The sequence below is a fragment of the Dipodomys spectabilis genome, unplaced genomic scaffold (genome assembly GCF_019054845.1).
Source record: "Dipodomys spectabilis isolate Male_0828 unplaced genomic scaffold, ASM1905484v1 ptg000227l, whole genome shotgun sequence".
Classification (NCBI taxonomy): domain Eukaryota; kingdom Metazoa; phylum Chordata; class Mammalia; order Rodentia; family Heteromyidae; genus Dipodomys; species Dipodomys spectabilis.
Window position 1 is genome coordinate 1,469,937 of NW_024870904.1, and position 255,648 is coordinate 1,725,584.

General features: G+C 40.3%; 4 protein-coding genes, 2 long non-coding RNA genes and 1 other non-coding gene across 7 annotated transcripts; 5 read left to right on the forward strand and 2 right to left on the reverse strand.

Moving 5' to 3' along the window:
* Positions 1–36,507: 36,507 nt before the first annotated feature.
* On the forward strand, positions 36,508–40,456 carry LOC122123293 (zinc finger protein 717-like; the record flags this gene model as incomplete). Its single annotated transcript, XM_042697651.1, has 4 exons — positions 36,508–36,628; positions 37,835–37,924; positions 38,592–38,719; positions 38,930–40,456. Coding segments are annotated over 4 exons (1,866 nt in total), but the record flags the coding sequence as incomplete, so codon positions are not given.
* Positions 40,457–72,002: 31,546 nt separating this feature from the next.
* Positions 72,003–74,289, forward strand: LOC122123268. Its single transcript, XR_006150373.1, has 3 exons — positions 72,003–72,037; positions 73,446–73,535; positions 74,203–74,289. It is a non-coding gene; the product is annotated as an uncharacterized LOC122123268 (long non-coding RNA).
* Positions 74,290–120,980: 46,691 nt separating this feature from the next.
* LOC122123294 (zinc finger protein 260-like) lies at positions 120,981–206,615 on the forward strand. The gene is made up of 9 exons (XM_042697652.1): positions 120,981–121,015; positions 122,504–122,540; positions 123,362–123,811; positions 123,981–124,279; positions 125,242–125,245; positions 174,307–175,099; positions 204,109–204,452; positions 204,789–204,877; positions 206,582–206,615. The coding sequence occupies exons 1-9, from the start codon at positions 120,981–120,983 to the stop codon at positions 206,613–206,615; spliced, it is 2,085 nt and encodes a 694-aa protein (XP_042553586.1).
* LOC122123275 (small integral membrane protein 15-like) lies at positions 126,597–127,176 on the reverse strand. Its single transcript, XM_042697639.1, has 2 exons — positions 126,923–127,176; positions 126,597–126,707 (listed from the first exon to the last, which is right to left on the reverse strand). Exons 1-2 carry the CDS (start codon positions 127,109–127,111, stop codon positions 126,597–126,599), a joined length of 300 nt encoding a protein of 99 aa, XP_042553573.1. The 5' UTR covers positions 127,112–127,176.
* On the reverse strand, positions 169,397–169,503 carry LOC122123366. Its single transcript, XR_006150383.1, has one exon. It is a non-coding gene; the product is annotated as a U6 spliceosomal RNA (small nuclear RNA).
* On the forward strand, positions 171,280–173,869 carry LOC122123261. Its single transcript, XR_006150366.1, has 3 exons — positions 171,280–171,400; positions 172,117–172,206; positions 173,837–173,869. It is a non-coding gene; the product is annotated as an uncharacterized LOC122123261 (long non-coding RNA).
* A 23,423-nt stretch (positions 206,616–230,038) lies between the features above and the next one.
* LOC122123295 (zinc finger protein OZF-like) lies at positions 230,039–231,166 on the forward strand. The gene has a single exon (XM_042697653.1). It carries the CDS (start codon positions 230,039–230,041, stop codon positions 231,164–231,166), a length of 1,128 nt encoding a protein of 375 aa, XP_042553587.1.
* The last annotated feature ends 24,482 nt before the right edge of the window (positions 231,167–255,648 follow it).

The window sequence follows — 255,648 nt, forward strand, 5'->3', positions numbered from 1 at the left end:
AACACAGGACCTGTCAGAAAAGTCAGTGGCCTAATGTAATAGTCTTGTCTTATGTAGATGATACAATTACTTGTGGACTAGAAGAATTGGTAGTAAAACATTGTTAGATGAACTAGTAAAAATTCTTCAGGATGTGTGTGAATGTGTGTGTCCTAAGAAGAAAAGAATTTGGAAAGTAGTTCAGAGAGAACTTCAATGACAAGTGTGGGACTTGAGTGCACAGCAAAATAGATCCATTACTATCACAAAAAAAAGGTGAAAAGGAAGGGTTTCCTTCACTTATTTTTACCAACCCTTACAAATCCCATTGTGTTCAAAATAATAAGAACAGAAATGTATGTGTTGATGCTTACTGTTGTACAACAGCTAGTTTATATATGACAGCAGAGGCCTAGGGTCTCTTCTGTGTGCGGTCCCTGAACTCTCTGGAAAGGAGGACAATACTATTGAAAGTGAACTTATGTCACTTGTAAGTTTGTCTTTTAAATTCCAGAGGAAGTATTTATTAATTTAAATGAGCAGACTTTTTGTTATCTCCAATAAAGTAGCCAAAGTAGCAGGATGATGAGATGTGGCTTACGTGGTACAACATTATCATTGAACCAAATAATTTCATGGTCATTTTCCAGACCTTGAGTTCAAGAATCAAGACAAGCACACACATATCTAGGGCATTATATTATATTCAAATTATATTTTATCAATTGATTAGGAACACATAATCATAAAGTCTCTCATTTTTTTAATCGGACATGGGGCCTGAACTCTGAGCCTGGGAACTGTTCCTCAGCTCCTAAACTCAAAGCTAGCACTCTACCACTTGAGCCACAGTGCACTGCAAGCTTTTTCTACTTATGTGGTTCTGAGGAATCAAACCTGGGACTTACTCATGCAGGCAAGCACTCTACCACTGAATTACTTGCCCCAACAGTCTCTCTTATTTTAAACGATGGAGAATAGGCTAATTATATTATTGGAGAAATTGTAATGTGTCAGAAGAGACACATAAAGTGGACTATATCTGTGCCAGCAACATTTTGAAAGTTTCAAAGGCATAGGAAGCTCAGAGGGTCAAAAGAGAATGAATATGTCTATATAAGACATTTTCAAGGAATGTTTAAGATTCATTGGCTTCAATTCACAAAAAGCAAGTTTATAAAGTCACATGGGTATGTACCAGAATCTCTAGGTTCAGGATATAAGCGCACAACTCCTGACTCTCCTTGTCTAGAGAACCAGAGGTTTGTGAGCCAGTTTCCAGTACCTGGAGGAACAAATGCTAATGGCAGCACAAACTTATGAGCCCATAAAATATCATCAAACCCAGACTGGGGAAAGACTCTCCCTAGGATCCTCAGATGGCTTCAAGTTATACCTACCAAGAAGACAAGCTGGGCTTCTACCTCTTGGCTCTGACTATGGAGTGCAAAGCTGTACTTAAGAGCACTTTCCAGCAGCAAGGCAAAAGGAAAGAACCCGAATTTGCAAACTAAAAACACCAACCGTGAGCAAGGAGGCATTGGCCTGGTTTCTCCCCTTTCCCTCAAACACACTTTCAAATGATCTGTGTCCCGATAGAAACTACAATTCCCATAATGCGATGCATTCACCTAGAGGAAGTGGGCCTGCTACAGGTTTTTCACTGTTGCCAGACACTTGGTCCTAAGTGTGCATGGATGCATGGGGAACTTTCTCTCACATCTACGGGAACTAAGGTGAGTTTCTCCTTGAAATATCTGTTTACCTCCTGAAACTTTGTGAGATCAACCAAAACAAAGACATGTATTAGGAGCATTAATTTGCCCTTTTAATTCTTAGTTCTATTAATGTAATTGAGGTTATGAGACTCCATGGTTTTGTTTTTATTATTGTTAAAAATGTGTGTTCTGGTCCATTTAAATTATGTCCCTTTTGCCTTAACATTTTGAATATCTCCCCTCTCACATTAAAAACGTATTTGTAGCTGTGTGCCAGTGGCTCATGCCTGTAATCCTAGGGACTCAGGAGGCTGAGATCTGAGGATGCTGGTCCAAAGCCAGCTCGAGCAGGAAAGTTCATGAGCTTTCTCCCCATTAAACCACCAGAAAAATGGAAGTGGCCTTGTTGCTCAATTGGTGTAGAGCTCACCTTGAGCTGAAAAGCTCTGGGATATTGCTCAGGCCCAAGTTCAAGCCACACAATCAGGTATTTACAGACATTTAACCAATTGATTCTGGGATCATTTCCCCCTGCTCTAATATATATACATACTGAAATAAGATAGCAGGATTTTAAGGTAGACATACTTTATAATCTTCGAATTAAATTGATTTATCAAACTCTCCTCATTACTTTCCCAGAAACTCCCAAATTCCATCTATGAAATTTCAAAGGGCTTTTGGTTATTTGTGTCTGAAGTTTTCCTTTCCTTAAAAAGTTTGTTTTCCCTCGTTTTCTTGTTGGTCCTGTGGCTTGAACTCAGAGCATGGGCACTGTCTGTGAGCATTTGCTCTTCTCTACTTGCTTTTCTTTTATTAATTGCTTCAGAAAACTTTCGGTAAAGTTTCCTCCCAGGGTTTCTTACAAAATAGTACTCCTTCCCAAGACTTCAAAAACTGGTTGTTTAGGGAGATTAGGTTGAATGTGGGTGGAGGTAGAGTTTAGGGCAGGTCTATGTTCATGTGAAGCTTGCCCACTTGCTCCAAACCAGTCTGTTTTTACTTTTCTGTTTTGCATATCCTGTTTTGTTTTGATTTTCTACCTCTTCTCTTATCCAAAAGTTTCTTGCAGCAACTCTAGGCTACATATCTAGGGGTCTTCAGACTTGTCTTCCCAGACTGTATCCATTACACTGTGGAATAAACCTTTTACCTCCCTCCCTCATATCAGACATCCTAAGCTGTCTCTTAATGGTTTGTTGTGATTGTTGATGATCCTTTCCCCACATCATGACTGGGAAGGATTTTGTAGGAAATTTTCATGCCTGATATTCAGTCCCCCAGTGCATGGGTTCCCCATGCCTCTTTTAGTGGACCTGAGCTATTCCTCATTAAAATGGAGATCATGAGGCACATTTGGATGTATAGATGGCAACATTGGAGCACCTATAAAATATGAAGGAAAAAGAATTCTTTCTTTCTGTAAAAGTTAAACATAAGTTTCTGAGAGGCAAGGAGATAAGGATCAGGTAGAATTTGGTGCTTTCTAGATTAGCTTTGTCTAATAGTTTTCATTGTTCAAGGTTACATTTTTCAAACGGGGCTGTGGACAAAGTGGTAGATTGGTATAGTCTTGAACTTAAGAGCTGAGGGACAGTGTTCAGGCCCAGAGTTCAAGCCCCATGACCTACAATAAATAAATAAGTAAATAAATAAATATATAAATAAAACAAATGGGATCCAAAAATTCATATGGAACAATAAAAGACCCCGAATAGCAAAATGCTCCTGAATGGAAAGAACACTGCTGGAGGAATATCAATACCAAACTTCAAACTCTACTATAAAGCCATAGTAATCAAAACAGCTTGGTATTGGCATAAGAACAGACCTCAGGACCAATGGAATAGAATTGAAAACCCAGAAATGAACCCACAGACCTATAGCCATCTAATCTTCGATAAGGGAGCTAAAACAATAGAATGGAAGAAAGACAACCTCTTCAGTAAATGGTGCTGGCAAAATTGGTTAACTACATGTAGAAAACTTAAGCTAGATCCTTATATATCACCCTGCACCAGAATCAACTCCAAATGGATCAAAGACCTTGAACTCAAAGCAGACACTCTGAAAACATTACAGGATGGAATAGGAGAAACCCTAGGTCTCCTTGGCTCAGGCCGAAATTTTCTGAATAGAGACCTGGAAACACAACAAATCAAAGAAAGGTTGGACAAATGGGATTGCATAAAGTTGCAGAGCTTCTGCAGGGCAAATGACATAGCTAGCAAGATCAATAGAAAGCCCACGGATTGGGAGAAGATCTTTACTAGCCATACAACGGACAAGGGTCTCATATCTAAAATATACTTGGAACTCAAAAAATTAAACCCCCCAACAACAAATCCTCAAAGAAACAACTGCCCAATAAATAAGTGGGCGAAAGACTTAAAGAGAAACTTCTCTGAAGAAGAAAGAAGGATGGCCAATAGACACATGAAGAAATGTTCAACATCCCTAGCCATAAAAGAAATGCAAATCAAAACAACATTGAGATATCACCTCACTCCAGTGAGAACGGCAAAAATCAAGAACTCTAACAACAACAGATGCTGGAGGGGATGTGGACAGAAAGGAACCTTAATTCATTGTTGGTGGGAATGTAAACTTGTTCAACCACTTTGGAAAGCAGTATGGAGGTTCCTCAAAAGACTCCACATAGAGCTCCCCTATGACCCAGCAATCCCACTTTTGGGCATTTACCCTAATGTTTACAAACAAGACCACACTAAAGCTACCAGCACAACTATGTTTATTGCAGCATTATTTACCATAGCTAAGATATGGAACCAACCCAGATGCCCCTCAGTAGATGAATGGATCAAGAAAATGTGGTATATATACACAATGGAATTCTATGCCTCCATCAGAAAGAATGACATTGCCCCATTTGTTAGGAAATGGAAAAACTTGGAAAAAATTATATTAAGTGAAGTAAGCCAGGCCCAAGAAACGTAGGTCCCATGGTTTTCCTTATTTGTAATATCTAGTATATGTATGAGTCAAGCGGAAAGGTCAGATAATGTGATGTCAGGAAAATGAACCCTTAGATGTGTATTTTAATGTTTTTTTCTTTCATGCATGTGTTTCTAACACATTTATAAGATTATCTCTTTGTTGCTTTGTATGTCCCTCCCCCACAGTATAACCCTTGCTTTCACTATATTTGATGTCAGTATAACTTGTGGAGGAGATGGGGAAAAACCAGTTGTTTAAGGATACAGGTGGACCTGTTGCAACAATGAGAAGTACAAGTTGTCATGTCCAAAACGAACTTTACAATGTTGGTGGGGGGGGGGGGGGCTGGGGGGAGGAGGAAGGAGAAGGATTGGGATTAGGGGGGGGAGGAGGGAGGCTGGGAAGGGATGTGAAGGATAAACAAAGGAGGAGGCTGCAATGCTTGGTAAGAAATGTACACATTATCCTGCCCATGTAACTGTAACTCCTCTGTACAGTATGTTCACAAATAAAATAAATTAAATTAAAAAAAAAAAAAATAAAACAAATGGAAACCTTGTATATTGAAAAACACTACCAACAAAGTAAAAATAGCATGGTATGAGAGAACTATTTGCATACCTCCAATAGACTGCTAACCAATATGAATGAGAAAATATAAAGAAAATCCTTCAGTAATCCACACACAACAAAATCTAATTTTAAATGGGAAAAAAGATTGAAGAGACTTTTCTAAAAAGACATACACTTGTAGTTGATTAAAATATAACAGTAGTTTAATATCAGTAGTCATGAGAAAAATTCAAATCAAAATTTCATTAAAATAACTATTTTACACATGCTAGTGTGGACATAGTTTTAAATAAAAACAACAAAAATAGCCCCAAAGTCTAAAAAAACTAGGAAACATGTGAAAAGGATGTGAACCTTAGTGCATTTCTCTCAGGTATGTAAAACTATCAAAGATGAAGCCAGGTGCCCATGGCTCCCGCCTGTAATCATAGCTACTCAGAAGGCTGAGATTTGAGGATCACGGTTCAAAGCCAGCATGGGCAGGAAAATCCGTGAAACTCTTATCTCCAATACAACCACCAGAAAACCAGACGTGGTGGTGTAGCTCTAGTGGTAGAGCGCTAGCCTTGAACTAAAGAGCTGAGGGACAGCACTCAGGCCCAGAGTTCAAGCCCCTCGATCGACAAAACAAACAACAAACAAACAAACTATCAAAGATGGTAGGAAGAGTCCTAAAAAGAACTGAATATAGAATTATATAGGAATATGGTCCAGCATTTCTACACTTGTATGCAACAGCAGATAAAGCAGGAGTACAACACATGCTTGGAGAATCACTTCTCAAACTCTACTCACAATAAGCAAAACATCGAAGCATGTAAAACAATAAATGTGTTCAAATGCAGGGATGAACTTTAAGTAAAATAAGCTAAATAAAAACACCAGTTATAAAGGAACACTCATGGTATAATTTCCCTTACTGAGCTTTCAAGGATCGACAGACTTGTAGAGCCCAAATGTAGGATGATTCCAGAGACTGGGATATAGACAGGAACAGGAGCTGCTTATTCGATGATTAAACAGCGTTACCGATGGAAGATGAAAAGTGTTGTAGATGGATGGATGGAATGGCCTCACAACAGTGTGCGCCAGTGTTTTATCAATGAACTGTACATATAAGAATGGCTAATGTAGCCACACAGAATCTGAAACACAACTATTCTCCTTGGACGTGGGAAACTCAAGAAAGGTTAGTTGCCAGCATAGGCTATATAAAAAGATGAAGAGCTTGCTGGAGGTGGGTGGGGGAGTGTGGTCAAGGAGATGGGAGGGCTGGGATGGTAGAGGAAAAACAAAGAAGGTGGAGGCAACAATGTTAATAAGAAATGTACTCATTACCTTGCTCATGTAAGTGTAACCCCTCTCTATGGTATTTTCACAATAAATAAACTTACTTAACAAAAAAGAGCCTTCTGGACTACATAGCAAGACCTGTCATCAAAAGGAACATGGAAAAATCAAATTTTGGATTCTATGAAGACATAGGGGTGACAGACATATCTATTTTACCTCCTAAAATAACAAACACACTGAAAGTGTTCCAACACATGCTAAAACAGTGTTTAGTTGGAAATACACACTACAAGTAGCATTAATAACAAAAACACATGGACAAAAATACAAATAATTATAATCTCTGTAGGTTTTGCAGATGATTTCACTGACTATTGCTCAAATGTGTCACATATTCCTGAACCATTTCTCCCACTAGATTCCCAAGGATACATCGCCACACATGCTATTTAGTATTGACGTTCCTGAGATTAAAGTTTACTACTTAGCAAATGTATGTCAGATTTTGCCATTAGTGATATTTCAAATATGAAAACCACAGTCATTGTATTGTTTATTTTCACAACCAGCTTCTATGTTATAATGTCAGTGAATGCAAATATGCAAGAAGAGCAAGAAAAAAAGGAAAACTGCAGGAACCACATCAAATGAGTTTAAACCAGAGAAAGATAATAGAATCTGGGAAACTCAAATTATTTTATGTTTAGCAACAATTTTCCTGTATAATGAGTAAGAAAAATGTCAATTCTAAGAGCCAAGTCACCAAAAGAAAACTGATCAGTAAGAAAATCTAGTTCCCAGATAAACCATTTGAAGAAAAGTAAAATTAAGAGAAAAATGGAGGAAAGAGAAGCTGAGAGAATGAAAGAGAAAAAGAGACAGAGAAAAATAGACAATGAGAGAGAGAAAGAGAAATAAAGCTAGTGAAGCCACATGGTGGTGGCTCATGCCTACAATCCTAGCTAGTCAGGAGGCTGAGATCTGAGCATAGAGGTTCAAAGCCAGCCCAGGCAGGACCATCTGTGAGACGCTTATCTCCAATTAACCACTAGAAAACTGGAAGTGCGATGTGGCACCAGTGGTAGAGTACTACCCTTGAGCTGCAGAGTTTAAGATTAGTGTCTAGACCCAGAGTTCCAGATCTACGACTGAAGAAAAAAAAAAAGAAAGAAAGAAGGGATGGTAAAGGGAAACAAAGGAGAAGGCAACAATGCTTAATAAGAAATGTACTCACTATCTTGCCCATGTAATTGTAACCTCTCTGTATGGTATTTTCACAATAAATAAGTGTAATGCAAAAGAAAGAAAGAAAGCTAATAAACATGAAAAATAGAATGAATTGGGAAAATAGGTAAGAGAACTCCTATGAGAGCACCATAGAGAAAAACAGAGATTTCTATGAATACCATCAAACTCAACCTAAGTTTCAAGTAAAACAAAGAGCACAAAGCAGTCCAAGAGTATTTACAGAGATTAATTGAAGTACTTGTAGCTCACTCAGTCCTATAGAATATTTGAAGTTATGTTTGTCCACACTATTTCAGCAAATCCTGTAAAATTTCATTAGGATAGTTTACTATTCCATATGAGGATGTGATGTCTGAGCAATTGCTAGCCATTCTTCACCCTTCATGAGAAGTCATCTCCTGGGTGTCACTGAATCACATAACTAGTGGGACAACTTTCTCTCACACTAGAAAAAGTAGAAAAAAGCTGAAGCATATCTGCACTTAATTTAGAGTGTCACATTTTATAATCTGCTAAATCTCCAAGCCATCATTAGTTGTTTTATTTTATTTATTTATTTATTTATTGTCGGTCGTGGGGCTTAAACTGGGCTTGGGCGCTGTCCCTGTGCTCTTCAGCTCAAGGGGAGCACTCTATTGCTTAAGCCACAGCACCACTTCCTTTTTTCTAGTGGTTTATTGGAGATAAGAGCCTCACAGACTTTCCTGCTCAGGCTGGCTCTGAACCCTGATCCTCAGCTCCCAGCCTCCTGAGTAACTAGGATTACAAGTGTGAGCCACCAGTGCCCGACAACATCTTTAGCTTTTTTAGAAACATGTTCCTGAAGCTGATTCTTTTTTTTTCTTTTCTTCAATCTTGGCACCATTAGGTTCATAAAATGGAATGTCAAACAAAGTGAGAAATAAAAGAATCTCACTAGAGATCCTTTCATTCTTTCTTGCTGATGAAAATGAATAAAGATTCTGGAACCATGGCTAGTAGCGAAGGCAAATAAGGAAGTCAGAAAAGAACCTGTGGGGTTTTACCCTAGATGTTCCTGCTCAAAACATGATATGTGGGCTGGAAAAGCATAAAGATTTCTTATGGGAGAAGATTCATTCCTGTCTTAAGAGGAGCATTAAAGTGTCCACTAAAGACATATGCACAGGGGCTCGGAAGGTGGCTCAGTGGTAGAGCACTTGCCTTGCATGCCTGAGACCGTGGGTTGGATTCCTCAGCACCACATAAGCAAAAAGAAAAAAGCCGGAAGTGGCGCTGTGGCTCAAGTGGTAGAGCGCTAGCCTTGAGCTGAAGAGCTAAGGCATAGCGCCCAGGCCCAGAGTTCAGGCCCCATGACTGGACCCAGAAAAAAAAAAAAAGACATATTCACTGTCCATTAGAAGGTAGATCAACAATATAAAAGCAATTAATATCTAGGTTAATATACTTATAGATCACATAAAAATGAAAGCTCCTGGGCTGGGAAGGTGGCATAGTGGTAGGACGCTTGCCTTGCATGCATGAGGCCCTGGGTTCGATTTTTTAGCACCAGATAAGCAGAATAAGCCAGAAGTGGCACTGTGGCTTAAGTGGTAGAGCACTAGCCTTGAGCTGAAGAGCCGAGGAACAGTACCTAGGCCCAGACTTCAGGCCCCATGACTAACAAAAAAAGAAAAAGAAAAGAAAAGAAAACTACATTTCATAGGTACTGTTGGAATCACCCCAGTTTTATCTCTTTGTCTCTCAGGATTTTAGTTTTAGGGAGGATTTTTTTTTTTTTTTTTTTTGGTTGGGGCTTGAAGTCTGGGCCTGAGCACTTGTCCCTTCGCTCTTCATTTCAAGGTGAGCCCTCTACCACTTGAGCCACAGTGCCACTTCCCAGGAATTTAGTTTTAAAGAATGAAATTATTTTTTCTTTATATTGTTAGAGGTGCTTTTAAGTTGAAGTCTATACATTCAAATATGCTCTTTGATTCCCATTTTCATGAGGAATAGTTCAGCTCCACAATAGAGACATGGAGAAGCCATACACTGGAGAACTAAAATCATACGTGAAAGTTTCCAATCCAATATTTCCCAATTATTTTTTATGGAAGGGATTACAAAAAATCCCAATAAACACCTAAGAGACAAGGGTAGTTTCTCTGATAAAAGAGAAGGAGACTGTTGTAGACCCTGGGGTGCCTGCCAGGAGCAGGCAAAATGTGAGCAAAGGCTTCAGGGCCATTGACTCCCACCCTCAGCACTGCAAGTCCTTGCCCTTTATTGGTTTGAGGAAGTCTGTGTTCTGGTCTTTTGGCCTGGGGCTTTAACTGTCTGGAGGCTTGGTTGGAAAAGATGTATTGAAATAGAGTGATGAAAGATGTGTGCTGTTTGCACTTTTGGGCACAGTGGTTCTAGACCAATATTACACAAGCATTTGAAAAATATAGCAGAATTGTGCCATCAGACATCTCTGTCTCCTTAATTATCATCCCATTGGCTCTCAGAGCCTTGCTTGTGCTCTGATGGGAGTGCGGCCAGAGACAAAAGGTTTATTTCACAGTTTAATGGATAAGGTCTGAGAAGACAAGTCTGAGGTCCCCTAGATATGTAGCCTAAAGCTACTGAGAGGAACTGTTAGGATCAGAGAAGAGGTAAGAAGTCTAAAGAGATTTTCACATATAAAATGAGAAGACAAAAGCAGACTGGTTTGCAAGTGTTTAAGTTTCACATCACCATAGCCTAGCCTAAACTTCACTCTTCTATCCCTCCTGCATTCATCCCTGACCCCCCAAACCATTATCTCTTTGAAGGGAAATGGAGGTGATGTGCCATGTTCATAAGAATCCCTGTGAGGAAACTTTTCACTAGATACCTGAAGAAATTATTAAAGGGAATGCAAATAGAGCACAGCAAATGCTCACAGACAGTGTCCAAGCTCTGTGTTCAAGCCATAGGACCAACAACAAAACAATACATAAAATCCTTAAAAGAAATGCAAAATTCAGAAAAAAACAAAAATTCATTTGATTTAATAGATAGAATTGGGGAGTTTCTGGAAAATTAATTGTTAGATTTTATGAAATCCAAATCACCAGAAGTATTATGCTGCATATTTATCTAACAAGCTCACTATTTTATGCCAGTGTATACATTACAGCAATGGGAAATGACCCAGGTATAAGTTTAGTGGTTGTGAATACCTTTGTAAAGTAAGAGGGGATATATTAAAAAATTTAAGACAAAATAGAGATATAATTTACATTCAGCAGAACGCAGGCATTGAATAAACAGAAAGGTATAAGCAACACAGTCTCATAACCTCAATTTCATTATTAGAACTAAGAACCAAAATGCCAATGCATCCAAATTCTCCCCATATATATCCATTTTCTGATTGGTCTTATGTATTTCAAGAGGAAATAGTGGTTTTTAAGAAGAAACTGTGCTTAACTCCCACAGCAGGGAGAGAAAAGTCCCAAGGCACAAGAGCACCCTTGTTCCCAGGTTTGCAGCAGGGTGGCACCGAGCATTGTGGGAATTGTAGTCTCCATGGAGGATATTTTCTTTGAAAGTCCTGGGTTGTTTTTGTTTTTTGGAGGGTGGAGGTGGGGCAGAAGATGCTTTTGCGCTTGCGTATCCCCGCCCACCACGGGTGTTTTAAGTCTGCCTCTTCCGGATTCTATTCCTTTGCCTTGCTGCTGGAAGTGCCCTGAAGTACAGTTTGGCCTTTCATAGGTGGGAGCCGGGAGGCTGGCACCCAGCTCTGTGCAGTGGAGCTCGGGAGCTGTAACTTGAAGGAATCCCTGGCTTTGGAACTGATGTCAGGTAGGAACTGTGCGATTGCTGGGTAGTCTCCCCCCCATGGGTTTCTGTTTCATTTTCTATTTATATTTGTTTGTTGGGGGATGAACTCTGGGCCTGCAAGCAGCATTGCTGAGCTCCTCAGCTCAGAGGGAGAGCTTTATACTTGAGCCAAAGCGCCTACTTCTCTCTCCACGCTTTTCTCCAGTCTGGGGTGATAATTTGCTTGAGGTTCAGGAGTTTGTGCTGCCATTAGCCTCTGGGCCTTCAGATGCAAGAACCTAGTTCTCAAATGTCTGAGAGCAAGCTGGGTGATAGTCCAGACCAGGAGAGCCCAAGAGCCGTGCATTTGTACTCCAAGACCAAGGGATTCTTCTGTTAACTCATGTGACTTTATTTGCTTTTCCCAGGTGTGAGAGGAGTATAGGAAGAATTCTAGTGAAATTGTGACAAGTATGCCTGCCTTGAGTCCTCTTACATTGCAGTTGTATTTGGGGCTTCTGTGTTGTTTCTCCTAGAGATAATTTAATCTGTTTGGCTTGAGTTTTTAATCTCCTGGCTTGAGTTCACAAGTGTTTGTACATGACCCTGTTTCTAGAGACAGTTGTACATGGGATATTGGAGTAGTGAGTGCTGGTCCTGTATTTTTAAGAATGAAGCCTAGCAATGTTTGAAGCAGAGCACAATATGAATAGGAATCTCCATCCTAAATGGACAGACCTTGTCAATTCTGAGAGGCCCTAAACGGAAGAAGCAGAAAAGCACAGGAAGGGGAAGATGTTGCTAGCTTCCCTTGCCTTATGCAAAAATTGTTGCTACTTCCCAGAGCACCAGATTCACGTGGTACTCTTTCCTACACCACTGTTAATCACTTTGGGTTCTTGCAAGATTTAAACTAATTTCCAGGAATTGTGATGCGCTGGATTGAGATATAAACCAGTGCATAGTTAACAGAGGGTACATAAGGCTGTGGTTTGGGATGGTGGGGTAATTGTTATGACTGAAAGTATCTATTCATGTATTAATCCCTAATCCTCTTCTTGCTAATTTATTCAGCCTGTTACCACTATGATTTTTAGTATGTAATCATGCAAACGCATGTTTAATGTCCCATCTAAGGATTTGCTAATGCTAGCTCCTATCAGTTGGTTTTGCCTGGTAGTACAGAAAGAATTGGTCAGGGACATTTGGTCTTAAAAGAAAAATCACAGAAAAAAACTTGAGGTAATATGTCTTGATCAAGTTTGTTTGCTTTGTAGGTGATGCTTATCTTCAGATGTGTCACTCCTATACTCAGTATTTTATGTTGTATCTTTAGGATGGTCAAGGTTCTTTCCAAGACTGTTTAGGGAAATGAACATTAGGGACTTCTCAAACCTGGGTTTACCTCATCTTTACTCATGTCCCTTTGGCCAAAGCATGTTAAATGGAAATTGCAAGTCATTGCATATGTGTGCGATGGGTACAGTGAAGTGTGCCATTTGACAACCATTGTTGAAATATTATAACACAAGAAATATGTTCTGTATACATTTTTTTTCTTTACCTTTGGGTGAAAACTACTGAGATACATCATGCATGCTTTCCCTGGTGTTTAAATATGTAAATGAATGAGGTAAAACACAAATTCCAATGGATTCCTAGGATACCTTTGCATTAAAAAAAGCAATTCCTACATCCCAAAGTATATTCAGTAATAAATACTTTTAGTGGAAATGTGATAGGTTTTTGCTTGCAATAATTCAATAATATTTGTGGGAACATTCGTTTTTTGAATTTAATGTGTACATAAACATAGAAATTAGTTGGTTTAATAATATCCATTTCCCGGGAAATGGACTGGATTTGTGTTTCTTGGCGACTTTAATGCTCTGCCTGAGACATTAAAGATTCTTCTAAGACAGCTTTATGGTTTTGCAGCCCATGTATCATGTTTGCAATAGAAAATTCTGGACCCAAAATCTCACAGATTCATTTCTGAATATGTCATTTGCCTTATATCCCAGCCGTGCTTCTAGAGTCTTCTGTTCATTGTCAGCAGCAAGACAGAATGAATGGATTTCTGGTTAGCTTTTTTTTTTATTTCTCATTTGTTTTCCATTCCATTATATGAACCTAAAGATGTCCAAGAATTACAAACAATACCAACCACACAGATTCAGCCTCAGGAACATATTCATAAATCAGATAAAGATGGCTTGTAGATTAGGAGATAAAGATTGCTTGTAGGTTTAGCAGATTAAATGGTTATATTCTTTCTAAGTTGAATTCAGATTGGCTTCAGAATGTCTAGGTTTCATCTTGTCATAACATGTAGTCATACCTGTTACGTGATCTAGTGCCACCGAGCAGGTTACATGTCATGGAAGGTGAAGGGTAGATTGCAACCAGATCTCATCCTCATGAGTAACATTCAACTATCTCAATGAAATTTTCCTGGAATTGCTGAAATAGTGTGGTCATACGCACCTTCATGTGTTCTTAAGGAATGATTAACCTATGTGTACTTAAATTAGTCTCCCTATATAATTCTTGGACTGCTTCATGGTCTTGGTCTTACTTGAAGCTGAGGCTATGTTTGTTGCTAAACTTTATGGTCTTTTTACAAAATCTTATATGTTTTCTAAAGTATCCTCACAAGATTTCTTTCCTCTATAATCTCTCTCTACTTTTGGTTTTCTACTCATTTGTGTTGGTTATTTTTCTCCTTCTCTCTCTTTGTATCTATCTTTCAATCATTTTTTCTTACTTTTCTCATTCTCTCTTTCCTCCATATGTCTCTCAGTTATTTCTTTTCTTCAATGATCTATCTGGGAACTAGTTTTTCTTAGTGATTAGTGTTAGTTTGCTGACATGGCTCTTAGGATTGACATTTTTCTTACCCACTGTTTAGGAAAATTGTTGCCTAGAGAGTTCTACAGGATTCCAGAAACAAAGAAAATTAGAGAAACACAAAAACATAAACAGATAGACTTAGGGGAAACCAGGGTTCTGAAGCCTCTCTGGCACTTGGCCTCTGGTTGCCAGCAAGCAAGCATAGTTCCTTGAGTTCACACAGGGAAGATTACCATTGATAACATGGAAAATTGAAGTATCTATATTAATATTACAATCTGAGCCACAACAGGTTGTGAGGAAAACATGTTTCCATATTCTCCTGAGACAGAAGAGTGGTGCCCAGAGAAAATGCAGACATGAAGTTCACCTTACCTAGCCTTCAAGGTGAACAGCAACTCAGTTTCAGATGCTATCTTTCCAACAGTAAGGAAAAGCCCTGAACTCCAATATTTTAACCATCTCCAGAATTCTCTTTTAACCATTCTGCGGCCAGCTCTCAGTTCTCTCAGTCCTGTCAGGCTGGAATTCCAATCTCTCATAACTTTTTCCCCTTCAGCTCAACTTCAGATGAACAACTTGTGATTGACTCACTCTTAGCCCATTTAGTTGTTCTGCTGAGCGAGCTATAATAAAACATCAGTGTGGACGATGTGTCGCACCTGTGTTATCTCATAGAAGGCCAAAGTGGATATGACATTAGGGGAAATAATCATGCACACAAAGATATTGATCAAGCTCTCACAAAAATTGAAGTTAACAAAAAAATCAAACCATCTGCCTTTTGAGCTACAGCATCACTTCTAGGCCCTGAGAGGAAGGAAGGAAAGAAGGAGGGAAGTGAGAGAAAAAGGAAGGGAAGGAGTGAAGAAGAAGGAAGAAATAAACTATTCAAAAGAAGAATGTTTAATTTTTGGTGAATGTGAGAATTATTCTTTCAGAGGTAGGCCTCAAGAAAAATCCCTTTTAAAAAAGCAAATTTTTGAATGTTTACAAAACGATAAAGAGGATGTAACATTTTATAAATTGATTTACTAATACAGTAATATTAAGTAAGGAGGTCAGGTATGGCTGGTGCCCAATTGGCCACATGGTAGATGGTGGGGTCTGGCATCTTGTTTTCATGCATGGGGAAGGAATGCCCCATCCATCACTTACCACCCTACTGATGGGTGTGGCTGGATCCCTGCAAGCAGGCATGGGCATTTGGCTGATATGTTACTCAAACTGATAGTCCAGTGCCTGGGACTGGGAATTTCCTGTAGACCTGCCTCCTGCTTAGGCCCTACTTAGGCTGGCCCAGCAGTGGCACCAGATGCCATGCCACATGTCTCTGTAATCATGTCCTGTGAGCTGTCTCCTGGCTTGTCTCTGGTCATCATAGTGTTCCAATTCAGCACTCTCTGGGTGCTGATTGGTTTCTCGTTGCTGCTTTTATTCCCCCCCCCCCCCTTTTCTGTCCTATTTCCAAGCTGTCTAAGTGTATTTGTGCACTGCATGTCTTTGTTACAACAGGCTGCTTGCAGACTGTTAGCTGTGTAATAAACACTGCAGTATTCTATCCTCCATAATGTGGCTTCCAACAAATATACTGTCTTCTTTTACAGAAACATAAAGGTTGACCTAACATTAGAATTTCTAGAGCCAAGATAGATGCCACTGTATATTTATGTAATTAAAGATATCCTAGAGGCATTTAGAAGAAATTTCTGTTACATCAGAAAGTGCTTAATTACTAAACCAAGACCAAGGCTCCTGATCCTATATAAGCCAGTCATTCTAGATATGTCCAGAGCTGTTTGGTTACATGAAGAGCACTAATTTCACACATTCATGAAGGAATGTTTTTGTGCCAATATGAAGTTTTGAACTCAGGAACTGAGTTGAAGCCAGCCAGAGCTGGCCTCAAAGGAGATTCTCTCATCTTGGCCTCCATAAAAGCTAGGAATCAAAGCATGAGCCCTGTGGGCTGTTCTGATGAAAGCTCTCTCTGTGAACAGGAGGTTTCCTTCAGTGCTTCAGCTCAGGCTTCCTGTGGCTTCAAGAATTTCAGTATTTATTTCAGTTGTTCCAAAATAATAACTCTTCTTTACAGTATTTTCACAATAAAAAAAGGAATCCTTAAATCCTGCCTATGATTCCATTTACAAGATAAGGACAGTGGAGTTCACATTGCAAGATTTAGCTAGTTGCTCGCTTAACCCCTTCCATCACACTGTTCACCATTCTTCTTTTTTTTGGTGGGAGGTCTGGTCTTGTGGCCTGAACTCTGGGCCTGGGTGCTGTCCCTCAGCTCTTCAGCTCAAGGCTTGCACTCTACCACTTGAGCCACAGTGCCACTTCCAGCTTTTTTTTCTTTTTGCTTATGTGGTGCTGGGGAATTGAACCCAGGACCTCATGCATGCATGGCAAGTGCTCTAACACTGAGCCACATTCGAAGCCAAACCCTTCTGCTTATCTACAGAGGCCTAGTAAAAAAAAATGGCATTGGGAGGCACCTGTGCCCTTGGCCTTCGTATTTGTACCACACACATACACAAACACAAACACAGACACACACTCACACACACACACACACACACACACACACACACTATCCTTTTGGAAATCGCTCATTCTCCCATGTTTACAAACTGTATGCTTTCTGAGAAAGGATGGTTCACAGACTGGAGTCCTACCTAGGCCTGTTATATACCTCAAATTATGAACCAAAATACCACATTCATGAAAAGTATGCCTGATGATAACATTTTATTAATGTTTTGAATTATTTTTGTTATTATCATTTGGCCAACACTTTGCTTGAATTCAGAATTAAAGGGACTTAAGGTTCACTGAATTGGTAAAGTACCCTTTTCTCTTTTAATTTTAGACCAGCAATTAAAAATTCGCAATTACACTCCCTCATGTGTGGAATCCTAACTACTCAGGAAGCTGAAACTAGATAGCTTTGTAGGCCATCCCATGCAAAAGCTCCATGAAAATGATATCTTAGCCAATAAAAGCATGGCTCTGGTTATATGTACCTATCTTTTTTGCTACTTGTGATATGTAATTATAAAATTAGTGTGTTGAAAGGTCCAGGCAGAGAAGCAAGACCCTAAGGTGCAAAATGAGAGATACAAAAGGGCATCTGGTATAGAAGGTAAAGGAAGCCTCACAAATTTTTGCCCCTGAATTCAACCTGAGGGCCAATAACAAGATATGTGTAACCAATACATTCTTCCAAATATTTAGTGGAAGAATTTGGGTGTGGTTTACCCAATGATAGGTAAACAGTCCTTTACCAAGTGAGTGCAAAAGGACCTTTGCATATGGCTATATGATGTTATGAATTTTATATCCTGTTATGTGGGCACCATGAGTCCTGTTTGGATCAAGTAATTAAGATCTCCTGATCTAACAGGGCACTGGTGCTTCACATCGGGATTCTTACTTGCTCAAGGGTATGAGGTTTAAAGATCACAATTGAAAGGCAAATAGGTAAGAATTGCTGTAAAAGTGTTATGGCCAATTATCACCAAATTTCCCACAAGTAGTGCTGTGAATGAAGTTGATAGACTGTCAACACTTTTATTCCTTTATTACCAAAGCTCAGGGACAGTTCCCAGGCCCTGAGTAGAAAGCACTCCAAGGCCAGGGAAGATATTTTGGAAAATGGGTTTTTGGCCCTCGTGCAGAAAAGTTACCATTCTTGTTTAAGCCTAAAGTCCTCGATAGGGTATAGTCATTGTCCTCAATTGAGGTTGATATTGAAATGTCTTATAAGCCAGGGGAATGATAGATTGTACGAATATTTTGGTTTCTTTTGTCAAGTGAATCCACATGCACATACCTTTATGTTTCTGACTAGTTCATAAGTCCTTGTAGAGGTTCAAGATGCTATGCAGGACAATGTGGTCCACGTCAGTAAAGTGGGGAATGAGACCTTCAAAGAGAGATCTCAACATATAAAATGTGGCCAAATATTTCAGTATACTTGAAACAGTATCATAAGAAAAGAAGTATCAAGTAGTGATGATTTAAGGTCCCAGAATACCAATATATTTGAATGAGAAGACTGTGATCTTGTGCTGTGTGCACATAGATGTAGGAGAAAACCTCTTTTCAATCTGAGCTCTTCAGATGTGTTTAAGCATTTTTGTTGTTTTTCCCTTTCTGATTGCACTTTATTTCAAGGCCACTCTCAGGGGTGAATGACAGGATATTTAGTTTCAGCTCATTCTAAAAGCTATGTCCTCAGAAGAGAAGTGGTGAACCATGACTTAGGTACATATTCACCCTAGACACAATCACTAAGAGAGGGTTAACTTACATAATTTTTCAGAATGTCAAGGGTCCTACCACACGGTTCATCCTGTATCCCTTTTCAAAATTAGGCTTTAGAAGAGTTCTGCTTTTGTATGAAAATTTCAGCTCTAAATTAGATTATTTTCAATAGCCATTCAGTGAATGTTACTGGATAAAATATACAAATAAAGTCATATTTATTTTAGAGAAAATTCTGATATCATCAGCAGGAGCAGTTAATATGATTCAAAGTCAGGACCATGAAGATTCTGCTCTCCAGAGTTCTAAGTATTTAACCAAGAACCTCCAATTCCCAATCAATCTTGATCCCAATGAGAGAACAAGATGTTATTAGAGCCCTTGTTTCTTCCTCAGGTTAACCTGGAGTGATGCACCTCAGAGTGACTGGAAGGGACAGAAGCCGGGATACAGAACACACTGGTACTGAAAAAGGCTATCATAGGATTTTCACTAGACCCTCAGGGAACACCCAAGGCCCCCTTGCATTACCTTGAGCACTTATATCTTTATGTTTGTCCAGCTCTAGGTCATTTTTCCTCCCATAATTAGCTTAACATTAAGTGTACATTTTTTCTGTTCCCTCAATGAATTGAGAAGTTCTTTGAAAATTGTATTTCATTTTTCTGGATCACTTAAACCCTTGTATGAAGTCCCTGTTGTAGAGGTCTCAGTACTTTGAGTAGATGACTACCTGGAGCATCCACAGCCAACCACCTTTTGCCTCACTTGTATATGGAGTCTGAACAAAACCAGCCAAAACTTTATATGTATATTTTAATTTAAATATTTGTTACCAAAAGTTTGATGTGGAGACTTCATCTGGTGTGGTGAAAGTTGGTTGGGCTCATGGTCTATGCCAGAACTCAAAATGGAAGGTACACAAAAGAAAAGTTTGGTAAGAAGCCAGCTGAGGAGAGGAGGGCAGTGCCAAAATCTTTATGCAACAGCAAACCATGGGACAGGAGTGAGCTGCCCAGAGCAGGGTATGTGCTCCCCATCAGTCCACCACCAACACAGCATGGCCCCTGCACCATGGGCCAAGGTGTGCAGGTGTTTCCTGCAGGGTGACTGTTGACACAGAGACCTGTCAGAGAAGTCAGTGGCCTAATGTAATAGTCTTGTCCTAGGTAGATGATACAATTGCTTGTGGATAAGAAGAATTGGTAATAAAACAATTGTTAGATGACCTAGTAAAAATTCTTGAGCATGTGTGTGTATGTGTATGTCCTAAGAAGAAAACAATTTGAAAAGTATTTCAGAGAGAACTCAAATGACAAGTGTGGGACTTGAGTGTACAACAAGATATATCCATTACAATCACAACAAATACGTGAAAAGGAAGGGTTTCCTTCACTAATTTTTACCTAACCTTACAAATTCCATTATGTTCAAAATAATAAGGGCAGAAATGTATCTTTTGATTCTTACTGTTGTACAACAGCTAGTTTATAAGTGACAGCAGAGGCATAAGATCTGTTCTGTGTGTGGCCCCTGCACTCACTGGAAAGGAAGACAATACTGTTGAAAGTGATCTAAAGTGATTGGAAATAATATCTTTTAGATTGCAAAGGAAGCATTGACTAATTTATATGTGCAGACTTTTTGTTTTGCAGGTCTTTGGGCTTGATCTCAGGGCTCAGGTGCTGTCCCTGAGTTGCTTTTGCTTAAGGGTAGCACTCTACCACTTGAGCCACAGCACTACTTCTGGCTTTTTCTGTGTATGTGGATCTAAGGAATGGAACCCAGCTCCTCATTCATGGGATGCAAACACTGTACCACTTAGCCAACTTCCCTGTCCTATCAGCAGACTTTTTTTATGTTAAAAGAAGAAACAATAGGTTGGTATGTAGCATCCACCTTCCATGTGTAAGTCCCAAGGTTCAACCCCCAATGTGAAAGAAAGAAAGTTGAAAATGGAATGACATGAAGTATTCAGTTACAAATAGAAAGAAAAAGAGGAACAAAGGCCATGAGTAAGTAATGAGGTTTTTATTTGTTTGGGACTGTTTCTTTTTCCTTTTAATTGTTGGCTGTGGGGTTTGAACTCAGGGAGGGCCTGGCATATTCCCTAAGCTTTTCACTTAAGGCTAGCATGCTACTACTTCCAGGCAGAATGTCACTTCTAGTTTTCTGCCATTTAATTGGTGATAAGTCACAATTCATTTTCTGCTGAAGTGTTGCTGAGGAATGGAACTCAGTGCCTCATGTATGCAAGGCAAGCACTCTACCACTGAGCCACCTTGCAGCCCCTGTACTAGCATTTTCATAGGAGTTTATTAGGCTTTACCTATTTGTTTGTTTCACAGATTCAACAAACCATAGAACCAAAATACTTGAAAAATATGCCACCTATAGTAAACATGCAGTCTTTGAAAAAACTGGCATTATCCTAATAACAATGCAGTATAACAACTATTCAGTAGGATTTAAATTGTAGTAGATCTCAGAAGTGATTTACAGTGTACAGAAGATTGCCTGGAGATTATATAACAGGTGATTTGCACTGTATCGTAGGCTGTGTGCAGGTTATATGAAAGCAAACTGAGAAAGAAGTATCAGATGAGACAAACAAAAAAATAGCAAAGTAATTACTAAAATGAAACCATGTTTATATTGTAATGTAAAAGTAGTAAATATATCAGGTTCTGTCTGATTTGAGCAGAAGAAAATACACTCATAAATCTCAATAAGCTATTCAAGGAGATATACATTAATTATCAAGAAATCAAAATGAATCAATATAAGGATACCCTAAGCAAAAATCAATAATGAAAAATACAAATACTGATAATATGAGAGGAAATAAACATCAGCACAAATTGTGTTACCACAGATACAGAGCATTGGTAATAACAGGTATATCATACATCTGTATAATAAAAATTTTATGCTGAAAAGTAAAGTCTACAAAGACATGGTTAAAAGGCCAAAGAATGATGATTTCTTTAATCTATCATTATGATTGGAGAACTGGTACTCCACTTTTATTTTGTCGGCCGTGGGGCTTGAACTTGGGGCTTGGGTACTATCCCTCAGCTCTTGAGATCAAGGCGAGTGATCTACCCCCTAAGACACAGCGACACCTCTGGTTTTCTAGTGCTTTATTGGAAACAAGTGTCTCATGGACTTTCTGCCCATGCTGGCTTTGAAGTGTGATCCTCATATCTCAGCCTCCTGAGTAGCTAGGATTACAGGTGGTAGCCATTGGTGCCTGGCCTCTAATACTCCTCTTAATGACTAAACAAACAGACAAGATGTGGAAGGCATTATCTTTACCTAAATGCTCTTTATAAAGCACAATGGTGTTATATTTACCAAGACAGACACACTGAGAATAGATCTGAAGACAAATTGTTGAGAAATCAGTATGAGAAAGGAATCTGTTATAAACACAATAAAATTCAATAATATATTTCTCATAAGCTAGCAGTAAAACAGATGGAAACTAGAATAGATCTGTATCAAATGTATGCTATTACTATAATGTATAGAATATTAAAGGGAGCAACTGTCTTAGGTCAGTTGTAAAATCATAAAAAGTGCTTTGAATTATATATGGTGTATTCACTTGAATATCTTCTGGAGGGTGTGGTAGAGCCATAGAATTTGAGGGAAATAGGGTGATGAGAATATAGTATACAACTCAGGAGTAGAGACAGGAGGGAGGGATTGGGAGAGAGTGAAGGAATGGAAGATACTGTATGAAAAGAATTTATTAATCTCTATGTATCACCTCCATAATAATATTAAATTACATTAATAATAAAACAATACCTCCAGCATAAACGATTTGCTTGGTGATGAAAATCTACCACAGTTAGAAGAACAGTTACAATTTTTAGAAATCTAATACAGCACTCAATTTGCAAGATAAACTATTACAGTTTAGGTTGAATATTAACTCTACATAAACCAGTAACAATAATCCTTTCATTGTAGTATTCAATTAAGTGTTAATGTTAAATGCTGAGGTAATAAAAAAAACCAAGACAAGCACTTCTGGCTCAAGACTGTCATTTTACCCTAACTATTAAGGAGGAAACTGAGGTCTGGAAGTCAGCCTAGATAGACAACTCAAATTAAGAAGCTAATGAACAGGTTAGAGGTAAGGCTCAAGTGATAGTGCCAACAGTGAGTGAGGAAGCTGACTGTCTGTGAGACCTGCAGTTCAAGCTCCAATAGTAGCTCTAGAAAGCTATGGTGGAGTCTGAGGTATGTGTATTACATGTGTTTCTAAATTAGAAACCTAATTGTTGTGAAAACTGGCAAGTCTTCATCTCAGACATAAAGAGAAAAGAAAATGAGTGGAGGAGGGAGAGAAGGGAAGCCAAAGGTCAGGAAAAAGATGGAAGAAGAGGAGACAAGAGAGTAGTGGAGAGAAAGGAAAAAGAGGTAAAGGGAAAGGAGGAGGAGAAGACAGGAGAGGAAGAAAGCCTTATGGCATTAGATTTGACAGTAAATCTTAAATAAGACACCAAAAGTGACTCATGCAACAAAGAGACAAACAAATGCCAGGCTCTGGTGGCTCACACCTGGAATCCTAACTACTCAGGAGAGCCAGATCTGAGGATCATGGTTCAAAGCCTGCCTGGGCAGGAAAACCTGTGAAATCTTATCTCCAATGAAACACCAGAAAGCCAGAAGTGGTGAAGTGGCCCATGTGGTAGAGTGCTAGGCTTGAACTGATGGGCTGAGGCACAAGCTCAGACCCAGATTTCAAGCCACATGACTGACAATAAATAAATTAATGAATAAGGGTTGGGATGGTGGCTCAGTGGTAGAATGCTCGCCTCAAATTCATGAGGCCCTGGGTTCCATTACTCAGCACCACATAAGTAGAAAAAGTCGGAAGTGGGTGCTGTGGCTTAAGTAGTAGTGCTAGCCTTGAGCTGAATAGCTGAGGGATAGCAGCCAGGCCCAGAGTTCAGGCCCCAGAATTGACCAAAAAAAGAAAACAAAACAAAGCCAAGAAAATAAATCATAAGTAAAAATTAAAAAATAAAGACAAAACCAAAAAAAAAACAAACAAGATTAAGTGCACATAATCAAAATCTTGTATAATGAAAAGAACTATCAACGAAGAAGCAAAAGCATGGTAGGAGAACATATTTGCATGTGTCCTTAAATAGATTCCTAACAAATCTGAATTATAAAATATAAAGAAAATCCTACAAGTAATCCCACACAACAAAATCTAATTTTAAAATAGGAAAAAGATTGAAGAGACTTTTCTAAAATGGACATACACAAATAGCTGATTAAAATATAAAAGTAGTATCAATGGTCATGAGAATAATCCAAATCAAAATTACAATAAAATAACTATTTTACACATATTCGTATGGCCATAGTTTTAAACCAAACCCCAAAAATCCTTCCAAACTCCAACAAAAGCTAGGAAAGTTGTAACAACGATATGAACCTTGATGCATTTCTCTCAGGTATGTAAAAGTATCAAAGATGGCACAAAGAGTCCTAAAAAGAACTAAATATACAATTACAAAGAAATATGGTCCAGCACTTCTACACTTGCACGTACCTTAGAGAAAAACAGAGATTTCTATAAATACCATCAAAAATACAGCCTAAGTTTCAAGAAAGACAAATACCACAAAGCAGTCCAACAATATTTACAGAGACAATTGAAGTACTTATAACACACTCAGGCCTGTACAGCAATCAAAGTTATGTTTGAACACACTATTTCAGCAAATCCAGTAAAACTTCATTAGGATAGTCTAATGTTGTGTATGAGGATGTGATGTCTGACCAGTTTCTAGCCAACCTTTACTTCCATGAGAAGTTACCTCCTAGGTGTCATTGAATCACATAACAAGTGGAACGACTTTGTCCTGACATTCAAAAATGAGAAACAAACTAAAGCAAACCTGCACTTAACTTAGAAGGCAAGTTTTGATAATCTGCTAAATCTCCAAGCCATCTTTAGCTTTTTTAGAAACATGTTTCTGAAGCTGAATCTTTTATTTCTGTTCTTCAATCTTGGACACCCTTAGGTTCATAAAATGGAATGTCAAACAGTGAGAAATAAAAGAATCTCATCAGAGATCCTTCCATTCTTTCTTGCTGTTGACAATGAATAAAGATTCTGGAACCATAGCTAGGAGAGAAGACAAATGAGAGAGTCAGAAAAGAACCTGTGTGATTGTACCCTAGAAGTTCCTGGTCAGACCATGATAGGTAGGTTGGAAAAGCATAAAGCCTTCTTTTGGGAGAAGAAACATTCCTGATCCAAGTAGAATATTAAAGTATACAGTAATGACAAATCCACAGAAGATTAAAGCCTTATGTGTTACTAAACACTATTAACAGAAAATACACCCCAAAATGTAGATCCATAAAATGGAAAAAAAACACAACTTATTTAGGTATGTGCTTTTGCTTATACTTGTTGGTTGATGACACAGGAAATTCTATTATCCAGCGTTCAGTTTATTTTTCCCATTTACCCAGAATAGTAATTGTTAATATAAAATACATGAACTTTGCAGTGACATTTACAAAAAGCGAAAATTTATTCTGTTTACTTCAGTGAGGTTGTTTTTGATAGGAAACACAATATGAATCTTTTAAAAGCAGTGTTTGCACATTAGTACTGGGTTTTTCTACATCATAAGAATATTTTCTTTCTTTGAAAAATTAAAGTGGAGCTGGGAAGGTGGCTCAGTTGTAAAGCACTAGTCTTGCATGCCTGAGGCCCTGGGTTGGATACCTCAGCACCATCATAAGCAAAAAGAAAAAGCCGGAAGTGGTACTGTGTCTCAAGTAGTAGAGGGCTAGCCTTGAGCTGAAGAACTGAGGGACAGCACCCAGGCCCAGAGTTCAGGCCCCACGACTAGACCCCAAAAAAGAAGAGAAAAATGTAAAGTGAATTTATTATAGCCTAAGTGTTCATATTCACAATACTTAAGATGAGGAGTGTTACAAATTTCAAAGTGGGATATTTTCTGTGTGTTTTGGGATTTGGACTGTCCTCATCCACATTAGTGACTGAACAATCTGCCTTAAAATTGTCAAGTTTTCTATTTCATCTTATTTCTATTTCATCTTATAGAATATAATCTGAATTTAAAAGAGGACATTGTAACTAGGCTCTCATGTCTAATGGCTGTAATCTTAGCTTCTCAGAAGGCTGAGATCTGAGGAAAGTTAATATTATCCCCACCTTTGCTCCTCAGCTCCACCAAGACTTGAGCTCTTCCCAGACCTAGAGTTCCCTCCATACTGCTGACCACTCCCTCCTTCTACCCAGACCTACCTGAGCATGTACCTGCCTAACTTCTTGCCCCCAGCTCCTGTTGCTACCTGAAGACAGACACATGCATGTGCTCCCTCTCCTAGGAAATATGGTCCTTCTACTAAACCTTATAATAATCTTTCTCCTGTGCCTGCTTGTAGTACCCTGGGATGCACATGATGGATCTCTACATGGATCACAAAATGAAGCCATTGGTAAAACAATGTCTGAGAGACTAATCTCCAATAAAATAGCCAAAGTAGCTGGAAGGGGAGGTGTGGCTTAAGTGGTACAATATTATCATTGAACCAAATAATTTCGTGGTCATTTTCCAGACCTTGAGTTCAAGTATCAGGACAAGCGCACACATATCAAGGTCATTGTATTGTATTCAAATTATATTTTAACAATTAAATTGGAATACATAGATAGGAAGTCTCTCTCTCTCTCCTTTTTTGTTGGTTGTGGGGCCTGAACTCTGAGCCTGGGAACTGTTCCTCAGCTCCTAAACTCAAAGCTAGCACTCTACTACTTGAGCCACAGTGCACTGCCAGCTGTTCCTGCTTATGTGGTTCTGAGGAATCAAACTCAGGGTCTCATTCATGCAAAGCAAGCACTCTACCACTGAACCACCTGCCCAGCCAGTCTCTCTCATTTTCAGTGATGTAAAATAGACTAATTATATTAATGGAGAAATTGTAATTTGTCAAGAACAGACACAATAATTGGAGTATATCTGTGCCAGGTGCATTTTGAAAGTTTCAAACACCATAGGAAGTGCAGAGTGTGAAAAGAAGATCACTATGTTTATATAAGACATATTCAAGGAATGTTTACCATTCATTGGCTTCAAATCACAAAAACCAAGTTTATAAAGCCACAGGGGTGAGTACCTAGGTTCAGTCTGTAGACTCTCCTTGTCTAGAGAGCCAGAGGATTCTCAGCCAGTTTCTTGCACCTGCAGGAACAAGTGCTAATGGCAGCACAATTCCATTAGACCATAAAATGTCATCAACCTCAGACTGGGGAAAGATGGGAAGGGCAGACTTTGGCTGGCGACTCAGATTGCTTCAAGTTACAGCTCCCAAGTTCCTCTGAAGAAGAGACACTGGGCTTCTTCCTTTTGGCTCTGACTATGGAATGCAAAGCTGTACTTCAGAGCACTTCCAGCAGCAAGGCAAAAGGAAAGAAACTTGAATTTACAAACTAAAAACACCAACAGTGGCCAAGTAGGTTCAAGCGCCTTACCCCGGCCCTCCTCCACTCTTTCAAAGGATCTGTACCTCAATAGGAACTACAATTCCCATAACATGATGCATTCAACTAGAGGAAGTAGGCTTGTTACAGGGTTTGGACTGGTACCAGACACTTTGTCCTAAGTGTGCAAGGATGCATGGGGACCTTTCTCTCCCAACTGCGGGAACTAAGGTGAGTTTCTTCTTGAAAAATCAGTTTACCTCCTGAATCCTTGTGAGATCAACCAAAACAAAGAAATGTATTAGGATTCTTAGATAATTTGGCTTTTTAATTCTTAGTTTTATTAATGTAATTGAGGTTATGAGACTCCATGGTTATTGATTTGGTTTTGGTCAAAAGTATGTTCCTCTGAATATAAATTAGGTCACTGTTTTGCCTTAAAAATTAGAATATCTCCTCTCTCACAATAAAAAGGTATTTGCAGCAGGGTGCCAGTAGCTCATGCCTGTAATCCTATGTACTAAGGATGCTGAGATCTGAGGATGCTGGTCCAAAGCCAACTCGGGCAAGAACATTCATGAGCTTTCTCTCCAATTAACCACCAAAAATACTAAAGTGGCCTTGTGGTTCAGGTGGTGTACAGCTCACCTTCAGCAGAACAGCTCACGGATACTGCTCAGGCCCAGAGTTCAAGCCACAAGATCAGGTATTTACATACACTTAGCTGATTGATTCTGGGATCATTTTCCACTTCTCTAATATATATATATATATATATATATATATATATATATATATATATATATATATATATACATACATATATACATATATATGAATAAAATAGGAGAATTTTAAGTTAGACACACTTTATAATCTTAGAATTAAATAGATTGGTCAAACTCTACCCATTATTTTTCCAATAACTCCCAAATTCCCTCTATGAAATTTTAAGGAGTTTTTGGTTATTTGCCTATGAAATTTGCCTTTCCTTTAATAATTTTTTCCCTCCTTTTGTTGTTGGTCCTGTGGCTTGAACTCAGGGCATGGGCACTGTCTCTGAGCATTTGCTGTGCTCCACTTGCCCTTCTTTTATTAATTGCTTCAGGAAACTAATGAAAAGTTTCCTCCCAGGGGTTTCTTAGAAAATGGTACTCCTCTTCCAAGACTCTTTCAAAAATGGTTGTCTAGGGTGATCAGGGTGAATGTGGGTGGAGATAGAGTTCAGGGTAGGTCTATGTTCATGTGAAGCTTGATAACTTGATCCAAACCAGTCTGTTTTTACTTTTCTGTTTTGCATATCCTGTTGTTTTGATTTTCTAACTGTTCTCTGATCCTAGAAGTTTCTGCCAGCTAGGGGTCCTCAGACTTGTTTTCCCAACTGTATCCATTACACTGTGAAATAAACCTTTTGCGTCCCTCCCTCATATCAGACATCCCAAGCTTTTCTCTTAGGTATTTGTTGTGATTGTTGATGATCCTTTCCCCACATCATGATTGGGAAGGATTGTGTAGGAAATATTCATGCCTGATATTCAGTCCTCCCGTGCATGGGTTCTTCATGCCTCTTTTAGTGGATCTGAGCTATTCCTCATGAAAATGGTGATCCTGAGGCACATTTGGCTATATAGACATCAACTTTGGAGCAACTATAAAATATGAAGGAAAAGTAATACTTTCTTTCTGTAAAAGTTAAAAGTAAGTTTCTGAGAAGCAAGGAGATAAGGATCAGGTATAAATGGGTGCTTCCTAGACTAGCTGTGTTACATAGTTTTCATTGTTCAATGGTACATTTTTCAAACATTCATTTCTAAGTATTATGTTCATTGTACTAGTAGAAATAGAATTTACTTCCTACATTATTTTGAATTGTTCAATGTTCACAGAGTAAGTCTCATTATTTGTTATACAAATATTATATCCTCTTCCTTCATTCATCTCAATGATTGACTGTTCCAGATGCTGAGGTAGAAGGTACAAGTATAGTATGGTATTCAGGGATAGATGGTTCTGACGTCCTCTGGAGGAAAAGGTGAACGAATGGAAAATATGGAGCTCATGCATAACACTTCTAGAATTCCTTTGGCAGGAGATGTGGTGCACCCCTCATGGGTTCCACTATGCCCGGAGATTCCTGTGGTTGTGATGATCCACCCCCATGTAGGGCATGTGGATTATGGAGAGCCTGTGGATTTCACATCTTGTCTACTGTTGTACTGGTAGAAGTTTCCCAGTATGCACTCCATAACTGGGCTCAAGGAGTGACGTGATCAGTGGTACCTTGTTGGCCCCCATGTTTGTCAACCTGTTTTGTAAGGCTCACCCTAACATCTACAACTGGCTGCTGCTGAGGCCTTTGGACTAATGTCTCTCTCCATCCCATACCTCTGTATCAGAGACGTGTCCTGTTTCATGGTTTTGTATCATTTACTGTGCAAGGTTGTGTTATGTATCCATACATGCTGTTAGTAGAGCTAGGTATGGTTTTCAAGGGTGGGGTAGTTTTTGATGCCTCTAGCAGGAACAATTGTGTTCTCACTAACTGTATAAATACTCTGAGATTACTATGCAATCACCTTAACTTATGTTGCCTGTTCAGTTGATATAAACATTATGGTATAATAAGTTTGGGTCTCTGTTTGCTATTGAGGTTTATAGGCTCTTAGCCATTGCTGCAGATTTTTTGGAATATTGGTTGCCAGCATTTTTGCTATCCTAAATGTTCTTGCTAGTGCTACAGCTTCTGCTGTGAAACTTATCCAAACCATATATACAGCACAATATGTTAATAGTTTGGCTTGGTATGTTTCTGGTGCCCTGGGATGCAGATGGGCTTGGATAAGATTGTGATAGGTTTTATGATTTGGAAACAACAATGATGTATATTGATAATGAAGTAGATGTGCTAAAGACCCGGTTAAAAATGATGTGACATGCTAATGGTTAGTACGCCTGTGTTATCCCTCAATATGATATGGGCCAATATCCAGTGACATATTTGAGGAATCTGGACCTTTGATAATTTTTTGGGGGGGAGGATCTGGTCATAGGGTCTGAACTCTGGGCCTGGGCGCTGCAAGGCTAGCGGGCTACCACTTGAGCGACAGTGCCATCCTTGCTTTTTTCTTTTTGCTTATGTGGTGCTGAGGAATCGAACTCAGGACCTCATGCATGCAAGGCAAGGGTTCTACCACTGAGTCACACTGAGCCACCTTCCCAGCCCTCCTTTGATAAATTAAGGTTAGACATTAGGCAGCTACAGGGTCAGAAATCTGATATTGGTCACTCCACCCTATAGGTAGCACACCCTGCAGACTTAGCTGCATCAGTTCTCCATTATCTGCAGGGATTCAACCTGGGAAATAGCACTCCTTTTTCCATTTCTTAGGCATTTTCCTGTTTCTCGTTTTCGTATTCCTTTTTCTTCCATTCTTATTGAGATGTATGATCTGCTGCATTTTCTAGGCTCAAGCTGATAGACACTTGCTCAATTTACAAAATAAAAAGGAGGACTTGTTGCAGACTCAGAGGTGCAAGGACTGTCAAGGTGTGAGCAAAAGCTCCACAACCATGGACTGCAACCTTCAGGGCTGTAAGTACTTGCCATTTTCATAGGAGGGAGTGTTCCTTTTAGCTTCTGGGCCTGGGGCCTTACCTGTAGGAGTTTGGTGGACAAAGGTTGAACTAGAATGAGAAAGGATGCATATGATCTGCAGTTGTTGCCACATTGAGTCCTAGAACAATGTGATGCAAGAACTGGACAGATATAGAAAGTGTCTATAGCTAAGGATATTGCAGAAATAAAGAGAGATTCATCATTGGCCTGGTCTCTGTCTCTTCCATTATCATCCCCTTGTTCTTCTGGAGCACTGCTGGTGTTGTGGCTGGCCCAAGCAGTGGTAGTATGCTTACCTAGCATGCATGAAGCTCTGGTTCAAGTCCTCACTACCTCATACACAGGAATGCAAAATGTGGAATTGTGGCTCAAGTAGTAGGATGCTAGTCTTGAGCAAAAGAGGTTCAGTGACAGTGTCCATGCACTGAGTTCAAGCCCCAGAGTTGGGACATAAAACACAAGAAATGCAAGTTGGGTGCTGGTTCCTCATGTCTGTAATCCTTGCTGTTCAATAGGCTGAAACCTGAGGATCCCAGTTCAAAGTCAGCCTGGCCACCAACATGTGTGAGACACTTATCTCCAGTGACCACTAGAAATCCAGAAGTGTGTTGTGGCTCACATGGTAGAGTACTTGAGCTCAGAGATGGTTCCCAGGTTCAGAGTACAAGTGCCATGAACGACCAAAAAAAAAAAAGGATAAAAATATAAGTAAATGCATCAGAAATACAGGCTTGAACAATGAAAACTACACTTCACATGTAGTCTTGGAAGTACTCCAATTCTTTCTGATCCTTTTCTCCTTGCCTCTCAGGAATTTACATTTTTTGAATGAAATTAAATTTTCTTTATATTATTAGAGGTGCTTTTAAGTTGAAGTCTATAAATCCAAATATGCCCTTTGATTTCCATTTTCATGAGGAATAATTCAGGTCCAAAAAGGAGATATAGAAAACCTATACACTGGAGACCTAAAACCAGGCATGAAACTTTCCAATCCAAACCATCTCAATTATATTGTATGTAAAGGATCACCAAAAATCACAATAAATATTTAAGAGACAAGTATCGGATCTCTGAATATGACAGAGGGAGACTGTTGCAGACCCTGGGATGCCTGCCAGGAGCAGGCAAACTGTGAACAAAGGCTTCAGGGCCATTGACTCCCACCCTCAGGGTTGCAAGTCCTTGCCCTTTCTTGGTTTGAGGAAGTGTGTGTTCTAGCTGTTTCTCCTGGGGCTTTAAGTGAAGGGAGGCTTTGGTGGAAAAGATAGATTGAAGTAGAATGAGGAAAGGTGTGTGCTGTTTGCACTTTTTGGCACAGTGGGCATAGACCAATATTACACAAGCATTTGAGAAGTATAGCAGAATCGTGCCATCAGCCATCTCTCTGTCTCCTTAATTATTATCCCATTGGCCCACAGAAGTCTTACTTGTGCTCTGTACGACTGTGGCAGAAGGCAAAGGTTTATTCCACAGCTTAATGGATAAGGTCTGAGAAGACAAGTCAGAGGTCCCCTAGATATGTAGCCTAAAGCTACTGAGAGGAACTGTTAGGATCAGGGAAGAGGTAAGGATTCTAAAGAGATTTTCACATGCAAAATGAGAAGACAAAAGCAGACTGGTTTGTAAATGATTAAGATTCACATCAACATAGCCTAGCCTAAACTTCACTCTTCTACTCACCTGCATTCATTCTGACCCCCAAACCACTCTCTTTGTAGGAAAATCAGGGAAATGTGCCATGCTCTTAAGAATCCCTGTTAGGAAACTTTTCACTAGTTACCTGAAGAAATTATTAAAGGAAATCAAAGTAGAGCACAGCAAATGCTCACAGTGACCAAACTCTGAGTTGAAGCCTCAGGATGAACAGACAAAGAAAAAACATAAAACCCTTAAATGAAAAGCAAAATTCAGAAACAGCCAAAAACTCATTTTCATTTAATAGATAGATTGGGGATTTTCTGGAAAAAGTAATACTTTGATTTTGCAAAATTTAAATCAACACAAGGATTATGATGCATATCCACATAACCATCTTCTTATTCTATGCCAGTGTGTAAAATTACACCAATGGAAAATGACCCGTTATAAGTTCAGTGTATATGAGTACGTTTGTAAGATGAGAGGGGAGGTATTAACCAATCTAAAGCAAAACAGAGATATAATTTACACTCAACAGAACACAGGCATAGAACAAAAAGAAAGGTATGAGAAACACAGTCTCATAACTTCAATTTCATTATTAGAACTAAGTACCAAAAAGTCATTGCATCCAATTCTCCCATATATATCCATTTTCTGGTTGGTCTTACAATATTTTACAAAGGAAGCAGTGGTTTTGAAGAAGAAACTCACCTTAGCTCCCACAGCAGGGAGAGAAAAGTCCCAATGCATCCAAGCACTCTTCTGACCAGAGGTGAAGCAAGGTGGCGCCGAGCATTATGGGAATTGTAGTCTCCTTGGAGGGCTTTTGGTTTGAAAGTCCTAAGTTGTTTTTGTTTTTGGAGGGCGTAAGTGGCTCAGAGATCCTTTTGGGCATGCGTCTCCCCGCCCACCTTGGGCATATTAAGTTGGCCCCTGCTGGATTCTTTCCCTTTGCCTTGCTGCTGGAAGTGCCCTGAAGTAAAGTTCGGCCTGCCATAGGTGGGAGCCAGGAGGCAGGCGCCCACCTCTGCGCAGTGGAGCTTGAGAGCTTTAACTTGAAGGAATCTCAAGCTTTGGAACTGATGTTAGGTAGGAACTGTGGGATTGCTGCTGGAGTCTATCCTCCATGGATTTCTTTTTCTGGTTCTGTTTTTTTTGGTCATTGGTGGGGCTTGAACTCTGGGTCTGCAAGCAATGTTCCTCACAGATTCATTTCTGAATACGTCATTTGTCTTGTATCCCAGCCATGCTTCCAGAATCTTCTGCTCATTGTCAGCAGCAAGACAGAATGAATGGATCTCTGGTGAGTTGTTTTTTTTATTTCTCATTTGGTTTTATTCCATTATATGAACCTAAAGATGTTCAAGAATTTAAAACAATTCCAACCACACAGATTCAGCCTCAGGAAAATTCATATGGCTTATAGATTAGCAGATTAAGATTGCTTGTAGGTTTAGCAGATTAAATGGTTATATTCTTTCTAAGTTGAATGCAGATTGGCTTCAGAATGTCTAGGTTTCATCTTCTCATAAAATGTCATCAAATCTGTTATTTGATGTAATTACACTAAGCAGGTTTCTTCTCATGGAAGGTGAAGGATAGCTTGCAAACAGATCACATCCTCATGAGCAACATTAAACTATTTTAATGAAATTTTCTTCGAATTGCTGAAATAGTGTTATGGACAGACACACATTCATGTGTTGTTATGGAATGATTAACCTATATGTACTTAAATTACTCTCCATATATAGTACTTGGTCGACTTCATGTTCTTCGTCTTACTTGAAACTTAGGATATTTTTGTTGCTAAACTTTATGGTCTTTCTACAAATTCCTGTTTGTTTTCTAAAGTATCCTCACAAAATTTCTTTCCTCTATTTTCTCTCTCTATTTTTGATTTTCTACTCACTAGTGTTGGTTATTTTTCTCTTTCTCTCTCTTTGTATCTATCTTTCTATCATTTTTTTCTTACTTTTCTCATTCCCTCTTTCCTCCATATGTGTCTCAGTTGTTTCTTTTCTTCAAATGATCTATCTGGGAACTATTTTTTCGTAGTGATCAGTTTTACTTTGCTGACATGGCTCTTAGGTTTGACATTTTTCTTACCCATTGTATAGGAAAATTGTTCCCTAGAGAGTTCTACAGGATTCCAGAAACAAAATTAGAAAATCACAAAAACATAAACAGATAGACTTAGGGAAAACCAGGGTTCGGAAGGCTCTCTGGCACTTGGTCCCTTGGTGCCAGCAAGCAAGCATAGTTCCTTGAGTGCACACAGGGAAGATTATCATTGATAACATGCAAAAATGAGGTATCTATATTAGTAGTACAATCAGAGCCACAACAGGTTGTGAGGAAAACATGTTTCCTAATCTCCTGAGACAGAAGACTGGCTCCCAGATAAAATGCAGACATGAAGTTCACCTTACCTAGCCTTGAAGGTGAACAGCAGCTCAGTTTCAGATGCTATCTTTCTATCTTTCCAACAGTAAGGAAAAGGCCTGCCCTCCAGTCTCTTAACCCTCTCCAGAATTCTCTTTTAACCCTTCTGTGGCCAGCTCTCAGTGTTCTCATTGCGGTCAGGCTGGAATTCCAACCTCTCAAACCTTTTCCCCCTTCAGCTCAACTTCAGAGTTCCCCACAGAAAAGTATTTTCTTCGCCCAACTTATAAACTACAAGAAAATCAGTTTTCTCCTGATTCTGTTATCTTTGGTCTAACTTCATTTGATGTGGTATTTGTTTTGTCTTTCCTTTCCACTACTTTTGAATATTTTAGTTCACTGCCAGTATATGATAGGAACTGGATTTGATAAAAAAAAATACAGTGACAAGGTGTTCTTTATTAGAAATATCACTTGTTGCAAAATCTCACAGATTTCTCAGGAAATGATTTGGATCTCTGAGGAATTTTGCGATTAACTAACACAAGTGGAAATATATCCTTAGGGATCTACTGGAGAAATGACTCAGAAATATGTGACACATTGGAGCATTTGTTCATATTCATCATTTTTGTCATATTGAGTATTCCTTGAGCTTGTATACATTTTCCTCCACCTTCCATGAAGTCTATTAAAATGAAAATATTGTAAAAAATATTTTATTCCCTTCCCACATATATTTTGTATTGTAGAATATAGGCAAAGTTTACAAAACTTCATGGTAGCAGTTCCTTTTTACATAGGATGGAAATATCAGGGTATCTGTGACCACTTTTCAATATTTAGTATTTAAACCAAACATGGTTAACCTAGGATATTTTTATGTGTGAACTCAATTAAATCTTATATGGGCAAAATAAATCATTAGCTACTTTCTGGAGTACTGTTAGTATTTTTGAATATTCATGTGGACACTGCTTCTCATAGGTCTAGTAATATTCTATGTTCTGTATTCCATGTCATATCCTGAATGTGTTCTGCTTGCTTATGAGAGTACCTGTTAATAGAAAGTCAAAATAGGACTTAGGGTGAAGCAGTATATGTAAATGCAGAAAAAGTATTTGTTTAATTCATTGTTACCCTTATATGTACTAAAATTTTATCAAAAAATGATAATACAATTTTTCAGACACCTCCTTAGACTTATTGTTGTCATGCCAGATTATTGTCTCCTTAGAGTTTTTATCTTGTCTCTATTGCTAGCAGCAGAAATGTGTTTGCATGCAATAGGGAAACTGTAATTTTTTATTGGTCTTGGGGCTTGAATTCTGGGCCTGGTTCTTGTCCCTCAGCTCTTCAGGTCAAGGTGAGTGCTCTACCACTTGAGTGACAGTGCTACTTTATGTTTTCTGGTTGTTTATTGGAGATAAGTGTCTCATGAACTTTCCTGCCTGGGCTGGCCTTGAACCTAGATCCTCAGACCTCAGCCTCCTCAATAGCTAGGAGGATAAGCCACCAGTGCCCTGCCAATCTATGTGTTTTAATGACCAGGTTTATATTGTCCAATATTTCTAATTTGCTATTTAATTTTGCCAGTGAATAGATAACACAGCAAGCTGCAAACATTTAATGTAAGACAAAAGCATACCTGCAGCATAATGAAATTCCTGATTGGAATTCTCATGACCCAGGTCTAATTTCTTGATGGAAATGTGCCATTACAGAAGCTGATGTCATTTGATGATGTGGCTGTGTGCTTCACATGGAAGGAGTGGCAGGATCTGGATCCTGGTCAGCGGACCCTTTACAGAGATGTAATGCTGGAGACCTATAGCAACCTAATGTCCTTGGGTGAGCAAAGGTCACTTTTTCTTGGAAGATCAAGTGCTTTTATTTTAGTAGACATTTGACTGTTTATGTTATCTACGTATAAGATTCCAGTCCATTCCCAGCTAAAAAACTGCTAGTATAAAAGCCAGCCAAATTCAGGTCTGGGAGCTTGGTGTTGTTTGCCTTGCACTACTGCAGAAACCACAACTCCATTTTGGCTTTAGTTTTGGGGTATATTCTGGGTTTCCATGCCCATGTTGGTTTCAAGCCTGCCACTTAAGATCTCATCTCGTCAATGAAGGATTAAAGTTGTAAGCCTTTGAACCATAACATTTTCTAAAAACAAACAAACAAACAAAAAAATTAAAAAAGATTCCAGTCCATGGGAAGTGTCATTTCTTTGTAAGGGAAACTTCAACTTCATTATATGTAACTCAAGAGTTAATTTTATTTTCAGTCTTTAAGATTTCTAATCAATTTTGGACAAAAGTTCTAAACTATGATCCAATAATAGGAGATTGACTTCTCAGACTTGGGATAGTTATTATAGGTGGATCTACAGTCTAGATAAAATATACATTACTACTGACAGTATGATCTGGAAATCAGTAGGTGAAAGTGTGTATTTGTAAGCCAAACTTGACACAGAGTTTAGTGCATCAAGATTGGAATTCTAGATACTGTGGAGGCTGAAATCTGAAGATTTTGGTTTGAAGCCAGCAACTGTGGAAAAGTGACCATGAAACTCTTATCTCCAATTAACCATTCAAAAACTAGAATCGTAGGCAAGACTCAAACTAGGAGAATGCTAGCTTTGAGCAAAAGAGCTGAGTTCAAGCCACACAATGGACACAATAAACTCAAAGCTGGGGGAAACTCCACCATGGAGTTATTAAGAATAGAGAAACCATGGGCTGGGAAGATGGCTCAGGGGTAGACCAATTCCCTTGCATGCTTGAGGCCCTGTGTTCGATATCTCAGCACCACATAAGCAGGGAAATAAAGCTAGAATTGGTGTTGTGGCTCAAGTGATAGAGTGCTAGACTTGTGCTTAAGAGCTGAGAGACAGCTCCCAGGCCCAGAGTTCACGCCCCACAACTCGACGGCCCCCCACAAAAACAATTGAGAAACCAGATTTAGGACCAACCTTGTGAACAGGATGTCTGCGACCTTCCATTAATGATGACCCAGCAAGAGCAATTGTTCTCCACTATTTCTTATTCACAGGGCACTGTGTTCCTAAACCTGAATTGATTGTGAAGCTGGAGCAAGGTGCAGAACCATGGATAAGAGAAACCTCAGACAAGAATTTTACAGGTTGGTTAAAGCATCTTGAATGGTGATGATGGATCCAGAGCCCAGTGGGTCTGTTTATCTTGAGCGGTACGGAGCAATAGTATTCCTAGTGCCCCTGAGTCATGTATGGCAGAGAACTAGTTGATCCTTTGTCTCAAGGAATTGTCAATCCAGAATTCACGTGGAGACACACTGAATTTAGTGTGCCAGTGTACGCAGTGTTAGCAATTCCCTTTTTCTGTAGAGAAGTCATTCATAAAGAGAAAAAGAGAATAAGAAATGTAGAAAGGAGATCTCATTTTCTTTTAAACTAGTATTATGCAGGTAGGAGGAAAATAGGAGTATGCTAGGGCTGCTATCCTCTGATGGGGACAATTTCTTATCAGTGGTGCTGGGCATAGAGGGCAATTCAGAATGGAAGCATGAAGAGTATGGAGATGAATAATTTCAGGAAATATTTCCTGTGAAAACATATAATAATCTAAAATACAGAAAAACATTATTTTGCACTTTAAAATGTCAGTACTACTTTCTTAATTACTACATTGAAGAGAAATGTATATATTCTGCATAAAGCAATGTTTTGATATTTGAAAATCTAGTAACAAAATGTGAGGAAATATCGTTATCGTAAGGAATTTGTGGGTCTCATTTATGCTTTTGTCTATTTTTCTATTATTCATTTTAGATGTCCCAGAAATGGAGGATGTGATTAGCACCTGTCAGGAAATTCACAATAAATATCTCTCTGAAGTAGCAGTCATGAATAGTAACCCAGGGGAGGAAAAAGTGAGACTGATAAAAAGTTTTCATTTGAGCTCCATACAGAAGTCAGAACTGATTAAGAATAATGGGAACTCCTTAGGGATGAGGATAGAAAAGGTCACTGGGTGGCAGAAAATGGGTGTTTTCAGTGAACCTGGTAAGATGTGTGCTGCCTATAGTCCTCATGTGTCTTCTGTAGTTGAAGAATATAAACAATGTGAAAAGTCTTTCACTGAGAAGACACACACTGTTGTCCCTCAGAGAACACACACAACAGAGAAACCTCATGAATGTAATGTGTGTGGAAAGTCTTTCACCAAGAAATCAAAGCTTACTGTCCACCAGAGAACACACACAAAAGAGAAACCTTTTCAATGCAACATTTGTGCAAAATCTTTCACCTGCAAGGCATATCTTACTAGACACCAGAGAACACACACTGGAAAGAAAATTTATGAATGTAACTTATGTGGAAAGTCCTTCTCCTGGAAGTCAACTCTCACTGTCCATCAGATAACACACACAGGAAATAAACCTTTTGAATGTAACGTGTGTGGAAAGTATTTCATCCAGAAATCAAAGCTTACTGTTCACCTGAGAACACACACAAAAGAGAAACCTTTTGAATGTAACATTTGTGGAATGTCTTTCTCCTGCAAGGCATATCTTACTAGCCACCAGAGAACACAAAAAGGAGAGAAACCTTATGAATGTAACATGTGTGGAAAGTCTTTCTCCTGCAAGGCATATCTTACTAGCCACCAGAGAACACAAAAAGGAGAGAAACCTTATGAATGTAACATGTGTGGAAAGTCTTTCACCATGAAATCAAAGCTTACTGTCCACCACAGAACACACACAGGAGAGAGACCTTATGAATGTAACCTGTGTGGAAAGTGTTTCACCCAGAAATCAAATCTTACTGTCCACCAGAGAACACACACAGGAGAGAAAATTTATGAATGTAACTTGTGTGGAAAGTCCTTTACCTGGAAGTCAACCCTCACTGTCCATCAGATAACACACACAGGAAAGAAACCTTATGAATGTAATGTGTGTGGAAAGTCTTTCACCAAGAAATCAAAGCTTACTGTCCACCAGAGAACACACACAAAAGAGAAACCTTTTCAATGCAACATTTGTGCAAAATCTTTCACCTGCAAGGCATATCTTACTAGACACCAGAGAACACACACTGGAAAGAAAATTTATGAATGTAACTTATGTGGAAAGTCCTTCTCCTGGAAGTCAACTCTCACTGTCCATCAGATAACACACACAGGAAAGAAACTTTTTGAATGTAATGTGTGTGGAAAGTATTTCATCCATAAATCAAAGCTTACTGTTCACCTGATAACACACACAAAAGAGAAACCTTTTGAATGTAACATTTGTGGAATGTCTTTCTCCTGCAAGGCATATCTTACTAGCCACCAGAGAACACACAAAGGAGAGAAACCTTATGAATGTAACATGTGTGGAAAGTCTTTCGCCAGGATGGCATACCTTACTGTCCACCAGAGAACACATACTAGAGAGAAACCTTATGAATGTAACATGTGTGGAAAGTCTTTCACCAAGAAATCAAAGCTTACTGTCCACCACAGAACACACACAGGAGAGAGACCTTATGAATGTAACCTGTGTGGAAAGTGTTTCACCCAGAAATCAAGTCTTACTGTCCACCAGAGAACACACACAAAGAGAAACTTATTGAATGTAAGATTTGTGGAAAGTTTTTCACCCACAAGGAATATCTTACTACCCACCAGAGAACACACACAGTAGAGAAAATTTATGAATGTAACTTGTGTGGAAAGTCCTTTACCTGGAAATCAACCCTCACTGTCCATCAGATAACACACACAGGAAAGAAACCTTATGAATGTAATGTGTGTGGAAAGTCTTTCACCAAGAAATCAAAGCTTACTGTACACCAGAGAACACACACAAAAGAGAAACCTTTTCAATGCAACATTTGTGGAAAATCTTTCACCTGCAAGGCATATCTTACTAGACACCAGAGAACACACACTGGAAAGAAAATTTATGAATGTAACTTATGTGGAAAGTCCTTCTCCTGGAAGTCAACTCTCACTGTCCATCAGATAACACACACAGGAAAGAAACCTTTTGAATGTAACGTGTGTGGAAAGTATTTCATCCAGAAATCAAAGCTTACTGTTCACCTGAGAACACACACAAAAGAGAAACCTTTTGAATGTAACATTTGTGGAATATCTTTCTCCTGCAAGGCATATCTTACTAGCCACCAGACAACACACAAAGGAGAGAAACCATATGAATGTAACATGTGTGGAAAGTCTTTCGCCAGGATGGCATATATTAATGTCCACTGGAGAACACATACTAGAGAGAAACCTTATGAATGTAACATGTGTGGAAAGTCTTTCACTAAGAAATCAAAGCTTACTGTCCACCAGAGAACACACACAAAAGAGAAACCTTTTCAATGCAACATTTGTGGAAAATCTTTCACCTGCAAGGCATATCTTACTAGCCACCAGAGAATACACACAGGAGAGAAACTTCATGAATGTAATGTGTGTGGAAAGTCTTTCACCCAAAAGGGTAACCTTACTGCCCACCACAGAACACACACAGGAGAGAGACCTTATGAATGTAACCTGTGTGGAAAGTGTTTCATCAAGAAATCAAAGCTTACTTGCCACCAGAGAACACACACAGGAGAGAAACCTTATGAATGTAACATGTATGGAAAGTCTTTCACCAAGAAGTCATACCTTACTTGCCACCAGACAACACACACAAGAGAGAAACCTTATTAATGTAACATGTGTGGAAAGGCTTTCACCTGGAAGTAAAACTTCACTGTCCATCAGGAAACACACATGAAAGAAACCTTATGAATGTCATATGTGTGGAAAGATTTTCAGCTAGAAGCTCCACCTTACTGTCCACCAGAGAGCACACACAGGAGAGAAATTTTATGAATGTAACCTATGTGGAAATTCTTTCACCCAGAACATACACCTTTCTGTCCATCAGAAAAAAACCCACCAGAGAGAAATGTTATGTATGTAGTAGGCATGGAAATTCTTTCATCTGGAAGGCAAACCTTAACATCCATCACAGAACACAAGGAGAGAAACCTTATGAATGCAACCAGTGTGGAAAGACCTGGAGTTCACAGCTTAACAGACATAAGTTGATTCACACAAATGAAATAACTTAGGATTGTACCAAATGGGGAAAGTCTTTGATCTGTAAGAAAATTGAAATTGCAATACAGAACCAATACAGGATAGAGACCTTATGATATAGCAGATGTGGAGTCCTCCAACTACAAGACACAGCTCAGAGTATATCACAGAACACCCAAAACACACAGAAACACAGACACATACTCTCACACACAAAGAGGAGAGAAATCATATGTAGGAAAAAATGGAAAGGTTTTCAAGAAAAAGTCCTAACTCAGTTTCCATCAGAGAACAGACACAGATGAGAAAATACAAATATATCAAATGTGGAAAGTCCTTTACTAAGTATTCATAGATCCAAGTTCATATAACACCGAGCAGAGAAATCTTAAAAATATTACAAATGTGGAAGGTCTTTGACCTGAAAGGAATACCTCAGTGTTTATCAGAGAACTGACTCACATAGGAGAAAAGAAAGTAGTGCATAGAACATATGTGAAATGACTTTCAATCAGAACTGAGTCCTCAGCATATGTGAGATCATACACAGGAGAGAAATTATGAGTATAGAAAACATTTTGCCAGAATTCTTATTTGTACAGGTATCAGAGACCTGGACACATGACAGAATTTCTGTAAATATAAACATGAGAGGAAGTCTTTCAACCAGAAGCCAACCTTCAGCAATTATTAAAATATTCACCCAGGAAAGAAACCCAATGTAGGAAAATCTTTGTCAGAAAACCTCTGTAAATTATACAGAGAAATTCTTCATGGCAGAGGTCAGTTAGGGGTGATGGAAACCATTCTTCACTCTTCAGCTCTCTTTGAGCCAACATTTGTCATTATGTTGAGTGGGGATGGTGTCCTTCAATGTTATCCAAAGCATGTAGAAACAACCAGTCTCGACAAATCATTAAGAAATTGAAATAATTCACTTGTGTCTTTTATACTAAGGAATGGTGTGTCAAGGTAATTTGATAAACTCTTCTTAGAAATATGAGTTCTAGCCCTTTGGGACTGGATTCAGATCATCTCCAACATGCTTATGGGAACAATAGATGAGTAAATACTGTTATGATTGGAGGCAAGAACATGAGAACAACCATATTTCTACTGCTCCCTTAAATCTCCCTCTGTATGTGTGATCCATGCGTTATAGTACAAATGACTTACTTATTCCAGTTCAGTTTTTTTTTTTTTTTTTGTCGGTAGTGGGGCTTGAACTCTGGGCCTGGGCGCTGTCCCTCAGCTCTTCAGTTCAAGGCGAGCGCTCTACCACTTGAGCTACAGTGCCACTTCCGGTTTTCTGGTGGTTTATTGGAGGTAGGAGTCTCATGGTCTCTCCTGCCCGGGCTGGCTTTGAACCGCGATCCTCAGATCTCAGCCTCCTGAGTAGCTAGGATTACAGGCGTGAGCCACCAGCACCCGGCTCAGTTCAGTTTTTGAATGGAAGATCTAAAGGAAGATATTAGTCCTTATTGCAGTACATAAATAGTAGTAATGTCTTTCTCAGAGGGGTAACAATGCTCAAAAGGAAATGTATTCATGACCTAACTCATAATGGTATAACCAATCTGTACAGTATGTTTACAATAAAATATATATTTAAAAATATGATAGATTAATAAAGACTAGAATCTGCATTGTACCTTGGGGGAGAACCCCAAAGTGTCTTCAGTGCTTGCTCTTTTCTTTAATTAATCATTGGTGATGAGCAACTTGTGATTGATTCACTCTTAGCCTATTTAGTTGTTCTGCTGAGCAAGCTATTACAAAACACCAGTGTGGATGATGTGTCGCACCTGTGTTATCTCATAGAGGGCCAAAGTGGATAGGATATTAGGGGAAATAATTGAGCACACAAAGATATTGATCAACCTCTCACAAAAATTGAAGTTAACAAAAAAATAAAACCATCTGCCACTTGAGTTACAGCATCACTTCTAGGCCCTGAGAGGAGGAAGGAAAGAAGGAAGGATAGAAAGAAGGAAAGAAAGAAGGAAGGAAGGAAGGCAGGAAGGAGTGATGTGAGAGAGGGAAAGAGGAAGGGAAGGAATGAGGAAGAAGGAAGAAATAAACTATTCAAAAGAAGAATGTTTAATTTTTGGTGAATGTGAGAATTATTTTTTCAGAGGTGGGGCTCAAGAAAAATGGCTTTTACAAAAGTTAATTCTTGAACTGTTTACAAAACTATAAGGAGGCTGTAACATTTTATAAATTGACTTAATATTTCAAGAATATTAAGTAAGGAGGTCAGGTGTGGCTGGTGCCCTATTGGGCACATGGTGGATGGTGGGGTCTGGCATCTTGTCTTCATGCAGGGGCAAGGAATACCTCCTTCATCACTTGCCACGCAACTGATAGGTGTGGCTGGTTCCCTGGAAGCAGGGGTGAGAATTTGGTTGATATGTTACTCAATCTCTTAGTCCAGTGACTGGGACTGGAATTTCCTGTGGACCTGCCTCCTGCTTAGGCCCTATTTAGGCTGGACCAGCAGTGGCACTAGATGCTATGCTACATGTCTCTGTGATCATGTCCTGTGTCCTGTCTCCTGGCTTTTCTCTGGTCATCATAGTGTGCCAATTCAGCACTCTTTTCCTGCTGATTGGTTTCTTGGTGTTGTTTTAATTCTTTTTATTTCTTTTCCTTTCTGTCCTGTTAGCAAGCTGTCTATTTGTGGACTGCAAGTCCTTGTTACAACAGGCTGCTTGCAGACTGCTAGCTGTGTAATAAACACTGCAGTATTCCATCTTCCATAATGTGGCTTCCAACAAATGTACTGTCTTCTTTTACAGAAACACAAAGGTTGACCTAAATTTAGAATTTCTAGAGCCAAGGTAGATGCCACTGTATAGTTATGTAATTAAAGATATCCATGAGGCATTCAGAAAAAATGTCTGTTACATCAGAAAGTGCTTAATTAGTAAACCAAGACCAAGACTCCATATGCTATATAAGCCAGTCATTCTACATATGTCCACAGCTGTTTTGTTACATGAAGGGCTCTATTTTCACACTTTCATGAAGAAATGTTTTTGTGCCAATATGAGGTCTTCAACTCAGGAACTGAGTTGAAGCCAACGAGAGCTCCTAGGAATCTAAAAAGCTAGGAATCAAAGCATGAGCCCTGTGGGCTGTTCTGAAGAAATCTCTCTCTGCGAATAAGAGGTTTCATTTAGTGCTTCACCTCAGGCTTCCTGTGCCTTCAACAATTTTAATTGTTCAAAGAGAATCCTTAAATCCTGGCCAGGATTCCATTTACAAGATAAGGACGGTGGACTTCACATTGCCAGATTTAGCTAGGTTGCTAGCTTACCCCCTCCCCTCACACTGTTCACCCATCTGCTTATCTACTGAGGCCTAGTAAAGAAGGAAAAATAGGGGGATTAGGAGGCCCTTGGCCTTTCTACTTGTACCATACACACACACATACACAAACACCAGCTATTTGGATATAGTTCATTGTCCCATTTTTACAAACTGGATGCTTTCCGATAAAGGATGGTTCATGGACCAGAGTCCCTTCTACCTAGGCCTGTCATATAGCTGTCATTAAAACTCATGAACCAACATACCACATTCAAAGTAGCCCTGATGATAACATTTAATTTTTGATTTTATCACTTTTGTTATTATCATTTGGCTAATAGTTTTGCTTGAGCTCAAAATTTAAGGAACTTGCTGCTCACTGAATTGGTAAAATACCTTTTCCTTCTTTTAGTTTAAAATCAGCAATTAAAAATGAGCAATTACAGTCCCTCGTGTGGAATCTTAGCTACTCAGGAAGCTGAAAGTACAAAGGTAGTATTTGTAGGCCATCCCATGCAAAAGCTTCATGAAAATGGTATCTTAGCCAAGAAAAGGATGGATCTGGTCATATGTGCCTATCTTGTTTGCTACTTGTGATATGTAATTATTACAATTAGTGTGTTGAAAGGCCTAGACAAAGAAACAAGGCCCTAAGGTGCAAAATGAGTGATACAAAAGGGCATCTGGTATAGAAGGTAAAGGAAGCCTCACAAATTTTTGCCTCTGAATTCAACCTGAGGACCACTAATATGATCTGTGAAAACAATGCATTCTTCCAAATATTTAGTGGAAGAATTTGGATGTGGTTTACAGAATGATAGGTAAACAGTCCTTTACTGAGATTGCAAAAGGACCTTTGCATATGTCTATATGATGTTATGAATTTTATATCCTATTCTGTGGAAACCATGAGTCCTGCTTGGATCAAGTAGTTAAGATCTCCTGATCTAACGGGGCACTGGTGCTTCACATCAGAATTCTTAGTTGCTCAAGAATATGAGGTTTAAAATCACAATTGAAAGGCCAACTAGGTAGTAAAGGCTGTGAGACTGTTATTGCCAATTATCATGAAATTTCCCACAATTAGTGCTGTTAATCATGCTGATAGGTTGTCATCACATTTGTTCCTTTATTACAAAATCTGAGGGACAGTACCCAGACCCTGAGTAGAAAGAACTCCAAGGCCAAGGAAGATATTTTGTAAAAATGGGTTCTTTGGCCTTCATGCAGGAAAGTTTCCAATCCTATAGAAACCTATAATACTCCATAGGATATAGTCATTGTCCCTCAATTGAAGTTGATATTGAAATGTCTTATAAGCGTGGGTAATGATAAATTGTCACAAATAATTTGATACCTTTTGTCATGTGAATGCACATGCACATACCTTTATGTTTCTGACTAGTTCATAGTTCCTTGCAGAGGTTCAAGTTACTATGTAGGACAATGTGGTCCACATCTGTAAGGTGTGGAATTAGACATTCTAAGAGAGATCTCAACATCTAAACTGTGGCCAAATATTTCAGTATACTTGAAACAGGATCATAAGAAAAGGGGTCAAGTAGTGATCATATAAGATCCCAGAATACCAATATATTTGAACGAGAAGACAATGGTGTTCTACTGTGTGCACACAAATGTAAGAGAAATACTCTTTTCAGTCTGTTCTGTCCAGATGTGCAGAAGCACTTTTGCTGTTCTTCCCTTATGGACTGCAATTTATTTCAAGGCCACTCCCAGGAGTGAATGACAGGATATTTAGTTTCAGCTCATTCTAAAAGCTCCTATGTCCTGAGAAGAGAAGTGGTGAACCATGACTTGGCTACATATCCACCTTAGACCTAATCACTAAGAGTGGGTTAAGTTATATAATTTTTCAGAATGTCAACGGTCCTACCACAAGGTTCATCCTGTAGCAATATCCAAAGTTAGGCTTTAGAAAATTCTGCCTTTGTTCAAAGATTTCAACTCTAATTAGATTATTTTCAATAGCCATTCATTGAATGTTACTGGATAAAGTATACAAACATAGTCACATCTATGTTACAGAACATTGTGATATCATCAGCAGGGGCAGTTCATACGAGCCAAAGTCATGACCCTGAAGAGTCTGCTCTCCAGAGATCTAAGTATTTAACCAAAACCCTCCAGTACCCAAGCAATCATGACCCCAATGAGAGAGCAGGATGTTAGGTGAATCCTTGTTTCTTCTTGAGGTTAACCTGGAATGATGCACTTCAGAATGACTGGAAAGGACAGAAGCTGGGATACTGAACACAGTGGGTACTGAACAAGGCTATCATAGGATTTTCATTAGAACCTCAGGGACCACCCAAGGCCTCCTTCCATTACCTTGAGCACTTATATCTTTATTGTTGTCCACCTCTAGGCCATTTTTCCTCCCATAATTAGCATAGTATTAGGTGTACATTTTTCTTGCTCCTTTGAGAAACATCTTACCCTAACCTCTCTTTTCGGTTTCCTCAATGAATTGTGAAGATCTTTTAAATATTTTTTTGTTCAGGTTTCTTGATCAGAAACATCCTTGTATGAAGTCCCTGTTATAGAGTTGTCAGTACTTTGAGAAGTACTAACAGCTAACCATCTTTTTTTCACTTGTCAATGGGGTCTGAGCAAAACCAAGCCAAATCTTTATATGTGCATTCTAACTTAAATGTTTGTTACCAAAAGTTTGATGTGGAGACTTCATCAGGTGTGTTGGAAATTGGTTGGGCTCATAGTCTAAGCCAGAACTCAAAATGGAAGGTACAGGAAAGAAAAGATTGGTGAGGAGCCAGCCGAGAAGAGGAGGACAGTGCCAAAGTCTTCATGCAATATGCAAACCTGGCAAGCCCCTTGGGACAGGAGTAAGGAGCCCAGATCAGGGCCTGTGCTACCCATCAGTACACCACCAGCACCACATGGCAAATCTAGCATGGGACATGGTGTGCCCAGGTTTCAGGAGGGCTGACTGTTGACACAGGGACCTGTTAGTCAAGTTAAGCCAGTGGCCTAATGTAATTGTCTTGTCTTATGTAGATGATACAATTGCTGTGGACAAGAAGAATTGGTAGTAAATCTATTGTCTGATGAACTAGTTAAAATTCTTCAGGATATTTGTGTGTGTGTGTGTGTGTCTGTGTGTGTGTCCTAAGAAGAAAACAAATTGAAAAGTAGTTCAGAGAGAACTAAAATGACAGGAGTGTCAGACTTAAGTCCTCACCAAGTTAGATCCATTACAATCACAACCAATAAATGAAAAGGAAAGGTTTCCTTCACTTATTTTTACCTACCTTGACAAAGCCCATTGTGTTCAAAATAATTAGAACAGAAATGTATGTGTTGATGCTTACTGTTGTACAAGAGTAATTTAAAAGGGACAGCAGAGGCATAGAGTCTCTTCTGTGTGCGGCCCCTGCACTCACTGGAAAGGAGGACAGTAGTATTGAAAGGGAACGAAAGTTACTTGTAAGTTTGTCTTTCAAATTGCAGAGGAAGCATTGACTAAATGAGCAGACGTTTTGTTTTGCTGGTCCTTAGGCTTGACCTCAGAGGCCAGGGGCTGTCCCTGAGCTGCTTTTGCTAAAGGGTAGCATTCTACCACTTGAGCCACAACACCACTTCCAGGTTTTTCTGTGCATTTGGAACTGAGGAATAGAACCCAGCTCCTCATTCCTGCAGTGCAAGCACTGTACGGTTTTGCTACCTTGCCTGTCCTATAAGCCGACTTTTTAGGTTAAAAGAAGAAAGAATAGGTTGGTATGGAGTATCCACCTTCCATGTGCAAGTCCTAAGGTTCAATCACCCAAAGTGAAAGGAAGAAAGTAGAAAATGGAATGATATGAAGTATACAGATACAAGAACAAAGAAAAATAGAAGAACAAAGGCAATGAGCAAGTATTTAGGTTTTTGTTTGTTCATAATTGTTTCTTTTTTCTTTTAATTGTTGGCTGTGTGGTTTAAACTCAGGGAGGTCCTGCCATATTCCCTAAACTTTTCACTAAAGGCTGGCATGCTACCACTTCCAGCCAGAATGTCACTTCTAGTTTTCTGGCATTTAATTGGTGATAAGTCACAATGAATTTTCTGCTGATGTGGTGCTGAGGAGTGGAACCCAGTGCCTCATGTATGCAAGGCAAGCACTCTACCACTGAGCCACACTCCCAGCCCTGCCTCCATTCTTAAAATAGTGTGGATGGGGCTGGCAATGTGGCTTAGTGATAAAGTGCTTGCCTACCATGCATGGAGCACTAAGCTTGATATCTCATTACCTAACAAACAACAAAAACTGCCAAACGCCCTAGAAGCACTGGTGCTGTAGCTCAAGTGGTAGAGTGGTAGGCTTCAGCATAATGAAATTCAGGAACAGTCCCCACACCATGAGTTCAAGCCCCAGGAATGTCAAACAACAACAAGAACAAATGAGCAAATGAAAACAAAAAACCCATTGTCAGGAAGTTTCATTGATAAACACCACACACACACACACACACACACACACACACACACACACACACACACACATTTTTTTAAACCATATTCACCTCCTTTACTGTGTGTGCTCACCCACCGGGCTCCAAATGCTACCTACATTCATAGGAGAAATTATTCTATGTTTCTGTTGTTTTTGCATTCGTAAAAAAATTATTGTGGGGGCTGGGAAGGTGGCTCAGTGGTAGAGCGCTTGCCTTGCATGCCTAAGGCCCTGGGTTCGATTCCTCTGTACCACATAAGCAAAAAGAAAATAAAAAGAGGGAAATGGCGCTGTGGCTCAAGTGGTAGAATGCTAGCCTTGATCTTAAGACCTGAAGGACAGCGCCCAGGCCCAGAGTTCAAGCCCTACGACCAGCCCCCCCCCAAAAAAAATTATTGCAAAGGTGATATATACACATATACATCTGTACATACATACATATGTATGTCTAACATACATATATGTACATATACATATGTATATATACATATATACATATGTGTATATATATCTATGTATATATACATCTATGTAAATATACATATGTATATATATATATATATATATATATATATATATATATATACACACATAGATGTATATATGTATGTCAAAGTTACATAAGCCAGGTATTGAATTCATTACATGATTGATTACTCGATTGATTTCACTGATTTCATTACTTATTGAACAATATGCATTTTTGCGCAATTCCAACCACTTTTGAAAAGTAGCATTTATTTCCATATAACCCAGTATAATATACCAATATTAGGTATTGATCTTATTGTCTGGGTACTGTCCCTGACCATTTTATCTTAAGGATCTATCACTGGAGCCATCTATCAATTTCTACCCCTGGATTTTTAGGTGATTAATTGTAGATAAGAGTTTCATTGACTTTTCTGAAAGGGCTGGATGAAATCTCAATCCTCAGGTCTCAGGTTTACTACCATGAGACACTTGTGTCCAGCACCTTTAAATATTATTATATGCACTATGTTATTTGTGGTATGTTTTTTCTTTTCATTATTCATGCAGCTTGATCTCTGGGCCTGGGCTCTGTCCCTCAGCTCTTCAGCTCAAGGCTAATGCTCTACTACTGAACCCACAGCACCACTTTCAGATTCTTCTGTTTATGTGGTGCTGAGCAACCAACCCAGGGCCTCATGCATGCAAGGCAAGCCCTCTGCACTGAGCCACCTTTCCAGCCCCTACAGTAGCATATTCAAAGGAATATATTAGGCCTTACATATTTGTTTGTTGCACAGATTCAACAAACCATAGAACCCAAAGACTTGCCAAAGTAGGGCACCTATAGTAAACATGCAATCTTTGAAAAAACTGGCATTATCCTATGAACAATGCATTGTAACAACTATTTAGTAGGATTTAAGTTGTAATAGGTATCAGAGGTGATTTACAGTGTATAGAAGATTCTCTGTAGATTATATTAGAGGTGATTTGCATGGTATAGAACGATGTGTGCAGGTTACATGAAAGCAAACTAAGAAATACATGTCAGATGAGACAAACATAATAAATAGCAAAGTAATCACTAAAATGAAACCATGTTAATATTGTAATATAAAAATAGTAAATATATCAGGTACTGTCTGATTTGAACAGAAGAAAACATACTCAAAAAACTCAATAAGCCAAACAGACATACATTAATTATCAAGAAATAAAATTAAATCAATATAAACATACCATATGCAACAATCATTATTGAAAAATACAAGTAGTCATAATATGAAATGAAAGGAACCTCAGCACAAATTGTGTTACCACAGATACGGAGCATTGATAATAACAAGCAAATTATAAATCTGTATGACAAAAGTTCTATTCTGAAAAGTAAAGTCTACAAAGACATGATTAAAAGGCCAAAGAATGATAATTTCTTTAATCTATCATTATGATTGGAGAAGTAATATTCCTCTTAATGACTGTATAACTAGACAAATGGTCATTAGAAACACACACAGGGATAGCATTATCTTTACTAAATGCTGTTTATAAAGCACTATGCACTTATATTTACCAGGACAGACACACTGACAATAGATCTGAAGACAAATTGTCTAGAAATCAGTATGACAAATAAATCTATGATAAGAATACAAAAAAATCCTACAATATGTTTCTAATAATCTAACAGTAAAATAAACAGAAGGAAACCAGAATGAATATGTAAAAATATATGTATGCTATCATTGTGATTTATTAAAGAGAGCTACTTTCTTACTTCATTTGTGAAATAAAAACAATTGCTTTCAATTATGTATGGTGTATTCACATGTATATCTTCTGGTGTGTGTGGCAGAGTCATAGAATGTTAGGGAAATAGGGTGATGAAAATAAAATATACAACTCAAGAGTAGAGATAAGAGGGAGAGATTGGGAGAGAATGAAGGCATGGAAGACACTGTATGAAAGGAAGGTTATTTTTTACCTCACTCATGACATATCTCTCTATACATCACCTCCATAATAAGATTAAATTACATTAATTATAAAACAATACCTCCAGCATAAACGATCTGCTTAGTGAAGAAAATCTACCACAGGTAGAACAGGTCCAGTTGTTAGAAAAACAATACAACACTTAATTTGAAAGATAAACTATTTCAGTTTAGGTTGCAAAATAACTCTACATAAACCAGAAACAATAAACTATTTCATTGTAGTATCCAATTAAGTATTAATGTTAAATGTTGAAGTAAGAAAAATCAAGGCAAGTACTTCTTGCTCAGACTGTCATTTTAGCCTAGCTAGTAAGGAGGAAACTGAGGTCTGGAAGCCAGCCTGGATAGACAACTCAAACTAAGCAGCTAATGAACAGGTTAGAGGTATGGCTCAAGTGATAGTGCCAACAGTGAGTGAGGAAGTTGACTGACTGTGAGACCTGCAGTTCAAGCTCCAATAGTAGCTCAAGAAAACCATGAGGTATGTTTATTACTGTGTTTCTAAGTTAGAAAGTCTTCATCTCAGATATAAAGGGAAAAGAAGATGAGTGGAGGAGGGCGAGAAGGGAAGCAAAAGGTCAGGAAAAAGAAGGAAGAAGAGAGGACAAGAGAGTAGTGGAGTGGAGGGGAAAAGAGGAAAATGGAAAAGAAGAGAAGAGAGATGGGGAGGAAAGTTTCATGGCATCAGATTTGACAGTAAGTGGTCTGGGAAGATTGCTCACTGGTAGAGTGCTTGCTTATCATGCATAAGGCCCTGGGTTTAATTCCTCAGCACCACATAAACAAAATGTTGGAAGTGTTCCTTTGGTTCAATCTGTAATGTACTCACCTTGAGCTGAAGAGCTGAGTGACAGCACCCAGGCCTACAGTTCAAGACTCACTGCTGAGAAAAAAGAAAAGAAAAGAAAAAAAAAATAAAGCAAGATTTGACAGTAACCCCATAAATAAAACTCCAAAACTACCTCTTGGAAAAAACAAACAAAAAAACAAACAATGTGAGTCTCTGGTGGATCACACCTGTAATATTAGGTACTCAAGAGGGTGAGATCTGAAGATCGGGTCTCAAAGTCAGCCTGGGCAGGTATAGCTGTGAAACTCTTACTTCCAGTAAATCACCAGAAAACAAGAAGTGGTGCTGTGGTCAAAGTGGTAGAGTGTTAGTCTTGAATTTAAGAGCTGAGGGACAGTGTTCAGGCCCAGAGTTCGAACCCCAGGACCTACAATATATAAATAAATAACTAATAAATAAATACAAATGAAAACCTTGTATATTGAAAAGCACTACCAATAAAGGAAAAAAAGCATGTATGTGAGAAATATTTGCATATATCTCTAAATGGATTGCTAACCAATATGAATTAGAAAATATAAAGAAAATCCTTCAAGTAACCCAGACAACAAAATCTAATTTTAAAGTTGCAAAAAGATTGAAGAGATTTTTCTAAAAATGACATACACATGTAGTACATTAAAATATAAAAGTAGTTTAATATCAGTAGTCATGAGAAAAATTCAAATGAAAATTCCAATAAAATAACATTTGATACATGCTAGTATGGACATAGTTTTAAATAAAAACAACAAAAATACTCCCAAAGTCTCAAAAAAGCTAGGAAAGATGTGAAAAGGATGTGAACCTTGGTGCATTTCTGTCATGTATATAAAAATATCAAAGATGAAGCCAGGTACCCGTGGTTCACACCTCTAATCATATCTACTCAGAAGGCTGAGATTTGAGGATCACGGTTCAAAGCCAGCATGGGCAGGAAAATCCGTGAAACTCTCATCTCCAATAAAATCACCAGAAAACCAGAAGTGGTGCTGTGGCTCCAGTGGTGGAGCGCTAGCCTTGAGCTAAAGAGCTGAGGGAGTATGGCTCAGGCCCGGAGTTCAAGCCCCTTGATCGATCTAACAAACAAACAAACAAATAATCTATCAAAGATCGTACGAAGAGTCCTAAAAAGAGCTAAACATAGAATTATATAGGAATATGGTCCAGCATTTCTATGCTTGTGTGCAACAGTAGATAAAGCAGGGAGTACAACACATGCTTGGAGAATCACTTCTCAAACTCTACTCACAATAAGCAAAAGATTGAAGCATGTAAAACAATAAATGTGTTCAAAGGAGAAAACTTTACTACATTTTATGGCAGGGATGAACTTTAAGTAAAATAAGCTAAATAAAACACACCAATCATAAAGGAAAAGCCATGGTATAATTTCCCTTACTGAGCTTCCAAGGATCAACAAACTTGTGGAGCCCAAATGTAGGATGATTCCAGAGACTGGGATAGAGAGGAACAGGAGCTGCCTATTCAATGATCAAACAGCTTCACAGATGGAAGATGAAAAGTGTTGTAGATGGATGGATGGAATGGCTTCACAACAGTGTGGCCCAGTGTTTTATCAATGAACTCTACACATAAGAATGGCTAATGTAGCCACACACAGTCTGAAACACAACTATTCTCCCTGGACTTGGGAAACTCAAGACAGATTATTTGCCAGCCTAGGCTACATAAAAAGATGAAGAGCTTGCTTGGAGGTGGGTGGGGGAGTGTAGTGGAGGAGATGGGAGGGCCGGGATGGTAGGGGAAAAACAAAGGAGAAGGCAACAATGCTTAATAAGAAATGTACTCATTATCTTGCTCATGTAAGTGTAACTCCTCTGTATGGTATTTTCACAATAAATAAACTTATTTAACAAATAAGAGCTTGCTGGACTACATAGCAAGACCTATCATCCAAAGAAACATGGAAAAATCAAATTTTGGATTCTGTGAAGACATATGGGTGATACACATATCTATTTTACCTACTAAAATAACAAACAAACTGAAAGTGTTTGAACACATGCTCAAACAGTGTTTAGTTGGAAATACACACTACAAATAGCACTAATAACAAACACACATGGACAAAAATACAAATTATTATAATCTGTGTAGGTTTTGCAGATGATTTCACTGACTATTGCTCAAATGTGTCACATATTCCTGAACCATTTCTTCCACTAGAGTCCCAAGGATACATTGCCACACATGCTATTTAGTATTGAAGTTCCTGAGATTAAAGTTTACTACTTAGCATATGTATGTCAGAATTTTCCATTAGTAATATTTCCAAAACAAAAACCATAGTCACTGTATGTTTATTTTCACAACCAGCTTCTATCTTATAATGTCAGTGAATACAAATATGCAAGCAGAACAAGAAGAAAAAGGAAAACTGCAGGAACCATATCAAATGAGGTTAAACCAGAGAAAGATAATAGAATCTGGGAAACTCAAATTATTTTATGTTTAGCAACAATTTTCCTTTAAAATGAGTGAGAAAAATGTCAATTTTAAGAGCCATGTCACCAAAAGAAAACTGATCAGTAAGAAAATCTACTTCCCAGATAAACCATTTGAAGAAAAGTAAAATTAAGAGAAAAATGGAGGAAAGAGAGCAGAGAGAATGAAAGAGAAAAAGAGACAGAGAGAGAAATAGACAATGAGAGAAGAAAGAGAGAGATAAAACTAGTGAAGCCACATGGTGGTGGCTCATGCCTACAATCCTAGCTAGTCAGGAGGCTGAGATCTGAGCATAGAGGTTCAAAGCCAGCCCAGGCAGGACCACCTGTGAGACTCTTATCTCCAATTAACCACTAGAAAATTGGAAGTGGTGATGTGGCACCAGTGGTAGAGTACTAGCCTTGAGCTGCAGAGTTTAAGTATAGCGCCTAGGCCCAGAGTTCCAGAACTATGACTGAAAAAAAAAAAAAAAAGAAAGAAGGGATGGTAAAGGGAAACAAAGGAGGAGGCAACAATGTGTGATAAGAAATGTACTCACTATCTTGACCATGTAATTGTAACCTCTCTGTATGGAATTTTCACAATAAATTAATGTAATGCAAAAGAAAGAAAGCTAATAAACATGAAAAATAGAATGAATTGGGAAAATAGGTAAGAGAACTCCTATGAGAGCACCATAGAGAAAAACAGAGATTTCTATGAATACCATCAAACTCAGCCTAAGTTTCAAGTAAAACAAAGACCACAAAACAGTCCAAGAGTATTTACAGAGATTAATTGAAGTACTTAAAGCTCACTCAGTCCTGTAGAATATTTGAAGTTATGTTTGACCACACTACTTCAGCAAATCCAGTAAAATTTCATTAGGATAGTTTACTATTCCATATGAGGATGTGATGTCTGAGCAGTTGCTAGCCATCCTTCACCCTCCATGAGAAGTCATCTCCTAGGTGTCACTGAACCACATAACTAGTGGGACAACTTTCTCTCACACTAGAAAATGTAGAAACAAACAAGCATATCTGCACTTAACTTGGAATGTCAGATTTTATAATCAGCTAAATCTCCAAGCCATCTTTAGTTGTTTTTTTTTTTTTTTTGTCCGTTGTGGGGCTTGAACTCTGGGCTTGGGTGCTGTCCCTGTGCTCTTCAGTTCAAGGTGAGCGCTCTACAGCTTGAGCCACAGCGCCACTTCCCTTTTTCTAGTAGTTTATTGGATAAAAGAATCTCACAGACTTTCCTGCTCAGGCTGGCTCTGAACCCTGATCCTCAGCTCTCACCTCCTGAGTAGCTTGGATTACAGGTGTGAGCCACCCGCACCTGGCTACAACTTTAGCATTTTTAGAAACACGTTCCTGAAGCTGAATCTTTTTTTTTTTCTCTTCATCCATCTTGGACACCCTTAGGTTCATAATGCAATGTCAAACAAAGTGAAAAATAAAAGAATCTCACTAGAGATCCTTTCATGCTTTCTTGCTGTTGACAACGAATAAAGATTCTGGAACCATGGCTTGGAACGAAGGCAAATAAGGGAGTCAGAAAAGAACCTGTGTGATTTTACCCTAGATGTTCCTGTACAAAACATGATATGTGGGCTGGAAGAGCCTTCCTATGGGAGAAGAATCATTCCTGTCTTAAGAAGAGCATTAAAGTGTCCACTAAAGACATACGCACGGGGGCTGGGAAGGTGGCTCAGTGGTAGAGCACTTGCTTTGCATGCCTGAAGCCCTGGGTTCGATTCCTCAGCACCACATAAGAAAAAAGAAAAAAGCTGCAAGTGGCGCTGTGGCTCAAGTAGTAGAGCGCTAGACTTCAGCTGAAGAGCTAAGGTACAGGGCCCAGGTCCAGAGTTCAAGCCCCAAGACCAGACCCTCCCCGAAAAAAAGAACAGAAAAAAAAACTAAAGCTCCTACAAAAGATTGTTGAAAAATTGAACCCAAAAAAGGAAAACATGTCACTTGTTCACTAAAAGTAATTATCAGTGAAATACACCTAGGGATATATAAACTATTTTTCTATTAATGTAAAGATATCTTAGGACTAAATTGATTATTTGTACTCTACCTCATTTATTTACATCTTCAAACACATGTATGTTATGAACAGTATTTTCACACAAAGTTATAGAGATAAAATATATACAACACATATTTTTGTTTTATAATATTTCAGTAATGGTTGTCATATGGCACATTACCCTTTATGCAAATAATTAGCATACCTTGTACAATGACTTGCAATTTGAGTTTGAACCTGCTTTGGCCAAAGGTACATCAGTACTGATGATATAAACACAGACTGAGAAGTCCCTCACTTTCCTAAGTAGTCATATTAAGAATCATGTCCATTCTGCTGGAGATACAGGGCCTAATAAAGATGCAACATAAAATGCTGGTCAGAGGAGTGACAAAATCCCAGTCAACCATCCCCAGCCAAGGCACCAGTAGATTGAAGTCTTATGTGTTACTACACAATATTAACAGAAAATACACCCCAAAATATAGATCCATCAAAATTAAAACCAACAAATTATATCCCTATGTGCTTTTGCTTGTACTTATTGGTTGATTACACAGGATATTCTGTTATCGAGTAGTGATGTACTTTTTACAATTACTTAGAAAGGTAATTGTTAATATAAAATACATGACCTTTACAGTGACATATACAAAAAGTGAAAATCTATTCTATATACATCATTGAGGTTGTTTTTGCTCAGAAAGACACTATGAATCCTTTAAAAGCAATACTTGCACATTACTACTGGGTTTTTCTGTCACAAGAATGTTTTCTTACTTTGAAAAACTTAAAAGAATTTATTATAGACTAAGCGTTCACATTCACAATTCTTAAGATCAGAGTGTTACAGATTTCAAGGTGGGGGCATTTTCTGTGTTTTGGGATTTGGACTGTCCTCATACACCTTAGTGACTGAACATTGTGCCTTAAAACTTTCAAGTTTTCTATTTCATATTATTTCATTAGAATATAATCTGAATTTTAAAAAGAGCATTGTAAGGCTGGGAAGGTGGCTCAGTGGTAGAAGCGCTTGCCTTGCATGCCTGAGGCCCTGGGTTCGATTCCTCAGCACCACATAAGCAAAAACGAAAAAAGCCGGAAACTGGCGCTCTGGCTCCTAGTGGTAAAGCACTAGCCTTGAGCTGAGGAGCTGAGGGACAGTGCCCAGGCCCAGAGTTCAGGCCCCACGACCGGACCCAAAAAAAAAAAAAAAAGAGCATTGTAACTGGGCTATCATGTCTAATATCTGTAATCTTAGGTATTTAGAAGGCTGAGATCTGAGGAAAGTTAGTATTATCCTCACTTTTAGTCCTCAGCTCCACCCAGACCTGAGCTCCTCCCAGACCTAGAGTTCCCTCCACGCAGCTGGCCACTCCCTCTCTCATCTCAGACTCAGCTGAGCAAGTACTTAACTCACTTCCTGCCCACCAGATCCTGTTGCAACATGAAGAGGGACAAATGCTTGTGCTCGATCTCCTGGGAAATATGGTCCTTCTAATAAACCTTATAATAATCTTTTTCCTGTGCCTGCTTGTGGTCCCCTGGGATGGACATGAAAAAACCCTACAAGGATCACAGATTGAAGCCAGGGGGATAGGAAAGTCTGAGAGACTTATTTCCAATAAACTACCAACGTAGTGGGAAGTGGGAATGTGGCTTAAGTTGTAGAATATTATCATTGAACCAAATAATTTCGAGGTCAGTTTCCAGACCTTGAGTTCAAGAATCAGGACAGGCAGACACATATCAAGGGCATTGTATTGTATTCAAATTATATTTTAACAATTGTTTTTGGTATACATGTGTAGGAAATCTCTTTCTTTTGTCCGTGTGGGGTCTGAACTCTGACCCTGGGCACTGTCCCTCTGACCTTAAGCTCAAAGCTAGCACTCTACTACTTGAGCCACAGTGCACTGCTGGCCTTTTCTGCTTATGTGGTTCTGAGGAATCAAACCCAGGGCTTCATTCATGCAAGGCAAGCATTCTACCACTGAACCACCTTCCCAGCCAGTCTCTCTCATTTTAAGTGATGTAAAATAGGCTAATTAAATTAGTGGAGAAATTGTAATTTGTCAAAACAGACACATCAATTGGAGTATATCTGTGCCAGCAGCATTTTGAAAGTTTCTAAAGTCATTGGAAGTGCAGAGGATGAAAAGAGGATCAATATGTTTATATAAGACATTTTCAAGGAATGTTTACCATTCACTGGCTACAATGCACAAAAAGGAAGCTCATAAAGTCACATGGGTGAGTACCAGAATCTCTAGGTTCAGAAGTATAAACGCACAACTCCTGACTGTCCTTGTCAAGAGGACCAGAGGTTTGTGAGCCACTTTCTGGCACCTGGAGGAACAAGTGCTAATGGCAGCACAAACCTATGAGCCCATAAAATATCATACACCCCAGAATGGGGAAAGATGGGAAGGGCAGACTCTGGCTAGGAGCCTCAGATTGCTTCCAGTTACAGCTCCCAAGTTCCCCTGAAAAAGAGAAGCTGGGCTTCTACCTCTTGACTCTGACTATGGAGTGCAAAGCGGTACTTCAGAGCACTTCCAGCAGCAAGGGAAAAGCAAAGTAACCCAAATTTGCAAACTAAAAACACGAACAGTGGGCAAAGAGGCACTGGTGCCTCTTCCCCTCACCCCCACCTGCGACCTCCCCCCACACACTTTCAAAGGTCTATGCCCCCAAAGAAACTACAATTCCCAGAATGCATGCACAATTCACCTAGAGGAAGTGGGCTTGTTACAGGGTTTTGACTGGCACAAGGCACTTGGTCCTAAGTGTGCAAGGATGCATGGGGACCTTTCTCTCCCAGCTGTGGAAACTTGGGTAAGTTTCTTGAAAAATTAAGTTTACCAACCTAAATATTGTGAGACCATTGAAAAACACAAATGTATTAGGAGCATTGCATAATTTGGCTTTTTAATTCTTAGCTATTTTAATATAATTAAGGTTATGAAATGCGAAGTTTTTTTTGTTTTTGTTCAAAAAGTAAGTTCTGCTGAATGTAAATTATGTCTCTGTTTTTCCTTAAAGTTTTGAATATCTCCTTTCTCACTTTACAAAGGTATTTGCAGCTGGGTGCCAATGGCTCATGCCTGTAATCCTAGGTACTAAGGAAGCTGAGATATGAGGATCCCTGTTAAAAGCCAGCCTGGGCAGGAAAGTTCATAAGTCCTATCTCCATGTAACTACCAAAACAATGGAAGTGGCCTTGTGGCTCAAGTGGTAGAGAGCTCACTTTGAGCTGAAAAACACAGGGACAGTGCTCAGGCTGGTTTCAAGCCACAAGATCGACCAAAAAAAAAAAAAATTCTTGCAGACAGTAAAATGATTGATTCTGGCATCATCTTCCCCTGTTCTAATATATATATACTGGAATGAAATAACAGAATTTAAAGACAGATATATTTTATAATCTTTGAATTAAATTGTTTTGTCAAATTCTACTGATTACTTTCCCAGAAACTCCCAAATTCCATCTATGAAATTTTAAGGAGTGTTTGGTTATTTGTGTCTGAAATTTGCCTTTCCTTATAAAGAATATCCCTCATTTGTTGTTGGTCCTGTGGCTTGAACTCAGAGCTTGGGCACTGTCTGTGAGCATTTGCTGTAATGTACTTGTCTTTCTTTTATTAATTGCTTCAGGGGAGTAGTGAAAAGTTTCCTCCCAGGTGTTTTTTAGAAAATGTTACTCCTCCTCTAAGACTCTTAAAAAAAATAGTTTTCTAGGTAGATCAGAATGAATGTGGGAGGAGGCAGGGTTCAGGGCAGGTCCAGGTTCATGTGAAGCTTCATTACTTGCTCCAAACCAGTCTGTTTTTACTTTTCTGTTTTGCATATCCTATTTTGTTTTGATTTTCTACCTCTTCTCTGACACTAGAAGTTCCTGTCAGCAAGTCTAGGACACATATCTAGGGGTCCTCAGACTTGTCTTCCCAGACTGCATCCATTACACTGTGGAATAAATCTTTTGCCTCCCTCCCTCATATCAGACATTCTAAGCTTGTCTCCTAAGGGTTTGTTGTGATTGTTGATGATCCTTTCCCCACATCATGACTGGGAAGGATTGTGTAGGAAATTTTCATGCTTTTGATATTCAGTCCTCCAGTGTAAGGGTTTTCCATCCCTCTTTTAGAGGACCTTAGCTATTCCTCATGAAAATGGAGATCGTGAGGCACATTTGGATGTATAGATGGCAACACTGGAGCACGTATAAAATATGAAGGAGAAAGAATTCTTTCTTTCTGTAAAAGTTAAAAGTAAGTTCCTGAGAGGCAAGGACATAAGGATCAGGCAAAAATGGCTGCTTCCTAGACAAGCTGTGTCCCATAGTTGTCCTTGTTCTTGGTTACAGTTTTCAAACATTCATTTCTAAGTATTATGTTTATTATACTAGTATAAATCGAATTTATTTCCTACATTACTTTTGAATTGTTCATTGCTCACAGACGTAAGTCTCATTATTATACACATTGATCACAGTTATTGACTATTGCAGATCCTGAGGTAGAAGGTACAAGTATGGTAAGGTATTCAGGGACAGATTATGTTTCTAACTTCCTCTGGAGGAAAAGGTGAACCAACGGAAAAAGATGGAGCTTATGCATAACACTTGTAGAATTCCTTTGGCAGGAGATGTGGTGCATCCCTCTTGGGTTCCACTATGCCTAGTGATTCCCATGTTTGCAATGATCCATCGCCCTGGAGGGCCTGTGGATTTCACATCTTGTCCATTGTTCTTGTGGTAGCAATCTCCCAGTATGTAAGGCAGGACTGGTCTCAGAGGAGTGACATGATCAGTGGTACCTTGCTGGCTCCCATGTTTGTCAGTTTGTGTGGACAAGCTCACCCTGACATCTTGAGCCTGGCTGCTGCCATGAGGCCTATTTGAACTAATGCCTCTCACCATCCCATACCTCTGTTTCAGAGACCTGTCCTGTTACATGGTTTTGTTTCATTTACTGTGCAAGCTTGTGTTATATATCCATATATGCTAGTAGTTGGGCTGGGTTTGGTTTTCAAGGGTGGGTGGTGTTTCATGCCTCTTGCAGGAATAATTGTGTTCTCACTAATTGCATGAGTAATCCTAGCTTACTATGCAATCCCCATAACTTACATTGCATGTTCAGTTGATAGAACAATGGTATAATAAGTTTGGGTCTCGGTTTGCTATTGAGGTTCAGAGGACTCTTAGCCATTGCTGCAGATTTTGGGGAATATTGGTTGCCATCATTATTGCTACCCTGACTCTTCTTACTAGGGCTACTGCTTCTCCTTTGATCTTTGTAGAAACCATATATACAGCACAACATGTTAATGCTTTAGTTTAAAATGTTTCTGGTACCCTTGATATTCAGGTGGGAGTAGATAAAATGATTGTGATATGTTTTATGATTTGGAAACAGCAATGATGTATGTTGATAATCACATAGACCTGCTAAAGACCCAGTTAAAAATGATGTGTCATGCTAATTGTCAGTACATCTGTGTTATCCCTCTTAAATATGATGGAAATATGACTTGTACCAATATCCAATGACATATTTGAGGAATGTTGCCCTCTGATCATTTAGGCTTAGGCATTATGCAGCTTCAGGGTCAGATATCTGGTATTGGTCACTCTACCATGCAGGCTTAGCTGTATCACTACTCCATTACCTGCAGGAATTCAGCTGGGGAAATAGCAATCTTTTTGCTTTTTCTTAGTCATTTTCCTGTTTATTTTTTTGGTATTTCTTTTTTCTTCCATTCTTCCTGAGATGTATGATCTGCTGATTTTCCAGGTTCAGGCTGATAGACACTTGCTCAATTTACAAAATGAAAATGGGGGAAGTGGTGCAGACCCTGAGGTACCAGGAGCAGGCAAGGTGTGAGCAAAAGCTCCACGACCACGGACTCTAACCTTCAAGGCTATAAGTACTTGCCCTTTTTGTAGAAGGTAGTGTTCCTTGTGGCTTCTGGGCCTGGAGGCTTACCTCTAGGTGTTTGGTGGGTAAAGGTTGAAATGGAATGTGGAAAGATGCATATGGTCTACATTTGTTGGCACAGTGAGTCCTAGACCAATGTGATGCAAGCACTGGACAGATCTAGAAAGTGTCTATAGCTAAGGTTATTGCTGGAATAAAGAGAGATTAATCATTGGCCTTCTCTCAATCTGTTCCATTGTCATACCATTGCCCTTCCAGAGCACTGTTGGTGTTGTGGCTGTCTTGCAACAGTGGTAGAGTGCTTACCTAACATGCATGAAGCCCTAGTTCAAGTCCTTAGTACCACATACATAGGGTGCTTGTTTTGAGCAAAATTTTAGGGACAGTGTCCAGGCACTGAATTCAAGCCCCAAGGGTGGGACATAAAAGAAAAGAAATGCAAGCTGGGTGCTGTTACCTCATGTCTTTAATCCTAGCTATTCAAAAGGCTGAAACCTGAGGATCGCAGTCCAAAGTCATCCTGGGCAGCAATGTCTGTGAGACACTTATCTCCAATAAAAACCAGAAAACCAGAATTGGTGCTTTAGCTCACAATGTAGCACACTTGACTTGAGCTGAGGGGGAAAGGGATGGTTCCTAGGCTCACAGATCAAGTGGCATGACCAAAAACAAAACAAAAGGTTAAAAGAATAAAGAAATTCATCACAAATGTAGGCTTGAACAAGGAAAACTATATTTCAGGGATGGGACAGTAGTTCAGTGGTAGAGTGCTTGCCTTGCATGCATGAGGCCCTGGGTTCGATTTTTTAGCACCAGATAAGCAGAATAAGCCAGAAGTGGCACTGTGGCTTAAGTGGTAGAGCACTAGCCTTGAGCTGAAGAGCCGAGGAACAGTACCTAGGCCCAGACTTCAGGCCCCATGACTAACAAAAAAAGAAAAAGAAAAGAAAAGAAAACTACATTTCATAGGTAATGTTGGAATCACCCCAGTTTTATCTCTTTGTCTCTCAGGATTTTAGTTTTAGGGAGGATTTTTTTTTTTTTTTTGGTTGGGCTTGAAGTCTGGGCCTGAGCACTTGTCCCTCAGCTCTTCAGTCAAGGCCAGCGCTCTACCACTTGAGCCACAGCGCCACTTCCCAGGAATTTAGTTTTAAGGAATGAAATTATTTTTTCTTTATATTGTTAGAGGTGCTTTTAAGTTGAAGTCTATACATTCAAATATGCTCTTTGATTCCCATTTTCATGAGGAATAGTTCTGGTCCACAATAGAGACATGGAGACCCCATACATTGGAAAACTAAAATCATAAGTAAAATTTCCAATCCAGTCTTTCCCAATTATTTTTTATGGAAGGGATTACAAAAAAATCACAATAAACATGTAAGAGACAAGTATATGTTCTCTGATAAGAGAGAGGGAGACTGCTGTAGACCCTGGGGTGCCTGCCAGGAGCAGACAAAATGTGAGCAAAGGCTTCAGGGCCATTGACTCCCACCCTCAGCACTGCAAGTCCTTGCCCTTTATTGGTTTGAGGAAGTCTGTGTTCTAGCTTTTTGGCCTGGGGCTTTAACTGTCTGGATGCTTGGTTGGAAAAGATGTATTGAAATAGAATGAGGAAAGATGTGTGCTGTTTGCATTTTTGGGCACAGTGGGTCTAGACCAATATTACTCAAGCATTTGAGAAATATAGCTGAACTGTGTCATCAGCCATCTCTCTGTCTCCTTAATTATCATCCCATTGGCTCTCAGAGCCTTGCTTGTGCTCCGATGGGATTGGGGCAGGAGACAAAAGATTTATTACACAGTTTAATGGATAAGGTCTGAGAAGACAAGTCTGAGGTCCCTTAGATATGTAGCCTAAAGCTACTGAGAGGAACTGTTAGGATCAGAGAAGAGGTAAGAATTCTAAAGACATTTTCACATGCAAAATGAAAAGACAAAAGCAGACTGGTTTGCAAGTGATTAAGCTTCACATCAACATAGCCTAGCCTAAACTTCACTCTTCTATCCCTCCTGCATTCATTCCTGACACCCTAAACCACTATCTCTTTGCAGGGAAATGGAGGTGATGTGCCATGTTCATAAGAATCCCTGTGAGGAAACTTTTCACTACTCACTTGAACAAATTCTTAAAGGAAATGCAAATGGAGCACACCAAATGCTCACAGACAGTGCCCAAGCTCTGAGTTCAAGCCATAGGACCAACAACAAAACAAAACATAAAATCCTTAAATGAAATGCAAAATTCAGAAAAACACAAAAACTCATTTGATTTAATCGATAGAATTGGGGAGTTTCTGGAAAATTAATTGATAGATTTTGTGAAATCCAAATCACCAGAAGTATTATGCTGCATATTTACCTAACAATCTCACTATTTTATGAGAGTGTTTTCATTACAGCATTGGGAAATGACACAGGTATAAGTTTAGTGGTTGTGAATATTTTTTTTTTTGTTTTTTTTTTTTGGCGGTTGTGGGGCTTGAAGTCTGGGCCTGGGTGCTTGTCCCTCAGCTCTTCAGCTCAAGGTGAGCGCTCTACCACTTGAGCTACAGCGCCACTTCTGGTTTTCTAGTGGTTTATAAGAGATAGGAGTCTCAAGGTCTCTCCTGCCCAGGCTGGCTTTGAACCATGAGCCACAGGCGCCCGGCAATATCTTTGTAAAGTAAGAGGGGATATATTAAAAAAAAAATTAAGACAAAACAGAGATATAATTTACATTCAGCAGAACGCAGGCATTGAATAAACAGAAAGCATCGCAGTCTCATAACCTCAAGTTCATTATTAGAACTAAGAATCAAAAAGCCAATGTATCCAATTCTCCCCATATGTATCCATTTTCTGGTTAGTTTTATGTATTTCAAGAGGAAACAGTGGTTTTCAAGAAGAAACTGAGCTTAACTCCCACAATAGGGAGAGAAAAGTCCCAATGCACAGGAGCACACTTGTTCCCAGGTATGTAGCAGGGTGGCACCAAGCATTGTGGGAATTGTAGTCACCAAGGAGGATATTTTCTTTGAAAGTCCTGGGTTGTTTTTGTTTTTTGGAGGGTGGAGGTGGGCCAGAAGATGCTTTTGCGCATGCGTCTCCCCGCCCACCACGGGCATTTTAAGTCTGCCTCTTCCAGATTCTTTTCCTTTGTCTTGCTGCTGGAAGGGCCCTGAAGTACAGTTTGGCCTTCCATAGGTGGAGCCAGGAGCCATGCGCCCAGCTCTGTGCAGTGGAGCTTGGGAGCTGTGACTTGAAGGAATCTCAGGCTTTGGAACTGATGTCAGGTAGGAACCCTGGGATTGCTGCGGGAGTCTCCCCTCCATGGGTTTCTGTTTCTTTTTCTTTTTCTGTTTGTTTGGTGGGGCTTAAACTCTGGTCCTGCAAGCAGCATTCCTGAGCTAGTCAGCTCAGAGGGAGAGCTTTATACTTGAGCCAAAGCACCTACTTACCTCTCCAACCTTTTCTCCAGTCTGGGGTTGATAATTTGCTTGAGGTTCAGGAGTTTGTGCTGCCATTAGCCTCTGGGTCTTCAGATGCAAGAACCTGGTTCTCAAATGTCTGAGAGCAAGCTGGGTGATTGTCCAGATGAGGAGAGCCCAAGAGCTGTGCATTTGTACTCCAAGAACAAGGGATTCTTCTATTAACCCATGTGACTTTATTTGCTTTGCCCAGGTATAAGAGGAGTACAGGAAGAATTCTAGTGAAATTGTGAGGTGTATGCCTGTCTTGTGTCCTCTTACATTGCAGTTGTATTTGGGGCTTCTGTGTTGTTTCTCCTAGAGATAATTTAATCTGTTTGGCTTGAGTTTTTAATCTCCTGGCTTGAGTTCACAAGCGTTTGTACAGGACCCTGTTTCTAGAGACAGTTGTACATGGGATATTGGAGTAGTGAGTGCTGGTCCTGTATTTTTAGGAATGAAGCCTAGCAATGTTTGAAGCAGAGCACCCTATGAATAGCAATCTCCATCCTAAATGGACAGACCTTGTCAATTCTGAGAAGCCCTAAAGGGAAGAAGCAGAAAAGCACAGGAAGGGGAAGATGTTGCTAGCTTCCCTTGCCTTATGCAAAAATTGTCGCCACTTTCCTGAGCACCAGATTCACGTGGTACTCTTTCCTACACCACTCTCAATTACTTTGTGTTGTTGGAAGATTTAAACTAATTTCCAGGAATTGTGATGCGCTGGACTGAGGAATAAGCCAGAGCATAGTTATGAGAGGGTACCTGAGGCTGTGGTTTGGGATGGTGGGGTAATTGTTATGATTGAAAGTATCTATTCATGTTGCAATCCCTAATCCTCTTTTTGCTAATTTATTCAGCCTGTTACCACTATGATTTTTAGTATGTAATCATGCAAACTCATGTTAAATGTCCCATGTAAGGATTTGCTAATGCTAGCTCTTATTGTTTGGTTTTGCCTGGTAGTGCAGAAAGTGTTGGTCAGGGACATTTGGCCTTAAAAGAAAAATCACAGAAGAAAACTTGAGGTAATATGTCTTACTCAAGATTGTATGCTTTGTTGGTATTTCTTATCTTCAGGTGTGTCACTCCTCTATGGACTATTTTATGTTGAATCTTTAGGATGGCCAAGGTTCTTCCCAAGACTATTTAGGGAAATGAACATTAGGGACTTCTCAAACCTGGGTTTAACTCATCTTTACTCATGTCCCTTTGGCCAAAACATGTTAAATGGCAAATTACAAGTGATTGCATAGGTGTGCAATTGGTATAGTGAAATGTGCCTCTTGACAATCATTATTGAAATATTATAACACAAGAAATATAGTCTGTATACATTTTTCTCTCTAACTTTGGTGAAAACTACTCAGTTCCATCACACATGCTTTCCCAGGTGTTTAAATATGTAAATGAATGAAGTAGAACACTAATTCCAATGGATTCCTAGGATACCTTTGTATTAAAAAAAGCAATTCCTACATCCCCAAGTATATTCAGTAATAAATACTTTTAGTGGAAATGTGATATGTTTTTGCTTTCAATTATTCAATAATTTTTTTGGGAACATTCAATTTTTTGAATTTAATGTGTACATAAACATAGAAATTAGTGGTTTAATAATATCTATCTACCAGGAAATGGACTGGATTTGTGTATTGGGCACTTTAATGCTCTGCTTGAAACATTAAAGATACTTCTCATATAAGACAGCTTTATGGTTTTGAAGCCCATGGTTCATGTTTGCAAGAGATAATTCTGGACCCAAAATCTCACAGATTCATTTCTGAATACGTCATTTGCCTTATATCCCAGCCATGCTTCCAGAGTCTTTTGTTCATTGTCAGCAGCCAGACAGAATGAATGGATCTCTGGTGAGTGTTTTTTTATTTCTCATTTGTTTTCCATTCCCTTATATGAATCTAAAGATGTCCAAGAATTACAAACAATACCAACTGCACAGATTCAGCCTCAAGAACATATTCATAAATCAGATAAAGATGGCTTGTAGATTAGGAGATAAAGATTACTTGTAGGTTTAGCAGATTAAATGGTTATATTCTTTCTAAGTTGATTTCAGATTGGCTTCAGAATGTCTAGGTTTTATCTTGTCATAACATGTAGTCATATCTGTTAAGTGATGTAGTGACACAAAGCAGGTTACATCTCATGGAAGGTGAAGGGTAGATTGTAACTAGATCTCATCCTCATGAGTAACATTAAACTATCTCAATGAAATTTTCCTGGAATTGCTGAAATAGTGTGGTCATACGCACCTTCGTGTGTTCTTAAGGAATGATTAACCTATATGTACTTACATTACTCTCCATATATACTTCTTGGACTACTTCATGGTCTTGGTCTCACTTGAAGCTGAGGCTATATTTGTTGCTAAACTTTATGGTCTTTTTACAAAATCTTGTTTGTTTTCTAAAGTATCCTCACAAGATTACTTTCCTCTATAATCTCCCTCTACTTTTGATTTTCTACTTACTTGTGTTGGTTATTTTTCTCTTTCTCTCTCTTTGTATCTATCTTTTATCATTTTTTCTTACTTTTCTTATTCTCTCTTTCCTCCGTGTGTCTCTCAGTTGTTTCTTTTCTTCAATGATCTATCTGGAAACGAGTTTTTCTTAGTGATTAGTTTTACTTTGCTGACATGGCTCTTAGGATTGACATTTTTCTTACCCACTGTATAGGAAAATTGTTGCCTAGAGAGTTCTACAGGATTCCAGAAACAAAGAAAATTAGAGAAACACAAAAACATAAACAGATAGATTTAGGGGAAACCAGGGTTCTGAAGCCTCTCTGGCACTTGGTCTCTGGTTGCCAGCAAGCAAACATAGTTCCTTGAGTTCACACAGGGAAGATTACCATTGATAACATGCAAAATCGAAGTATCTATATTAAGATTACAATCTGAGCCACAACAGGTTGTGAGGAAAACATGTTTCCTTATTCTCCTGAGACAGAAGACTGGCGCCCAGAGAAAATGCAGACATGAAGTTCACCTTACCTAGCCTTCAAGGTGAACAGCAGCTCCGTTTCAGATGTTATCTTACCAACAGTAAGGAAAAGGCCTGCACTCCAATTTCTTAACCCTCTCCAGAATTCTCTTTAAGCCTTCTGCAGCCAGCTCTCAGTGCTCTCAATGCTGTCAGGCTGGAATTCCAACCTCTCAAACCTTTTCCTTCTTCAGCTCAACTTCAGAGTTCCATACAGAAAAGTACGACTTTCCCGTAAATGATAAACTACAAGAAAATTTGATTTCACCTGATTCTGTTATCTTTGGTCTAACTTCATTAGTTGTGGTACTGTTTTGTTTTTCCATACCACTACTTTTAAATATTTTCATTCACTGCCAGTATACGATAGGTAGTTATAAAAAAAATAATAATTCAGTAACCAGGTTTTCTCTATTAGAAATATCTTTTGTTGCAAAATGTCACAGTTGTTTGTTCAGGAATTGATTATGATCTCTGAGGAATTTAGCTATTAACCAACACAAGTGGAAATATTTCCTTAGGGATCTACTGGAGAAATGACTGAGTAATATGTAACACATTTGAGCATTTGGTCATATTTATCATTTTTGTCATCTTGAGTGTTCCTTGATCCTGTATAAATTTGCCTCCACCTTCCATGAAGGCCTATTAAAATGAAAATCCTGTCAAGGAACATTTTTTTCCCTTGCCACCTATATTTTGTATTGTAGAATGTAGGGAAAGTTTAGAAAACTTCATGGTAGCAGTTCTTTTTTACATAGGAAGGAAATATCAGGGTATCTATGACCACATTTCACTCTTTAGTGTTTTACCTAGGATATTTTTATGTGGGAATTAAATCAAATCTTATAAGGGCCCAATAAATCATTAGCTACTTTCTGGAGTACTGTTACTGTTTTTTAACATTCATGTGGACACTGCTTCTCATTGGTCTAGTAATGATATATGTTCCGTATACCTTGTGATATCCTGAATGTGTTCTGCTTGCTTATGAGACAGTACTTAATAGAAGGTCTAAATAGGATTTATGGTGAAGCAGTATATGTAAATGCATAAAAAATATTTGTTTAATTCATTGTTACCTTGATATGTACTAAAATTTTATCAAACATGATAATATAAATTTTTTAAATATGTTTTTATTGTGAACATACTGTACAGAGGGGTTACAATTACATGGGCAACATAATGAGCACATTTCTTATCAAGCATTGTAGCCTCCTGCTTTGTTTCTCCTTCCCATCCTTTCGTATCCTCTCCCCCCTGTCCCCCCCAACGAAGTTGTAAAGTTCGTTTATCAGCATAATGACTTGTACAGATAATATAATTTTTTAGACACCACCTTAGACTTAATGTTGTCATGCCAGATTATTGGGTCCTTACTTTTTTTTTTTTTTTTTTTTTGCCTGTCATGGGTCTGAACTCTGGGCCTGGGCACTGTCCCTCAGCTCTTCAGCTCAAGGCTAGCACTCTACCACTTGAGCCTCAGCCCCACTTCTGGCTTTTTCTGCTTATGTGGTGATGAGGAATCAAACCCAGGGCCTCAAGCATGCAAGGCAAGCACGCTACCACTAAGCCACCTTCCCAGCCCCTATCCTTAGAATTTTTATCTTGTCTCTATTGCTACCAGCAGAAATGTGTTTGCATGCATTAGGGAATCTGTAACTTTTTATATTTTTTTGGCTTGAATTCTGGGCCTAGTTGTTGTCCCTCAGCTCTTCAGGTCAAAGTAAGTGCTCTACCACTTAAGTCATAGTGCTACTTTCAGTTTTCTGGTTGTTTATTGGAGATAAGTGTCTCATGGACTTTCCTGCCTGGGCTGGCCTTGAATCTTGATCCTCAGACCTCAGCCTCCTCAATAGCTAGGATTACAGGCATAAGTCACCAGCGCCCTGCAAATCTGTGTATTTTAATGGCCAGGTTTATGTATTGTCAAATATTTCTAATTTTCTATTTAATTTTCCCAGTGAATAGATAACACAGCCAGCTGCAAACATTTTATGTAAGACAAAAGCATACCTGCAGTATAATGAAGTTTCAGATTTGGAATTCTCATGACCAAGGTTTAATTTCTTGATGGAAATGTGCCATTACAGAAACTGGTGTCATTTGATGATGTGGCTGTGTACTTCACCTGGAAGGAGTGGCAGGATCTGGATCCTGGTCAGAGGACCCTTCATAGAGATGTAATGCTGGAGACTTATAGCAACCTCTTGTCCTTGGGTGAGCAAAGGTCGCTTTTATTTGGAAGATCAAGTGCTTTTATTTTAGTAGACATTTGACTATGTTATTTAGGTATAAGATTCCAGTCCATTCTGAGATAAAGAACTGCTAGTATAAAAGCCAGCCAAATTCAGGTCTGGTATCTTGGTGTTGTTTGCCTTTCATGCTACTGCATGAGCCATTTTGGCTTTTGTTTTGGGGTATATTCTGGGTTTCTGTGCCCAGGTTGGTTTCAAGCCTGCCTCTTCTGATCTCACCTTCTAAGTGTAGGTTTACAGGTGCAAATCTTTGGACCATTAAATTTTCTAAAAAAAAAAAAAAAAAAGGATTCCACTCCATAGGACATGTCATTTCCTTCGAAAGGAACCTTTAACTTCATTGTATGTAACTCAAGAGCTAATTTTATTCTAATTCTTTTTTGTGGTTGTTGTTTGGTCCCATCATGGGGCCTGTCCCTCAGCTCTTCACCTCAAGGCTAGCACTCTACCACTTGAGCCACAGTGCCACTTCTGGCTTTTTTTCTTTTTGCTTATGTTGTGCTGAGAAATCAAACCCAGGGCCTCAGGCATGCAAGGTGAGTGCTCTACCACTGAGCCACCTCCCCAGCCCTTTATTCTCATTCTTTAAGAAGGCAAATTAGTAGTTGGATAAAAGTTCTAAACTATGATCCACTAACAGCAAACTGACTTCCAAGACTTGGGGTCATTATTATAGGTGGATCTACAGTCTAGATAGAATATACATTACTACTCTCAGTATGATCTGGAAATCAGTAGTGGAAAGTGTGAAAGTGTGTATTTGTAAGCCAAACCTGACATAGGATGCAGTGCTTCAAGCTTGGAATCCTAGATACTCTGTAGGCTGAACTCTGAAGATTTTGATTTGAAGCCAGCAATTGTAGAAAAGTGAACATGAGAATCTTATCTCCAATTAACCATTCAAAAACTAGAAATGTAGCCAAGACACAAACTAGTAGAATGCTAGATTTGAGCAAAAGAGCTGAGTTCAAGCCACACATTGGCAAAAAAAACCCAAAGCTGGGGGAAAGTCCACCATGGAGCTGTTAAGAATTGAGAAACCATCAGTTGGCAAGGTGGCTCAGTGGTAGAGCGCTTGCCTTGCATGCTTGTGGCCCTGTGTTCGATTCCTCAGCACCAAAAAAGCAGGAAAAAAAGCCAGAATTGGCATTCTGGCTCAAGTGTTAGAGTGCTAGCCTTGAGCTTAGGAGGTGAGAGACAGTTCCCAGGCTCAGAGTTCAGGCCCCACAACAGAACCTACCGCCCCCCCCCCCCAAATAAAACAATTGAGAAACCAGATTTAGGAGCAACCTTGTGAACGGGATGTCTACCACCTTACATTAATGATGACACAGCAAGAGCAATAATTCTCCACTATTTCGTATTCACAGGGCACTGTGTTCCTAAACCTAAACTGATTGTGAAGCTGGAACAAGGTGCAGAACCATGGATAACAGAAGGCTCAGAAGAGAATTTCACAGGTGAGTTAAAGCATCTTGAATAGTGATGATGGGTCCAGAGCCCAGTTTGTCTGTTTGTCTTGAGTTGTACAGAGCAATAGTATTTCTAGTGCCCCTGAGTCATGTGTGGCAAAGAACTAGGTGATCCTTTGTCTCAAGGAATTGTCAATCCAGAATTCATGTGGAGACAAACTGAATTTGGTGTAACAGTGTAGTAATTGTTAGCAATTCTTTTTGTCTGTAGAGAGGTCATTCTTAAAGAGAAAAAGACAATGAGAAATGTAGACAGGAGAGCTCATTTTCTATTACACTAGTATTATGCAGGCAGGAGGAAAATAGGAGTATGCTAGGGCTGCTATTCTCTGATTGGGACAATTTCTTATCAGTGGTGCTGGGCATAGAGGGCGATTCAGAATGGAAGCATTAATAGTACGTAGATGGATAATTTGAGTCAATATTTCCTGGAGAATAACATAAAAATCTGAAATACAGAAAAACACTATTTTGCATTGTAAAATGTCAGTACTACTTTCTTAATTACTACATTGCACAGAAATGTATATATTCTGCATAAAGCAATGCTTTCATATTTGAAAACCTTGCAACAAATTGTGAGGAAATATCTTTACATTAAGGAATTTATGGATCTCATTTATGTTTTTGTCTATTTTTCTAATATTCATTTTAGATGTCCCAGAAATGGAGGATGTGATTAGCACCTGTCAGGAAAGTCACAATAAATATCTATCTGAAGTAGCCGTCATGAATAGTAACCCAGAGGAGGCAAAAGTGAGACTGATAAAAAGTTTTCATTTGAGCTCCATACAGAAGTCAGAACTGAATAAGAATAATGCGAACTCCATAGGGATGAGGATAGAAAAGGTCGCTGGCTGTCAGAACATGGGTGTTTTCAGTGAACCTGGTAAGATGTGTGCTGCATATAGTCCTCATGGGTCTTCTATAGTTGATGAATGTAAAGAGAATGAAAAGTCTTTCACTGAGAAGACACACCCTGTTGTCCCTCAGAGAACACACACAGGAGAGAAACCTTATGATTATAACATGTGTCAAAAGTCTTTCACCCAGAAATCAAAGCTTTCTGTCCACCAGAGAACACACACAAAAGAGAAACCTTTTGAATGTAACATTTGTGCAAAATCTTTCACAAGAAAGGCATATCTTCCTAGCCATGAGAGAACACACACAGGAGAGAAAATTTATGAATGTAACATGTGTGGAAAGTCCTTCACCTGGAAGTCAAATCTCACTGTCCATCAGATAACACACACAAGAAAGAAACCTTATGAATGTAACATGTGTGGAAAGTCTTTCATCCAGAAATCAAAGCTTACTGTTCACCAGAGAACACACACAAAAGAAAAACCTTTTCAATGTAACATTTGTGGAAAGTCTTTCTCCTGCAAGTCATACCTTACTAGACACCAGAGAACACACACAGAAGAGAAACCTTATGAATGTAACATGTGTGGAAAGTCTTTCGCCAAGATGGTATACCTTACTGTCCACCAGAGAACACATACCAGAGAGAAACCTTATGAATGTAACTTGTGTCCAAAGTCTTTCACCCAGAAATCAAACCTTACTGTCCACCAGAGAAGACACACAGGCGAGAAACCTTTTGAATGTAACTTATGTGGAAAGTCTTTCACCTGGAAGTCAAACCTCACTGTCCATCAGAAAACACACAGGAAAGAAACCTTATGAATGTTATATTTGTGGAAAGATTTTCAGCCACAAGCTACACCTTACTGTCCACTAGAGAGCACACACAGGAGAGAAATTTTATGATTGTAACCCATGTGGAAAGTCTTTCACCCAGAACATACACCTTTCTGTCCATCAGAAAAAATCCACCAGAGAGAAATGTTATGAATGTAGCAGGCATGGAAATTCTTTTACCTGGAAGGCACACCATAACATCCATCACAGAACACAAAGAGAGAAACCTTATGAATGCAACCAGTGTGGAAAGACCTGGAGGTCACAGCTTAACCCAAATAAGTTGATTCACACAAATGAAATAACTTAGGATTGTACCAAATGGGAAAGTCTTTGATCTGTAAGAAAATTGAAATTGCAATACAGAACCAATACAGGATAGAGACCTTATGATATAGCAGATGTGGAGTCCTCCAACTACAAGACACAGCTCAGGGTTCATCACAGAACACACAAAACACACAGACACACACACACACACACACCCTCACACACAAAGAGGAGAGAAATCCTATGTAGGAAAAATAAATGGAAAGGTTTTCAAGAAAAGTCCTAACTCAGTTTACATCAGAGAACAGACACAGGCGAGAAAATACAAATGTAACAATTGTGGAAAGTCCTTTACCAAGTGTTCATGGATCCAAGTTCATAGGACACACACAACGGTGTAGTCTTAAAAATATTACACATTTGGAAATCCTTTGATAAGAAAGAAATACCTCATCAGAGAACTGACTCATAGGAGAAAAGAAAGTAGTGTATAGAACCTATGTGAAATGACTTTCGATCAGAACTGAGTCCTCAGCATATATGAGAACATAGACAGGAAAGAAATTATGACTATAGAAAACATTTTGCCAGAAGTCCCATCTGTACAGGTATCAGAAACCTGGACACATGAGAGGAAATCTTTCAACAAGAAGCCAACCTTCAGCAAGTATTAGAACATTCACCCAGGAAAGAAGCCCAATGTAGGAAAATCTTTGTCAGAAAACCTCTGTAAATTATACAGAGAAATCCTTCATGGCAGACATAAGCTAGGTGTGATGGGAAACCATTCTTCACTCTTCAGCTCTCTTTGAGCCAACATTTCTCATCCTCTCATCGTGTGGGTATGGTGTCCTTCGATATTTTCCCAAGCAGTCTTGACAAGTAATTCAGAGATTGAAGTTATTAACTGTGTCTTTTATACTAAGAAATGGTGTGTCAGGGCAATTTGATAAACTCTTCTTAGAACTATGAGCTCTGGCCCTTTGGGACTGGATTCAGATCATCTGCAACATGGTTAGGGGAACAATAGATGAGTAAAGACTGTTATGATAGGAGGCAAATACATGGGAACAACCATTTATCTACTGCTCCCTTAAGTCTCCCTCTGTATGTGTAATCCATGCCTTATAGTACAAATGACTTACTTATTCTGGTTCAAGTTTGGAATGGAAGATCTAATGGAAGATATTAGTCTGTATTGCAGTACATACATAGTAGTAAAGTCTTTCTCAGAGGGGTAACAATGCTCCATAGGAAATGTATTCATGACCTAACTCATATAATGGTATAACCCATCTATACAGTATCTTTACAATAAAATATATATTTTAATAAATATGGTTCATAAATAAAGACAAGAAACTCTGCATTTTGCCTTGGGGGATAATCCCAAAGTGTCTTCAGTTCTTGCACTTTTCTTTAATTAATCACTGGTGATGAGCAACTTGTGATTGATTCACTCTCAGCCCATTTAGCTGTTCTCTTGAGTGAGCTATAATAAAACACCAGTGTGGACGATGTGTCATGCCTCTGTTTTTTCATAGAGGGCCAATGCAGATATGACATTAGGGGAAATAATCAAGCACACAAATATATTAACCAATCTCTCACAAAAATTGAAATTAACAAAATAATAAAATCATCTGTCACCTGAGATACAGCATCACTTCTAGGCTTTGAGAGGAAGAAAGGAAGGAAGGAAGGAGGGAAGTGCGAGTGGGAAAGAGGAAGGGAAGGAATGATGAAGAAGGAAGGAATAAACTATTCAAAACTAGAATGTTTAATTTTTGGTGAATATGAGAATTATTCTTTCAGAGGTGGGCCTCAAGAAAAATGGCTTTTACAAAAAGCAAATTCTTGAGCTGGTTACAAAATGATTAAGAGGTTGTAACATTTTGTAAATAGATTTAATAATTCAGTAATATTAAGTAAGGAGGTCAGGTTTGGCTGGTGCCCTATTGGCCATATGGTGGATGGTGGGGTCTAGCATCTTGTCTTCATGCAGGGAGATGGAAATGCCCCATCCATCACTTGCCTCCCAACTGATGGGTGTGGCTAGGTCCCTGGAAGCAGGCATGGGCATTTGGCTGATATGTTACTCAATCTGTTAGTCCAGTGCCTGGGACTGGGAATTTCCTGTGGACCTGCCTCATGCTTAAGCCCTATTCAGGGTGGACCAACAGTTGCACTAGATACCATGGTAAATATCTCTGTGATCATGTCCTCTGTCCTGTCTCCTGGCTTGTCTTTGGTCTTCATAGTGTCCCAATTCAACACTCTCTTGGTGCTGATTGGTTTCTTGGTGTTGGTTTTATTCTTTTTTTTCCCCTTTCTGTCCTGTTTCCAAGCTGTCTAATTGTATTTGTGGACTGCAAGTCTTTGTTTCAACAGGCTGCTTGCAGACTGCTAGCTGTATAATACACTGCAGTATTCCATCTTCCAAAATGTGGCTTCCAACAAATATACTGTCTACTTTTACAGAAACACAAAGGTTGACCTAAATTTAGAATTTCTAGAGCTAAGATAGATGCCAGTGTAGAGTTATGTAATCCTGGAGGTCTTTAGAAAAAATGTCTGTTATATCAGAAAGTGCTTAATTAGTAAACCAAGACTAAGACTCCAGATCCTATAAATGCCACTCATTCTAGATATGTCCAGAGCTGTTTGGTTACATGAAGAGCTCTACTTTCACACTTTCATGAAGGAATATTTTTGTGCAAATATGAGGTGTTGAATTTAGGATCTGAGTTGAAGCCAGCCAGAACTGGCTTCAAAGGAGATTCTCTCATCTTGGCCTCCATAAAAGCTAGGATTCAAAGCATGAGCCCTGTGGGCTGTTCTGAAGAAATCTTTCTCTGGTAACAGGAGGTTTGCTTCAGTGTTTCAGCTCAGGCTTCCTGTGGTTTCAACAATTTCTGTATTTATTTCAATTGTTCAAAAATAATAACTCCTCTTTTCAGTATTTTCACAATAAAAAAAGAATCCTTAAATCCTGTCTATGATTCCATTTACAAGATAAGGACAGTGGACTTCACATTGCAAGATTTTATAGTAGTTGCTCACTTAAGCCCTTCCCCAGTTGTGTGGCCTGAACTCTAGGCCTGGGTGCTGTCCCTTATCTCTTCAGCTCAAGGCTTGCACTCTACACTTGAGCCACAGCGCCACTTCCAGCTTTTTTTTTCTTTTTGCTTATGTGGTGCTGGGGAATCGAACCCAGGGCCACATGCATGCAAGGCAAGTGCTCTAACACTGAGCCACCTTCCAGCCCAAACCTTCTGCTTATCTACAGAGGCCTAGTTAAAAAAAATAGGGGGATTGGGAGGCACCTGTGCCCTTGGCCTTCCTACTTGTACCACACACACACACACACACACACACCATCCATTTGGAAATAGTTCATTCTCCCATGTTTACAAACTGGATACTTTCTGAGAAGGGATGGTTCACAGACCAGAGTCCTACCTAGGCTTGTTATATAGCTCAAATTATGAACCAAGATAGCACATTCATTCAAAGTATGCCTGATGATAACTTATTTAATTTTTTTTATTATTTCTGTTATTATCATTTGGCCAACACTTTACTTGAACTCAGAATGTAAGGGACTTAATGCTCACTGAATTGGTAAAATACCTTTCCTTCTTTTAATTTAAGACCAGCAATTACACTCCCTCATGTCTTGAATCCTTGCTACTCAGGAAGCTGATATTAGATAGTATTTGTAGGCCATCCCATGCAAATGCTTCATGAAAATGGTATCTTAGCCAATAAAAGCATGGCTGTGGTCATATGTGCCTCTCTAGTTTGCTACTTATGATATGTAATTATAAAATTAGTGTGTCGAAAGGCTCAGGCAGAGAAGCAAGACCCTAAGGTGAAAAATCAGTGATACAAAAGGTCATCTGGTATAGAAGGTAAAGGAAGCCTCACAAATTTTTGCCCCTGAATTCAACCTGAAGACCAATAATATGATCTGTGCAAACAATACATTCTTCCAAATATTTAGTGGAAGAATTTGGGTGTGGTTTACCCAATTATAGGTAAACAGTCCTTTACCAAGTGATTGCAAAGGACCTGCATCCTGTTATGTGGACACCATGAGTCCTGCTTGGATCACGTAATTAAGATCTCCTGATCTAACAGGGCACTGGTGCTTCACATCTGAATGCTTAGTTGCTCAAGATTATGAGGTCTAAAGATCACAATTGAAAGGCAAACTACATAGGAATGGCTGTGAGAGTATTATGGCCAATTATCATCAAATTTCCCACAAGTAGTGCTGTGAATCAAGTTGATAGACTGTCAACACTTTTGTTCCTTTATTACCAAAGCCCAGGGACAGTACCCAGGCCCTGAGTAGAAATAACTCCAAGGCCAGGAAGATATTTTTTAAAATGGGTTTTTGGCCCTTGTGCAGAAAAGTTACCATTCTTGTATAAGCCTAAAGTCCTCCATAGGGTATAGTCATTGTGCTCAATTGAAGTTGATTTTGAAATGTTTATAAGCCAGGGTAATGATAGAATGTCAGGAATAGTTTGGTATCTTTTCTCATGTGAATTCACAAACACATACCTTTATGTTTCTGACTAGTTCATAGCTCCTTGCAGAGGTTCCAGTTACTATGCAGGACAATGTGATCTACATCTGTATACTTTGGAATGAGACCTTCAAAGCAAGAACTCAACATATAAAATGTGGCCAAATATTTCAGTATACTTGAAACAGTATCATATGAAAAGAAGGAATCAAGTAGTGATGATTTAATTAATCACTACTTGATTTTTGAACAAGAAGACTGTGGTCTCGTGCTGTGTACACATAGATGTAGGAGAAATACGCTTTTCAGTCTGAACTGTTCAGATATGTTTAAGCATTTTTGTTGTTTTTCTCTTTCTGATTGCACTTTATTTCAAAGCCACTCACAGGGGTGAATGGCAAGATATTTATTTTCAGCTCATTCTAAAAGCCATGTCCTCAGAAGAGAAGTGGTCAGCCATGATGGGTACATATTCACCCTAGACACAATAAGAGTGAGTTAAGTTACACAAGTTTTCAGAATGTCAAGGGTCCTACCACATGGTTCATCCTGTAGCCCTTGTCAAAATTAGGCTTTGGAAGGGTTCTGCCTTTGTATGAAGATTTCAGCTCTAAATTAGATTATTTTCAATAGCCATTCAGTGAATGTTACTGGATAAAGTATACAAGTAAAGTCATATTTATTTTAGAGAAAATTCTGATGTCATCAGCAGGGGCAGTAAATATGACTCAAAGTCAGGACCCTGAAGAGTCTGCTCTGCAGAGATCTCAGTATTTAACCAAGAACCTCCAATTCCCAAAAAATCTTGATCCCAATGAGAGAACAAGATGTTAGGTGAAAACTTGTTTCTTCCTCAGGTTAACCTGGAATGATGCACCTCAGAGTGACTGGAAGGGACAGAAGCTGGGATACTGATCACAGTGGGTACTGAACAGGGCTATCATAGGATTTTCACTAGACCCTCAGGGACCACCCAAGGCCCCCTTGCATTACCTTGAGCAGTTATATCTTTATGTTGGTCCAGCTCTAGGTCACTTTTCCTCCCATTATTAGCTTAACATTAAGTGTCCAATTTTTTCTGGTCCCTCAATGAATTGAGAAGTTCTTTTAAAATGCTCTTTCATTTTTCTGGATCACTTACACCCTTGTATGAAGTCCCTGTTATACAGGTCTCAGTACTTTGAGTAGATGACTACCTGGAGCATCCACAGCCAACCATCTTTGCCTCACTTGTATACGGGATCTGAGCAAAACCCAGCCAAAACTTTATATGTGCATTCTAACTTAAATGTTTGTTACCAAAAGTTTGATGTGGAGAGTTCATCTGATGTGGTGGAAGTTGGTTGGGCTCATGGTCTATGCCAGAACTCAAAATGGAAGGTACAGGAAAGAAAAGTTTGGTAAGAAGCCCGCTTAGGAGAAGAGGGCAGTGCCAAAGTCTTCATGCAATAGGCAAACCGGTCAAGCCCCTTGGGACAGGAGTGAGAAGCGCAGAGCAGGGTATGTGCTTCCCATCAGTCCACCACCAGCACAGCATGGCACCTGCAGCATGGGCCAAGGTGTACACGTGTTTCCTGTAGGGCTGACTGTTAACACAGGACCTGTCAGAAAAGTCAGTGGCCTAATGTAATAGTCTTGTCCTATGTAGATGATACAATTACTTGTGGACTAGAAGAATTGGTAGTAAAACATTGTTAGATGAACTAGTAAAAATTCTTCAGGATGTGTGTGAATGTGTGTGTCCTAAGAAGAAAAGAATTTGGAAAGTAGTTCAGAGAGAACTTCAATGACAAGTGTGGGACTTGAGTGCACAGCAAAATAGATCCATTACTATCACAATAAATAGGTGAAAAGGAAGGGTTTCCTTCACTTATTTTTACCAACCCTTACAAATCCCATTGTGTTCAAAATAATAAGAACAGAAATGTATGTGTTGATGCTTACTGTTGTACAACAGCTAGTTTATATATGACAGCAGAGGCCTAGGGTCTCTTCTGTGTGCGGTCCCTGAACTCTCTGGAAAGGAGGACAATACTATTGAAAGTGAACTTATGTCACTTGTAAGTTTGTCTTTTAAATTCCAGAGGAAGTATTTATTAATTTAAATGAGCAGACTTTTTGTTATCTCCAATAAAGTAGCCAAAGTAGCAGGATGATGAGATGTGGCTTACGTGGTACAACATTATCATTGAACCAAATAATTTCATGGTCATTTTCCAGACCTTGAGTTCAAGAATCAAGACAAGCACACACATATCTAGGGCATTATATTATATTCAAATTATATTTTATCAATTGATTAGGAACACATAATCATAAAGTCTCTCATTTTTTTAATCGGACATGGGGCCTGAACTCTGAGCCTGGGAACTGTTCCTCAGCTCCTAAACTCAAAGCTAGCACTCTACCACTTGAGCCACAGTGCACTGCAAGCTTTTTCTACTTATGTGGTTCTGAGGAATCAAACCTGGGACTTACTCATGCAGGCAAGCACTCTACCACTGAATTACTTGCCCCAACAGTCTCTCTTATTTTAAACGATGGAGAATAGGCTAATTATATTATTGGAGAAATTGTAATGTGTCAGAAGAGACACATAAAGTGGACTATATCTGTGCCAGCAACATTTTGAAAGTTTCAAAAGCATAGGAAGCTCAGAGGGTCAAAAGAGAATGAATATGTTTATATAAGACATTTTCAAGGAATGTTTAAGATTCATTGGCTTCAATTCACAAAAAGCAAGTTTATAAAGTCACATGGGTATGTACCAGAATCTCTAGGTTCAGGAGTATAAGCGCACAACTCCTGACTCTCCTTGTCTAGAGAACCAGAGGTTTGTGAGCCAGTTTCCAGTACCTGGAGGAACAAATGCTAATGGCAGCACAAACCTATGAGCCCATAAAATATCATCAAACCCAGACTGGGGAAAGACTCTCCCTAGGATCCTCAGATGGCTTCAAGTTATACCTACCAAGAAGACAAGCTGGGCTTCTACCTCTTGGCTCTGACTATGGAGTGCAAAGCTGTACTTAAGAGCACTTTCCAGCAGCAAGGCAAAAGGAAAGAAACCCGAATTTGCAAACTAAAAATACCAACCGTGAGCAAGGAGGCATTGGCCTGGTTTCTCCCCTTTCCCTCAAACACACTTTCAAATGATCTGTGTCCCGATAGAAACTACAATTCCCATAATGCGATGCATTCACCTAGAGGAAGTGGGCCTGCTACAGGTTTTTCACTGTCGCCAGACACTTGGTCCTAAGTGTGCATGGATGCATGGGGAACTTTCTCTCACATCTACGGGAACTAAGGTGAGTTTCTCCTTGAAATATCAGTTGACCTCCTGAAACTTTGTGAGATCAACCAAAACAAAGACATGTATTAGGAGCATTAATTTGCCCTTTTAATTCTTAGTTCTATTAATGTAATTGAGGTTATGAGATTCCATGGTTTTGTTTTTATTATTGTTAAAAATGTTTGTTCTGGTCCATTTAAATTATGTCCCTTTTGCCTTAACATTTTGAATATCTCCCCTCTCACATTAAAAACGTATTTGTAGCTGTGTGCCAGTGGCTCATGCCTGTAATCCTAGGGACTCAGGAGGCTGAGATCTGAGGATGCTGGTCCAAAGCCAGCTCGAGCAGGAAAGTTCATGAGCTTTCTCCCCATTAAACCACCAGAAAAATGGAAGTGGCCTTGTTGCTCAATTGGTGTAGAGCTCACCTTGAGCTGAAAAGCTCTGGGATATTGCTCAGGCCCAAGTTCAAGCCATACAATCAGGTATTTACAGACATTTAACCAATTGATTCTGGGATCATTTCCCCCTGCTCTAATATATATACATACTGAAATAAGATAGCAGGATTTTAAGGTAGACATACTTTATAATCTTTGAATTAAATTGATTTGTCAAACTCTCCTCATTACTTTCCCAGAAACTCCCAAATTCCATCTATGAAATTTCAAGGGGCTTTTGGTTATTTGTGTCTGAAGTTTTCCTTTCCTTAAAAAGTTTGTTTTCCCTCGTTTTCTTGTTGGTCCTGTGGCTTGAACTCAGAGAATGGGCACTGTCTGTAAGCATTTGCTCTGCTCTATTTGCTTTTCTTTTATTAATTGCTTCAGAAAACTTTCGGTAAAGTTTCCTCCCAGGGTTTCTTACAAAATAGTACTCCTTCCCAAGACTTCAAAAACTGGTTGTTTAGGGAGATTAGGTTGAATGTGGGTGGAGGTAGAGTTTAGAGCAGGTCTATGTTCATGTGAAGCTTGCTCACTTGCTCCAAACCAGTCTGTTTTTACTTTTCTGTTTTGCATATCCTGTTTTGTTTTGATTTTCTACCTCTTCTCTTATCCAAAATTTTCTTGCAGCAACTCTAGGCTACATATCTAGGGGTCTTCAGACTTGTCTTCCCAGACTGTATCCATTACACTGTGGAATAAACCTTTTACCTCCCTCCCTCATATCAGACATCCTAAGCTGTCTCTTAATGGTTTGTTGTGATTGTTGATGATCCTTTCCCCACATCATGACTGGGAAGGATTTTGTAGGAAATTTTCATGCCTGATATCCAGTCCCCCAGTGCATGGGTCCCCCAGTGCATGAGTTCCCCATGCCTCTTTTAGTGGACCTGAGCTATTCCTCATTAAAATGGAGATCATGAGGCACATTTGGATGTATAGATGGCAACATTGGAGCACCTATAAAATATGAAGGAAAAAGAATTCTTTCTTTCTGTAAAAGTTAAACGTAAGTTTCTGACAGGCAAAGAGATAAGGATCAGGTAGAATTTGGTGCTTTCTAGATTAGCTTTGTCTAATAGTTTTCATTGTTCAAGGTTACATTTTTTAAACGGGGCTGTGGACAAAGTGGTAGATTGGTATAGTCTTGAACTTAAGAGCTGAGGGACAGTGTTCAGGCCCAGAGTTCAAGCCCCATGACCTACAATAAATAAATAAGTAAATAAATAAATATATAAATAAAACAAATGAAAACCTTGTATATAGAAAAACACTACCAACAAAGTAAAAATAGCATGGTATGAGAGAACTATTTGCATACCTCCAAATACACTGCTAACCAATATGAATGAGAAAATATAAAGAAAATCCTTCAAGTAATCCACACACAACAAAATCTAATTTTAAAATGGGAAAAAGATTGAAGAGACTTTTCTAAAAAGACATACACTTGTAGTTGATTAAAATATAACAGTAGTTTAATATCAGTAGTCATGAGAAAAATTCAAATCAAAATTTCATTAAAATAACTATTTTACACATGCTAGTGTGGACATAGATTTAAATAAAAACAACAAAAATACCCCCAAAGTCTAACAAAACCTAGGAAACATGTGAAAATGATGTGAACCTTAGTGCATTTCTCTCAGGTATGTAAAACTATCAAAGATGAAGCCAGGTGTCCATGGCTCCCGCCTGTAATCATAGCTACTCAGAAGGCTGAGATTTGAGGATCACGGTTCAAAGCCAGCATGGGCAGGAAAATCTGTGAAACTCTTATCTCCAATACAACCACCAGAAAACCAGACGTGGTGGTGTAGCTCTAGTGGTAGAGCGCTAGCCTTGAACTAAAGAGCTGAGGGACAGCACTCAGGCCCAGAGTTCAAGCCCCTCGATCGACAAAACAAACAAACAAACTATCAAAGATGGTAGGAAGAGTCCCAAAAAGAACTGAATAGAGAATTATATAGGAATATGGTCCAGCATTTCTATACTTGTGTGCAACAGCAGATAAAGCAGGGAGTACAACACATGCTTGGAGAATCACTTCTCAAAATCTACTCACAATAAGCAAAACATTGAAGCATGTAAAACAATAAATGTATTCAAAGGAGAAAACTTTACTACATTTTATGGCAGGGATGAACTTTAAGTAAAATAAGCTAAATAAAAGACACCATAGTCACTATATTGTTTATTTTCACAACCAGCTTCTATCTTATATCAGTGAATGCAAATATGCAAGCAGAGCAAGAAGAAAAAGGAAAACTGCAGGAACCACAGCAAGTGAGGTTAAACCAGATAAAGATAATAGAATCTGGAAACTCAAATTATTTTATGTTTAGCAACAATTTTCCTGTATAATGCGTGAGAAAAATGTCAATTTTAAGAGCTTCATCACCAAAAGAAAACTGATCAGTAAGAAAATCTAGTTCCCAGATAAACCATAAGAAGAAAAGAAAAATTAAGAGAAAAATGGAGGAAAGAGAAGCTGAGAGGATGAAAGAGAAAAAGAGACACAGAGAGAAATAGACAATGAGAGAAGAAAGAGAGAAATAAAGCTAGTGAAGCCACATGGTGGTGGCTCATGCATGTAATCCTAGCTACTCAGGTGGCTGAGATCTGAGCATAGAGGTTCAAAGCCAGCCCAGGCAGGACCATCTGTGAGACGCTTATCTCCAATTAACCACTAGAAAACTGGAAGTGGCGATGTGGCACCAGTGGTAGTGTACTAGCCTTGAGCTGCAGAGTTTAAGTATAGCGCCTAGGCCCAGAGTTCCAGACCTACGACTGAAAAATAAAAAAGAAAGAAGGTATGATAAAGGGAAACAAAGTGGAAGGCAACAATGCTTGATAAGAAATGTACTCACTATCTTGCCCATGTAATTGTAACCTCCCTGTATAGTATTTTCACAATAAATAAATATAATGGAAAAGAAAGAAAGAAAGCTAGTAAACATGAAAAATAGAATGAATTGGGAAAATAGGTAAGAGAACTCCTATGAGAGCACCATAGAGAAAAACAGAGATTTCTATAAATACCATCAAACTCAGCCTAAGTTTCAAGTAAAACAAAGACCACAAAGCAGTCCAAGAGTATTTACAGAGATTAATTGAAGTACTTAAAGCTCACTCAGTCCTGTAGAATATTTGAAGTTATGTTTGACCACACTATTTCAGCAAATCCAGTAAAATTTCATTAGGATAGTTTAATATTACATATGAGGATGTGATGTCTGAGCAGTTGCTAGCCATCCTTCACCCTCCATGAGAAGTCATCTCCTAGGTGTCACTGAATCACATAACTAGTGGGACAACTTTCTCTCACACTAGAAAAAGTAGAAACAAACAAGCATATCTGCACTTAACTTTGAATGTCAGATTTTATAATCTGCTAAATCTCCAAGCCATCCTTAGTTGTTTTTTTTTTTTTGTCCGTTGTGGGGCTTGAACTCTGGGCTTGGGTGCTGTCCCTGTGCTCTTCAGCTCAAGGTGAGCCCTCAACAGCTGGAGCCACAGCGCCACTTCCCTTTTTCTAGTGGTTTATTGGATAAAAGAGTCTCACAGACTTTCCTGCTCGGGCTGGCTCTGAACCCTGATCCTCAGCTCTCACCTCCTGCTAGCTTGGATTACACGTGTGAGCCACCCGCGCCTGGCTACATCTTTAGCATTTTTAGAAACATGTTCCTGAAACTGAATCTTTTTTTTTTCTTTTCTTCAATCTTGGCGCCCTTTGGTTCATAAAATGGAATGTCAAACAAAGTGAGAAATAAAAGAATCTCACAAGAGATCCTTTCATTCTTTCTTGCTGATGAAAATGAATAAAGATTCTGGAACCATGGCTGACTATGGAGTGCAGAGCTGTACTTCAGAGCACTTCCAGCAGCAAGGGAAAAGCAAAGTAACCTGAATTTGCAAAATAAAAACACCAACAGTGGGCAAGGAAGGACTGGTGCCTCTTCCTCCCTCCACACCCCATCCCCTTCCCCCCCCCTCCCCCTCCCTCCCCCTCCCGCCACACACTTTCAAAGTATCTATGCCCCAATAGAAATATTGTGAGACCAATTAAAAACACAAATGTATTAGGAGCATTGCATAATTGGGCTTTTTAATTCTTAGTTCTTTTAATATAATTGAGGTTATGAAACTACGTAGTTTTTATATGTTTTTGTTCAAAAAGTATGTTCTGCTGAATGTAAATTATGTCTCTGTTTTTCCTTAAAGTTTTGAATATCTCCCTTCTCACTTTACAAAGGTATTTGCAGCTGGGTGCCATTTCTCATGCCTGTAATCCTAGGTCTCAGGAAGCTGAGATATGAGGATCCCAGTTCAAAACCAGCCTGGGCAGGAAAGTTCATAAGCCTTATCTCCAAGTAACTACCAAAACAATGGAAGTGGCCTTGTGGCTCAAGTGGTAGAGAGCTCACTTTGAGCTGAAAAACGCAGAGACAGTGCTCAGGCTGGGTTCAAGCCACAAGATTGATCAAAAAAAAAAGTACTTGCAGACAGTAAACTGATTGATTCTGGCATCATCTTTCCCTGCTCTAATATATACATATTATATATATATATTATTATATATATATTGGAATAAAAAAAACAGAATTTAAAGACAGATATACTTTATAATCTTTGAATTAAATACAGTTCTCAAAATCTACTCATGACTTTCCAAGACATTCCCAAATTCCATCTATGAAATTTTAAGGAGTTTTTGGTTATTTTTGTCTGAAATTTGCCTTTCCTTGAGAAGTTTTTTTTCCCTCGTTTTGTTGTTGGTCCTGTGGCTTGAGCTCAGAGCTTGAGCACTGTCTGTGAGCATTTGCTGTGCTGTACTTGCCTTTCTTTTATTAATTGCTTCAGGAAACTAGTGAAAAGTTTCCTCCCAGGGGTTTCTTAGAAAATGGTACTCCTCCTCCAAGACTGTTAAAAAAAAAAAAATGGTTGTCTAGGTAGATCAGGTTGAATGTGGGAGGAGGTAGAGTTCAAGGGCAGGTCCAGGTTCATGTGAAGCTTCATTACTTGCTCCAAACCAGTCTGATTTTACTTTTCTGTTTTGCATATCCTATTTTGTTTTGATTTTCTACCTCTTCTCTGAACCTAAAAGTTCCTGTCAGCAAGTCTAACCCACATATCTAGGGGACCTCAGACGTGTCTTCTCAGACTGTATCCATTACACTGTGGAATAAATCTTTTGCCTCCCTTCCTCATATCAGACATCCTAAGCTTGTCTCTTAAGGGTTTGTTGTGATTGTTGATGATCCTTTCCCCACATCATGATTGGGAAGGATTGTGTAGGAAATTTTCATGTCTGATATTCAGTCCTCCAGGGTCAGGGTTTTCCATCCCTCTTTTAGAGGACCTGACCTATTCCTCATGAAAATGGAGATCATGAGGCACATTTGGATGTATAGATGGCAACACTGGAGCACCTATAAAATATGAAGGAAAAATAATTCTTTCTTTCTGTAAAAGTTAAAAGTAAGTTCCTGAGAGGCAAGGACTTAAGGATCAGGTAAAAATTGGTGCTTCCTAGACTAGCTGTGTCCCATAGTTGTCATTGTTCTTGGTTACATTTTTCAGACATTCATTTCTAAGTTTTATGTTTATTGTACTAGTATAAATAGAATTTACTTCCTACATTATTTTTGAATTATTCATTGCTCACAGACGTAAGTCTCATTATTATAAAAATAATATATCCTTTACTTCATTGATCACAGTTATTGACTATTGCAGATCCGGAGGTAGAAGGTACAAGTATGGTAAGGTATTCAGGGATAGATTATGGTTCTGACTTCCTCTGGAGGAAAAGGTGAACCAATGGAAAAAGATGGAGTTTATGCATAACACTTGTAGAGTTCCTTTGGCAGGAGATGTGGTGCATCCCTCTTGGGTTCCACTATGCTCAGCGATTCCCATGGTTGTGATGATCCATCACCCTGGAGGGCCTGTGGATTTCACATCTTGTCCACTGGTCTGCTGGTAGGAGTCTCCCAGTATGTAAGGTAGGACTGGTCTCAGAGGAGTGATGTGATCAGTGGTACCTTGCTGGCTCCCATGTTTGTCAGTTTGTGTGGACAAGCTCACCCTGACAACTTGAGCCTGACTGCTGCCATGAGGCCTATTTGAACTAATGCCTCTCACCATCCCATACCTCTGTTTCAGAGACCTGTCCTGTTTCATGGTTTTGTATCATTTACTGTGCAAGCTTGTGTTATGTATCCATACATGCTAGTACTTGGGCTGGGTATGGTTTTCAAGGGTGGGGTGTTGTTTCATGCCTCTTGCAGGAACAATTATGTTCTCACTAACTGCATGAGTAATCCTAGCTTACTATGCAATCCCCTTAACTTACATTGCATGTTCAGTTGATAGAACCATGGTATAATAAGTTTGGGTCTCAGTTTGCTATTGAGGTTCAGGGGACTCTTAGCCATTGCTGCCGATTTTGGGGAATATTGGTTGCCCACATGATTGCTACCCAGACTCTTATTGCTAGTGCTACTGCTTCTCCTGTGATCCTTGTAGAAACCATATATACAGAAAAGCATGTTAATACTTTAGTTTGAAATGTTTATGGTACCCTTGATATTCAGGTGGGAGTAGATAAAATGATTGTGATATGTTTTATGATTTGGAAACAGCAATGATGTATGTTGATGATCACATAGACCTGCTAAAGAGCCAGTTAAAAATGATGTGTCATGCTAATTGTCAGTACATCTGTGTTACTCCTCTTAAATATGATGGAAATATGACTTGTACCAATATCCAGTGACATATTTGAGGAATGTTGCCCTGTGATCATTTAAACTTAGGCATTATGCAGCTTCAGGGTCAGATATCTGGTATTGGTCACTCTACCATGCCGGCTTAGCTGTATCAGTTCTCCATTACCTGCAGGGATTCGCCTGGGGAAATAGCACTCTTTTTGCTATTTCTTAGGCATTTTCCTGTTTATTGTTTTGGTATTTTTTTTTCTTCCATTCTTCCTGAGATGGATGATCTGCCGATTTTCCAGGTTCAGGCTGATAGACACTTGCTCAATTTACAAAATGAAAAAGGGGGAAGTGGTGCAGACCCTGAGGTGCCAGGAGCAGGCAAGGTGTGAGCAAAAGCTCCACAACCACAGACTCCAACCCTCAGGGCTATAAGTACTTGCCCTTTTTGTAGGAGGGAGTGTTCCTTTTAGCTTCTGGGCCTAGAGGCTTACCTCTAGGAGTTTGTTGGACAAAGGTTGAACTAGAATGAGGAAAGATGCATATGGTATGCACTTGTTGACTCAGTGAGTACTAGAAAAATGTGTTCCAAGCACTGGACCAATCTGGAAAGTGTCTATAGCTAAGGTTATTGCTGGAATAAAGAGAGATTCATCATTGGCCTTCTCTCAGTCTGTTCCATTATCATCCCATTGTCCTTCCAGAGCACTGTTGGTGTTGTGGCTGTCCCACAACAGTGGTAGAGTACTTACCTAACATGTATGAAGCTCTGGTTCAAGTCCTCAGTACCACATACATAGAAAAAGCCGAATGTGGAATTGTGGCTCCAGTACTAGGGTGCTAGTTTGGAGCAAAAATTTAGGGACAGTGTCCATGCACTGACTTCAAGCCCCAAGGCTGGAACATAAAAGAAAATAAATGCAAGCTGGGTGCTGGTACCTCATGTCTTTAATCCTATCTATTCAAAAGGCTGAAACCTGAGGATCGCAGTCCAAAGTCAGCCTGGGCAGCAATGTCTGTGAGACACTTATCTCCAATAAAAACCAGAAAACCAGAATTGGTGCTTTAGCTCACAATGTAGAGCACTTGGCTTGAGCTGAAGGGCTAAGGGATGGTTCCTAGGCTCACAGTTCAAGTGGCATAACCAAAAACCAAACCAAACAAAACAAAAGGATAAAGGAATAAAGAAATTCATCACAAATGTAGGCTTGAGCCATGAAAACTATATTTCAGGGATGGGAAGATGGTTCAGTGGTAGAGTGCTTGCCTTGCATGCATGAGGCCCTGGGTTCGATTCTTCAGCAACACATAAGCAGAATAAGCCAGAAGTGGCACTGTGGCTTAAGTGGTAGAGCACTAGCCTTGAGCTGAAGAGCCGAGGAACAGTACCTAGGCCCAGACTTCAGGCCCCATGACTAACAGAAAAAGAAAAGAAAAGAAAAGAAAACTATATTTCACAGGTCCCCTTGGAAGCACTCCAGTTTTATCTCTTTGTCTCTCAGGAATTTAGTTTTAGGGAGGATTTTTTTTTTTGGTTGTGGGGCTTGCACTCTGGGCCTGAGCACTTGTCCCTCAGCTCTTCAGCTCAAGGCGAGCGCTCTACCTCTTGAGCCACAGTGCCACTTCCCAGGAATTTAGTTTTAAAGAATGAAATTATTTTTTCTTTATATTGTTAGAGGTGCTTTTAAGTTGAAGTCTATACATTCAAATATGCTCTTTGATTCCCATTTTCATGAGGAATAGTTCTGGTCTACAATAGGGACATGTTGAACCCATACACTGGAGAACTAAAATCATTCGTGAAAGCTTCCAATCCAATCTTTCCCAATTATTTTTGATGGAAGGGAGTAAAAAAATCACAATAAACACCTAAGGGACAAGTGTAGGTTCTCTGATAAGAGAGAGGGAGACTGTTGTAGACCCTGGGGTGCCTGCCAGGAGCAGACAAAATGTGAACAAAGGCTTCAGGGCCATTGACTCCAACCATCAGCATTGCAAGTCCTTGCCCTTTGTTGGTTTGAGGAAGTGTGTGTTCTAGCTTTTTGGCCTGGGGCTTTAACTGTCTGGAGGCTTGGGTGGAAAAGATGTATTGAAATAGAATGAGGAAAGATGTGTGCTGTTTGCACTTTTGGGCACTGTGGGTCTAGACCAATATTACTCAAGCATTTGAGAAATATAGCTGAACTGTGTCATCAGCCATCTCTCTGTCTCCTTAATTATCATCCCATTGGCTCTCAGAGCCTTGCTTGTGCTCTGATGGGATTGCAGCAGGAGACAAAAGATTTATTGCACATTTTAATGGATAAGGTCTGAGAAGACTAGTCTGAGGTCCCTTTGATATGTAGCCTAAAGCTACTGAGAGGAACTGTTAGGATCAGAGAAGATTTAAGAAGTCTAAAGATATTTTCACATGCAAAAGGAAAAGACAAAAGCAGACTGGTTTGCAAGTGATTAAGCTTCACATCAACATAGCCTAGCCTAAATTTCACTCTTCTATCCCTCCTGCATTCATTCCTGACACCCTAAACCACTATCTCTTTGAAGGGAAATGGAGGTGATGTTCCATGTTCATAAGAATCCCTGTGAGGAAACTTTTCACTACTTACTTGAACAAATTCTTAAAGGAAATTCAAATAGAGCACAGCAAATGCTCATAGACAGTGCCCAAGTGCACAAGAATCCTGAGGTACTTGCACCTGGAACATGAGAAAATGCTTCACAGAAACAGGTCCTAGGATCCGATGGCCCTGGAGAAGGAGGGAAGTACTTGGCCACTGTCCCCAAGGTTCTTGAAACACTGCCATGATAGTGAACATAGCAGTCCACCTGGAGCCCACCTGAAGCTAGACCTCCAAGGTATCCATGCCTGGCTTTGATTGGTCCATTATTCCCTGATGTCACTAGGCTCAGCTGTGATTGGTCCATTTCCTCACTGACCCCCCCACATACCATTGTGAGGTCCCTACAGGGTTATAGAAGGCAGTTAGTTGCTCTACCTTTGTCAGTAACAGTGCTGAGAGCTCTCCTTTGGATGACCTGCTAGACTAAATCATAGCTAAGTTGATGCATTCTTTTGGGGGTACAAGGTGGGAGAGAAAGGGAGGCTTTGTTTGTGTTGTGTGGGTTTGGGGATTTCCATTATTCTGTGGTTTAGATTGAGCTAATTTTAGTTAAGATTTTCTACCCACCAAATTCATTCAGTTAATTTCAGTTAAGATTTGTTATCTGCCTTATTTATTGAAATAAGTTAAGATTTACTATGCACCATATTTATTTAGCTACGTTAGTTAAGGTTGACTCCCTGCCATCCTTTTTAAGATGGAGCCAAGCACATTTGAATACATGTCATACTCTGTTATGTTGGAGATCTTTTCAACCAATTAGCTGATGAGATTATTGGAGGTGGTAGCTATGATGTGGTGGTGAAGACCTATCACTGTCTCACAGACAGCAAGGTGGCAGTGAGAATGCTCAAGAAAAAAGGGCACCTCAGCATGGTGGAAAATGAGGTCAATATAGTTAAAAATCTCCATCATCCCCAAGTGATCAGAATGTATCAAGTGATCCAGAGAGAGAAATATGTATACCTAGTGCTGGAAATGGCCACCAAAAGAAACCTCCTGGAATGGCTCATAGACTTACACTGCTGCATTTTTGAGCATTTAGCCAGGAGGTTTCTGAAGCAGATAGTCAGTGATGTAGTTTACTTACACCAGAACAGAATCACACACTGAGACCTAAAGCCTGATAAAATTCTACTGGATGAAAATGGCAATGCCAAGGTTGGTGATTCAGGATCACTCTGGGGCAGGTTCTCACAGAAAAGTTGGGTACCTTCATATTCTGTGCCCCTGCAATGTACCTGCAACAAGTACATGATGGCTTTAAGGTGGATCTCTGGCTCATGGGCACTATCATATTTTTTTGTGGTTATGGAAAAATACCCATTTAAAATGACCACTTTCAAGCCGGGTGCTGGTTGCTCACGCCTGTAATCCTAGCTACTCAGGAGGCTGAGATCTGAGGATCGCGGTTCAAAGCCAGCCCGGGCAGGAGAGACCGTGAGACTCCTATCTCCAATAAACCACCAGAAAACCGGAAGTGGCACTGTAGCTCAAGTGGTAGAGCGCTCACCTTGAGCTGAAGAGCTGAGGGACAGCGCCCAGGCCCAGAGTTCAAGCCCCACGACCTACAAAAAAAAAAAATGACCACTTTCAAACATCTATGTACGCAAATTGCACAGGGCAGGTACAATGTTATCATTTCACCTGACTACAAAGGGACTTAGCATCCTTTTGAAGCTTTTAACTGTAGACCAGTAGCAGAGGCCAGATATACAATTCATGGTGCACCCATAGTTTGATCAATGTGAGGAAGGCTCCCTGTATCCAGAAGAGCCAGTGCCCAGCCAGCTGGACCCCACAATTGTCACTGCAATGTGTGCCATAGTATATACCAAACCTCATATCTGCAAACCAGTACTGCAGAGGATTTTTGTTGTTGTTTTTTTTTATTGTAAAGATACTATACAGAGGGTTACAGTTACATGAGTAAGGTAATGAGTACACTTCCTGTTGAGCATTGTTACCCCCTCCATTGTTTCCCCCTACCATCCCCTCCCTCCCTCCCTTCCCTGAGGTTCTTTTTTTTTTTTTTTTTTGATTGTGATTAAGTGATTACATAATTTCCCAAATTTCACAGTATTGTGGAATAATGATGCTCATTTAAAGTCACAAGTTCATTCTAACTTTCCTGGAGCAAATTGTCTATCACAGCCTATAACATATAACGGTGTTCACATGTTATACACATGATCAGCAGCATGGGGATATTTAGTAGTGGTTTGACCAGATGAGTGGGAGTTCTTTGTTTCTTAAGTCCTGTTAGTTTTGTCGTATCACCTAACATTTTGGATTTAGCATCCACTTATCAGGGAGACCATGTACCGTTTGTCTCTTTGCTCTTGGCTTACCTCGCTCAACATGATTCCTTCTAGCTCCATCCATTTCCCTGCAAATGCCACTATTATTTTTTTTTTTTTGGGTCCGGTCGTGGGGCCTGAACTCTGGGCCTGGGCACTGTCCCTCAGCTCTTCAGCTCAAGGCTAGCACTCTACCACTTGAGCCACAGCGCCACTTCTGGCTTTTTTCTTTTTGCTTATGTGGTGCTGAGGAATCGAACCCAGGGCCTCGAGCATGCAAGGCAAGCGCTCTACCACTGAGCCAACTTCCCAGCCCCAAATGCCATTATTTTGTCATTTCTAATGGCTGCATAATATTCCATTGTGTATAGATACCACAATTTTTGGATTCATTCATCTGTGGTGTGGCATCTGGGTTGTTTCCATATCCTAGCTATTGCGAACAGTGCTGCAGTAAACATGGAGGTGCACCTGTCCTTGTATATTGGTTCCTGTTGTTCAGGGTAGATGCCTAGAAGTGGTATGACTGGGTCGTAAGGGAGGTCAATCTTTAGCTTTCTAAGGACCCTCCAGACTGCTTTCCAAAGTGGTTGTATAAGTGTACATTCCCACCAGCAGTGTAATAGGGGTCCTCTTTCTCCACATCCCCTCCAGCATTTGTCGTTGACTGATTTGTGGATGTGGGACATTCTGACTGGGGTAAGGTGTTATCTCAGGGTTGTCTTTATTCTGCAGAGGACTTTTGATGAAGTCATGGCCATCACCTTTCTGATAAAAGATGGCTTCAAGCTAGAGTGTGTCAGGCTTTGAAAGTGAAACCAGGCCACCTGGGTGTTGGATCACACAGACCTTTCCACCTTTCCTCTATAGAGGACAGCAAGTTTACCTGCTCTGCCTCATTACCATCTGAGCTTGTGTTGACCTGGGATGTGAAGAAGAGAGGCAGAAGTGCCTCCCTGCCTGCCATTCTCCTCTGCTTCCAGCAGAGGAGCTCCAGTCCCAGCATCATCTTACAGCATGATTCAATAGCTGCCCTCCACTGCTGCTGCCTCCAGAGGAGCCATAAGGAGAGAGAGAGAGCTGTAAAGCAAAAGCAAAAGCCCTTCTCTGTGCTCAGGGCCAGGATGAGAGCAGAGCCTGTTGGGTTAGCAAGAGTCAGGGCTGCAAGGAGCCTGGAATGGGGCCTGGGTGATATGCTTGGTAGGGAAGAAAAGAGCTGCCAGAGGAGGCTGTGCAGAAAGTTCACATTGCTGTTTCCAGCATGCTAAGCAACGACCCCTGGCTACTCTTGTTTTGGGAACATACAGAAAACATCAGAGGAAAATGCCCTTATCTCTGAGCAGCCTAAGAATGATAGCATTAAACTCTCCCCTTAATTTCCAATCCACAGTCCATTGTTAGAAAGATATTGTGAAAGCAACTCATTTCTAGGTTAATGTAATATAGAATTCTTAAGAACTAATGTTCACACACACCATAATTGAATAATTGAAACCATATAAACATATCACATCTTCATTAAAACTAGTAATTACTGAAATACAGTGAGGAATGCATGAGCTATTTTTCTATTAATGCAAAGATACCTGAGGACTTCATTGAGTATTTGTGCTTTACTGCATTTATTTTCATATTTAAAAACCATGGAGAGGGCTGGGAAGGTGGCTCAGTGGTAGAGCACTTACCTTGCACGCATGAGGCCCGGGGTTCGATTCCTCAGCATCACATAAGCAAAAAGAAAAAAAGCCAGAAGTGGCGCTGTGGCTCAAGTGGTAGAGTGCTAGCCCTGAGCTGAAGAGCTGTGGGACAGCACCCAGGCCCAGAGTTCAGCCCCATGACTAGACCCCCCCAAAAAAAAATAAATAAAAAATAAAAACCATGGAGAGCATGTATAATTCAGTATTTTTTCATTTTGCTTTGTTTTGTTTTGGGTCCTGTCGTGGGGCCTGAACTCTGGGCCTGGGTGCTGTCCCTCAGCTCTTCAGCTCAAGGCTAGCGCTCTACCACTTGAGCCACAGCGCCACTTCTGGCTTTTTTCTTTTTGCTTATGCGGTGTTGAGGAATCGAACCCAGGGCCTCATGCATGCAAGGCAAGTGCTCTACCACTGAGCCAGCATCCCAGCCCTAATTCAGTATTTTTTACTCAAAGTTTTACAGGAAAAATATATGCAATACATGTTTCTTGTGTTATAATATTTCAATAATGGTTGTCAAATGGCACATTTAATCTGTATCCAAATACTCAGAGCACCTTGTACAATGACTTGCAATTTGCCATTTAACCTGTTTTGGCCAAAGGGACATGAGTAAAGATGATGTAAACACAGTTTTGAGAAGTCCCTAATACTCACTTTCCTAAATAGTCATATGAAGAACCTTGACCATTCTGCTGGATATACAGGGCCTAATAAAATACTGTGTTATAGGAGTGACAAAATCCCAATCAACCATCTTCAGCCATTAAAGTAGAAGATTAAAAGTTTTATATGTTATCTAAACAATATTATCACAAAATACCAACTGAAGATACTCCAAAATGTGGATCCATAAAACTTAAAACAAATATTAAATAGCTATGTGCTTTTGCTTGTACTTGTTGGTTGGTTTATTACAAGGAAATTCTATTATCCAAACTTCTGTTGTTTTTCACAATTATATAGAATGAAAACTTAATATAAAATAATATCAACTTTACAGTGATATTTACAAAAAATTAAAATCTGTCCTGTATACCTCACTGAGGGTGTTTTTGCTAGAAAGACAATATGAATTTTTTAAAATCAATGTTTGCATATTAGTACTGGGTTTTTCTATATTACAAGAACGTTTTCTTACTTTAAAATACTTAGGCTGGGAAGTGGCTCAGTGGTAAAGCGGTTGCCTTGCATGCATGAGGCCCTGGGTTCGATTCCTCAGCATCCATAAGCAAAAAAAAAAAGCCAGAAGTGGCGCTGTGGCTCAAGTGGTAGAGCGCTAACCTTGAGCTGAAGAGCTGAGGGGCAGCACCCAGGCCCAGAGTTTTGGCCCACGACTGGACTCCACCTCCCCCCCAAAAAACAAATAAAATACTTAATAAGAATTTTTATAGACTAAATGTTCACATTCACAATACTTGGGATCAGGGGTGTTAAGGATTTCAGGTTGGGATATTTTCTTTTTGTTTTGATATGTGGACTATCCTCATACACACTAGTAAATACACACTAGTAACTGAACAATCATCCTTAAAAATGTGAAGTTTTCTATTACAGATTATTTTATTAGAAATATAATCTGTATTTAAAAGAGGGTATTTTAACTGGACTCTGGTGGCTCATGGCTATAATACTAGCTACTCAGAAGTCTGGGATCTGAGGATCACAGATTGAAGCCAACTGGGCAAGAAAGTCTGGAAGACTCTGATCTCTAATAAATTACCAAAAGTAGCTGCAAGTAGAGATGTGGGTTACATGGTAGATTATAAGCAAAAGAAGCAAAAGAAGTTCACGGTCAGTGCCCAGACCTTAAACTAAAGAATCAGGACAAGCATACAAAAAAAAGGACAATTGTACTTTTATTTAAATTATATTTTATCAATTGTTTTAGAATACATATTTAGGCAGTCTCTCTCATTTTAAGTGACATAAAATAGCTTCCCTATTCTAGTGGAGGAATTGTAATTTGTCAAGAATGGACAAATAAAGTGGAGAATATCCATGTTAATAGCACTTTAAAGTTACAAAAGCCATAGAAAGTGCAGAGGATAAAAATCAAATCAACATGTTTCTATAAGATGGCTTAAAGGAATTGACTTCATTGACTTCAATTCCCAAAAAGAATTTTCTAAGTGAAATAATACTTCTTTGAGCAGATTGAGACAAATGGATAACATAACTAAAACTTCAAGATAGGTAACATGTACAAATAATCATACAACCTTGAGCAAGACACATTACCTCGTTTTCTTCAGTAATTTTTCTTATAAGGCCAAAGATTCCTGAGCTCCCAAGTTCCACTGAAGAGAGGCTGGCCGTCTGCCTCTGAGCCCCAAATAAGGAATGCAAAACTGAACTTTGGAGCACCTTCAGCCAGCAAGGGTAGGGGAAAAGAAACCGGAATTTGGAGATTGCAAAAACCAACAGTGGTTGGAGAGGCACATGCGCAGAAGGATCTTCTCCCTGCCACCAGAAAAAATGCACTTTCAAAGGATTTTTGCTCAAATGGAGACTACTATTCCCACAATGCGCTGCGCCAACTTGGAGGAAGTGGGCTTCTTCCAGGGGTTCCAGGAGTGCCTGGATGCATGGGGACTTTTCTATCCCAGCTGCAGGAGATAAGGTGTTTCTTCTTGAAAATCACTGCCTCTTGAAATTTCTCTCCATCTTAGACAAAGTCTCATCAAAATTCCTTTTCTGACACTTCTACCCTCAGAACCATGGAAGACTAAAGATACTTGACCTCACACCCAAGTTAATCACCCTCTCTAGACTAAAAGCTTTCATTCTGAATCTCAGTCTCTGCCAACCACTTAAGTGATTTTCCTTATCAGAGGATACCAGCACTGGCATACTCTTTTTTTCCCATATACCTGCATAGTCCTAGTTTCAAAGAAAATATAATCTCATATTCTACATTTCTATTTTTTCTTTTTGGTTTCAGAATACTTCCTACAAAGAATAAGCAAATTCCTAACTTGAACTTAACTGCCACACAGAATTCAGTATGTCTCCATATGAATTCTTGATTTACTAGTCTTTGAGACAAAGGATCACCTAGTTTCCTGCCACACACAATACTCATGGGCATTAGGAACATTATTGCTCAATACAGCACAAGATGAACCTACAAACTAGACTCTAGATCCAATATCATTATGCAAGGTGCATTAACTCATCTGTGAAATTCTTGTTTGAGGCTTCTCCTATCCATGAACCTGCCGGAAGTGGCGCTGTGGCTCAAGTGGTAGAGCACTAGCTCTACAAAAAAAGAAAGAGAGGAAAAGAAGAATTTCAGAACAGACAAGAGCGAAGACCCCTCCCCCAACCTTTACTGGCCGCGCGGCAGTGCGCCAAGCCGCCGGCCAGCCGGCCCGGCCGGGGCTGCCGGAGCCACAGAGACACAGGGGGCTGCTTGCAGATCACCAGGTACCGGATTGCAGAACAGCGGATCGCCAGGAAGAGAGAAACCTACCAGCGGCGAGTCTCCACGAGGATCCCACCCCCACCCATCACTCTCCACCGGAGCGGAGAGGCTCCATCCCGTCAAAGCCACCCTGCACCAGCAGCGCGACAAAGGGACCTGTCGGCAGAACACCCGCCCAATCGCAATCGCAGCAACCCGGCGGGGGGCCGCCCAACCCAGCCCGCAACCACCCCAACTGAACTCGGATTGCAACAACAACTGACGACCTACAGGGTGAGTACCCAACAGGGGACAGTGAATCCCTCAAGGGAGACCAGAGCTGGAGGGAATCCCCAGACCCTGACCTAGACTCCCTACCCCAACACCCGGACCACAGGACCCACTAAAACTGGGAACTGTTCGAGAGCTCCACCAGCCGGTGGAGCACACTCTGCTGGCCAGGCCAGAGCAAGAGCGCCCCTGGAAGGGAGCTTAAGTGCCCAAGCCAGGAACAGCGCCCCTGGGTCAAGACTACCAACAGTAGAAGAAATTTGAACTGTGTCCTCCAGGCTGCATAACCTAGGTGGTATATACATTAGCACAGGCCTAACGAGCGCGCTCCAGGCCGGGGCCGGAACCAGGCCTGGGGACCGGCGCCTGAACAAAGCAAAAAGGGTCAGAAGTGGGGCTGTGACTCAAATGGTAGGGTGCCAGCCTTGAGCTGAAGGGCTGAGGGACAGCACCCAAACCTAGAGTTCAAGCCCACAACCAGCCCAAAACAAACAAACAAAAACACATCAGGAGCCCATAGCAGACTCCAGTATTTGGGAGAGTGCATCCAGAGCATCTGATCTTCTCAAGAGCACCCGCAGGAGCAAACACAAGCAGTCTAGGCTGCTCAACCCTTCCAAAGGCGGGAATTGCTACAGCAGAGAGCTGAGAATCCTAAGTAAGTCAGAATAGCAGCTGGAAATAGGCTCCCAACAGAATCCAGATCAGGCACAGACTCTCTCGACCAATACAGAATCAGCAACCAAGCAAAGACAGACATACCAAAACAAGATTGAAGAGCAGTCTCCTGAACCCCCATGCGAAAATCACAGAGAAAAATCACAAGGTTTACCACTACCCAGGACAGCAAGCTCACCTCAAAAGCCAGCAGCCACGCAGGGGAGAGCCCCAGTGGGAGCAAAGCAGGAATGGAAGACAAAAACTACATCCAAGGGTTGCTGGAGGCAATGACTCAAGAAATAAAGCGAGAAATGGATCAGAAATTGAAAGAGCACAAGGATGAACTATCAAAAGATATACAGGACATCAAACAAAAGTTGGATGCAAAAATAGAAGCTGCACAAACCTCAGTAAGAAGTGAGATAAACGCCAAATTAGAGGTAATGCATACTGATCTCACCTCATTGAGAGGTGAGATCAGTACTCTGAGAACCAACATTGAATCCATAAAGGGATCCATTTCCACCATGCAAACCACAATAGAAGCCACGGTCAACAGAGTGAATGAAATGGAAGGTAGAGTGTCAGATACAGAAGACAGAATACACCAACTGGACCAAAAAGTGACAGATATGGAAAAATCACTCAAATTAAACCAAAGGGAAATTCAAGAGCAAGCAGATAATGCTAAAAAATTTAACCTTCGCATAATCGGAGTGGACGAAGGTGAGGAATTCCAGAGCAAGGGAATGCAACACCTATTTAACAAGATAGTCAATGAAAATTTTCCCCACCTCAAAAACGACCATCTTAACTACATCACAAAAGCTTATCGAACACCCAACAAGCAAGATCCCAGGAGAAACACTTCTAGGCACATTATAGTAACAATGATGGATCTGAATAATAAGGAAACAATCCTGCATGCAGCAAAAATGAAGAAGGAGCTATACTACAATGGGAAAAAAATTAGAATCACTGCAGATCTCTCCACACAAACAATGAATGCAAGAAAAGCCTGGGAAAGCACCATACGAGCCCTGAGAGCCAATAACTGCCAACCCAGACTGATATACCCGGCAAAGCTAGCATTCACATTCGATGGAGAACTGAAAACTTTTAATAGCAAAGAAAAACTAAATGAATACATAAACATTAAGCCAGCATTACAAAGAATTCTAAGAGGGGGGACACAACCTGAAGAAAGCAACCAGGAACTGGGACCTGCCCCAAACAGGCATTACTCAAAGTCTAACTGAGCAAGCACAGGAGGAAAGGAAAAAAGAAAAACTTAGGAAAACGGAATGGCAGGGACAACAATGCATCTCTCTATACTTTCTCTTAATATAAATGGGCTGAATTCGCCAATTAAAAGAAAACGAACTGAGGACTGGATCAGAAAACAAGACCCATCCATCTGTTGCCTTCAGGAGACCCACCTCTCAGCCAAACATACAAACAAACTCAGAGTGAAGGGGTGGAAAAGGATCTACCAATCAAATGCCCCCAATAAAAAAGCAGGTGTAGCTATCCTGATATCTGACAAAATAAACTTTTCATTAAAATCAGTACAGAAAGACAAGGACGGACACTACATATTAATAAAGGGAACAATCCAAGAGGAGGATATAACCATCATCAACTTATATGCCCCAAATATCGGTGCACCCAGATATGTTAAACAAATGCTCTCAAACTTACAGAATAAAATAGATCCCAATACGATAATACTAGGAGACTTTAACACGCCACTCTCACCAAAGGACAGGTCTACCAACCAGAGGATTGGCAAAGAAGCTACCGAATTAAGTGAGGCCATACTTCAAGCGGAATTAACTGACATCTACCGAGTATTTCACCCTAAAACAACACAGTACACATTCTTCTCAGCAGCTCATGGAACTTTCTCCAAAATAGACCATATCATAGTTCATGCAAGGAACTTAAGCAAATACAAAGGGATCGACATAATCCCCTGTATCCTATCTGACCACAGTGGAATCAAGCTAGCTCTCAATAACAAAGCATACCGCAGAAATTTCTCTAATACATGGAAATTGAACAGCACACTCCTTAACAAGGCCTGGGTAACAGAAGAGATCAGAGAAGAAATAAAGCATTTCCTACAACTCAATGAAAATGAAAACACCTCACAAAGAAACTTGTGGGACACAGCAAAAGCAGTCCTGAGGGGCAAATTTATTGCCCTCAGTGCTCACATCAAGAGAATGGAGACAGACCAAGTAAATAATCTCATGTTGCAACTAAAACAGCTAGAAAAACAAGAAAAAATGGGACCTAAAGCTACTAGACGAAGCCAGATAACCAAATTGAGAGCAGAGATTAACCAATTAGAAAATCAGAAAACCATAACCAAAATAAACCAAACAAAAAGCTGGTTCTTTGAAAAAATAAACAAAATTGATGGCCCGTTGGCAAGATTAATTATAAAAAGAAGAGAGGAAACCCATATTAATAGGATTAGGGATGCCACGGGAAACATCACAACACGTACCCAAGATATCCAAACAATTCTAACAGACTACTTTCAAAAGCTATACTCTCTAAAGGAAGAAAATCTGGCGGAAATGGATGCATTTTTAGAGAAATACAAGTTACCCACACTGAGCAAAGAAGAAGTTAACCAATTAAATAAGCCAATATCCTATAATGAGATACAGGAAGCTATCAAAAGTCTTCCAACAAAAAAAAGCCCAGGACCAGATGGATTCACAGCAGAATTCTATAAGACCTTTAAAGAAGAACTAATACCCATACTCCTCAAGCTCTTCAGAGAAACAGAGAAGGAGGGAGCTATCCCAAACTCATTCTACGAAGCCAATATCACACTCATCCCCAAACCAGGCAAAGACCCAACCAAAAAGGAGAATTACAGGCCAATCTCCTTGATGAACACAGATGCAAAGATCCTTAACAAGATTCTAGCTAACAGAATCCAGAAACACATAAAAAAAATAATACACTATGATCAGGTAGGCTTCATCCCAGAGACACAGGGATGGTTTAACATACGTAAGTCAATAAATGTAATCCAGCATATCAACAGAGCCAAGGTCAAGAATCACATGATTATCGCCACAGATGCAGAAAAGGCCTTTGATAAAATTCAACATTCATTCATGCTAAAAGCTCTGGAGAAAATAGGAATAGAAGGAACATTTCTAAAAACAATAAAAGCCATTTATGACAGACCAATAGCCAATATTATACTTAATGGGGAAAAGCTACAACCAATCCTCCTAAAAACAGGAACAAGGCAAGGATGTCCACTGTCTCCACTCCTCTTCAACATAGTCCTAGAACCCTTAGCCAGGGCAATAAGGCAAGAAAAAGACATTAAAGGGATCCGCATAGGGAAAGAAGAAGTGACACTATCCCTTTTTGCAGACGACATGATACTATACCTCCACGATCCCAAAAACTCCATCCCCAAACTTTTAGAAATCATAAGTCACTTCGGCAAAATAGCAGGATACAAAATAAACCCACAAAAATCAGTTGCCTTCCTATACACTGATAACGCACAGGAAGAGAGGGAAATAAAGGGAGCAACCCCATTCACAATAACCTCCCAAAAAATAAAATATTTAGGAATTAACCTAACCAAAGATGTAAAAGAACTATTTAATGAGAACTATAAAAAGTTAAAGAAAGAAATTGCAGAAGACACTAGGAAATGGAAAGACCTCCCATGCTCCTGGATAGGCCGACTTAATATAGTAAAGATGGTGATACTTCCAAAACTAATATACAAATTCAATGCAATTCCTATTAAAATCCCAATGACGTACATCACTGAAATACAGAAAACAGTCCAAAAATTTATATGGAACAACAAAAGACCTAGAATAGCCAAAACAATTCTAGGGGATAAAGACAATATGGGAGGGCTATCCATGCCGAACTTCAAACTCTACTACAGAGCTATAATCACAAAGACAGCATGGTACTGGCACAAAAACAGACCCGAAGACCAATGGAACAGAATAGAAGATCCAGATATAAATCCACAGGCCTACAGCCAGCTGATATTCGACAAAGGAGCCAAAGACATACAATGGAAGAAACACAGCCTCTTCAACCGCTGGTGCTGGGAAAACTGGGCAGCCACATGCAGAAAACTAAAAGTGGACCCCAGCCTATCACCATGCACCAACATCAACTCAAAATGGATTAAAGACCTTAACATTAAACCTGAATCTCTGAAACTACTGCAGGACAGAGTAGGAGAGACACTTGAACTAATAGGCACAGGAAGGAACTTCCTGAACAGAGTCCCAGGGTCACAACAAGTTGGAGAGAGACTCGACAAATGGGACTACCTTAAAATAAAAAGCTTCTGCACAGCTAAATCTATCGCAACTAAGCTAGAAAGACAACCAACTAATTGGGAAAAAATATTTACCAGCAATATATCAGACAAGGGGTTAACATCCTGTATATACAGGGAACTCAAGAAACTAATCCCTCCCAAACCTAACAAACCAATTACTAAATGGGCAAGGGAACTAAAGAGGGACTTCTCAAATGAAGAAATAAAAATGGCAAAGAAACACATGAGGAAATGTTCATCATCCCTGGTGGTGAAGGAAATGCAAATAAAGACAACCCTGAGATACCACCTTACCCCAGTCAGAATGTCCCACATCCACAAATCAGCCAACGACAAATGCTGGAGGGGATGTGGAGAAAGAGGAACCCTGTTACACTGCTGGTGGGAATGTACACTTATACAACCACTTTGGAAAGCAGTCTGGAGGGTCCTTAGAAAGCTAAAGATTGACCTCCCTTACGACCCAGTCATACCACTTCTAGGCATCTACCCTGAACAACAGGAACCAATATACAAGGACACGTGCACCTCCATGTTTATTGCAGCACTGTTCGCAATAGCCAGGATATGGAAACAACCTAGATGCCCCACCACAGATGAATGGATCCAAAAATTGTGGTATCTATACACAATGGAATATTATGCAGCCATTAGAAATGACAAAATAATGGCATTTGCAGGGAAATGGATGGAGCTAGAAGGAATCATGTTGAGCGAGGTAAGACAAGAACGAAGAGACAAACGGTACATGGTCTCCCTGATAAGTGGATGCTAAATCCAAAAGGTTAGGTGATACGATAAAACTAACAGGACTTAAGAAACAAAGAACTCCCGCTCATCTGGTTGAACCACTACTAAATATCCCCATGCTGCTGATCACAAATATGGTATATAACATGTGAACACTGTTATATATTACAGACTGTGGTAGACAATTTGCTCCAGGGAAGTTAGAATGAACTTGTGACTTTGAAATTATGTAATCATTTAATCACAATCAAAAAAAAAAAAAAAAGAACCTCGGGGAAGGGAGGGAGGGAGGGGATGGTAGGGGGAAAACAATGGAGGGGGTAACAATGTTCAAGAGGAAGTGTACTCATAACCTCACTCATGTAACTGTAACCCTCTGTATAGTAGCTTTACAATAAAAAAAATATATAAATAAAAATAAAAATAACCAGCACAAACAAAGACAGAGAAGAGCTGAAAGACAGAAAAAGAACAGCTAAAAAGAAAATAACATCTTTTCTAAAACGCTAATGGTACAAACAAAGATAACTCGAGAGCAATTATTTAATCATGCTTGGCCTCCCAAGTGTTAGGAGAGGAGAAAGGTAAGGGAATATGATAGAGGAGATGAAGTTGTTCAAAGTATACTGTGTGCACATAGGGAAATATCACCATAAAATCTCATGCTACAAATGTATGTTGACTCAAAAAAAATAAGAAGTGAAAGTGGAAGAAATATAGATAAAACACGATTGGCGGCTGGGAAGGGATGTGAGGGATAAACAAAGGAGGAGGCAGCAATGCTTGATAAGAAATGTACTCATTATCTTGCCCATGTAATTGTAACCCCTCTGTACAGTATGTTCACAAAAAATAAAAATAAAAAACAAACAAACAAAAAAAAAAAGACATGTAGAACCCATACACTGGAGGATTGCATATCAGGCATGAAAGTTTCCTTCCCAATCATCTAAAGGATCATCAAATATCACAATAAACCTTTAAGAGAGAGACATAAGATCTTAGATATGAGGGAGGGGGACAAAAGATTTATTCCACAGTCTAATGGATAAGACCTGGGAAGACAAGTTTGAGGTCCCCAGGGTGTGTAACCTAGAGTTACTGAGAGGAACTTTAAGGATCAGAGAAGAAGAAGGAATTCAAAAAAATAGATCATGGAAAACAGAAAGACAAAAAATTTGCGGTCTCTTACTCAGAAGGAACAGCTCAGAGTTCATCTTTGAATACCCACATGAGAGAAATTTTTTTTTTCTTTTGTTGATTGTGGGGCTTGAATCCTGGGCCTGGGTGCTGTCCCTGAGCTCTTCAGCTCAAGGCAAACTCTACCACTTGAGCCACAGCGCCACTTGCGGTTTTCTGAGGTTAATTGGAGATAAGATCTCACAGACTTTCCTAACCAGGCTGGCTTTGAACTGTGATCTTCAGATTTTAGCCTCCTGAATGGCTAGGATTACATGTTTGAGCCACCAGCGCCTGGCACTATAAGATAATTTTAAAGGAGTGTTTATGCTTTATTGACTTCAATTCTCAAAATGAATTACCTAAGTGAAATAAGCAGATTGTGACAAAATGGATAACACTAGTTAAAACTTCAGTGTATGTAACATCTGCCAATCATACAACATTGAGAAAGATACATTCCTCGTTTCATCTGTAATTTTTCTTAAAAGGCCAAAGATCCCTAACCTGAATTCCAGGAAGAACCAACATGTTAGTGCTAGTTTCAGCAAATCCATAGATAGGACATTTAGGATAAATTTGAGAGATCATGTACTACTAGAAAAGATACTGGGAAGAGGCTAAATAACTGAGTGAGAATAGGATTAGTGATTAGTACGTAGACAGATACTTTGAGTTGTGACAGTTATCTCTCCACCCCAAACCACAGCCTCATGTGCCCTTTGATAAGTAAGCTGTAGCTTGTTCCAGAGACTGCCTCCCTTTCCCTTCTGAAAGTTGGTCTAAATTTTACAACAGCACCAAGTGATTGAGAAAGTTGGAGGAAAGAGTACCACATGAATCTTGTGCTCTGGGAAGTAGAGCCAATTATTGCTTAAGGCAAGGAAAGCTAAAATCATCTTCCCTTTCCTGTGCTTTTTTGCCACTGCTCTTCAGGGCTTGTCATAGTTGATAAGGTCTGTCTTTTTAGGAGTGAGATTCCTATTAATAGGGTGCTCTCCTTCAAACATTGCTAGGCTTCATTCCTAAAACTACACAACCAGCAAACACTACTTCAATAACTCATGTAGAACTGTCTCTAGAAACAAGGTCATGTACAAACATGTGTGAACTCAAGCCAGTAGTTCTAATTAGGCCAACAGGGCACAGGAGTAGAGCAGAGACACCTGTGGGAGAAACAAACAGAACCCCAAAATAAAATTGCAATATAGAGGACTGAAGGCAGACACATATTTCACTAGAATTTCTGCACTCTTGTTACATAAGGGCAGCATGAATAAAGTCGCATGGTTGTTAATAAGCAGAATCTCTAAATCATGGAGCATAAAAGCACAGCTCCTGGCTCTCCTAGTCTAGAGAAACACCCAACTTGCTCTTGGAGATCCAAGAAGAAATATTCTGGCATCTGGAGGAATACCAGCTAATGACAGTACAAACATATGAACCCCAAACCAATCATCAACCCAAGAGTGGAGGGACATGTGGTGAAATAGACGTTGGTCCTTCACCCAGCTAGCCATTTGTACCTGAAATCAGTTCAAAACCTGAGATTCGTTCAAGTTAGAGCTGTTAAGGTCCACTGAAGAGAGGCTGGGTATGGTCTCAGAGCCCAAACCTATGGAATGTAAAATTGTACTTCCGAGCACCTCCAGCAGCAAGACAAAGGGAAAACTGGAATTTGCAGACTGAAAACACCAACCATGGGTAGATAGATGCAAGTGCAAAGGGATCTTTCCTGCCTTCTCCCCCCATACTTTTGAAGGTTCTGTGCTCCAACGCAAACTACAACTCCCACAATGCACTGCATCATCCTGGGGGAAGTGGTTTTTTACAGGATTTCCACCAGTGCCAAACCCTCTATCCCAGGAGTATATGGATGCGTGGGGACCTTCCTCTCCCAGCGGGATCTAAGGTGATTCTTCTTGAAGATCACTGTTTGCTTCCTGAAACAGTGTAAGACCAAGTGGGAAATGGAAATGTATTGAGAACACTAGACAAGTTGACTTTTTCTTTCTTAATTCTAATAATGTAGCTGAGGTTATGAGACAATGTTTTTGTTTTTATTTTTGTTCAAAACCTACGTTCTGCTGAAGGTAAATTTTATCTGTTTTGCCTTCAAGACTTGAGTATCTCCCCTCTCACTTTAAAAAGGTATTCAGAGCCACTGATTCCTGGATCATTTCCCACTGCTCTAATGTATGCACTGGAATAAAATAGATTCTTAGGTAGATATACTGCATAAACCTGTGTCAATTTAGATTTCTCAAAATCTAACAACTACTTTCCCAGAAACTCCCAAATTCCATCTATGAAACCTTAAGGCAATTTTGCTTGTTTCTGAATTTTGCTTTCTCTTGTGTTTTTTTCTTTTTTTCTTTTTGCTGTTGGGCCAGTGGCTTGAACTCAAAGCTTGGGCACTGTTTTGAGTGTTTGCTGTGCCCCCCCTGCCTTTTGCTTAATATTTCTTCAGTGAATTGGTGAAAAGTTTCCTCACAGGGGTTTCTCAGACATGGTGCATCAACCTCCATTGCTCTTCAAAGAAATGGTGGTGTGGGGGTATCAGGAGTGAAGTTAAGGGTAAGTCTATGCTAATGTGAAGCTTGATCACTTGCCCCAAACCAGTCTGTATTTGTCTTTCTGTTTTCCATGCTCTATTTTTTTAAATTCCTTCCTCTTCTCTGATCCTTAAAGTTCCTCTCAGTAACTCTAGGTTACACACCCTGGGACCTCAAACTTGTCTTCCCAGTTCTTATCCATTAGACTGTGGAATAAATCTTTTGTCCCACTCCCTCATATCTAAGATCTTATGTGTCTCTCTTAAAGGTTTATTGTGATATTTGATGATCCTTTAGATGTTTGGGAAGGAAACTTTCATGCCTGATATGCAATCCTCCAGTGTATGGATTCTACATGCCTTTTTGAGATTGTACGTCATATTTTTTTTTGGGCGGTCCGGTCATGGGGCCTGAACTCTGAGCCTGGGTGCTGTCCCTCAGCTCTTCAGCTCAAGGCTAGCACTCTACCACTTGAGCCACAGCGCCACTTCCAGCTTTTTTTCTTTTTGCTTATGTAGTGCTGAGGAATGGAACCCAGGGCCTCATGCATGCAAGGCAAGCGCTCTACCACTGAGCCACCTTCCCAGCCCCTGTACGTCATATTTGGATGCATAGACTTCAACTTGAGAGCACCTATGATAATATAAAGGAAAAGAATAAGAATTTCTTTCTGTAAAAGTAAATTCTTCACAGGCAAGGAGATTAAGGATCAAAGCTGGGGTGCTTCCAAGACTAGCAGTGTAGTGTAGTTTTCATTGTTCCGGGTTACATTTATGATACATTTCTTATTTTTCTTCTCTTTTTCTTTTTCTATTTTTAACTTGCCAATCCTGGGGCTTGAACTCAGGGCCTAGGTACGGTCCACAAACTTCTTTTGCTCAAGGCTAGCACCCTACTTCGTGGACCATAGTCCTTCTTTACGTGTTTTCTGTTTATGTGGTACTTGAGGAATTGAACCAGGGCTTTATGCATGCTAGGCAAGCACTCTACAACTAAGCCATATTTCCAGCCCATCAGTTTATTTTTAAGTGTATTATTTTTCATAGTAGTATAAATAAATTGACCCCATTATTTAAAAAAATGTTCATTGTTCACATATATATGAATCTATTTTTATACAAATATTATATCCTGTTACATTGAACTCAGTTATTGACTATAATAATTTTTAGTGAACTCTTGTGATTTTCTTTCTTTTTTGCCAGTTCTGGGGCTTGAACTCAGGGGCTGGGCACTGTCTCTGAGCTTCTTTTGCTCAAGGTTAGCACTCTACCGCTTGAGCAACAGCACCACTTCCAGCTTTTTCTGTGTATGTGGTACTGAGGAATGGAACCCAGGGCTTCATGAATGCCAGACAAGCATTCTACCACTAAGCCACATTCCCAGCCCATTCGTGATTTTCTAAATAAATGATAACATTAGCTTTGGGGGAAAAATGGCTGTTGCCTGGAATCCTAGCTACTCAGCAGTCTGACTTCTGAGGTTTGAGTTAGAAGCCAGTCTGGAAGTATATGAGATTCTTATCTCCAATTATCCATTAAAAACAAGTAGTGTAGCTGCAGCTCAAGTGGTAGAGCTCTAGCCTTGAGTGAACAGCTCTGGGACAGCACACACTCCCTGATTTCAAGCCCCAGGATGGCACAAACCTAAAGTTAATGTAATCTGCACAAAAGATAATTACACTTCTCCCTATCTACACAGATAACTTACAGCTCTATTGTCAAATTGACCTTGCTAGCAACTCCAATGTAGTTCAACTTAAAAGTGGTGAGTCATTATATTTACCTTGTAGCTGATGTGGTTTCCCTATTAAGTAGTATATTGGCTATCAACTTTTCTTTTTTAAAAACAAGTATTTTTATTAATAAATTTTAGTTTTACAGGGAATTTTCATGGTGACATTTTAATACAAGAATACAATTTACGGGCTGGGAAGGTGGCTCAGTGGTAGAGCGCTTGCCTTGCATGCATGAGGCCTTGGGTTCCATTCCTCAGCACCACATAAGCAAAAAGAAAAAAAGCCGGAAGTAGCACTGTGGCTCAAGTGTTAGAGCGCTAGCCTTGAGCTGAAGAGCTGAGGGACAGTGCCCAGGCTCCGAGTTCAGGCCCCACGACTGGACCCCCCCCCCCAAAAAAAAAATAAAGAATACAGTTTACTTCATCAAACTCAATCATTCTTCCTCATCCCCTCTCCTTCCTAAAATGATTTCAACAGATTCCACTGGTCTATGTTTATAAATGCTTATGTAGTACTTTGACAGAAGGAAATAAACATAGCCAATATTAATTGTTTTTTTGTTTTTTTGGGGGGGTCCAGTTGTGGGGCCTGAACTCTGGGCCTGGGCAGTCCCTCAGCTCTTCAGCTCAAGGCTAGCGCTCTACCACTTGAGCCACAGCGCCACTTCCGGCTCTTTTCTTTTTGCTTATGTGGTGCTGAGGAATCGAACCCAGGGCCTCATGCATGCAAGGCAAGTGCTCTACCACTGAGCCACCTTCCCAGCCCAATATTGTTTGAACATATGAGAACAAAACAATGAAATGTATCGAAACTATTTTACAACATGATGAAGGGAAGGTGACTTAGGGGTGATACTGAATATCATACATTTTACACATGAATGCAAATGTCACAATGAAATCCTAAGTATGTAACTAATGTATATACTTTCTATTGTTTCTCTTGGCATTGCCCTTGTGGTTTTTTCTTCGCCTTCAAGGCTTGCTCTCCACCACTGGAATAATACCATTTTGATTCGTTTATAGGAGATTCGAATGCCATGGATTTTCCAGAGTGGCTATAATCCTGATCCTCAGATCTCAACTTCTTGAGGAGCTAGAATTACAGACGTATGGGTATGTATACAGTTTTTATATGCACATTTTACATTCAGCCACTCTCACCATTTTCCCTACCTCTGCCACTGGGCTCATCTTCCAACAGAGACTGTATTTCCTGTATGTCATTATTATTTTTAGTGCTTTGAAACCTTTGTTAAATCTGATATCTGGCTTCTCACACAACAGCTACCTTTCCCCCTGGTCGTCTCTGCATCTCTAATAATTACTGTCTCTGCATATCTAATAATTTTTTTTAAAAATTGCACATTTAAAATGACATAGTGTAGCAACTGTGCACAGGACTTGTTTATTTCTCTGCTTACTGAAAGACTATTTGGGAGAATTCTGCTTTTCCACAATGCTATTCCAAGGGTGGAGCATGCACACAGGCTCTTCAGGGTTTGCCTAGCAAGCTGCTACTTCTATTGCCCTTACCACACTGAGAAGTTCCACTAATACTGATGGTTGTTTTGCTAGTGAAAGGAAAATGGGGATTAGGATGATGAGAGATACCTGTTGCCATTCCTGGCATGCAGACATCCCTACTCTTATAGCCATGGGGGAGGACATGCCTCTGTGCCTTTCTCCCTGCTCTGTGAAGTTTCTGTATCTTGGAGCGCGAGTATATAAGTGGCTAGTTATGTGGCAAAAATGATATTCTTTTTTGTTTTAAATTATATTCTTTTTTTGGGGGGGGGGTCCGGTCATGGGGCTTGAACTCTGGGCCTGGGCACTGTCCCTCAGCTCTTCAGCTCAAGGCTAGCGCTCTACCACTTGAGCCACAGCATCACTTCGGCTTTTTTCTTTTTGCTTATGTGGTGCTGAGGAATTGAACCCAGGGCCTCAGGCATGCAAGGCAAGCGCTCTACCACTGAGCCACCTTCCCAGACCTTAAATTATATTCTTTAAACACCAAAAAAGCTCTTGAGAAACTTAGAAGTTCTTACAAAGTTTTGTGTTTTTTGTTTTTTTTTTTGGGAGGGGAGGTCTGATCGTGGGGCCTGAACTCTGGGCCTGGGCACTGTCCCTCAGCTCTTCAGCTCAAGGCTAGTGCTCTACCACTTGAGCCACAGCACCACTTCCAGCTTTTTTCTTTTTGCTTATGTGGTGCTCAGGAATCGAACCCAGGGCCTCAGGCATGCAAGGCAAACGCTCTACCACTGAGCCACCTTCCCAGCCCCAATTTTTTTTTTTTGGATTTTTTTTATTGTGAAAATACTGTACAGAGGGATTACAATTACTTGGGCAAGATAATGAATACATATCTTATCAAGCATTGTAGCCTCCTCCTTTGTTTCCCCTTCCCATCCGATCCACCCCCCACCACACACACACACCAAAGTTGTAAAGTTCGTTTTTGACATAAGGATTTGTACATCTCATTGTTGCAATGGGTCCACCTGTATCCCTATTTAAATGATTTGTTTTTCCCCTTCCCCTCCACAAATTATACCGACATGAAATACATTGAAAGCAGGGGTTATACTGTGAGGGAGGGACATACAAAGCAACAAAGAAATAATCTTATAAATGCGTTAGAAACAATCGAATGAAAGAAAAAAAAAACATTTGAATTCATATCTTAGGGTTCATTTCCCTAACATCAACTTATCTGACCTTTTCTGCTTGACTCAGACATATAGTAGATATTGCAAATAAGGGGAACCATGGGACCTATGTTTCTCTGGGCCTGGCTTACTTCACTTAATATAATTTTTTCCAAGCCTTTCCATTTCCTAACAAATGGGACAATGTCATTCTTCTGATGGAGGCATAGAATTCCATTGTGTATATATACCACATTTTCTTGATCCATTCATCTACTGAAGGGCATCTGGGTGGTTCCATATCTTAGCTATAGTAAATAATGCTGCAATAAACATAGTCGTGCTGGTAGCTTTAGTGTGGTCTTGTTTGTGAACATTTGGGTAAATGCCCAAAAGTGGGATTGCTGGGTCATAGGGGAGCTCTATGTGGAGTCTTTTGAGGAACCTGCATACTGGTTTCCAAAGTGGTTGAACAAGTTTCCACTCCCACCAACAATGTAGTAGGGTTCCCTTCTGTCCACATCCCCTCCAGCATCTGTTGTTATTAGATTATTGATTTTAGCCATTCTAACTGGAGAGAGGTGGTATCTCAATGTTGTTATGATTTGCATTTATTGTAAAGAATATATATAGAGGGGATATAATTATATAAATAAGGTAATAAGTTACATTTCTTTATAAACAGTGTAACTCGCTCCCTCATATTCTTTCACTTCTCCCCCAATCCTCTCCCCGTGTGTACACTTCATTTTCAACATGGTATCTAGTGAGTATAACTTGCATTGGTTCACCCATTGTCCCAACATATATGTGACTTTCCTTATCTTCAAAAGACAAAGAGTACAGAAATCAAAAAGCAGTAATGAGGGAATATACCAAAGGGGAAAAAAGAAGATATAAGAAATAATTGCAAACAGTGTGATTTTGAAAAAGCCCTATTTCCATTTTTTGGAGTTCATTTTGATAAGCATCATTTTAGATGGCTATATGCACATAGCTATTGTGATCCTCTGCCAAGAATATCTTTGACATTTTACAAGTGAGGGAAACCATGAACCCTTTATTTGGGTCTGGCTTCCCTTAGTATAATTTTTTTTAATTTTTTCCATTTCCTTATGATTGGGGCAGTGTCATATTTTCTGATGCAAGCCTAGAATTCCAGTGTGTTAATCACATTTTCTTAGTCCGTTCATCTACTGAGCAGCATCTAGGTTGATTCCATATCTTAGCTGTGATCAATAACTCTGCAATGAATGTGGTTGTGCTAGTAACTTTCGTGGGGTCTTGTTTGTGGATATTTGGTAAATACCCAAGAGTGGGATTGCTGCTGGGTCATAGTGGAGCTCAATGTTTATTCTCTTGAGGAAACTCCATCCTGCTTTCTAGAGTAGTTGAACAAGTTTACATTCCCACCAACAATGTAGTAGTGTTCCCTTTTGTCCACATGCCAGCTAGCATCTGTTATTATTTTAGATATGAGGTCCTTGTCTGTTGTATAGCTAGTAAGATCAGATACCCTAAAAATCTCACAGGAAGGGTTGGGGGAAGTATACATCTCCTTGGCACAGGTTGAAACTTCTTAAGATCCAGAAATAAAACAAATTAAAGATTGAATAATTGGGATTGCATTAAACGCAGAGTTTCTGCATGGAAAATGACATAAATAGCAAAATAACTAGATAGCCCATGCACTGGAAGAAGATATTATTATTATTATTATTATTGTGTGGGTTGTGGGGCCTGAAATCCAGGTCTGGGCATTGTCCCTCAGCTCTTCAGCTCAAGGAAAGTGCTTTACTGCTTGAGCCACAGTGCCACATCCAGGTTTTCTTTTTTCTGGTGGTTTATTGGAGATGAGAGTCTCAGGGACTTGCCTTCCTGGGCTGGCTTTGAGCCTCAATCCTCAGGTCTCAGCCTCCTGAGTAGCTAGGATTACAGGCGTGAGCTACTGGAACCCAGCTTGGGAGAAGATCTTTAATAGAAGATCTTTATAGACAAGAGTCTCAGATGCCCATTTTTACCTGCTGTTCTCTGCACTGACTGTTCAGGTATCTTCTCTCATCCTAACTCAGAGACTTGAGCTGGTATAGAGCACTTGGGTTTCTGTTTTAGCTCATTTGACATCCCTTATTCATGTTTGATCTGGCCTATTTTAAGCACAGCTACTTATAATTGAAGGACATAATGTCTCAGCATTTGCTTTATTATCACCATCCATTGCTGACAGTTCCATTAGAAGTGTGGTGGGTTTTTTTTTTCTCTCCTAGTTTATTTCTTTTACATCTTTCTACATTTAAAACATACATTGAAAAAACACTTAACAATACATGAAATGATAGTTCTGCAAAGTCATCTGCTGGTGGGTGCTCTCGGTTCCCTGGATGTAAAGTTTACTTTGTAAGCAGACAACTGTGAGCCAATATACAGGTTTAGTTAGCTTCACTTTAGTTTACATCACTGTCTAATGACCTCTGTTGCTGCACTTTTTCATTTTGTTTCCCTGGAGTTCAATAGCTTTCCCAACCCTCCACAAGATATACATATGAGTGCACCACACATATGTAAAAGCATTTGTTTTTAGTTAAAAGGTGAAGTAAGAAAGTGACTGCCTTTAATATTTCATAAGTTGCAGTGTTAGCATACATTTCTTCCAGAGCTGTTCTAATTTCCCTGTGTATATTTCACTGATTATTAGACATATATTATTTAAGTGTAATGTGTTTATGACTTATAGTTTTATATATTGATTTCCAGAAAATGTTTCTTGAGATTTGCTCTCAGTGTTTCAATCCTGGTAAATGCAACACCACAAAATAGCATTTAGGTTCAAATAATGCCATCGATGTGTGTGTTCCTGCAGACTTTTTGTCTGTTTTTTTCCTGTCAGTTAGCAGGAGTAGTATTACTTTTTCAAGAGAAATGATAGTTTAACATAATTATAATTCTATAGTTTTTTTGGGAGGGGGAGGGAGTCTTTGGGCTTGAACTCAGGGCCTCTACACTGTCCCTGAGCTTCTTTTGCTCAAGTATAGCACTCTAACACTTGAGCCACAGTGCTATTTCCAGGTTTGTTTGTTTTTTGTTTAGGTGGTACTGAAGAATCAAAACCAGGGCTTCATGCATGCCAAGCAAGCAACTCTACTCATAAGCCACATTCCAAGCCCTATATCTATTGCCCTTTTAAATTTTTTTGGTAGAATTAATTCAACTCAGGCCTTCATATTTGCCAAGCAAGTAAAATATTAATTGATCCATATGCTCGGTCCATATATTTATAATACAATTGTGTTTATATATGATATTTTATGCATTATGACTCATAAATATGGTGCTATAAGTTTTTCTTTCGTAAATCATTTTAGAGAGTATACAAAGTATATGTTCTATACATTTTTTACTTACCTACATATTTACCATTTTAATAACCTTGTCCTGTGTGTATATCTATCTTAGTGGGAGAGCCCAAAAATTCAAGCTGTGGGACCCTGAAAAGATTGGGAGTTTGGAATGCTTTCTCCCAGTACACTCTTGCAACACTGTGAGTTTCCTAGAAAGATCAATCAGTCCTGGCTTAAGAGAACACAGATTCCACACTAAACTGTATGGGAGGCTATGGGTAGACTTAGGTTTATGCAAATTGTAGGCTATTTACTGTTTAGCCCTCTTTCTCAGAATAAGAATGTCACATGTTGAAATTTATACCTTAATTCCTTGCACAAGCCCAATAAAAATTTTGGTTAATGGAACCTTGGGATCTGTTGTAGAAAGCTGCAGAAGGCTACAGGTTCCTTGGTACCCCAAACCTCAGGGTCTGGTCTCCATTATTGTGTTGCTCCTGGTCCCAGTTGACTAAGGAGCAGAAGGTGAGTTGCAATAATTGGCATCTTTTTGTTATTTTCTTGAAGTATAATTTCTTGTAACACTCTTAAAATGCAAATGTGTTATTAATGAATTATCTTTCTCTGAAAATATATTCAATCTACATTTTTAGAAGAGTTGCTTTGCCTAATGGGTTGTGAATTGAAAGTTATTTTCTTTCAAAACTTTACAGATATATTTCCTTTTGGTGTTTTACTCAGCATTCACTTCTGGTATTGTCAAACATGGCTGGATTGGATAGTATTGTTGGCCATTCTTCATCTGTAATGGGGTTCAAAATGGGAGTAAAAATGTCCCTTTTTAGCCTCTGCACAACAAATTAGTACTATATTTCAGTCTAACATAAAATTTCCTTCTATATTTTTAGATCACATCCCCCTTTATAGTTTTTTTTCTCTATCCTGCTTGAGGTAGTCATATTTCACATGTTTTGTTATCATAAATGTTACTTAAGCCTTTATCCATTTGCCTCCATCCTTCCATGAAGGCCTATTAAAATCCGGTCAAGAAATATTTTATTCCTCTACCCACCCATATTGTGTATAGTAGGATGTAAGCAGTGTTCACAAAAGTTTATGCTAGCAGTTCCTTTTTACATAGGAAGAGAGTATCAGTGTTTCTATGACCACAATCTCCAGAAATTTAATAACAAAAATGGTTAACAAGGATATTTTTATGTGGAAAATAAGTCAAATCATATAAGAGCCAAATCATCACCTCCTTTCTTGAGTACTGTTACTTACTTTAATATTCACCTGGTCACTGTGCTTTTTGTAGATCTACTAATGTGGTATGTATTTCATATGATGTCCTGAATATGTTCTAATCGCTGTGAGAGCACTTTTTTTTTGGGGGGGGGGGAATCCAGTCGTGGGGCCTGAACTCTGGGCCTGGGCGCTGTCCTTCAGCTCTTCAGCTCAAGGCTAGCACTCTACTACTTGAGCCACAGCGCCACTTCTGGCTTTTTTTTTTCTGCTTATGTGGTGCTGAGGAATTGAACCCAGGGCCTCATGCACACAAGGCAAGTGCTCTACCACTGAGCCACCTTCCCAGCCCCGTGAAAGCACTTTTTAATAGAAGATCTAAATAGGATTTTCAGTGAAGCTCAACATGAAAATGCAGGAAAAATTATTCATTGTTACCCTGATATATAGTAAATTTTATCAAAATAAGCTAAACATACTCTTTCAGACACCTACTTAGTCTTACTGATGTCATGCCAGATTGCAAGTGCTTTAGAATTGTTATATTATCTCTATTGCTAGCACCAGAAATATATACTGATGTATTAGGGAAACTTTGTATTAGTAATTACCAAGTTAGTATAGTGGCAATTATTTCTACTTTGATTTTTCTTTCTTTCACTGAGTAGACAACATTGCAAGCTCCAAATATTTTATGTAAGAGAAGAGCATCCATGTAAAAGAATGAAATTCCAGAATTGGTGCCCTTATAACTTCTGACTAATTACTTAATTACTTGATGGAAAAGTACCATTACAGAAGCTGGTGTCATTTGATGATGTGGCTGTGGACATCAGCTGGAAGGAGTGGCAGGAACTGGATATTTCTCAGAGGATCCTATATAGAGATGTAATGCTAGAGACCTACAGCAATCTGGTGTCCTTGAGTGAGCAACACTTAAATTAGCTACCAAGGTCAAGTGCTTGTTTTTTGTAAATATATGAGTATGTTATTAAGTTGTAAGATTCCAGTCCATGTGAAGTATCACTTCTTTCTAAGAAAAACTTTGATTTAATTATGTAACTCCTGAGGCAGTTTTATTCTTATTCTTCAAGAGGCCAAAACAGCAGTTTGAGAAAAGTTCTAAACTATGTTCCAGTAACAGGAGACTGTCTTCCCAAACTTGAGGTGATTGTTGCAGGTGGATATACAATCTAGAATAGAAATCTTATCACTATTGGAAGTATGATGTGGAATCCACTAATTTAAAATGTGCATTATAAACCAAGCCTGGCACTGGGTGCAATGGTTTATGCCTGTAATCCTAGCTACTCAAGAGAGTGAAATCTGAAGATTTTGGATTAAGGATAGCAAAGGCAAAAAAAAGTGCCCATGAGGATTTTATTTCCACTTACCACTCAGAAACTGGACATGGAGCTGGGACTCAAAACTGTTAGAATGATAGCTTTGAGCAAGAGTTGAGTTCAAGCCACACAACTGGCAAAATAATTCCAAACTTGGGGGAAAGGCAACCATGGAGCCAATGAAAAATGAGAAACAAGATTTAGTAGCAACCTTGTGAATAGGATGTCTGAGACTTTTTAAGAATGATGACCCAGCACAAGCAAAATTTTCCATATTTCTTATTTACAGGGCACTATGTTCCTCAACCTAAATTGATCATCAGCCTGAAGCAAGGTGCAGAATCATGGATAGGAGAAGCTTCAGACAAGAATTTCACAGGTGAGTTAAAATATCTTTCATAGTGATATTGGAGCCAGTTTGTAAATTCATCTTTCACTGTACAGAGCAATAATGTTCCTAGTTCCACTGAGTCCAGTGTGGCAGAGAACTAGGGGATCCTTTGTCTCAAAGACTTGTGAATCAAGAATTCATGTGGGGATAAAATGAATTCAGTGTGGTAGTAGATTAAGGTTTGGAATTGAAAGGGAAAAAGAAATTTAGAAACATAGGAAATGACATTTCATTTTCTTTGAAACTAGGACTATGCACGTATGATGCACGTATGCTAGGGCTGCTATCCTCCAATAAGAAAAATGGCTTATCAGTGGTGGTGGGCAAAGACTCAGATTCAGAACCAAAGCTTCTTGTCTAGATAGGATGATTATCTGGGTGTTAAACTGGAGTATCATTGGTCTTCCATGGTTCTGAGCAGTAGGAGTGTCAGAAAAGAAATTTGGATGAGACTTTTTGTAAGAGGGAGAGAAACAAATTTTAAAAATTCCCTCAAATACCTTAAGTAATTCTTAGTGAAAAGTTAGAACTGCACAGATGTAGCTATAAAACCGTACTCTCAAGAACCATTCCTGCTTAGATAAAAGGCAAAGGGATGTATAAAACACTCTTATTGGGCTGGGAGGTGGCTCAGTGGTAGAGCACTTGCCTTGCATGCATGAGGCCCTGGGTTCAATTCCTCAGCACCACATAAGCAGAAAAAAAAAAGCCAGAAGTGGTGCTATGGCTCAAGTGGTAGCACACTAGCCTTGAGCTGAAGAGCTGAGGGACAGAGCCCAGGCCCAGAGTTCAGGCCCCACGACTGGACTCAAAAACAAAACAACAACAACAAAAAACACTTTTATGGTCTCCAAAAATAGAAAATATTTCTGTACTTCACCTAATTGTTGAGAAGCAAAACAGCACAATATATAAATTATTTCTAGAAAATAAAAGAAAACCAAGCAGGTATTATGACCAAACAAAATAATATTTGAGAAAAACAACTTAAAGTCTACTAAAGGCAGATAATTAGTTCTCAGTATAAAACTCTCACAATTGAGAGTTTGAGTATTTCTTCTCACATAAAAAAAGAAAAGTCTAAAACAGAAAAACATTTTCTATTGTAAAATATTAGTATTGCTGTCTTAATATATTGGGAAAAAAGCATGTGTCTCTAATCTCTTAACATTTAGAATTGGAGAAAATGTCTTTACGTTTACATTAAGAAGTCTTTGGGGGGCTGGGAAGGTGGCTCAGTAGTAGAGTGCTTGCCTTGCATGCATGAGGCCCTGGGTTCGATTCCTCAGCACCACATAAGCAAAAAGCCAGAAGTGGCGCTGTGGCTCAAATGGTAGAGTGCTAGCCTTGAGCTGAAGAGCTGAGGGACAGCGCCCAGGCCCAGAGTTCAGGCCCCATGACTGCCCCCCCCCCCAAAAAAAAGGAAGTCTTTGGATTTCATTTATATTTTTGTCTTTTTCTCTGATTCACTTTAAGTGTCCAAGAAATGGAGGATATGATTAAGACCTGCCAGGTAAGTCCAGATGAATGTCTGTGTGAAGTAGCAGTCACAAATAGTAACAGTGGAGGAAAATGTGAGATTAGTAACAACTGCTATTATGAGCTCAAAACATAAGCCAGAGCTGATTAGAATTAATGGGAACTCCTTAGAGATGAGGATTCAGGAGTTTATTGTGTGCCAGAACATGCTTCTCTGTAGTGAGCCTGATAAGATGCATGCTGCATATAGGCTTGGTGTGTCTCCTGTAATTGAAGAATCCTTCAGATTTTCTGAGCATTTAACTGTATTTGTGTGTGTGTGTATGTGTGTGTGTGTGTGTGTGTCTTTCCTTTCTTGGTACTGGTGCTCGAACCCAGGACGTTACACTTGCTAGGCTAGTGCTTTACCACTGAGCTACATCCCAGCCCCTTTTCTGAGCATTTTAGTCAAAATGTTGAGAGTCCACATAAGCTGCAATATTTGGAAAATGGTAGAGAAGGAAGGGGTTAAACTTGGAGACCATATTTTTCATACACAATTGGGTTTTTGTGGGACAGCCCTCCTATAACCATTTGAATATAGAGAAGACTGAGATATAACTGCTTTCCTTTCTCCAGAAATACTTCATGGTGGAAGGAAAACACCTGAATGGACTGCATGTGGAAAAGCATTCTACTTAAGACCTACAGTTGCTATATATAAGGCAGAAAATATACAAGGCAGAGAATCCTTGTACAAGTAGTAAATATAAGAAATCTTTGAATAAAAAAATACACCTCACAAACCCTGAGAGCAAATAGCCAGAGGCTAAGTCCAATAAGAATATCCATTATGTAAAATCTATCTCTGAGAAGTCAGACCTGAGTTGCAAACTGAAAACACCTCCAGAAGAGAAATCCTATGAATATGAGGAATGTAGCACCTTTTCCACCCAGAGGTCGGCTCTCAGCAGGCAAAAGAGAACTCACACAGAAGTGAAACCTTATGAATGTAACAGATGTGGAAAGACCTTCAAGTGGGCATCACACCTCCATAGGCATAACAGACTTCACACAAGTGAGAAACCTTATGAATGTAATGAATGTGGAAAGTCTTTCACCCAGAAGACAAACCTTAATGTCCACCAGAGAACACACACAGGAGAGAAACCTTATGAATATAAGAAATGTGAAAAATCCTTCACCCAGAAGTCACATCTCAATACACATAGAAGAATTCAAACAGGTGAGAAACCTTATAAATGTAACAAATGTGGAAAGTCTTTCAGACGTGAGTCATACCTCACTGTGCATCAGATAACACACATAGAAGAAAATCCTTATTCTTGCAACAAATGTGAAAAGACCTTCAAGTGGTGGTCATACCTTGGCATGCATAACAGAATTCACACAGGTGAAAAACTTTACAAATGTAACAAATGTGTGAAAGTCTTTCAACAAAAAGACGCACTTTACTGTTCATCAGAGAAAACACACAGGAGAGAAACCTTATGATTGTAACGAATGTGGAATGTCTTTCACCAAAAAGGCAGAACTTACTGTTCATCAGAAAACACACACAGGAAAGAAACTTCATGAATGTAAGAAATGTAAAAAGTCTTTCACCTGGAAGTCACATCTCAATACACATATAAGATTTCACACAGGTGAGAAACCTTATGAATGTAACAAATATGGAAAGTCTTTCACACAGAAGTCATACCTCACTTTTCATCAGAGAACACACACAGGAGAGAAACCTTATGAATGCAACAAATGTGGAAAGACTTATTTGTAGGTCACAACTCGGCAAGCATAACAATTCACACAGGTGAGAAACCTTATGAATGTAAAAAATGTGGAAAGTGCTTCAACCAGAGTTCACACCTCAGCACACATAAGAGAATCCATACACATGAGAAACTTTAGGAGTGTAATGAATTTGGGAAGTCTTTCATCTGGAAGAAAACTCCACACAGATTAAAAGACTTACGAATGTTGCATATGTGCAGTTTTTCACCCAGAAGGCATAGCTTGAGGAACATCATTGAATACTCACAGGACAGAAATTTCATGAATGAAAAAAATGTGGAAAGATTTTCAAGAAGTCACATCTCAGTTTGCATCAGAAAACACACAGGAGAGAAGCCATATAAATGTAACAAATGTGGAAATTATTTTACCTGGAAGTCATACTTCAATTTTCATCAAAGAACTGGCTCACATAGGAGTAAGAAAATCAACAAATATGACAAATGTGCAATGACTTCTTCTTTTTTTTTTTGCCAGTCCTATGGCTGGAACTCAGGGCCTGGGCACTGTCCCTGGGCTTAATTTGCTCAAGGCTAGCACTCTACCACTTGAGCCACAGCACCACTGCTGGCTTTTTCTGTTTATGTGGTACTGAGGAAATCAAACCCAGGGCTTCGTGCATGCTAGGTAGGCACTCTACCACTAGGCCACATCCCCAGCCCCTAAGATGCCTTATTTATTTTTGTCAGTTGTGGGGCTTGACCTCTGGGCCTAGCTAGGAGCTGTCCCTTAGCTCTTCTGCTCAAGGCTAGCACTGTACCACTTGAACCACAGCACCACTTCCTATTTTTTTCTTTATTAAACATATTAAATTTTATTTCAATAACTAGTTTCATTTTTTCAGTAAGAGCTTTGGATAATTACTTTTTATCAGAGGTCAGAACACAATATAAGCTATCAAATACTGCAGTGACTAAAATTACTTGGGTATGCATTTAGAAAAGCCATGTTTAATAGACAAAAATTCTAGTATTATTGCTTAATAAGTATGACTTAACTCCTTGGGAACTCTTCAAAATAACCAGAATTTTTAGTTTGCACCAACTTGTTGACCACAAACGTGTTGAAACTTGTGATATCAGTACATGAGTCAAAAACTTAATAAAACCGAGTGCTATACATAAGTTAGCAGATTATCTTATGACATTTTAGCTTTACCACAGCTCTAGTTAGCATTTAAAAAAAACACAAAACGAACACTAAAATTGTAGTATTTGGCATTTTTGGTACAAGCTTTAAAAAAGTGTTACTCGGGGCTGGGAAGGTGGCTCAGTGGTAGAGCGCTTGCCTTGCATGCATGAGGCCCTGGGTTCGATTCCTAGCAACACATAAGCAAAAAGAAAAAAAAAGCCGCAAGTGGTGCTGTGGCTCAAGTGGTAGAGCCCTAGCCTTGAGCTGAAGAGCTGAGGGACAGCGCCCAGGCCCAGAGTTCAGGCCACACTACCGGACCCAAAAAAAAAAAAAAAAAAAAAGTATTACTCAACACCTCATCTAAGAAAATGGTGGTGTTCAAAAATACAAAAACTGTTACATCCAGTAGATATTTTACAGTCAAAATAATAAATCTTTTGGAAAAAATGCATAATATCTTCATAACTACCAGTTGTCTCAAAGACTAACAGAAAAATGCAGAAAAATAGATGTTCCCATTCATATCATTTTGCTCTGAAAAATCAGAAATTATTCAATTCGTTAGCAAAAATGATTTAAAAAATATGATTAATACACTGTATGTCTTGAAGCCAAAACAAACTTTACCTCAAAGAGCAATTTTGACTTGTACATTCCTAGTATCCTTGGTCTAGAAGAAGGCCCAATTTTAAGCCATTATTTAAATGGAGTGCATATGTAAATTCATCATTCTCCACAGGATGTTTGACTTCATTATATCACCTGCAAAATGGCAAATCATTAAGTCATTGATAAAGAATCTGTACTGCAAGTATTCCTTTTCTGAAATGCTTGGGACCAGAAGTGTTTTAGTTCAACATCATATTCATTGCCATTTCACATAGCCTAAAGGCAATTCCATACAATATTTTTAGGGTGTCTGTGTTTTGAATAAAACCCATTACAAGGTCAGGTCAAGTGCAGAATTTTCATTTGTAAATCATGTCTACACAAAAGTTTCAGATTTTGGAATATTTATGATTTTGTATTTTCAGATTAATACAATGTACTTATAATGTCAATAGCTGCCAACAAACTTTCACACACAAAACTAAACATGAATATTGAGATCAGAACATGAATCTTCTATATAATCAGATTTAATTTACTAAATAATCCTATGATGAAATCAAAACAATGAGCCCAAAGCTGCATAATTTTCCAAAAGATTCTCCTCTAGGTGCAGAGCTTGTTCACTCCATTCCTTTTTTAGTTGTTTAGCTTTTGCAATATTTTCTTGGTTTTTTGTTGGGGGAGGTTCCAGTTGTGGGGCCTGAACTCTGGGCCTGGGCACTGTCCCTCAGCTCTTCAGTTCAAGGCTAGCGCTCTACCACTTGAGCCACAGTGCCACTTCCAGCTTTTTTTTTTTTGCTTATGTGGTGCTGAGGAATGGAACCCAGGGCCTCAGGCATGCAAGGCAAGCACTCTACCACTGAGCCACCTTCCCAGCCCATCTTGTTTTTGTTTCTTATTTTGCTCCTCCTCTCTGGCTTCAATCATCTTGGTCAATTTCCAGGATGGGATGGCACCTGCTAGGAATAGTGTGGTGAGAGCCAAAATAACTGTTGTAAGAAAACCATAAGGGTCCTTTGCAGCCCATTCCACAACATACTCAGCCCAAGCCTTTATGTGAAACATCTTCATAGCCGTCTTAGGAAACAAGTTTGAATAGTAGTCTCTAGTCCTGATATTATCAGTGAGCCAATCACAATTTCCCCTGGTGGTCATCTTCTTTTGTTCTAACATACACTTCTGAGCAGTTTAAATTCACTAGACCAAGTAGGAAGGGCTGCAATGAAAGTCTTCAGTGAATCTGACAACAGACACAATAGAAACTGAGTATAATAAATGTAGAAAGACATTTAGCCAGAAGTCATATTCCAACTGGTATCAGAGACCTGGAGAAATGACAAAATTTCTGTAAATGAAAACATTAGAGAAAGTCTCAACCTGAAGTAACCTTCAGCAAGCCTTAGAAGACTCACATGGGAAAGAAACACAATGCAGAAAAATCTTTGTAGGAAACCTGTGAATTATACAGAAAAATCCTTAATGGCAAAGGTAAGTGAGTTCTAATGGGAAACCATTTTTTACACTCATTAAACCAACATTTCTCATCCTTTCCTTGTGTTGAATAGGGATGATGTAACTGAAGTTTATCCAAAAGATTTGGACACAAATAATGCGCATTAATTACTTACAACTTGTCAAGTAATTAAGATAGTAAAGTTGTTGACTTGTGTCTTTTATAATTAGGAATGGTTTTTCAACATATTTTATAAATTCTTCTCAGAAATAAGAGGTCCAGCCCTTTGAGACTGGAGTCAGATTATCTCAAGGTGGTTTGGGGAACAGTATCTGGGGAAAGACTGTTGTGATTTAAGCCAAGACCATGAGAGCATCAATTTCTCCATTGCTCCCCTAAAGTTTCCCACTGTATATGTGATCCATATGAAATAACAGAAATGATAAATTATTCCCAGTTCAGCTTTTGATTGGAAGATCTTTGTTACAAAATGCGCACAGGAGCCGGGCGCCGGTGGCTCACCCTGTAATCCTATCTACTCAGGAAGCTGAGATCTGAGCATCGCTGTTCAAAGCCAGCTGGGGCAGGAAAGTGCCTGAGACTCTTATCTCCAATTAACCACCAGAAAACCGGAAGTGGTGCTGTAGCTCAAGTGGTAGAGCACAAATCTTGAGCTGAAGAGCTGAGGGACAGCACTCAGGCCCAGAGTTCAAGCCCCATGACTGAACTCCCCCCCCCCCAAAAAAAAAATGTGCACAGGACTAAAATCTGTCTCATCACCTTTTGTCCCCAAGTTCGTGAAACATTCAGAAACATTCAAGTCCTCCATTTTGAACTCAAAGCCTCGGCATTGTCCTGAAGCATTTCTTTTTTTTAGTATTGAACCAATGGTTTATATTTGGCATCGCATTTCTCTTTCCTGAAGCATTTTTGCTCAATGCTAGTGCTACAGCTCCACTTCTGGTTTCTTTGGTGGGCAAATAAATACAAGAGTCTTAAGCATTTGGTTTAGGATGAGTAACCCCAAAATGACTGCAGTGCTTACTTTATATTGAATTAACCTCTGGTGATTCATTCTTATCCCATTCTGTTGTTCTGCTGAGTGAGTTATAATAAAACACCAGTGTGGATTAAGTGAAGAGCCTGTCTTTCTTCAGCTTCCTGAGGATAGTTGCCCCAAAACATAAGACATGGTTTTGTTAAACATAATGTGTGGTTAATATAAAAATTTAGAAATGTGGAAAAAATGAGGACTAAAGCTAGTTAGAAGATGGTTACAGAAATCCAAGGGATGAGAGAGACAAGTAGATAGAGGTAGAACTATGATAGAAATTTAGTGTAAAATTCAGATAAAAAGGGATCCTTGTCACTTTCTACCGCATAGGTAGGTATACATATAGTATTTTTATCTACAACATTATGTTCCATGTTTTCATTGTGCAGTGACTTCATATCCAACACCTGGAACACATATATTTCTTTGTGATGAGAAGAAGGCTGTCAGTTGCAATCTCTTGAAAGGCCAGACAGAGAAAGACATTGAACGATCTCACACAAAAATGGAAGCTAACAGAAATAGAACCAATTTGTGACAGAAGTTGAGAGTAGAATAGTTGTTACAAGAGACATGGAGAGATTGGTCTATGCCTTCAGAATTCTCTTTAGGATTTTGGTTGACTTCATCCTTTGGTCAAATTGACCCGAGAGGGAATGTGCTCTTGAAGATTGTGCTTAAACATTACAGAGTGGTTAGGTGGACAAACGCCTTCATAGAGAAGGAGGTCACGTAGGAAGAACAGATCAGAGAGAATGGTGACAGAAATCTCGGTTGGGGACTGATATCCTGGTGTTAAATCTAACATGGAAATAATACAATGTAGGGGCTGGGAAGGTGGCTCAGTGGTAGAGCGCTTGCCTTGCATGCATGAGGCCCTGGGTTCGATTCCTCAGCACCACATAAGCAAAAAGAAAAAGCCGGAAGTGGCGTTGTGCCTCAAGTGGTAGAGCGCTAGCCTTGAGCTGAAGAGCTGAGGGACAGCGCCCAGACCCAGAGTTCAGACCCACGACCAGACCCAAAAAAAAGAAAAAAAAGAAATAATACAATGTACAGATTACTCTCTGCCAAAGATCCACATTTGGAATTGTGGAAATGTTATCCCTGCCCAAGTTACTCAACTTGGTAAACCAAGAGAAAAGGCAGGTGGTCCCTAACTCTACTTTTATCTAGTTAAATAATTTGCAACTCCTAAATTTTTATTGTTTCCTGTAATCTGCACCCTGCCCTAAGGGAAGGAAAGAGCAAGAATTGAAAGTAAGAGATTTTTTTGTTTTGTTTTGGTCGGTCATGGGGCTTGAACTCTGGGCTTGGGCTCTGTCCCTGCACTCTTCAGCTCAAGGTGAGTTCCTTACCTCTTGAGCCACAGCGCCACTTCTGGTATTAGAGTGGTTTATTGGAGATAAGAGTCTCACAGACTTTCCTGCCTGGCCTGGCTTTGAACTCCGATCTTCATATCTCAGCCTTCTGAGTAGCTAGGATTACAGGCGTGAGCTACCGGCTCCCTGCTAAAGTAAGAGATTTTTGAACACTTGCTCAGATTCCCAACACTCCTGAGTGATTGTAATGAGAAAAGAATCTAATTGGGTCATAGAAACAGTTCCTTCAGATCTTGATTCCTCTTTATGATGTCATGGAATTCAGAGCCAAGAGCAAGTCTTAATCCCTTTCTTAAATCCAACTGCAACAAAGTGTTTCTGGGAAGACTGATGCTCTGGGAGATGGCCTGAGCCACAGAAAGATTCAACTCATGAACTATCTATGCCTACTGCCTCTACATTTCCATTCCTGACCAAATAGGTTAGCTTCTTCTAAACAGAGTTTCTTTGAAAGAGATGAGGGAGAGCTAACTAGTAACAATCTTCTCCCAACATCTCTGTGTCAAAGGCCTCTAGGGAGCCTTCATTATCCCAACTGTGAATAGTGTTATACTTGGCACACAAGAAGGCTTAAGAGCTTAGAACATCCTGAACCACTTGCCATTTGAAGTGTGTGTCAAGAATTCACTGATCTCCAGCTGATAAGCCCTGATGAGCAGTTAAATCTAATTAATGATGTAGTCCTCAAGTATTACTGAACTGATGCTTGAAGGATGGTGACAACTTAATGCTGATTACTGATCTGAGTCAAAGAACAAGGGGACTAGGTCAGCTGACAAGGTCAGTTATCTTTTTTCTCAGGTCCTGCTCACCAGCCAGTAAGTCTTGCCTTCACTAGGTGCTTCAAGACAATGGAGCAGAAATGGATCTCCCTTGTAGATAACCCAGTCACTGCCACAGTCCCTAAGTGACACAAACCACTCACTGAGGACCATACAAGCTATTTTCCCTCCATCACCCAGTGTGCACTGCAGTGTCCTGATGGCAACTACTCCTTGTCATCACTACACCACTAGCCACCTAACAGGGACTAAGTTATTAGTACTCTCTCAGTCACTGTACCCTGAAAACCCACTCCAAATTTCTGGATTTCCACATCTAATGTTCTCTATTTGGACATCTACATGGGAAAAAAAGTGATGTATAATCTGTGTTTGATGAAATTTTCTTACCATATTGACCTTTTTCTTCTGTTTGGGCTGATACTTAGCTTTCAACTTGCGATTCTTTAGTGTTCTTTGGCTTTTATGATCAGTCTTGGCACTCGACTCCTTGTGCCACATGGCAAATTCTGACATTGTTCTATTTAGTATCACAAGTCCCCTCACCTCTGGAAGGCAGTGTACACGTGCTCCCTGTTACCTTTTTTCTTCCAAGATGCTTATGAAATCTACATCAGAAAAACTACATTATTTAGAATTTTAAAAATTAGTTTCATAGTAGAATCTATAATAAAGATTGAATGCTTTAATGAATTTTGTAACATTTACAAATGTAGTTATTACGAATGTAACTGAAATAACTACATCATCTTGACTATTGAATTTAAAAAATAAGTTATATAATGTAAAAAAATGAGGAATATGGATTAACATTGAGCAGTCTCATGGGTAAAAGCAGCATTCAGAAACTATGTACATACCTACACAGCAGCATCTCAGATTTTTCCATCTCTCAGGACTTTGACAGGAAACAGAATGTCCCAACTATTCACAAATGTGAGTCTTGGCTCTGACTGAGAGTTGGAATAGAAGGCAAGACATGCCTCATTTCATCACATCACAACAGGTCACTATGGAATGTTCACATCATGGAATGTTCATGGAATTCCTGCCTGTGGCCAGTTCACCATGGATATATATGGAAAAACAATAAATCCCAGGAACACGTTATATTAATACCTGCATACGAAAACATTTTGAAATGACCAAAAATGAGCAGCTTTTGAAATGTACTTTCACTGATTGTGAAATTTTCAGTGTGAATTAAGCATAACAGGGATATGTAAAAAACAAACCTACTTTCTTAATTTGAAATATTGGATGGTAATTTACCAAGTTCTACTTTTCTTGAGTTTGATATAGTTCTAAAACAAAAAGATTGCAGTTCTTTCAAAGACAGACATATATACATATATGTATATATACATATACATATATAGATACATATACATACATATATATGGATACATCACACTGGAGAAATCAGATTACATTTCATTCATTTGAAATATTAAATTAGTGGTATGTATAAATGAGTACAATCTCATCCAGTTACTTGAGTCCACCCAGGCTCTACCATAACCCCTGTGAACTTATCAGTACTTTTGCACAATCATTGACTCTCCTGAGAAAGCTCATCTGAAGAAGAGCAATGATGGAACAGGACACATGACCCATATCAGGGCCTTGAAAACAGGCACATCTAAGAGGAAACTCATTTATTGTGTGATCAATTCTCAAAGAATGGACAAATTTGTTTATTTATATTATTTGGGACTGAAAACCAAAGAAGTGAAGATCTCTACAAAGAAGAGAACTAAGAAGAAAGGAATTTTGTTGATTCAAAGAATAAAAACACAGTTCACCTCACAGTGAATAGTTTCTCTGACACATTAGCACTCTGAGCAAGTATTCCGGGTTCTCCAACACAGCTTGTTCCTCCCTTACAACCTTAATGTTTCTGAAATCCACCCAGTAGAAAACTGTTGGTCATTATCAAGTATTCAAGGTCATCTTAGTACTTATTAATGGGCCAGGCACCTGTGGCTCACACCTGTATTTCTCTACTCAGAAGGCTGATTTCTGAGGCTCATGTTTCACAGTCAGCCAAGGTTGAGAAGACATTGAGCTTATTATCTCCAACTCAGCAGCAGCAAGCATGAAGTGGAGATGTGGCTCAAGTTCTAGAGTGTTAGTCTTGAGCAAAAAAGCTCAGGGACAGCACCTATGCCTTTAGTTCAAGCCTCAGTACTGTACAAAAAAACAAAATCTAAGTACCATAAATAACCAGATATTTGTAAATAAAAGTATCTAAATTGCTGGGTGCAGGTGGATCATGCCTGTAAACCTGAGATCTGAGGTTTGAGCTTTAAAGCCAGCCTGAGAACAAAAGTCCATGAGACTTCTCTCCAATTAATCACCAAAAAATTCAGAAGTAAAAGTAGAGATGTGACTCAAGTGGTAGAGCACTAGTCTTAACTTGAGATCAGGGACAGTACCCACAACCTGATTTCAAGCTCTATGACCAGGGGAAAGGAATGGCAGGGAGGAGGTGGGAGAGAGGAAAAAATATTTTAAAATGAAAAATGTAAGTGGGAAAACAGGGGAAAAAAAACTGAAAGAATTATTTCATAAGATACAAGGAAAAACTAAGAATTTCTTTTAAAGAAGAAAAGAACAAAGTAAAGATGGTTATAGAAAAACCAGGCTGACATGACCAAAACTTTACTCCAACAAAAACAACAAAAATAAAACCTTTAGTTTTCCTTCCTGTCAGGGAGGTCAGTTGTTTAGAATTAAAATTTTGCAACCTATCTTGAGATGTTCATTCTCTGATCCCTTGAGCTGTGTAGCTTTGGGGGAACTGATGGCCTGTGTACTATTTGACTTTCCTTATTTCCCTTGTCTTATGTGCCTAGGGAGGGGGTGACCACAGCGAGTAATAATCATTCTTGAGTTTTTTGCTCACAGAAGTGAATTCACACCATTCAACATCTTCACCAGCAGTGATTTATGCTGCTGTCTCTCGCTGTCATGCGCTTGTTCTCTCTCTCTCTCTCTTTCTTTCTATGTCTCTCTGTCTCTGTCTCTCTCTCACCAGTCCTGGATCTTGAACTCAGGGACTGGGCACTGTCCCTGAGCTTCTTTTTGCTCAAGGCTAGCACTCTACCACTTGAGACACAGCGCCACTTCCAGCTTTTTCTGTTTATGTGATACTAAGGACTGGAACCCAGTGCTTCATACATGCTAGACAAGCACTCTACCAATAAGCCACATTCCCAGCTCTCTCCCTCTCCTTGTTCTTCCCTCTCCCTTACAAATAAAGTTTTTTTTGCATTCTTTTAGATTTTAAGAACAGTTACATCATACTTATAAAATTACTTATAGAATTCATAGGTTCTTTTTGTTATTGTTGTTGGTCTTGGAGCTTGAACTATGGGCCTGGGTGCTGTCCCTGAGGTCTTCAGCTCAAAGTGACTGCTGTACCACTTGAGCCACAGCACCACTTCAGATTTTCTGGTGGTTAACTGGAGATAAGTGTCTTAAGGACTTTACTTGCCCGGGCTGGCTTTGAACCACTATCCTCAGATCTCAGCCTCCTCAGTAGCTAGGATTACAGGCGTGTACCACTGGCACCCAGCACATGTTTTTAAATTTTAATTTTATTGTCAAGGTGATGTACAGAGGGGTTACAGTTACATAAGTAAGGTAATGAATTCACAGGTTCTTATAGATTATATTATTCATAAATTCATAGATTTATACCATGTATATTATATTATATTATTTATTTATTTATTTTGGTCATGGGGCTTGAACTCTGGGCTTGGGCGCTATCCCTCAGCTCTTCAGCTCAAGGCAAGCACTCTACCATTTGAGCCACACCACTACTTCTGGTTTGCTAGTGGTTTATTGGAGATAAGAGTCTCTGGACTTTCCTGCCTGGGCTGGCTTTGAACCATGATCCTCATATCTCAATCTCCTGAGTAGCTAGGATTATAGGTGTGAGCCACACATGTATCTCTAAATGAAGAGAAATAGGATTTGTCTACACACTAAGGAAAATTAGAATTAAAAATTAATTCAAGTTTAAAAGATGAGGTTTAGCTAGTTTTAAAGTGGGAACACAAACACCTCTAAACTATGCTCCTTCATCCTAAGTGCACTAAGGATGGCAAATACAGAGAGGACAGCATTTCCAAGCCATCATAGACAGTTTGACCTTAATGGTTTCCTTATGATGATGATTGTTCCTGTTTTGTCTTTGAAGGGCTTTCACTTTTTTTCCCTAAGAAAATAAGTTTTAAGTGTTTTCAGGCCATATAATTTGTGACTAGAGCAGTCTTCTAATGGGGTTAGCGGTGTCCAGAGACTGAAGTTCATTTTCTCTTGCGTGCTTCTGTTGTTTCAACCCCCTTGGCGGGGGTTGTTCCATTGTACCTCACATGGGTGGTTGAGAATCTTCCATGGGTCAGTGACAGGGCTTCTGGCTCTCAATGGCTTTGGTGTCTTTCAGGGCTCTTCACTGCCTTCTCTGGAACTGCTCTGTTCCCAGGTCTGCAGACAGCAGCACAATCTGTGAAGAGCAGCAACTATCTGCCTAACACCCCACCCACTCTTACCCCTTTTTCTTCTGGAGCTACAGTCTCTGCAATCATTAGGCTACCCAGAGGGAAGGACATTTTCCTCTGCATGAGCAGCCAGGGGTCTTAGCTGAATGTGCTGGAAACATAGCAATATGAACTTTCTGTGCATCCTCCTCTGGAAGCTCTTTACTTTCATACCAGGCATATCTCCTAGGCCCCACTCCAGGCTCCTTGCAGCCATGACTCTTGCTAATTCTGCAGACTGGTCTTATCCTGGGGCTGAGCAGAGGGAAGAGCTTTTGCTTTACAGTTCTCTGTCTCTGTCTGTCTGTCTGTCTGTCTCTCTCTCTCTCTCTCCTTATGGCTCTTCTGGAGGCAGCAGCCACTGGATCATGCTGTGAGATGAGACTGGGAGTCCTCTACAGGAAGCAGAGGGGAATGGCAGGCAGGGAGGCACTTCCGGTTCTTTTCTGCTTCTCATCACAGGTCAGCATATACTCAGATGGTAATGACAAAGAATGAAGCAGGGCTGGTAAACTTGCTGTCCTCTGTAGAGGGAAGATGGAAAGGTTTCTGGGAGTTGGGTATGGTCAAACACCCAGCTGCACTGATATCACTTTCAGAGGGCAGACACTCTCTGGCTTGAAGCCATCTTTTATCAGAAATGAGATGGCCATGACTTCATCAAAAGCCCTCTGCAGTACTGGTTTGCAGATCTGAAGTTCAGTGTATGCCATGGCACACATTGCAGTGACAACTGTTGGGTCCAACTGGTTGCGCAGTGGCTCTTCTCAATACAGGGAGCCTTCTCAACTAGCTCAAACCATGTTTGTACCATGATTTGTTGTATATCCAGCCTCTGCTGCAGGTCTATAGTTAAGAGCTTCAGCAGACATTGATCTCTTTTGCAGTCAGGTGAAATGGGACATCCCACCTGCCCTGTACAATTTGTTTACGTAACTTTGTCATTTTAAATGGGTATTTTCCTATAACCATGAAAAAAAAGTGGTACCCAAGGGCCAGAGATCCATAGGAAGCCATCATGTTCTTGTTGAAGGTACATTTCAAGGGTACGGACTATGAAGATACCACACTTTTCTGAGAGCAATTGCCCCAGGGCGATCCTGATATTCATCCTCAAATCACTGACCTTGGCATTGCCATTTTCATGCAGTAAGATGTTGTCAGGCTTTAGGTCTTAGTGTGTGATTGTGTTCTGGTGTATGTAAACTACACCACTGACTATCTGCTTCAGAAACCTCCTAGCTTCCCTCAAAAAGGTGGCAGCATAAGTCTATGAGCCATGCCAGAATGTTTCCCTTGGTGATCATTTCCAGCACCAGCAGTACATATTTCTCTCCCTAGATCACTTGGTACATTCTAATTTCATGGACATGATGGAGATTTTTAATGATGTCCACCTCATTTTCCACCATTCTGAGATGCCCTTCTTTCTTGAGCATTTTCACTGCTATCTCACTGTGAGACAGTGATAGGCCTTCACTGCCACCCCATAGTTCCACCTTCAATGATCTCATCAGCATCATATTGGTTAAAAAATATCTTCTCCAACACAATACAGTATGAAAACCTGTGGGGTTCTGCCCCACGCTGATGTCACTGCCATGCAAGGAGGCTGCTGGGGTGTGGGGCATCAAAGGATGGCTTGGTGGGCAGGCCATTGGATATAGGAAGGAAGGAAGTTCAGGAGAGATAGAGAAGAGAGAAGAGATGAGACAGGGAGCATGCCTCCCAGAGTGGAGCAGTGCCCAGGCTCTCCTCTGGCTTGAGGGCTAGCCTGAGAGGAAGCCTGAGCTAGCAGAGAGGCCCAGGAAAGCCCAGGCAGGCCTGAATGGAGATGACCAAGGAGACCTGGGCTGGTGGAGAGGTCTGGGGGAACCCTGTACAGCCTAAGAGGAGACCCAGGCTGGTGGAGAGGCCCAGGGAAGCCCAGGGCAGCAGAGGTGCCCACGCAAGGCCATGAGGCCTGTGCAGAGCAGAGAGGCCCAATGAGTCCATGGCTAGTGGAGAGGCCTGCTCAAAGCTGAGAAGCCTGTACAGAACTAAGAGGCCTGTGGAAAGGCCTGTAAAGAGCCAAGAGGCCTGCGGAGTTCGAAGAGGCCTCTAGAGAGGTGCAGAGACCTGCAGATAGATGGAGGGGCCCACAGAAAGCAGAAAGGCCCATGAAGAGCACAGAGGCCCGCAGAGAGGTAAAGCCCATGGAAATATGGAGAGGTCCACAGAGAGGTGGAGAGGCCTGCAGAGATTGAAGAGGCCATTAAAGAGTGGAGAAGTCAATGGAGAGTAGAGAAACTTGTGTAGACAGAGGCAAGGCTTATAGGAAGGAGGAAAAAGGAAAAAATGCTTGCCTCCTCGGAGGTTGCAGTTGCTTCTGGTTCTGAAGAAATATACAAAAGGGTTGCAGACCAACTAATAAAACTCCTTTGTCACCTTTAACCATGGCTCTTTGGATTTTTTCACTGATGGGTTATTACATACGGAGGCTTCAGTGAGATAATCCATATGGATAGCTCCAGACCTTGGCCCCCAGGAAACGCCCTTGTAGGTGTCTCAGCCCTCAGGGGAGAGATCCTCCCTTGAGTGGAACAGTGGAGATAATGGGGAATGGACACACTCAGTAACCTATCCACTATCAAGGGAGCAACAGCACCATGAGGTTCTGTTCTGTATGGCTGTGGTTGAGGGAAACCATTCATCATGGCATCTAGTCTGGCTTTGGTTGGATTCTACCTGGCATCTGGTCTAGCCATGGTTGGGGGGATCTCTACATACCCCACCTAGTATCTGGTAGTGCTCTCATACTATACAGTAGGCAGTGTGGCTTGCTGATTGGGAGTGACAGACCCACTCAGCAGACTTAGTAGGGATGAACTGGGGTCCACTGGGACCAACTCAGCCTTTGGTTTTTGTCTTGTCTTGTTTTTGGAATTAATACCAGTTTTTAAGTGTGGATCATGTTTTTGTTGCTCATTTGGACATCTCCAGGGAAATAAAAGTTCCAGCCTCTCACTGGGCCCAATTACAGGCCTGTAATGTCCACCTTCCTGTGTGGTGGCAGTCAAGAGGTGCGGCACAGGTGGCTGAAGGACTGGTTTGGTCCTATAGCAATCTGGCTAAAGAGATGGCTGTGGGTCTGGTTCAGACATTTGGCTGGTCCTGGCAATGTAAAAAGTCACAAAGTGCTTGTCTAAAATTAGACAAAAGACAAGAGTCAGGCCAGTTTAGTTTCAAGTGACTCCCACTCAGCCTTCCTCCAACTGAAGGTATTCAAACAGTCTGTGCAGTTAAATGTTGTATATAATTGCCAATTTGGAGTAACATATGTTTTTAATGACATCTAATTCTGGAAACCCCTAAAAATAGGCTAAGGTTATAGGTTCCTGGATAAGTAGGACTAGAACCCCTGAGTCAGCTTGAAGAAGTTACAGAAGATGGATGATCTTCACCCATCAACCCCTTTTAAGGTCAAGGGACCAGAGTCATTTTTTGAAGAGTGAGGCAGGATAAAGTTAAAGAGGCAGTGAAAACAGTGGTAACAAGTGTGAAGGTGTAGAGACTGCATTTGTGGAAAATGGTGACTGGTTCAAGCCTTCTGTGTCTGTCTATATCTGGTTATTTGTCACCCTGGTAAATTGCCCTAGGCTTTGGCCTAAAACTGTTTTGAAAACCAGTGGGGTGTTAGCCTGCCAAGCCTATGTAATGTATCGTTAGCCAGTCTATGTAGAAATCTGCAGGAAATACAGCAGGAGATGTAAAATCCATCGAAGCTGCTGGGAGACACTAACACATCCCAGCCTAGATCCACCCCATCTCTTCCAACCTAGAGATTTCATTTGGAAAAAGTTCAAGGATGGCAAGTTATTATCTTCTGGTCTGTTATTAGCTGCCTCTTCCCCCAGGGCAAGTTTAAGATTTGACCCAAAAGAACCTAAAAATCAATGATTTGATTGGACATAAAAACCAGTGGAGAATGTGAGAACGTGTAGGATGGGAAATCCCATGGGAAGTCCCACCCCACACTGATATGACCTCCACACATGCCAGGCTACTGGGGGTAGGGTGTCAATGGGTAACTTGGGGGCAAGCTACTGGATAGAGAAGAGGTGGTTCTGGGGAAGGGAGTGAGAAGAGGTACCACAAGAGACAAAAGGCAAGAGATATGCCTCCCAGAGTAGAGGGGTAGCTGGGCCCTCCTCAGGCTTGAGGAGAACCTGGGCAGGCCTGAGCAGAAGCCCAGGCTGGCAGAGAGGCCTAGAGAGGCCCCTACCAGCATGAGGGGATACCTGAAGACCCAGAAGACCCAGGCCAGTCGAGAGGCCAGGGAAGCGCACAGCAGTAGAGAGGCCCACGCAGGGCCCGAGGAGGCCTGGGCTAGTGCAGAGGCCTGCTCAAGGCTGAGAGGCCCATGCAGAGCCAAGAGGCCTGTGGAATGGCCTGTGAAGAGCCAAGAGGCCTGCAGAGATCGAAGCGGCCTGTGGAGAGGTAGGGAGGCCTGCAGATAGTTAGACACCCACAGAAAGCAAAGAGGCCCGTGAAAATCACAGAGGCCCTCCAAGAGATAGAGAGGCCTATGGAGAGGCCATTGGAGAGTGGAGAGGTGAGGCTTGTAGAAAGGAGGAAAAATGAAAAAAAAGGCTTGCCCTCTTGGAGATTTCATCTGTTCCTAGTTCTGAGGCAGACCAGGACAGAGCAATTGCAGACCTACACTCCTTAATTACCTTCAATTGTGCCTCCATGGATTTTCTTGCTTGTGGGTTATTCTAACAGTATAACAAATGTGCTTGGCTCCTTCTTAAAAAGATGGCAGGGAGTCAATTTTAACTTAGATAAATAAATATGGTGGGTAGTAAATCTTAACTAAACAGCTCAATAAATAAAGCAGGTAGCAAGTCTTAACTGAAATTAACTGAATCAATTTAGTGGGTAGCAAATCTTAACTAAAATTAGCTCAGTCTAAACCACTGAATAATGGCAATCCCCAAACCCACACAACACAAAACCTTCCTTTCCCACCCACCTCCCACCCGCAAAAGAAAGCATCAACTTAGCTCTGATTCCAGCAGGTCATCCAAAGGAGAGCTCTCAGCACTGTACCTGGCAAAGGTAGAGCAACTAACTGACTTTATAACCCCCTGCAGGGGTTATAGAAGTCACAATGGCATGTGAGGTCAGTGAGGAAATGGACCAATCACAGCTGAGCCTAGTGACATCGGGGAAGAATGGACCAATCACGGCCAGGCATGGATCCCTTGGAGGTCTAGCTCCCAGGCCTCTAGGACTGTTGTCAAGGACTCCAAGTGGGTTGGAGTTGGACTGCTATATTCACTATAATGGCAGTGTTTCAAGAACTGTGAGGCCAAGAGCCTCCCTCCTCCAGGGACATTGGATCCTAGGACCTGTTTCCTCAGAGACATTGTCCCTGTGCTCCAGGCATAAGGACCTCGGGCTTCTTGTGCATAGGTCTTGGGACTTGCTCCAACAATCTGTGAAACCATGGTGGATCACAATGAAGTCCTAGGCATGCCTGGGGTGGGCAAAGAGACTACCAAAGTGGCATCTAGCTTTAAAAACACCCCGATTTTTCATGTTTGGTACTAAATTATTTTATTTTAAAAACGAAACAAAAAAACCAACTCCATACCTTTGGTATGGAGGAAATGGATTTAAAATTAAAAGTATGAGAACGAAAGATCAAATCACAAAATAAATGAGCAAAAGAACAAACCCTGAGAATAAGAGAAACTTCAAAGCTGTAGCTGAGCCACGGAAGGCCTTCAAAGAAAGGATATATTGTGACAAATATGGCTAAGAAGTATTCAATTCCAGAGGTGGCGGGGAGTGGGAGTCAGGAGGTAAAGCCAAGTACGGGCTGCTTTTCTCTGCCTTCTATGGATTTCCATAATCCACATGTACTTTTCCTTTTATTCAGGATTCCCTACACTGGATTCACTCGGTTACAGGGCCTATCTCCATTCTTTCCCACTTCACTTGGTGGGAGAAAGTTCTGGTCAATATGTACTTCCACTAGCAGCTACCAGCAGTTCCTACCATTTATGAGGTAAAAGAAAACATCATCATTTCCCATCAGGTCCTTATCAATTGCTGTGTAATTCAGAGGCAGTAGGTTGATTATGTACAAATTGATGAAAGGCAAGGGTTAGAGTAGGCGCTCCAAGTGCTAGATCGCCTGCCTAGCAAGAGGTATCTAGTTTGAAACTAGAGACTCTGTTTGAAATCTAGAACTTCTCTTAAAAATCTTTAACTAGTTATCATTTAAATTTGTGGGTTTTAACCACAAAGGCTTATTTATTTATTTATTTATTTGGGGGCGGGGGTCTGGTCGTGGGGCCTGAACTCTGGGCCTGGGCGCTGTCCCTCAGCTCTTCAGCTCAAGGCTAGCGCTCTACCACTTGAGCCACAGCGCCACTGCCGGCTTTTTTCTTTTTGCTTAATGTGGTGCTGAGGAATCGAACCCAGGTCCTCATGCATGCAAGGCAAGCGCTCTACCACTGAGCCACCTTCCCAGCCCCCACACAGGCTTATTTAGATTTACCAGCATACCCTCTTCATTGCTTTTATTTCAATCTTTGTATGGGAGGATGATGAGGAGTGAATTTTTTTTACTTTATGCTCTTTTCCTTTTTGGGAGGATTGAGGGTTAGTCAAGGTACTTGATCTCAGGGCCTATAGGTCATCCCTGAGTTTTTTTTTTTGCTCAAGGCCAGAGCTCTACCATTCAAGCCACAGCTCCATTCTGACTTTTTTTTGGTGGTTAAGTGGGATAAAAGTTGTAAGGTTTGCCTTGGGAAGGGGAGACAGTCTCTACCCTCCTCTTGGCTACGTTTCTGCCCAGTACCTGTGCTACCTAGGCAACTGGCACACCTGGAGGTCTATCCTGGCGCCCCTCCCATGCTTCCCATGGAACCAGGGGAGAGTCTCAGGCCCTGAAGTCACATCCAAATCCAGTGAGGCCACACCTTCCCTCATCTGGCTGCACCTGCTCCTGGCTCCCTACCAAGTTAAACCCAGGTCAGACTTCAGCCCGCCCCTTTTGGCCACGTGGTCTCTAGCTTGCCAGAGGAGGGAGGTAGTTCAGTAAAATAAACTTCTCTTCCTGAAGAGCACGTGATGTTCTTTTTATCAGCTACCTAATTAAACTTATCTACTCAATTACCTAACAAAAGTCTTGTGGACTTTCCTGTCCAGACTGGTTTTCTGAACCATGATCCTATTATCTCAGCCTTCTGAGTAGCTAGCACCAGTTTCCAGCTTTGTTTGGATTTTTTTCCCTATTGTTCTATCAGTTGAGCCACACCTCCCATTTGGCATTTTGCTGGTTATTGGAGATCTCATGGATTTTCTGACTAATCAGCATCATGAGTAGCTCGGATGACAGGCCCCAGCCACTGGTACTCAGCTCATATCTCACTTTTGAAGGGAAGACTTTCTCCTTTTATTTATTTTATTTTTATTTATTTTTGTCAGTTGTGGGACTTGAACTGTGGGCCAGGACACTGTCCTTGACCCTCTGAGTACTCAAGCCTAATGCTCTACCACTGAAGCCACTTCCCGTTTTTGAGTGGTTATTTGGAGATAAGAGTCTCATGGGGACTTTTCTGCCCAGGCTGGCTTCAAACTGTAATCCTCAGATCTTAGCCTCTTGAATTGTTAGGCTTATAGCCATGAGCCACTGGTACCCAGCTTTTCTGCTTTTAGAAATGTTGGTTGATAATCTTTTACTTTTAGCACTGTAAATCTTTTTTTTTTTTTTTTGCCAGTCATGGGGCCTGAGCTCTGGGCCTGGGCGCTGTCCCTCAGCTCTTCAGCTCAAAGCTAGCACTCTACCACTTGAGCCACAGCGCCACTTCTGGCTTTTTCTGCTTATGTGGTGCTGAGGAATTGAACCCAGGGCCTCATGCATGCAAGGCAAGCACTCTACCACTGAGCCACCTTCCCAGCCCAAAATCAACTTTCTTTTTTTAACTGTATTTTCTTCCACTTTTCTTATTTGGTACTCGGGATCGAACCCAGGACGTTGCACTTGCTAGATAAGTGCTTTGCCACTGAGCTACATCCCAGGCCTAGCACTGTAAATCTGTTGCCCTTGCTGTCTGTTGGCTTCCTTGTTTTCTGATGAAAAATTGGTCATAATCTCATTGAGGATCTCTTGTGTGTCTTTGGAGGTTCTCTTTTTTTATCAATTACAATGTGTGTTAGTGTGGGTTTCTGAGTTTATCATACTTGAAGTATTGAGCTGTGAAATTCTTGTATATGTAGGTGCATGCTTTAAATAAAAATGGAGAAGTTTTTGGGCATGATGCCTTCAGGGACTTTAATAATGAATATATTAGTGCCTGGCTCATTCTGTTATTTCTGTTGTGTTTATTAGACACTGTAGACATAGCAATGAGAAAAAGAAAAGCTTTTTTTGCCTGTCCTGGGGCTTGAACTCAGGGCCTGGGCACTGTCCCTGAACTTCTTTTGCTCAAGTCTAGCACTCTACCAGATGAGCCACAGTACCACCTCTGGCTTTTTCTGTTTATATGGAACTGAGGAATTGAGCCCAGGGCTTCATGCATGTTAGGCAAGCACTCTACCACTAAGCCACGTTCCCAGCCAAAACTTTGTTTTTGAATGTTTATACTTCAGTGTGTGTATGTGGGGGGCATCTAGAGAAGATACACACATACATATTTATATAAATAAATAATGGAAAAAAAGTAGAAATGAGGGATTACCAGGGAAGAGGGTTGGAAATTTGCAAGAAAGTAGGAATTTACAAAAACCTCATTTGGTAAGGTGACTTAGAAGAAATCAAAGCAAGGCATCCAGGCCCAAGAATCAGCCAGGGTCATGACCTCAAAGTGTGAGGGTTTCTAGCGTGTCTTAGAGTCAGTAGACCAGTGTGGATGTAGCATAGCCAGTGGAAGGGACTAGAGGAGATGCTTACTGTAGGACAAGCCAGTGGCCAGCCTGTGCAGAGCAGTGAGCTACAAAATGTGGTCTTCACCCAGCAGCAGTGAGGTCATCCAGGAATTTGCTAGAAATGCACATTAGTAGAGCTGGGAAGGTGGCTCAGTGGTAGAGCGCTTGCCTTGCATACATCAGGCCCTGGGTTTGATTCCTCAGCACCACATAAGCAGAAAAGAAAAGTGAGAAGTTGTGCTGTGGCTCAAGTGTTAGAGCACTTGCCTTGAGCTGAAGAGCTCAGGGACAGCACCCAGACCCAGAGTTCAGGCGCCACGACCAGCAAAAAATAAATAATCTTCAAACACTTGAGAAAGAAAAAAATATACACAGTAGTGGGTCCAGCCCAGGCCTGCTGAGTCAGGGGCTAGGGCCCAGTGGTTCCTGCTTCAAACAAGCTCTCTAGCCAAGGTGAGGCCCGTAAGCTTTGGTAGGGACTTTGGCTTTTATTCTGAAACTCCTAGATTTTTACTGTTTCCTGTAATCTCCACCCTGTCCTAAGGGAAGGACAGAGCAAGAATTGAACGTAAGAGATTTTTTTGTTTTGTTTTGGTCGGTCCCGGAACTTGAACTCTGGGCTTGGGGGCTGTCCCTGCTCTCTTCACCCAAGGAGAGTGCACTACCACTTGAGCCACAGTGCCACTTCTGGTTTTCTAGTGGTTTATGGAGATAAGAGTCTCACAGACTTTCCAGCCCAGGCTGGCTTTGAACCGTGATCCTCAGATCTCAGCCTCCTGAGTAGCTAGGATTACAGGCCTGAGCCACCGGCACCCAGCTTTGAAATAGAGCTCTTGAAGACTGGGGTTCAGAAAGTGACATGATTTGACTTAAGAAACATAAAAGCTGGGTACCAGTGTCTCATGCCTGTAATCCTAGCCACTCAGGAGGTTGAGGTTAAGGATTGTGGTTTGAAGCTAATCCAAGCAGGAAAGCCCATGGAACTTTTTTTTTAGTCAGTTGTAGGACTTACCAAAGACTTGGAAGTGGAGCTCAATGGTGGAGCACCAACCTTTAATTAAAAAACCCCTAGGAGCTAAACACTGGTAGTTCGTGCCTGTAATCCTAGCACCTAAGAATTCTGAGATCTGAGGATCGTAGTTCAAAGCCAACCAGAGAAGGATAGTGAGAGTCTTATTTCCAGTTAACTACCAGAAACCCTGAAGTGGAGCTGGCTGAAAATGGTAGAGTACTAGCTCAGAGACAGTGACCAGATCCTGAGTTCAAGCCCTATGGTTGACAAAAATAAAAATAAAATAAAGAGTCAAGGACAGAATCAAGCCCTAAGATCAACATTACAAAAACAATCCCTTTTCAATATTCTTACTAGTGACAAGGGAATTAAATAATTTTTTCTAAGTCCTTCTTCCAGTAAAGAGAAAGACCAGGATTAGTTGAATTCCAGTGATGGTGGCTCATGTCTGTAATCCTAGCTTACTCAGGAGGCTGAGATCTAAGGATTAACATTTGATGCCAGCTTTTGTGGCAAAGTCCATGAGATTTTTATCTCAAATGATCCACTAAAAAGTGGGAAGTAGGGCTGGGAAGGTGGATCATCTATGCTTGCCTCATATGCATGAGGCCCTGGGTTCCATTCCTCAGCACCACATAAGCAGAAGAAGCCAGAAGTGGTGCTGTGGCTCAAGTAGTAGAGCACTAGTCTTGAGCTGAAGAGCTGATAGTGCCCAGGCCCAGAGTTCAAGCCCCATGACTGACAAAAAAACAAAGAAGGAAGTAGAATTATGGCTCAAGTGGTGGAGCACTAGGAAGAAACATTCAAGGATAGCCCAGACTCTGAGTTCAAGCTTTCAAGCTCCAGGACTGGAAAAAAAGAAAGAAGGAAAGAGGAAGGAATGAAGGAAAGAAGAAAGGAAAGAAGGAAAGAAAGAAAGAGAGAAAGAAACAAAAAAAAAGAAAGAAAGAAAGGAAGAGGAAGGAAAAGAAATGGAAGGAGGGAAGGAAGGAAAGAAGGAAGGAAGGAAGGAAGGAAAGAGAAAAGAAAAGGAAGAAGAAACATACCTACCACGACCAGACAAGAGTGCCTGTAGCTCTGTGGATGGCCAGCCTCAGAGGTCCAGGTAGTATCTTGGATTATGGAATGGCCAGTAGGCCTACAGCTGCTCTTCCTCCCCATGGGCTGACCTACAGTCATGAGAAGCAAACAGCAGGCTACAACTCAGTGACAAAGCAGGCCCAGCTGTCTCTCAGTCACCTGCTCAAAATCACGAGTGGCAGTTCCTGGACATCAGCGGCAACCCAAATCCAGTGAACTTTTGGAATAGAAATCACCCCAAGCTAAGGCATTTCAACAAGTGCCCACCAGCTTTAATGAACATCAGCATCTTTGGAAGAGGAAAGAAAGAGCTCATCCTGACTCAGGCAGACACTGTCCAGCATCTGGATTGCAGTAGAAGAGTCACTCTGAGTTGGAGGCTAGAAATGAACTTCCCAAGCATTCCAGAGGAGACAGGTGATGTGCCTGGCTTGATTGGGCCCTGACATATGCTTGGATGTTCTTTTGGGGTAGGGGTATGGTGTGGGGCTTGAACTCTGGGCCTGGGCACTGTCCCTCAGCTCTTCAGCTCAAGGCTAGTGCTCTATCACTTGAGCCACAGCACCACTTCCGGCTTTTTTCTTTTTGCTTATATGGTGCTGAGGATCAAGTGCTCTACCACTGAGCCACCTTCCCAGCCCATGCCTGGATGTTCTGTGCTTTACTTCTCCTCTTTCCTCTGTGTGTGTGTGAGTGTGTACACATGCGTGCACGCACGTGCATGCCAGTCTTGGGGCTTGAACTCAGGGTTTGGATGCTGTTCCTTAGCTTTTGTGCTCAAGGCTAGTGCTCCACTACTTGAGCCACAGCTCCACTTTGTCTTTTCTCCTGGTTAATTGGAGATAAGAGTCTCATAGATTTTCTTGCCCTGGCTAGTTTTGAACCACAATCCTCAGATCTCAGCCTTCTGAGTAGTCAGGATTATAGGTATGAGCCAGGAACATCAGGCTTAGAATGGCATTTTGATGATGACAGGGAATGACTTGTTTGCTTTCTCCAGTGGTACTTGAAACAAACAGGAATTTTATGGAAAAGAAAGTGAAAAACTGCAATATTTGAGTCAGGTTCCTTTTTTTCTATGGTTTTAAAGAAAAAAAAAATCCATGGACACAGAGGGAAAGTAAAATGGCCAGTATTTATTGAAGAACTAGATGAGGAGATCTCCCACTAGACCAAAGCGGTTGCAAGGGAAGACACCACCTGGAGTGCATTGTGCAGCATTGTGGTGACTCTTAAGATCATTGGAAAACCTGTGCGCCATATCAGTCTCCACCCAATCAGAGATTCCATGCAGCCTATACCAGCTCTCCATGAAACCTTTAACACTTCTGACTGGATGTCCATTCTGACAAACACCTCTGGGGTCCAATCAGTCCAGTGTTCATGTACAAGTCTTCCAGGGGTGATGGGCCACAGTGTGATGCCCAGGGGCTCACATACTTAACTGCTGAAAGCCATTATGAGATGAAGTGTAGGGGCCTGCATACAGGATTGCTCAAGGACAAGGTGATATGAGGTAGAATCTCTATAAGAGGGGCCCTATGTATAATCATAGCTGCTCAGGAGGCTGAGATATGAGGATCAGGCTTCAAAGTAAGCCTGAGCAAAATATCTGTAAACTCTGTTTTTGGTAGTCTTGTGGGTTGAACTCAGGGTCTGGGTGCTAGTCATGATCTCTTTTGCTCAAAGCTAGCTCTCTGAGACACAGCACCACTTCTAGGTTTTTCGGGATTAATTGGAGATAGAAAACTCAAAGACTTGGGGCTGGGAAGGTGGCTCAGTGGTAGAGTGCATGCCTGGCAAGCATGAGGCCCTGGGTTCGATTCCTCAGCACCACATAAACAAAAAGCTGGAAGTGGTGCTGTGGCTCCAGTGGTAGAGCGCTAGCCTTGAGCTGAAGAGGGACAACACCCAGACCCAGAGTTCAGGCCCTGTGACAGGCAAAAAAAAAAAGAAAAAGAAAAAGAAAAGAAAACTCAAAGACTTTTCTGCCCAGACTTGCTTTGAACTGAGAATCTCAGATCTCAGATCTCAGCCTCCTGAGTATCTAGGATTAACTGACACCTGGATAGTGTGAAACTCATCTCCAAGTAATCACCAATAAGCTGAAAGTAGAGGTGTGGCTCAAGAGTTAGAGTGCCAGCCTTTATCAAAAAAGCTAAGGAATAGTTCCCCCCCCCCCCCCCTTCTGAGTTCAGGCCTTAGTACCAGCAATAGATAGGTAGGTAGGTAGATTAGATAGATAGATAGATAGATAGATAGATAGATAGATAGATAGATAGATAGATAGATAGATAGATAGAAAGGTATTTATGCTGGGTGCAAGTATTACCTGTATATTTAACTACTCAGGAGACTGAGAGACGGGGCTGGGAAGGTAGCTCAGTGGTAGAGCGCTTGCCTTGCATGCCTGAGGCCATGGGTTCAATTCCTCAGCACCACATAAGCAAAAAGAAAAAAGCCGGAAGTGGCGCTGTGGCTCAAGTGGTAGAGCGCTAGCCTTGAGCTGAAGAGCTGAGGGACAGCGCCCAGGCCCAGAGTTCAGGCCCCACGACCGGACCAAAAAAAAAAAAAGGAGACTGAGAGTGACCCAATGGTCATAGTACGCAGCCAGCCAGGGAAAGAAAGTCCTAGAGACTCTTATCTCCAATTATCAAAAAGGTCAAAGCAGAGCTGTGACTCAAGTAATAGAGTGCTAACCTTGAGTACAAAAGCTCAGGGACAGTGTGTAGGTCCAGAATTCCAGTCCCAGCATGAGTACACACACTCAAATGGGGGGTGTAGAGGAGGTGGCTACCTGGGAACCCTTTCTGACAGAACTGACAGAAGGGTCTCCTAAAGGCCTGGGAATGGAGCTTCAGAAACTGTAAGAGCCAGCAACCAAATCCAAGGGAGAAAGGCAGAAGGGGAGGAGGCAGAAGGAACTCTGTACTCAGTTCTAGATGGTTCTGCAAGGTCCTAGGGTGCTAAACAGGAGAATGAATGTTCTCTTAATGGACTTCATTGCTCTAGTGATTAGTGGATCTATCTCTGTGTGTGTGTGTGTGTGTGTGTGTGTGTGTGTGTACTTTTGTCCTGGGGCTTGAACTGAGAACATGGGCACTGGCCTTGAGCATTTTATGCTTAAGGCTAGCACTCTACCATTTGAGTCATATCTGTACTTCCAGCTTTTTGGTAGTTGAAATAAGAGTCTCATAGCTCATGCCTATAAATCCTAGCTACTCAGGGGGCTGAGATATTAAGTTCATGGTTCAAAGCTTGTCTAGACAGGAAATTCCATGAGACTCTTATCTACAATTAACCACCAGAAAACCAGAAGTGTTGCTGTGGCTCAAAGTGGTGGAATGCTAACCTTGAGCAAAAGAGCTCAAGAAAAGCTCCCAGGCACTGAGTTCAAGCCTCAAGACTGACTCTCCACCAACACCCACCTCTCCTCACCTAACACCACAAAAAATTAGTCCCACAAACTTTCCTCCTTGGGTTGGATTTGAACCATGATCTTCAGATTTCAGCCTCCTGAGAAGCTAGGATTACAGGAGTGAGCCACCAGCATCTACCTCACTTGAATTTTTCACTCAAGGCTAGCACTTTGCCACTTGAGCCACAGCTCCATTTCCATCTTTTTGATGGGTAACTGGATGTAAGAACGTCTTGGATTTTTCTTCCTAGGCTGACTTCAAACCATGATCCTCTGATCTCAGCCTCCTTAGTAGCTAGAATTACAGGCATGAGCCACAAGCACCTGACTCCATCTCTCTTCTTGTCCTTTTTACAGGTCCACCATCCTCCCTAGCTTCCTGCCCTGGCTCTTCACTCCCTTGCTATCATTGGTGTTGACTGTCACCCCCTCCAATTTTGACTGAGTAATTCAGTCTCTGATCCCAGGAATCTATTGCAATGCTATTATGACAACTAGGCCAAACATAAGGCAATAAGCCTGGGATAGACAATATGGTATCTGAGCCTGCTACCTCTGACATCTGCCAGAGTGCAAGTAATCTTATAGCTTCTGATAAATGCCACTTCCCTGTTGGAGGCCTCCAAGGAGTTAGATGAATACCTAACAGGCATGCTATGTCCTGGGGTGCAGGGCACGTAGGCTCCTCTTGCCACCAGAGGGACTGTGAGAAGTCACATCCCTCTTCTGAGCCTTCATTTCCTCCAGAGTTCACAGACATTGTTCTTAAACCCTTGCATTCCAATTCCTCCTCCTTCCACCTGGATCTTTGCCAGAAGATCATACTTATGATTTTCAGGCTTTGGTTTTGGCTAAGCAGATCTCTCTGTTGCCATCCTGGAAATCACACCATTATAATCATCATTATATGGCAGATAAAGAAATGATGGCTAAAGATTTCTGATGATGAGATGGGAAACTATGGCTAAAGATTTCTGATGATGAGATGGGAAACTAGAGACCCAGTCTGTGAATCAGGAGGTTATTAAGAATATTAAAAAACAAGCCAGGCACTGGTAGTTCCTGCCTACTTTTCAAGCAACTCAAGAGACTGAGATTGAGGATTGTGGTTTGAAGTCAGTCTGAACAAAATAGCCTATGAGACTCATATCCAATCAACCACTTAGCAAAAAAGCCAGACATGGAACTGTGGCTAAAGTCGTTGAATACCATATTTGATCAGAAAAGCGATGCAAGAGAACAAGCCCCAGTACCAACACACACACACACACACACACACACACACACACACACAATCAATCAATTATCAATCAATCAATAAACCAGCATCTCTAGACTGTGGATCTATTCTTCTTTTACAACCTTGGCTCAAGACTTCGGCTTCCTCAGCTTGGGTTCCATGATGAATGGCATAGCATTGAAAGTCCCTAAAAAAGCCAAGGTAAGGACACCTTGTAGGAAAGGTTCTCATATCCCTACCAGGAAGTTTGAAGGGCTGTACCTGTTACAGGCCTCTAGTTGACTTTTCCAGTTACTGAAAATAAGATGGAAAACTAAAGACATAGTCTGTAAATAAGCAGTTTATTAAAATAAAAACATAAAATGGGACCTGGACATTGGTGGCTCATGTTTATTATCCTAGCTACTCAGGAGACTGAGATCTGAGGATCACAATAGGAAGCTAGTGTGGACAGGAATGCTGTGAGCAGCTGCCACCTCCTCCTCTTCCTCCTCCTCCTCCTCCTCCTCATCCTCCTCCTCCTCCTCCTCATCCTCCTCATCCTCCTCCTTCTCCTTTTTTTTGTCTGCCTTGGCCTTAAATTTCGGACATAGGCACTGTCCCAAGCTTTAGGATAGCATGCTACCACTGGAACTACAGAGCCACTTCTGGATCTTTTGTGAATAATCAGAGATAAGAGTCTCATGAATTTTCCTGCCTGGGCTGCCTTGGAACCACGATCCTCAGATCTTAGCCTCCTGAGTAACTAGGGTTGCAAGTGTGAGCCACCAGTGCTGGGTGTCTATGAGACTCTTATCTCCAGTTAACCACCAAGAAAGCTGGAAGTGGAGCTGTGGCTCAAGTTGTTGAGTGCTAGCCTTGAGGAAAAACCTCAGGGATGGTGAGTTCAAGGCCAACGACCTTGAAAAATAATAATAAATAAAGGAAGTAGCATGGGGATATTAGGAGGAATGATTCATCATTCATCAGATACAATGCAAGGCTTGAATTGTCCACAATGTAGGCTAGGAGCAAACAAGGCACCTACCCAAGGCACAACTGATCATCTATTTGGGGAAGCCTCGTGACAAGTAAATAAACAAATATATGCAACAACCATATCAAGATAAACAGTACAGGTGAGAGGGCTTAAAATGGTCCTTGTGAGTCAATTGCTGGGGGCTGACACCTGGAATCCTAACTACTCAGAATGCTAAGATCTGAGGATCATAGTTCAAAGTCAGCCTGTGCAAAAGTATCTGTGAAATTCTTATTGCCCATTTATTAGCAAGAAGTCATAAGTAGGAATTGTGGCTCAAGTGATAGAATACCAGCATTGAGATTTTTAAAAAGCTAAGCAACAATTCACAAACCTTTTCAAACGCCACCTATACAAAGGGTCTCTGTAAAGAGGTGTCGAAGAGACAAGACCTGTAGGATATGAGGGAACCAGCCTTGGGGGAAATATGGTAAAATTATCAGGCAGAGGCAATAGCTAGGGTGAAAGTCTCAGAGCTTGAACTCAGGACTAGGAGGAAGGGGGTGTATGGGTGGTTCTGAGTAAGAAAGAGAATGAGGGTAGGTGACATTAGAAAGATGAGGCCCAGTCTATCACTGGTGGCACATGCCTATAATCCTAGCTACTCAGAAGGCTGAGATCTGAGGATTGTGGTTCACAGCCAGCCAGGCAGAAAAGTCCATGAGACTCTTATCTCTAATAAACTACTAAACTACTAAACAGAAAAAGCTGGAAATGATGCTGTGGCCCAAGTGGTAGAGTACTAGCCTTGAGCTCAAGGACAGGGCCCAGGCACTGACTTAAAGCCCCAGTCCTCAGACTTCAGCTAGGATTATATGTGTGAGCCACCACAGCCAGGCAACTCTTTCTTATATATTATCCCTGATAGGAAGGCTCAGTCTGAAAGGATCAGTTCTGGTTCAGTTTCAGTTTCAGTCAGTGGTCAGCTCAATTTCACCCTGAAAGTAGTCTTGTTTCTGGGAAGAGGATAAAGTCCTAGAAACCCCTACCCTTGCTTGGTGCATCCTAGATTGCAAAAGTGATGAAAGAGGGCTGAGATTAAAGCTGTGTCAGTAGGGCAGATTCCCTATTGTGGACAGACTCGGCTGGTATACAGTTTTGATCAACGATTGACTCTGGGAAGAGAAAAACAAAACGAAGCATACTTCAAATCCAATTTCCTTCAGAATCCTCCAGGGAGCTAGAAGAGGAAACTCCCAATAGTTTCCTTCCTTGTCCTTGATTGCTTTCCTTTGCTTAAGCAGTAATTACTGAATAATTACAATGTGCCTAGCCTGGAAAGATCCTCAGTTTACCTTCCCATGGTTGGGAAGTATATGAGCTAAAATTTCCAGGTCTAAGCTCTACTTGGGCTGCAAACTCCTCTGCCCAGAAGGAGCTCTAGTTTTCTGATTCTCAATAAAGGTAAGGTAGTTCTGCTAGAAATAAGGATGCTATAGAATCGAGTGTGAGCTTGGAGCTCATACCACCCAGAGGGAGGTCCAAACAGACCTGCTCTGAGGAGAAATCCAGGAATTGGAGAGGAAGTGAATATTTTAGGTAGCTGGCCAGGGAAAGGCTTGCTGAGGCAGAACTTCTAGTTCTTGTAAGGATGGAGAGACCACACAAAGGTTTATTTTTACTTTTGCTTGTGTGTACCAGTAATGGGGCTTGAACTCGGGGTCTTCTAACTTTGCTTGATTTTTTTTCCTGAAAGGCAGATCCTCTACCACTTGAACCAAATCTCCTCTTCCAGTGTTTGCTAGTTTGTTGTGGATAGGAGTCTGTCAGCTTTGTCTGCCCAGGCTGGCTTTGAACAGGGATCCTCAGATCTCAGCTTCCTGAGTAACTAGGGTTTCAGGCAGAAGCCATGAAGCATCCAGGACCACACAAAGGTTTTGTGCAAGAAGTTTCCAGAGAAGAGTAGAGAAAATTGTCAAAGGCCCTGCCTGATTTGTCAAGTTGTTAGGTATTTATTTAGGAAAACCACAAGATCAGCATCACTAGGAGGAAAGCCAAAGGTGTAAATTGGTCATATCATATGGGCTTCACAGGCTGAAAGGATTCTGATGGATAGTTAATGTGAAGGAAAGCCACATGTGAGTCTCCACAGTTCTTATAAAAGGATGCCTCTGGCTGCTCTGTGCTCAATGTGAAAGACAGATAATGTTATAGCATTATTCACAGTAGTGGAAAGGTAGAAACAACCCAAGTGTCACTTGATGGATAAACAAAATATGGTATCTCCATCCAAAGGAATATTATTTAATCTGAAAAAGGAATGACATTCTAACCCATGCTACAACATGAATGAATCTTTCAAATACTGTAATGAAATAAACCAGATATGAAAAACTATAATTTATGTTTCCACATACATAAGTTATCAAAAAATAAATTTGCCGGGTACCTGTGGCTCACAGTTATAATACTAGCTACTCAGAGGGCTGATAACTGAGGATGGAAGCTTGAAGCTAGACTAGGCAGAAGTCTCTGAGACACTTATCTCCAGGTATCTACCAAAAAGCCAGAAGTAGAGAGGTAAACTCAACAGTTGAACATCACCCTTGAGCACAGAAGTTCAACTTTGAATGGAGAATGAATGAGGTAGTCAGTGCAGGAGAGTAAGAGCAAGTTTTCTGGGTGCAAAGATCTGCCTGGTCAACAGTACTACGGCAGAACAGAGCACACAAAGCCAGCCCTAGGCTAGGAAGGAAGGGCTGCAAAGACAGAAAAGGTTTGATTACTTTTTTTGGGGGGGTCGGGTCGTGGGCCTGGGCGCCGTCCCTCAGCTCTTCAGCTCAAGGCTAGCATTCTACCACTTGAGCCACAGCACCACTTCCAGCTTTTTTTTTCCTGCTTATGTGGTGCTGAGGAATTGAACCCAGGGCCTCAAGCATGCAAGGCAAGCGCTCTACCACTGAGCCACCTTCTCAGCCCATGATTACTCTTTTTTTTTTTGGCAGTCCTGGGACTTGAACTCAGGGTCTGGATGCTGTTCGTGAGTCTCTTTGTGCTTAAGGTTAGTGCTCCACCACTTGAGCCACAGCACTGCTTCTGGCTTTTTCTGAGTCTCATGGACTTGACAGCCAGGCTGGCTTCCAACAGAGATTGACCCTCAGATCTCAGCCATCTGAGTAGCTAGGATTACAGGCATAAGCCACTACTGCCCAGTTTGATGAACTCTTGTGTGTCATCCCCAGACAGGAATGTGAACTGGAGGCAAGATAACCGAAGCCTTCAAAGTTTTGTTACAGATGTTAAGACTCAAGCTGTGGTTGGTCAGAAGAACAGACCCCTTACTGCTCAGCCTGGAGCTAGAAAAAATGGGAGGCTTGGGAGGCAAGAGTCATCAGAATACAGGTGTAGGCCTGGTGGAGATAAGTTACCAGGATCAGTGGTTGAGCTGGAGAAGCAGAGAATCAAGAGGGAATGTGTGGAGTGTGGCAGAGATGAGGACATTGGGGAGGAAGCAGTTAAGGGATGACTGGAGCAACGGGCCAGATTCTCTGTGGTGCAGACAGTCTTTCTACAGATCCCTCATCACAGTGATGCACACATTTCCTCATCTTGGGTGACTGCATATTTGTTTAATGTTTCAGCCCCCAATGGTTTCAACTCCCTCCACTCCTGGAGCCTGGCACAGGTTCTGGCACACGTGGGTGCTGGCTGATCAGTTGCCAAATAGTGCTGAATGGAGACAAGCCCCAAATTGGAGGTTTGGGGCAGGGCTTAGCATGTGTTAAGTGTCCAGAGGATATACGTGGTACTGGACCTGCATGAGTAAGGGGCCTACAGACAGGCTTGGGTCACCTCGCCACCACTTTGGTAGGCATGGCAGTGGCACTGACTACACTCTTGCTTATGTATGGGCATGTACCAAACATCTGGTGTCTTATTCAGGAAGAAACCCCAGGGCCCATGGGCAGAAATACACAGAGATCACAGCGTGAATCCCATTTCAGGGCCAAGGACACCGAAAGAATCCATCGGGGCCATCCTAGGACATCATGGGGGAGACATAAAGGAGAAGGATTGTTGTAAAGAGATTTATTAGTGGGGTCATCTTGTTCTTGGGAGAGAGAGCAACTTGGTGTTTACCCCTATCCAGCTTCTAACTCTGGGGCTAGAGGTAGAGGGGGTACTCTGCATGCACAGGGAGATCTGGGCAGAGATTGGGAGTGGCCAACTATCCTGGAGGGAACTCTAGGGCAGAAGAAAGCTCAGATCAGGTTGGAGCTACAGACTGCCCCAGGAAAGGTAGTGGGTGTGGCTGAGGGCCTGAATAGACACTGAGATCCCGGAGACAAAGCAGGTCTTGGTGTCCTCAGGCCGGGCCAAGACCAGTGGGGAGTCCCAGGCCCCGAGGGACTGGGCAATGGCTCTACTCCCCCGACCACAGCAGCAGCAGGGGAGGCCGGGATTGGATCCTGGAGCGCACTGAAACTGCGCCCAAATGCACCACGATCACTAGCCTCCCGCGGGCACCAATTAGCTCCCAACAAGCCAACTCGGCCTCTACCTCACCGTCCTGGGGGTAGGGGTGGGGGAGCCACCAAGGAGCGGGACTCACCATGGCAGCTCCGGAGGGGGGGGGATATCAGATGTTGATGTTGGACCCTCCCCGCCCCAGGTCGCCCCCGGATAGACTGCAATACTGCACAAGAAGTCGCGGCCCGACAGCTACAGGCATTTACTAGCAAGTGTAGACTAGGGAATCGTGGATCTGGTGGCTCCACAGTGCCCCACACGGGCGACTTACCCTGCAGCGGTGACCTAGTGGTATGGTCCGGGTCGCCAGCCAGCCAGTGGCGGGAGTGCTGCGGAGTTGGAGCGCGGAGGGCGCCGTGGCTGCTCGTGTTTATCGGGTTGTGGTCGCTGCCGCCACGTGGACGAGGCCCAGGTGCGGTGCAGGGCTCGCGGCCAGCGGAGAAGAGGCGGGAGACAGGGGCCTCTGCAGGCGGTAGGTATGGGACTTAGTGGCCCTGGTCTTCCCGCAGCCCGATGGCATCCGCGGGGTGCTGGTCTCAGCCGATCGGTGCGGTGGGGCCAGGAATTGCTGTTCCCCTTCTCCCCCAAACGCTGGCGTGCGGCTCTTTTTCCCCACTTCCTTTTGTCGGGAAAAGTCTGTGCTTTTCCCCATCCCGCCCCCCCCCCCCCAGCGCCCCGTGGGGTAAATTGAGGCTCCGAGGATAGGGATTTGTCCAGAGGAGATTCAGAATTAGAACCCAGGGCCCTTGGTGCCCCCGTCTGGGACTCTTACTTCCAGTCCTCCTTTCGGTTGCCCTCTCCTGTCTCCTGATCTCGGCCAGCGTTCTCTTTCTGGGGAGTACCCTGTCTGTATATGCCTGTATCCCAGGGTGTGATGCTTTCTGTAGGAAGGCATCCTCTCATCCTCTCTGCTCCCCTCCCTCACCCCCCCTGCTGATCCTGGTGCTTCTGCTCTGGTCAGCCATCTTACCATTTGCCTCCCCACTCCCCTTTCCCTATTCCGCTTTCCCCACCTTATTTCTTTCTCAGGTCCTGTGGATTCCTTGGGGAGTGAGTGCAAAAGATCTTGGAGTTTCAGGTCCCTTGGATGGGGTGAAAGGTGAGTTTCTGGTTCTTGAGGAACTTGCCACGTTTGAGTATAGAGATGTCCTGGTAGAGGGATCCCACAATTCCCAGAGTGCAGTTTCCAGAGGGGAGAATGTCACATGCCTTCCTTTTTTTTTTTTTTTTTACAGCCCAAACTGTGATCATGTTTATTTCTGCCTCTTTGAAACTTACTTGTGCACCTCCCAATGTGGATATGCATCTGGACTAAATTAGCGTGTGTGTGTGTGTGTGTGTGTGTGTGTGTGTGTGTGTGTTCAGATCCTGGGTCTTGAATTCAGGGCCTGGGTACTGTTCTTTATTTTTTTATTTCACTCATGGCCAGTGCTCTACCACCTGATCCACAGCTCCACTTCTGGCGTTTTGGTGGTTCATTGGAGATAAGAGTTTTACAGACTTTCCTGCCTGGGCTGGCTTAAAACCAGGATTCTCAGATTTTAGCCTCCTGAGTAGCTAGGATTAGTTGTGTGATCCACTGGTGTCTGTTTTTTTTTCTTTTTTGTCAGTCATGGGGCTTGAACTCTGGGCCTGGGCACTGTCCCCCAGCTCTTCAGCTCAAGGCGAGCGAGCACTCTACCACTTGAGCTACAGTGCCACTTCTGGTTTTCTGGAGATAGGAGTCTCACGGTCTTTCCTGCCCCAGGCTGGCTTTGAACCACGATCCTCAGATCTCAGCCTCCTAAGTAGCTAGGATTACAGGCGGGAGCTGGCTTGGTATCTGGTTTTGACTAGCATTTTCTTACTCAGTCACATCACTCCAACTCTCTCATCTCCTGGTAAGTCTATGCATGCTTGAATTGCTTCATAGAGTGAGACATTTCAGATTTACCTATATGATTTTCCTGGTACTATAGGAAGTGGGTAATTTTTTTTCTTTTTTTCTCACATTTTTTTTAATTGTGAAAATACTGTAGGAAGTGGGTAATTTGTGTATCAGGGTTAGTCTTGACTGATTGTTAGCTGGCCTGAAGGGAAAAGGCTGACTTTTTGAGGTTGATGGTTTTCCTTTTTCCTCACTGTCAGGCTGCTCTCTGGCCCTTTTGGTATCTTGAGCACTGAGGGCTCTTTGTCACAGTACTAATCAATTGGAGGTTAGCAAATGCTCTAGTTAGTATCTTGAGGTGAACTTGGCAGTTGACAGTGTGTCCTGTAGCAGCTAATTGCCCCTAACAGTGTTTGAGTTGTGTGGGCAAGTTGTGTGTCTTCTGTATTTTGCATATGCCTGACCTTCTGCATCTTACACATATGTCAGAGTCAGAAAGAGAAAAGCTTGAGACTTTTGCTTCTCCAACCAACACAATGTAATGGAGAATGGAGGGAGCTTCTGTAGCATGTGCAATGGAATGGGGAAAATGAGGTGAGCCTCCCATACCTGGCCTAGATCCTTCTTTGAGACTTCTCTTCTTTCCTGACTTCAAGTAAGAACTGGAGCATTGGAGTTGGTAGCCAAGTTTGCGAACCCTAGCCTAGGGTCTGCAGGCAGGGTTAAGCTCTCCTCAGCTAGGGCTGACTAGCAGGTCTGGCCATATCCTGGAGGAGTGGAACTGTCAGCAGGAGAGGTCCAGGAGCCCCTCAGGAAGCTCACCCCCACTCCAGGGTGATGAATTCTGGGTGAGAGCCTAGTTTCCTGGGTCCCTCAGTGGGCCCTGGCCCCAGTTACTGTTTCAGTCATGGGCTTGTGGATTACTAGAGTGCTAGTTAATAAAGGAATAGAATTATTTAGCTGCCATCAGTGGCTCATGCCTGTAATCCTAGCTACTCAGGAGGCTAAGAGCTGAGCTCATGATTGAAAGCCAGCCTGGGTAGGAAAATCTGTGAAATTCTTCTCTTCTCCTCTTCTTGAGCACAAAACCATAGGGACAGCATCAAGGCCCTGAGTTCCAGCCCTAGGACCAGCATAAAAAATAAAACAGTTAGTCTCTTGGGAACTTTGAGAGAACTATAGTGTGGCTGGCTGTTCTAGGCTGGCAGTTTGGGCTGGGAAGATGGCTCAGTGGTAGAGGGTTTGTCTTGCATTCATGATGCCCTGGGTTCGATTCCTCAGCACCACATAAACAGAAAAATCCGGAAGTGGGAGCTGTGGCTCAAGTGGTAGAGCATTAAGCCTTGAGCTGAAGAGCTCAGAGACAGTGCCCAGACCTAGAGTTCAAGCCCCATGACCGGAAAAAAAAAATTATTGCTAGGCTGGCAGTTCTAGGCTTAGGTAGGACACTGATCACCAAGAACCCATAAGGAAACTAAGGTTCTGGCACTTGAACTTCTTTGAGAAACCCATCACCAGCTACATGACTGCTGGCCACCCTGGAATTGTGCCCAAAGCTGTCTCATAATGGGGTATGTACAGCCTTTTGGCCTGTTCTTTTTTGTTTCCTTTCATGCAACTTTCTTTTCTTTGGAAGTGGAGCTGTGGCTCAAGTGGTAGAGCACCAGCCTAGAGAGAAAAGGACAAGAGACAGCGCACAGACCCAGAATTCAAGCTCTAGCACTGGCACAAACCAACATATTTTCTTACCCACCTATTTGAGCCCAGCAGAGCCTGGTGCAGGAGTGAATACAGTGTGTGCTGTCTTGCTTACTAGCTGGTAAGTCTTTCTATACTTTTTCGTGGCAGCCCTAGGGCTTGAAATCATGGCCTGGGTACTATTCCTGAGCTTTTTTGCTCAAGGCTCTACCACTTGAGCTACAGCTCCAATTGCAGCTTTTTGGGTGGTTCATTGGAAATAAGAGTCTCATGAACTTTGCTGCCTAGGCTGGTTTGAACCCTGGTTCTCATATCTCAGCCTCTAGCTAGGATGACAAATGTACCTTAGCTAGACTCAAATGCAGACTGCTAAGAGCCAGCCCCAGAGACTTGGATTCAGTTGTTAAGGCTGGGCTGGGAATATGTTGTGTATGTGTGTGTGTGTTTATGTTTGTTTATGTGTGTGCATGTACATGCACATGTACACGTGTGCATGCATGTACACAGGCATGCAGGCGTGTTGATCTCAGGACCTCATATTCTTTTTTTGTTTTGGTCCTGGGGCTTGAACTCAGGGCCTGGGTACTGTCCCTGAGATTCTTTTTCTCAAGGCTACCACTTGAGCCAGAGCACCATTTTTGGCTTTTTCTGACTAATTTATTAAAGATAAGAGTCCCATGTTATGCTGTCCAAGCTGGCTTTGAACTGTGAACCTCAGATCTCAGCATCCTGAGTAGTAGCAAGGATTACAGATGTGAGCCACCAGCACCCAGATCATATATTTTATTTTGTTTTGTTGGTCCTGGGGCTTGAACTCTGGGATTGGGAGCTATCCCTATGCTCTTCAGCTCAAGACAAATGCTCTACTCCTTGAGCCACAGTGTCACTTCTGGTTTTCTAGTGGTTTATTGGAGATAAGAGTCTCCTGTACTTTCCTGCCCTGGCTGTCTTTGAACCATGATCCTCAGATCTCAGCCTCGTGAGTAGTTAGGATTATAGGCATAAGCCACTGGGCCCAGCCCAGATAGTTTTTTAAAGAGGGGGTAGTGATTTCCTTTAAAGTTTGCCTCTAGGCATGAATAGGTTTCAATGTAGTAGTTGTTTTTTGTTTTTGTTTATATTTTCACATTTGAGGATGGAACTCAGGGCCTTGTACTTGACAGGCAAGTGCTCTTCCCCTGAGCTAAATCTCCAACCCCAGCCCATATTTTTGATTGGCTTTTTTTTGCTCACAGTTGATTCTCTACATTGTGATCCACATTTCTACTTCTGGCTTTTGGTTTTTGATTTTTTTGGGGGGGGGGGTCTGGTTGTGGGGCCTGAACTCTGGGTCTGGGCGCTGTCCCTCAGCTCTTCAGTTCAAGGCTAGCGCTCTACCACTTGAGCCACAGTGCCACTTCCGGCTTTTTTTTTTCTTTTTGCTTATATGGTGCTGAGGAATCGAACCCAGGGCCTCAGGCTTGCAAGGCAAGCGCTCTACCACTGAGCCACCTTCCCAGCCCCCTTGATTTTTTTTTCCTTGTTAATTGAGATAAGAGCATCAGACTTGCCTATACAGGCTGGCTTTGAACTGCAATCCTCTCATCTCAACCTCATGATTGGATTCCAGCTGTGAGTCACCAGCACCTGTCTGGGATTTGTCATTTTGGACAAATGCCAAATGTGTCTGTTGAAGTAATGTGAGTATTGAACATTGCACTGAACACGAGACTAGATGTCATGCGATTCTTATCTGCATATACGATAAGGTGCCTATGTGCCTCTTTATATTTATATGAAATATACATAGTGAAAGGAGCTCCTAGAGATATGTAGACAAGAGACTTTTTAAAAATGATAAGGTGACAGCTGGGCCCTGCTGGCTCATTCCTGTATTCCTAGCTACTCGGGAGGCTAAGAGCTGAAGAGTATGGTTCTAAGATTGTCTGAGCAGGTAAGTCTGTGAGACTGTTACGTCCAATTAACCATCAAAAATGCCAGAAGTGGAGCTGTGGCTCAAGTGGTAAAGCATAACTAAGGGACAGTGCCTAGGCCCTCAGTTCAAGTTGTACTCTCTACCACCAGCTCAGAAATTTTAAAAAATGACAAAGCAACTTCTCATCCATGGGCCCACAACACTTATAAGTAGTTGACATACATGCCTGCTTTCCCAGACCATGGGACACACAGCTGTTGTTTCTTGGAACATGGTAGATTTATATTTTCTGTTCTTTTCAAGGTTAGGCACAATCATGTGATTGCCACATATTAGCTGTAGAATCTATGTGTCAGTATGAAGTCTGAGTTCATTTCTCTTTGCCAGTGATCTTGGAAGTGTGTCAGAGCAGAGACTGCTTGGTGACCTTTGTCCTCTACAGGAAGAACAGAAGCTCCTACTGACTCACCTTGAACTCATATTGTGAGTAGAAATAAGGTCAGGATGTTTGTCATCACAGTATTACTTGGCTGGTTTTGACTCATCCTGGCTCCTTGAAGACAGAGCCCTGCTATGATTGCACTTTAGGGAATCTCAGAGGAGGTCAGTATGGAATAGGTACTGAGGAATCTCACCAGCTCCCCTTCATTAAAACATTATTACAGCCAGAAGCTGGCTCACATCTATAATCCTAGCTACTCAGGAGGCTAGCAATCTGATGATGGTGGTTCAGTGCCAGCCCTGGGTAGGGAAGTCCATGACACTTTTATCTCCAATTAAACATCAAAAAATGCTGGAAGTGGGCCAGTGGCACAAGTGGTAGAGTGCCAGCCTTGAGCAAAAAAGCTCAGGGATAGCTCTAGGACTGGCACACACACATACTCACACGTACACCCATTGTTGTTAGCTCATCTAATGCTTCCAACAAGTCAGGTATCCTCATTTCCATATGACAGGGGAGGAAAATTTCTGGTGAATCAATGCCTTAGACAAGTATCTGCCATTGCCCCAGAACCTTTCTTTGGAGCAACGTATGTGACCCAAGAGACAAACGGGCTAGAGTCATTTGTGTGTGTGTGTGTTTATGTGAGTCCATGTATGTGCACATATACTACACCTAAGGCTTGAACTTTGAGTCTGGGAGCTGAGCCTGAGCTTTTATTCTCAAGGTTGGCAAACTATACCACTTGTGCCACAGCTCCACTTCTTGCTCTTTATTTCTTCATTTGTGATAAGAGTATCACAGACCTTTCTGTGCAGGCTGGCTTTGAACCACAGTCTTCAGATCTCAGCTTCCTCTGTAGCTAGGATTATAGATTTGAACCATTGGCATCAGACATAGATTCCTGAATCGTCTAGGTAAATATGTTAAAGTGAGCTTTAAGTTTCCCCAGTGTGAATTGGTTTTAATAATGTTTGATCCTAGCCAGTTGAGACATGTATGCCCTTTTCACAGTGCCTGGCTTGTGTTTCAGTACAGCACTAACTACTCTGTCTGCCATTAAAATCCTTGAAACAACAATTAATTGGCCAGGTGTTGGTGGTTCACCTGTAATCCTAGCTAGTCAGGAGACTAAGATCTGAGGATTGTGGTTCAAAGCCAGCCTGGGCAGGAAAGACTGTGAGACTCCTATCTCCAATTAGCTACCAAAATCTGGAAGTGGAGCTGTGGCTCAAGTGGTAGAATTCTAGCCTTGAACTAAAAAGCTAAGGAACAGTGCCCAGACCCTGAGTTCAGGCTGTAGGACCAGCACAAAATGAAAGAAAGAGAAAGAAAAAAGAAAGAGGGATAGCAGGAAAGAGGAGAAGGAAGGAATGAGTGAGGGCAGGAACAAAGATGGCATTAGTGGCTCAGACCTGTAATCCTAGCCAGAAAGCCAGAAATGGAACTGTGTCTGAAAATGGTAGAGAGCTAGCCTTGAGAGAAAAAGCTCAGGGTCAGGCCCTAAGTTCAAGTGCAAAGAATGAGAGGAAGGATGCCAGAGAAGGAAAGAGAGGGAAGGGAAGGAAAGAAGTAGTTCTTTTCAAGAGTTGAGTGAAATAGAAAGTGCTGTGTATCTGGGAACCTCTAGAGAGCCAGGAAACAAACTTGAGTTTTTTAACCATGTGTCCTTGGCTGGTGCTGAAGGTCAGATTCCCCATTACAGAGCCCCTGCTGTGCATTCCTGAGCCCTGGAAAAGAAGTGCTAGCCTTTGCTTCTCTTGAAAAAACTAGGAAACTGAGGCCATCAACAGAAGAAGCAGAGATGGATGTCCACTCCCTGGAATCTCAGCCTTTCCATGACATTCCTAAAATCTTCCAATGTGATCTTTCTCCTACCTCATCTTCTGGTAGCCTGGAAAGATGTGAGAAAGACCCACAACACCAGCACCCCAGGAAAAGAAAGCGAGCCCCCTCAATGGCTGCAGAGTGGGTCCCTCCAGCCCAGTTGGCAGCCCTGAGCCAGCACAGACTCTTGTCAGCACTGTGATTAGTAAACTAAACAGCTTTGTGGAGCAACCTCCTCTCTCTCTCTATTTCTCCCTCTCTTCTCTCTCTCTTTCTCCCTAGTGGCTGGGGGAACCTTCAAAGACCAGAGCTAGAATGGGCTGCTATCTCCCCATTGGCCCCCAGCTGCATTTAGCCCCTTTCCTCAAATACACAGCCAGAGCAGCAGTGGTTCAAGTCAAATCTGGCAGCAAGTCATAACCAACAGGGTTGGGACATTTATTACCCCAGGGCCTCTGGTGACTTCAAAGGGAGCCAGTGAGGTGGGGGGCAGAGAAGAGGCTGCAGCGGGACCTTTCTCATCTACCCTGCACCTTAGAAGGCGTCTCAGATCAAGGCCAGCCCAAATAATAGCAGTGACAAATAATAAATATTGATTACTAATAACTGCTGTATTGAGATGAATGTTTCATTTATCTTATTTTTACCCCATCAGATGTGCATAGCCACCCCCATAGAGTGTATTATTTTTTGGGGGGGGGGGTCCGGTCATGGGGCCTGAACTCTGGGCCTGGGCGCTGTCCCTCAGCTCTTCAGCTCAAGGCTAGCGCTCTACCACTTGAGCCACAGCGCCACTTCCGGCTTTTTTCTTTTTGCTTATGTGGTGCTGAGGAACCGAACCCAGGGCCTGGAGCATGCAAGGCAAGCGCTCTACCACTGAGCCACCTTCCCAGCCCCCCACAGAGTATTATTATTACTATGCTTTTTTAAAATCCTCACTTCACACGTCAGGAAATGGGACTAAAGAGATTAAGCCACTTGACTAGAGCCACACAGCTCAAAATTGAAAGTAGTATGACCGGTAATACTATTTGAGCCAGGTGCTGGTAGCTCAAGCTTGTAATCTTAGCTACTTGGGAGGTTGAGATCTGAGGGTGGTGGTGTGAAGAAAGTGTGAGACTCTTATCTCCACTTAACCACTAAAATGCCTGAAATGGAGCTGTAGCTCAAGTGGTAGACATTCTTAGTCTTGAGTAAAAGAGCTAAGGGACTGTGATCAGATCTTGAGTTCAAGTTCTGGTACTGGCAACAAAGAAAAAATGGCAGACTGCTAACTATCACCCGAGACAATCTCCATTGCCAGCAGCCAGTGTATGATCCTGGCATCTTGTGTGAGACCCTAGGCTTGACCCAAATCCATGGAGTTTCCTGGGATTTGCTGCTGGGTAACTCTAGCTCCTGGAAGAACTGGGTTTAAGTTCCACATGATGGAAGTACAGCCAGATGTACAGAACCAAGATGACATGTATGTGTCATATGACAGTGGCTCATGCCTACAGTCCTAGCTATTCAGGAGGCTGAGATCTGAGGATCAAGGTTCAAAGGCAATAGAAAGCCTTATCTCCCACACACCAGCAAAAACATGGAACTGAAACATACCTGTGTCTGTGTGTGTACGCATTCAGTGTGTGTGTGTGTGAATATATATATATATATATATATATATACACACACACACACACACACGTTTATGTAGATTGGGAGATGTCAGGCCTGACAGCTCAAGCAAGAGCTCATGTTGCATCATGGAGCCTATAGATGGAGACAGGTAGAATTTCTATATTGCAGCACAGTGGCAGAATTTGAGTAACCTCAGTCTTCTCTCTGAAGTTCATTAAATCATTGGATAAAGCCAATTCCTTTTAAGAAACGTTATCTTTTTTTTTTTTTTTTTACCAGTGCTGGGATAGTGCCCATGACCTGAGTACAAACACTAACACTAGTGTGTGCATGAGCATGCACCTGCACACACATGAAGTTTATCTTATATTAAGAGTTTCCAGTCTAGTTTATTGTATTAAAAAAATAAAGCAAAACAGAATGGGCTGGGAAGGTGGCTTAGTGGTAGAGTGCTTGCCTTGCATTCATGAGGCCTTGGGTTCGATTCCTTAGCACCATATATGCAGAAAAATCCAAAGTGGCACTGTTGCTCAAGTGGTAGAGCACTAGCCTTGGTCTGAAGAGCTGAGGGACAGTGCCCAGGGCCCAGAGTTCAGACCCCAGGACTGACCAAAAAAACCCCAAAAATAAAAAAACCAGAATTGTGGATAATAGCTTTTCCTGTGTAATAAGTGAACCAAGAAGTACTTAAATTACTTGTTTTAAGTTTTATGGTCTACATTTTGGGGTATTCTCAGCTTGTTATTTTGTATTAATACTGTTTAAATAACATATAAGACTTCAATCTTCTGGTTCCTTGGTTGAGGGTTGCTGGTTGGGATTCTGTTACTCCTATGACCAGTATTTCATGTTGTGTCTTTATTACATCTTATATATCTAGTAGGATGGCCAAGGCTCTTCATATGAATGTTTAGGACAGTGAACGACTTGTCAAACTGGTGTCTATATGGTTTTTACTGATATCCCTTTGGCCAAAGCAGATTAAATGGCAAATTGTAAGTCATTGCACCAGGGTGCACTGAGTATTTGGGTACAGGGAAATATGCCATTTGATAAAAATTAGTGAAACATTATAACATAAGAAACAGGTCTGTATACATTTTTTGGGTAAAAAATACTAAATTATAACACACGCTGTCCATGGTGCTTAAACTTGTAAATGAATGAGGTAGAGCATAAATGCTCAATGGAGTCCTAGGATAGCTTTTCAGTAATTAAAAAAATATTTTATATGTCTCTTAAGTGTATTTCACTAATAACTAGTTTTAGTGAAGATGTGATGTGTTCTTTTGGTTTCAATTATTCAATTATTTTTGTGGGAACATTAGTTTTTACCAGTTCTGTATGTATATTAACTAAGAAATGAAATGAGTTTATACTATCTAGTATAGTATACTAATGGACTGTGGATTCCTCTTTAGTAAAGAGTTTAATGGTCTACTTGACACAGTCAAGATTCTTTCCCAAGAAGGCTTTATGCTTATCCAGTTCATGTATAATGGTTTTTTTTTTTTGGGGGGGGGGGTCCAGTCGTGGGGCCTGAACTCTGGGCCTGGGCGCTGTCCCTCAGCTCTTCAGCTCAAGGATAGCGCTCTACCACTTGAGCCACAGCGCCACTTCCGGCTTTTTTCTTTTTGCTTATGTGGTGCTGAGGAATCGAACCCAGGGCCTCATGCATGCAAGGCAAGCCCTCTACCACTGAGCCACCTTCCCAGCCCCATGTATAATGTTTTGAGAAGGAAAATCTGGAGCACAATCACACAGGTTCTTTCCTGACTACCTCACTTGCCTTCTCTTCCAGCCATGGTTTCAGAATCTCCTGTTCATTATCAACAGCAAGAAAGAATGAAAGGATCTGTGGTGAGTTGCTTTTCATTTCTCACTTTGTTTTACATTCCATTTTATGAACGTAAGAGTGTCCAAGATGGAAAAACAGAAAAACAGATTCAGCTTCAGAAAAATGTTTCTAAATCAGTTAAAAATGGCTTGTAGACTTTGCAGATTATGAAATCTTACATTCTAAGTTGAGTGCAGATTGGCTTCAGTTTGTTTAGTTTTTTCTGATGTGAGAAAAAGGAGTCACATTTGTTATGAGATTGAAAGTAGGTGACTTCGCATGGAAGGTGAAGGTTCACTAGCAACTTGTCAGAGATCCCATCCTCATGAGTAACATTAAGCTCTTAATAAAGTTTTACTACAGTTGCTTAAACAGTGTGGTCCCACACAACTTTTGATATTCTGTGGGACTGAGTAGCTATATGTACATAAATTACTCTCCATACATAGTTCTTGGACTGTTTCATGGTCTTTATCTTACTTGATACTTAGGCTATATTTGATGATATAGTCTATGGCCTTCTAGAAATCCCTCTGTTTTATTCTAAGGTGTCTTCACAAGACTCTTTCTAAAATTTTCTCTATTCATTCTGTTTCTTGCTTACTAGGTTTCTTTATTTCATTCTTTCTTTGTATTTGTTTTTCTCTGTCTCTTTCTCAGTTCTTGTACCTCCATATATTTCTCATTTTTTTTCTTCACATGCTTTATCTGGGAACTAGTTTTCTTACTGATCAATTTATCTTTGCTGATGTGGCTCTTATAATTGACATTTCTCTTACCTATTATAGAGGGAAATTGTTGCTACCTGAGGTAGTTCTACAGGATTCTGGAGCCAAAGAAAATCACACAAACACAGACATAAACTGAGACAGAGAGGGTGAAACGGGGCATCCCAAGGCTCACTAGCACTTGGGCCCTGAGTCTCCACAGGCAAGCATATTTGCTTGAATTTACAAAGGGAAAGTTACCATGGATACTTGTAAAAAATAGACCATTGAGCTGGGCACGAGTGGCTCACACTTGTAATTATAGCTACTCAGAAAGCAGAATCATAGATTGTGGTTCAAAGAATGGTTAATGTAGCTACACAGAATGGTAGATTTAAGAAATTGTAATTCTATGGCCTTTTAAACATGGCTTTGGAGACTTTGAGTTTCAACATACAGCTTTTATTATCTAGATGTCAGCTCTATATATTATTATGAATAGTTTATATAGGTGGTCATACAATTTGGGCTGATATTTGCTTCATTTCATATTAGTATTTGTGTTTTCCATTATTGATTTTTACTTCTGATATCTTTGTATTCATTTCTTTCTTTCTATATATTTCATATATGTCTTTTTCAAAGTATATGAGTTTTTTCTTTCTGTTCAAGCCAGACAGTGCCTTCTATATTAACTATATATTACAGTGTTAATGCAGTTTAATTTTGATGGCCACTTTGCTATTTGTTATTTGTTTGTCTCATATGATACTCATTTCCTATTTTGTTTCCATGTAACCTGCATACGTCCTTCCATATACTGTAAAGCACCTCTAGTATAACCTGTAGGCATTCCTCTCTACTCTGTAAATCACCTGTCATACCCATTACAATTTAAATCCTATGTAAATAGCTATTATACTGAATTGTTCATAGGATAATGATGGTTTGTTCAAAGACTGAATTTTTTTTTTATTGTGAAAATACTGTACAGAAGGACTACAATTACATGGGCAAGATAATGAGTACATTTCTTATCAAGCATTGTAGCCTCCTCCTTTGTTTAAAAATATGGAACGCTTCACGAATTTGCGTGTCATCCTTATGCAGGGGCCATGCTAATCTTCTCTGTATCGTTCCAATTTTAGTATATGTGCTGCCGAAGCGAACACCAAAGACTGAATGTTTAATACAGTTGCCATACTTTTTCCAATATTTTGGCTCTATGGTTTACTGCATCTGTGCAACTTATAAATATGCAAGGCCCATATATCCCTTTTAAAGGGCTGTTATGTAGTACCTGTAATCTTGTCTGATAGTTACACTGTGTTCTTCATAAAGAAGTAATTAGAGATTTTTTTTGTACAGAACAAAGGCCATCCTAGGACTGAAGCATAGAGCTTTGGCAGAAGTAAACCATGCACAAAAATTGTATACAGGAACTGCAAGAAAATAAATTTCCTGTCCAGTCTGATTAATTTGTATGGTAGACAAAGGACACTAACATGCTCAGTGTAGTTCACTCTATTATTACCAAGTACTCTAAGAGTTTACAATATTCTCACAGTACCAGCATATGACATCATATAATATAGTTACTTTTCAGTGAGATAATTCCATTAATAACCTAACACTATTGGCCTTTTAGTTTCTTTTTTGGTGGAATTAATTCTTTGAACTCAGGCCCTCATATTTGCCCAGGAAGTACAATATCAGCTGATCCATTTACCTAACCCATGTACTTTATTTTTAATACACTTATGTGTTTGTATATTGAATTTTCATGCTCTATGAATAATGATATGGTGCTATGTTTTCCTTGCACAAATCATTTTCATCATTTCGTCATTTTAGAAAAATTACATAAAATGTATGTTCTATACATTCATACATTCCTTTATCCTTACCTAAACATTTACTGTTGGGTTTTGTTGTTGTTGTTGTTGGTCGATAATGCAGCTTGAACTCTAGGCCTGGGCACTGTCCCTGAGCTCTTCAGCTCAAGGCCAGCGCTCTACCACTTGAGCCACAGCACCACTTTTGGTTTTCTTGTAGTTTATTGGAGTTAAGAGCCTGCCTGGGCTGGTTTTGAACTGCAATCTTCAGATCTCAGCCTCCTCAATCGCTAGGATTACAGGTGTGAGCCACCAGCACATGGCACATTTACTGTTTTATATCTATGTTGACTCCTTTTGGTGTTCTCTTGGGGGAGAATAATTTCTTGTAATACTCTTAAATACAATGTTTTTTTAATGAAGTATCATTTCCTGAAAATGTCTTCAATCTACATTTTAGGAGAGTGCCTCAGCCCAATTGTGAATTGAAGGATATTTTCTTTCTTACAGATATATTTCCATTTTTGGTGTTAGTCAGCCTCTACACCTCTAGTATTTTCAAGAATGGCTAGATTGGAAAAATTGCTGTACAGTCTTCATTTGTAATGGGTTTGATATGGGAGTAAAAAAATCTCTCCTTTTAGTCTCTACAGAACAAATTAGTACTATATTTCATTTGAACTTTAAAAAATTTCTTGTATATTTTTTAGATCACATGCCTCCTTTACTTAACTTTTTTTTTTTTGGATGGTCGTGGGGCTTGAACTCTGGGCCTGCGCACTGTCCCCAGCTCTTCAGCTCAAGGCTAGGGTTCTACCACTTGAGCCACAGTGTCAAATCTTATAAAGGCCAAATGAATAATTAGCTAATTTCTTTAAGCAAACATTTCTACTTTCATTTTTCTTTCTCGCATTGTATAGATAATACATCAAGCCCCAAATACTCTATTTAAGACAAAAACATGCATGTAGAAGAATGAAATTCCAGACTTGATATTCTCATGACTAAAGGCGCACGCGCGCACAGACACGTATATACACACATACATGCACACACATACATACACACATACACATATTTTTACTTGATGGAAATGTGCCATTACAGAAACTGGTGTCATTTGATGATGTGGCTGTGGACTTCAGCTGGGAGGAGTGGCAGGACTTGGATCTTGTTCAGAGGACCCTGTATAGAGATGTAATGCTGGAGACCTACGGCAACCTGGTGTCCTTGGGTGAGCAAAAGTCACATTCATTTGTTAGGTCAAGTGTTTTTAGTAGATATGTGAACATTTATCAAACTTGCATTGGTATTTGAGTAGAAGATTCCAGTCCATGCGAAGTATCATTCCTTTTTCAGGAAAACTTCAACTTGATTATATAACTCGTGAGGCATTTGTATTCTTTTTTCAAGTTGCCAAGTAAGAAGTGAGACAAAAGTTCTAAACTGTGTTCCACTAACACGAGACAGTCTTCCCACTTGAGACGATTTGTTGTAGGTGGATATACAATGTAGAGTAGAATGTATATGACTATTGGAAGCATGATCTGGGAATCACTAGATGAAAGTGGGTATTTATTATTCAAGTGTGGTATTGGGTGCGGTGGTTCATCCCTTTAATCCTAGCTAATCTGGTGGCTAAAATCCAGGATTTCAGTTTGAAGCCAGTAATGGCAGCAAAGACACCACAAGACTTATCTCCAATTAACCACTTAAAAACTGGAAGTGGAGCTGGGACTCAAATTGGTAGAATGCTAGCCTTCAGCAAAAGAGCTGAGTTCAAGCTACATAACTGGCAAAATAAATCCAAAGCTGGGGGCAAGTTAACTATGGATCCAGTGAGGAATGAGAAACAAGATTTAGTAGCAACCTTGTGAATAGGATGTCTGAACTTTTATAGCAGTGATGACCCAGCATGAGCAACAGTTCTTCACTGGTTCTTATTAGCAGGGCCCTGTGTTCCTAAACCTAACTTGATTGTCAAGCTGGAGGAAGGTGCAGAACCATGGATAGGAGAAGCCTCAGACAAGAATTACACAAGTGAGTTAATACACCTTGCATAGTGATGTTGGATTGAGAGCTTGGTTGGTAAGTTCATCTTGCATTGTACTGAGCAATAATGTTCCTACTTCCCCTGAGTCCTGAGTGTGGTAGAGAACTAGGTGATCCTTTGTCTCAAAGACTTGTGAATCCAGAATTCATACGGAAACACTGAACTCTGTGTGGCAGTAGAATTAAAGTTAGCAATTCTCTTTCTCCTTGTAGAAATTACTCTGAAACAAAAAACTAAAATGAGAAATTTAGAATATGAGATTTCATTTTCTTTGAAATTCGGAGTGTGCTGGTATGAGGAAATAAGTAGTATGCCAGGGTTGCTGTCCTTTAATAAGGAAAATAGCTTATCAGTGGTGGGCAGATACTGGGATTCAGAAGCAAAGCATTTAGTCTAAAAAGGCTCATTAAGGGGGCTGGGAAGGTGGCTCAGTGGTAGAGCGCTTGCCTTGCATGCATGAGGCTCTGGATTCGATTCCTCAGCACCACATTAGCAGAAAAAGCTGGAAGTGGCGCTGTGGCTCAAGTAGTAGAATGCTAGCCTTGAGCTGAAGAGCTGAGGGACAGCACTCAGGCCCAAAGTTCAGGCCCCACAACCGACATAAAAATGTACTCACTATCTACAGTATGTAACTGTAACCCCTCTGTACATCATCTTCACAATTAAAACAAACCATTCCTGCTTAGATGAAAGGCAAGGGGATGTATAAAATACTCTTAATGGTCTCTGAGTCTAGTAATTATTCGTATGTCTCACCTAATAGATGAAAAGCAAAGTAGAAAAATACATTTTTCAAGAAAAGAAAAGGAAACAAAGCAGCATTCCCCTATGGTCAAACAAAACAATATTTGAAAAACACAACCACAAAAATACTAAAGGCAGATGGCAAATACTCAGCTTAAAACTCTAGCAGTATGTAGTTGAGTAAATATTTTTCCTGATATAAAAAGAAGAAAAAACTGAAATACAGAAAAACATTTTCCATTGTAAAATATCATTATTACTTTCTTAATTAATGTATTAGGCAGAAGAGTATATTTTTCATAAAGCTATTCCTACTTTGATACATTTTTTGTCAGTCCTGAGGCTTGAACTCAAGGCCTGGGCAGTGTCCTTGAGCTTCTTTTGCTCAATACTAGCACTCTATTGCTTGAGTCACAATGCCACTTCTGGTTTTTTCTGTTTATGTGGTACTGAGGAATCAAACCCAGGGCTTCTTGAATGCTAGGCAAGCACTCTAACACTAAGACATATTCCCAGCCCCATACTTTGGTATTTTAAGTCTCTAACAGATAGGATGGGAGAAAATGTCTTTACCTTTACATTAAGGAATTTTTTTTTTTTTTTTGGGTCCGGTCGTGGGGCCTGAACTCTGGGCCTGGGCATTGTCCCTCAGCTTTTCAGCTCAAGGCTAGCGCTCTACCACTTGAGCCACAGCGCCACTTTCGGCTTTTTTCTTTTTGCTTGTGTGGTGCTGAGGAATCGAACCCAGGGCCTCATGCATGCAAGGCAAGCACTCTACCACTGAGCCTACCTTCCCAGCCCCCTCATTAAGGAATTTTTGGTCTTATGTTTTGGTCTTAAGTTTTTGTCTTTTTTTCCTCTGACTCATTTTAGATGTCCAAGAAATGGAGGATGTGATTAAGAACTTCCAGGAAAGTCCACGTGAATGTCTGTGTGAAGTAGCTGTCAAAAATAGTAACACAGTAGAAGAAAGTATGAGAACTTTTGATTTGAGTGATGAGCAGCAATGTAAGTCTACTCTCCTTGCCCAAGAAATACTTCAGGGCCAGAGGAAAACACCTGAATGCACTGGATGTGGAAAAACCTTCTATTTAAGACATACAGTCACTACACATCAGAAAATGTGCACAAGAGAGAATCCTTGTACATATAATGTATGTAAAAAACCTTTCAGTAGGGAAATTGTCCTTGCAAAACCCCATAGCAAATATGCAGAGAAGTCCAATGATTATATCCAGTGTGAAAAATCTATGTCTCTGAAGTCAGATCTGACTTTCCCACCTCAAACACCCACAGAAGAGAAACCCTATCAATATGAAGGATGTAGGACAAATTCTACCCAGAAGTCAGCTCTCAATCAGTATCAGAGAAGTCACACAGAAGAGAGAACTTATGAATGCGACAAATGTGGAATGTTTTTCAGACTGAAGTCATACCTCACTTCACATCAGAGAAGACACACAGGAGAGAAACCTTATGAATGTAACAGGTGTGGAATGTCTTTCACCTGGACGTCACAACTTACTATCCATCGGAAGACACACACAGGAGAGAAACCTTATGAATGTAACAGGTGTGGAAAGCATTTCACCCGGAAGACACAACTTACTGCCCATCAGAGAACACACACAGGAGAGAAACCTTATGAATGTAACAGGTGTGGAAAGCATTTCACCCGGAAGACACACCTTAATGATCATCAGAGAACACACACAGGAGAGAAACCTTATGAATGTAATGTGTGTGGAAAGTCTTTCACCCGGAAGACACACCTTACTGATCATCAGAGAACACACACAGGAGAAAAACCTTATGAATGTAACATGTGTGGAAAGTCTTTCATCAAGAAGGCAAACCTTACTGTCCATCAGAGAACACACACAGGAGAGAAGCCTTATGAATGTGTCAAGTGTGGAAAGTGTTTCATGAGGAGGGCAGATCTTAATGTCCATCAGCAAAAACACACTGGGGAAAAACTTTATGAATGTAACAGGTGTGGAAAGTCTTTCACCCGGAAGACAGAGCTTAACATCCATCAGAGAATACACACAGGAGAGAAACCTTATGAATGTAACAGGTGTGGAAAGCCCTTTACCCAGAATTCACACCTCATCAAGCATAAGAGAATTCACACTAGTTAGAAATCTTAGGAATGTAAGGAGCCAATGATTGTGCCAAAGGTCTGATAAATTGACAGGTGTTACAGAGGAGTCTACGTGGTTTCAAATGACTGGGTGAGTTTGTGCTCACTTATACAAAGCACCGCATTCAATGAATGAACCGTAATCTTACTGCTTACTCCAAAGCGACATAAATATATATCGCTATCTATTGATCTATTTGCCTGTATTTGAAAGAGTATATCAAATAAATTACCAATTAGTGAGATTGATATTTCAAATCAAGAAAAAAATTTTTTTGGTCAGTCTTGGGGCTTGAACTCTGGGCTTGGGCACTGTCCTTGGGCTCTTCAGCTCAAGGTGAGCGCTCTACCGCTTGAGCCACAGTGCCACTTCTGGGTTTCTAGTGGTTTATTGGAGATAAGAGTCTCACGGACTTTCCTGCCTGGGCTGGCTTTGAACCGTGATCTTCAGATCTCAGCCTCCTGAGTAGCTAGGATTACAGGCGTGAGCCATCAGCGCCCAGCCAAGAAAGCTTTTTATTTTACATGTCACATTTATTCTTAATTCAAACAAATTTTCACAATGAAAATACATTTTAAATGCTGCTCATTGTTTGTCATGATGGCACTCTACATTGGTTACACATTATAATGTGTGGTTGAAGGATTTATTTTTTTGAAACAAAACTGTTCATGGCAAACTCTAGTGGCAGGTGCTCATTGTGAATATTCCATGATGACCTCTCGTCATGATTATGAGATGATACAGTCTTGCCTTCTACTCAGTCAAGAGGTTCACATTTAAATGGTTGGAACATTCTCATGTTCCCGTGTCTAGTCATGAGAAATGGGAAATCTGAATTGCTGTGGAAAGTATGTTCATACAGAGCATCTGAATGCTGTTTTTACACATGACTGTTCAATGTTAATCTATATTCCTCTGCAATTTTTTACTTTTTAAATTTGTTACAAAATTCCATTAAATTACTCAATTTTTATTTTAGATCATGCTATGAAAATATTTTTCCCAATTTCAAGTATTGTAGTTTTTCTAATTTAGTTTTGGTAAACATCTTTTTTTTTTTTTTTTTTTTAATGTTTTTTGGGTCCGGTCGTGGGGCCTGAACTCTGGGCCTGAGTGCTGTCCCTCAGCTCTTCAGCTCAAGGCTAGCGCTCTACCACTTGAGCCACAGCACCACTTCTGGCTTTTTTCTTTTTGCTTATGTGGTGCCGAGGAATTGAACCCAAGGCCTCAGGCATGCAAGGCAAGTGCTCTACCGCTGACCCAACTTCCCAGCCCTGGTAAACATCTTGTAAGAGAACAGATAACAGGGATCACACATACACTGCCTTTATTAGATGAATGAACTTGTGATACTAAATAGAACAATGTCAGAATTTGAGGTGTGGCACGTGGAATAGAGTGCCAAGCTTTACCATAGAAGCCAAAGAAGACTAGAGTGCCATGAATTTAAGGCTAATAACCAGTAAAAGCAAACAAAAGAAAAATGGATATAGTAATAGAATTTCATCAGACAGTAATTATACATCATCTTCTTCCTGTAGATAACCAAATAGAGAATGTTAGACATGGAAATCCAGATACTTAGGTGTGTTTTCAGAGCATAGTACTGAGATTGTACTGCTATCTTAGTCCCTGTTAATCGGGCCCTACTGGGGGAGTGATCAGAGGGAGTAGCGCCATCAGGACAGTAGTAGACACTGGGTGGTGGAGGGAAAACAACTTGGGTGTTCCTCTGAGTGATTGGTGCTGTTAGGGACTGTGGCACTAACTTTATACGGGAGATCAATTGCTGTTCCCCTGTCCTAAAGATGATAAGACTGACTGAGTCCTTCATTGGTGAGGAGGACTTGAGAAGGAAGATACCTGTTCTCAGGTGTCCTGGCCCCCTGGCTTGTTCTTTAACTCAACTCAGTAATCAACAGAAAGTCATCATTCTCTAAACATCAGTTTACTAGGGCACAAGGCCTCCATTAATTAGCTTAAGTGCTCATTGGGGCTGGTCAAAGAAAAATTATTGGCACAAACATCAAGTGGCAATTGGTTCAGGATGTTCTGAGCTCTGGGCAGTCTTGGGGGCCAAGTAGAACACTGGTCATAGATGGGGTCACCTACTTACTGATAATGAAGGCCCCTAGAAGCCTTTGACAACAAGTATATGTTTAGAGAGGATTTTCACAAGTAGTCTCTTCATCATGCAGAAGCTGATCTAATTTTGTTCAGGAATGGAAATGATTTGAACCTTCCCATGGTTCAAGCAATCTAGAGCATCAGTCTTTCCAGGATCCCTTTGTTGCAGAAGGGTTTAAGAAAGGGATTAAGACTTGCTTTTGGCTCTAGATTCCATGACACCATGCAAGGAATCAAGCATTGAGGGAACTCTAACTTCAGCACCTAATGAGACTTTTTTCTCATTACCATCACTCAGGAGTGTTGGGAATCTGAGGAAGTGTTCAAAAATCTCTCAATTCTTGCTCTGCCCTTCCCTGAGAGCATGGTTGAGATCACAGGAAACAGATATTCATATGAGCTGCAAATTATTTAACCACATAAAGGAAGCAAGTGAAGGCTTACCTTTTTTTCCCCAAGGTTAGTCAATTTGATTAACAGGCACAGGTAACATTTCCACAACATCAAACATGGAACCTTGACACAGAATCATCTATACATGGTATAGATTCCACTGTTCTTTTAAATCCAGGGCATCAGGCTGCAACCCTGTGATTTCTGTCACCACTGCCTATGTCTGATCTGTTTCGTGTGAATTCCCCACAGTGAAGACTTTGGCCCATAACCATTCTGTGATGGTCAAGCCCATGCCACACTGGTAAAAATACAAAAGCATATTCTCATTCACACCAATTTGGCCAAAGGATTAAAAAGAAAAATCTTTTTTTTTGGGAGGGGGTCTGGTTGTGGGTCCTGAACTCTGGGCCTGGGCGCTGTCCCTCAGCTCTTCAGCTCAAGGCTAGCACTCTACCACTTGAGCCACAGTGCCACTTCCAGCTTTTTTCTTTTTGCTTATGTGGTGCTGAGGAATCGAACCCAGGGCCTCAGGCATGCAAGGCAAGAGCTCTACCACTGAGCCACCTTCTTAGCTCCAAAAAGAAAAATCTTATATATATCTATGTATATATATATATATATATATAATATATTTTTTATTGTAAAGATACTGTACAGAGGGGTTACAGTTACATGAGTAAGGTAATGAGTACATTTTGTATCAAGTATTGTTACCCCCTGCTTTGTTTTTCCCTGCCAACTCTTCTGGCCCCAACTCTCCTCTCCCCTGGCCCAAAATTGTAAAGCTCATTTTCAACATAGTGTCTTGTATATCTCATTGGTACAATGGGTCAACTTGTATTCTTTCAGCATTTTGTTATTTCCCTTCCCAAATTAGAAAATTGTATATATAAGATGCAGGGCACCAGAATCAAATACATTGAAAAAAATGGGTAATACCATGGGGGAAGAACATACCAAAAAAAAAATCACTTAGTACATTGTAAATGCATTAAGAACAACAGCAACAAAGATAAAACATCTTGTGTCACTATCTTGGGGTTCATTTTGCTTAACATCTCATATGCTCCTATATACTTACCTTTTGACCTTTTCTGCTTGTTCTAGACATATACTAGATATTGCCAATAAGGAAAACCATGGGACCTATGTTTCTTTGGGCCTGGCTTACTTCACTTAATACACATTTTTCCAAGTCTGCCCCTAACAAATGGGGCAATGTCATTCTTTCTGATGGAGGCATAAAATTCCATTGTGTATATGTCCCATATTTTCTTGATCCATTCATCTACTGAGGGGTCTTGCCCCGGACCGGCTCTGTCAGGACGACGGAGGACACCTAGTGGAGGAACTGGAATAGGTGGGGAGATGGCAAACAGACAACTCACACACAAGAGGAGTGGATGCTGAGTGCGATTTAATGCAGAGGATAACAATTTTTTATAGCAAAAGTCTCCACGAGAAAGGGCAAAAGGTTACACAATCTTGCTGTAGGGCTTCATGGGTGGTCACCAGCTGGTCGCCTGATAGGCACTTGTTTCCGGCTTATCTCTAAGAAATACAATGGGTTTCGATGTTTGTCACCAATTAACCATTACCTATTTTTATAGAGGCCTTAACTGTCCCATAAGATCTTTCCTGTTCTCAGGTCTGAAAGCTGGTTTCCCATGCTAAGCAGACTCCACTGGAGTAGGCGTGGCAGGGCCTCTGGGTTGATTCCATATCTTAGCTATGGTAAATAATGCTGCAACAAACATAGTTGTGCTGGTAGCTTTAGGATGGTGTTGTTTGTGATCCCAAAAGTGGGATTGCTGGGTCATAGGGGAGCTCTGTGGAGTCTTTTTTTTTTTTTGGCGGTCATGGGGCTTGAATTCTGGGCCTGGGCGCTGTCCCTCAGCTCTTCAGCTCAAGGCTAGCGCTCTACCACTGGAGTATTGATATTCCTCCAGCACTTTTCTTTCTGCTAAGGATTGTTTTGCTATTTGGAGTCTTTTATTCTATATAAATTTTTCAGTTGCTTCTATTTCATTGAAGAATGAGGTTGGGATATTGATAGGTATCACATTGAATTTGTAGATAGTCTTTGGCAGTATTGCCATTTTCATGATGTTAATCCTCCCAATCCAGGAGCATAGGAGGTTTTTCTACTTCCTTAGTTCTGCTTTAATTTCCTTTTTTGAGGTTTTACAGTTTTCATTATAGAGGCCCTTTACTTCTTTAGTTTACTCCTAGGTATTTTATTTTTTGTGTGGGGCTATTACAAAAGGAGTTGCTTTCCTGATTTCAGCCATGCTCTTCTCATTATTAGCATCCAGAAAAGCCATTGATTTTTGAGGATCAATTTTTTTTTAATTTTTTTATTGTGAAAATACTTTACAGAGGGGTTACAATTACATGGGCAAGATAATAAGTATATTTCTTGAGATTTTTTTTTTTTTTTTTTGGGTCCAGTCATGGGGCCTGAACTCTGGGCCTGGGCGCTGTCCCTCAGCTCTTCAGCTCAAGGCTAGCGCTCTACCACTTGAGCCATAGCGCCACTTCCGGCTTTTTTCTTTTTGCTTATGTGGTGCTGAGGAATCGAACCCAGGGCCTCATGCATGCAAGGCAAGTGCTCTACCACTGAGCCAACTTCCCAGCCCAATAAGTATATTTCTTATCAAGCATTGTAGCCTCTTCCTTTGTTTCCCCTTCCCATTCCATCCTCCCCCTACCTCCCACCTAACCCTACTCCCCCCCACCAAAGTTATAAAGTTCGTTTTTGACATAACAACTTGTACATCTCATTGTTGCAATGGGTCCACCTGTATCCCTATTTAAACGATTTGTTTTTTCCCTTCCCCTCCACAAATTATAACAACATCAAATACAGTGAAAACAGGGGTTATACTGTGGGGGAGGGACATACAAAGCAACAAAGAAATAATCTTATAAATGTGTTAGAAACAATCCCATGAAAGAAAAAAAAACATTTGAATACATATCTTAGGGTTCATTTCCCTAACATCAACTTATCTGACCTTTTCTGTTTGACTCAGACATATACTAGTTATTGCAAAGAAGGGAAACCATGGGACCTATGTTTCTTTGGGCCTGGCTTACTTCACTTAATATAATTTTTTCCAAGTCTTTCCATTTCCTAACAAATGGGGCAATGTCATTCTTTCTGATGGAGACATAGAATTCCATTGTGTATATATACCACATTTTCTTGATCCACTCATCTACTGGAGGATTAATTTTATACCCTGCTACTTCGCCAAAATTTTGGATCAGCTCAAGGGAGTCCATGGGGTTCTTTAAATACAAGATCATGTCATCTGCAGAGAGGGAGAACTTTACTTACTCTTTCCCTATTTGGATCTCCTTTATGTTTGCATCTTGTCTTATTGCTGAAGCTAGGCATTCTAATACTAAATTGAAGAGAAGTGGAGAGAGTAGACAACTTTGTTTCATACCTGAATTTAGAGAAAATTAGGCTTTTCATCACTAAGTATAATGCTGGCTGTTGTTCTGCCATATACAGCCTTTATTATATAGAGGAATGTTCCATGGATTCCTACTTTTTCCAGAGCTTTCATCATAAAGTGGTGTTGGATCTTATCAAATGCTTTTTCTGCATCTATTGAGATAATAATGTGGTTCTTATTCTTGCTCTTGTTGGTGTGATGGATTATATTGATTCGTGTATATGAACCAGCTATGCATCCCTGAAATGAATCCTTTTTGATCATGGTTTATAATTTTTTGGAAGAATTATTGAAGTCAATTGGCCAAAATTTTATTGAGAAGTTTTGCATCAATGTTCATCAAAGAAAGAGGTCTATAATTCTCTTTCTTTAATGAGTCCCTGCCTAGTTTTGGAATGAGGGTTATGATGGCTTCATAGAAAGAGCTTGGTAGTGAACTTTTCCTTTCAATTTCATTGAAGAATTGGAGGAGTATCAGTGTGAGTTCTACTTTGGAGGTCTTTGACTTCTTTCTCTAGGCCCTCCTTTACATCCATTATGCTTATATTAGGCCTTCTGATTGTGTCTTCTAAATGTTGAACAGATGAATCATATTTCTTGGATTTGTCTTGAATACTTATCTGTTGGTTCTCTATAATCTCTAGGCTGTCTTCAGTCCCAGAGATTCGCTCTTCTGCATGGACTAACCTCTCAAGTCTTTCTACTTGGTTTTTTTATTTCCTTTCCTTCTAATTGGTTAGATATGAGGCCTTCAAATTCGTTGGTGGAACTTTTAGATCTTGTATGGAGTTCTTTACCTCCTTAATTTGGTTTTCAGTGTTCACTCTTAAATCCTTTAGTTGATTGGTAATAGTTTAATTGGACTCCTAAGAAGACCAAAATCTTGAACAGAAAATCCTGAAGACAGTGACCAATTTCTCCATATCTCTGGTAACAGCTATTATGTACAAATTCTTGAGAAATTGGTTTTTGTAAGCTCCCATTTTTGTGTGTGATTGCTCAGTGTCTTTCTGTGTCAGGTTATTTCACTTAATGTACTATCTTCCATGGTCCTTCATGAGATTGCAAGTGACAATTTCTTCTCATCACAAAGAAATATGTGTTCTGGCTATTGGATATGCAATCACTGCACAATGAAATCATGGAATATTACATTGTACTTCAAAATGAGTGCAATATAATTTGTAATCAAATGAAATGATTGTGAAATTATTATTAATGTCTCATGGTCAGCATTCTGTTCTCAATCTCTGTGAGTTGTTGCTTGTACTTTTCTTAGCTTCCACTTTTGTGTGAGATTACTAAATATCTTTCTAGTTATTGAACTAGTTATTTAACTTAATATCTAGTTATCTAGTTATTTAACTTAATATAATATCCTCCATATCCCTCCATGACATTGTACATGCCCCTTGTCAAAAAGAACAATATGTATTCTGGGTATTAGATATGCAATCACTACACAATGAAAACTTGTAACATAATATTGTACTTCAAATTTCTGTATGTACCTATAGAAAGTGACAAGGATCAATATTCACCTGAATTTTACCCTACAAAATGCCTAACACAGTCCTTCCTCTATCTACTTCTCTCTCTCATCTCCCTAAAAACCATCTTCTGTTCATTTTTCCATGTTTATAATTTTTACATTACTCCCAGAATTAAGTTTAACAATGTCTTTTTTTTTTTTTTGTCAGTTGTGATGCCTGAACTCTGGGCCTGGGCACTGTCCCTCAGCTCTTCAGCTCAAGGCTAGCGCTCTATCACTTGAGCCACTGCACCACTTCTGGCCTTTTCTGCTTATGTGGTGCTGAGGAATCGAACCCAAGGCCTCATGCATGCAAGGCAAGCACTCTACCACTGAGCCACCTTCCCAGCCCCTAACAATGTCTTAATAATGGGTTGGTAAAATTATCTGAAGGGAGTTGGAGAAAGGGATAGTAGTGGGGGTAGAGAGATATTCATCCTTCTAACTTTACATTCAGCCTCCAGAATAATGAGAAAACACAGGCTCTTCACATTATCCACAGTTAGAATGGGCTTACTGTCAATCAATCAGAAGTGAGTCATCACCAGATGTTAATTAAATCTAAAGTAAGTACTGAAGTCATTTGGGGATTACTCATTGAAAACCAAATGCTTAAGACTCTTGTCTTTATTTGCCCACCAAAGAAACCAGAAGTGCAGTTGTGGCTCAAATGGTAGATTAGCCTTCAGCAAAAATGCTTGAAGACAGTGCTTAGGCTCTGAGTTCAAGTTTCAGAGCTTGTACCCCCCCCCTCCACACACACAAATGTGTATACTCCCAAATGTGTCCTTCCATGTTAACTGAATGTTTTATGAACTAATTTGGGAAAAAAAGGTGATGAGAAATGTGCACATTTTGTAATAAACAAGGAATGGTATCTTCCATCAGATTTTCCATTCAAAAACTGAACTGGAAGTAGTAAGTCATTTGTGTTATAGTGCATAGACCACACATACAGTGGCAGACTTCGGTGGAGTGGTGGAGAAATCGATGCTTTCATATCCTTGGCTCATATCATGGCAGTCTTTTCCCATCTGTCACTACACAAACCACCTTGCAGATGATCTGACTTCAGTCTCAAAGGGCCAAAGTTCTTATTTCTGAGAAGAGATTATAAAATTACCTTGACAAACCATTCCTTATAGATGAGTCAGTGAGTGCCAAGAGCAATGAATGGTTCCCATTACACCTAGCTTACCTCTGCCATGAAGGATTTCTCTCAGAAGTTTCTGACAGCTTCCTACATTGGGTTTCTGTATGAGTGAGTGCTTTCATGCTTGCTGAAGATAGAGTTCTGTTTGAAATCCTTCCTCTAATGTTTACATATAAAGAGATTCTGTCATGTGTTCAGCTCTCTTTTACCTGTAGAGATGTGACTTCTGGATTTGTTTTTATGCATTTATTATACATTAATTCCTACTGTGTCAGATCTCAGGTGCACTGAGGACTGACTTCTGATTAAAAGTCATTGCGCATCTGTTGTGTTTGATAATTTTCTTTCCTCTTACTTGAGTCAGCTCTCCGATGAACACTGAGGTATGCCTTCCAGGTCAAAGAATTTTCACATTTGTAATATTTATAAGGTTTCTCTCGTGTATGTGCTATAAGCACTGAGCTGTGCCTTCTTGGTGAAGGATTTTTCACATTTCTTACATTCGTAACACTTCTATCCTGTGTTTGTTTGCTGATGCAAACTGAGGTATGACTTTTTATTGAAAAACTTTCCACATTTGTTTCATTCATAAGATTTTTCTCCTGTGTCTGTTCAAAGATAAATCCTGAGCTGTGCCTTCTGGAGGAAAGATTGAACATTTGCTACATTCAGAAGGCTTCTCTTTGATGTGTGTGCTCTGATGCAAACCGAGCTTTCTTCCAGGAGAGTGCTTTCCACACTTTATTACATTCCTAAGGTTTCTGACATGTGTGAATTTACTTATGCCTGTTACATTCATAGGATTTCTCTCCTGTGAATTCTCATATATTTGTTGAGGTGGGACTTCCACTTGAAAGATTTTCCACATTTGTTACATTCATAAGGCTTCTCTCCTATGTGTGTTCTCTGATGCAAAGTGAGGTCTGACTGCTGTCTGAAAGCCTTTCCACATTCATTACATTCAGAATGCTTCTCTCTGTGTGTATTCTTACATGCAAAGTGAGGTCTGATTTCTGTCTGAAAGACTTTCCCTATTTGTTACATTCATAAGGTTTCTCTCCTGTTTGTGTTCTCTGATTCAAAATGAGAGATGACTTATGTCTGAAAGACTTTCCACATTTATCACATCATAGGGTTTCTCTCCTGTGATGCAAGATGAGATCTGAAGATTATGGGTTAAAGCCAGCCCGCGCAGGAAAACCTGTGAAACTCCAATAAACCACCAGAAAACTGGAAGTGATGCTGTGGTAGAGTGCTAGCCTTGAACTGAAGAGCTCAGGGACAGCGCTCAGGCCCAGAGTTCAAGACCAATGACTGACAGTAAGTAAATAAATAAATAAAAATTTAAAAAATAAATACAAAACCACACAAGATTAAGTGCCTACAATGAAAACCTTGTATACTGAACAGCACTATCAACAAAGAAGCAAAAGAATGGTATGAGAGAAAATATTTGCATATATCTCTAAATGGATTACAATAAAATAACTTTTACACATGCTAATAAGGACATAGTTTTAAATAAAAACAACAAAAATCCATCCAAAGTCTTACAAAACCTAGGAAAGATGTGAAAACAATGTGAGTCTTGGTGCATTTCTCTCATGTATGTAAAACTATCAAAGATGATACCAAGAGTCCTGAAAAGAACTAAATATAGAACTACATAGGAACATGGTTAAGCACTTCTATACTTGTATGCAACAGAAGATAAAGCAGGGAGTAGAACAGATGCTTGGAGAATCTCTTCACAAAATCTACTCATAATAAGCAAAACATCGAAGCATGTGAAACAATAAATGTGTGGAAAAGGAGGAAAATGTTACTACATTTTATGGCAGGGATGAACGTTAAAGAAAATAAGCTAAATAAAACACACCAGACATGGGGCTGGGAAGGTAGCTCAGCGGTAGAGTGCATGCTTTGCAAGCATGAGGCCCTGGGTTCGATTCCTCAGCACCACATAAACAGAAAAAGCCGGAAGTGGCCCTGTGGCTCCAGTGGTCAAGAGCTAGCCTTGAGCAGAAGAGCTGAGGGACAGCGCCCAGACCCAGAGTTCAGGCCTCATGACTGGCAAAAAACAAAAACAAAACAAAACACCAGACATAAAGGAACAGCCACGGTATGTTTTCCCTTACTGAGCTTCCAAGGATCAACAAACTTGTAGAGGCCAAATGTAGGATGATTCCAGAGACTGGGATAGAGAGGAACAGGAGCTGCCTATTTAATGATCATACAGCTTCACAGATGGAAGATGAAAACTGGTGTAGATGGATGGAAGAAATGGCTACACAGCAATATGGTCATGTGTTTTATCAGTGAACTGTATGCATAAGAATAGCTAATGGAGCCACACACAGCCTTGAACAAACATATACTCCCTGAACATAGGAAACTCAGGAAGGATTAGGTGCCAGCCTATGCTACAAAACAAGTTCAAGAGCTTGCTGGACTCCAAAACAAGACCTGTCATTGAAAAGAATATGGAAAAATCAAATTTGGGATTCTACGAAGAGATATGAGTGACATATGTATCTATTTTACCTACTGAAATAACAAAGTGAAAGTGCTTCAAATATGCTCAAACTGTTTAGCTGGAACCACACTAAAAATAGCATTAATAACAAACACAAATAGACAAAAGATACAAATTATTATAATCTGTGCATCTTGCTTGTAGGTTTTGCAGATGTTTTCACTGACTATTGCTCAAATGTGTCACATATTTCTGAATCATTTCTCCCACTAGATTCCTAATGATACATTGCCACACATGTTATTTAGTAGAAAAGTACCTGAGATTAAAGTTTACTACATAGTGAAGAGTTAAAAATTAGGAACCTCACTTCACCACAACCATTATTAACTTGCTAACTGCTGACTTTGCCTCTGTAAATATGCTTGCATTTAGACCCCCTTTGGCCTGGGAGATAATTGGCAATAACTCAAGTATTGGCTGGCCCAGATGTCCGGATATCAGCCCACCCAGAACAAGAATAGCGGTTATAGATAAGTGCATGTTCTTCAGTTCCAAATGAATTAAGCCATCCCTGGGACAAACCTTGACAATGACCACCTGGCCAGACCATAAACCGGGTCAAATGTCAACCAATTATAGACCAACCATAAGCCAATTATATCACAAAGAGTATTTTATGCTGATTCTATGATTTTTGCCTTTAAAAATGTCTGTAACCTCTGCTCGGGACTCCCTGTCTGCTTGGGACAGAGAGTCCGTTTGTGCAAACGTCAAATAAACTCCTCTTGCTTATTGCATCTGCTGGTTTGGAGTCTTGGTTCCTGGGGTGCCCTCCCGTTGAAGAAAGTATCCCAGTGAGTCTGGAGTCTTTCAATAGAAAATGTATATCAGATTTTGCTATTAATGATATTTTAGATATGAAAACCATAGTCACTATATTGTTTATTTTCACAACCAGCTTCTATCTTATACTGTCAGTGCATGAAAATAGTCAAACAGAGCCAGAAGAAAAAGTAAAACTGCAGGAACCACATCAAATGAGGTTAAATCAGAGAAAGATAATAGAATCTGGGAAACTCAAATTATTTTATGTTTAGCAACAATTTTCCTGTATATTGAGTAAGAAAAATATCAATTCTAAGAGCCATGTCACCAAAAGAAAACTGATCAGTAAGAAAAACTATTTCCCAGATAAACCATTTGAAGAAAATAAAAATTAAGAGACAAATGAAGGAAAGTGAAACTGAGAGAATGAAGGAGAAAAAGAGACAGAGAAAAATAGACAATGAGAGAGAGAAAGAGAGAAATAAAGCTAGTGAAGCTACATGGTGGTGGCTCATGCCTGCAATCAGGAGGCTGAGATCTGAGGAATGTTAGTATTATCCCCACCTTTACTCCTCAGCTCCACCCAGATCTGAGCTCCTCCCAGCCCTAGTTTTCCCCCCATACAGCTGGCCGCTCCCTGTCTCCACTCAGACCCACCTAAGCATGCAACTAAGTCACTTCCTGCCCCCCAGATCCTATTGCTTCCTGAATAGGGACAGATTCATGTGCTCCCTCCAAGACTGGGAAATATGGTCCCTCTAATAAACCTTATAATCTTTCTCCTGTGCCTGCTTGTGGTCCCCTGGGATGGACATGAAGGAACCCTACAAGGATCACAGACTGAAGCCAGGAAGATATGAAAGTCTGAGTCTTATCTCCAATAAAGTACCCATAGTCATTGGAAGTGGAGATGTGGCTTCAGTGGTAGAACATTATCTTTGAACCAAATAATTTCATGGTCAGTTTCCAGACATTGAGTTCAAGAATCAGGACAAGCATACATAGAAAAAGGGCATTGTATTGTATTCAAATTAGGTTTTAACAATTGTTTTTGGAATACTTGTATAGGAAGTCTCTCTCAATTTTTTTTTTGTCAGTCGGGGAGCCTGAACTCTGAGCCTGGGCACTCTTTCAGCTCCTAAGCTCAAAGCTAACACTCTGCCAATTGAGCCACAGTGCACTGCTGGCTTTTTTCTGCTTTTGTGGTTCTGAGGAATCAAACCCAGGACCTTATTCATGAAAGACAAGCACTCTACCACTGAACCACCTGCCTAGCCAGTCTCTCTCATTTTAAGTGATGTAAAATAGGCTACTTATATTAGTGGAGAAATTGTAATTTGTGAAGAACAAACACATAAAGTGGACTATATCTGTGCCAGCAACATTTTTCTTTTTAATCGGAGCTTTTTAATGGAGCTTGAACTCTGTGCCTGAGCGCTGTCCCTCAGCTCTTCAGCTCAAAGATGGATATAGCGCTCTGCCACTTGAGCTACAGCACCACTTCCGGTTTTCTGGTGGTTTATTGGAGATAAGAGTTTCACCGACTTTCCTGCACAGGCTGGCTTTGAACAGCCATCCTCAAATCTCAGCATCCTGAGTAGCTAGGATTACAGCCTTGAGCCATGAGTGCCCAGCTGCCAGCAATATTTTTAAAGTTTCAAAAGCCATAGGAAGTGCAGAGGATGAAAAGAAGATCACTATGTTTATATGAGATATTTTCAAGGAATGTTTACCATTCATTGGCTTCAATTCACAAAAAGCAAGTTTATAAAGTCACATGGGTGAGTACCAGAATCTCTAGGTTCAGGAGAATAAACGCATAACTCCTGACTCTCCTTGTCTCGAAAATCAGAGGTTTGTGAGCCACTTTCTGGCACTTGAAGGAACAAGTGCTAATGGTAGCACAAACCCATGAGCCCGTAAAATATCATCCACCCCAGACAGGAAAGATGGGCAGGGCAGACTCTGGCTAGGAGCCTCAGATCGCTTCCAGTTACAGCTCCCAAGTTCCCCTGAAAAAGAGAATCTGGGCTTCTACCTCTTGGCTCTGACTATGGAGTACAAAGCTGCACTTCAGAGCACTTCCAGCAACAAGGCAAAAGGAAACAAAACGAATTTGCAACTAAAATCACCAACAGTGGCCAAGGAGGCTCTGGCCCCTCTTCCCCTCCCCCGCCCCCACACACTTTCAAAGGATCTATGCCGCGATAGAAACTACAATTCCCATAATGCGATGCACAACTCACCTAGAGGAAGTGGGCCTGTTACAGGTTTTTGACTGGCACCAGACCCTTGGTCCTAAGTGTGCATGGATGCATGGGGACCTTTCTCTCTCAGGTGCGGGGACTAAGGTGAGTTTCTTCTTGAAAAATCAGTTTGCCTCCTGAAACATTGTGAAACAAACCAAAAAACAGAAATATATTGGGCTCATTACATAATTTGGCTTTTTAATTCTTAGTTCTATTAATGTAATTGAGGTTATGAGAATACATTGTTTTTGTTTTTGTTCAGAAAGTACGTTTTGCTGAATGTAAACTATGTCTCTGTTTTGCCTTAAAATTTTGAATATCTCCCCTCTCACTTTAAAAAGGTATTTGCAGCTGTGTGCCAGTGGCTCATGCCTGTAATCCTAGGTGCTCAGGAGGCTGAGATCTGAGGATGGTGGTACAAAGCCAGCTTGGGCAGGAAAGTTCATGAGTTTTATCTCCAATTAACCATCAGAAAAATGGAAGTTGCCTTATGGAAGGGCTCACCTTGAGCTGCAGAGCTCAGGGATATATATATATATATATATTTGGATAAAATAGCAAAATTTTAAGATGTATATATATATACTTTATAATCTTTGAATTAAATGGATTTGACAAAATCTACTCATTACTTTCCCAGAAACTCCCAAATTCCATCTATGAAATTTTAAGGGGTTTTTGGTTATTTGTGTCTGAAATTTGACTTTCCTTTAAAAGTTTTTTTCACTCCTTTTGTTTTCCTGTGGTTTGAACTAAGAGCTGGGGCACTGTCTGTGAGCAGTTGCTGTGCTGTACTTGCCTTTCTTTTATTAATTGCTTCAGGGAACTAGTGAAAAGTTTCCTCTCAGGGGTTTCTTAGAAAATGGTAGTCCTCCTCCAAGACTGTTCAAAAAATGGTTGTCTAGGGAGATCAGGGTGAATGTGGGTAGGGATAGGGTTTGGGGTAGGTCTATACTCATGTGAAGCTTGATCACTTCCTCCAAACCAGTTTGTTTTTACTTTTCTGTTTTGCATATCCTATTTTGTTTTGATTTTCTACTTCTTCTCTGATACTAGAAGTTTCTGCCAGCAACTCTAGGCTACATATCTAGGGGACATCAGACTTGTCTTCCCAGACTGTATCCATTACATTGTGGAATAAATCTTTTGCCTCCCTCCCTCCTATCAGAGATCCTAAGCTTGTTTCCTAAGGGTTCATTGTGATTGTTGATGATCCTTTCCTACATCATGATTGGGAAGGATTGTGTAGGAAATATTCATGCCTGATATTCAGTCCTCTGGTGCATGGGTTCTCCATGCCTCTTTTCGTGGACATGACCCATTCCTAATGAAAATGGAGATCGTGAGGCACTTTTGGATGTATAGATGTCAACTTTGGAGCACCTATAAAATATGAAGGAAAAATAATTCTTTCTTTCTGTAAAAGTTAAAAGTAAGTTCCTGAGAGGCAAGGACATAAGGATCAGGTATAAATGGGTGCTTCCTAGACTAGCTGTGTCCCATAGTTGTCATTGTTCAAGGTTACATTTTTCAAACACTCATTTCTAAGTATTATGTTTATTGTACTAGTATAAATAGAATTTACTTCCTACATTATTTTTCAATTGTTCATTGCTCACAGACGTAAGTCTCATTATTTGGGAGACAAATATTATATCCTCTTCCTTCATTGATCTCAATTATTAACTGTTGCAGATCCTGATGTAGAAGGTACAAGTATGGTAAAGTATTCAGGGATAGAGGCTCTGACTTCCTCTGGAGGAAAAGGTGAACAATGGAAAAAGATGGAGCTTATGCATAACAATATTAGAATTCCTTTGGCAGGAGATGTGGTGGTGCATCCCCCTTGGGTTCCATTATGCCTATAGATTCCTGTGGTCGCGATGATCCACCACTATGGGGGGGCTTGTGGATTATGGAGAGCCTGTGGATTTGTCCACTGTTCTGGTGGTGGGAGTCTCCCAGTGTGCACTGCAGGACTGGTCTCAGAGGAGTGACGTGATCAGTAGTACCTTGCTGGCCCCCATGTTTGTCAGCCTGTGTGGACAAACTCACCCTGACATCTGGTACTGGCTGCTGCCTTGAGGCCTATTTGGATGAATGCCTCTCTACATCCCATACCTCTGTTTCAGAGACCTGTTCTGTTTAATGGTTTTGTATCATTTACTGTGCAAGCTTATGTTATATATCCATACATGGTGGTAGTTGAGCTGGGTATGGCTTTCAAGAGTGGGGTGGTGTTTCATGCCACTTGCAGGAACAATTGTGTTCTTATTAACTGCATAAATCCTTCGAGACTACTATGCAATCACCTTAACTTATGTTGCCTGTTCAGTTGATAGAACCATGATGGTATTGTAAGTTTGGGTATGTTTCCTATTGAGGTTCAGAGGGCTCTTAGCCATTGCTGCAGATTTTTGGGGAATTTGGTTGCTAGCATTACTGCTACACTAACTCTTCTTGCTAGTGCTTCTTCTGTGACCTTCTGTGACCCTTACCCAAACCATATATACAGTACAACATGTTAATACTTTAGCTTGATATATTTCTGGTGCACTGGGATGCAGGTGGGCAAAGATAAGACGATTGTGATATGTTTTATGATTTGGAAACAGCAATGATATATGTTGATAATCAGGTAGAACTGCTAAAGATCCAGTTAAAAATGAGGTGTCATGCTAATGGTCAGTACACCTGTGTTATTCCTCTTAAATATGATGGAAATATGATTTGGGCCAATATCCAGTAACATATTTGAAGAATCTAGTCCTCTGATCATTTAAGCTTAGACATTATGTAGCTTCAGGGTCAGATATCTGATATTGGTCACTCCATCATGCAGACTTAACTGCATCAGTTCTCCATTACCTGCAGGGATTCAACCTGGGAAATAGCACCCCTTTTACCATTTCTTAGGCATTTTCCTGTTTCTTGTTTTGGTATTCCTTTTTCTTCCTTTCTTCCTGAGATGTAAGATCTGCTGCTTTTTCCAGGTTCAGGCTGATAGACACTTGCTCAATTTACAAAATAAAAAAGGGGGAGATGCTGCAGACCCAGAGGTACCAGGAACTGGCAAGGTGTGAGCAAAAGCCCCACAACCACTGACTCCAACCTTCAGGGCTATAAGTACTTGCCCTTTTCCTAGGAGGGAGTGTTCCTTTTAGCTTCTGGGCCTGGGGCTTACCTATAGTTGTTTGGTGGACAAAGATTGAACTAGAATGCGGAAGGATGCATAGGGTCTGCACATGCTCCCACATTGAGTCCTAGAACAATGTGATGCAACCATTGGACAGATATAGAAAGTGTCTATAGCTAAGGTTGTTGCTGGAATAAAGAGAGATTTACCATTGGCCTTCTCTGTCTCTTCAAGTATAACCCCCTTGCCCTTCCGGGGCACTGCTGGTATTTTGGGTAGCCCCAGCAGTGGTACAGTGCTTACCTAACATGCATGAAGCCCTGGGTTGAAGTCCTCAGTACCACATACACAGAAAATGCAGAATGTGGAATTGTGGCTCAAGTAGTAGGGTGCTAGTCTTGAGCAAAATAAGTTCAGGGACAGTGTCCAGGCACTGAGTTCAAGCCTTAGAGTTGGGACATAAAACAAAAGAAATGCAAGCTGGGAGCTGGTGCCTCATGTCTGTAATCCTAGCTATTCAAAAGGCTGAAACCTGAGGATCCCGGTTCAGAGTCAGCCTGGGCAGCAACATGTGTGACACCCCAGTGACCACCAGAAATCCAGAAGTGGTGCTGTGGCTCACCTGGTAGAGTACTTACTTGCCTTGAGCTGAAGAGCTCAGAGATGGTTCCCAGGCTCAGAGTACAAGTGCTGTAACCAACCCCCCCCCCCCAAAAAAAAAAGGATAAAAGAATAAATACTTGCATCATAAATGTAGGCCTCAACAATGAAAACTACACTTCACAAGTAGTCTTGGAATCACCCCAGTTTTTCCTGATCCTTTTCTCCTTGCCTCTCAGGAATTTACTTTTACAGAACTAAATTAGTTTTTCTTTATATTGTTAGAAGTGCTTTAAGTTGATGTATATACATCCAAATATGCCCTTTGTTTCCCATTTTCAGTTCCATTATAGAGACATAGAAAGCCCATACACTGGAGAACAAAAATTAGGCATGAAAGTTTCCAATCGAATCCTTCCCAATTATGTTGTAATTAAAGGATCACCAAATATCACCATAAGCCTTTAAGACTAGTATAGTATCTTGAATAAGAGAGAGGGAGACTGTTGCAGACCCTGGGGTGCCTGCCAGGAGTAGGAAAAATGTGAGCAAAGGCTTCAGGGCCATTGACTCCCAGCCTCAGGACTGCAAGTCCTTGACCTTTTTTATGGTTTGAGGAAGTGTGTGTTCTAGCTTTTTGGCCTGGGGCTTAAGTGAAGGGAGGCTTTGGTGGAAAAGATGGATTGAAATAGAATGAGGAAAGATGTGTGCTGTTTGCACTTTTGGGCACAGTGGGTCTAGACCAATATTACACAAGCATTTGAGAAATATATCAGAATTGTGCCATCAGCCATCTCTCTGTCTCCTTAATTATCATCCCATTGGCTCTCAGAGCCTTGCTTGTGCTTTGCTGGGATTGTGGCAGGAGACAAAAGATTTATTCCACAGTTTAGAGGTTCCCTAGATATGTAGCCTAAAGCTACTGAAAGGAACTTTTAGGATCAGTGAAGAGGTAAGAATTCTAAAGAGTTTTTCACATGCAAAATGAAAGACAAAAGCAGACTGGTTTGCAAGTGATTAAGCTTCACATCAACATTGATCTATCCTAAACTTCACTCTTTTATCCCACCTGCATTCATCCTGACCCACCCAACCCCCAAACTACTCTCTTTGTAGGGAAATGGAGGTGATTTGCTATGTTCTTAAGAATCCTATGAGGAATCATTTCACTTGTTACCTTAAGAAATTATTAAAGGAGGGGGCGCTGGAGGCTCATGCCTGTAATCCTAGCTACTCAGGAGGCTGAGATCTAAGGATCGCGGTTCAAAGCCAGCCCGGGCAGGAGAGACCTTGAGACTCCTATCTCCAATAAACCACCAGAAAACCGGAAGTGGCGCTGTAGCTCAAGTGGTAGAGCGCTCGCCTTGAGCTGAAGAGCTGAGGATAGTGCCCAGGCCCAGAGTTCAAGCCCCACGGCCTACAAAAAAAAGAAATTATTAAAGGAAATGCAAGTAGAGCATAGCAAAAGCTCACAGACAGTACCCAAGCTGTGAGTTCAAGCCACAGGACCAACAGCAAAAGGGAAAAAAAACCAAAAAAACTCTTCAATGAAAAGCAAAATTCAGAGACAACCAAAAACTCCTTTTGATTGAATAGATAGAATTAGGGAGTTCTTGGAAAATTGTTAGATTTTGCGAAATCCAAATCAACACAAGGATTTTGCTGCATATATACCTAACAATCTTCCTATTTTATGCCAGTGTATATATTGCAGCAATGGGAAATGACACAGGTATAAGTTTAGTGTCTGTGAGTACCTTTGTAAAGTGAGAGGGGATGTATTAAACAAATTAAGGCCAAACTGAGATATAATTTACATTCAGCAGAAGGCAGGCATTGAGCAAAAAGAAAGGTATAAGCAATGCAGTCTCATAACCTCAATTTCATTATTAGAACTAAGACCCAAAAAGCCAATGTATCCAATTCTCCACATATATTTCCATGTTCTGATTGGTCTTAAAGTATTTCGGGAGAAAAACAGTGGTTTTCAAGAAGAAACTTAGCTTAGTTCCCATAGCAGAGAGAGAAAAGTACCAATGCACACAAGCAAACTTGTTCCCAGGTATGTAGCAGGGTGGCACCGAGCATTGTGGGAATTGTAGTCTCCATGGAGGACATTTTCTTTGAAAGTCATGGGCTGTTTTTGTTTTTTGGAGTGTGGGTGCGGGGCAGAAGATCGTTTTACCCATGAGTCTCCCTGCCCACCATGGGCATTTTAAGTCTGCCTCTTCCGTATTCTTTCCTTTGCTTTGCTGCTGGAAGTGCCCTGAAGTACAGTGTGGACTTCCATAGGTGGGAGCCAGGAGGCCGGCGCCCAGCTCTGTGCAGTGGAGCTTGGGAGCTGTAACTTGAAGGAATCTCAGGCTTTGGAACTGATGTCAGGTAGGAACTGTGCGATTGCTGCTGGAGTGTTCCCTCCAAGGGTTTCTTTTTCTTTTTCTGTTCCTGTTTTTTTGGTCGTTGGTGGGGCTTAAACTTTGGGCCTGCAAGCAGCATTCCTGAGCTCCTCAGCTCAGAGGGAGAGCTTTATACTTGAGCCAAAGCTCCTACTTCCCTCTCCATGCTTTTCTCCAGTCTGGGGTTGGTAATTTGCTTGAGGTTCAGGAGTTTGTGCTGCCATTAGCCTCTGGCCCTTCAGATGCAAGAACCTGATTCCCAAATGTCTGAGAGCAAGCTGGATTAATCTCCAGACGAGGAGAACCCAAGAGCTGTGCATTTGTATTCCAAGACCAAGGGATTCTTCTATTAACCCACATGACTTTATTTGCTTTGCCCAGATGTAAGAGGAGTACAGGAAGAATTCTAGTGAAATTGTGAGGTGTGTGCCTGCCTGAGTCCTCTTACACTGCAGTTGTATTTGGGGCTTCTGTGTTGTTTCTCTTAGAGATGTTTTAATCTATTTGGCCTGAGTTTTTATTTTCCTGGCTTGAGTTCCCAAGTGTTTGTACACGATCCTGTTTCTTTTTTTTTGGGTCCGGTCGTGGGGCCTGAACTCTGGGCCTGGGCGCTGTCCCTCAGCTCTTCAGCTCAAGGCTAGCACTCTACCACTTGAGCCACAGTGCCACTTCCGCCTTTTTTCTTATGTGGTGCTGAGGAATCGAATCCAGGGCCTCGAGCATGCAAGGCAAGTGCTCTACCACTGAGCCATCTTCCCAGCCCCCACGATCCTGTTTCTAGAGACAGTTGTACATGGGATATTGGAGTAGTGAGTACTGGGCCTCTATTTTTAGGAATGAAGCCTAGCAATGTTTGAAGCAGAGCACCCTATGAATGGGAATCTCCATCCTAAATGAACAGACCTGGTCAATTCTGGGAAGCCCTATAGAGCAGAAGCAGAAAAGCACAGGAAGGGGAAGATGTTGCTAGCTTCCTTTGCCTTATGCAAAAATTGCCACTTCTCTGAGCACCAGATTCACGTGGTACTCTTTCCTACACCACTCTCAATCACGTTTTGCTGTTGCAACGTTTAAACTAATTTCTGGGAGTTGTGATGTGCTGAATTAAGGAATAAACCAGAGCGTAGTTATCACAGGGTACCTGAGGCAGTGATTTGTGATGGTTGGGCAATTATTTTGACTGAAAGTATTTATTTATGTACTAATCCCTAATCTTCTCGCTAATGTATGCAGCCTGTTTCCACTAAGACTTTTAGTATGTAATCATTGAAACTTATCTTAAAGGTGCCATCTGTGGATTTGCTAATGCTAGCTCTAATCAGTTGGTTGTGCCTGGTAGTTCAGAAAGTGTTGGTCAGGGATCTTTGGTCTTACAAGAAAAATCACAGAAGAAACCTTGAGGTAATATGTCTTCTCAAGGTTGTATGCTTTGTAGATGTTGCCTATCATCAGGTGTGTCACTCCTATATTGTGTATTTTATGTTGTACATTTTTTTAGCCCTGTATCTCCAGTAGGATGGCCAAGGTTCTTCCCATGACTGTTTAGGAAAGTGACCATTAGGAACTTCTCAAACCAGGGTTTACATCATCTTTACTCATGTTCTGTGGCCAAAGCATGCTAAATGTCCAATTACAAGTCATTGCATAGGTGTGCAATGGGTACAGTGAAATTTGCCGTTTGACAATCATTATTGAAATAATATCACACCAGAAATATATTCTGTATATATTTTCCTCTATAACATTTGATAAAAACTACTGAGTTACATCAGACATGCATTCCATGGACTTTAAATATGTACATCAATGAGGTAGAACATAAATTCCAATGGATACCTAGGATACCTTTGCATTAAAAGAAAGCAGGTCATACATCCTGAAGTACATTCAGTAATAACTACTTTTAGTGGAAATGTGATATGTTTTTGCTTTCAATTATTCATTTTTTTGGGGGGGAAACTTTCATTTTTTTGGGGGTCCATTCGTGGGGCCTGAACTCTGGGCCTGGGCGCTGTCCCTCAGCTCTTCTGCTCAAGGCTAGCGCTCTATCACTTGAGTCACAGTGCCATTTCCGGCTTCTTTTCTTTTTGCTTATGTGGTGCTGAGGAATCGAACCCAGGGCCTCATGCATGCAAGGCAAGCACTCTACCACTGAGCCACCTTCCCAGCCCCGGAAACTTTCATTTTTACAAATTTAGTATGTACATAAACATAGAAATTAGTTGCTTTAATGATATCTATGTACCAGGAAATGGGCTGGATTTGTGTTTATAGGAGACATTAATGCTCTTCTTGAGACATTAAAGATTCTTCTCTTTAAGAAAGCTTTATGCTTTTCCAAACCATGTATCATGTTTGCAAGAGGAAATTCTGGGGCAAAATACTCACAGATTCTTTTCTGAATATGTCATTTGCCTTATATCTCAGCCATGCTTCCAGAATCTTCTGTTCATTGTCAGCAGCAAGAAAGAATGAAAGGATCTCTGGTGAGTTTTTTATTTGTTATTTTTATTTCTCATTTGTTTTCCACCATTATATGAACCTAAGATGTTCAAGAATTAAAAACAATGGTCTGGGAAGGTAGCTCAGTGGTAGAGCACTTGCCTTGCATGCTTGAGAACCTAGGTTGGATTCCTCAGCACCACATAAGCAAAAAGAAAAAAGCCAGAAGTTGTGGCTAAAGTGGTGGAGCGCAGGCGTTGAGCTGAAGAGCTGAGGGACAGCGCCCAGGCCCAGAGTTCAGGCCCCACGACTGGACCCCCCCCCAAAAAAAAACAAAACAAACAAACAAGAATTAAAAAGAATACCAGCCACACAGATTCAGCCTCAGGAACATATTCTTAAATCAGATAAAGATGGCTTGTAGATTTAGCAGATAAAGATTGCTTGTAGATTTAGCAGATTAAATGGTTATATTCTTTCTAAGTTGAATGCAGATTTGCTTCAGAACGTCTATGTTTTGTGTTGTCATAAAATTGATTCACACTTATTATGTGATGTAATGACACCAAGGAGGTTATATCTCATGAAAGGTGAAGGATAGATTGCAACCAGATCACATCCTCATGAGTAACATTAAACTATCTCAATGACATTTTCCTGGAATTGCTGAAATAGTCTGGTCACACACAACTTCATGTGTTCTTTTTTTTTTTGGGTCCGGTCGTGGGGCCTGAACTCTGGGCCTGGGCGCTGTCCCTCAGCTCTTCAGCTCAAGACTAGCGCTCTACCACTTGAGCCACAGCGCCACTTCCGGCTTTTTTCTTTTTGCTTATGTGGTGCTGAGGAATCAAACCCAGGGCCTCAGGCATGCAAGGCAAGCACTCTACCACTGAGCCACCTTCCCAGCTCAACTTCATGTGTTCTTAAGAAATGATTAACCTACATGTACTTAAATTAATCTCCATATATACTTCTTGGGCCACTTCATGGTCTTGGTCTTACTTGAAACTATATTTGTTGCTAAACTTTATGGTCTTTCTACAAAACCCTGTTTGTTTTCTAAAGTATCCTCACAAGATTCCTTTCCTCTATATTCTCTCTCAAATCTTGATTTTCTACTCACTAGTGTTGGTTATTTTTCTGTTCCTCACTCTTTGTATCTATCTTTTAATCTTTTTTTTTTTTTTTTTTTTTTACTTTTTTCATTCCATCTTTCCTCCATATGTGTCTCAGTTGTTTCTTTTCTTCAAATGGTCTATCTGGGAGCTAGTTTTTCTTAGTGATCAGTTTTACTTTGCTGACGTGGCTCTTATGATTAACATTTTTCTTACTCATTATATAGGAAAATTGTTTCCTAGAGAGTTCTACAGGATTCCAGAACCAAAGACAATTAGAGAAACACAAAAACATAAACAGATAGACTTAGGGGAAATTAGGGTTTTGAAGGCTCTCTGGCACTTGGTTCCTGGGTATCAGCAAGCTAGCATAGTTCCTTGAGTGCACACAGGGAAGATTACTATTGATAACATTAAAAATGAACTATCTATATTAATAATACAATCAGAGCCACAACAGGTTGTGGGGGAAACATATTTCCTTATTCTCCTGAGACAGAAGACTGGCGCCCAGAGAAAATGCAAACATTAAGTTCACCTTTCCTAGCCCTCAAGTTAAACAGCACCTCAGTTTCAGCTGCTATCTTTCTAAAACTAAAGAAAAAGCCTGCACTCCAGTTTCTTAACCCTCTCCAGAATTCTCTTTTAAGCCTTCTGCATCCAGCTCTCAGTGCTCTCAGTGCAGTCAGGCTGGAATTCCAACCTCTCAATCCTTTACCCCCTGCAGCTCAACTTCAGAGTTCCATACAGAAAAGTACTTCCTTCCCCCAATTGATACACTACAAGAAAACCTGATTTCTCCTGCTTCTGTTATCTTTGGTAACTTCATTTGATGTGGTATTCAGTTTTGTTTTTCCTTCCCACTATTTTGAATATTTTAATTCACTGCCAGTATAAGATTTGAACTACTTTTGATAAAAAAAAAAAACAATGCAGTGCTGAGGTTTTCTCTATTAGAAATATCACTTGTTGCAAAATCTCACAGATGTTTGCTCAGGAATTGATTTTGATCTCTGAGGAATTTCACTATTAACTAACACAAGTGGAAATATATCCTTAGCGATCTACTGTTGAAATGACTCAGGAATATGTGCCACATTTGAGCATTTGGTCATATTTATCATTTTTGTCATCTTGAGTGTTCCTTGAGCCTGCATAAATTTGCCTCCACCTTCCATGAAGGCCTATTAAAATGAAAATCGTGTCAAGGAACATTTTATTCCCCTCCTACCTATATTTTGTATTGTAGAATGTAGGGAAACTTTACAAAACTTCATGGTAGCAGTTCTTTTTTATGTAGGAAGGAAATACCAGGGTATCTATGACCACATTTCAATATTTAGTATTTAAACCAAACATGGTTAACCTAGGATATTTTTTTTTCTTTTTTTTGGGGGGGGGTCCAGTCGTGGGGTCTGAACTCTGGGCCTGGGCACTGGCCCTCAGCTCTTCAGCTCAAGACTAGTACTCTACCACTTGAGCCACAGTGCCACTTCCGGCTTTTTCTCTTTGCTTATGTGGTGCTGAGGAATCGAACCCAGGGCCTCATGCATGCAAGGCACTGAGCCACCTTCCCAGCCCAACCTAGGATAGTTTTATGTGGGAACTAAATCAAATCCTATAAGGGCCCAAAAAATCATTAGCTTCTTTCTGAAGTACTGCTACTGTTTTTAACATTCATGTGGACACTGCTTTTCATAGATCTGGTCATGTTCTATGTTCTGTATTCCATGTGATATCCTGAATGTGTGCTGCTTCCTTATTATAGTACTTGTTAATAGTAGATCTAAATAGGATTTATGATGATGCAGTATATGTAAATGCAGGAAAAATATTTGTGTAATTCATTGTTACCCTGATATGTACTAAAATTTTATCAAAAAATGATAATATAATTTTTAACATACCTCTTTAGACTTATTGTTGTCATGCCAGATTATTGTCTCCTTAGAATTTTTTTTTTGGGGGGTCTGGTCCTGGGGCTGAACTCTGGGCCTGGGCGCTGTCCCTCAGCTCTTCAGCTCAAGGCTATTGATCTACCACCTGTGCCATAGTGCCACTTCTGGCTCTTTTCTTTTTGCTTATGTGGTACTGAGGAGTAGAATCCAGGGCCTCATGCATGCAAGGCAAGTGCTCTACCACTGAGCCACCTTACCAGCCATCCGTAGAATTTTTACCTTGTCTCTGTTGCTAGCAGCAGAAATGTGTTTGCATGCATTTGGGAAACTGTAATTTTTATTGGTCTTTGGGCTTCAATTCTGGGCCTGGCTGTTGTCAATCAGCTCTTCAGGTCAAGGTGAGTGCTCTACCACTTGAGTTACAGTGCAACTTTCAGTTTTCTGGTAGTTTATTGGAGATAAGTGTCTCATGGACTTTCCTGCCTGGACTGGCCTTGAACCATGATCCTCAGACCTCAGCCTCCTGAGTAGGTTGGATTGAACACATAAGCCACCAGTGCCCTACAAATCTGTGTATTTTAATGACCAGGTTTATATATTGTCAAATATTTCTAATTTGCTATTTAATTCTCTCAGTGAATAGATAACACAGCAAGCTGTGAACATTTTATGTAAGACAAAAGCATACCTGTAGGGGTTGGGAAGGTGGCTTAGTGGTAGATCTCTAGCCTTGCATGCATGAGGCCCTGGGTTCGATTCCTCAGCACCACATAAGCAAAAAGAAAAAAGCCTGAAGTGGTGCTGTGGCTCAAGTGGTAGAGTGCTAGCCTTGAGCTGAAGAGCTAAGGGACAGTGCCCAGGCCCAGAGTTCAGGCCCCATGACCGGACACCCCCCCCCCCCCAAAAAAAAAAAAAGCATACCTGCAGCATAATGAAATACCAGATTGGAGTTCTCATAACCCAGGTCTGATTTCTTGATGGATATGTGCCATTACAGAATTTGATATCATTTGATGATGTGGCTGTGGACTTCACCTGGAAGGAGGGGCAGGATCTGGATCCTGGTCAGAGGACCCTTCATAGAGATGTAATGCTGGAGACCTATAGCAACCTCATGTCCTTGGGTGAGCAAAGGTCATTTTTACTTGGAAGATCAAGTGCTTTTTATTTTACTAGACATTATTATTACTAGACATTAGACTGTTTATGTTATTTAGGGATAAGATTCCAGTCCATGGGAAGTGTCATTTCTTTCTAAGGGAAACTTCAACTTGATTATATGTAACTCAAGAGCTAATTTTATTCTCACTCTTTAAGAAAGCAAATCAGTAGTTGGACAAAAGTCAACTGTGTTCCACTAATACAAGACTGACTTCCCAGACTTGGAATGATTATTTTGGTGGATCTACAGTCTAGATAGGATATACGTTACTACTGATTATGATGTGGAAATCAGTAGTTGAAAGTTTGTAAGCCAAACCTGTTATAGGGTTTAGTGCTTCAAGCTTCGAATTCTAGATACTCTGGAGGCTGAAATCTGAAGATTGTGGTTTGAAGCCAGCAACTATAGAAAAATGACCATGAGACTCTTATCTTCAATTAACCATTCAAATACTAGAAATGTAGCTAACATTCAAACTAGTAGAATGCTAGCTTTGAGAAAAAGAGCTGAGTTCAAGCCACACAATTGGCACAATAAACCCAAAGCTGGGGAAACTCCACAATTGAGCTGTTAAGAATTGAGAAACCATGGGCTGGGAAGGTGGCTCCGTGGTAGAGTGCTTCCCTTGCATGCTTGAGGCCCTATGTTCGATTTCTCAGCAGCACATAAGCAGAAAAAAAAAACAGGAAGTGACGGTGTGGCTCAAGTGGTAGAGTGCTAGCCTTGAGCTGAAGATCTGAGGGACAGTACCCAGGCCCAGAGTTCAGGCCGTACAACCGTCCCCCCCCCCCCCCTAAAAGAAATAACAATTGAGAAATAAGATTTAGTAGCAACCTTGGGAACAGGATGTCTGCGACCTTACATTAATGATGACCCAGCAAGAGCAATAGTTCTCCACTATTTCTTAATCACAGGGCTCTGTGTTCCTAAACCTAAATTGATTGTCAAGCTGGAGCAAGGTGCAGAACCATGGATAAGAGAAGGCTCAGAAGAGAATTTCACAGGTGGGTTAAAGCATCTTGAATGGTAATGATGGGTCCAGAGCCCAGTTGGTCTGTTTATCTTGAGCTGTACAGAGCAATAGTATTCCTAGTGCCCCTGAGTCATGTGTGGCAGAGAACTAGGTGATCCTTTGTCTCAAGGAATTGTCAATCCAGAATTCACGTGGAGACAAACTGAATTTGGTGTACCAGTGTAGTTAATGTTAGCAATTCTCTTTGTCTGTAGAGAAGTCATTCTGAAAGAGAAAAACACAATGAGAAATGTACAAAAGGTGATCTCATTTTCCTTTAAACCTGTATGATGCAGGTAGGAGGAAAAGCGGAGTATGCTAGGGCTGCTATCCTGTGATCAGGACAATTTCTTATCAGTGGTGCTGGGCATAGAGGGAGATTCAGAATTGAAGCATTAAGAGGATGTAGATGAATAATGTAAGTACATATTTCCTGGAGAAAAATAGAAAAATCTGAAAAACCAAAAACATTGTTTTCTATTGTAAAATATCAGTACTACTTTCTTAATTACTACATTGTGTAGAAAAGTATATATTCTGCATAAAACAATGCTTTGATATTTGAAAATCTAGTAACAGAATGTGAGGAAATATCTTTATATTAAGGAATTTATGGATCTCATTTATGTTTTTGTCTATTTTTCTATTATTCATTTTAGATGTCCCAGAAATGGAGGATGTGATTAGCACCTGTCAGGAAAATCACAATGAATATCTATCTGAAGTAGCAATCATGAATAGTAACCCAGGGGAGGAAAAAGTGAGACTTATAAGAAGTTTTAATTTGAGCTCAAAACAGAAGTCAGAACTGATTAAGAATAATGGGAACTCCTTAGGGATGAGGACAGAAAAGCTCCATGGGTGTCAGAATATGGGTGATTTCAGTGAGCCTGGTAAGATATGTGCTGCATATAGTCCTCATGTTTCTTCTGTAGTTGAAGAATATAAACAATGTGAAAGGTCTTTCACCAAGAAGACACACCTTATTCTCCCTCAGAGAACACAAACAGGAGAGAAACCTTATGAATGTAACATGTGTGAAAAGATTTTCACCTGTAAGGCATATCTTACTGTCCACCAGAGAATCCACACAGGAGATAAGCCATATGAATGTAACGTGTGTGGAAAGTCTTTCACTCAGAATTCACACCTTACTGTCCACCAGAGAAGACACACAGGAGATAAACCTTTTGAATGTAACATGTGTGAAATGTCTTTCACCACGAAGTCAAACCTTACTATCCACCAGAGAAGACACACAGGAGATAAACCTTTCAAATGTAACATGTGTGAAATGTCTTTCACCACGAAGTCAAACCTTACTATCCACCAGAGGACACACACAGGAGAGAAACCTTATGAATGTAACGTTTGTGGAAAGTCTTTCACCCAAAAGCTACACCTTACTGGCCACCAGAGAACACACACAGGAGAGAGACCTTATGAATGTAACGTGTGTGGAAAGTCTTTCACCTGGAAGATACACCTTACTGTCCACCAGAGAACACACACAAGAGAGAAACCTTATGAATGTAACATATGTGGAAAGTCTTACTCTTGGAAGGCAGCCCTTACTGGCCACCAGAGAACACACATAGGACATAAACCTTATGAGTGTAACATGTGTGGAAAGTCTTTCACCTGGAAGTCAAACTTCAATGTCCACCAGAGAACACACACAGAAGACAAACCTTATCAATGTAACACGTGTGGAAAGTCTTTTACCCAGAAGGCATACCTTATTGTCCACCAGAGAACACACACAGGAGAGAAACCTTATGAATGTAACTTGTGTGGAAAGTCTTTCACCCAGAAACGATACTTTACTGCCCATCAAAGAACACACACAGGAGAGAAACTTCATGAATGTAACTTGTGTGGAAAGTCTTTTACCTGGAAGTCATCGCTCACTGCCCATCAGAGAACACACACAAGAGAGAAACCTTATGAATGTAACATGTGTGGAAAGTGTTTCACCTGGAAGTCATACCTTACTGTCCATCAGAAAACACACAGGAAAAAAACCTTATGAATGTCATATGTGTGGAAAGTATTTCAGCCAGAAGCCAGACCTTACTATCCACCAGAGAGCACACACAGGAGAGAAATTTTGTGAATGTAACCTATGTGGAACGTCTTTCATCCAGAACGTACACCTTTCTGTCCATCAGAAAAAAACCACCAGAGAGAAATGCTATGTATGTAGCAGGCATGGAAATTCTTTCACCTGGAAGGCACAACTTCACATCCATCACAGAACACAAGGAGAGAAACCTTATGAATGCAACCAGTGTGGAAAGACCTGGAGGTCACAGCTTAACACACATAAGTTGATTCACACAAATGAAATAACTTAGGATTGTTCCAAATGGGAAAAGTCTTTCACGGTAATAAAATTGAAATTGCAACACAGAACCCACACGGCATAGAAACCTTATGGTATAACAGATGTTGAGTCCTCCAACTAGAAGACACAGCTCAGGGTTCATCACAACACACACACACACACACACACACACACACACACACAAACACAAAGAGGAGAGAAATCGTATGTAGGAAAAATAAATGGGAAGGTTTTCAAGAAAAAGTCCTAACTCAGTTTGCATCAGAGAACAGACAGGCGAGAAAATAAAAATGTAACAATTGTGGAAAGTCCTTTACCAAGTAGTCATGGATCCAAGTTCATAGGACACACACAGCGGAGTAATCTTAAAAATATTACAAATGTGGAAAGCCTTTGATCTGAAAGGAATCGCTCAGTGTTCATCAGAGAACTGACTCACATAGGAGAAAAGAAAGTAGTGCACAGAACAAATGATTTTCAATCAGAATTGAATCCTCAGTATATGTGAGAGCATACACAGGACAGAAGTTATGAGTATCGAAAACATTTTGCCAGAAGTCACATCTGTACAGGTATCAGAGACCTGGACACATGACAGAATCTCTGTAAATATAAACATGAGAGGAAGTCTTTCAACCAGAAGCCAACCTTCAGCAAGTATTAGAACATTCACCCAAGAAAGAAGCCCAACCTAGGAAAATCTTTGTCAGAAAACCTCTGTAAATTATACAGAGAAATCCTTCATGGCAGAGTTAAGCTAGGTGTGATGGGAAACCATTCTTCACTCTTCAGCTTTCTAAGCCGACATTTCTCATCCTTTCATTGTGTTGAGTGTGGATGATGTCTTTCAATATTATTCAAAGCATGTAGAAACAATCAGTCTTGACAAGTAATTCAGAGATTGAAGTTATTAATTTGTGTCTTTTATACTAAGGAATAGTTTGTTAGGGTAATTTGATAAACTCTTAGAAAAATGTGCTCTGGGCATTTGGGACTGGATTCAGATCATTTTCAACATGGTTAGGGGAACAATAGATGGGTAAAGACTGTTATGATAGGAGGCAAGAACATGAGAACAACCAGTTTTCTATTGCTCCCTTAAGTCTCCCTCTGAATGTGTGATCCATGTCTTATAGTACAAATGACTTACTTATTCCAGTTCAGTTTTGAATGGAAGATCTGATGGAAGATATTAGTCCTTATTGCAGTACATCCATAGTAGTAAAATCTTTCTCAGAGCGGGTAACAATGCTTGATTGGAAATGTATTCATGACCTTCCTCATAATTGTATAATCAATCTATACAGTATCTTTATAATAAAAATATATTTTTTCAAAAATGTGGTTGATAAAGACAAGAGTCTCTGCATTTTGTGGGGGAGAACCCCAAAATGTCTTCAGTGCTTGCTTTTTTCTTTAATTAATTACTGGTGATGAACAACTTGTGATTGATTCACTCTTAGTCCATTTAGTTGTTCTGCTGAGTGAGCTATGATAAAACACCAGTGTGGACGATGTGATGAGCCTGCATTTTCTCAATGTTCTAGAGGCTGATTACAAATTTTCTTGGCCTTACTTTGAAATACAATATGATGTTCCATATTTTGTTTGTGTAATGAGTATATATCCATGCCATGAGTATATATCCAAAACCCAGAACACATATACATCTGAAGTGGGTATCATTTTTTTTTTTTTTTGGTCTGGTTGTGGGGCCTGAACTCTGGGCCTAGGCACTGTCCCTCAGCTCTTCAGCTCAAGGCTAGCCCTCTACCACTTGAGCAACAGTGCCACTTCCGGCTTTTTTTTGTTGTTGTTGTTTATGTGGTGCTGAGGAATCGAACCCAGGGTCTCATGCATGCAAGGCAAGTGCTCTACCACTGAGCCATCTACCCAGCCCCGAACACATATTTCTTTGTTATGAGAAGAAGGCTTTCATTTGCTATCTCATATAGGACCAAGATAGATAAGACATTCGGAAAAATAAGACATTTTGCAATCACTCACAAAAATTTAAGTTAACAAAAAGTAAAACTATCTGCCACTTGAGCTATAGCATCACTTCTAGGCCGAGAGGAAGGAAGGAAGGAAAGAAGGAGGGAAGTGAGAGAGGGAAAGAGGAAGGGAAGGAAGGAAGAAGAAGGAAGAAACAAACTTCAAAAGAAGAATGTTTAGTATTTGGTGAATGTGAGAATTATTCTTTCAGAGGTGGGGCTCAAGAAAAATGGCTTTTACAAAAAGCAAATTCTTGAACTGTTTACAAAATGATAAAGAGGATGTAACATTTTATAAATTGATTTAATAATACAGTAATATTAAGTAAGGAGGTCAGGTGTGGCTGGTGCCCTTTTGGCCACATGGTGGATGGTGGGGTCTGTTTTCATTCAGGGGGAAGGAAATGCCCCATCCATTACTTGCCTCCCAAATGATGGGTGTGGCTGGATCCCTGGAAGCAGGCATGGACATTTGGCTGATATGTTACTCAATCTGTTAGTTCAGTTTTTGGAACTGGGAATTTCCTGTAGCCCTGCCTCCTGCTTAAACCCTATTTAGGCTGCAGCAACAGTGGCACCAGATGCCATGCCACATGTCTCTGTGATCATGTCCTGTGTCCTGTCTCCTGGCTTGTCTCTGGTCATCAGTGTCCCAATTCAGCACTCTCTTGATGCTCATTGGTTTCTTGGTGTTGCTTTTATTCTTTTTTTCCTTTCTGTCCTGTTTCCAAGCTGTCTAAGTGTATTTGTGGACTGCAAGTCTTTGTTACAACAGGCTGCTTGCAGACTGCTAACTGTGTCATAGACTCCAGTATTCCATCTTCCAAAATGTGGCTTCCAACAAATATACTGTCTTCTTTTACAGAAACACAAAGGTTGACCTAACATTAGAATTTCTAGAGCCAAGATAGATGCCCCTGTATAGTTATGTAATAAAAGATATCCTGGCGGCATTTTGAAAAAATGTCTGTTGCATCAGAAAGTGCTTAATAAGTAAATCAAGACCAAGAGTCCAGAACCTATATAAGCCAGTCATCTAGATATGTCCAGAGCTGTTTGGTTACAAGAAAAGCTCTACTGGGGCTGGGAAGGTGGCTCAGTGGTAGAGCGCTTGCCTTGCATGCATGAGGCCCTGGGTTCGATTCCTCAGCACCACATAAACAAAGAAAAAAAAGCCAGAAGTGGCGCTGTGGCTCAAGTGGTAGAGCACTAGCCTTGAGCTGAAGAGCTGAGGGACAGTGCCCAGGCCCAGAGTTCAGGCCCCACAACTGGACCCACAAAAAAAAAAAAAAAGAAAAGCTCTACTTTCACACTTTCATGAAGGAATGTATTTGTGCCAATATGAGGTGTTGAACTCAGGAACTGAGTTGAAGCCAGTCAGAACTGGCTTCAAAGGGGATTCTCTCATCTTGGCCTCCATAAAAGCTAGGAATCAAAGCATGATCCCTGTGGGCTGTTCTGAAGAAATCTCTGTCTGGGAACAAGAGGTTTCATTCAGTGCTTCACCTCCGGCTTCCTGTCCCTTCAACAATTTCAGTATTTATTTTAATTGTTCAAAGAGAATCCTTAGATCCTGCCTATGATTCCATTTACGAGATAAGGACAGTGGACTTCACATTGCCAGATTTAGCTAGGTTCCAAGCTTAACCCCTTCCCTCACACTGTTCACCCTTCTCCTTATCTACAGAGGCCTAGTAAAAAAAAAATAGAGGGATTGGGAGGCCCTTGGCCTTCCTACTTATCACACACACACACACACACACACACATACACACACACACACACCCTGGCCATTTGGATATAGCTCATTCTATTTTTCCAAATTGGATGCTTTCTGATAAAGGATGGTTCATGGACTGGAGTCCTTCTAGCTAGGCCTGTCATATAGCTGTAATTAAAAGGCATGAACCAACATACCACATTCATTCGAAGTATCCCTGATGATACCATTTTATTATTGATTTTATTATTTTTGTTATTATAATTTGGCCAACACTATTGCTTGAGCTCAAACTTTAAGGGACTTACTGCTCACTGAACTGGTAAAGCACCCTTTCCTCCTTTTAATTTAAAAACAGCAATTAAAAATGAGCAATTATACTCCCTGATGTGTGGAATCTTAGCTACTCAGGAAGCTGAAATTAGAAAGGTAGTATTTGTAGGCCATCCCAAGCAAAAGCTTCATGAAAATGGTATCTTAGCCAATAAAAGATGGATCTGCTCATATGTGCCTATCTTGTTTGCTACTTGTGATATGTAATTATAAAAATTAGTGTGTAGAAAGGCCCAGACAAGGAAGCAAAACCCTAAGGTGCAAAATCAGTGATACAAAAGGGCATCTGGTATAGAAGGGAAAGGAAGCCTCACAAATTTTTGCCCCTGAATTCAACCTGTGGACCACTAATATTATCTGTGCAACAATACTTTCTTCCAAATATTTAGCAGAAGAATTTGAATGTGGTTTACAGAATGATAGGTAAACAGTCCTTTACCAAGTGATTGCAAAAGCACCTTTGCATATGTCTATATGATGTTGTGAATTTTATATCCTATTCTGTGGAAACCATGAGTCCTGGTTAGAACAAGTAGTTAAAATCTCATGATCTAGGGGCTGGGAGGGTGCCTCAGTGGTAGAGCGTGTGCCTTGCATGCCTGAGGCCCTGGGTTCCATTCCTCAGCACCATATGAACAAAAAGAAAAAAGCCAGAAGTGGCACTGTGGCTCAATTGGTAGAGCGCTAGCCTTGAGCTGAAGAGCTGAGGGACAGCACCTAGGCCCAGAATTCAGGCCCCATGACTAGACCCCCCCCAAAAAAAGAAAAAAAAGATCTTCTGATTTAATGGCACTGGTGCTTCACATTGGGACTCTTAGTTGCTCAAAAGTATGTATCTTTTAAATTGCAGGGGTAGCCTTGACTAATTTAAATGAGCAGACATTTTGTTTTCCTGGTCCTCATGCATGAACTCAGGGCCCAGGTGCTGTGCCTGTGCTGCTTTTGCTGAAGTGTATCATTCTACCACTTGAGCCACAGCAAACCAGGTTTGTCTGTGCATGTGGACCTGAGGAATAGAACCCAGCTCCTCATTCATGCAATGCAAGCACTGTACCACTTCCCTACCTTGCCTGTCCTATAAGCAGACTTTTTATTTTAAAAGAAGAAAGAATAGGTTGGTATGTAGTATCCACCTTCCATGTGCAAGTCCCAAGGTTCAATCCCCCAAGGTGAAAGGAAGAAAGTAGAAAATGGAATGATATGAAGTATACAGTTACAAGAACAAAGAAAAATAGAAGAACAAAGGCAATGAGCAAGCATTTAGGTTTTTGTTTGTTCATGATTGTTTCTTTTTTCTTTTAATTGTTGGCTGTGGGGTTTAAACTCAGGCAGGGCCTGGCATATGTCCTTATCTTTTCACTAAAGGCTACCATGCTACCACTTTCAGCCAGAATGTCACTTCTAGTTTTCTGGCGTTTAATTGGTGATAAGTCACAATGAATTTTCTGCTGATGTGGTGCTGAGGAATGGAATCCAGTGTCTCATATGAGTAAGGCAAGCACTCTACCACTGAGCCACACTCCCAGCCTGCCTCCTTTCTTAAAACAGTGTGGTTGGGGCTGGCAATGTGGGCTAGTGATAAAGTGTTTGCCTAGCATGCATAGAGCACTGGGTTTGATTTCTCAGTACCTAACAAACAACAAAAACTACCAAACACCCCTAGAAGCACTGGTGTTGTAGCTCAAGTGGGAGAGTGGTAGCCTTCTGCATAATGAAATTCAGGAATAGTTCTCATGCCCTGAGTTCAAGCCCCAGGAATGTCAAACAACAACAACAACAACAACAACAAATGAGCAAATGAAAACAAAAAGACCAGTGTCAGCAAGTTTCATTGATAAACACACACACACATACACACACACACACACACACACACACACCCTTTTTTAAACCGTATTCATCTCCTTTACCATGTCTGCTCACCCTCCCTGCTGTAAATGCTACCTACATCCACCGGAGACTTAGTCTATAATTCTGTTGTTTTTGCATTCTTAAAAAAGTTATTGTGAAGGTGACACACACACACACACACACACACACATATATACACACACACACACACACACACACACACATATATATAGGTCAAAGTTACATAAGCCAGGTATGGATTTCATTACTTATTGAACAGTATGCATTTTTGCACAATTCCACCTACTTATTAAACGTAGCCTTTTCCCCCATATATAACAGTAAAGTATACCAATATTAGGTATTGATCTCATTGTCTGGGTGCTGTCCCTGACCATTTTATCTTAAGGCTCTATCACTTGAGCCATCTATCAATTTCTACTTCTGGATTTTTAGGTGATTAATTGTAGATAAGAGTTTCATTGACTTTTCTGAAAGGGCTGGATGAAAGCTCAATCCTCAGATCTCAGGTTTACCACCATGAGACACTTGTGTCCAGCACCTTTAAATATTATTATATGCACTATTTTATTTGTGGTATGTGTTTTTCTTTTCATCATTCACACAGCTTGATTTCGGGGCCTGGGCTCTGTCTTCAGCTCAAGGCTACTGCTCTACTACTGGAGTCACAGCACCACTTCCAGCTTTTTCTGTGTATCTGGTGCTGAGCAACCTAACCCAGAGCCTCATGCATGCAAGGCAAGCACTCTACCACTGAGCCACCTTTCCAGCCCCTTCAGTAGCATTTTCAAAGGAATATATTAGGCCTTACATATTTGTTTGTTGCAGAAGTTCAACAAACCATAGAACCAAAATACTTGAAAAAGTATGGCACCCATAGTAAACATGCAGTCTTTGAAAAAACTGGCATTATCCTATGAACAATGCATTGTAACAACTATTTAGTAGGATTTAAATTGTAATAGGTATCAGAGGTGATTTAGAGTGTATAGAAGATTCCCTGGAGGTTATATAACAGGTGATTTGCACTGTATAGAAAGATGTGTGCAGGTCACATGAAAGCAAACTAAGAAATACACATCAGATGAGACAAATATAATAAATAGTAAAGTAATCACTAAAATGAATCCATATTAATATTGTAATATAAAAATAGTACTGTCTGATTTGAACAGAAGAAAACATACTCAAGAAAATAAGCCAAAAAGACATACATTAATTATCAAGAAATAAAAATAAATCAATATAAATATATCATAAGCAACAATGAATACTGAAAAATACAAATAGTTATAATATGAAAGGAAAAGAACATCAGCACGAATTGTGTTAACACAGATACAGAGTATTGACAATAGCAAGCAAATTATAAATCTGTATAACAAAAGTTCTATGCTGAAAAGTAAAGTCTACAAAGACATGATTAAAAGGCCAAAGAATGATAATTTCTTTAATCTATCATTATGATTGGAGAACTAATACTCCTCTTAATGACTGAATAACTAGACAAACGGTTTGTCTCACAATCTAAAATTTGATTTTTCTATGTTCCTTTTGATGATAGGTCTTGCTATGTAGTGCAGCAAGCTCTTTTTTGTTAAATAAGTTTATTTATTGTGAAAATACCATACAGAGGGGTTACACTTACATGAGCAAGGTAATGAGTACATTTCTTACTAAACATTGTTGCCTCCTCCTTCTTTGATTTTCCCCTACCATCCCAGCCCTTGAGTTGTATACTTCACTTTCATCACCCTCTTTCCCTCACATTCTATGGCTCTGCCACACCTGCCAGAAGATATACATGTGAAAACACCATACATAATTGAAAGCAATTGTTTTTATTTCACAAGTGAAGAAAATGGCTCCCTTTAATATTGAATAAATCACAATGATAACATGCATTTTATACAGATCTATTTTAGTTTCCTTCTGTTTGTTTTACTGTTAGATTATTAGAAACATATTGTTGGATTTTATTGTATTTACAACATAGATTTATTTGTCATACTGATTTCTAGACAATTTGTCTTCATATCTATTCTCAGTGTGTCTGTCTTGGTTAATATGACAGCATAGTGCTTTATAAACAGCATTTAGTAAAGATAATGCCATCCATGTGTGTGTTTCTACTGACCAAGGATACATCGTCACACATGCTATTTAGCATTGACGTTCCAAAGATTAAAGTTTACTACTTAGCAAATGTATGTCAGATTTTGCCATTAGTGATATTTCAAATATGAAAACCATAGTCACTGTATTGTTTATTTTCACAACCAGCTTCTATCTTATAATGTCAGTGAACACAAATAAAGCAAGCAGAACAAGAAGAAAAAGGAAAACTGCAGGAACCACATCAAATGAGGTTAAACCAGAGAAAGATAATAGAATCTGGGAAACTCAAATTATTTTATGTTTAGCAACAATTTTCCTGTATAATGAGTGAGAAAAATGTCAATTTTAAGAGCCATGTCACCAAAAGAAAACTGATCAGTAAGAAAATCTACTTCCCAGATAAACCATTTGAAGAAAATTAAAATTAAGAGAAAAATGGAGGAAAGAGAAGCAGAGAGAATGAAAGAGAAAAAGAGACACAGAGAGAAATAGACAATGAGAGAAGAAAGAGAGAGATAAAACTAGTGAAGCCACATGGTGGTGGCTCATGCCTACAATCCTAGCTAGTCAGGAGGCTGAGATCTGAGCATAGAAGTTCAAAGCCAGCCCAGGCAGGACCATCTGTGAGACTCTTATTTCCAATTAACCACTAGAAAATTGGAAGTGGTGATGTGGCACCAGTGGTAGAGTACTAGCCTTGAGTTGCAGAGTTTAAGTATAGGACCTAGGCCCAGAGTTCCAGAACCACGACTGAAAAAAAAAAAAAGAAAGAAGGGATGGTAAAGGGAAACAAAGGAGGAGGCAACAATGTGTGATAAGAAATGTACTCACTATCTTGACCATGTAATTGTAACCTCTCTGTATGGTATTTTCACAATAAATAAATGTAATGCAAAAGAAAGAAAGCTAAAAACATGAAAAATAGAATGAATTGGGAAAATAGGTAAGAGAACTCCTATGAGAGCACCATAGAGAAAAACAGAGATTTCTATAAATACCATCAAACTCAGCCTAAGTTTCAAGTAAAACAAAGACCACAAAGCAGTCCAAGAGTATTTACAGAGATTAATTGAAGTACTTAAAGCTCACTCAGTCCTGTAGAATATTTGAAGTTATGTTTGACCACACTATTTCAGCAAATCCAGTAAAATTTCATTAGGATAGTTTACTATTCCATATGAGGATGTGATGTCTGAGCAGTTGCTAGCCATCCTTCACCTTCTATGAGAAGTCATCTCCTGGGTGTCACTGAATCACATAACTAGTGGGACAACTTTCTCTCACACTAGAAAATGTAGAAACAAACAAGCATATCTGCACTTAACTTGGAATGTCAGATTTTATAATCTGCTAAATCTCCAAGCCATCTTTAGTTGTTGTTTTTTTTTTTGTCCATTGTGGGGCTTGAACTATGGGTTTGGGTGCTGTCCCTGTGCTCTTCAGCTCAAGGTGAGCGCTCTACAGCTTGAGCCACAGCGCCACTTCCCTTTTTCTAGTGGTTTATTGGATAAAAGAGTCTCACAGACTTTCCTGCTCGGGCTGGCTCCGAACCCTGGTCTTCAGTTCTCACCTCCTGAGTAGCTTGGATTACAGGTGTGAGCTACCCACGCCTGGCTACATCTTTAGCATTTTTAGAAACATGTTCCTGAAGCTGAATCTTTTTTTTTTTTTTCTCTTCATCCATCTTGGACACCCTTAGGTTCATAATGGAATGTCAAACAAAGTGAAAAATAAAAGAATCTCACTAGAGATCCTTTCATGCTTTCTTGCTGTTGACAATGAATAAAGATTCTGGAACCATGTCTATGAACGAAGGCAAATAAGGGAGTCAGAAAAGAACCTGTGTGATTTTCCCCTAGATGTTCCTGTTCAAAACATGATATGTGGGCTGGAAGAGCCTTCCTATGGGAGAAGAATCATTCCTGTCTTAAGAAGAGCATTAAAGTGTCCACTGAAGACATATGCATGGGGGCTGGGAAGGTGGCTCAGTGGTAGAGCACTTGCCTTGCATGCCTGAGGCTCTGGGTTCGATTCCTCAGCACCACATAAGAAAAAAGAAAAAAGCTGCAAGTGGCGCTGTGGCTCAAGTAGTAGAGCGCTAGCCTTGAGCTGAAGAGCTGAGGGACAGTGCCCAGGCCCAGAGTTCAGGCCCCAAGACCAGACCCTCCCCCAAAAAAAGAACAGAAAAAAAAACTAAAGCTCCTACAAAAGATTGTTGAAAAATTGAACCCAAAAAAGGAAAACATGTCACTTGTTCACTAAAAGTAATTATCACTGAAATACACCTAGGGATATGTAAACTATTTTTCTATTAATGTAAAGATATCTTAGGACTCCATTGATTATTTGTACTCTACCTCATTTACATATTCAAATACATGTATATTATGAACAGTATTTTCACACAAATTTATAGAGATAAAATGTATACAACCCATATTTTTGTTTTATAATATTTCTGTAATGGTTGTCATATGGCACATTACCCTTTATGCAAATAATTAGCATACCTTGGTACAATGACTTGCAATTTGAGTTTGAACCTGCTTTGGCCAAAGGTACATCAGTACTGATGATATAAACAGAGATTGAGAAGTCCCTCACTTTCCTAAGCAGTCATATTAAGAATCATGTCCATTCTGCTGGAGATACAGTGCCTAATAAAGATGCAAGATAAAATGCTGGTCAGAGGAGTGATAAAATCCCAGTCAACCATCCCCAGCCAAGGCACCAGTAGATTGAAGTCTTATGTGTTACTAAACAATCTTAACAGAAAATACACCCCAAAATGTACATCCATCAAAATTAAAACCAACAAATTATATCACAATGTGCTTTTGCTTGTACTTATTGGTTGATTACACAGGATATTCTGTTATCGAGTAGTGATGTAGTTTCTATAATTACATAGAATGGTAATTGTTAATATAAAATACATGATCTTTACAGTGACATATACAAAAAGTGAAAATCTATTCTGTATACATCATTGAGTTTGTTTTTGCTCAGAAAGACACTATGAATCCTTTAAAAGCAATATTTGCACATTACTACTGGGTTTTTCTGTCACAAGAATGTTTTCTTACTGTGAAAGGTTTAAAAGAATTTATTATAGACTAAGTGTTCACATTCACAATTCTTAAGATCAGGAGTGTTACAGATTTCAAGGTGGGGGCATTTTCTGTGTGTTTTGAGATTTGGACTGTCGTCATACACCTTAGTGACTGATCATCCTGCCTTGAAAATGTCAAGTTTTCTATTTCATATTATTTCATTAGAATATAATCTGAATTTTAAAAAGAGCACTGTAACTGGGCTATCATGTCTAATAGCTATAATCTTAATTATTCAGAAGGCTGAGATCTGAGGAAAGTTAGTATTATCCTCACCTTTAGTCCTCAGCTCCACCAAGACCTGAGCTCCTCCCAGACCCAGAGTTCCCTCCACACAGCTGGCCACTCCCTCTCTCATCTCAGACTCAGTTGAGCATGTACTTTTTTTTTTTTTTGTCGGTCGTGGGGCTTGAACTCTGGGCCTGGGCGCTGTCCCTCAGCTCTTCAGCTCAAGGCGAGCGCTCTACCACTTGAGCTACAGCGCCACTTCCGGTTTTCTGGTGGTTTATTGGAGATAGGAGTCTCACGGTCTCTCCTGCTCGGGCTGGCTTTGAACCGCGATCCTCAGATCTCAGCCTCCTGAGTAGCTAGGATTACAGGCGTGAGCCACCAGCGCCCGGCGAGCATGTACTTAACTCACTTCCTGCCCCCCAGATCCTGTTGCAACCAGAAGAGGGACAAATGCTTGTGCTCCCTGTCCTGGGAAATATGGTCCTTCTAATAAACCTTATAATAATTTTTCTCCTGTGCCTGCTTGTGGTTCCCTGGGATGGACATGAAGGAACCCTACAAGGATCACAGATTGAAGCCAGGGGGATATGAAAGTCTGAGAGACTCATCTCCAATAAACTACCAAAGTAGTGGGAAGTGCAAATGTGGCTTAAGTGGTAGAACATTATCATGGAACCAAATAATTTCAAGGTCATTTTCAGACCCTGAGTTCAAGAATCAGGACAGGCACACACATATCAAGGGCATTGTATTGTATTCAAATTATGTTTTAACAATTGTTTTTGGTGTACATGTATAGGAAATCTCTCTTATTTTTTTTTTTTGTGGGTATAGGGTCTGAACTCTGAGCCTGGGCACTGTCCCTCTGACCTTCAGCTCAAAGCTAGCACTCTACTACTTGAGCCACAGTACACTGCTGGCTTTTTCTGCTTATGTGGTTCTGAGGAATCAAACCCAGGACTTCATTCACGCAAGGCAAGCACTCTACCACTGAACCACCTGCCCAGCCAGGCTCTCTCATTTTAAGTGATGTAATACAGGCTAATTAAATTAGTGGAGAAATTGTAATTTGTCAAGAACAGACACATTAATTGGAGTATATTGGTGCCAGCAGCATTTTGAAAGTTTCAAAAGCCCTAGAAAGTGCATAGGATGAAAAGAGGATCAATATGTTTATATAAGACATTTTCAAGGAATGTTTACCATTCATTGGCTTCAATTCAAAAAAGCAAGTTCATAAAGTCACATGTGTGCATGCCAGAGTCTCTAGGTTCAGGAGTATAAACGCACAACTCCTGACTCTCCTTGTCTCGAAAATCAGAGGTTTGTGAGCCACTTTCTGGCACCTGGAGGAACAAGTGCTAATGGCAGCACAAACCTATGAGCCCTAAAATATCATCCACCCCAGACTGGAGAAAAATGTGAAGGGCAGACTCTGGCTAGGAGCCTCAGATCACTTCATGTTACAGCTCCCAAGATCCCCTGAAAAAGAGAAGCTGGGCTTCTACCTCTTGGCTCTGACTATGGAGTGCAAAGCTCTACATCAGAGCACTTCCTGCAGCAAGGGAAAAGCAAAGTAACCCAAATATGCAAACTAAAAACACCAACAGTGGGCAAGGAGGGACTGGTGCCTCTTCCCCCCCACCCCTGCCTCCCTGATTTCCCCCTCCCCGACATCCCCTCCCTCCCACACACACTTTCAAAGGCTCTATACCCCCATAGAAACTACAATTCCCAGAATGCATGCACAATTCACCTAGAGGAAGTGGGGTTGTTACAGGGTTTTGATTGGCACAAGGCACTTGGTCCTAAGTGTGCAAGGATGCATGGGGACCTTTCTCTCCCAGCTGCGGAATCTTAGGTGAGTTTCTTCTTGAAAATTCAGTTTACCAACATAAATATTGTGAGACCAATTTAAAAACACAAATGTATAAGGAGCACTGCATAATTTGGCTTTTTAACTCTTAGTTCTTTTAATATAATTGAAGTTATGAAACTACGTAGTTTTTTTTTTCTTTTTTTTTTCTTTTTTTTTCCCTCTACCATCCCCTCCCTCCCTCCCTTCCCTGAGGTTCTTTTTTTTTTTGATTGTGATTAAGTGATTACATAATTTCAAAGTCACAAGTTCATTCTAACTTTCCTGGAGCAAATTGTCTATCACATTCTGTAATATATAACAGTGTTCACATGTTATATACCATATTTGTGATCAGCAGCATGGGGATATTTAGTAGTGGTTCAACCAGATGAGCGGGAGTTCTTTGTTTCTTAAGTCCTGTTAGTTTTGTCGTATCACCTAACATTTTGGATTTAGCATCCACTTATTAGGGAGACCATGTACCGTTTGTCTCTTCGTTCTTGGCTTACCTCGCTCAACATGATTCCTTCTAGAATCTGGGCTTCTACCTCTTGGCTCTGACTATGGTGTGCAAACCTATACTTCAGAGCACTTCCAGCAGCAAGACAAAAGCAAAGTAACCCGAATTTGTAAACTAAAAACACAAACAGTGGACAAGAAGGCATTGGCACCGCTGCTCCCCCCAACCCCCAATCCTCCATCCCCCCCACACTTCCCCCCCCCACATAGAAACTACAATTCCCATAATGCGATGCACAATTCACTTAGAGGAAGTGGGCTTGTTACAGGGTTTTGATTGGCACAAGGCACTTGGTCCTAAGTGTGCAAGCATGCATGGGGACCTTTCTCTCCCAGCTGTGGAATCTTAGGTAAGTTTCTTCTTGAAAATTCAATTTACCAACATAAATATTGTTAGACCAATTAAAAACACAAATGTATAAGGAGCACTGCATAATTTGGCTTTGTAATTCTTAGTTCTTTTAATATAATTGAAGTTATGAAACTACATAGTTTTTATTATTGTTTTTGTTCAAAAAGTACGTTCTGCTGAATGTAAATTATGTCTCTGTTTTTCCTTAAAGTTTTGAATATCTCCCCTCTTATTTTACAAAGGTATTTGCAGCTGGGTGCCAATGGCTCATGCCTGTAATTTTAGGTCTCAGGAACCTGAGATATGAGGATCCCAGTTCAAAGCCAGCCTGGAAAGTTCATAAGCCCTATCTCCAACTAACTACCAAAAAAAAAAAAAATGGAAGTGGCCTTGTGGCTCAAGTGGTAGAGAGCTCACTTTGAGCTAAAAATGCAGGGACAGCGCTCAGGCTGGGTTCAAGCCAGAAGATAGACCAAAAAAAAAAAAAAAAAAAAAAAAAATAAGGTACTTGCAGACAGTAAACTGATTGATTCTGGCACCATCTTCCCCTGCTCTAATATATATACTGGAATAAAATAACAGAATTTAAAGACAGATATACTTTATAATCTTTGAATTAAATTGATTTGTCAAATTCTACTCATTACTTTCCCCAAAACTCCCAAATTACATCTATGAAATTTTAAGGAGTTTTTGGTTATTTGTGTCTGAAATTTGTCTTTCCTTAAAAAGTTTTTCCCCCCTTTTGTTGTTGGTCCTGTGGCTTGAACTCAGAGCTTAGGCACTGTCTGTGAGCATTTGCTGTGATGTACTTGCCTTTCTTTTATTAATTGCTTCAGGGACTAGTGAAAACTTTCCTCCCAAGGCTTTCTTAGAAAATGGTACTCCTCCTCCAAGACTCTTCAAAAAAAAATGGTTGTCTAGATAGATCAGGATGAATGTGGGAGGAGGTAGAGTTCAAGGCAGGTCCATGTTCATGTGAAGTTTGATTACTTGCTCCAAACCAGTCTGTTTGTACTTTTCTGTTTTGCATATCCTATTTTGTTTTGATTTTCTACCTCTTCTCGAAACCTAGAAGCTCCTGTCAGCAACTCTAGGCCACATATCCAGGGGTCTTCAGACTTGTCTTCCCAGACTGTATCCATTACACTATGGAATAAATCTTTTGCCTTCCTTCCTCATATCAGACATTCTAAGCTTGTCTCTTAAGGGTTTGTTGTGATTGTTAATGATCCTTTCCCCACATCATGATTTGGAAGGATTGTGTTGGAAATTTTCATGCTTGATATTCATTCCTCCAGTGTAAGGGTTTTCCATCCCTCTTTTAGTGGATCTGAGCTTTTCCTTATGAAAATGGAGATCGTGAGGCACTTTTGGATGTATAGACGGCAACATTGGAGCACCTATAAAATATGAAGGAAAAATAATTCTTTATTTCTGTAAAAGTTAAAAGTAAGTTACTGAGAAGCAAGACATAAGGATCAGGTAAAAATTGGTGCTTCCTGGACTAGCTGTGTCCCATAGTTGTCATTGTTCTTGGTTACATTTTTCAAACATTTATTTCTAAGTGTTATGTTTATTATACTAGTTTAAATAGAATTTACTTCCTACATTATTTTTGAATTGTTCATTTCTCACAGATGTAAGTCTCTTTATTATACAAATATTATATCCTCTTATTTCATTGATCACAGTTATTGACTATTGCAGATCCTGAGGTAGGAGGTACAAGTGTGGTAAGGTATTCAGGGATAGATAATGGGTGTGACTTCCTTTGGAAAAAAAGGTGAACCAATGGAAAAAGATGGAGCTTATGCATAACACTTGTAGAATTCCTTTGGCAGGAGATGTGGTGCATCCCTCTTGGGTTCCACTATGCCCAGTGATTCCCATGGTTGTGATAATTCATAGCCCTGGATGGCCTGTGTATTTCACACCTTATCCACAATTCTGGTGGTAGGAGTCTCCCAGTATGTAAGGCAGGACTGGTCTCAGAGGAGTGATGTGATCAGTGGTAGCTTGCTGGCTCTGATGTTTGTCAGTTTGTGTGGACAAGCTCACCCTGACATCTTGAGCCTGGCTGCTGCCATGAGGCCTATTTGAACTAATGCCTCTCATCATCCCATACCTCTGTTTCAGAGACCTGTCCTGTTACATGGTTTGGTTTCATTTACTGTGCAAGCTTGGGTTATATATCCATACATGCTAGTAGTTGGGTTGGGCATGGTTTTCAAGGGTGGGGTGGTGTTTCCTGCCTCTTGCAGGAACAATTGTGTTCTCACTAACTTCATGAGTAATCCTAGCTTACTATGCAATCCCCATAACTTACATTGCATGTTCAGTTGGTAGAACCATGGTATAATAAGATTGGGTCTCTGTTTGCTATTGAGGTTCAGAGGACTCTTAGCCATTGCTGCAGATTTTGGAGAATATTTTTTGCCCTCATTATTGCTACCATGACACTCTTTGCTACTTACCTCTCTACCCTTTTCTCCAGTCTGGGGTTTGATAATTTGCTTGAGGTTCAGGAGTTTTTGCTGTCATTAGCTTCTGGGCCTTCAGATCAAGAACCTGGTCCCAAATGTCTGAGGGCAAGCTGGGTGATTGTCCAGACCAGGAGAGCCCAAGAGCCATGCATTTGTACTCCAAGACTAAGGGATTCTTCTATTAACCCATGTGACTTTATTTGCTTTGCCCCAGGTATAAGAGGAGTAGAGGAAGAATTCTATTGAAATTGTGACAAATATGCCTGCCTTGAGTCCTCTTACATTGCACTTGTATTTGGGGCTTCTGTGTTGTTTCTCCTAGGGATAAGTTAATCTGTTTGCCTTGAGTTTTTAATCTCTTGGCTTGAGTTCACAAGCGTTTTTACATGACCCTGTTTCTAGAGACAGTTGTGCATGGGATATTGGAGTAGTGAGTGCTGGTCCTGTATTTTTAGGAATGAAGCCTAGCAATGTTTGAAGCAGAGCACCCTATGAATAGGAATCTCCATCCTAAATGGACAGACCTTGTCAATTCTGAGAAGCCCTAAAGGGAAGAAGCAGAAAAGCACAGGAAGAGGAAGATGTTGCTAGCTTCCTTTGCCTTATGCAAATATTGTTGCTACTTCCCTGAGCACCAAATTCACCTGGTACTCTTTCCTACACCACTCTCAATCACTTTGTGTTGTTGCAAGATTTAAACTAATTTCCAGGAATCGTGATGCACTGGATTGAGGAATAAGCCAGTGCATAGTTATCAGAGGGCACCTGAGGCTGTGGTTTGTCATGGTGGGGTAATTGTTATGACTGAAAGTATCTATTCATGTAGTAATCCCTAATCCTCTTCTTGATAGTTTATTCAGCCTGTTACCACTATGATTTTTAGTATGTCATCATGCAAACTCATGTTAAATGTCCCATCTAAGGATTTGCTAATGCTAGCTCTTATTGGTTGGTTGTGCCTGGTAGTACAGAAAATATTGCTCAGGGACATTTGACCTTAAAAGAAAAATCACCGAAGAAAACTTGAGGTAATATGTCTTACTCAAGGTTGTATGCTTTGTAGGTGATGCTTATCTTCAGGTGTGTCACTCCTATATGAAGTATTTTATGTTGTATCTTTAGGATGGTCAGGGTTCTTTCCAAGACTGTTTAGGGAAATGAACATTAGGGACTCTTCAAACCTGAGTTTACCTCATCTTTACTCATGTCCCTTTGGCCAAAGCATGTTAAATGGTTATTGCAAGTCATTGCATAGGTGTGCAATGGGTACAGTGAAATGTGCCATTTGACAACCGTTGTTGAAATATTATAACACAAGAAATATATTCTGTATACATTTTTTCTCTAACTTTGGGTGAAAACTACTGAGTTACATCATACATGCTTTCCCTGGTGTTTAAATATGTAAATGATTGATGTAGAACACAATTTCCATTGGATTCCTAGGATACCTTAGCATTAAAAAAAGCAGTTCCTACAACCCGAAGTATATTCAGTAATAAATACTTTTCATGGAAATGTGATATGTTTTTGCTTTCAAGTATTCAATAATATTTGTGGAAACATTCATTTTTTCAAATTTAATGTGTACATAAACATAGAAATTAGTTGGTTTAATAATATCTATCTACCAGGAAATGGACTGGATTTGTGTTTCTTGTAGACTTTAATGCTTTGTCTGAGATATTAAAGATTCATTTAAGACAGCTTTATGGTTTTGCAGCCCATGTATTATGTTTGCAAGAGAAAATTCTGGACCCAAAATCTCACAGATTCATTTCTGAATACGTCATTTGCCTTATATCCCAGCCATGCTTCCAGAGTCTTCTGTCCATTGTCAGCAGCAAGACAGAATGAATGGATCTCTGGTGAGTTTTTTATTTTATTATTTCTCATTTGTTTTCCATTCCATTATATGAACCTAAAGATGTGCAAGAATTAAAAATACTACAAACCACACAGATTTAGCCTCAAGAACATATCAGATTAAGGTTGCTTGTAGGTTTAGCAGATTAAATGGTTATATTTTTTCTAAGTTGAATTCAGATTGGCTTCAGAATGTCTAGGTTTCATCTTGTCATAACATGTAGTCATACCTGTTATGTGATGTAGTGACACCGAGCAGGTTACATGTCCTGGAAGGTGAAGGGTAGATTGCAACCAGATCTCATCCTCATGAGTAACATTCAACTATCTCAATGAAATTTTCCTGGAATTGCTGAAATAGTGTGGTCAAACGCACCTTCGTGTGTTCTTAAGGAATGATTAACGTATATGTACTTAAATTACTCTCCATATATACTTCTTGGACTACTTCATGGTCTTGGTCTTACTTGAAGCTGAGGCTATATTTGTTGCTAAACTTTATGGTCTTTTTACAAAATCTTGTTTGTTTTCTAATGTATCCTCACAAGATTCCTTTCCTCTATAATCTCTCTCTACTTTTGGTTTTCTACTCACTTTTGTTGGTTATTTTTGTTTCTATCTCTTTGTATGTATCTTTGAATCATTTTTTCTTACTTTCTCCTTCTGTCTTTCCTCCATATGTCTCTCAGTTTTTTCTTTTCTTCAATGATCTATCTGGGAACTAGTTTTTCTTAGTGATCAGCTTTATGTTGCTGACATGGCTCTTAGGATTGACATTTTTCTTACCCACTGTATAGGAAAATTGTTGCCTAGAGAGTTCTACAGGATTCCAGAAACAAAGAAAATTAGAGAAGCACAAAAACATAAACAGATAGACTTAGGGGAAACCAGGGTTCTGAAGCCTCTCTGGCACTTGGTCTCTGGTTGCCAGCAAGCAAGCATAGTTCCTTGAGTTCACACAGGGAAGATTACCATTGATAACATGCAAAATCAAAGTATCTATATTAATATTACAATCTGAGCCACAACAGGTTGTGAGGCAAACATGTTTCCTTATTCTCCTGAGACAGAAGACTCTTGCCCAGAGAAAATGCAGACATGAAGTTCACCTTACCTAGCCTTCAAGGTGAACAGCAGCTCAGTTTCAGATGCTATCTTTCCAACAGTAAGGTAAAGGCCTGCACTCCAGTCTCTTAACCATCTCCAGAATTCTCTTTTAAGCCTTCTGCAGCCAGCTCTCAGTGCTCTTAATGCTGTCAGGCTGGAATTCCAACCTCTCAAACCTTTTTCCCCCTTCAGCTCAACTTCAGAGTTCCATACAGAAAAGGACGTGCTTCATCCAATTGTAAACTACAAGAAAATTTGATTTCACCTGATTCTGTTATCTTTGCTTTAACTTCATTTGTCATGGTACTCAGTTTGGTTTTTCCATACCACTACTTTTAAATATTTTCATTCACTGCCAGTATGAGATAGGTAGTTTTGATTAAAAAAAAATTAATACAGTGATGAGGATTTCTCTATTAGCAATAACATTTGTTGCAAAATCTCACAGAAGTTTGCTCAGGAATTGATTTTGATCTCTGAGGAATTTCACTATTAACTAATAAAAGTGGAAATATATCTTTAGGGATCTACTGGAGAAATGACTCAGGAATATTTAACACATTTGAGCATTTGGTCATATGTATCATTTTTGTCACCTTGAGTGTTCCTTGAGTCTCTATCAATTTGCCTCCACCTTCCATGAAGGTCTATTACAATGAAAATCTTCTCAAGGAACATTTTATTCCCCTCCCACCTATATTTTGTATTGTAGAATGTAGAGAAAGTTTACAAAACTTCATGGTAGCAGTTCTTATTTACATAGGAAGGAAATATCAGGATGTCTATGACCACATTTCAATATTTAGTATTTAAACCAAACATGGTTAACCTAGGATATTTTTATGTGGGAACTAAATCAAATCTTATAAGGGCCCAATAAATCATTAGCTACTTTCTGGAGTACTGTTACTGTTTTTTGAGCATTCATGTGGACACTGCTTTTCTTTGATCTAGTAATGTTCTATGTTCTGTATACCATGTGATATCCTGAATGTGTTCTGCTTGCTTATGAGAGTACTTGTTAATAGAAGGTCCAAATAGAATTTATGGTGAAGCAGTAAATGTAAATGCAGAGAAAATATTTGTTTAATTCATTGTTACCCTTATATGTACTAAAATTTTATCAAAAATAATAATATAATTTTTAGACACCACCTTAGACTTAATGTCATCCTGCCACATTATTATCTCCTTAGAATTTTTATCTTGTCTCTATTGCTAGCAGCAGAAATGTATTTGCATTCATTAGGGAATCTGTAACTTTTTATTGGTCTTGGGGCTTGAATTCTGGGCCTGGTTATTGTCCCTCGGCTCTTCAGGTCAAGGTGAGTGCTCTACTACCACTTGAGTCACAGTGCTACTTTCAGTTTTCTGGTGGTTTACTGGAGATAAGTGTCTCATGGACTTTCCTGCCTGGGCTGGCCTTGAACCTTGATCCTTAGACCTCAGCCTCCTCAATAGCTAGGAGTACAGGCATAAGCTACCAGTGCCCTGCAAATCTGTGTATTTTAATGACCAGGTTTACGTATTGTCAAATATTTCTAATTTGCTATTTAATTTTCCCTGTGAAAAAATAACATAGCCAGCTGCAATCATTTTATGTAAGACAAAAGCATACTTGCAGCATAATGAAATTCCAGATTGGAATTCTCATGACCCAGGTCTAATTTCTTGATGGAAATGTGCCATTACAGAAGCTGATATCATTTGATGATGTGGCTGTGGACTTCACCTGGAAGGAGTGGCAGGATCTGGATCCTGGTCAGAGGACCCTTCATAGAGAAGTGATGCTGGAGACTTATAACCACCTAATGTCATTGGGTGAGCAAAGGTCACTTTTATTTGGAAAGTGCTTTTATTTTAGTAGACATTTGACTATGTTATTTAGGTACAAGATTCCAGTCCATTCCCAGGTAAAGAACTGCTAGTATAAAATCCAGGCAAATTCAGGTCTGGGAGCTTGATGTTGTTTGCCTTTCACACTACTGCTTGAGCCACAACTCCATTTTGGATTTTGTTTTGGGGTATATTCTGTGTTTCTGTGCCCAGGTTGGTTTCAAGCCTGCCTCTTCTGATCTTACCTCCTAAATGTAGTGTTACAAGTGTAAGCCTTTGGACCATTACATTTTGTTAAAAAAAAAAAAAAAGATTCCAGTCCAATGCAAGTGTCATTTCTTTCTAAGGGAAACTTCAACTTCATTATATGTAACTCAAGAGCTAATTTTATTCTCATTCGTTAAGAAGGCAAATTAGTAGTTGGACAAAAGTTCTAAACTATGATCCACTAACAGGAAACTGACTTCCCAGACTTGGGGTGATTATGATAGGTGGATCTACAGTCTAGATAGAATATACATTACTACTGTCAGTATGATCTGGAAATCAGTAGGTGAAAGTGTGAAAGTGTGTATTTGTAAGCCAAACCTGACATAGGTTGCATTGCTTCAAGCTTGGAATCCTAGATACTCTGTAGGCTGAAATCTGAAGATTTTGGTTTGAAGCAAGCAACTGTAGAAAAATGAACACGAGACTCTTATCTCCAATTAACCATTCAAAAACTAGAAATGTATCCAAGACACAAACTAGTAGAATGCTAGATTTGAGCAAAAGTGCTGAGTTCAAGCCACACATTGGCAAAATAAACCCAAAGCTGAGGGAAAGTACACCATGGAGATGTTAAGAATTGAGACACCATGGGTTGGGAAGGTGGCTCAGTGGTAGAGCCCTTGCCTTGCATGCTTGTGGCCCTGTGTTCGATTCCTCAGCATGAAAAAAAGCAGAAAAAAAAGCCCGAATTGGTGTTGTGGCTCAAGTGGTAGAGTGCTAGCCTTGAGCTTAGGAGCTGTGATACAGCTCCCAGGCTCAGAGTTCAGGCCCCACAACCGATCCTACCTTTCCAAAAATAAAACAATTGAGATACCAGATTTAGGAGCAACCCAGTGAACAGGATGTCTGCAACATTACATTAATGATGACCCAGCAAGAGCAATAGTTCTCCACTATTTCTTATTCACAGGGCACTGTGTTCCTAAACCTATATTGATTGTGAAGCTGGAGCAAGGTGCAGAACCATGGATGAGAGAAGGCTCAGAAGAGAATTTCACAGGTGAGTTAAAGCATCTTGAATAGTAATGTTGGGTCCAGAGCCCAGTGGGTCTGTTTATCTTGAGCTGTACAGAGCAATGGTATTCCTAGTGCCCTGGAGTCATATGTGGCAGAGAACTAGATGATCCTTTGTCTCAAGGGATTGTCAATCCAGAATTCTCGTGGAGACAAACTGAATTTGATGTTCCAGTGTAGTTAATGTTAGCAATTCTTTTTGTCTGTAGAGTGCCACGCCGACTCCAGTGGAGTCTGCTTAGCATGGGAAACCATCTATCAGACCAAGATACGGGCTTCAGAGACCTATCTCTGAGTTTTGGGACTTCACTGAAGTCTACCTCAGAGAATGGGGCTTTACAGAAACCTATCTCCAAGTTTTGGGACTTCACTGAAGTCTACCTCGGAGAATAGGGCTTCTAAAAGGCCTACTCCTGGAAAAAGGCTGGCAAGCCCCTGGGAAAGATGTGTTTCTGCCTTTCTTTTCCTCACTGTATAAGAGTGCCTATTAATCTTTTACTGTTTCTGCTGCTCATTGTGCTTACTCTTTGTCAATGTTCCCTTATTCAAAGCTCTTTCTTAAGAGTGTTGACGACTCCAATATCTGATGAATGTCTCAAAAATATGACTAACTCACCAGAGTTAAGTGCTACCCTGCAACCCCTCTTATGAAGGCTAGTAGACAAGTTATAAGCAAATATAAAAGTATTGGGGGTTTCACAAAGTCACTCCAGCAGAAGGAATTGTAAGAAATTTACAAGAAGCTGTAGGCGCGGCTAGAACAGAAGGAATGTATGGCAATTGCTGAGATAACTACTTAGGAGAAAGAACTTCCTGGTACTCTCATTTACTGAGACTTGCTAGATCTAGGCCTCCGTGACCTTACTATTAAAGAAGGAACAGGAAAAATCTTATGGGATAATTAAGGCCTCTATAGAAATAAGGTAATGGTTAGTTGGTGACAAACGTCGAAACCCATTATATTTCTTAGAGATAAGCCGGAAACAAGTGCCTTTCAGGCCACCAGCTGGTGACCACCTAAGAATGAAGCCCTGCAGCAAGATTGTGTAAACTTTTGCCCTTTCAGGCGACCAGCTGGTGACCATCCAAGAACGAAGCCTTGCAGCAAGATTGTGTAACCTTTTGCCCCTTTCTTATGAAGACTTCTGTTATAAAAGTTTGTTATCCTCTGCATTAAATCGCACTCAGCACTCAGCATCCACTCCTAATGTGTGTGAGTTGTCTGTTTGCCATCTCCCCATCCTATTCCAGGTTCCTCCCCTAGGTATCCTCCGTCGTCCCGACAGAACCCGGTCCGCAGCAGTAGAGAAGTCATTCATAGAGAGAAAAAGACAATAAGAAATATAGTAAGGAGATCTCATTTTATTTTAAACTAGTATTTTGCAGGTAGGAGGAAAATAGGATCAGGACAATTTCTTATCTGTGGTGCTGGGCATAGAGGGAGATTCAGAATGGAAGCATTAAGAGTATGGAGATGAATAATTTGAGTAAATATTTCCTTAAGAAAAATATAAAAATCTGAAATACAGAAAAACATTATTTTCCATTGTAAAATGTCAGTACTACTTTCTTAATTACTACATTGCAGAGAAATATATATATTCTGCATAAAGCAATGCTTTGATATTTGAAAATATTGTAACAGAATGTGAGGAAATATCTTTACATTAAGGAATTTATGGATCTCATTTATGTTTTTGTTTATTTTTCTATTATTCACTTTAGATGTCCCAGAAATGGAGGATGTGATTAGCACCTGCCAGGAACGTCACAATAAATATCTCTCTGAAGTAGCAGTCATGAATTGTAACCCAGGGGAGGAAAAAGTGAGACTTATAAGAAGTTTTCATTTGAGCTCCATACAGAAGTCAGAACTGATTAAGAATAATGGGAACTCCTTAGGGATGAGGATAGAAAAGGTCACTGGCTGTCAGAGCATGGGTGTTTTCAGTGAACCTGGTAAGATGTGTGCTGCATATAGTCCTCATGTGTCTTCTGTAGTTGACGAACGAAAACAGTGTGAAAAGTCTTTCACTGAGAAGAAACACCCAGTTGTCCCTCAGAGGACACACACAGGAGAGAAACCTTATGAATGTAACATGTGTCAAAAGTCTTTCACCCAGAAATCAAAGCTTACTGTCCACCAGAGAACACACACAAAAGAGAAACCTTTTGAATGTAACATTTGTGGAAAATCTTTCATATGCAAGGCATATCTTACTAGACACCAGAGAACACACACAGGAGAGAAACCTTATGAATGTAACATGTGTGGAAAGTCTTTCACCTGGAAGACACACCTTACTGTCCACCAGAGAATACACACAAAAGAAAAACCTTTTGAATGTAACATTTGTGGAAAGTCTTTCTCCTGGAAGGCATATCTTACTCTCCACCAGAGAACACACACAGGAGAGAAACTTTATGAATGTAACAAGTGTGGAAAGTCTTTCACTCAGAAATCAAAGCTTACTCGCCACCAGAGAACACACACAAGAGAGAAACCTTATGAATGTAACATGTGTCAAAAGTCTTTCACTGAGAAATCAAAGCTTACTCGCCACCAGAGAACACACACAAAAGAGAAACCTTTTGAATGTAACATTTGTGGAATGTCTTTCTCCTGCAAGGAATATCTTATTCTGCACCAGAGAACACACACAGGAGAGAAACCTTATGAATGTAAGATGTGTGGAAAGTCTTTCACCCAGAAATCAATGCTTACTCGCCACCAGAGAACACATACTAGAGAGAAACCTTATGAATGTAACATGTGTCGAAAGTCTTTCACTGAGAAATCAAAGCTTACTCGCCACCAGAGAACACACACAAAAGAGAAACCTTTTGAATGTAACATTTGTGGAAAGTCTTTCTCCTGCAAGGAATATCTTCCTCTGCACCAGAGAACACACACAGGAGAGAAACCTTATGAATGTAAGATGTGTGGAAAGTCTTTCACCCAGAAATCAATGCTTACTCGCCACCAGAGAACACATACTAAAGAAAAACCTTATGAATTTAACTTGTGTTGAAAGTCTTTCACCCATAAAAGAAACCTTACTGTGCACCAGAAAACACACACATTAGAGAGACCTTATTAATGTAACATGTGTGGAAAGTCCTTGTCTTGGAAGTCAAGCATCAATGTCCATCAGATAATACACACAGGAAAGAAAACTTATGAATGTAACATGTGTGGAATGACTTTCACCTGGAAGTCAAACCTCACTGTCCATCAGAAAACACACAGGAAAGAAACCTTACAAATGTCATATTTGCAGAAAGATTTTCAGCCAGAAGCTCCAACTTACTATCCACCAGACAGCACACACAGGAGAGAAATTTTATGAATGTAAGCTATGTGGAAAGTCTTTCATCCAGAACATACACCTTTCTGTCCATCAGAAAAAAACCCACCAGAGAGAAATGTTATATATGTAGCAGGCATGGAAATTCTTTCACCTGAAAGGCACAACTTAACATCCATCACAGAACACAAGGAGAGAAACCTTATGAATGCGACCAATGTGGAAAGACCTGGAGGTCACAGCTTAACACATGTAAGTTCACTCACACAAATGAAATAACTTAGGATTGTACCAAATGGGAAAGTCTTTGATCTGTAAGAAAATTGAAATTGCAATACAGAACCAATACAGGATAGAGACCTTATGATATTGCAGATGTGGAGTCCTCGAACTACAAGACACAGCTCAGGGTTCATTACAGAACACACAAAACACACACAAACACACACACACACACCCTCACACACAAAGAGGAGAAAAAGCATATGTAGAAAAAATGGAAAACTTTTCTAGAAAAAGTAATAACAATAATAAGGTCTTTCTTGGAGGGGTAACAATGCTCGATAGAAAATGTATTAATGACCTAACTCATATAATGGTATAACCAATCGATACAGTAGCTTTACAATAAAATATATATTTAAAAAATATGATAGATTAATAAAGACTAGAATCTCTGCATTTTGTCTTAGGGGAGAACCCCAAAGTGTCTTCAGTGCTTGCACATTTCTTTAATTAATCACTGTTGATGAACAACTTGTGATTGATTCACTCTTAGCCCATTTAGTTGTTCTGCTGAGTGAGCTATAATAAAACACCAGTGTGGAAGATGTGTCGTATCTGTGTTATCTCATAGAAGGCCAAAGTAGATATGACATTAGGAGAAATAATCAAGCACACAAATATATTGATCAATCTCTCACAAAAATTGAAGTTAACAAAATAATAAAATCATCTGCCATTTGAGCTACAGCATCACTTCTAGGCCCTGAGAGGAAGGAAGGAAGGAAGGAGGGAAGTGAGAGAGGGAAAGAGGAAGCGAAGGAGTGAGGAGAAGGAAGAAATGAACTATTCAAAAGAAGAATGTTTAATTTTTGGTGAATGTGAGAATTATTCTTTCAGAGGTGGGCCTCAAGAAAAATGGCTTTTAAAAAAGCAAATTTTTGAATGTTACAAAACGATAAAGAGGATGTAACATTTTATAAATTGATTTAATAATACAGTAATATTTAGTAAGGAGGTCAGGTGTGGCTGGTGCCCTATTGGCCAGATGGTGGATGGTGGGGTCTGGCATCTTGTTTTCATGCAGGGGGAAAGAAATGCCCCATCCATCACTTACCACCCAACTGATAGGTGTGGCTGGATCCCTGCAAGCAGGCATGGGCATTTGGCTGATACGTTACTCAAACTGATAGTCCAGTGCCTGGGACTGGGAATTTCCTGTAGACCTGCCTCCTGCTTAGGCCCTACTTAGGCTGGCCCAGCAGTGGCATCAGATGCCATGCCACATATCTCTGTAATCATGTCCTGTGTGCTGTCTCCTGGCTTGTCTCTGGTCATCATAGTGTCCCAATTCAGCACTCTCTTGGTGCTGATTGGTTTCTCATTGCTGGTTTTATTCTCCTCCCCCAACCTTCTGTCCTATTTCCAAGCTGTCTAAGTGTATTTTTGGACTGCAAGTCTTTGTTACAACAGGCTGCTTGCAGACTGCTAGCTGTGTAATAGACTCCAATATTCCATCTACCATAATGTAGCTTCCAACAAATATACTGTCTTCTTTTACAGAAACATAAAGGTTGACCTAACAGAATTTCTAGAGCCAAGATAGATGCCACTGTATATTTATGCAATTAAAGATATCCTGGAGGCATTTAGAAGAAATTTCTGTTACATCAGAAAGTGCTTAATTAATAAACCAAGACCAAGGCTCCTGATCCTATATAAGCCAGTCATTCTAGATATGTCCAGAGCTGTTTGGTTACATGAAGAGCAATACTTTCACACATTCATGAAGGAATGTTTTTGTGCCAATATGAGGTTTTGAACTCAGGAACTGAGTTGAAGCCAGCGGGAGCTGGCTTCAATGGAGATTCTCTCATCTTGGCCTCCATAAAAGCTAGGAATCAAAGCATGAGCCCTGTGGGCTGTTCTGATGAAATCTGTCTCTGTGAACAGGAGGTTTCCTTCAGTGCTTCAGCTCAGGCTTCCTGTGGCTTCAAGAATTTCAGTATTTATTTCAATTGTTTAAAAATAATAACTCTTCTTTACAGTATTTTCATAATAAAAAAAGGAATCCTTAAATCCTGCCTATGATTCCATTTACAAGATAAGGACAGTGGACTTCACATTGCAAGATTTAGCTAGTTGCTCGCTTAACCCCTTCCATCACACTGTTCACCATTCTTCTTTTTTGGGGTGAGAGGTCTGGTCTTGTGGCCTGAACTCTGGGCCTGGGTGCTGTCCCTCAGCTCTTCAGCTCAAGGCTTGCACTCTACCACTTGAGCCACAGTGCCACTTCCAGCTTTTTTTTTCTTTTTGCTTATGTGGTGCTGGGGAATCGAACCCAGGACCTCATGCATGCATGGCAGGTGCTCTAACACTGAGCGACCTTCCAAGCCCAACCCTTCTGCTTATCTACAGAGGCCTAGTAAAAAAAATGGCATTGGAAGGCACCTGTGCCCTTGGCCTTCATATTTGTACCCCCCCCCCCACACTATCCATTTGGAAATCTCTCAACTCCCATGTTTACAAACTGTATGCTTTCTGAGAAGGGATGGTTCACAGACTGGAGTCCTACCTAGGCCTGTTATATACCTCAAATTATGAACCAAAATACCACATTCATTAAAAGTATGCCTGATGATAACATATTTTATTAATGTTTTGAATTATTTTTGTTATTATCATTTGGCCAAAACTTTGCTTGAATTCAGAATTTAAGGGACTTAATGTTCACTGACTTGGTAAAGTACCCTTTCCTCTTTTAATTTCAGACCAGCAATTAAAAATGAGCAATTACACTCCCTCATGTGTGGAATCCTAACTATTCAGGAAGCTGAAATTAGATAGCTTTGTAGGCCATCCCGTGCAAAAGCTCCATGCAAATGGTATCTTAGCCAATAAAAGCATGGCTCTGGTTATATGTGCCTATCTTTTTTGCTACTTGTGATATGTAATTATAAAATTAGTGTGTTGAAAGGCCCAGGCAGAGATGCAAGACCCTAATGTGAAAAATCAGTGATACAAAAGGGCACCTGGCATAGAAGGTAAAGGAAGCCTCACAAATTTTTGCCCCTGAATTCAACCTGAGGACCAATAATAAGATACGTGTAACCAATACATTCTTCCAAATATTTAGTAGAAGAATTTGGGTGTGGTTTAGCCAATGATAGGTAAACAGTCCTTTACCAAGTGATTGCAAAAGGACCTTTGCATATGGCTATATGATGTTATGAATTTTATATCCTGTTATGTGGACACCATGAGTCCTGTTTGGATCAAGTAATTAAGATCTCCTGATCTAACAGGGCACTGGTGCTTCACATTGGGATTCTTACTTGCTCAAGAGTATGAGGTTTAAAGATCACAATTGAAAGGCAAACTAGGTAGGAATAGCTGTAAAAGTGTTATGGCCAATTATCACCAAATTTCCCACAAGTAATGCTGTGAATGAAGTTGATAGACTGTCAACACTTTTATTCCTTTATTACCAAAGCTCAGGGACAGTACCCAGGCCCTGAATAGAAAGCACTCCAAGGCCAGGGAAGATATTTTGGAAAATGGGTTTTTGGCCCTTGTGCAGAAAAGTTACCATTCTTGTTTAAGCCTAAAGTCCTTGATAGGGTATAGTCATTGTCCTCAATTGAGGTTGATATTGAAATGTCTTATAAGCCAGGGTAATGATAGATTGTACGAATATTTTGGTTTCTTTTGTCAAGTGAATCCACATGCACATACCTTTATGTTTCTGACTAGTTCATAAGTCCTTGTAGAGGTTCAAGATACTATGCAGGACAATGTGGTCCACGTCAGTAAAGTGGGGAATGAGACCTTCAAAGAGAGATATCAACATATAAAATGTGGCCAAATATTTCAGTATACTTGAAACAGTATCATAAGAAAAGAAGTATCAAGTAGTGATGATTTAAGGTCCCAGAATACCAATATATTTGAATGAGAAGACTGTGATCTTGTGCTGTGTGCACATAGATGTAGGAGAAAACCTCTTTTCAATCTGAGCTCTTCAGATGTGTTTAAGCATTTTTGTTGTTTTTCCCTTTCTGATTGCACTTTATTTCAAGGCCACTCCCAGGGGTGAATGACAGGATATTTAGTTTCAGCTCATTCTAAAAGCTATGTCCTCAGAAGAGAAGTGGTAAACCATGACTTAGGTACATATTCACCCTAGACACAATCACGAAGAGTTGGTTAACTTACATAAGTTTTCAGAATGTCAAGGGTCCTACCACACGGTTCATCCTGTAGCCCTTTTCAAAATTAGGCTTTAGAAGAGTTCTGCTTTTGTATGAAGATTTCAGCTCTAAATTAGATTATTTTCAATAGCCATTCAGTGAATGTTACTGGATAAAATATACAAATAAAGTCATTTATTTTAGAGAAAATTCTGATATCATCAGCAGGGGCAGTTAATATGATTCAAAGTCAGGACCCTGAAGAGTCTGCTCTCCAGAGTTCTAAGTATTTAACCAAGAATCTCCAATTCCCAATCAATCTTGATCCCAATGATAGAACAAGATGTTAGGAGAGCCCTTGTTTCTTCCTCAGGTTAACCTGGAATGATGCACCTCAGAGTGACTGGAAGGGACAGAAGCTGGGATACAGAACACACGGGGTACTGAACAAGGCTATCATAGGATTTTCACTAGACCCTCAGGGACCACCCAAGGCCCCCTTGCATTACCTTGAGCACTTATATCTTTATGTTTGTCCAGCTCTAGGTCATTTTTCCTCTCATAATTAGCTTAACATTAAGTGTACATTTTTTCTGTTCCCTCAATGAATTGAGAAGTTCTTTGAAAATTGTCTTTCATTTTTCTGGATCACTTACACCCTTGTATGAAGTCCCTGTTATAGAGGTCTCAGTACTTTGAGTAGATGACTACCTGGAGCATCCACAGCCAACCATCTTTTGCCTCACTTGTATATGGAGTCTGAACAAAACCAGCCAAAACTGTATATGAATATTTTAACTTAAATATTTGTTACCAAAAGTTTGAAGTGGAGACTTCATCTGGTGTAGTGAAAGTTGGTTGGGCTCATGGTCTATGCCAGAACTCAAAATGGAAGGTACACAAAAGAAAAGTTTGGTAAGAAGCCAGCTGAGGAGAGGAGGACAGTGCCAAAATCTTTATGCAACAGCAAACCATGGGACAGGAGTGAGCTGCCCAGAGCAGGGTATGTGCTCCCCATCAGTCCACCACCAACACAGCATGGCCCCTGCACCATGGGCCAAGGTGTGCAGGTGTTTCCTGCAGGGTGACTGTTGACACAGAGACCTGTAAGAGAAGTTAGTGGCCTAATGTAATAGTCTTGTCCTAGGTAGATGATACAATTGCTTGTGGATAAGAAGAATTGGTAATAAAACAATTGTTAGATGACCTAGTAAAAATTCTTGAGCATGTGTGTGTATGTGTATGTCCTAAGAAGAAAACAATTTGAAAAGTAGTTTAGAGAGAACTCAAATGACAAGTGTGGGACTTGAGTGTACAACAAGATATATCCATGAGAATCACAAAAATAAGTGAAAAGGAAGGGTTTCCTTCACTAATTTTTACCTAACCTTACAAATTCCATTATGTTCAAAATAATAAGGGCAGAAATGTATCTTTTGATTCTTACTGTTGTACAACAGCTAGTTTATAAGTGACAGCAGAGGCATAAGGTCTGTTCTGTGTGTGGTCCCTGCACTCACTGGAAAGGAAGACAATACTGTTGAAAGTGATCTAAAGTGATTGGAAATAATATCTTTTAGATTGCAAAGGAAGCATTGACTAATTTATATGTGCAGACTTTTTGTTTTGCAGGTCTTTGGGCTTGATCTCAGGGCTCAGGTGCAGTCCCTGAGTTGCTTTTGCTTAAGGGTAGCACTCTACCACTTGAGCCACAGCACCACTTCTGGCTTTTTCTGTGTATGTGGACCTAAGGAATAGAACCCAGCTCCTCATTCCTGCGATGCAAGCACTGTACCACTTAGCCAACTTCCCAGTCCTATAAGCAGACTTTTATTATGTTAAAAGAAGAAACAATAGGTTGGTATGTAGCATCCACCTTCCATGTGCAAGTCCCAAGGTTCAACCCCCAATGTGAAAGAAAGTTGAAAATGGAATGACATGAAGTATTCAGTTACACATAGAAAGAAAAAGAGGAACAAAGGCCATGAGTAAGTAATGAGGTTTTTATTTTTTTGGGATTGTTTCTTTTTCCTTTTAATTGTTGGCTGTGGGGTTTGAACTCAGGGAGGGCCTGGCATATTCCCTAAGCTTTTCACTAAAGGCTAGCATGCTACCACTTCCAGGCAGAATGTCACTTCTAGCTTTCTGCCATTTAATTGGTGATAAGTCACAATGCATTTTCTGCTGAAGTGTTGCTGAGGAATGGAACTCAGTGCTTCATGTATGCAAGGCAAGCACTCTACCACTGAGCCACCTTGCAACCCCTGTACTAGCATTTTCATAGGAGTTTATTAGGCCTTACCTATTTGTTTGTTTCACAGATTCAACAAACCATAGAACCAAAATACTTGAAAAATATGCCACCTATAGTAAACATGAAGTCTTTGAAAAAACTGGCATTATCCTAATAACAATGCAGTATAACAACTATGTAGTAGGATTTAAATTGTAGTAGGTATCAGAAGTGATTTACAGTGTATAGAAGATTGCCTGGAGATTATATAACAGGTGATTTGCACTGTATCGTAGGCTGTGTGCAGGTTACATGAAAGCAAACTGAGAAAGAAGTATCAGATGAGACAAACAAAAAAATAGCAAAGTAATTACTAAAATGAAACCATGTTTATATTGTAATGTAAAAATAGTAAATATATCAGGTTCTGTCTGATTTGAACAGAAGAAAATACACTCATAAATCTCAATAAGCTATTCAAGAGATATACATTAATTATCAAGAAATCAAAATGAATCAATATAAGGATACCCTAAGCAAAAATCAATAATGAAAAATACAAATACTGATAATATGAGAGGAAATAAACATCAGCACAAACTGTGTTACCACAGATACAGAGCATTGGTAATAACAGGTATATCATAAATCTGTATAATAAAAATTTTATGCTGAAAAGTAAAGTCTACAAAGACATGGTTAAAAGGCCAAAGAATGATGATTTCTTTAATCTATCATTATGATTGGAGAACTGGTACTCCACTTTTATTTTGTCGGCCGTGGGGCTTGAACTTGGGGCTTGGGTACTATCCCTCAGCTCTTGAGATCAAGGCGAGTGATCTACCCCCTAAGACACAGCGACACCTCCGGTTTTCTAGTGCTTTATTGGAAACAAGTGTCTCATGGACTTCCTGCCCATGCTGGCTTTGAAGTGTGATCCTCATATCTCAGCCTCCTGAGTAGCTAGGATTACAGGTGGTAGCCATTGGTGCCCGGCCTCTAATACTCCTCTTAATGACTAAACAAACAGACAAGATGTGGAAGGCATTATCTTTACCTAAATGCTCTTTATAAAGCACAATGGTGTTATATTTACCAAGACAGACACACTGAGAATAGATCTGAAGACAAATTGTCGAGAAATCAGTATGAGAAAGGAATCTGTTATAAACACAATAAAATTCAATAATATATTTCTCATAAGCTAGCAGTAAAACAGATGGAAACTAGAATAGATCTGTATCAAATGTATGCTATTACTATAATGTATAGAATATTAAAGGGAGCAACTGTCTTAGGTCAGTTGTAAAATCATAAAAAGTGCTTTGAATTATGTATGGTGTATTCACTTGAATATCTTCTGGAGGGTGTGGTAGAGCCATAGAATTTGAGGGAAATAGGGTGATGAGAATATAGTATACAACTCAGGAGTAGAGACAGGAGGGAGGGATTGGGAGAGAGTGAAGGAATGGAAGATACTGTATGAAAAGAATTTATTAATTTCTGTATGCATCATCTCCATAATAATATTAAATTACATTAATAATAAAACAATACCTGCAGCATAAACGATTTGCTTGGTGATGAAAATCTACCACAGTTAGAAGAACAGTTGCAATTTTTAGAAATCTAACACAGCACTCAATTTGCAAGATAAACTATTTCAGTTTAGGTTGAATATTAACTCTACATAAACCAGTAACAATAATCCTTTCATTGTGGTATCCAATTAAGTGTTAATGTTAAATGTTGAGGTAATAAAAAAACAAGACAAGCACTTCTGGCTCAAGACTGTCATTTTACCCTAACTATTAAGGAGGAAACTGAGGTCTGGAAGTCAGCCTAGATAGACAACTCAAATTAAGCAGCTAATGAACAGGTTAGAGGTAAGGCTCAAGTGATAGTGCCAACAGTGAGTGAGGAAGCTGACTGTCTGTGAGACCTGCAGTTCAAGCTCCAATAGTAGCTCTAGAAAGCCATGGTGGAGTCTGAGGTATGTGTATTACATGTGTTTCTAAATTAGAAACCTAATTGTTGTGAAAACTGGCAAGTCTTCATCTCAGACATGAAGAGAAAAGAAAATGAGTGGAGGAGGGAGAGAAGGGAAGCCAAAGGTCAGGAAAACGATGGAAGAAGAGGAGACAAGAGAGTAGAGGAGAGAAAGGAAAAAGAGGGAAAGGGAAAGGAGGAGGAGAAAACAGGAGAGGAAGAAAGCCTTATGGCATTAGATTTGACAGTAAATCTTAAATAAGACACCAAAAGTGACTCATGCAACAAAGAGACAAACAAATGCCAGGCTCTGGTGGCTCACAACTAGAATCCTAACTACTCAGGAGAACCAGATCTGAGGATCATGGTTCAAAGCCAGCCTGGGCTGGAAAACCTGTGAAATCTTATCTCCAATGAAACACCAGAAAGCCAGAAGTGGTGCAGTGGCCCATGTGGTAGAGTGCTAGGCTTGAACTGATGGGCTGAGGCACAAGCTCAGACCCAGATTTCAAGCCCCATGACTGACAATAAATAAATTAATGAATAAGGGTTGGGATGGCGGCCCTGGGTTCCATTACTCAGCACCACATAAGTAGAAAAAGTCGGAAGTGGGTGCTGTGGCTTAAGTGGTAGAGTGCTAGCCTTGAGCTGAATAGCTGAGGGATAGCAGCCAGGCCCAGAGTTCAGGCCCCAGAACTGACCAAAAAAATAAAACAAAACAAAGCCAAGAAAATAAATCATAAGTAAAAATTAAAAAATAAATACAAAACCAAAAAAACAAACAAACAAGATTAAGTGCACATAATCAAAATCTTGTATAATGAAAAGAACTATCAACCAAGAAGCAAAAGCATGGTAGGAGAAAATATTTGCATATGTCTTTAAATAGATTCCTAACAAATCTGAATTAGAAAATATAAAGAAAATCCTACAAGTAACCCCACACAACAAAATCTAATTTTAAAATAGGAAAAAGATTGAAGAGACGTTTCTAAAATGGACAAACACAAATAGCTGATTAAAATATAAAAGTAGTATCAATTGTCATGAGAATAATCCAAATCAAAATTACAATAAAATAACTATTTTACACATGTTAGTATGGCCGTAGTTTTAAACCAAACCCCAAAAATCCTTCCAAACTCCAACAAAAGCTAGGAAAGTTGTGACAACAATGTGAACCTTGATGCATTTCTCTCAGGTATGTAAAAGTATCAAAGATGGCACAAAGAGTCCTAAAAAGAACTAAATATACAATTACATAGAAATATGGTCCAGCACTTCTACACTTGTACGTACCTTAGAGAAAAACAGAGATTTCTATAAATACCATCAAAAATACAGCCTAAGTTTCAAGAAAGACAAATACCACAAAGCAGTCCAAGAGTATTTACAGGGACAATTGAAGTACTTATAACACACTCAGGCCTGTACAGCAATCAAAGTTATGTTTGAACACAGTATTTCAGCAAATCCAGTAAAATTTCATTAGGATAGTCTAATGTTGTGTATGAGGATGTGATGTCTGACCAGTTTCTAGCCAACCTTTACTTCCATGAGAAGTTACCTCCTAGGTGTCATTGAATCACATAACAAGTGGAACGACTTTGTCCTGACATTCAAAAATGAGAAACAAACTAAAGCAAACCTGCACTTAACTTAGAAGGCAAGTTTTGATAATCTGCTAAATCTCCAAGCCATCTTTAGCTTTTTTAGAAACATGTTTCTGAAGCTGAATCTTTTTTTTCTGTTCTTCAATCTTGGACACCCTTAGGTTCATAAAATGGAATGTCAAACAGTGAGAAATAAAAGAATCTCATCAGAGATCCTTCCATTCTTTCTTGCTGTTGACAATGAATAAAGATTCTGGAACCATGGCTAGGAGAGAAGACAAATGAGAGAGTCAGAAAAGAACCTGTGTGATTGTACCCTAGAAGTTCCTGGTCAGACCATGATAGGTGGGTTGGAAAAGCATAAAGCCTTCTTTTGGGAGAAGAAACATTCCTGAATCAAGTAGAACATTAAAGTATCCAGTAATGACAAATCCACAGAAGACTAAAGCCTTATGTGTTACTAAACACTATTAACAGAAAATACACCCCAAAATGTAGATCCATAAAATGCAAAAAAACCACAACTTATTTAGGTATGTGCTTTTGCTTATACTTGTTGGTTGATGACACAGGAAATTCTATTATCCAGCGTTCAGTTTATTTTTCCCATTTACCCAGAATAGTAATTGTTAATATAAAATACATGAACTTTGCAGTGACATTTACAAAAAGCGAAAATTTATTCTGTTTACTTCAGTGAGGTTGTTTTTGATAGGAAACACAATATGAATCTTTTAAAAGCAGTGTTTGCACATTAGTACTGGGTTTTTCTACATCATAAGAATATTTTCTGTCTTTGAAAAATTAAAGTGGAGCTGGGAAGGTGGCTTAGTTGTAAAGCGCTATGCCTGAGGCCCTGGGTTGGATACCTCAGCACCACATAAGCAAAAAGAAAAAGCCGGAAGTGGTACTGTGTCTCAAGTAGTAGAGGGCTAGCCTTGAGCTGAAGAACTGAGGGACAGCACCCAGGCCCAGAGTTCAGGCCCCACGACTAGACCCCAAAAAAGAAGAGAAAAATGTAAAGTGAATTTATTATAGCCTAAGTGTTCATATTCACAATACTTAAGATGAGGAGTGTTACAAATTTCAAAGTGGGATATTTTCTGTGTGTTTTGGGATTTGGACTGTCCTCATCCACATTAGTGACTGAACAATCTGCCTTAAAATTGTCAAGTTTTCTATTTCATCTTATTTCTATTTCATCCTATAGAATATAATCTGAATTTAAAAGAGGACATTGTAACTAGGCTCTCATGTCTAATGGCTGTAATCTTAGCTTCTCAGAAGGCTGAGATCTGAGGAAAGTTAATATTATCCCCACCTTTGCTCCTCAGCTCCACCAAGACTTGAGCTCTTCCCACACCTAGAGTTCCCTCCATACTGCTGACCACTCCCTCCTTCTACCCACACCTACCTGAGCATGTACCTGCCTAACTTCCTGCCCCCAGCTCCTGTTGCTACCTGAAGACAGACACATGCATGTGCTCCCTCTCCTAGGAAATATGGTCCTTCTACTAAACCTTATAATAATCTTTCTCCTGTGCCTGCTTGTAGTACCCTGGGATGCACATGATGGATCTCTACATGGATCACAAAATGAAGCCATTGGTAAAACAATGTCTGAGAGACTAATCTCCAATAAAATAGCCAAAGTAGCTGGAAGGGGAGGTGTGGCTTAAGTGGTACAATATTATCATTGAACCAAATAATTTCATGGTCATTTTCCAGACCTTGAGTTCAAGTATCAGGACAAGTGCACACATATCAAGGTCATTGTATTGTATTCAAATTATATTTTAACAATTAAATTGGAATACATAGATAGGAAGTCTCTCTCTCTCTCTCTCTCCTTTTTTGTTGGTTGTGGGGCCTGAACTCTGAGCCTGGGAACTGTTCCTCAGCTCCTAAACTCAAAGCTAGCACTCTACTACTTGAGCCACAGTGCACTGCCAGCTGTTCCTGCTTATGTGGTTCTGAGGAATCAAACTCAGGGTCTCATTCATGCAAAGCAAGCACTCTACCACTGAACCACCTGCCCAGCCAGTCTCTCTCATTTTAAGTGATGTAAAATAGACTAATTATATTAATGGAGAAATTGTAATTTGTCAAGAACAGACACAATAATTGGAGTATATCTGTGCCAGGTGCATTTTGAAAGTTTCAAACACCATAGGAAGTGCAGAGGGTGAAAAGAAGATCACTATGTTTATATAAGACATATTCAAGGAATGTTTACCATTCATTGGCTTCAAATCACAAAAACCAAGTTTATAAAGCCACATGGGTGAGTACCAGAATCTCTAGGTTCAGTCTATAGACTCCCCTTGTCTAGAGAGCCAGAGGATTCTCAGCCAGTTTCTTGCACCTGCAGGAACAAGTGCTAATGGCAGCACAATTCCATTAGGCCATAAAATATCATCAACCTCAGACTGGGGTAAGATGGGAAGGGCAGACTTTGGCTGGCAACTCAGATTGCTTCAAGTTACAGCTCCCAAGTTCCTCTGAAGAAGAGACACTGGGCTTCTTCCTTTTGGCTCTGACTATGGAATGCAAAGCTGTACTTCAGAGCACTTCCAGCAGCAATGCAAAAGGAAAGAAACTTGAATTTACAAACTGAAAACACCAACAGTGGCCAAGTAGGTTCAAGCGCCTTACCCCGGCCCCCCTCCACTCTTTCAAAGGATCTGTACCTCAATAGAAACTACAATTCCCATAACATGATGCATTCAACTAGAGGAAGTAGGCTTGTTACAGAGTTTGGACTGGCACCAGACACTTTGTCCTAAGTGTGCATGGATGCATGGGGACCTTTCTCTCCCAACTGCGGGAACTAAGGTGAGTTTCTTCTTGAAAAATCAGTTTACCTCCTGAATCATTGTGAGATCAACCAAAACAAAGAAATGTATTAGGATCCTTAGATAATTTGGCTTTTTAATTCTTAGTTTTATTAATGTAATTGAGGTTATGAGACTCCATGGTTATTGATTTTGTTTTTGTTCAAAAGTATTTTCCTCTGAATATAAATTAGGTCACTGTTTTGCCTTAAAAATTTGAATATCTCCCCTCTCACAATAAAAAGGTACTTGCAGCTGGGTGCCAGTAGCTCATGCCTGTAATCCTATGTACTAAGGATGCTGAGATCTGAGGATGCTGGTCCAAAGCCAACTCGGGCAAGAACATTCATGAGCTTTCTCTCCAATTAACCACCAAAAATACTAAAGTGGCCTTGTGGTTCAGGTGGTGTACAGCTCAACTTCAGCAGAACAGCTCACGGATACTGCTCAGGCCCAGAGTTCAAGCCACAAGATCAGGTATTTACATACACTTAGCTGATTGATTCTGGGATCATTTTCCACTTCTCTAATATATATATATATATATATATATATATATATGAATAAAATAGCAGAATTTTAAGTTAGACACTCTTTATAATCTTAGAATTAAATAGATTGGTCAAACTCTACCCATTATTTTTCCAATAACTCCCAAATTCCCTCTATGAAATTTTAAGGAGTTTTTGGTTATTTGCCTATGAAATTTGCCTTTCCTTTAATAATTTTTTCCCTCCTTTTGTTGTTGGTCCTGTGGCTTGAACTCAGGGCATGGGCACTGTCTCTGAGCATTTGCTGTGCTCCACTTGCCCTTCTTTTATTAATTGCTTCAGGAAACTAATGAAAAGTTTCCTCCCAGGGGTTTCTTAGAAAATGGTACTCCTCTTCCAAGACTCTTTCAAAAATGGTTGTCTAGGGTGATCAGGGTGAATGTGGGTGGAGATAGAGTTCAGGGTAGGTCTATGTTCATGTGAAGCTTGATAACTTGATCCAAACCAGTCTGTTTTTACTTTTCTGTTTTGCATATCCTGTTGTTTTGATTTTCTAACTGTTCTCTGATCCTAGAAGTTTCTGCCAGCTATGGGTCCTCAGACTTGTTTTCCCAACTGTATCCATTACACTGTGCAATAAACCTTTTGCGTCCCTTCCTCATATCAGACATGCCAAGCTTTTCTCTTAAGTATTTGTTGTGATTGTTGATGATCCTTTCCCCACATCATGATTGGGAAGGATTGTGTAGGAAATATTCATGCCTGATATTCAGTCCTCCCGTGCATGGGTTCTCCATGCCTCTTTTAGTGGATCTGAGCTATTCCTCATGAATATGGTGATCCTGAGGCACATTTGGCTATATAGACATCAACTTTGGAGCAACTATAAAATATGAAGGAAAAGTAATACTTTCTTTCTGTAAAAGTTAAAAGTAAGTTTCTGAGAGGCAAGGAGATAAGGATCAGGTATAAATGGGTGCTTCCTAGACTAGCTGTGTTACATAGTTTTCATTGTTCAATGGTACATTTTTCAAACATTCATTTCTAAGTATTATGTTCATTGTACTAGTAGAAATAGAATTTATTTCCTACATTATTTTTGAATTGTTCAATGTTCACAGAGTAAGTCTCATTATTTGTTATACAAATGTTATATCCTCTTCCTTCATTCATCTCAATGATTGACTGTTCCAGATGCTGAGGTAGAAGGTACAAGTATAGTATGGTATTCAGGGATAGAGTATGGTTCTGACGTCCTCTGGAGGAAAAGGTGAACGAATGGAAAACATGGAGCTCATGCATAACACTTCTAGAATTCCTTTGGCAGGAGATGTGGTGCACCCCTCATGGGTTACACTATGCCCGGAGATTCCTGTGGTTTTGATGATCCACCCCCATGTAGGGCATGTGGATTATGGAGAGCCTGTGGATTTCACATCTTGTCTACTGTTGTACTGGTAGAAGTCTCCCAGTATGCACTCCATAACTGGGCTCAAGGAGTGACGTGATCAGTGGTACCTTGTTGGCCCCCATGTTTGTCAGCCTGTTTCGTAAGGCTCACCCTAACATCTGCAACTGGCTGCTGCTGAGGCCTTTGGACTAATGCCTCTCTCCATCCCATACCTCTGTATCAGAGACGTGTCCTGTTTCATGGCTTTGTATCATTTACTGTGCAAGGTTGTGTTATGTATCCATACATGCTGTTAGTAGAGCTAGGTATGGTTTTCAAGGGTGGGGTAGTTTTTGATGCCTCTAGCAGGAACAATTGTGTTCTCACTAACTGCATAAATACTCTGAGATTACTATGCAATCACCTTAACTTATGTTGCCTGTTCAGTTGATATAAACATTATGGTATAATAGGTTTGGGTCTCTGTTTGCTATTGAGGTTTATAGGCTCTTAGCCATTGATGCAGATTTTTTGGAATATTGGTTGCCAGCATTTTTGCTACCCTAAATGTTCTTGCTAGTGCTACTGCTTCTGCTGTGAACCTTATCCAAACCATATATAGAGCACAATATGTTAATAGTTTGGCTTGGTATGTTTCTGGTGCCCTGGGATGCAGGTGGGCTTGGATAAGATTGTGATATGTTTTATGATTTGGAAACAACAATGATTTATATTGATAATCAAGTAGATGTGCTAAAGACCCGGTTAAAAATGATGTGACATGCTAATGGTTAGTACGCCTGTGTTATCCCTCAATATGATATGGGCCAATATCCAGTGACATATTTGAGGAATCTGGACCTTTGATAATTTTTTTGGGGGGAGGATCTGGTCATAGGGTCTGAACTCTGGGCCTGGGCGCTGCAAGGCTAGCGGGCTACCACTTGAGCGACAGTGCCATTCTTGCTTTTTTCTTTTTGCTTATGTGGTGCTGAGGAATCGAACTCAGGACCTCATGCATACAAGGCAAGGGTTCTACCACTGAGCCACACTGAGCCACCTTCCCAGCCCTCCTTTGATAAATTAAGGTTAGACATTAGGCAGCTACAGGGTCAGAAATCTGATATTGGTCACTCCACCCTATAGGTAGCACACCCTGCAGACTTAGCTGCATCAGTTCTCCATTATCTGCAGGGATTCAACCTGGGAAATAGCACTCCTTTTTCCATTTCTTAGGCATTTTCCTGTTTCTTGTTTTCGTATTCCTTTTTCTTCCATTCTTATTGAGATGTATGATCTGCTGCATTTTCTAGGCTCAAGCTGATAGACACTTGCTCAATTTACAAAATAAAAAGGAGGATTTGTTGCAGACTCAGAGGTGCAAGGACTGTCAAGGTGTGAGCAAAAGCTCCACAACCATGGACTGCAAACTTCAGGGCTGTAAGTACTTGCCATTTTCATAGGAGGGAGTGTTCCTTTTAGCTTCTGGGCCTGGGGCCTTAAGTGTAGGAGTTTGGTGGACAAAGGTTGAACTAGAATGAGAAAGGATGCATATGATCTGCAGTTGTTGCCACATTGAGTCCTAGAACAATGTGATGCAAGAACTGGACAGATATAGAAAGTGTCTATAGCTAAGGATATTGCAGAAATAAAGAGAGATTCATTACTGGCCTGGTCTCTGTCTCTTCCATTATCATCCCCTTGTTTTTCTGGAGCACTGCTGGTGTTGTGGCTGGCCCAAGCAGTGGTAGTATGCTTACCTAGCATGCATGAAGCCCTGGTTCAAGTCCTCACTACCTCATACACAGGAACGCAAAATGTGGAATTGTGGCTCAAGTAGTAGGATGCTAGTCTTGAGCAAAAGAAGTTCAGTGACAGTGTCCATGCACTGAGTTCAAGCCCCAGAGTTGGGACATAAAACACAAGAAATGCAAGTTGGGTGCTGGTTCTTCATGTCTGTAATCCTTGCTGTTCAATAGGCTGAAACCTGAGGATCCCAGTTCAAAGTCAGCCTGGCTACCAACATGTGTGAGACACTTATCTCCAGTGACCACTAGAAATCCAGAAGTGTGTTGTGGCTCACATGGTAGAGTACTTGAGCTCAGAGATGGTTCCCAGGTTCAGAGTACAAGTGCCATGAACGACCAAAAAAAAAAGGATAAAAATATAAGTAAATGCATCAGAAATACAGGCTTGAACAATGAAAACTACACTTCACATGTAGTCTTGGAAGTACTCCAATTCTTTCTGATCCTTTTCTCCTTGCCTCTCAGGAATTTACTTTTTTTGAATGAAATTAATTTTTCTTTATATTATTAGAGGTGCTTTTAAGTTGAAGTCTATAAATCCAAATATGCCCTTTGATTTCCATTTTCATGAGGAATAATTCAGGTCCAAAAAGGAGATATAGAAAATTATACACTGGAGACCTAAAACCAGGCATGAAACTTTCCAATCCAAACCATCTCAATTATATTGTATGTAAAGGATCACCAAAAATCACAATAAATATTTAAGAGACAAGTATAGGATCTCTGAATATGAGAGAGGGAGACTGTTGCAGACCCTGGGGTGCCTGCCAGGAGCAGGCAAACTGTGAACAAAGGCTTCAGGGCCTTTGACTCCCACCCTCAGGGTTGCAAGTCCTTGCCCTTTCTTGGTTTGAGGAAGTGTGTGTTCTAGCTGTTTGGCCTGGGGCTTTAAGTGAAGGGAGGCTTTGGTGGAAAAGATAGATTGAAGTAGAATGAGGAAAGGTGTGTGCTGTTTGCACTTTTTGGCACAGTGGGCGTAGACCAATATTACACAAGCATTTGAGAAATATAGCAGAATTGTGCCATCAGCCATCTCTCTGTCTCCTTAATTATTATCCCGTTGGCCCACAGAAGTCTTACTTGTGCTCTGTACGACTGTGGCAGAAGGCAAAGATTTATTCCACAGCTTAATGGATAAGGTCTGAGGAGACAAGTCAGAGGTCCCCTAGATATGTAGCCTAAAGCTACTGAGAGGAAGTTTTAGGATCAGAGAAGAGGTAAGAATTCTAAAGAGATTTTCCCATGCAAAATGAGAAGACAGAAGCAGACTGGTTTGTAAATGATTAAGATTCACATCAACATAGCCTAGCCTAAACTTCACTCTTCTACTCACCTGCATTCATTCTGACCCCCAAACCACTCTCTTTGTAGGAAAATCAGGGAAATGTGCCATGCTCTTAAGAATCCCTGTGAGGAAACTTTTCACTAGTTACCTGAAGAAATTATTAAAGGAAATCCAAGTAGAGCACAACAAATGCTCACAGACAGTGACCAAGCTCTGAGTTGAAGCCTCAGGACCAACAGCAAAAAGACAAAAAAACATAAAACCCTTAAATGAAGAGCAAAATTCAGAAACGGCCAAAAACTCATTTTCATTTAATAGATAGATTGGGGATTTTCTGGAAAAAGTAATTGTTTGATTTTGCAAAATTTAAATCAACACAAGGATTATGATGCATATCCACATAACCATCTTCTTATTCTATGCCAGTGTGTAAAATTACACTAATGGAAAATGACCCGTTATAAGTTCAGTGTCTATGAGTATGTTTGTAAGATGAGAGGGGAGGTATTAAACACTGTAAAGCAAAACAGAGATGTAATTTACACTCAGCAGAACACAGGCATAGAACAAAAAGAAAGGTATGAGAAACAGTCTCATAACCTCAATTTCATTATTAGAACTAAGTACCAAAAAGTCAATGCATCCAATTCTCCCCATATATATCCATTTTCTGGTTGGTCTTACAATATTTTACAAAGGAAACAGTGGTTTTGAAGAAGAAACTCAGCTTAGCTCCCACAGCAGGGAGAGAAAAGTCCCAATGCATCCAAGCACTCTTCTGACCAGAGGTGAAGCAAGGTGGCGCCGAGCATCATGGGAATTGTAGTCTCCTTGGAGGGCTTTCGGTTTGAAAGTCCTGAGTTGTTTTTGTTTTTGGAGGGCGGAAGTGGCGCAGAGATCTTTTTGGGCATGCGTCTCCCCGCCCCCCTTGGGCATATTAAGTCGGACCCTTCTGGATTCTTTCCCTTTGCTTGCTGCTGGAAGTGCCCTGAAGTAAAGTTTGGCCTTCCATAGGTGGGAGCCAGGAGGCAGGCGCCCAGCTCTGCGCAGTGGAGCTTGGGAGCTGTAACTTGAAGGAATCTCAAGCTTTGGAACTGATGTTAGGTAGGAACTGTGGGATTGCTGCTGGAGTCTATCCTCCACGGGTTTCTTTTTCTGGTTCTGTTTTTTTTGGTCATTGGTGGGGCTTGAACTCTGGGCCTGCAAGCAATGTTCCTGAGCTCGTCAGCTCAAGAGGAGAGCTTTATACTTGAGCCAAAGCACCCGTTTTCCCCTCCACGCTTTTCTCCAGTCTGGGGTTGATAATTTGCTTGAGGTTCAGGAGTTTGTGCTGCCATTAGCTTCTGGGCCCTGAGCTGCAAGAACCTGGTTCCCAAATGTCTGAGAGCAAGCTGGGTGATTCTGCAGACAAGGAGAGCCCAAGAGCTGTGCATTTGTACTCCAAGACCAAGGGATTCTTCTATTAATGCATGTGACTTTATTTGCTTTGCCCAGGTGGAAGAGGAGTACAGGAAGAATTCTAGTGAAATTGTGAGGTGTGTGCCTGCCTTGAGTCCTCTTACATGGAAGTTGTATTTAGGGCTTCTGTGTTGTTTCTCCTAGAGATATTTTAATCTTTTTGGCTTGAGGTTTTAATCTCCTGGCTTGAGTTCACAGATGTTTGTTCACCATCCTGTTTCTAGAGACAGTTGTACAGGGGATATTGGAGTAGTGAGTGCTGGTCCTGTATTTTTAGGAATGAAGCCTAGCAATGTTTGAAGCAGAGCACCCTATGAATAAGAATCTCCATTCTAAATGGACAGACCTTTTCTGAGAAGCCCAAAAGGGAAGAAGCAGAAAAGTACAGGCAGGGGAAGATGCTGCTAGCTTCCCTTGCCTTATGCAAAAATTGTTGCTACTTCCCTAAGCACCAGATTCACGTGGTACTCTTTCCTACACCACTCTCACTTTGTGTTGTTGCAAGATTTAAGCTAATTTCTAGGAGTCGTGATGAGCTGGCTTGAGGAATAACCCAGAGGCTAGTTATCAGAGGGTACCTGAGGCTGTGGTTTGGGAAGGTGGGGTAATTGTTATGACTGAAAGTATCTATTCATGTAGTAATCCCTAATCCTCTTCTTGCTAATTTATTCAGCCTGGATTACCACTATAATTTTTAGTATGTATTCATTGAAACTTATCTTAAATGTCCCATCTATGGATTTGTTAATGCTAGCTCTAATGTGTTGGCTGTGCCTCGTAGTTCAGAAAGTGTTGGTCGGGGACATTTGGCCTTCAATGAAAAATCACAGAAGAAAACTTGAGGTAATATGTCTTACTCAAGGTTCTATGCTTTGTAGGTGATGGTTATCTTCAGGTGTGTCACTCCTATATGGAGTATTTTATGTTGTATCTTTAGGATGACCAAGGATCTTCCCATGACTGTTTAGGAAAATGAACATTAGGGACTTCTCAAACCTGGGTTTACCTCATCTTTACTCATGTTCCTTTGGCCAAAGCATGTTAAATGGCAAATTGCAAATCATTGCATATGTTTGCAATGGATACAGTGAAATGTACCATTGGACAACCATTATTGAAATAGTATAACACAAGAAATATATTCTGTACATAGTTTCCTCTGTAACTTTGGGTGAAAACTACTGAGTTACATCATATATGCTTTCCATGATGTTTAAATATGTAAATGAATGAGGTAGAAAACAAATTCCAATGGATTCCTAGGATACCTTTGCATTAAAAAAAGCAGTTCCTACATCCCGAAGTATATTCAGTAATAAATAGTTTCAGTGGAAATGTGATATGTTTTTGCTTTCAGTTATTCAATATTTTTTGTAGGAACATTCACTCTTATAAATGTAGTGTGTACATAAACATAGAAATTAGTTGGTTTAATAATATCTATCTACCAGGAAATGGACTGGATTTGTATTTATTGTAGACTTTAATCCTCTGCCTGAGACATTAAAGATTCTTCTCTTATGAGAAGTCTTTGCCGTTTTCCAGCCCATGTATTATGTTGCAAGAGGAAATTCTGGGCCGAAAGTCTCACAGATTCATTTCTGAATACGTCATTTGTCTTGTATCCCAGCCATGCTTCCAGAATCTTCTGCTCATTGTCAGCAGCAAGACGAAATGAATGGATCTCTGGTGAGTTGTTTTTTTATTTCTCATTTGGTATTATTCCATTATATGAACCTAAAGATGTTCAAGAATTTAAAACAATTCCAACCACACAGATTCAGCCTCAGGAACATATTCATATGGCTTATAGATTATCAGATTAAGATTGCTTGTAGGTTTAGCAGATTAAATGGTTATATTCTTTCTAAGTTGAATGCAGATTGGCTTCAGAATGTCTAGGTTTCATCTTCTCATAAAATGTAATCAAATCTGTTATTTGATGTAATGACACTGAGCAGGTTTCTTCTCATGGAAGGTGAAGGATAGCTTGCAAACAGATCACATCCTCATGAGCAACGTTAAACTATTTCAATGAAATTTTCTTGGAATTGCTGAAATAGTGTTATGGACAGACACACATTCATGTGTTGTTATGGAGTGATTAGCCTATATGTACTTAAATTACTCTCCATATATAGTACTTGGTCGACTTCATGGTCTTCGTCTTACTTGAAACTTAGGATATATTTGTTGCTAAACTTTATGGTCTTTCTACAAATTCCTGTTTATTTTCTAAAGTATCCTCACAAAATTTCTTTCCTCTATTTTCTCTCTCTATTTTTGATTTTCTACTCACTAGTGTTGGTTATTTTTCTCTTTCTCTCTCTTTGTATCTATCTTTCTATCAATTTTTTCTTACTTTTCTCATTCCCTCTTTCCTCCATATGTGTCTCAGTTGTTTCTTTTCATCAAATGATCTATCTGGGAACTATTTTTTCTTAGTGATCAGTTTTACTTTGCTGACATGGCTCTTAGGTTTGACATTTTTCTTACCCATTGTATAGGAAAACTGTTCCCTAGAGAGTTCTACAGGATTCCAGAAACAAAATTAGAAAATCACAAAAACATAAACAGATAGACTTAGGGAAAAACCGGGGTTCAGAAGGCTCTCTGGCACTTGGTCCCTTGGTGCCAGCAAGCAAGCATAGTTCCTTGAGTGCACACAGGGAAGATTACCATTGATAACATGCAAAAATGAAGTATCTATATTAGTAGTACAATCAGAGCCACAACAGGTTGTGAGGAAAACATGTTTCCTAATGTCCTGAGACAGAAGACTGGCTTCCAGATAAAATGCCTACATGAAGTTCACCTTAGCTAGCCTTGAAGGTGAACAGCAGCTCAGTTTCAGATGCTATCTTTCTATCTTTCCAACAGTAAGGAAAAGGCCTGCCCTCCAGTCTCTGAACCCTCTCCAGAATTCTCTTTTAACCCTTCTGTGGCCAGCTCTCAGTGTTCTCATTGCGGTCAGGCTGGAATTCCAACCTCTCAAACCTTTTCCCCCTTCAGCTCAACTTCAGAGTTCCCCACAGAAAAGTATTTCCTTCGCCCAACTTATAAACTACAAGAAAATCAGTTTTCTCCTGATTCGGTTATCTTTAGTCTAACTTCATTTGATGTGGTATTTGTTTTGTCTTTCCTTCCCACTACTTTTGAATATTTTAATTCACTGCCAGTATATGATAGGAACTGGTTTTGATAAAAAAAAAATACAGTGACAAGGTGTTCTTTATTAGAAATATCACTTGTTGCAAAATCTCACGGATGATTTCTCAGGAATTGATTTGGATCTCTGAGAAATTTTGCGATTAACTAACACAAGTGGAAATATATCCTTAGGGATCTACTGGAGAAATGACTCAGAAATATGTGACACATTGGAGCATTTGTTCATATTCATCATTTTTGTCATATTTAGTATTCCTTGAGCTTCTATATATTTTCCTCCACCTTCCATGAAGTCTATTAAAATGAAAATATTGTAAAGAATATTTTATTCCCCTTCCACATATATTTTGTATTGTAGTATGTAGGCAAAGTTTACAAAACTTCATGGTAGCAGTTCTTTTTACATAGGATGGAAATATCAGGGTATCTGTGACCACTTTTCAATATTTAGTATTTAAACCAAACATGGTTAACCTAAGGTATTTTTATGTGTGAACTCAATTAAATCATATATGGGCAAAATAAATCATTAGCTACTTTCTGGAGTACTTAGTATTTTTGAATATTCATGTGGACACTGCTTCTCATAGGTCTAGTAATATTCTATGTTCTGTATTCCATGTCATATCCTGAATGTGTTCTGCTTGCTTATGAGAGTACCTGTTAATAGAAAGTCAAAATAGGATTTAGGGTGAAGCAGTATATGTAAATGCAGTAAAAATATTTGTTTAATTCATTGTTACCCTTATATGTACTAAAATTTTATCAAAAAGTGATAATATAATTTTTCAGACACCTCCTTAGACTTATTGTTGTCATGCCAGATTATTGTCTCCTTAGAGTTTTTATCTTGTCTCTATTGCTAGCAGCAGAAATGTGTTTGCATGCAATAGGGAAACTGTAATTTTTTATTGGTCTTGGGGCTTGAATTCTGGGCCTGGTTCTTGTCCCTCACCTCTTCAGGTCAAAGTGAGTGCTCTACCACTTGAGTCACAGTGCTACTTTCAGTTTTCTGGTGGTTTATTGGAGATAAGTGTCTCATGGACTTTCCTGCCTGGGCTGGCCTTGAACCTAGATCCTCAGACCTCAGCCTCCTCAATAGCTAGGAGGATAAGCCACCAGTGCCCTGCCAATCTGTGTGTTTTAATGACCAGGTTTATATATTGTCCAATATTTCTAATTTGCTATTTAATTTTCCCAGTGAATAGATAACACAGCAAGCTGCAAACATTTAATGTAAGACAAAAGCATACCTGCAGTATAATGAAATTCCTGATTGGAATTCTCATGACCCAGGTCTAATTTCTTGATGGAAATGTGCCATTACAGAAGCTGATGTCATTTGATGATGTGGCTGTGTACTTCACCTGGAAGGAGTGGCAGGATCTGGATCCTGGTCAGCGGACCCTTCACAGAGATGTAATGCTGGAGACCTATAGCAACCTAATGTCCTTGGGTGAGCAAAGGTCACTTTTTCTTGGAAGATCAAGTGCTTTTATTTTAGTAGACATTTGACTGT

What these genes read in the sequence shown, in the direction of transcription:
- LOC122123294 (XM_042697652.1), top strand. Translation starts at nt 120,981, where the DNA reads ATGGATAGGAGAAGCTTCAGACAAGAATTTCACAG. An exon ending in TTCAGACAAGAATTTCACAG is followed by an intron (nt 121,016 to 122,503) that starts GTGAGTTAAAAT and finishes ATTCACTTTAAG; the next exon opens with TGTCCAAGAAATGGAGGATA. An exon ending in CACACAGGAGAGAAACCTTA is followed by an intron (nt 204,878 to 206,581) that starts TGAATGTAACTT and finishes CATGTCTTATAG; the next exon opens with TACAAATGACTTACTTATTC.
- LOC122123275 (XM_042697639.1), bottom strand. Translation starts at nt 127,111, where the DNA reads ATGAAGATGTTTCACATAAAGGCTTGGGCTGAGTATGTTGTGGAATGG. An exon ending in AAAATAAGAAACAAAAACAA is followed by an intron (nt 126,708 to 126,922) that starts GATGGGCTGGGA and finishes CCAACAAAAAAC; the next exon opens with CAAGAAAATATTGCAAAAGC.
- LOC122123295 (XM_042697653.1), top strand. Translation starts at nt 230,039, where the DNA reads ATGAGGATAGAAAAGGTCACTGGCTGTCAGAGCATGGGTGTTTTCAGT.